General features: G+C 31.7%; 21 protein-coding genes and 3 long non-coding RNA genes across 47 annotated transcripts; 18 read left to right on the top strand and 6 right to left on the bottom strand.

Annotated features, from left to right (window-relative positions):
• Positions 1-3,602: 3,602 nt before the first annotated feature.
• LOC142220123 (uncharacterized) lies at positions 3,603-9,009 on the top strand. Its single transcript, XM_075289070.1, has 3 exons — positions 3,603-5,546; positions 5,612-5,809; positions 8,349-9,009. Exons 1-3 carry the CDS (start codon positions 4,073-4,075, stop codon positions 8,960-8,962), a joined length of 2,286 nt encoding a protein of 761 aa, XP_075145185.1. The 5' UTR covers positions 3,603-4,072; the 3' UTR covers positions 8,963-9,009.
• A 608-nt stretch (positions 9,010-9,617) lies between these two features.
• Ccdc39 (Coiled-coil domain containing protein 39) lies at positions 9,618-13,957 on the top strand. Its single transcript, XM_075289071.1, has 9 exons — positions 9,618-10,144; positions 10,249-10,396; positions 10,465-11,036; positions 11,279-11,608; positions 11,674-11,775; positions 11,909-12,707; positions 12,766-12,931; positions 13,339-13,703; positions 13,772-13,957. The coding sequence occupies exons 1-9, from the start codon at positions 9,923-9,925 to the stop codon at positions 13,882-13,884; spliced, it is 2,817 nt and encodes a 938-aa protein (XP_075145186.1). The 5' UTR covers positions 9,618-9,922; the 3' UTR covers positions 13,885-13,957.
• Positions 13,748-15,977, bottom strand: atms (RNA polymerase II-associated factor 1-like protein antimeros). The gene is made up of 3 exons (XM_075289072.1): positions 15,915-15,977; positions 15,762-15,840; positions 13,748-15,695 (listed from the first exon to the last, which is right to left on the bottom strand). Exons 2-3 carry the CDS (start codon positions 15,821-15,823, stop codon positions 13,979-13,981), a joined length of 1,779 nt encoding a protein of 592 aa, XP_075145187.1. The 5' UTR covers positions 15,824-15,840; positions 15,915-15,977; the 3' UTR covers positions 13,748-13,978.
• A 2,081-nt stretch (positions 15,978-18,058) lies between these two features.
• Positions 18,059-26,964, bottom strand: LOC142220127 (uncharacterized). Of its 5 annotated transcripts, none has more exons than XM_075289077.1 (4): positions 26,881-26,964; positions 25,475-25,582; positions 18,710-18,869; positions 18,059-18,652 (listed from the first exon to the last, which is right to left on the bottom strand). In XM_075289077.1, the coding sequence occupies exons 1-4, from the start codon at positions 26,947-26,949 to the stop codon at positions 18,540-18,542; spliced, it is 450 nt and encodes a 149-aa protein (XP_075145192.1). In that variant the 5' UTR covers positions 26,950-26,964; the 3' UTR covers positions 18,059-18,539. The 5 variants fall into 5 exon arrangements, with proteins under 5 accessions (XP_075145192.1, XP_075145193.1, XP_075145194.1 ...); XM_075289078.1 differs by having other exon boundaries at positions 26,765-26,900; XM_075289079.1 differs by lacking the exon at positions 26,881-26,964 and adding an exon at positions 26,761-26,781.
• Positions 22,431-24,875, top strand: LOC142220126 (uncharacterized). 2 transcript variants are annotated; one of them, XM_075289074.1, is made up of 4 exons: positions 22,431-22,681; positions 22,743-23,779; positions 23,847-24,020; positions 24,074-24,875. In XM_075289074.1, exons 1-2 carry the CDS (start codon positions 22,564-22,566, stop codon positions 23,609-23,611), a joined length of 987 nt encoding a protein of 328 aa, XP_075145189.1. In that variant the 5' UTR covers positions 22,431-22,563; the 3' UTR covers positions 23,612-23,779; positions 23,847-24,020; positions 24,074-24,875. The 2 variants fall into 2 exon arrangements, with proteins under 2 accessions (XP_075145189.1, XP_075145190.1); XM_075289075.1 differs by having other exon boundaries at positions 22,469-22,500; positions 22,599-22,681; positions 23,847-24,875.
• Positions 26,965-28,094: 1,130 nt separating the features above from the next.
• Positions 28,095-45,722, bottom strand: LOC142220129 (uncharacterized). Its single transcript, XR_012717839.1, has 3 exons — positions 45,488-45,722; positions 45,125-45,412; positions 28,095-28,188 (listed from the first exon to the last, which is right to left on the bottom strand). It is a non-coding gene; the product is annotated as an uncharacterized LOC142220129 (long non-coding RNA).
• A 75-nt stretch (positions 45,723-45,797) lies between these two features.
• LOC142220128 (organic cation transporter protein) lies at positions 45,798-99,204 on the top strand. Of its 2 annotated transcripts, XM_075289081.1 has the most exons (8): positions 45,798-46,317; positions 67,540-67,650; positions 94,085-95,118; positions 95,532-95,686; positions 95,762-95,930; positions 96,010-96,082; positions 96,155-96,542; positions 97,215-99,204. In XM_075289081.1, the coding sequence occupies exons 1-8, from the start codon at positions 46,102-46,104 to the stop codon at positions 97,733-97,735; spliced, it is 2,667 nt and encodes an 888-aa protein (XP_075145196.1). In that variant the 5' UTR covers positions 45,798-46,101; the 3' UTR covers positions 97,736-99,204. The 2 variants fall into 2 exon arrangements, with proteins under 2 accessions (XP_075145196.1, XP_075145197.1); XM_075289082.1 differs by lacking the exon at positions 67,540-67,650.
• Positions 99,205-100,170: 966 nt separating this feature from the next.
• On the top strand, positions 100,171-100,620 carry LOC142237231 (uncharacterized). Its single transcript, XR_012722404.1, has 2 exons — positions 100,171-100,350; positions 100,408-100,620. It is a non-coding gene; the product is annotated as an uncharacterized LOC142237231 (long non-coding RNA).
• Positions 100,621-101,550: 930 nt separating this feature from the next.
• LOC142220130 (uncharacterized) lies at positions 101,551-102,355 on the top strand. Its single transcript, XM_075289084.1, has 2 exons — positions 101,551-102,022; positions 102,126-102,355. Exons 1-2 carry the CDS (start codon positions 101,663-101,665, stop codon positions 102,147-102,149), a joined length of 384 nt encoding a protein of 127 aa, XP_075145199.1. The 5' UTR covers positions 101,551-101,662; the 3' UTR covers positions 102,150-102,355.
• Positions 102,356-106,637: 4,282 nt separating this feature from the next.
• tacc (transforming acidic coiled-coil protein) lies at positions 106,638-156,214 on the top strand. 8 transcript variants are annotated; one of them, XM_075289088.1, is made up of 13 exons: positions 106,638-106,818; positions 108,240-108,305; positions 125,212-125,485; positions 125,559-125,624; positions 128,059-128,118; positions 128,191-130,563; positions 151,254-151,693; positions 151,798-151,880; positions 151,961-152,032; positions 154,205-154,309; positions 154,374-154,535; positions 154,614-154,763; positions 155,503-156,214. In XM_075289088.1, exons 1-13 carry the CDS (start codon positions 106,729-106,731, stop codon positions 155,684-155,686), a joined length of 4,125 nt encoding a protein of 1,374 aa, XP_075145203.1. In that variant the 5' UTR covers positions 106,638-106,728; the 3' UTR covers positions 155,687-156,214. The 8 variants fall into 8 exon arrangements, with proteins under 8 accessions (XP_075145203.1, XP_075145204.1, XP_075145202.1 ...); XM_075289086.1 differs by lacking the exons at positions 106,638-106,818; positions 108,240-108,305 and adding an exon at positions 120,393-121,638 and having other exon boundaries at positions 128,191-129,645; positions 129,718-130,563; XM_075289089.1 differs by lacking the exons at positions 106,638-106,818; positions 108,240-108,305 and adding an exon at positions 110,588-110,796.
• Positions 156,215-160,226: 4,012 nt separating this feature from the next.
• Positions 160,227-161,335, bottom strand: LOC142220133 (putative oxidoreductase TM_0325). Its single transcript, XM_075289093.1, has one exon. The coding sequence runs from the start codon at positions 161,186-161,188 to the stop codon at positions 160,415-160,417; it is 774 nt and encodes a 257-aa protein (XP_075145208.1). The 5' UTR covers positions 161,189-161,335; the 3' UTR covers positions 160,227-160,414.
• Positions 161,336-162,339: 1,004 nt separating this feature from the next.
• Positions 162,340-163,209, bottom strand: LOC142220135 (putative oxidoreductase TM_0325). Its single transcript, XM_075289095.1, has one exon. The coding sequence runs from the start codon at positions 163,150-163,152 to the stop codon at positions 162,388-162,390; it is 765 nt and encodes a 254-aa protein (XP_075145210.1). The 5' UTR covers positions 163,153-163,209; the 3' UTR covers positions 162,340-162,387.
• Positions 163,210-163,665: 456 nt separating this feature from the next.
• Positions 163,666-164,632, top strand: LOC142220134 (meso-2,3-butanediol dehydrogenase-like). Its single transcript, XM_075289094.1, has one exon. It carries the CDS (start codon positions 163,766-163,768, stop codon positions 164,537-164,539), a length of 774 nt encoding a protein of 257 aa, XP_075145209.1. The 5' UTR covers positions 163,666-163,765; the 3' UTR covers positions 164,540-164,632.
• Positions 164,633-167,169: 2,537 nt separating this feature from the next.
• Positions 167,170-169,508, bottom strand: RpL13A (ribosomal protein L13A). The gene is made up of 3 exons (XM_075289097.1): positions 169,398-169,508; positions 168,676-168,916; positions 167,170-167,653 (listed from the first exon to the last, which is right to left on the bottom strand). The coding sequence occupies exons 1-3, from the start codon at positions 169,416-169,418 to the stop codon at positions 167,298-167,300; spliced, it is 618 nt and encodes a 205-aa protein (XP_075145212.1). The 5' UTR covers positions 169,419-169,508; the 3' UTR covers positions 167,170-167,297.
• A 334-nt stretch (positions 169,509-169,842) lies between these two features.
• Positions 169,843-170,374, top strand: LOC142237237 (uncharacterized). The gene is made up of 2 exons (XR_012722406.1): positions 169,843-170,043; positions 170,111-170,374. It is a non-coding gene; the product is annotated as an uncharacterized LOC142237237 (long non-coding RNA).
• Positions 170,375-173,410: 3,036 nt separating this feature from the next.
• Positions 173,411-176,722, top strand: Cortactin (cortactin). The gene is made up of 6 exons (XM_075289098.1): positions 173,411-173,567; positions 173,776-173,950; positions 174,008-174,300; positions 174,371-174,492; positions 174,882-175,754; positions 176,146-176,722. The coding sequence occupies exons 2-6, from the start codon at positions 173,790-173,792 to the stop codon at positions 176,227-176,229; spliced, it is 1,533 nt and encodes a 510-aa protein (XP_075145213.1). The 5' UTR covers positions 173,411-173,567; positions 173,776-173,789; the 3' UTR covers positions 176,230-176,722.
• A 1,786-nt stretch (positions 176,723-178,508) lies between these two features.
• On the top strand, positions 178,509-203,730 carry Mvl (solute carrier family member malvolio). Of its 5 annotated transcripts, none has more exons than XM_075289101.1 (12): positions 178,509-179,015; positions 185,792-186,036; positions 186,703-186,887; positions 186,960-187,124; positions 187,197-187,335; positions 189,855-190,010; positions 190,433-190,591; positions 190,658-191,094; positions 191,166-191,281; positions 191,349-191,440; positions 192,558-192,628; positions 202,460-203,730. In XM_075289101.1, exons 2-12 carry the CDS (start codon positions 185,809-185,811, stop codon positions 202,512-202,514), a joined length of 1,803 nt encoding a protein of 600 aa, XP_075145216.1. In that variant the 5' UTR covers positions 178,509-179,015; positions 185,792-185,808; the 3' UTR covers positions 202,515-203,730. The 5 variants fall into 5 exon arrangements, with proteins under 5 accessions (XP_075145216.1, XP_075145218.1, XP_075145215.1 ...); XM_075289103.1 differs by lacking the exon at positions 202,460-203,730 and adding an exon at positions 196,664-196,741; XM_075289100.1 differs by lacking the exon at positions 202,460-203,730 and adding an exon at positions 195,633-196,383.
• Positions 203,731-210,040: 6,310 nt separating this feature from the next.
• On the top strand, positions 210,041-212,816 carry LOC142220139 (protein takeout-like). Its single transcript, XM_075289104.1, has 3 exons — positions 210,041-210,200; positions 211,744-212,224; positions 212,563-212,816. The coding sequence occupies exons 1-3, from the start codon at positions 210,125-210,127 to the stop codon at positions 212,759-212,761; spliced, it is 756 nt and encodes a 251-aa protein (XP_075145219.1). The 5' UTR covers positions 210,041-210,124; the 3' UTR covers positions 212,762-212,816.
• A 2,455-nt stretch (positions 212,817-215,271) lies between these two features.
• LOC142220140 (protein takeout-like) lies at positions 215,272-231,291 on the top strand. 6 transcript variants are annotated; one of them, XM_075289110.1, is made up of 4 exons: positions 215,272-215,402; positions 216,684-217,164; positions 228,079-228,278; positions 228,358-228,481. In XM_075289110.1, the coding sequence occupies exons 1-3, from the start codon at positions 215,324-215,326 to the stop codon at positions 228,275-228,277; spliced, it is 759 nt and encodes a 252-aa protein (XP_075145225.1). In that variant the 5' UTR covers positions 215,272-215,323; the 3' UTR covers position 228,278; positions 228,358-228,481. The 6 variants fall into 6 exon arrangements, with proteins under 6 accessions (XP_075145225.1, XP_075145224.1, XP_075145221.1 ...); XM_075289109.1 differs by lacking the exons at positions 228,079-228,278; positions 228,358-228,481 and adding exons at positions 217,446-217,645; positions 219,984-220,209; XM_075289106.1 differs by lacking the exons at positions 215,272-215,402; positions 216,684-217,164; positions 228,079-228,278; positions 228,358-228,481 and adding exons at positions 218,931-219,089; positions 219,232-219,712; positions 219,803-219,832; positions 231,074-231,291.
• Positions 231,292-237,535: 6,244 nt separating this feature from the next.
• On the top strand, positions 237,536-243,542 carry LOC142220141 (protein takeout-like). The gene is made up of 3 exons (XM_075289111.1): positions 237,536-237,695; positions 242,631-243,111; positions 243,296-243,542. Exons 1-3 carry the CDS (start codon positions 237,614-237,616, stop codon positions 243,492-243,494), a joined length of 762 nt encoding a protein of 253 aa, XP_075145226.1. The 5' UTR covers positions 237,536-237,613; the 3' UTR covers positions 243,495-243,542.
• A 6,119-nt stretch (positions 243,543-249,661) lies between these two features.
• On the top strand, positions 249,662-250,599 carry LOC142220146 (protein takeout-like). The gene is made up of 2 exons (XM_075289118.1): positions 249,662-250,168; positions 250,353-250,599. The coding sequence occupies exons 1-2, from the start codon at positions 249,744-249,746 to the stop codon at positions 250,549-250,551; spliced, it is 624 nt and encodes a 207-aa protein (XP_075145233.1). The 5' UTR covers positions 249,662-249,743; the 3' UTR covers positions 250,552-250,599.
• Positions 250,600-250,735: 136 nt separating this feature from the next.
• LOC142220145 (protein takeout-like) lies at positions 250,736-257,869 on the top strand. 2 transcript variants are annotated; one of them, XM_075289117.1, is made up of 3 exons: positions 250,736-253,948; positions 256,978-257,458; positions 257,619-257,869. In XM_075289117.1, the coding sequence occupies exons 2-3, from the start codon at positions 256,989-256,991 to the stop codon at positions 257,815-257,817; spliced, it is 669 nt and encodes a 222-aa protein (XP_075145232.1). In that variant the 5' UTR covers positions 250,736-253,948; positions 256,978-256,988; the 3' UTR covers positions 257,818-257,869. The 2 variants fall into 2 exon arrangements, with proteins under 2 accessions (XP_075145232.1, XP_075145231.1); XM_075289116.1 differs by lacking the exon at positions 250,736-253,948 and adding an exon at positions 256,706-256,873.
• A 4,569-nt stretch (positions 257,870-262,438) lies between these two features.
• Positions 262,439-268,128, top strand: LOC142220144 (circadian clock-controlled protein daywake-like). Its single transcript, XM_075289115.1, has 3 exons — positions 262,439-262,568; positions 265,931-266,411; positions 267,913-268,128. The coding sequence occupies exons 1-3, from the start codon at positions 262,499-262,501 to the stop codon at positions 268,109-268,111; spliced, it is 750 nt and encodes a 249-aa protein (XP_075145230.1). The 5' UTR covers positions 262,439-262,498; the 3' UTR covers positions 268,112-268,128.
• A 3,243-nt stretch (positions 268,129-271,371) lies between these two features.
• LOC142220143 (uncharacterized) lies at positions 271,372-272,785 on the top strand. Its single transcript, XM_075289114.1, has one exon. The coding sequence runs from the start codon at positions 271,790-271,792 to the stop codon at positions 272,762-272,764; it is 975 nt and encodes a 324-aa protein (XP_075145229.1). The 5' UTR covers positions 271,372-271,789; the 3' UTR covers positions 272,765-272,785.
• The last annotated feature ends 7,876 nt before the right edge of the window (positions 272,786-280,661 follow it).

Here is a 280,661-nt window from a genome sequence, read left to right on the forward strand (position 1 = left end):
AAGCTCAATTTTTTTCTGATTCAATCACGAAATTAATTGATCCAATTAATTTTTGATTTGAAATGTCTTCAATAGTATCAATTAAAAAATTTATTGAAAGTCAATTAAAAGAATTAAATGAAAGTCAAAAAAAAATAAGTGATCTAATTAAAAAATTAATTGATACTATTAATTTTAGTGATAGATTTTTGTTTCAATTAAAAAAATGTTGAATAAATTAAATATTTAATTGAATATTTTTTAAAACTCAATTAAAACTTTCGGGTATGTTCTGGGTTTTACATGAAAGACTTGTGGGGATTTTTTCCCGTAGGGGTTGTTCTGTAAGCTACTTTTCCCCTCACAGGCGGGAAAATTTTTCACGGACCTCGAGCTCGTTTCAATCAACAATTCATTAATTGAAGGAATTTTTTTAGTTGAATCTCTTAATTCTAAAAAGGATTTGAAACCAAAGTAAATCTTTTATTTTCAATTTTTCATATTTAAAAAAATTTTCGTGAATTTTTTTCTGTGTAGTAAAGCAAGTCTGGGGGCTAATCACGGCATTCAATATCGAGTTCATAATCGTATCGAAAAAATTGGACGATTTCGGCTGACGAAGGAGGCATTCAAATGGAAAATAATTTTTGGTGGCATGTCAACGTCAATTCTATCTGCCGTCTTAAAACTTTTTGCCAGTGGAAGCCTTCATCATTCACTATTCTTACCAGGTGGTCCAGAAGCGTTATGTTTGTCACGGAATGGTACGGTAATTTGTTGATCACAATCTCTTGGATATCGATCTAGCATGTGCACTTTATATATGGTTCTTTGCCAAGCGAGGATTTTCGCTCCCGAACTCGACTATTACCAATTTTTGTTTAACTTTTATTGGAGTTGCATTAGTCCTAAATATTCAAAATATGTTCATTATATGTACATTTACAAATTAGCAACAATTCGAACTAAAACTAATATGTTTACTATTCCTATATGGCGAAAACAATGTAAAAAACTAGTGAAAAATGTTTTACGATTGCAATTTACCAATCCAAAATATTGTCGATCAAAAAAACTCGATATCGATTCCCGTGATCCGAAAAATTTAGATTTCGATCAAAAATTCTCGATATCGAATGCCGTGATTAGCCCCTGTGCAATGAAACTATTTTTTGTTTTTCTGGGAAAATATTAAAGTTTGGGAAAATTGTTTTACCAGATAAGAAGACACGAAAAGCAAAAAAAGCTTCAACTAAAAGAACGTGAAGAATGTAGTTGATTTCTTATAAAGGATTGCATTTGCCACTTGGTAGGAGAGATTGTAACGTTGAAAAATGTCTACTGCTGTAGGTGGAAGCGTGTCGAATTTAAAGAATCACACGGATACCAAACATCCAACTGGAGACAACGTCTCATACGAATAGTATGAGTAATATTGTAGTTGACTTCAGCTGGTTTTTCAAATCTAGTTTATTCAAGAACTCTTGGAAGATTTCTACATTGGATTTCATAGTAAAAATTACCGCTAATGATTTGCAACCATTGCCAATAGTTGAAAATGATGGATTTAAAATACAAAATGTCATTTATGACGAAAAAGCTGAATAGTGTATACTTTAATGGGTCGAAAGTATTTGTATTATAACAGGAGCCAAATCACCGCAGTCGAAATCGAGTACGAAATCAGTCGTTATCGAATTGTTTCTAATCTAAGTTGAACACGATAGGTAGCATGCTATCGAAAACGAAGTATGTAGTGATTTTTGAGCGGAAAAAAGGTAAACAAAAAGAAACAAGAAGTTGGTGAAAATGTACTTATTATTATATTTTAGCAAAATACATTTAAGAAAATATAATATTAGTTGCATTTAGGGGAACGGATCAAAGAAAGGAATGCTCAGTAGTAGCCGCTTCAAAACTACTTATTTTTTCAAGAACATATTTAAAAACTTCTAAGCTAAAGGACTGCTTTTTTCATACGATCGAATGCGGTGATCCAAAAATTTACTGCGATCGAAATGTTTCTCTATACGAAACAGAACTCGATGACGAATGCGGTGATTTGGCCTCAGATTGGTGGACTCACTTAGACTATTCTGTCCATTGGGATACCATATTGGTGAACTTCTCTTTTATCGCTGAGTGCTGCCCGATTCCATGTTAAGCTCAATGACAAGGGACCTCATTTTTATAGCCGAGTCCGAACGGCGTTCCACATTGCAGTTAAAACACTTAGAGAAGCTTTAAAACCCTTAGAAATGTCACCAGCATTACTGAGGTGGGATAATCCACCGCTGAAAAACTTTTTGGTGTTCGGTCGAAGCAGGAATCGAACCCACGACCTTGTGTATGCAAGGCGCGCACCACGGTGGCTTCGCTGAAATTAAGTTTTCTAAAAAGTTGTTTAAGGTTTAAAAAGGAGAAAATATTAAAAATTGCCCAAAATGTCTTTTATTTTTTATTAAAGTAACAAGTACCTAATTCAAAAGTAATAAGTATTCAAAAGTAATCCAATTTTACAACACTACTAAGTTCGATTTTTTCCGCTAAAATCAAAAATAAATATGCAAAAGTAGAATGATACATATCGGAGACCAATGTACAGCTAAATATACAACTTCAGCCTGTGAACGAGCTCCAGAAAATGCGAATACCAACTGGACATAATGTAATCCACTAACTGAAGAAGAGTCATTGCCATCAAATTGGGCTCCAAACTGTTACCTCATACGCCTTTTCCTCCTTGTTTTGCTCTCCCCTTAGGTTCCAGTCGACTAAGGAGGTCGTCGCCATTAAGGCCACATTTTCAAAATATTTTTAATTTTTTGTAGACTAAATATTTTTCAGACGCCTACCGACTATAGGAGGAATATGATCACCTCAAACATATTTCAAGAACATAACGTTATTTTTGGACGAGGAACATTGGACATTGTATGCTATTTTAGCAAAAAAGAAAATCACTGTTTTCCCTTTTTCACCGAGTTTTTTTTTACTGTTCCAGCAAGATTTTCAGCTGTGTATACCAACAAAGTTTGGTGGGGGTTCTTGCATCATTATAATACCTCCCCCATCATAAATTCACCTGGTATTCGCTTGCTTTGGCCCCGCATGCATTCTGGTCATTTCCAAAACTCAAAATACCACTCAGGGGGAAGCATTTCAAACCGATTGAGGAGAAAAAGCTGAATCGAAGATGGCGCGCATATATCGGGAAGGAAAAATTTGTCATGATTCGAGAACTGGAAAAAAAACTTGGCCTATAGTGTATTTTGTCGCAATAGGATTTAGATTTATGATTTAGATAAAGAATAAAAAGCTTGCGTTTTACTATATTTCGTACTAAATTTCTTTGAACATATTTACAAAAACACACACAGAACCTATTGTTTACAAAGTAAAAGCCAAAAGAAGATTTCGGGAAAATAAATAATTGAGTAAAATACGCAGTAAAAAACAAGAAAATTGTGTAAAGAAAATCGTATCGATATATTTGGCTAACGAGAGAGCAAAGAGAGAATATACTCAATTTGTTTCTCGGCGTAACCAAATTGAAAGAAAATGAAAATCGCTTAGGTGTGGGGAGAAAAAACGATCTAAGTATTTTCCTTTTTCTTGGTGGCTGGCTAGCTAGCTCATAGATGGATGTATGGTTATTGTGCTGGCTAGCGGGTGCCTGTTTCGTTTGAAAATTTTTAAAAAAAGAGAAAATATGTACATAAGTTTTGTATTATTTTTAGAATATTGAAAATATCGTCTCGTACTAAACAAAAAAAAATTAAATGTTGATGTTGATTTTTTGTGCATTTCAACTTGAAATATGCTTTGAGTTTCATTTAAAAACGATAAATTGTGGAAACAACGTGTGCTCAAGATTAAGCTTTGGAAAAATTAAAGTTTTACAGAAAATAATAGAAAATTTCTTAAAACAATCTCAGCAATTGTGAGAATATAGCGAAAATATATAAAAATGTGGAGTACATACCAAAATTTTTGGAATTATTAAATATTACATAATTTTAAATAATTTATGGGATATATTAATTAAAAAAAAGCTAAGATTAAGCACAAATCTAATTAAAAAAGTAAAGATATGTGTTCATTTTCTGTTCTGTGTCCTTTGTGCCATCAAACGAGCTTCTCGAGCATTGATGCCTTACGTTGTAGTCTCATAAAGGCAGCAAATGGGCCATCGTCGTGTCCCATATGCCATGAACTATTTTTGGGTTTGGATAAATTGACGATTCATCTTTTTAGTCATACCCATATTATGAATGCCAATGAAAGCCCAAAACAACAGGCATCTGGGCTACAAAACACATTGCTACCACCACAGCCACCACCAACCTCTCCACTACCATCGACAACAACATTACCTGCCAATATCAGCAAAAACAACAACAATAATAACAGCCCCATTATTAAAGACAACAATAGTGAAAATTTCAAAACAGAAGATAGGCTACTACCCTCATCGTTAGATGGGGCACCAACAACAGCGAATAGCCCCACCAAACAAGAACTACTATCGAATGAGGTGAATTTTGAAAATACCCACCATGGCGAGCAACAACAGCTAACAAAAACAATACGAACAGCTGCTACCAAATGCAAAAATTCAAAAGCAGATAAAAACAAAACAAGCAAAAAGTCGCAGGTGTCTTTGGCAAACATTTCGGAGGAGAGAAACGTAGTGTCTATGATTCCGGAAATTCTTCATTCGCCACCACCACATCCTCCTCCTCTTGCTGTCATAGAAGAGAAGAGTTGTATATGTGATATTTGTGAATTTGCCTTTCGAAATGAAGAACTTAAGAATATGCATATACGTTTGGTTCACCAAAATTTCGTTTATCCTCAACCTCTGGAAAAAAGCAATACCAATAGTAGTACAGATCATTTGGCCAATAGCCAAACTGAGATGGATTTTAAATGTCACCTATGCTCAAAAACATTCAAAATGAAAGGTTCCCTTCGGGTTCACTTAAAAGTAGTACATCTTATGGGATTACCCTATGTTAATAATTCACCAAAGTTAAGTATATGTGAGCGTATACGTCATAAGGAAAGTAAACAAATGAAATCGGCAAGAAGTAGTAATGTGCTCACATTAACCGAGTCCCCAGCCGATACACAATCGAAGCCCCAAAACAATAACCAAGCCTATAATCTACAACCGATAGCCATTTTACCCAATATGAGTACCAGTTCCATAAATTCTACCTCTACATTGGCAAATTTGAGTGTGGTGAATATAACACCAACGGAATATAATTCTAGTTCTATAGAAATTTCAAATGCTCCACTACAAAACTCCAATGTCCTGTTAGTTCTTAATAGTAGTAATAATACACATATCACACAAGCTTTTGCAAATCTTAATACTACAAGCGTCGAAAATAAAGACCAAAATACGAGCACAATAGCCATACCTGGAACGACATATTTGGCTCCACCAGTACCTTCAACCACTACCGTGGATAATCCAAAGATATGGGAATGTGATGTATGTTCGAAGGCATTTACAACAAAGTATTTCCTAAAAAAGCATAAACGTTTGCATACAGGTAAATTTATGATACAAATCTATTGGCAATTTGTTGATAATATTTCGTCTTTTATTTCGATGTAGGAGAAATGCCATATACCTGTGAAATTTGTGGCCGTACCTTTACATTTCAACAATCCTATCACAAGCATTTACTCTATCACAGTGATGAAAAACCTCATGTGTGTTCAACATGTGGTAGGGCATTTAAGGAATTGTCTACATTGCATAATCATGAACGGATACATAGTGGTGAAAAACCATTTAAATGTGATGTGTGTGGTAAGTATAGTAACACTTCGAAAGTTTTCTTAGCCATCACAGAACTGGGATTTCTATTGAACTATAGTTCAAATGCTATGGTATAGTGGCAGCCCGTTATTCTCATTTTTCTACATATTAGCTTACAACGAGATCAATTGAAAATTTGGGCACCAGATGGCTCAAGAAGTCAAATCTGGAGATCGATTTATATTGTGGCTATATGTAAATATAGAATGGTATTTTAGTTCGAGGACGTATGGAATGACAAATGTAAACGCGATCGGATCAAAATTTAGGTCCGAAGAGGATCCACAATTTGTGGGATCTGTTTATAAGGGGCTATTGTTTGTATTGTAGTTTGAGGAAGTATATTCCTGTGACAAATGTCAACACGATCGGATGAAAATTGAGGCCCGAAGAGGCTCCAACATTTGTGGGATCGATTTATAAGGGGCTATTGTTTGTATTGTAGTTCGAGGACGTATATTCCTGTGACAAATGTCAACACGATCGGATGAAAATTGAGGCCCGAAGAGGCTCCAAAATTTGTGGGATCGGTTTATAAGGGGCTATTGTCTTGCTCTTTATAAACCAATATTTTATATGGAAGCTTCATGCAGGTACGAGATGGTAGTTAGGAGATTTGGAGATATCGAAGTTTTGACCGCATCAATTGAAAATTTAGACCCCAGACTTATATAGAACAATTTCCTCGGTAGTTAGAGGACCTAAACTGACATCACTTGCCAAAAAATTTCAACCGAAAGAGGCTCCTGAAGAGCTTCGGATCGTTTTGAATGGGTCTTATATAAATGTGGTTCTATATGGTCCATTTTTAATATCATCTGATGAAAGCTGTTAGATGTGTGTAGTGTAAAAAGCCTGCTAGGGAAGCTTTGAAACACTCAGAATTGTGACCAGCATTACACAGACGTCAAACTTTTTGGTGTTCGGCCGCAACTGCGATTGAACTCATGATCCTTTTTATGCAAGGCGGGCATACATACAAAAATCTGGATCGAATGAATATTGAGGTCCCCAGAGACCAAAAATTCAAATTGGGGCAAGTTGGTCACATCGGGGGTATGCATTTTTTGTTTTAGCTGTCAAATCAGCAATTATGAACCGATTTCGATGATTTTTTTGCTAGATAGAACTTGTAAGTCCCTTCACCGAGCTTAGTGTTACCGTTGGAAATTTTGTAAAAGACGAAAAAAAGGTCGCACAAAAAAGTCCCACAATTATAAAAAAAGTCGCTTACATTTGTGAATGTTCATTAAAATAAACACAAAACAATAAAATAGCAGTCCATTAACAGGAAAAGCTATTTTACCAACTTATTGCCATATAAATGCCAGCTAAACGTGTGTGTGCGACTAAAGTCGCATATTTTAAAAAAGTCGCATGGCGCCAAAAGGTTGCAAAATGTGACTAAAGTCGCACAACGGTAACACTGACCGAGCTAGTGAGGTTAGGTGGAATTTTACTAAACAACTGCCTAAATATAATATATCTTGGAAATGTATTTCAGAGAACTTTTTTTCTTATGTAAGCAAAAATTACGAAAATTGAAAGTTTTTGGGGCAAGAAACAATTTCTTTAAAAAATTCCAATATTATGGGAATTTAAAAATAGAATTGAAACCTTTATAACTTTTGAACTCATTATGTTATCCTTATGATTTTTATTGAGTTTTACTGGGAAAATTGCTTTTAAGAAGAAATATTGCTGAATATGCCATTCCCAAAATTAGTATCAAAAATCTCTAAACTGGGGACATATGTTAAAAAAGTTTTTTTTTTGTAATTTCCATAAACCTTTTACAGTTAGTTAGTGGACGCATGAGGCTTTTTGGAAAAGAGATCGGTTTAGCAATCGGAGCAAAAAAATTTTTTCTTTTTTAAAAATTGCCGATTTTGGGGTGAGAAGAACTCATATCCTACTTAACCAAAATGGCTGATAAAAGCGCAGTCAAAACAGCAGTAGAGGTTTTCTGTTTTAAAGCTTTTTAGCAAACAAAAACTGATGAAACAACTGACTAATCCCATTACTGAATCAATAGGATTCAGTTGCTGAAATGGCAGTTATATGTTTGCTGTTTTAGCAAACAGGATTCCACCAAACCAAAAAAGCTGAAACAAATAACCTTTTTGTTGTTATTTCTAATTAAAACGGGCTGATATTAGAATAAAACCTCTAAAATATGTATTCTTCTGCGAGGTTTACCTGTATACACATATGCCCATTCCTTATATAGCCGCAAATTGGTAACTACTTTTTTGCAGTTTATCCGAATTCTCACACAAACGTATGCTCTAAAATGTTTCCCAACAGGGTTTCAAGGCCCACACTTAGTCATTTTGTATACTTTGTTTCCAACATTCTTTAATATTACTTATTCTTAAATATTCCCTAAAAATTGATAATGTTTGATAGTTCACCAAAAAAATGACGGCTTTTGCTGCTCTAACAACAAAAATGATTTTTCTGCTGAATCTAAAAAATTTCTTTGAATGTACAAATTGAATAAATAAATTTCTATGTTTTACATTTGCAGGTAAAAGTTTTCGACAACGAGTTTCATTTCTGGTACACACTCGCATACACACTGGTGTTATGCCGTACAAATGTGAATTTTGTCAAAAAAGTTTTCGTTACAAAGTGTCGCAGAGAACCCACAAATGCCAAGCTCCCTTCTCCAATGAAGAAATCGGTAACCTGCCTAACGAAGCCCTGGATCACATATCGGAGAATTTTATAAAGGCATTTTTAGAAAATTCAACAAATTCTTTACATTTACACCAACAACAACAACCACCAACACAAAATTCACCTTCTAGTAATGAAATTGCATCGATTACAGAGAAAATTCCCACCCCGTTAGCTTCAACGCATTCTTCAGCCACATTGAATGAACATCAGGCTCTGTTGTCAAAGGCCATTGATGACATTGTTGTCGAGTCATGTAATAAATTGGGTATTGGTAATCGCTGTGATAGTTTTTCGCCAGTTCAAAACGATGTCAATGAGGGTTCAATGTCACCATCGCAAAAATTACAAAATATGCGATTGTATTCGCCACAATTAACGACACCCGATCTAAATGGCATAGAGGGAGAATTGACAAGATTTTTCATGGAGAATACGAATGCAGGGCAAAATATTATGTAAATTTTAAAATTAAATATATTGCTAATAAACTAAATTTATGTATAAAATGCTTACCTTATCGAATTATTTATTATAAGATAGCCGTCCCACAGATAGCCGGAGATATCGTGAATTACTTACTCAGCTGTTTGGCAGTAGACGATTGACTGCAACTTAACCGTATTGTTTTGCTGTAACTGTGTAGTTTGCTAAAAATGACTGCAGTTTCAACTGGATTAAATGTGTACGTTTCATATCACTTTTAATTTTTTAACTAAATCACTCCAGGCAGCAAGATAACAATCGTCAAGCTTCAAGCCCCAGATAATTATTTAATGCACAAACTTTATACGAGTTTTTAGTATAAAAAGCACTAGCACGTTTGAAATTTTATCAAAAGGGGCTGATTATCGTTTTCATCAGACAAAAACTGCTACCTTTTTGTGATTACTGACTTTTTATTTGAGTGTGCTCTTCACCATCACCGATTTTTTATTTTGAGTGTACAATTATCACCATCACTATTGAGGGGCCCAATAGCATTGACAACATTTACCTGCTTGCAACATTTGGCCGATCCCAAGATACTTTTATAAAAACCAGACTTTCTAAATAATGCATCAAAACAATGGATCTCAAGGAATGAATCTTGAACTTGAAAAATAATTTTGTTTTCTTCCCCTTATAAAAACACACTATGTAGGGTCTATGGAAACAAGTTCATTCATAGAGCGTTTCGTTGTCCTTGTTTATTGCATCGCTGTGTCGTTGTTAAGGATAAAAACCAATAACAACAAATATACATTACCAATCGTATGGTTTCTATAGTTTGACTTCTAACAATATTTAGTACATTTGTATTCCAATTTTTGTTTTTGAAGAAAAATATTCAATTTTGTGCTTAATAGATCCATTGCGCCATATAAAAACCGAAATAATTGACTTATAAGTTGCAATAGAAAACGAATCAATCAATTGAAAATGGATATCGACTTCATACGAAATGCTATGCAAGCCATGCACTGGAATTCTTCCTCGGAAATTCCCATGGCCAATGAGGAGAACCGCATGATCCTAGAAGAAATACGAGCCTTACATTCAAAGAAGGAAGAGGCTTTGGAATATCAACAACAAACGGATGAACGTTTAAAAAAATTGCTAGATCATACAAAAAATGCTGAAATTACTATCAGTCATAATTTGGTGAGTTTCTACAATTACAATTAAATATTTGCAATGACTTAATCTTAAGGGAATATATTTATTTTGTACACTCAAAAATGAAACATTTTAAAATATATTTATAGAAACTTCTAAATGCTTATCAATCCGATGTTACAACAGAGGTTCATTTATACAAAATAGCTGAGAGAGAACATTCCAAGCTTAAAGAAGATCTAAGGAATGCGGATAAAGAATGGAATAATTTTAAAAAATATATGGACAACACTGAAAGTAAGTAAATAATTGAATTTTTACGCATTGGAAATGTTTCGTAACCATACGACTTCCCAATATTTCAGAGGAAATGTGTGTCTGTAAGCAATCCATAGACAATTTTACAAATCGCATTAAATGGGCTAAAGGAGCTTTGATAGAATGGCGACAGGCCATGGAAGATGGCAATAAGGGATATCAGCTAATTGAAATGTATTATAAGGACGATCAATTGCGGGCCAAACAACAGAATCAGAAAAGGCAAAAACTTAATGCCGAAATAGATAAATATCGTCAAAAATTAATTCACTTATATGATGAACAAAAAACATTGGAATGTAATCTGGAATGCACAGCAAATTTATATCGTACCGCTCATGCGGAGAGGCGTACAATGATTGATACATGGAAATTGGCTGCTAGTCAAATGTCACAGCGCGAAAAGGATATACGTAATAGTGAAATGGCTTTGTTAGAATGTCGCAATAAAGCTCAAAAGACTGCCAAGGATCTAAAGGCTACGGATGATAAATTGAATGGAATAATTGAAAATAATCGATCCGTGGAAGCAGCCATAGAGTTATTAAATACGGAGACCTCGGATATAAAAGAACAAATGCAAATTATAATCGATTCTGTAGCTTTAAAGACCAATGAGGTAAGGTAGATGAAAAAAGGTATTAGCCCTCTAATAACCAATTTTCCCAGCTGATAAAAATATCACACAAAAAGAAATGAAAGAGAATAAAATCAAATTAAATTAATCCAGGCACTGAAATCCAGTAAAGCCGCATGTATAGGTTTAACTAAGTCTTTATTTTTATTGTTCTCAGCTTCCCGTTTTGGGCATTAGAGGGTTATTTTTTTAAACCCGTTCTTCAAAAATCTTCCTCATTCTAGGTTGAGCTTATACAGAAAGAGTTACAAAACCTTTCTAACCGAGTACAGCAACAACGAGCTGAAAATCGCCGCTTCCTAAAATCTAAAGAGGATCGCCTTATCGAGCTGGATAACACCGAGAAAATTGTTGCAAAACTAGAAGAGCGTTTAGCATCTATGTCAAATAAGACAATGAATGCTCAACAACGTTTACAGGCCTTAGAAGAATTAATGAATATTGAAGAGAAAGCTCAAAAAGCTGTCAATAAGGAAACTGATCGCATTAATGGATTAATTTATCGCTCTCAATTACAATTGGTCAAATTTAAAGAAGATGGCCTAGCATTGACGGTAAGAGGTGGATACATTTTCTATTTGGAAATTAATGATAATTTTTTTTATTTTGGATTTCTTAGGTGGATAATCGAGGTATAATTGCAACCACATTAGCCATTTTAAAAAGTATTGAAAATACTGAGAAAGAACTTAGGAAACAAACCGAATGTAATTATGAATTGGTGAGTATTCGAGATTTTGGACATAGAGTGAATGTGATACAAAAAAGTCAATGTCCACAAAATTTTCAAAATCTAAACAAAAATCAAATTTCTTATCTCAACTTACTAATTAAAATATGTTGTCTCATTAAAGTCTTTCAAAATTCTGCAAGTGGAACGCCGTATTCTCCACTTGCAAGGTAGTTGTATAGATCCCGAAATCGAGCAAAGAAATCATTTCTACTTGGCGGAGTTAGAGGAACGTCAAAGTAAGCTACAAAAATTCGCCCAAACCACACAGCAACAGAACAAGAAACTAGAGGATGATATGCGTAAACTAACCATAACATACAATAATGATATGGCACAATTGGAAGCGGTCAATTTTAAAATCAAAGAAGCTCAAGTCTATTGTGAGGGTGGCATTAAACGTGTCAAAGAGGAAACAAAACGTAACCAGGAATTGATAGTAGAATTGAGTATTCTGAAAATGCGTGCCAATGAATTCGAAGAGGAAATCAATAAATGTGAATATAGTGCTTATAATTTAACCAAACATCGCATGCATTTGAATCGAACTATAAAGGATCGTATGGTTGAAATTCGAAGCCAATTGGAAATATTGAACTTGAAGCGTAAACATCAAGTGGAGGAGTTAAGTACTTTAAGGGCTGATATAGGTGAGCGTAGGAAACATATTGAGGCGGTTAAATCACGTTTTGAATTGACTTCCAAGCTATTGGGCTTTAACGATGATGGTACCATGGTAACAGCTACACAATTAAAAGTAGAAACAGCCCAGGAAAAACAAATGCTCTTGGATGAAGGTAATGAACTCAATGAAAAAGTTCTCACTGCGGAAAAAGAAATTGAAGCTTTGCAGAATACCTTAGCTTTACTTAATAATAGTAATGATGCATATAGAAAACAAATGCAACGAATTCAGGATGGAGGTATGTACGGATATTGATACAGTTAAAGGAATGCCAAATGTTGTAATTATCATTCCAGAGGAAGCAAGTTCGGAACTAAAAGCATTACAAATAAACTATTGTACCTCGCTAAATAAGCTAAGGTCACTGCGTCAGGAAGTGCAGGAACAGGAACAAAAAGTCCAAGAAGCTACGAAACAAAGGGATGAACTCGACAAAATGTTATCCAGAGAAACTAAGAAAAGGTATAGGGGATTTCAATTTCAATTTTTCAAAATGTGAAAAAGTCAACATTCGACTATGGGAAAGAAGAACTTTCTGCTTTCCGATAATTTCCAAATTTGACTATTGATATTATTGAAAATTCGACTTCTGGAGCATTTTCAGCATAAAGAGTTAAATCACATTCCACTTTCATTTCAAATTCTTTTGTCGTTATACCCTTTATTTAATTTTGGCCACAATAAAAAGTTGATAAGTAGAATTTTGTCAACATCAAAAATCGATTTGAGTCGATTTAAAAAAAATCAAAAGTCGTTTTTGAACAAAACCTTTTTTTAACAAAACCTTGTCTTTTACATTTTTATCCCTAACTGGAATTTATGATTTGTGATAAGTAATTCTAAATACGACCATGTCCTTACTTTTATAGGTGCGATAATACTGATTTTCTGTGTAAGCTGCAAAAGGATGTTCAAGATCAATCAAATAAACTGACAAGGGCAGATCGAGAATTGAAAACTGCCCTAAAAGCTTTAAAACAACGAGCAATCAGTGAAGAATTTCTAAGATTATATAATCAGGATTTAGACCTAAGAGAGTTGGAAAAACGTAATTTAAGCGTTCTCAATCAATTGGGTGAGATTGCTTATACGGATTATGAGTTGGGACCAAAAATAGCTCGCCACATTTTAGATCGTGGTCTAAAAATGCCACACATGTTACAAAAAAGTCGTAGTTCTTTATCTTACCGCAGTGATGCATCATTTGATATGATGTCCTATAGTTCATCCAAAGGTATGTATCTATTCTGCTGTTTTTGTGCAAATAAAAATATCAGATTCTCCTTTCCATTTTTATTGTAGAAATTTTCACTTCCCGATCGTCGCAATCGGAAACTTCCGAATTCAAACAAACTTCTTCTGCTAGATTGAGTGTGATTTCTTTAGAGATGCCTGACAAAAGGAAGACCAAATGAAGTATTCAAAAAATTGTATTGGAATCAGAAATTTTCAAATAAATTTGAGTTAAATTAAAAACTAGCACATCTTGACATTTGTTTCATCGTCCATTTAATCTTCTGCTTCGGATCCACTTCCCGATCCGGATGCAGTACCAGATCCAGACGGGGTATTGCTTCTTGACCGTGTGGGTGATCGAGAGCGGGAACGAGAACGTGACGTTCTGGAATTGGAACGTGATCTTGAGCCCGATTTATTAGAACCAGCTCGGCTATTAGGAGTAGCAGAACGAGACCGTGGTGATTTTGATGCCGATTTTGAGCGGGAACGAGAGCGTGAACGCGATCTTGATCTAGATTTTGAGGAAGCTCTTGATCCACCAGATGCAGAACCAGATCGCGACCTTGCAGAGCCCGAACCTGAACTGCGAGACCTCGATCTCGACCTGGACTTCGATTTAGATGAAGCTCTCGATCCACCTGATGCGGAACCCGAGCGTGATCTTGCTGAGCCTGAACCGGAACTGCGTGACCTCGACCTGGATTTAGATTTAGATGAGGCTCTTGAACCACCTGATGCAGAACCAGAACGTGATCTTTCGGAGCCGGATCGTGAACCAGAGCGTGATCTGGATTTGGCATGAGATTTGGAACGTGAACGAGACTTTCGGTCGCGTTGAACTTGTTCAGTTTCTTTATCTTTTTCTCCATCTTCTTGTGTCTGTTGGACCTCCTCCTCCTCCTCTTCTTCGCTTTCCTCAATTTCTTCTTCCTCGTCGTCATCGCCCGGTGGTTCTAATTGGCGTTCACGATAACGTTGCATGCGATGTTCATTGGCTTCCAGTGGCCGATGTTTCACCACCAATTTAGTGTTGCTGGGCTGTTGGCCAACCTTCATACGACGCTTATTCAAACGTACTCGTGTCTCCAGCTCATTGTAGTATACCCCATCTTGACGCATAACAAAGAAGTAGTTTTCCTCGTAACCTTTTGATGCCTTACTCTTGACGTTCCAATTGTATTCACGAGCAATTTTGTATTCATATTCCTCGTCCTCCTTGTACAATACCTGATCGGCAAAATCAACGCGTCTCTTCTCCAAAGTTGATTCTGTGGGTAAAAAGTAGGCGACAAACTGTTCACCACTTTCGTCCATCACACCTCGAATCATAGCCTGAGACATCTCCTCCAATTGAGCGGGAACATTTTTACCAGCAGGTGCCGGATCACTGTCGAAAATTACTTGAGCACAAGGATATTTCCAGTTCTTGAAATCGGGATACAATGGTATGATTTCTACGGGCACAACATTAGGTTTGGAGTAATGCTTAGTGATTTCATTCTTTGTATCGCTGAATGTCTTCTGAATGGCACTGATTTGAGCATCACGATCCAAATACAAGGTCTCTTCGCGCAATGATTTCTTGACATTGTAACCGACCTTGGCTTCAATATTCTCCAAATTCTGCGGTTGGAAACGTGTCTGTTCCGTGGAAATATATTCAGATTTACGCAACCATGAAACACTGCGAGAATGCTGCTTGGAACGCACAGAGTCGTGAGGTGTGTGGACGTCTTCTTCCAATAACTTTTCATCAGCCGGATCTAGTTGGGCATATGGATCGGCCTGGTATAAGTCACGGTTGATAAGATCGATGGTAACACCTAAATCATGCTCGGCTAATACTTCATACTTATAGTTGCGTTCTAGGGAAGTCGGATTATACTGCACAAAACGATTGCTATCAAAGGGGTACTGCAAAAATTTCAAGTCAAAGGGTATATCGGGCAAATTATTGCCATATTTTACACGACAAATAATCTCCGACCTAGATGGGAAAGAAAATTTGGAGGGCTAAGCAAGAAATTGTCTTCAAATTGAAATGGTTGCATACTTTCGTTCTGTGGGTCTCTTTTTTTCGTTTGGTGGCGGTGCTCCATTAATAGTCGGTGGCATGGTGTGGATTATACCTCCTTTACAATGATTCGTTTCAGTTCTTTATTTATATGGTGATTCAATTTAGATCAATTTACTTTAAATACTTTACCTTATATATGTGTTGTCTCCGCACGGTCGAAACTAACTGCATAGTGTTGGGAAAGCAACGAGTATTTGATTACAAGTACTCGTTACTGACCAAACTTTTGAGTACTCGTTACAATTAAATGGGTACTCAATATCATCAATACCATACCAATAAACACATACTTTTGAAAAATGCTACAATTCAACAGTTTTTCAAATATTTTTCAAACAATTATGGAATATACAAGTTGAGAAAATCGCGTTTTCAACAAACAACAGACATTACCCAATAAACACAAGGATGAGCATTTTTCATAGGTAACGCCATATCAATTTGATAGTGAATCCCATCTTTAACATTAAATCAAATGGCCTTGCAAATTGCTTGCTTTCAACAAGTTTTCCACTAGGTTTGAAGCATTAAAATGAAATTTTGTTTGAAAAGTTGTTGCTAATATGTTGAGAAATTTTTGCTAACGTGTTGAACTCTACTGTTGAGGGTAATGCCTGTTTTTTGTTGAGAACGCGATTTTCTCAACAATTTCTCAAATTGAATTCTAATCCTTTAAAAACATGTTTGACAGCGTATTGAATATAAGCATTTATCCAATGCTTGTGTTTATTGTGTACACTCAACCCAATAAACACAAACGTTTGAAAAATGCTAAATTTCAATAATTTTTCAAACATTTTTTCAAAGGATTAGGGTAATATTCAAGTTGATAAATTGTTGAGAAAATCGCGTTCTCAACAAAAAACAGACATTACCCTCAACAGTGAAATTCAACACATTAGCAATAATATCTCAAGTGTTATCCTCAAATTGAAATGCATCGCTACTCAATAATTTGTCAAACAATTTTCGATGCGAGTCAAATTCAAAATTAACATCGTTGCAAATAATTTTCAACCTAAATTTGTATGAGTGTGTAAATATAACCATAGCGATAGGCGGTAGGCGAACACTTATTTACGTGTATTTCTTATGGGAAGCCCAAAATCCGCGACGGAATACCGTGACGGCTAGCGGCGTGTCGCTAAATTAAAACTTATTCTAACTCCTTGGCGAAAACTGGTATAGTGTTGCCATCGCTTATCAATTTTGTTAACTCACCACTAGGAATTGCTGTTGCCTGGACACGTGTAGATTATTTTTTCTTGAAATAACTCAACAAATAAGAAGCCATTGTATGTTTTTTTTTCAACTTCATTGTTTAATATTGTCAAAGCATTCTGTATTGACAACAAAAACGCTAGGAAACGTAAAAAAGGGAATTATTCGCCGTCAAGCTTATTGTATTTGCCGTTGCGGCAAAAATGTTTCGCCTGCCGCCTATCGCTATGGTTATATTTACACACTGAATGATATACCTACTTCAAATTGAAAGTCAAAGCCAAAATTCTATGAATTTTGTATAATTTATTCATTTTCATCAAAATAAAATATATAATAATACACTACACTACATAATACACTACAATACCAATTGATAAATAATAATCTTATTAAACATATCAACAAATAAGAACAAAACAAAAAAACAAACAACAAAACTTTAAATATCTTAAACATTATTAGTAAACACTTTTGCATTGATAATTCGATTTCCTTCCTTTTGGTGTCATAAAACAGCATTAAAATTTATTAACATGCGGGCAATTTGAAATTAGGAACGTACTAGACCGCGTGTTAGGATTGATTTCCAGCAGAAGGAATTCACAAAATATCCATTTTAAACTGATAATATCATATGAATTAAACTGACGATGTGATGCACATTTTCATCCAGAAGTTGTTGATTTCAAAAATTTGTTGTTTTTAACAATTTTAATTGGTTGTACTTCCCTGCCAACATTTTTGGAATTTGACGACACTTCTGGGAATCTCCACCACGTCGAAAACAATCGTATACGATATCAAAAACTCGTCGGAAAAGCGCCGTCACTATTGAGAAGTTGTTCCACGTAAAAGTTACTACAAAAAGGTTCCGCATGAGTGCAATTATTAGGTGTCTTTTTTAATCAATTTATAACGACGCCAACAGGAGCCCCTTCAAAGTGTTAGACAAGGTCCGCTAGAAAGGATCGTTTAGGTGAGTTTAAAAAGGGTCTAAAAAGTGAATTTTAGGGGAATTGAAAAGGAGTCGTTATGGTCAAGTAAAACGATTGTTTTGATTTTTATTAATTTGAATAAAAATAGATTTATTGCAATTTATACGAATAAACTCACATTGAACATAACGGTGTACCAGTACTTAAATTAAATATTATTTGTACTTCTAGATTTCTTCTAAATATGGGTATTAAGTTCAAGTTTAGCCGCTAAAATCAAAAGCAAATCAGTAAAAAATAATAAAGTTATAACTATTAGATGCAAATCTTATTATAACTTGATGGGGAACAGTCCAAAACAACTTTTCGTAAAGTTTATATTCTTTAAAATTGGTTATTAAAGAAAAGTCATTTGACAAAATGGCTAATGGCAGAACGGCTAACTAAACTCGAACTTAATACTCACGTTAAGGCTGTAGCATATAATATGATAATGAGATTTTTATTGAAATGTATATAATTTTTAAAAACGAATTTATCGTTGTATTGATACGAATCGAAATGGACCATGATTTGACGTTTTGAAAAATTTGCTTTAATTTTTGTTTTTACGGCTAATTAAGCGATCTCTCGCATGAAGAACATGCTGCTGACATACTCTGTTGATGTCCGTGATTGTACAATGTGTATATTTTAAGTTGCAGATATCTAAGTAAGAAAGCAAAACATTAGTACGTTTTTAAGTAAAAAGAGTAATCAACAAACCTTTAATTATTTTGAATGAAACGAAATTTTGTATACTTGGTTTAGTTGGCGTTCCACGCCATGTTAGATTTACTGCTAGTTTGTCGCTTATCACAGATTTAATTGCGGCTCGCATAAAGGAAGGCATATCACTTCCCCCAACACGTTGTATTAAATTTTTCTGAAAATGCATAAATATTAAATAAATTAATATTATCGCTACAAAAACTACACCTAAAAAGAGAATGTAGGTTTATAGTAGAAAAGTTTTACTAAAATATTTTAGCAATTCCACATGATATGATTAAACAAATTTAAATTTTTATACCCTGCGCCACACTGTGGAACAGGGTATTATAAGTTAGTGCATATGTTTGCAACACCCAGAAGGAGACGAGATAGACACATGGCGTCGTTGACAAAAATGCTTAGGGTGGGCTTCTGAGTCGATATAGCCATGTCCGTCTATCCGTGAACACATTTTTGTAATCAAAAGATTAGGTCGCAGTTTAAGCCCAATCGACACAAGTATGTGTTTTTGGTCAGAATAGAACCCTATTGATTTTCGAAGGAATCGGTTCAGATTTAGATATAGCTCCCATATATATATTTCGCCCGATATGCACCTATACGGCCCTAGAAGCCAGAGTTTTACCCCAATTTGGTTGAAATTTTGCACTAGGAGTACAATCGGTAGTATAGTGAAATGTGCAAAATTTTATTGAAATCGGTTCAGATTTAGATATAGCTCCCATATATATATTTCGTCCGATATGAACTTATGCGGCTTAGAAGACAGAGTTTCACCCCAATTTGGTTGAAATTTTGCACTAGGAGTACAATTGGTAGTATAGTCTAGTGTGCCAATTTTTTTTTGAAATCGGTTCAGATTTAGATATAACTCTCATATATATATTTCGTCCGATATGAACTTATGCGGCTTAGAAGCCAGAGTTTTACCCCAATTTGGTTGAAATTTTGCACTAGGAGTACAATTGGTAGTATAGTCTAGTGTGCCAATTTTTTTTTTAAATCGGTTCAGAGTTAGATATAACTCCCATATATATCTTTCGTCCCATATGAACTTATACGGCCATTAAAGGCAGTGTTTTACCCCAATTTGGTTGAAATTTGCACTAGGAGTACAATTGGTAGTATAGTCACGAGTGCAAAATTTGATTGAAATCGGTTCAGATTTAGATATAGCTCCCATATATATCTTTCGCCCGATATGCATTTATACGGACCTAGAAGCCAGAGTTTTACCGCAATTTGGTTGAAATTTTGCACTAGGAGTACAATTAATAGTTAAGTCAAGTGTGCTAAATTTTATTGAAATCGGTTCAGATTTAGATATAGCTCCCATATATAGCTTTCACACGATTTGCAGTCATATGACAACAGAGACAATTTTTTTTCTCCGATTAATTTGAATTTTTGCACAGGGAGTAGAATTAGCTTTGTAACTATGTGTGCCAAATTTGACTGAAATCGGTTTGGATTTAGATATAGCTTCCATGTACATATATGTTTTTCTGATTTAGGTAAAAAGGGTCAAAATACCAACATTTTCGAGTTTAAGTTCGAGTTTAGCCGCTAAAATCGAAAATGAATCAGTAAATACAATGTAATATTAGAGAAAAGTAACCGATTTCAGTGGCTCAACTCAAACTTAATACTCACCTTAACACTGTGTTTTCTTTTGTTTTAGAAAATGTCATATTTCGAAGAAGAAATTGGAGTTTAAAATGCAAAATTTAAATTAAATTCCATAACAAACAAGTATGTACGGCCGAAAGTTCGGTCAGGAATCTTATGTACCCTCCACCATGGATTGCATAGAAACTTGTACTAAAGACTGCCATCCACAATCGAACCGTCGTCTAAATTGTGAGTTAGGCCAACCGCGGTAAACAAAAAAGGCCGATTACATACGTTTATAATTCAGTTTGACACAATTTTCTATTGAAATAAAATTTTGACAAAATTTTCGATAGCAATGAAATTTTTACAAAATTCTCTATAAAAAAAAATGTTCATAAAATTGTCTATAGAAATACAATTTTGACAAAATTTTCTATAGAAATAAAATTTTGATAAAATTTGTTATAGAAATAAAGTGTTGACAAAATTTTCTATAGAAATAACATTTTGACAAAATTTTCTATAGAAATAACATATTGACAAAATTTACTACACAGAAAAAAAAGTGAGCTGTTTTATAGGAAGAATGAACTACCTCGCACGAAAATTGAACTAAATTTTACTCCACTTTTTGAAATTTCCACAAAGCGTTTTAAAACCCGGAAATTTTAATGGCCTGTTGTACTTTTTAACTGCAATTGACGAAATTACATCCTCTCATAGAAGAAAAAATTAACTAAAAGTAAAGTACCAAATTTCAGCCGGATCGGATGAAATTTGCTTCTCGTAGAGGCTCCGAAAGCCAAATTTAGGGGTCCGTTTGTATGTGGGCTATACGTAAACGTGGTGCGATATGGCCCATTTTCAATAACATCCGACCTACATCAATAACAACTACTTGTGCCAAGTTTCAAGTCGATAGCTTGTTTCGTTCGGAAGTTAGCGTGATTTCAACAGACGGACGGACATGATCAGATCGACTCAGAATTTCACCTCGACCCAGAATATATATACTTTATGAGGTCTTAGAGCAATATTTCGATGTGTTACAAACGGAATGACAAAGTTAATGTACCCCCATCCTATGGTGGAGGGTATAATAAATACTTAGGTCCAGTTTCTCAATGTCTTATTATTATTTATCGTGTCGATAAAATCCCATACAAAAAAAATAGTAACCAGTGGTCTATCTTCCGATTAAATATTAATCGGAGGATGAGAATCTTGCCGTTAATAAATAAATTGTGGACATGTCAGTTGAAAACGACTGTTTCTATTTAAAGGTGTGTACTATGTTCGGTTTTCGAGTTGAAAATCACTTTATTTTCGCAATTACTTTTCCTGAAATAATCAAAATTATAAATGAAAACAGACATATTCCTGTAAAGTCTTGCTGAAATCTAGAGGAACAAGAAATTGCACATCAATTGAGTTAATTTATCTGCTTTATATTGAACTGTTTTAATAAAGTAACCGCGAAAATTTCAACGCGAAAAGCGAACATAGTACTTACCTTAAAATGTGATTTTTACCCATCTGTGTTGTTGTTGTAGCCCTTTGGAGTTGGAATTCCCGTGTTTATAGGGAAATAGGCATACTCCAAATCCCATTTGGAGTATTTGGAGTATCTGTGTTGATTTAAACAACTGACGTACGTTTCGTGTTTTGTTTCACTGGCGGTGTTGCCCAAAGATTATCTATTTCCCAAGATGTACATATCGCTTGTTCTTTCTTGCCGATAGGTGCATGAGTTCATGTTCAAACCAAAGACAATCAAAGAGGAAGACATGAATTGGGCTTTGATAGTGTTAGTGACAAGAACCAGAGATTAGCCCCATACTTGTAGGAGAAGCACTTCGAACTTACTGGTTTGATGTAGACAATTTTTATTTTGCTATTTTCTCGAAAGTTCCCGAAAATTTCTGTGTTGATTGCACTAAATTATTAATAAAATGTTTCATAAAGTGTTTTGGTTCTTTTAAAAGTTAAAAAAATTGCTAAAATAAGCGAATTAGATTTTGTTACGAATGCAAATTTAAAAGAGAAACCGAAAAAAAGTTGTAACTACTTATCGAACATGTATGGGGCTAATCTCTGGTTCTTGAGAAAAAAGAATAACAACATGCCCATTTCACGTCTTCTTATTTGATTATGTTTGGTTCAAACATGTATGAAAGTATTTATTTGGATTTCGGTATGATATTTACGAAAGAAAGGAGGAAGCAAAAGTTATGAAAATTTGTCGATGGTTAAATTTAATAAGTAGGTCTGTTCCCCAATGTATGCGGTTAAAATGTTGGTCAATTGAAAGTTGGTGTGGAAGGAAATTTTCCCATCAATTATGTACAGGTAAGTTGACACCAAGGCTTAGAAGAAATTTTATCTAACAAGCTTCCATTTCTTTCATTAGGTTCACTAAATGCTTTATTAAATAATGGCAGTGCCTTAAATATTATGCAAAGCACAAATCGACATTCAGCTGAAATCTTAAGTGTTCCAAATGACTTTGAACCCGAAATGGGACCAAGTACTTCAATGGCTACAGGTCAAACTACAGCGGCCCAAGAGCAAAAACATCATTTATCAGCTGCTAACATTAGTCAAAACACTTCGCCGCAACAAAATCAATCTCAGCAGGCATCAAACACTGCGGCATCAACACCGCGCCATAATGTTTTGTGTGTGCAACAGAACATCCCACCTTCTTTGCCTTGGGGCTATTTGGCTTTGTACCCATACAAACCACGAAAGAACGATGAATTGGAATTGAAAAAAGGTTGTGTTTATATGGTAACTGAAAGATGTTTGGATGGCTGCTTTAAAGGCAAGAATTGGAAAGATGTGAGTGGAATATTTCCGGGAAACTATGTGACACCCTTAAGAGCCAGGGATCAACAGCAACTAATGCATAGTTGGAAGTTAATTCCACCTGCAAATTGTGCCACCATATCGAGCCATATGCAAATGAGTAATCACACATTTAGCGGTAATCCAACACTACAACAACAATCAAATTATTCATCTTCAATGCGTCACGATTTGGAGAATATAAACGCCCGTCTTACCTTGGCAAATTTAACACCTCCCCAAGCATTGCCGCCTGATCTTCCACCACATCATATGGGGGCAAGCACTGGAAATTCAAACATTCCACAACAAAATTTGTCTTCAAAGGAAACACGGATAAAGAAGCCCTCAAAGAGAAGCCAACAACTACAGGTTGTATTTCATCCTCATCATCATCATCGACATCAACATCATCCGCTTCGGCGGGATTGAAAAAACTTTTTAACGCACATAAAATCAAGATCAAACTCGCCAGGGGCAGCAATAGTGGCTGCTTCAGCATTCCACAGCAAACACAAGTAAACCTACGCAGCAGCAACACCAACAATCACAAAGCGGAACACAACAACTCACATCAACAATTACTCCAGTGCATGTTAGGTAACTTTCTCTACCCATATAAAGTTAATATTACAATCTTTAATTTTTCTTTTTGTTACATCTTCAGGTCCGGCTCTTGTCCCAGTCAAATTTTGCAAAACACCCCCAATGATCGCAACCGTATTCATAATGAAAATAAAGATGAATCATCTATAGCTAAAGTCCAACACCAGCAGCCACCGCAAGCGGGCCACGGTTCTCAACGCATAAAAACTGCAAAAGAAAGACCATCTTTAGAAAAGTAAATGTAAAAATATTTTGATTTTATAAACTAATTTTTTTTGCTTTTAACAGTTCACGACTTCAATTGATTCTACATTACGCACTATTTATGCTAATCACATACAACAGCAATCGAATGTTATGCCTAACAAATGTGGCCAACAATTGCAACAAACAATCCCCCAGCGGCTACGGTCATACATCGTAACTCTCACTCTTTGGATGCCTCGAATCTTTCGCAAATCCTATTTTTATTTACTTTGTTCAAGTATGCATTTGATGGCATAGCCTAGTAAAATAAGGGCACAATATAATTGTATAATTGGTCGAATATAATTGACGTATTAGATCCAACCAGGCTAATGAATAGTTTTATGTTGGTTTCTTTCTTCATTGCTTATTTTGATAGATTAATTTTGGCGGAATTGAAAACTTGAACTTTAATGCATAATAATAATAATAATGGCCAGTTTCTCATCCTCCGATTAATTTTAACCGGTGGATAGACCTCCGGTTAGTAAAATTTTTGTATGGGATCAGCTGTTTTATCGACACCATAAATAATAACAAGACATTGATAAACTGGCCCTAAGTTATATAGATTTTAGTTATTCGTTTATTAATCGAAATGCTTCCTTAATTATACACTTAATATTTTCTATACTTTTTAAGTTGATATATCTCTGTTAAATTATATATAATGTACTTTACACACACACCTTACCTAAATACGAATCCCAATGTTGATGCTTTAATGTATTACTTTGTAAATAGTATTTGGTAATCCAAGCTACCGCAACTTGCAAAATAACAATTTTCACGTGTTTTATGAAACTTATCATTTTTTAATATATCTGTATAAATGGAAAATTAATTTACTAACTTTTTATATGTCGACCTTCATTAAAGTAAGTAAGGAAGTTCAAATTTGTGTTCAGCACAAAGCTCATTTTTCGTCAACGAACATGTAAATTTTCGATTTTGGAGTGAAAACAATACCAGACATATTGCAAAAGCTACAAATGCCAGGACATACCTATGAATATTGGCAGTGGCAGCGAGAAGATATCCAATTTTTTTACCCAAAATGCAAGAGCTTAACAAGCATGACATGTGGTTTAAACAAGACGATATATATATCGTCTTGTTATATATATATCGTCTTGTTTAAACCACATGCCATGCTTGCCAAACTCTTGCATTTTGGGCAAAAAAATTTGATATCTTCTCGCTGCCACTGTCAATATTCATAGGTATATATATATACATACATACATGAATACAAACATGTTCAACTTAAAGGCCGGTATTAAGTTCGCTTTATCGCGCTAAATGAATTTTTCCTCATATCATTCACCTTGAAGTTATTATCAAATTTGAAAAACAAGTTAGTTATGTTATTCTGTTTTATAGATTTATTTTTGCTTTTAGCTTTTAGATTTACAAAATCTAAATGAAAAACATCGTACTTACCAATTGTGTAAAATTAACGGCTTTCGAATTTAATATTTTAATAAAGTTATGACAACAAGGAAATTGCGCTAAAATATGCTTTAGTTTGGATGAAGCGAACAACTTAATCTGTAATATAAGAAAACAATTTGTTAAAAACTTTCTCAAATTAAGTTATAACAGCAAGCAAAATTTTTGCCAACATTTTGTTGGCTAGTCGCATTCAGAGTATTTTAATTATATTAGAGAACTGCAATATAGTTAGTTTTTAGGTTTTTAAACATTTTAAAAACTAGAAATGTTGTCCATCTATTGACTTTATTAACAACAACGAAAGCCTTAAAACGAAAAGGGTTTAACACATGCTCTAAGTAAAACAAAATTACTATTAATTTACAAAATTTTAGGTTATAGGTCCTTTTCTATGGGACTATTAAAAAAGGTTGGTGAGGGATCAGGTATGTTATGATAAACTGATATCTTTTAAATTTTATCATGGCTAGTATTAAGTGTGATTACTACAACTTGTTATGGGTCAAGTCAAATGTAAATGAAATTAACCTTAGGTCCTTACTGCCACACCATTGACCAAACCTCCAACAAAAGAGAGACTGAATTTACTATGCTACCTATAAGGCAATTGGCCGGTCAGTGGTAAACTATACAGCGCCAGTGTGGACACCGCAAACTAGTGATACGCAGTGGAATAACATAAAAACCTGCCAGAACGCTGGCAGGTTTTCTTTTCTCTTGTCCTGCTAAACCAACCCGACTTACCGCCAGATCGCTCTGGACACACCCACCTTAGTCACAGAGTTCCTTGATCTGGCTACAAGCTGATGTACCAAAGCGTATTACATGAAATTGATGAAATAACAACAACAAGAAATATGCAAACTTTTTAATTTGTGTCAACTTATAAAACAAGGGAAAATATTGGTTGTGTATCAGTTCATGTTATAAGCTGTATTTTTAGTCTTTTACTGTTTATAACTCTTGTTTCCATGAACAATTGGCACTTAATAAAATACCTTTGAACACAATACGGTGAAAAGGTAAATTCCATCTGGAAGATATTTCTTTTAATTTTATTCTTTGGAACACGCACACCACAAATTTTGTAATTTTAGTTTAAAATATCACCAGATTGCTTTCTTTGCTTATACTTGTATAAAATAAACACTTCAATATTCACAATATACTTACAGTTGGTTTTGGTTTATAAAAGAAATCGAAACACTAACCAAATACTTTATTACATTAATGGGAACATAACAGTTACTGGAATGACAGTGCTGAAAACATACATACATGAGTCGCCATTACGATTGTAAACATTTTGTTTTTGTAATTTTCGAATTATCGCGAATTATCTTGACAAACGTTTCTGTTGGGCGTCCGTGAAAAGGATAGCGATGAAAACAAACCTTGAAATGCTGGCAGGGTTGTAATGTGTCTGAAAACTTTTTCTTGTCGATAAGCCACTCATTTTTCATTGGTCAGCTTCCTAATGTTTGCAAGAATGTAGCATCCAAAGATTTTAGTTTTCTGCAAAGAGATTTAAATTTAGTGACTTCTCTAAAGTGTTGATTTAATTTTTCATATTTACGTACCAATTATTATAAACTATTTGAAGCAGTTCCAGTTAATTGGCCACCATTTTTTCATCGGTCAGCTTTTTAATGTTTTCAAGAACGTAGAATCCATAATTTTAGTTTTCTGCAAAGAGATATACATTTAGTGACTTCCTTAAAGTTTTATTTCATTTTTTATTTTCACTTACCTAGTTTTATAAACTATTTGGTTATTTGTCTAAAATTTTCCATTTCTTTTATGTCTTGCAATTGACCACGAACTTCGTTGCACAAATAAGTATTGAAAACCACATGGTTTTTTCGTTGCATTTTAGGGTAGTGTTTTGTCAAAGTTTTCTCATATTATCTTCAACACCTTTTCAAAGATTTCGTCAACATTTTGGCAAATTGGAAGTAATTCGCAAACAATTTGAAGATGTATTGAAGATGAGCTATTTCAAGTCAAGTTGAATTTATGTTGAAAATTATATTTACCCTCAAACTGAAAAGTTGTTGCATTTGAAAAACGCTCATCCTGTGTTTATTGGGTACAGTCAAATTCCAATAGTTTCTCGAATGTAACCCTTAGATTGAAATTCATCACCACTCAAAAATTTCTCAATCTGAGCCAGACTAAACATATTTCTCAACCCAAATTGGCATATATTTGTCAACCCAAATTGTATAAAAGTTAACCCCACTTCGACCTGAAAGTCATACATATATATCTAATACATATCAATCAAAAACATAATTTTTAAATCGAGAATTCGATTTCCTCCAGGATATTGTCACAAAACTATACCAAAATTCATTACTTTACGGACAATTTGAATTATACAGAATATTTTTTCAGCAATAGGACTTCACTAAATAATAAATTAAGCTGATGGTGGTATGGCAATTGAACTGACGTTAAATCTAGTAGATATGGAAACAGATAGATTATCCATTGGTGGAAAATTTCGATAAGACACCATATATTTTCATCGATATTAGTTTTCTGCAAATAAATATGGGTTTAGTGACTTCTTTAAATTTTTCATTTCATTTTGACTTACCAATTAATATAATTTCAAATAATTGCCAAATTTCCATATTTTTATATTTATTTATTCTCTTGACGAATCCAAGCCGTAAGGCCATATACGGATTCCAAATCTACAAAGCAACAATTATAAATTATAAAAATTATGAGCTTAAAAACTAGAAAAAAGGAACATAATAGTATTAATAACTGACTAACAGAATTTGAAAAAAATAGATACACAATAATTAAAACAATGAACAAAAAAAAAATATTATAAAAATTACGAAAAAAATATGTAATAAATATAAATTATATAAATTAATTATTAATTAAAAAAAAATTAAAATAAGAAACAATAAAAAATAAAAAAAACATGAATATAAAACTACTCCGTGCCATAAAGATATATTGAAAACCACAAAATTCGATTTCACAAAATTGTTCTAAAATTCATTAATATGCTGGCAATTCGAAATAAATACTATCTTGGACTTTTATATAATATCACTTTTATATAATATCACTTAGGAGGATACATTACTGTCAGGAACGAAATTGTTGATAAACAAAATTTTCGATTGACCTTAATAAAATATTCGAAACTAAAGCTGGTTAGAGAAAAAGAATATGGGATATGTTCCGATATTCGTAATCGGAATAGCAAAATTTCGTTTGCCGATATTTTCTTAATCCTAAATCATACAAATTACAAAATAAATTTTGGCAACATAGTTTGATAAGAAGTTCAAATACAAACTGAATTTAAGTCCGATAGGATAACAATTTTTTTAGTTAGTTGTTCCTGCGAAATAAACTCTGTTTGATTATTATAATATTATTAACTTTTGTGGCATACTTTTTGGCTCTGATTTTAACTCAATTTGCTATGGAGTGTGTCTTCGATAAGCACACCTTAGTGTTGTATTTGGTGGCAATTAGGGTCGTTTAAGATATTTTTTATTGTGGTATTACACCCAGAAAAAAGTGACCCCTTCTTTAAGTTAAAATGAACTCATTGTGAAGAAAGTTTAACTTCGTATAGCGCCAAAGACATTTTTATTTGTTTGAACGATGTGATTTTCGTAGAAATTAGGAATAATGCATTCCATATATTAGTTAACATTTTCCTATATTTATATACCACTATACTACAGAATGAAAAAATTTAACTAATTTGAATTCATATATGGAATGATTTTATTGAAATTTTTTCATTCATTTCGACAAATCTTACACATTTGTGGTAAAACTTTTACTTCATAATTAGAACTGCTTACCTTCGTTTTTAAATACAATTTTATTTATTTCTATAAGCAATTTTATCTTCAATAAAATACATGTTTTATTAATATATTGAATATATTTATTAAGAATCAACAGCATCGAATCTCTTTGAAATATTAGTTTATTATTCCACTATTTCCAATTTCCGTGTGATATTATCAACTGTAAAACGCACTTTTTCTTCTTCTTGTACTTTTCACTTTTAATAAGTTGCTGCCTAACGATTTTGTCCTCCTTTTACAATTTCAATACCTACACCCAGAAAAAAGTGACCCCTTCTTTAAGTTAAAAAGAACTCATTGTGAAAAAAGTTGAACTTCGTATAGCGCCAAAGACATTTTTATTTGTTTGAACGATGTGATTTTCGTAGAAATTAGGTATAATGGATTCCATATATTAGTTAACGTTTTCCTATATTTATGTACCACTATCCTACAGAATGAAAAAAATTTAACTGAATTGAATTCATATATGGAATGATTTTATTGAACTTTTTTCTTTCATTTGGACAAATCTTACATATTTGTGGTAAAACTTTTACTTCATAATTAGAACTGCTTACCTTCGTTTTTAAATACAATTTTATTTATTTATATAAGCAATTTTATCTTCAATAAAAGACATGTTTTATTAATATATTGAATAAATTTATTAAGAATCAACGACATCGACTGTTATTAAAATATTAGTTTATTATTCCACTATTTCCAATTTCCATGTGAAATTATCAATTGTAAAACGCACTTTTTCTTCTTTTGTACTTTTCACTTTTAATAAGTTGCTGCCTAACGATTTTGTCCTCCTTTTACAATTTCAATACCTACAAATATAAAAAATCATAAACCATTTTTGTGACAAAAGGTTAGCGTCACTGAATATTACCTGATAATTGAAGATTCCAAAATGAAGACAAATGAAAGGGTTTTTATTCTGCTGGTGTTTTCTTTCTTTATACACCATCACGAACATTGATAGATTTATTTTCAAAAACACGAAAAATTTTCTCACTAATTTAAAATAACAAATATTTTATATATTTTATTTGTTATTTATTATATTATTTTACCATATTATTTTTTAACAATCTCTCCGTATACCACAACAACGCGATTCCAACTAAAAAAACAACCCACGCGCAAACATATCGATTACACCCACGCGCAAACACAAACGATGACAGGTATCGATTACAGGTAGACAATAGAAATATAGGAAAATTTCCTATATTCTAACAAGAGCGTTTCCTTAAGTTTTGAAAGGATTGCATACTTCTTAGTACGAATGAACTAAAACATTTTTCTATGCCATGTGTTGTTCGTATGTATGAAAAACTTTCTATTATAAAGGAAGTCGCAATTATCATTTTATAAGAAATTTTACTAATTTTGAGGAAACTTGGTTTTAGTTCGGATTTTGTTTATTTTAACGAATGCTTTGTTATCGGTGAATAAAATTTTCTTGTTCAGTAGTAAATTCTTATACCCAGCGAAGAAAACAGTATGAGTAAAATGCCATGCCTTATTCTAGTTAATGAACTATTCGTAACTGCTTACAGTTTAGGATTTTTTTTACTGAAACGAGTAAATTTTATTATTTCTCACAAAAATTTACCTTAATGGAAATAAAATGGATAAACTATATTGATGAAAATTTTTTCCTTTAGTTTCGAAGGCACTTTTTTCTGGGTGTACAAATATAAAAAATCATAAAACATTTTTGTTGCAAAAGGTTAGCGTCACTGAATATTACCTGATAATTGAAGATTCCAAAATGAAGACAAATGAAAGGGTTGTTATTCTGCTGGTGTTTTCTTTCTTTATACACTATCACGAACATTGATAGATTTATTTAAAAAAACGTAAATTTTTCTCACTAATTTAAAATAACAAATATTTTATATATTTTATTTGTTATTTATTATATTATTTTACCATATTATTTTTTAACAATCTTTCCGTATACCAAAACAACGCGATTCCAACTAAAAAAACAACCCACGCGCAAACATATCTTCTTTAAGTTAAAATGAACTCATTGTGAAGAAAGTTGAACTTCATATAGCGCCAAAGACATTTTTATTTGTTTGAATGATGTGATTTTCGTAGAAATTAGGTAGAATACATTCCATATATTAGTTAACATTTCCTATATGTAGGTACTACTATACTACAGAATGAAAAAATTTAACTGAATTGAATTAATATATGGAATGATTTTATTGAACTTTTTTCATTCTTTTGGACAAATCTTACATATTTGTGGTAATCCTTTTACATCAAAATTATAACTTCTTACCTTCGTTTTTAAATACAATATTAATAATTTAAATAGGCAATTTCTTCAATGAAAGACATGTTTTATTAATATATTTATTAAGAATCAACAGAATCGACATGTCTTGAAATATTAGTTTATTATTCCACTATTACCAATTTCCATGTAATGTTATCAACTGTAAAATGTATTTTTTCTTCTTCTTCTTCTTGTACCTTTCACTTTTAATAAGTAGCTGCCTAACGATTTTGTCCTCCTTTTACAATTTCAATACCCACAAATATATAAAAAAAATCATAAACCAACTTTTTCACAAAAGGTTAGCTTCACTGAATATTACCTGTTACACTCAAAAAAGTGAACTCTCTATTTCACTAAAATAGTTCAGTATTTCTTTAAATTTGCAAATTTTACTACAAATGCGTTCATCATAAACTTCGTATGTCACTAAAGACATTCTTGCAATTTTGAACTCCAATTTTTTCCTTGAAACTACAAATTTTTCTTTAACAAGTGAAAAAACTTAATTATGTCTAAAAAATTTTCTTGAATTTTTCGAAAAATATTTACTTATTTGAATGACATCGGCGGGATACCAGCATTTGTAATACTGTTTAGTTAAAATTTTCTAAAATTAACCGAAAGTTTTCTTCCTGGTGGCTTCACTGTTTTTTCATTGTAATTGAAGATTTCAAAATGAAGACGAATGAAGGGGTTGTTATTTTGCTGGTGTTTTCTTTTTTTATACACCATCACGAACATTGATAGACTTATTGTTTGATATTTATGTTCAATAATTTTCAAAAAAAAAAACGGAAAATTTTCTTACTACTTTAAAATAACAAATATTTTATATATTTTATTTGTTATTTATTATATTATTTTTTAACAATCTCTCCGTATACCATAACAAAACGATTCCAACTAAAAAAAAACAACCCACGCGCAAACATATCGATTACATCGATGACAGGTATCGATTACAGGTAGATAAAAGAAATATAGGAAAATTTCCTATATTGTAACAAGTGTGTTTCCTTAAGTTTTGAAAGGATTGAATACTTCTTAATACGAATGAACTAAAATATTTTTCTATGCCAAGTGTTATTCGCATGTATGATAAGCTTTTATAAGATATTTTACAAAATTTGAGGAAACTTGGTATTAGTTCGGTATTTGTTTATTTTTACGAATGCTTTCTTGTCCAGTAGTAAATTCTTATACCCAGCGAAGAAAACAGTATTAGTAAAATTCCATGCCTTATTCTAGTTAATGAACTATTTCAGTTTAGGATTTTTTTATTATTTCACACAAAAATTTAACTTAATGGAAATAGAATGGCTAAATTAAATGTATGAACATTTTTTCCTTTAGTTTCGAAGGCACTTTTTTCTGGGTGTATTTTCATTTCGTATCATTTTTCCCGACCCACATCGGTCCAAATTAGATATAACTCTCATGAATATAAAATGAAACCTTCAGTTTGGGCTATATTTGATTATGGGTAAATAAAGAAATTTTTTGTTTGTTTTCTTGAAGGACATACATACTCCACAGGTTCGCTGGCAAAAAGTGCCGTCCAATTTGTGTTTTTAGCACCATTGCCATTCAGTTTTGTTTTCTCGATGATTTATAGGAATGTTTTCTTCTCCTGGGTTCTTTTGTTTAAATCTGAAACAATTTTAAGTGGCTGGTCTACAAGAAAAGTGCAGAAATTATTTATTTTCATTTCGCATCGTTTTTTAATAACTAAATAATTACGTATCGTAAAAAGCCGACACGGCACGCTCAAAAACAATCATATGAACATCCATTGATGACGTCTGCTGTGAAATTTGTTTTGGAATTCTTTTATTATTAAATGAATTTCCAATGGTTTTTGGAAAAATTCAAGAATGAACTCGAAAAGATTTTAAAATATTTATTTTAATTTAGTCTATTGCCTAAAGTGAAAGAAACACGTTTCAAAGAAATTAAAATGTAAAGTGAAATTATATATTTAAAATTTTTACAAATCCAAAACGAAATCTATGTCAATATTGAAACATGTGATTGGTATACAATCAAAAAAAAAAAAAAAGAAGAAGTGCAATGTTATTGAGATTATTATTAAATAAAAAGTCATCACACGAGTGTTTAAACAAATGTTTTTGAAGTATATTTCAACTAATTAAGTATCTACGTAATGCTTATTAAAGAATGTGCGAATTGATGGAAAAGTCTAATGACCCCTTCAAAGCCGCGGTTCCCATTGGATTTGGTAGCATAAAAGAGGTATTGTAAAACATTATATTAAAACAAAATAAAATATCATAATGTAATAATGTTTGGGACATCTAAGGGCTACTTATCAGCGTTGGACATTTAATCTTAATTGCTAGTATTACAGTAATAGACACATTTATTGGGAGCTGAGGTGGTGTGTCTGTAGTCAGCCGAATTTGCGCATTCCACACCATTTTTATTTACCTATATTATATTATAGTTTTTGTGTTAATTTCGCAAATCTCGTGTTTTTTATTCATATTATTCACATGCAAAAATCTGGAATGATCTATATATTTATTATACCAATTATGATATATTGTGCTTTAAGCCTCTAATACATCGCCTAATTCAATTTCGAATCACAATATCACAACAACGGTTGCTAACTATCGCAATAGATAACACAAACGTTGGAAAATTTGACAGCTTCCCTAAACATTTTTGATGATCTTATTTATTCTTCTTTGTTCGTTGGTTTCTTTTCTTTCCCGGTACTTTGTTTATTAATATTAGTGTTAATTTTTCTTGTCAATATTTTGGAGATCGCTTCATTCCTTGTTTTTTTCATGATACAATAAATAAATAATTTTTGCCAATATATTTTTATTATTCCAATTAAGTAGAATTAGAGAGGATGGATTTGTTTACATTATGGAGAGCATTTGTTAATTCAAAACAAATTGCGTTAATATTACTTTCCAATTATTTCGAACACAATGCCATACAACAACGTCGACGGATATTGTAATGGCGTTGAACTCTGATTTTAAGCAATACATACGAGTAGTGTACTGTTACACTAAAAAAGGCTTACCCACACGCAAAGAAAAAAAAAACGTTTGGAAAACGTGTACCGAAAACGTTTTTCTTTTGTTAGAGTTTTTTGAATTTCTTCGAAAATTTTAAACTTTTATCACCAAAAAAATTCGTTTATTACAAAATTTTTATTTTTCAATAAAAAAAATATTTTTGAACCAACAACACAATCCATTTCGTTTATATCAAGCACTGTTCTTTTCGGTCTTTAATAAGATACATTTTACAGTTCATAGTAAAAATTTAATATAGTAGCATGTAATGTTGAACATCTTTTCGGAATCATTCGAACATATCTGGAATATATGTAAAAAAAAAAACAAAAAAAAACTTTGGAGTTCGGTCGAAGCAGGGCTCGAACCCACGACCCTTGGTATGCAAGTCGGACGTAGCAACCACTGCTCCACGGTGCCCAACTAAATGTTTGTTTCTGTTAAATAAAGTTTGTTTAATCGGCTCGTGGGCGCCGCAAGCTATGCTATATTAATATAACTTATATGGATAGTTAGCTATTGATGCCAATAACAGCTACGTAGCTCAGTGGATAGTGTGCTGGCTTACAAATTGCATGGTCCGCGGTTCGATTCTTCGTCCAGGCGAAAGGTAAAATTTTAAAAATTTATAAAATCGTATAATTTCTTCTACATTGTTTGTATTACAGAAAAAGGCTCTACACGAATGAAAAAGACTGTTTTTCATATGTTTGGCTATAAACATTATATGTTTGGAACACAAATTTTTAAACACAATATTTTTGAGTGCAAGCATATAATGTTCATAAACTAGCATAACATGTTTGGGACATATATGTTAATATGTTAGAACATATTATGTTTGGGACATAAAATGTTTGTAAATATAATATGCTTGGATGCAAACATATATTAATTTAGAAATAGCCTATAAACATATATGTGTTTAGTAGCTTGGAGCGCTATTTAACAGGGAGCGATATTGAATTAAGTTGGTGGTTGTTGCTTGTTATTACAAAATTAACATTTTATTTTTCCTTGGGCAATTGATCAGCTACTTCTTTGATCCTTACAAACTGTGTGGTCCGCTGTTCGAATCCCCGTCCGGCAAAAGGTAAAATTAAAATAAAAAAATCATACAATTGAATAATTTCTTCTACAATGTTTGTATTACAGAAAAAGGTGCTAAGAACTAAAAAATCTCGTAGAAGTGAGAAAGATGTGGGGGAATATACAATTGGGCAGAAACAAAATTTTGAGCATTCAGGTCGAAAACCTATGTTGTCAGCACCTATATTACCTGTTTATTCATAATTCATTATGATTGTAAATATATATATAAATAAATAAAATTTTGAGAATTTTTTTTAAGCATATAATAATTTTGGGTGCAAAATGCTTCCAAACATATTATATGTTCATATAATAACATATTGTTGTTTTGGAAGACAACATTATTGAATTTGGATGCAAAAATACAAAATGTTTGGAACTTAGACTACCCAAACATATATTGTTTAGACCAATATGCTTTCAAACATATTATATATTGGAAGAGATCAAACATATAAATGTTTGGGCAATACCCAAAAATGTATATGCTTGAAGCAAAATATGTTTGGGAGTATATGTTACAGAAGCGATTTTTTGTGAGCGTGTAAGAACTAAAAAACCTCATGGAAGTGAGAAAGATGTGAGGAAAAATGCAATTAGCCAGAAAAGGTTGTTTTTTGAGTTAGTCTTTATGAAATTGTTTTTACATCCTGGAAAAGAGTAAACGTTTATCACAAACAGTATATACTTTTCTTCCAAATAAACTTCCTTACAGCGAAAAGCAAATTAGAAACGAACTTTGTTTGTGTAAAATTTCGTTTGGGAGGAAAGAATTATTTTTTTGCGTGTATTAAGCGGAGGATGAAAAACTGGCCAAAAGTGCGTTTAGATAAAAAAATTGTGACACTAATTTACCCTACCACAATAATTTTACTACTCAAGATTGTCAAATGTAAATCATGCACTCAGTATAATCATACTGCTACCCGGAAATAAGATCCTTTTTATACCCACCACCATAGACTGGTGACGGGGGTATAATAAGTTTGTCATTCCGTTTGTAACACATCGAAATATCGATTTCCGACTATATAAAGTATATATATTCTTGATCAGGGAGAAATTCTAAGACGATATGACCATGTCCGTCTGTCCGTCTGGCTATCTGTCTGCCTGTTGTAATCACTCTACAGTTTTCAATAATGAAGCAATCGTGCTGAAATTTTGCACAAACTCGTCTTTTGTCTGCAGGCAGGTCAAGTTCGAAGATGGGCTATATCGGTCAAGGTTTTGATATAGTCCCCATATAAACCGACCTCCCGATTTGCGGTCTTGGGCTTATAGAAATCGTAGTTTTTATCCAATTTGCCTGAAATTTTAAATCTAGAGGTATTTTATGACCATAAAGAGGTGTGCCAAAAATGGTGAGTATCGGTCCATGTTTTGGTATAGCCTCCATATAGACCGATCTCCCGAGTTTACTTCTTGGACTTATAGAAACCGTAGTTTTTATCCAATTTGCCTGAAATTGGAAATCTAGAGGTATTTTAGGACCATAAAGAGGTGTGCCAAAAATGGTGAGTATCGGTCCATGTTTTGGTATAGCCCCCATATAGACCGATCTCCTGATTTTACTTCTTGGGCTTACAGAAACCGTAGTTTTTATCCAATTTGCCTGAAATTGGAAATCTAGAGGTATTTTCATGCCGAAAACGGTGAGTATCGGTCCGTATTTTAGTATAGCCCCCATAAGAACGATTTCCCGATTTAACTCCTTAGGTTTCTAGAAATCGTAGTTTTTATCCGATTTGCCTGAAATTGTAAATATTCTGGTATTTAAGGCTCGTATTAAGTTTTTATCGGTCCATTTGGTAATGCCTCCATATAGACCGATTTCACTTATTGAGAGTATAGAAGGCGCACTGATCATGAAAATTGTTTGAAACTCAATGTAAAATTTCCAGATTTTATTTCTCGGGTGAAAATCTACAGATTTAAGATTTCAAATCAAGACGTTATTTTATAATTTTCTTGCACACTTACAAGAGATATTAATGATTCCTCTAAAACTCAAACAAAAATGGTTCCTGAATCTGATATAGTCTTCATAGGTAAAATCTTTAAATTTATCTTCGTGAAGTGTACTGGTTGAACTGCTCTGCTTGATCTGTCCTCAAACCCTCTGAAATTTCAAAGGAAACCCTAATATTTGATTCATGGTGGCGGGTGTTTAAGATTCGATCATATTATATAACACTTTGGTATAGCTACACTCTCTTTTTGTATTTCTTCAAATTATCATAGCCAATGTGTCAATATATAATATTAAAGTCCTAATAGAATACCATCATAGCTGAATTCTATTTTGTATTAACTAATTAATTTGATTTTTATATTACATGTCATTAATAACTTTCTGGAGCCACAAGTCAAATTCAAATTGTTTGTGAAAATTATAAATATTGAATTCGATAATTAGCTCTAATTATTCATACTTTTTTTTGTTTGTGTATAGGTTCCAAAATGTATAATTTATATAAATATCAAATTTGCTCAATAAATATAATACAGCTATTTAAAACCTTGAGAATTTTATTTTGCCTATTTGCAACATTCTCAAAGATAAAATACAATAAAATTTGCTACTTCATCTCGTCAACAAGACAAGATCTTATTAACATTTTTCAAAGAAAACCAAAAATAATATATTCATCGAAATAACGCTTAACCTCTTTTCATTTCCCTCTTCTTCTCTTCGTCAGCATATATCATTTTTCACATTCATTAAAAAATATTTTCCAGATTGATCCATATATTGTTCGGACGTTCGTCCGATCCTTTATATTTGTTTTCTCAATTTAGACATAAAAATCAATATCAATTGACAACAACAATGATAATAAATTGTCAACACCTTTCATTCACACATTTCAGAAACGTGAGCACATGAAATATGAGTGAATGGTTGTGGGAGAAAATATCGATCGATATTAATCGTAACTGATTTTATTTCGCAGTCATTATTCAAGTGAGCACATACAGAGGTTACTGTTGCAACAGCAAAGTAGTAGTTGTTCTTTTGTAAGAGAAAAGAGACAAACAAAAAACAGTCAATTTTCGGAAACGGACATTTAATGTTGACATCTAGCCATGTTTGGGGTTTAGTCAACGATTTAAGTTAGTATCAAACGGTTCCTCTTGTGCTTGCATAAAATTTATTCGAGTAGTAGTGTGTGTTTGTGTGAATTAAGTGTTTCTTTATTGTTTGTTTATATTTTGAATATTTATTTATAAAACGAAATTCTTAAATGGCATAAAGGATAAAGTAAAGTATTATACAATTAAAAATAAATCAAATAAATCAAAAGAGTAGTAGTAAACATTGTATATAGAAAAATTTTGTGACTCGTAAAAGGCGATTCTGGAGCTCCATTAGTTGAAGGTAAGCTTATCAAATTTAAGAAATATATTTATTAACAAAAATATCAAAATAATTTCGAATATTAGAAATAATTTGGAAAATATTTTTTAAATTTAACTATTCTATTAAAATATACTTAATTAAATAAATAACATATTAATTTAATCGAAAATTCCAATTTTTCCACTAAGCGGTTTCGGTTTTTGTAACGGAATCCGTTTAACCGATTAACCATTGACGGACACCTTAATTGTGTTCTTCAGATTTAGATTGAGGATGCAATTTAAAATCGATCACTATATTGTGGGTTTATTTAAAAGATATACACGCAAAAAAAAAACAATTATTTCTTCCCAAACGAAATTTTAGACAAACAAAGTTCGTTGCTCATTTGCTTTTTGCTTTAAGGATGTATATTTGGAACAAAAGTATATACTTTTTGTGATAAACGTTTATTCTTTTCCAGGATGTAAAAAGAATTTCATAAAGACTAATTCAAAACAACTATCTTTTCTGGCTCATTGCATTTTCCCTCACATCTTTCTCATATGCACGAGGTTTTTTTAGTTCTTAGCACCTTTTTGTTTGTAATACAAACAATGTAGAAGAAATTACTCGATTTTATAAATTTTTAAAATTTTACCTTTCGCCTGGACGGAGAATCGAACCGCGGACCATGCAATTTGTAAGCCAGCACACTATCCACTGAGCTTTGTAGCTGTTATTGTCATCAATAGACAATTATCCATATAAGTTATATTTATATAGCATAGCTTGCGGCGCCCACGAGCCGATTAAACAAACTTTATTTAACCGAAACATACATATATTTAGCTACCGTGGAGCAGTGGTTGCTACGTCCGACTTGCATACCAAGGGTCCTGGGCTCGATCCCTGCTTCGACCGAACACCAATTTTTTTTATATATTCCAGATATGTTCGGAAGATTCCGAAAAGGTGTTCAGCATTACATACTACTATACTAAATGTTTACTATGAAACTGTAAAATGTGTCTTATTAAAGACTAAAAGTCAGAAAAGAGCAGTGCTTGATATAAACGAAATGGACTGTGTTGTTGGTTCATAAATATTTTTTTATTGGAAAAATAAAAGTTTTTTAACAAACTAATTTTTTTGGTGATAAAAGTTTAAAATTTTCGAAGAAATTTAAAAAACTCTAACAAAAGAAAAACATTTTCGGTACAGGTTTTCCAACCGTTTTTTTTTCTTTGAGTGTAGTTATATGTCCCAATAATTGGTAACCAAAAGAAATAACACGAGAGGTTTAATTTAATTAATACGGAATTTATTATATGGAAGAGAGATGTCTCCTGGGCCACTTGATTAAAGAGAAAAAAGGACAGGAAGAACGAGAGTTGCCACTTAAATATATTATTTCTTATTAATATTATTAGTTAAAATGATTTATCATAAAAAATCAACGGAAAAAAATAATCCGATAATTTATTAAAAGTTGGACACAAATTTTATAATTTAAATGTACGTTCCAACTATGTGTAAGTATTTTCATTGCAGTTTTTTAAATTTGGCGTTAAGTTGGCAATTTTACAATGAAAATATAAAAACGGAGAGATGGTTGTTGGGGCCTTGAACACACCGGTGTACCGAAAATGGGATTTTCCCGAAAACCCACAATCGGTGTAAGTAGATAAACTGGTCCAACGGTTTTGATCACACTACTTGCAATTCAGTTCAATTTAATTCACTCCAATTTAGTTCAGTTGCATTTAATTTATTTTATGTATTTATTTGTGAGATAAGAGAAGTAGGGAAGTACATTGAACAATATTACAGGTAGATGCAATTTAAAAATAATAATATTTTTATTTATCACTGCTCGAAGCATAAGAACTAATTATTTAACCAATTGTTATCCCAATTGCTTCGGAGCCTTTTTATATTATAATTATTAATTTTACTGCAAACCTTTTATATTTCTGGTTTTTTATGCATGTGCGTTTTGGCAAAAACTAAATAATTCACAAAAATCTTGCCGTAACAAACACTCTTAAAATAGACCTTTTTGGCTGCAGACATATTTTTTGAAATACAATCGTATTTCCCTCAAAATAAATACGAAAAGTTGTGTATTAAAATGCCATATTCGTTTGTTTGCACTTATGTTTGCCGTCTTTGCGTTCCAATCTGTTTCACTTCCACCAGAAACAATGATGTGTAGTAGTCAAAGACACGTCATAAATTTTATTTAAAGAATAAATATAGTGCCTGCCCACCGGTTTGGACCGTTTGTGCAATGCAAAATCTTTTGCCGTTCGTTGGCCACAAAATTTAAATATTAATGAATGTCACGTTAAATATTTAATAAACAATAAATAGGAGCGAGAGAGAGAGAGAGAGCGAAAGAGAGGAGTACACATTTTAATCAAGTCCAAGGCGGTGCGTCAGGGTGTTTCATTTGCGAAATCACGATTTTGTCTCGTTTCTTACGTTTTTTTTTTCAACTTTATATTATAAAAAAGTGTGAACTTCTCTTGTCAATATGAGTGTTTTAATGGGAAATCACGTGAATCAGCATCACCATACAGTTCATTTCATCTTTCATTTTGATTGGGGAATTTTTCATAGATCATTTATTTAGTGACAGCTATTTAATAATATATTAACATTTTTATTAAAGAGCTAAGGGAATACAAATAGGAGAATGACCAATTTTCACTTTTCATACTTAACGATGACAATGTTAAAGGGTGTAACGTTTTAAGGAATGTGTTTAGTACAATTACAAGAGTAAAATGTTATTTTTGGATGGTGACCATGTAACGTGTTTGTCACAAAAACGTTGTTCTCTCCCCAAAAATGGCATGTTTGCCATGCCCAAAACAATGCTATAATTTTAATTACAATATTATATTAAATTTAGGGCTTTAAGTTTTGATTGATCTAAACAAAAATATAAATTGAACTAAACTAATTTGAAGAAATGTAGTTCAATTTATTAAATTAAATTAAATTTAAAATAAATTTTATTATAATAAAATATAAAAAAATCAAATTGAATTGAATCAATATAGTAAACAATTTAATCTCGGCAATGGTATTATTAAATTAGTGTGTTTGCTATTTTTTTATATTATGTGCAATTAATTTTTTTACAATTGTATTAATTAAAAAAAAAATAAATATCTCACACTAGTTTAGTGTCGCTCTCTTTCTCATTTTTTATATCTGTTATGTGATTAAGCCATCATCAAGGCTGTTTCTCTATTTTTCTTTATTATTATATCAGATTTTTTTGCAAAAACAAAATGTTAATTTATTGTGCATATAATAAAGATCCAAATCATCTCTATATGAATTTGTTAACATTATTTGTAAATAATAAATATTTTTATATAAGGAGAATAGGAATACCACTACAGTAAAAGAACTGAAAAATAAATCGCTTATTTTGTCTCTCTCTATCTCCCGCATACAAACTTCATAGTAAAACTCTTTTCTAAAAATTCTACACGGGAACATTAATGCAGTTTTTCCTATCTTGGAATTTAATTATATTAACATATATGATATGATATAGGAATACTTGAGTTAATATTTTATATTTGTGTATATTGACATTAGCACGAGTTTATTTAAAAATATGTACTTTAATTAAAAATTTAACACATGCTTTACACCTATGGAGTTCATATTTCAAAGGAAAAAATGTGTTAATTTTAGAACAAAATTTGTAGGAATTTCTATAATTTGATCCAAATTTCAAATCACATGATATTTTGCGTGTTTTTTTGGAAATTTATATTTTAATCGATTAAACGTGTAAATGTTTGATTTTATTTAAAAAGAAAGTGTGCGAACATGTTTGATTACATAAGCAAAAATAAGTGAGAGGTGGTAGACATTTAAGTGAACCAAAAATTTTTTTTTAATATATAAAGATAGATTGATCAAATATTGGGTTCTTACTTACCGAACTAAGGCAGCAGTGGATATATCTAAAATTTGATTGTTAACTATTTGTATAATTTTAGTTGGTACATGAAAATCTGAAGAGATATTTTTGTTGCACCCAATACGTGACAATTTACCAAATTTATTCTATAAAATCTAATTGTACACCTCATCGTAATGCCTACCTATTTATAAGAGAGTACCTTCCCATGTAAACCATAAACAATGTACCTGTGCCTCTATTTTCTAAATACGAAGCAGTGGCATTCAACTTGAACTTGAATTTGTATTTTAGAAATAAGAAAAAGTAATGAAATAATTTTTGGCAACAAAAGAATTGTGTCTGCAAGCGACTACTGATTAGAATTTACATGATACACTCGACGAAAAGAAAAGTAATTATTTTAATAATTTATATAAATTTATGCATTACAACTTTAAAAATTTTATTATAATTTAATTTAGTATTTATTTGGATTTAATTTAAATCAATTGAGTTTAGATTAAAAAGTGATTATTTTTAATTCCAACGAATTCTACACTTAAAAACATTAATAGAATTCAAAGATTTTGGGGATTTTGGTATTCTGAGGAAAAGATGCTGCTTCTTTAAATAATGATATTTGTTAGAGAGTTATCTACACTGAAAAAAAGCATGCCCGGTTCCAAAGATTTTGTCTTTACTTTAAAAATGTTGGTATTGATTCCGAGCCAAAGAAGCGGAGAATACAAGTAAGGATACTTTTAAGACACAATTCTCTTTTAAATTTGGGTTTTGTGTACTTGCTTCTAGGAAGCAAATTTTAATTTTTCGCTTTTTCAGTTTTTTTCTTCATATGCTATCAAAGACCTTTAAAAACGAGTTAACGACAACTTTATTTTCCAAATTAAGACTCGACTTCCAGTAGAAATTATGCTATTTTTCAAGTAAAAACCGTCGTTAAAATAAAGGGTTGAAAAACATATCTTATATTTGAACGATTTTTTGCTTTGTAGTCAAGATGCAAAATAACAACAAATTTAAAGACAATTTCATTAAATTTAAAGATTTTTTCCGAATTATTAAAGTTAAGTTGACCTTAGCCCAAACATATTTTCTTTCATGTTATGATACCCATTTTTAAGTCAAATCACTTAATTATAAGGACAATACGACTTCATTGAAAAGTTTATCGACTTTTGGACAAGGAAAAAAACTTTATATTAGAGAAATGCGTCTTCTACACTAAGTAAAATTTGAATTCGTATTTTAAAGACATGAAATCTTTGGCCTCACGACAATATTTTTTTCAGTGTAGCTTTAAATCCAGGCTCTATAAATTTAAGATTATGATACAGATCTCATATTTCGAATTTTCCATTCCTTTTTGCGATATATCAAAAAAGTTGCTCATGTACAATAAAAGGACAGTTTAAAAATCCTAACTATTACAAATATTTCAAAGCAAAAAAAAAAAAAAAACATTTGTTTTATTTACAAAAAAAAAAAAAAACTTTAGACCAAAGAGGCCAAAGGCTCGAAATAAATATAAACCAACATTTGTTCTTTAAATGAAAGGAAATTTGGCTTACTTCAACGACATATGACTTTAGCAGAGGGACGCAAATTTCAAAGATTCGTGTCCTAAAAGCAGAGATTATGAATTTTATTTTAATTAATTATTTATTTAAGTATTATTTTAATCATACAGTAAATGTATGATAAAAAAGAGAAAATAGCATTGGCTTCTAAGGCCATCAGCTTTATTTTAATTGAAATATCTTTATTTTTAAGAATTCGTCCTTAAATTGTGTATTCTAAAATTTAGGTCGCATAATATTTCATATTAGTCTAAAATTTTTTACAATGTACTTAATAATTTAGTTGGATTTCTTAAAATGTATAATTGATTAAATAAAACTTTTAATAATATAGTTATATTTTTAATTATAAATTTGTATATTGTACAAATGAGATTTTTAATTATAAATTTGTATACTGTACAAATGAGATGAAAACATAAATATTTTATATTATTAAAAACTCTATAAAATAATTATATTTACCCAAAGTGATCCTGCCGAATTCAATGCAGAATTTCCCCTCTCTGCATAGATTTGTGATCATGTAGAAAGGCAAAGTGTTTACGATTGAATGTGGAACCATTAATGCTCATAAATATTTCCTGCGTTTCACCCCACTTTTAGTTTTGTTTTTGATGTTAGTTCATCCCATTGGAGAATTATGATTCTTTATGTTCATCGTAATGATGTTCAGAACTTATGATGACGATTTAATGAATGCCTCGGGGATATTGGCACTGATTTGTTGTACTTGATCTTCTTTTGCTATTCCTAATGGTCATTAGCTGATTATTTTGTGCACCAATTCTTGTATTTTTGTCTAATATATTTATTGCTAGTAGTTACCCGCAAACAAAACTGAGGAAAATAAAGGGAATAGCCAAACGAAATTGCTCTTGTTTTGTGAATATTTGAATATATTTCATTGAAATTTTCTTTTGGTTATAACACTGCTACATTGGTATACCGCAGACAGGAATAGAAGAACCCGCCCGCGACTGTGGATGATTGTTTTTGGTTTTCTATGAGTGTTTCGGCTGGTATTGCGAGCGGTTAAGAATTGTTTTGAACGAATTGTTTCGCACTAATCACAGGAATAACGGTTGTTTCTTTTGGTTTTCGCCATTGTTCTCTTCATTTTGCTCTTATAGAAATATTGGCCTTTTTGCGGAAAAAACAAAGATCTTTTGATTTATGTTTGTGAGTGCTTCTACTATTGTCGTCGGGTTAGAGTGAACTTTCGGGGTGTCGCTTAGCATGCAAAGGAAAAAATTTAAATGAAATTGTATATTTCCGTATTGCAAAAGAAAAACGGTTATGTGATCAATTAGATGAAAATTTAAGAAAAGTTATTTAAGAATTAAAAAAGGGAAAAATATATTAAAAAATAAAAATTTATAAAAAAAAAAAAAATTAAATAGAAAAACAAATAAAGTGAAATCAAATTTAAAAGCCCTAAAATGAGTGAAATTTGGATGTATGGCCCTGATTACACTGACGACGACAGTGACGATGATGATGGCGAAGATGACATTATTCTGGAAGAGGAGGAGGAGGATTACTTTGAATTACCTCCAGTAATAACAACAACCTTGACTCCTCCACCCGATATTGATGAGCAAACGGGAAAAAGGCACCAACGCATGGATATAAAGATCACAATGAAAAAAGTAGAGGTGATTACATGTTTTAAGCAAACATCCATTAAATAGACTCTTTGTCATCTTTACATTTGTCCATAGAAATTTGAATTTCAATTCCTACACTCTAAAAAAAGTTTAATTGGATCCATAGATTTTGGCCTTCCGTTAAAGATATTGGAATTGATTCCGAGCAAAAGATGTGGGTTCTTTAAAATAAGGAAATTTTTTGCGACCTATCTGGCTTTAAATCTAGGATCTATAAAATTAAAATAAGGATACAGATCTCATTTATCGAATTTTCATTCTATTTTTCCGGTATATTAATAAAGCTATTCACGTACAAACAAATGCCAATTTAAAAATCCAAATTATAACGGATACTTCAAAGTGAAAAATGTTTTCTTAATTCCAAAAAAAAAAAAACTAGCCTATATTTGAAGCGTTTTCATCTTAAATCTAAAGTTTCAATATTTCAGTTAACTTAAGGACAATTTCGTTAAATCAAAAATGTTTTTCTTTACTTTAAGGAAAACTAGCCTTAGTTCAAAGACATGCGACTTTAACGGAGGGCCACAAATTTACAAAATTTGATGATTTGATTTGATGAACTTTTTTGAAGCAAAGATTATAAACTTTATTCTAATTAAAATTTCATTAAATTTAATATCACGTAATTATTTTTTTCAGTGTAGTCTATTTGCTTCTAAAGAATTTTTAGCATCAAAAGAAAACTTAGTTTGTCTAAAATTTCGTTCCTTAGAAAAGAAAACTCTTCTTTGAATGTATGTATCTTCAGGGATCACTTATATTATAAATGTTTTATAATGACACTCCATTGCTTGACGTGTCGAAAAGGTTAATGACAGATTTTTACACTTATAGTTAAACATAAAGTTCAACCAAAGTGACTATCACATCCGGTAGGGTGTTTTAATCCAACAAAGCAATTATTTCCAATAATAAATAAACATTAAGTAATTTTCCTTTTTGGTATATGAGTACTTGTTTTGAAGTTGAAAGAAAAAATAAAAACACTATGGCAAATAATCTTCTTATCGTTCAGATTTTAAAATATTTCGTTTTCATTAGAAGACGTTCTTTTATTATTGTCTGAACTGTTAAACTACACCTGAACCCGCCTCATCAATTGATATTTAATTGGCAGACAATGATATGGTTGAAATGTAATAATAACATTGAGAATAACATGTTTTCTTTGGAGTTTGGTTGAATCACAAAGACTTTACAAAGTTCTGACGTAGTCCACATTCCCGTTGTTGGGATGTGGAGTATAATGTTTCAATTTGAATCATCATCACCATTATTGAGGACTTTGTACCAGTCACGTTTTTGCATGGTATTGTATTCGTAAGTTCGATGTACCGTTAGCTTTCATTGCACAGTGGTATGGTAATGAAATGAATTGGTTTGAAAATGTTTGGATTTTCAAATCTTTTCTGTTCCAAATAGTTCGAATGCACTAATTATGGGAATCAATAGTAGGTTCGAAAATCGGATATCCTTCAAACTATACCGTCCTGATTCGGACTAAAATTTAATGGTATATCTAAAAAACTGGAAATCATAGTTTCATGATATTTGTTCTATTTACAGTTCATTATATTGTTTACAGGATACAAAAAGCATTTGCGTTAGATTTTATTTAAAATGAAGATTATTTATGAAGCAGTTAAAGCCCGTTTTAATCATACTGGTAATGTTGCCATATATTGATCAGCGAACCCAAAGTATACACATGAATGATCCAAAAGACACATGATTGTGTTAAATCCAAATAAAACATTTCGATTAAAGGAACGGTCACACTAGACAAATATTTTCCCAAAATGAGTGTCAAACATTTTTTCAGGCACATTTTCGAAATATCTGAATGCCATTTTTTTAATATACTCCTGCAGTGATATTAAGTATTCATTATCAGCTACAAATGTTTACTGGCATGACTGTAAATTCCGTCGCATAATTGCCCAGTGTGACCGCACCGTAACAAAGTAACGGCTATTTTATTTTTCTTGTATACATTTGGTAAATTTTTCAAGCTATTCGTAAAACCCAATTTGTTCTTGTTTACAAAAAACTAGCGCAAATCCGAGAATTTGGGTCTACGAGCTGCTAAATAAATTGTCCATCTCAAGTCATGATATGATCGCTCTTATGCCTCCAAAATCCAATATATTTCTCAGCAGATAAAATCATTCAGGATTAGTTTGTGTTTTCTATTAGAGATTATAGTTACGGATTATTATTTATCAATTACATTATATTTTTATACCACAGTGCAATGTTCCCTCATACGGAGAGTGTAATCCCCAATTTCGCATTGTGTTACAATGCACGCGATTGCATACTTAAAAATTTAAAAATAATATCGGCAGCAGACCAATCATTAACTTTTGTTCACGAGATGTGTTAATACCTTTCCAAATGGCCATTGTTTAAACCCCCAAACCAATCGTTCTCTTATTTGTGGTACTTTTCCCGTACAAAAATAGACATATGCGGACTTTGGTTAGTATGCATTTTTTTCTTTCCAATGACCAGAGTCTGCAGACTCAAAGTTACCACTCGAGACATACTAACACACAGAAGATCTTTTTGTTTCGGCTTGGTCTCATGGTGTCAAGGTATAGGCTATGACGAAATTTTTGTTTAAACATAAACCCATACAATTTCATTTGCCTTCCTTTGTTTGAAATCAACACCCGGAAAACCTTAGAATAAAAATTAAAGAATTGCCACTGAAAGCTCTCAGACGTCATGACACCAAAGAATGAAAAAATCTCAGCCAAACATCAATATCTCCCACACATACCCCTCATCCTTACATAAAGTCATACCCATTAATACTAAATCCCTCACCCGAACCTATTCGTCCCGCATGTATGTGAAACGAGAACACAACGAGCATGCAGTGACATTAACCTTTAGAAATTTGTGACGATGCTTTTAAAGCTTTTGTCATTTATTTTCTGAGGAACATCTGTTTGTTAGAGCATTACAGAGCCAAAGCTTTTCGAAAAGGGCAACAGGAAAAGAGAAAGCGAGAGAATGAGTGAAAACAAATGTCAAGAATAAGTTAAAGTCTTGTAGAGAGTGCGTGAGAGGGTTTATGGAAAGTATGTAGCAAGTCTGCAAACAGACTTGAGATGCTTTCTAATGGGCTGATATGAATTTTATTATTGAAGCCCAGCAAATACTTCTGCACTCACTAAAGCCAATTTAAATTTATTTTAGTTCATGAAATTATTATGTTTGGAAAAAATTTCCTTTACTCTAATAATTTTTTGCGTACATTTGTTAAATTTACTAAAAAATGGGAAAAAATTATACACAAATTAAGCATAAATATTTACTAAATTCCTATTTCTCACAAAATAGTTCATTATTTCTTAAAATTTGTAACTTTTACTACAAATGCGTCCATTATGAACTTCGTATGTCAATAAAGACATTCCTGCAGTTTTGAACTCCATTTTTTTCCTTCAAACTACAAAATTTTCTTTGACAAGTGAAAAAAATTAATTATGTCTAATAAATTTTCTTGAATTTGTCGAAAAATATTTACTTATTTTTGTGATATCGGCGTTATGCCAGCGTTTGTGATACTGTTTAGTTACAATTTTCTATAAATATTCAAAAATTTTCTAAAATTAACAAAAAGTTTTCTTCCGGATGGGTTCACTGTTTTTTCAGTGTGCAAATACTCAAAATGGATAAAACGTTTGTATAGGTTAAACAGTTCATCCTTGCCAGGTTGGATTTTGACGATATAACGTTTTCTGGATTAACCAAAGCAATTAACTCGCAATTTATTTTAATAATTTGTTCCATACTTGGGTTAGGTTAGGTAAAACGGCAGCCCGATATTTCAGGCTCACTTATGCTATGGTCACACTGGGCAAATATTTGACAGAAATCAAAAAAGAATCCGTCACCACAGCCAAACCAGTAAATATTTTTAGCTTATATTGGATATATAACATCATGGGAGGATTATTTTCCAAAAGCCGTATCCAAACATTTGGAAAATGGTTCTGGAAAAATGTTTGACACTCATTTTGATGAAATATTTGCCAAGTGTGACCATAGCGTTAGACTATTCAGTCCATTGTGACGAATTTCACACAGTGGTGAATTCCTTATTTATCACAGAGTGCTGCCCGATTTTATGTATACTTAAATGACAAGGGCGTTCCACATTGCGGAGAAACCACTTAGAGAAGTTTTGAAGCATTAATGTCACCAATATTACACTCAAAAAAAAGTGAACTCTCTATTTCACTAAAGCCAATTTAACATTATTTTAGTTCATGGAATTATTATATATAGAGAAAGTTTTCTTTATTCTAATAATTTTTTGCGTACGTTAGTTAAATGAACTAAAAAACGGGAAAAAATTATACACAAATGAAGTAAAAAGTTTTACTAAATTCGTACTTCTCACAAAATAGTTCATTATTTCTTTAAATTTGTAACTTTTACTACAAATGTGCCCATCATGAACTTCGTATGTCACTAAAGATATTTTTGCAATTTTGAACTCCAAGTTTTTCTTTCAAACTACAAAATTTTCTTTAACAAGTGAAAAAAATTAATTGTGTCTAATAAATTTTCTTGAATTTGCCGAAAAATATTTACTTATTTTTGTGATGTCAGCGTTTGTAATACTGTTTAGTTAAAATTTTCTAAAAATATTAAACATTATCTAAAAATAACTAAAAGTTTTCTTCCTGGTGGGTTCACTGTTTTTTCAGTGTACTGAAAAATTTTTTGGTGTGTGGTCGGAACAGGGATTGAACCAATGACCCATTGTATGCAAGGGTAATAAGTGGCTCTTATGAACAATTTTGTGCAAATGAAGTACACAATTTTGCTAATTTCGAATATTTTTTTTAATTTGCTCATACGTTTCTAAAAAATTATTATTCCATATAAATTTTCTACAATTTGACAAAAACTATTAACTTATTTATAACATTTTACAATTAGTAAAATATTTTAGTTAAATTTTCTAAAATATTATGTCGATAAAACAGTCTATACTTCAATTAAATACTAATAAGGAGATAAGAAAAGAACATTTAGACGTTTGTTTTACCACTTACTGAACTTCTCTCTTATTATACCCTCCACCATAGGATGGGGGGTATATTAACTTTGTCATTCCGTTTGTAACACATCGAAATATTGTTCTAAGACCCCATAAGTATATATATTCTGGGTCGTGGTGAAATTCTGTGTCGCTTGTTTCGAACGAAACAAGCTATCGACTTGAAACTTGGCATAAGTAGTTGTTATTGAAGTAGGTCGGATGGTATTGCAAATGGGCCATGTTGGACAACTTTTATGTATAGCCCCCATATAAACCGATCCCCAGATTTGATCTCCGGAACCTTTTGGAGGAGCAGGAGTTGAAATTTGGTACATTTTGCTAGTATATGGCCGATAACAACCATGCCAAACTTGGTCCATATCGGTCTATAGTTTTATATAGCCCTCAGATAAACCAATACCCAATCACACAAAAATTGGTCCATATCGCCAAAAATAATCTACCAAAATTTTATTTCTATAGAAAATTTTGTCAAAATTTTATTTCTATAGAAAATTTTGTCAAAATTTTATTTCTATAGAAAATTTTGTCAAAAGTTTACTTCTACAGCAAATTTTGTCAAAATTTTATTTCTATAGAAAATTTTGTCAAAATTTTATTTCTATAGAAAATGTTGCCAAAATTTTATTTCTATAAAACTGAATTATATACGTATTTAATTTGCCTGTTTTGTTTAATATATACCCCGTATGGGCTAACTTACAATTTAAAAGACGGTGTTAAGAAGTTTTAAGATACATTACGATCGGCAAGTGTTACCGCAACCCAAGTAATTCGATTGTGGATGACAGTCTTTAGTAGAAGTTTCTATGCAATCCATGGTGGAGATTCGGCCTGGGCGAACTTACGGCCGTAAATACTTGTTATAGAGATGTGTCTGACTTCATATTTAGGTGATAAACACTTTCGCACACTGAAAAAAAAGCATACTCGGTTCCAAAGATTTTGTCTTTACTTTAAAAAATTTGGTATAGATTCCGAGCCAAAGAAGCGGAGAATACAAGTAAGGATACCTTTAAGACACAATTCTCTTTTAAATTTAGGTTTTGTGTACTTGCTTCTAGGAAGCAAATTTTAATTTTTCGCTTTCTCAGCTTTTTTCTTCATATGCTATCAAAGTCCTTTAAAAACGAGTTAACGGCAACTTTATTTTCCAAATTAAGACTCGACATCCAGTAGAAATTATGCTATGTTTGAAGTAAAAAACTTCTTTAAAATAAAGTTTTGAAAAACATGTCCTATATTTGAACGATTTTTTGCTTTGTAGTCAAGATGCAAAAATACAACAAATTTAAAGACAATTTCATTAAATTTAAAGAATTTTTCTGAATTATTAAAGTCAAGTTGACCTTAGCCTATAAATTTTTTCTTTCATGTTAAGATACCCATTTTTAAGTCAAATCACTTAATTATAAGGACAATACGACTTCATTGAAAAGTTTATCGACTTTTGGACAAGGAAAATAACTTTATTTAAGAGAAATGCGTCTTCTACGCTAAGCAAAATTTGTATTCGTATTTTAAAGACATGAAATCTTTGACCTCACGACAATATTTTTTTCAGTGCATGTATTTTGTTGCAGAGTATTTTATACTTTAAAAATTGCATGCAATTAATGTGAATTTATTTAACCAACCGATTTTACAGAGTTGAACATTTTTGTATTTGCTCTGCATAGATCTGTTACCATGTCTCTTTGGGTCATTGCGTTAAAATAATTTGCTGTGTGGTGATAAGAATCCTCTCTTAATTACGACTAGATCTGTTACCATGTCTCTTTGGGTCATTGCGTTAAAATAATTTGCTGTGTGGTGATAAGAATCCTCTCTTAATTACTACTAGGATAATGATGACTCCCAATCCATTAGGACTAGCAAACATATGTTTTCACGATATTCATTGTTATTATTAACCGGAATTTTTGGCGCAAAAATGAAAGTGAAAGTTTTGTTATTCTCCAACATCTGTTAAACTTACAGGCAAAAGGAAACCCAAAAAAGCTTTGCAGGACCTTATAAATAACAACAATAGGTCTTGGAAGCAGATGAAGCTCTCACCAACATTTCAGTTGCCCGAGGGTTTAAAGACGAAAATGTTGTACGAGTAGAAACGCAACAATACAAATTAAAACGATGACCTGAAAAATATTCAAATAAATCGCTAAGTTAACAACTCGAACCGGAGGAAATTGAAAGAAATTGTTTGTGAATAGAAAAAAATATTCACAAAGAAAAAATCTAAACAGCATTTGAGAACAACAAACAAATCGAAGAATCAATAGTTAGCGGTTCATATTCCAAAATATTATTACTCTAAATGTTAACAGTTGCTTTAAAATTAATCCATTTGTTTTATATGCCCCTTTTCATTCTATAAGAAAAACAAATGAAAATCATGTGTATGTATGCTAAATTCACTTTTCCCGTATGAATAGAGGGGTATCGTTTAACAAAACCCAAATGTTTCAGTGAAATCACAACAAAAAGAAAACAAAAGAAAAAAATCATCTCAAACATCAGCAGCGGTCGCTATCTTTACCATACCAGGATATCACTGTCTCGCTGCACAATGGGTTAATTTAATAATATTTGTTTTAGTTTTTTTTTTGTGGTAATTTGACATAAGCGATTCAATTAAAAGGAATGGTTGATTATTTTAAATTGTATCGGATCTTGTTTAAACTCAAACTACACGTTTATTAAAATTTTATATTGACATCTTTCAATGAGGATATAAGTTTTAAATTTCAGATATTGTCATTCGAACCATTGATGCTAGAAATATATTTCAATGGCACAAAGAAATTTTTGCATTAAATGCACTTATATCAAAATGGAAAAATTGAAAAATCGTAATTACTCTTATTCATAAAATAAAAAATTAACTAAGAATTAAAAAAAATCATTGGCGCCCAATCATGATCGTTTTAGACATGCAGTTAATTCTTACTATTTATCACTGAGTGCTGCCCGATTTTAGGTATACCTAAATGGCAAGAGACCTCCCTTTTATAGCCGAAACCGAACGGCGTTCCACATTGCGGAGAAACCACTTAGAGAAGTTTTGAAACATTAATGTCACCAATATTACTGAACAATTTTTGGGGGGTTGGTCGGAACAGGGATTGAACCAATGACCCATTGTATGCAAGGCGGGTATTCTAACTATTGCACAACAGTGGCTCTTATGAAAAATTTTGTGCAAATGAAGTACACAATTTTACAAAATTCGAAATTTACACAAAGTTCATATTTTGGAATCGTTCGAAATGTTTCTTATACTTTAGATTACATTAAAATTCAGTCATTGAATTTGGTATTTAAAACAAATATCGATTTTTGACTAATCACTAAAATATCTGTAAAAGTAGACTCTTCCAGATTTTTGAGAAAGTCGACTTTCTCGCTCATTTCCGGCACAAAACCATCTACACAGATATATATCAAATGTTTAGTTCGCCTTGCATACATAGGGTCGTAGGTTCAACCCCAGTTTCGACCGAACACCAAAAAGTTTTTCAGCGGTGAATTATCCCCTCTCAGTAATGTTGGTAACATTTCTGAGTATTTTAAAGCATCACTAAGTTGTTTCACTGCAATGTGGAACGCCGTTCGGACTCGCCTATTGAGCTAAATATAGAATGGGGCAGAGAGAAGTCTAAGTGAGCCTGAAATATCAGGCTGTCACTATATCTAACCTATCCTAACCATATGAAAAATACATAATATTAAAATATTGTATCACAAGTATTATTCAATTAAAATTTGAATTTCATATGAAAAATAGGCATTATTAAAGTATTATTAATTTATTCAGTATTTTTTGTTTGTACTCTAATAAAATTTGTATTTGAAAGAATTAACTCTTTCTGTAATTGAAGAAGTTTCAATTAAAACTTAATATTTTTTTGTGTGATCGGAAAGTCGCGTAATAAAAATATTTAAACACGCTTTAATTTAGCTACTTGTCTCGAGTATATACGCTATTGAGATCAAATTTAAATACAACTACGAGTGTTCTCAACTTAATGACGATGATGGTGATAATTGACACAAAATATAATATATACTTGTTATCAAGAAGAGATATAAACTATCTCTGAACAGAAATTGAACTTAATTGTATCGCTTATTGTCTAACATCAAATTCTCGAAATTTGTTAAATACGGCCCACTGTGCATTGGTGATGTTCTAAAAGGTTTATGAAAACCTAAGCGCAACACGCAATGTTTTGCGCTTCTGGTTGTTCTTTTATTGCCACTGTGTTATTGTAGACCTCCCGATGTATTATTGTTTCATCCTGTGAAATATCAAAGAGACACAACAGGAAACGCACATCAGTTTGGAGTTCCATAAATAAAATCAGTTGAAAGTACTACACTCAAACCCTTATCCAACTTACTAAGGAAAATTTGAAAATGTTTACTTTACGCGAATGATAATAAAAAGGAAAGTAAGGAGGTCTAAACGACATGCTGGTTTATACTTTTCCTCAGTATTAAAAAGAAAAAAGCTTTTGTCGTCAATTAGATGATTACTCAGTTGAAACAATCTTTGGAGAACGAAGAAAATATTTAACACACGTGTATACAAAATATATTAACTGAAGAAATCTCACCATGTTGATGGGTAATGGCAATAATAATAACAACAACAATAATACCAAATTGAATCCAGGTTATGGCATTATTAGTAATGGTGGTCATCTAACTGTGTTAAAAGATGACGGAATAATACACAACAATGCCACAAATGGTAATTGTCCTGGTGGCACTTCAAAAGTATTGAGTAAAGATGTTCATGATATATCTGGATGCGACACAAATAGTGTTAATGACAATGAGGATGTTGAAAATCCACTTAATGAACAGGACGCCGATAATAATGGTGATAAGAGAAAAATGCAAGCAATGATACGCAAAGAGGAGGAAGATGATGATGAGGATGACACTAATGTCACGGTAATATATATTATGGCTATTTTGTTAGTTTTTGTTTTCGCATGGGAAAACTTTTAATAAAACAAATGTATTTTATATCTATAATTAATTTACAAAATATAGTTTCATATTTAAATAAAGTGATAATGAGCGTCCCTGCTATCTGCTTGCACAAAAAATGTTGGTACCCCATTTTCACTACCAGTTCTACTCTTCTAAAAAATTCTAATCATGCCGATTCAATTTTTATTCACAAATCCAACAAAACAACGACCAAGTCTATAGGACTGACACATTTCATTTATCTCACAAAAGCAATTCCGAAATGTCACCCAAACTATATACCTAAAAGTAGAGTAGCTAATTTAATACCCTGTCCTTATATCGTAGGAAAGCATTGGATTATCCTTTCTCATAAATTTACATAACATTTCTGAGTGTTTTAAAATTTTTCCAAGTGGTTTTTTCGTAATGCAAAACGCCATTCTCGGTCCCTATAGGGACTGAGTGTAGTCATTGAGTTAAACATAGAATTCGACTGCACTCATTGATAAAAGAAAATTGCACTTCCTTTGGATTTGGCTGAACTGAATATTCTAAGTGAGGCCAATAAAATAATTGGCTGTCACTATACCTAATCTACACTGAAAAAAAGCATTCCCGGTTCCTAAAATTTTGTCTTTACTTTAACAATTTTGGTAGTGATTCCGAGCCAAAGAAACGGAGAATTCAAGTAAAGTATCCTTACTTGAATTCTCCGCTTCTTTGGCTCGGAATCACTACCAAAATTGTTAAAGTAAAGACAAAATTTTAGGAACCGGGAATTTGGGTTTTGTGTACTTGACTCTAGGAAGCAAATTTTAATTTTTTGCCTTTTCAGCTTTTTTTCATATGCTATCAAAGTCCTTTAAAAACAAGTTAACGAAAACTTTATTTTCCAAATTCAGACACGACTTCCAGTAGTGTGCTGTGTTTCAAGTAGAAACGTCTTTAAAATAAAGTGTTGAAAAACATGTCCTATTTTTGAAAGATTTTTTGCTTTGTAGTCAAGATGCAAAAAGACAACAAATTTGAAGACAATTTTATGAATTTTAAAGAATTTTTCTGAATTATTAAAGTCAAGTTGACCTTAGCCCAAAAAATGTTTCTTTCATGTTATGATACCGATTTTTAAGTCAAATCAATTAATTATAAGGACAATACGACTTCATTGAAAAATTTATCGACTTTTGGACAAGGAAAATAACTTTATTCTAGAGAAATGCGTCTTCTACGCTAAGCCAAATTTGCATTCGTATTTTAAGGACACGAAATCTTTGGCCTCACGACAATATTTTTTTCAGTGTAATGAAAAATTTCTTTGAAGTAAAATAATTTTAATTAATACTAAGTTTATAACTTCAGACTTTTAAACGTTTTGTTGTTGTTAGTGCTAATTTTTGAAATTTGCATCCCTCTGTCATTGGAAGCATTGTGGGTGTGCAGGTGGTGATGAACTTTATTGAAAGATAAGTTCATCACCTGTGGTACCACAATGGACTAAATAGTCTAAGTGAGTTGCCACTATAACTAACCTATAAGTGTTCCAAACGTCTTTAGCTTTTTTACTTGTTTTCTTCTTCATTATATGGGTATTTTGGTTGGTTAAAAAAAATACTCTAATTTATTTCCATGTTATCAGTAAAAACACAATGTTATTTTGCACAATACGTGAAATATACCAGCACTTATAATGTGTAAACAGCTTGATCATAGATTCAATGAAATGGAGAGGAGCTTCTAGGATATTGATTTTTTTTTGTTTACTATGTATGTACTTCTCCAGCATCAGTACTCCATCACCATATGTACTCCTCCACCATCAGAGGTTTTGAAGAAATTATGACTCTTTTGCGTGGTGTCGTTATACCGTTATGATGGAACACCATGGCAAATATCAATTTCTAGCTGTTGCAATAAAAATCCACTACACAAACTTAGAATAAGATACTGGCTTGGTTTTAGTACAAATACAAGTATCAAATATCTCAGTAATATCCAATCACCCAGCTGCTGCAAATCTTGCTTGTGTTACAAATGGCCTGAGAAAAAATGTTCAATTTGTACTCCATCATTGGGGATTGCAATAAAATTGAAGGAAACAAGATGTAGCCATATTTATGGGTCATAAAATGTGTGTGTTTTTGACGATTACTGCGAAGTGTTGAAATACCGGCATGATAATTGAATAATAAATAAAATTTTGGAAATCAAAAGAAATCGTATATTGATTGTTTACTTTAGATTTTTTGTGTGTGAAATGAATTGAATTTACCACAAATGATAAGCACCTGATGACAATGGAAAATGTATACACTGAAAAAAAAAAACACTTGTACAAACGAATTGTTATAACTACCATAAATATGACATATTTCCTTATTATGAAAATATATCAAGAATCTAAAGACATGGAAGAGTAGATCGTGTCATGAAAAAAATGTTTAACTGTGACCAAGCTTATTACACAATGTTTAATACACTTGCAGTTTCTTATGATTGAGTTAAAAATATAATTTTGCTGCACTCATTGATATTCTCTTTGTCTCTCATGAAAAAATAATGCTCCCATTAGATAATATGAATTAAAAATAACCCGTATTTAACCAGAAAGAGACAGTGTAACCCGGACGGCTATAATCTTTCGAAAAAAAAGGAACATTATGGACGTCAGCATGCAGATACTTAAAAAAAAATACTTTACTAAATACATAATAATGAATTTGTCATTATTCCATTTTCATATACCGACATGTCCTTGCGCGTCCAAAAATCAAAATATATCCTTTTATCTTTTTGTAAACCCTTAGCTTTTGGCTTTTTGAGATGTCCCCAAAAATTTACATAAAATAAACTTGGACACAGACAAACAAAGAATTATCACCAACATACACAAGCAATTCCAAAGATATACATGGTACACATTTAAATGTATACTTTAAATGTTGATGGTTGTCTAAGATTTTGATGTTTTTCTATGTATTAGCTGGCAAAATCATATACATTATATAAGGGTGATCCGCATAAATCAAAATATTTAAACTTTGAAGGAATGTCAAAAGGAATATTAATATGACTTTTGATGAAAATTAAAGGATTAGAGAGTCTTTAATGAAAACGTAATATCTTCACTAAAAACTCTACGAATTTCTTAATTGGGATACGGGGAATTGTAACCAGAACCAAAAAGCAAAATTTATTTGAGCAATATATGATAGACTTTTCATTTGTCGAAAAGTCGGGAGTCGACAAAAGCAAACAATTATGAAGGATATCAATAGTCTGGGAAAGGCTATTATTAGATTTTGACTAACACTCGCATAATCGATTTAACCATACTTTTAATTGAAAAATATAGAAGACGCAAATATACGAATACGATATAGATATAATGGGACATCATACGTCTCTATGGTCTGGTGTATTATATACTGTAATACCCAGCAAAAAAAATTGGAAGTTCTTCTTAAGGCACAACTTTAAAAGCACTTCCAAAAATGTCCTTCCAAAGAAGTTCTTTATTTTAGCTGCACAGGAAGTTCATTTGAGTCAGTTTGTTTATAACTCGCTTTTTCATATTTTTAATGGAAAATTTTTAATTTTTTTTTAAATAGGTTAAAAATAGATTAAGAATTAATAAAATGGTAAAAATTATTTAAATTTTGCCGACAAAAATGCCAAATCCATTCTAGAAACCTTGCAAATTGTTGAAAAAATTTGATGTCAAACGTTCCATGCAAGCTTAAGATTGCATTAAAACTCATTAAAAATGTTTAAAATTATTTATTTGTCAAAATATCACAAAATTTCTTAATTTACATCCAAAACACTGAATTCGCACCACACCTTAAGAAGTGATGCAAATTCAGTGCGACGGCTGTTAATATGGTGGACAACTGTCCTATGACAAGCCCATGTTAAATGCATCGCTTCTACGCCAATTTTGCGTCACTTTCGATCCAAAAAGAACATTTTCACTACTTTTTTGGCGACGCTTTTTTGCTGGGTAGTCAGTCATACGCCACCATAGTCTGAAAAAATTAAATAATCATACGCACCCAAGGGCCAGTAATATTTTGTAAATGCCAACCAACATAAAAGAAAGATCTTAAGTCAGATGGTGTCGACTATATGACTTTCTACACCAAATAGAATGGAATTCGGAATTTTAAGAAATTTTATATATGTTATAGGAATTATAATTGCTATATTTTTAAATAAATTCGAGTAGATGGGAAGAACACAGAATATTTAATTCATGGATATATAATCATAGTTTGAAGAAATACTGCATGATATTTTAAAACACCTCTAAAGTTAATAAAATTCTGCCAGCAATGAATAATTTTTAATACGCTGATTCCTTGAAAATACCTTATTAAAAAGGACTTGGTCTGATTAAAAAAAAATGAAAAAGAAAAAATACCATGCACTCTAATAATTTTATTTTATTTAACTTTTCATTTCCAATGCTAACATATATGTTTGTAAATGTCAATATAAAGTCATTGACCCTAAATTCACCCAAGAAATACTTGTACACGTTGGTCTTTTGTTGAATTGGTCGATCAAGATGATTGTCCTGAATACACAAAAGAAGGATATTAATCTGCCGTGGTAAAAAATGGTTAGTTTAGAAAAAAGTTGACACCAAATATGGTAAAAAAAATACATGATGTTATGCTGAAGGCAAGAAAAAGAAACTAAATACAAACAAGGAATTTGGTGAGGGTTAACTTTTTGTTTGTTAATACAACTTTCAAAGCCTTCCAAAACAGCCATAAAATCCCATGTGGTTGAAGAAAACACTCATTGTTGATAAAACAAATAATATCATTTAAGGTTTTTACTTAAATTGTCCAATCAATTTTATATAATATTTTAAAATCCTTCCGTTATTTTAATCATAAAAGTTTTGAAATTTTAATCATGAAATTTTTAAAATGAAAAAATCTAATTAAACATATACTTAGGGAATTAAATGCTCAAATGACTACATAGTAACATTGGAAAAGAACTAAAGTCTTATAGGTCGTAATATTCTGCCAACCAAAAAGCATTGAGTTTTAAAGATGTATACTCTGTGGAAAAATTGACAATGATTGGGTGCTCAATCAGTTCATAGCCATTCTTGCCAAAAGGAGGATACAGCGATCTATTTTTGCAAATCCAACTGTGTTAATATTTGTACGAAATTAACCCTCTATAAAAAACTTGGGAAATTTCGAATCGAAATTGCAGCCGGTTCTCATAATTTACAGCGGTGAGCGAACATGTGTAACAAAAAATTAAAATGACCAAGCAGATAGTCATTTACTCAGATAATATCGACTGTATAATCATTATTTGTGGCATAGACACAAAAATTTATAGACGTCTCAAGTCAATCACCTGGGCTGTTTATGGCACTTGTTCATATGCAAAGGAATCATTTTTAATTTGTCGTTAATTTGTTTTCTAACCTTTCTTCGTTTCATAAAATACGAAATATTGTAAAAGAATATAAAATTCTATACATCCACACCTTAATCCAAGTTGACAGATTTGTATGGCAATTCGCGTTCTCTAAAAAGAAAATGATTCAATTGATGATTTGTCACTGTACATAAACAACAACATTTTGAATCGACTTGAAATGTCTATATTTGTGGTAAACACATTCTCATGCAGATATTCTGTCCACATTATTACTAATGCATATACGACACTATATTCGTTTATTGAGCCATATTTAAATCAATTGAGATTTCTTTTCTCGGAAATATGCAAATGTCACTTAATGGCAAATAGTTTTGAATATTAAATCCTAGCTTTAATATAAATACAAATAGTATTTTTGTTAGACCATTTTAATTATAATATAAATGAATTAATTAAAGCATATATATTTGTTACATCATTTCTCAGGCCTTTCGGACAATAACATGGATTAATTTACCTTAGTATATCTCTGGTTCATGTTTGTGAATCCTATTGTGTATCACAAAAATTTAAATTCAGGAAGAGCAAGAATAAACTTTAAAATTGAATGAATCATACGCCACTATGTCGGTTAATTTAAAATGTTCATACGCAACCATGTACTCGCTGTTATGACTATTATTTATTTCACATACGACACCTTGTACAGCAATACAATACAATAATTATTCAAACACTTATTAATTGAATACTTCTCATTAAGGCATACTTTATATACATATTCTCTTAGATCGTAGGTAGGTGATATTTTATTTTGTTTTTTTTTTTTTTTATTTTATTTTGCCTAGTTACCTATGTTTACGACTTTAACTTACACACAGTGATATTTATTTTCATTTAATATTAGATAATTTGATTTGAATTGTTAAATCAAATGAATCAAATGTTATGTATTTGTCGTCAACGATATCTATTACGTCCGAAGTCACCATAGCCATAAACCTTCTAAAATATATTTTTGTCTTTAAGTAGATGTCAGTCTCGTGTATACCCTAGATGTTATAATGCTACGCCATGACTACTACTTAGGTACAAACAATAGTCTCTAGACAATTTTGAATATTTCTATAGTAAATATTGGCAAAACATCAAAAATACACCATAAATAAAAAAACAGACTACAAATATCGTTGTTTATTGTATTCATAATAAGGCAAAATTGGTATTAAGTTAAATCCTAATGAAAAGATTTACCAAAAGTGTTGGGAAACAACAATTTATTTATTTATTTAATATTATTCTTATATTATACTATAAGTCTAGACTTGTAAATAAATAAACAACAATTTATTTTAAATGAAAGATAATAAAAAAATATAATAAGATAGTGTTCAGGCATGCAATTTTTTGTATACATTTGGTTTTATAAGATGAATAAAGTTAATGAAAATAGAAATAAAGAAAAAAACCTGAGGACTACGAAATAAAAGTCATAATAATGAAAACCCGAAACAGCTGTATTTCCACAAATTTCCACTGAATTTTTAGTTTTTCCTAACATCATAAATAAGAAAGTAAACAACTAAGCGCATTCACATACAAAATGTATATTTCTCATAAGCATTTGTAAAAAAAAAACAAATAATAATATTCTTGCACAAAAATATCAGAGTCTTTTCATGGTTCACGTAAAACCACCCTATTGCCAGTGGAATTCACGACCGGATTATAATTTTTATCGAGAATCTCCACAATGTTATGCTCAGCCCAAATTAGATTTTATTCACTTTTTTCTTCTAGCTTCTTATGAATTTTTGCCAAACATTGTCGATAATTGAGTAGACCATAATATATGGTATATTTAGCTTCATATGAATTCTTCTAGCTTCTTATGAATTTTTGCCAAATATTGTCGATAATTGAGTAGACCATAATATATGGTATATTTATTCCCCAGTCTCCATGATTACTCCTTCTAATGGCAATAAAATCTTAAGCTTTTACATGCTGATGAAATGAACTTTACTAACTTTCATGTATTTCTACATTGTCTTATGTCGTTTGGAATCAGCTTAATTTGCAATAATTCATGTAAATACAGTTTTTTTTTAAGTATTATTTCACTATGGGCTATTTCATTCCCAAATAATATCAGCGACATAATAATTTTTATTTTCGTACTATAATACTTATTTCTATTTTGCAGCTAAAACAAAGACATTTATTATGCTCTCACAGATTTAAGATTTAGCAAACTTTTATCGCTTTTTTTCTGCTCAATTAAATTTTCTATATCCCAATGTGTAGATCTGTCTTCGAATGAGTTTTATATGTGAGCTAAAGTCCTAATGTCTCTTGGGGATTCTAATGCAAAAGAATGAGAGTAGAGCAGCTTAATGTGTTTTTTTTAGGGAAGTAACAGTCAATGCCCACTAGTTCATCATTGTTGTTTCATGTCGTTCGATTTTGGGGGAACTTTTCTGGTTATACCCTAGTGTAAACTTTGTTTTCCTCCCACAACTCGCAATTCTCTCAATCATGAATAAACGCTAACAATACTGGAAAACGTTAGTGGTCCTTATTAACCTTGAAAGTTACGAAGCTGATGACGACTTCCGTTTCCGTTTTGATAGCTCAAATAGTTTTTATCGATTTAACAAACCACTGATTGTGTTTGCTGTGGTATTTAAGACGGCATCCGTGCCTATATCCGTTTTGAGATATAGTCAGTCATGCAAGACGTTCATATTGGCAAACTAAGAAACCTTCTTAATTGTTATGTGGATGAAGAGTGTGGGAGGTTTTTGTTTGCTGTTCCACTTGTTGTTGTTTTTGATGTTGCTCAAATAATTGTAGATTGGTTGTAACTAATTTGTAAGAAATAAAATGTGAATGAATGAATAAATGTTACAACATTAAAGAATACATAGTTACATTTCGTCTAAACTGAATCGGTTAATGTTGATTATAATATGACACGTTTTGCTCAGTTGCGACCCCAAAAAGCGGAAATTAGATTTTAGGCAAAACTACAAATATTTTCAGCATTTCCTTTCGTGCCACTCGCCAGTAAATGGGCTACACGCTTTACTATCTATAACCTAAGCCACTATTTGCATAGAAAATATAAAACGGACATAGAATTATGACAAAATTTTCTATAAAAAAAAACATTTTCTATGGATATCCGAAATTTTCAGAAAATTCTTCAGGAAAAAACCAAAATTTTTATAAAACTTTTCTATGGAAAAAAAGAATGCATTTAGACACACATCTGTTTGTACGTTCTTCATACACACAGAAACAATTTTTTAATTTTACCTTTAAAAACGTGTTAATCATAATTTAAAATTCCAAATTCAGACACAACTTTATGTATAAATTATGGACTGTTTCAAGCAAAAAGTGTCTTTAAAATAATGTCTTGATATACACCTCTTATAATTGGGCAAAATTTCCCATTAATGTAAAATTTCCAGAAAAAGAAAAAAAGAAATTTTGGCCAATATTTATATAAAAATGTTACACAGAGTGAAGTTTTTTATGGGAGTGAATGTTTTTCTTCTTTGTGAATTTTCGAAGAAACTTTCGATAAATTTAAAACTTTTTTTCAATTTTCATAGAAATTCATAAAACTCTAGAGAAATATTCATACATTGAAAATCCTATGGGTAACATCTCAACATTTATCAACCTTTACTTCACGAAGGAAATAAGGCGTAAAAAGAAAATGTTTTGTCATGATGAAATAATTCAATGCAACATTTTTCAAAGGCTACCATAAAGAGACGCAAGTCATTGCCTATTAGTTTGGTCATGCATATCACGGATAAGTGTTCAGTATAAGATACAAATTGTTGCTTTAGTGAAATTTATTACATGGAGGATATATATGAGCGACTTATCTACGAAAAGCAGGGATTAGAAAAATGCCTACAACTCAACAAGTAAGATAAACTAATAAACCATATCCAATACAAAAAAGGAAACTATTAGTCTTTTGGGAAAAGGCAAATTTATGACAATCAACATTTCATTTGAAGTAAACGCCTAAATAATATGCTTCAACGTCAGAAGGAAAGATTGATTAGAAATTCGTTTTTGAAAAGAAATCATCTATGACCAAATATGGTATTAAGTTACTTCATGACTTAGACCCTAGTTTAATTTAATTTAAATAAACTTTTAAACAATAAAATATGTAATGTACCCCAAAGAAAAATGTTTGTGCTCATAAATGAAATTTTATGTCAACGAACTTTTATTTTGTTTGGTCTTTAAGAGCTAACAAGTTTTACATGTATCTATAATTCACATTTAAACGTATAAAGTATAAGTATCTAAAATATTAATTTTACATGTATGACCAAAAAATTAATGTTTTTCCTTATTTTTTGTTCCAGGTACGTATTGGCATTTGAAGACATCGACTGTGAGTCATACCAAAAAAAAATATGTGTGTGTGTATTTGTAATCCATACTTGTATATGTATCATTTTAAAAACTTTGGAACATTATATCACTGTCTGTGGAAGTGATGGTTAAGTACTTTAGCTTTCCCACAAATTATTAAGGTTTCCTTATAAAAAAACTTTTTGCTAACAATGACAAAATCATTTAATTTTCCTAACTTCAATGTCAAACCAAACTTTTCATGTATGGGACTTTCCATAACGTTTTTTAAACTATTGGAAAACAATTCAAAAATCGAAAAAATGGCTCTACTATGGCCATGATTGATGTGATGATGAAGTCCCTTATAAAGTAGCAATCTAGTTATTTGTGCAATTCTTCAGAAGTAAATCTGATTGTCCTAGAGCAGGAGATCAATAGGTTAAGTTGACAAAGAAGCACCTAACATGCTTGGAGGTATTTTCAAATCTCCATCGCAAACCAGCTGAGCAGTCATAAGCTCTGGTTATTATGGAGCAGTCGATCCCAAATTTGATCTAGTCGACTGCTATTGTGGTTATAAAACGACCGTAATGTGGTTACAAAACAGAAGGTCTTCTTAGAAATAGGTTAGATATAGTGGCAGGCATTGTGATATTTCTTTCTTATGGATGAGTGCTGACCGATTCTATTTAAGCTCAATGGCAAAGGACCTCCTTTTTATAGCCGAATCAATACGGCGTTTCATATTATGGTGAAACCAGTTAGAGAAGCTTCGAAACACTCAGAAATACTAACCATTGCACCACGATTACTCCCATCTTCTTAGGGATATTTTGTACATAGCAGATATCAAATTTGAGTTTCTTTGGTAATTATTGCCAATCAAGAGAAAGGATCCTGTTAAACTGATTTGCTAAAATTATATTGTGTGATGGGAGAAATCTTAATCTTCATATGTTCTGGTATAGCATAGATTCGCTCATATACGATCTTATCTTATTTAATTGGAAAAATGAAGCAGAGATTTTCTTTAGGAACTATAAAAAGCAACAATATTTTTAGCTGATTAGATATATTTGAAATTGCGTACTCTGAATTCTCCCTATCCATGTTTGGATAGCAGTCATCCAGACTACTACTCAACCAACACTCAGATACAGCATGAATGTCTCCCGTGTTGTATGTGTCTTTGTCCTTTTATATCTCTGTCTCCTCGCCACTGCCTTGTATACCATTTCGTTCAGTCAGTTTTATTTCATTTTCATGGATAATTGCTGGTTTTACCTGTACATATAACTTGAAAGGATGATGCCTTTTATTTTCAGAACATCCAAACTGTGGGAGATGAACAAAATGTTGGAGACAGAGAGATTCAACTCGATGGGTGTGAAAATAATAGTTCAGTTTCGTTTATTTCTTCATCATCACTAGAGAAGGTAAAAGAAGACCCTTAGTGTTTATTTGTGTATTTATTTTTGTTTTGGGCTTTGTTATCAGCAGGGTACGGAAATTATGTTTTCCGTCTGTGATTGTGTTCCTGAGAAGATTTAATGTTTTCGAAAAGCTTTAATAAAAATTTGTATTGGAAGTTCAAACATTTTAAAATGATGAGAAGGGTATTTTATTTCCTTTTCAAACCATAAAACAAGAAAAGCGGATTAAAAACAAAAATAAACTTTTTGAAATGGTTTCAGGTATTATGTTTTGCAGAAAAAATCAATTTAATATCACCGCTATGACCTATCGATATTCGTCCGTCTATCTGTCATTTGGAATCATGCTATAACCTTTAGTAACGGAGATATAAGATTGAAACTTGCACTGAAAAAAACATTCCTAGTCCTTAACATACGTATACGATTTTTTTACATTTATCAACTTTTTTACGAAAGATTTTTGTTCCTAAAGTTAGTTGATTGGATTTGGTAATTCATATGCTTATACAAAAGAAAATTCTGTTGAAATGATAAAATTGTCTTAAAGATCCGGAAAAACACTGAAATCTTTCTTAAATTCCATGAGTTTTTGTAACTATTAAGCTAAAACTCATTCAAAAATAATAGACGCCTTTCAAAGCTATTTTTAAATTAAGAAACAGAAAAAGGAATAAATTCAAGTTTGTTTCCTATTATCAAGTAAGGAAAATCCAAGATTAAAAGGTAATTGGGTCTTAAATGCAACCTTAGTTCAACCCTTGCTCGCAATCAATACCAAAATCATTAGAGTAAAGACGAAATGTTTGGAGTTGGGAAACCTTATTTTCAAGCCGACACAGATTTGTTTTTGTTTTGTTTCAAGTTGAGCTATAAAAACGGTAAATTTTAGTCAAGAAGTGTATTTAATTCATTGGGATGACCCCAATATTTATAAATAAAATTTGATTATTGTTAGCCCAACAACAAATTATAAGCGATAATAAAGTCCCTGCAAAGAATTTGTGTTGTTTCCTTCTTAGAATTTATGACTTATTCACTTAAAATTGAATTATGATTAAATTTTCTTTTTTTAATTTAATTGTTGTACTTGGAAATAATACAAGTGTTTTTAATCCATAATTTCTGAATCATTCAAAACAGAATGAAAAAATATGCATTACTTAATTAGATGTTGAAAAATAATTTTTTTTTGTTTTCCTCTCTAGTGAGCTGTTATTAATTGCATCAATTCTAAGAATAATGAAAGGCAAAGTGTTTTTCATAATATGAAAGTATAGGTAATCATATATAATCAATTAATTAAATTAACTTAGGTTAGATTGCTGTTTCTTAGTTATAGGAAAGTAATATCTGACCATAATTTAAGAATTATTTACGAGATAAAGCCGAGGCATATTTAAGATATTTCTAGGAAGCTACGTAGGTGTCCAAATAACAATATTTAAAATTTTCCCAAAACGAGTTTCGGCCTTTTATTTTGCTCAAACCCGAAATATGAAAATTAAACCCGAAAATATGAAAGTTAGTGAAAATGAGGTTTAACCCTCTAATGTCCCATTTTTTTGGCAGCTAATTAAATATTCAATGTTAACGTCACAAAAGCAAGAAAACTAAACAAGAAAAATCTATACGGTAAAATTCAGTATAAGCTGCCAAGCCTCTTAGACAGTTGTAACTAAATTTTCTTGTCATTTTACCAATTTTTGTTGTCTTAAGATGTGTTTTACTAAATGTTTCCTGATTTTATGAAGCACGCCTAAAGGCGGGATTGGGCATTAGAGGGTTAACCACTTACCCACGTATTCATAAAAGTTAACCTACTATTACCATACAAATTCCTTAAATAAACTGTCAGTAAATTATTATGAAAATGGGCATAGTTTTATTGTAAATAAAATGAAACCTTGAAAATAAAGGAGTAATTCATGCAGCAATTTAAATGTGATTGTCCTTTTATGTTACTTTTTTTGTAATAATGACGTAAAAAAGAAATTCCCAAAAAAAAATTGTTTATTTATTATAAAACTTGGCCCTGAAAATACTCGTTTACGGATGGTGGATGTTGGACTAAAAATCATCACACTCAACTTCTATGGGTCTCCTATTCAGTTTTATTTTATTTTAACAACCAACTATGTTCATACACGGACGAAAAAGACTGTTTTCATATGTTTGGATGTAAAAATTATGTGTTTGGAGCACAAATTTTTTAACACAATATTTTCAAGTGCAAGCATACAATGTTAATTAACTAGCATAACATGTTTGGGACATATATGATAATATGTTAGAACATATTATGGGAGCCACCGTGGTGCGATGGTTAGCATGCCCGCCTTGCATACACAGGGTCGCGGGTTCAAACCCAGTTTCGACCAAACACCAAAAAGTTTTTCAGCGGCGGATTAACCCACCTCAGTAATGCTGGTGACATTTCTGAGGGTTTCAAAGCTTCTCGAAGTGGTTTCACTGCAATGTGCAACGCTGTTCGGACTCGGCTATAAAAAGGAGGTCCCTTGTCATTGAGCTTAACATAGAATCGGGCAGCACTCAGTGATAAGAGAGAAGTTCGCCACTGTGGTATCACAATGGACTGAATAGTCTAAGTGAGCCTGAAATATCGGGCTGCCACTATACCTAACCTAACCTAACCTAACCTAACCTAGAACATATTATGTTTGGGACATAAAATGTTTGTAAATATAATATGCTTGAATGCAAACATATACCAACTTAGAAACAGGCTATAAAAATATATGTGTTTACAAAGAGGACCTAGAGAGTAAGCTGCAATTAAAAGAATGGAAGTAAACAATTGGCGCCTTAAAGATATATATACACAAAGAAAATTTCGTTAAAAAAAATTTCTACCAGTGTATGCCTAAGGTGAAACATAATATGTTTGAACAATACAAACAATAATTTGTTTGGACCAATCCTGAAAATATATATGCTTGAAGCAAAATGTGTTTGGGGTATATGTTACAGAAGCAATTTTTTTAGGGTGTACTTTATTACAATATATAATAAATAAATTTTATTTAAATCCCAAATTACACAAAAAATAAAAAAATTAAAATTAAATTCAAATAAAATTTCGGAATTTCTAATATCAGCAAAAGTATTTAATTCCGCAAAATGTTTCTTCTATGATAACTAGGTGGCTACCACTTTATGTACAATAAATATCCTCCATATATTTCGTTGTTAAGAACATCTTTGAGAAATTTTATTAAAATGCCTTTCCGCCAAGAAGACATTTATTAGGTTTACGATGAAGACATTAACTGTTGCTGTTAGGGAGAAGATTGTCAAAGGGCCAGAAGTTTGTGGATAATATACAAAGACTTGTTTAAAACTTTTATGGTTCTTAGAATCATAGGAGGACGGGGGAATGTAGCCTAAGTATTGTCTAAGATATGGGGTGGTAAATGGTGTGATGATTCAATTATAGCTAAATTCTTGCCACAAATGCAAACTCCCAATTTTTATATTGAGCATATTGAATTTAATACTTCTTATATCTTTTAACGAAAACAAAATCATTGGAAAATTAATTCTTGCAAAAGCTCCCTTGGGCATATCTTAAAGGCAACAAAATTTTTTTCCTTATTTCATTTTCAGATACCAAAGATTGGTATTTTATTGATTGCGTGTCAATAATGGCACAGACATGTCGGCATTTGAAAGCAATAACATAAATATTACACTTTTCAAGGGTAACAATCAAATTATATGGCATGAAAACCAACGTTTAAGACCTTGATTTCAACTGAAATCACCATAAATAGAAAATGGAAGCAATAAGTAAAACAGGCACAATGAAATGGTCAAAAATCCTTTATGTATTTTGTGACAGGTATGACAAAATATTTAAAAGTTGGAAACTCTAATTGAAAATAAGAAACCGAAGAACCTAAATTTTACTATCCTTTGTCAAAGCTCAGTTTAGAAAATTTGCTTAGTAAAATTTAACTGATTTAGTAAATAAACCTTGTTATAAACGCTCATAACAAATTTATAACAGTATTAAACTGTTATACAGTGTTGCAAAATGATGCTTATATTACTAATTTAGGACAATCAAGATATTTGTTTTAGGTGTTTTTAATTAAAATTATTATAATTAATTTATAAATTGCAAGTTAACAGAAAATTTCAAATTCTATAAATCAAATTTTCAGATTTGTTTATATGATTGATATATAAGATTGTAAACCTATATGAATCACTTGGATTTGTTTAGAAACATATTTCTATTGCTACTGTTATAAAAATATGAAACTGTTATACAAATACAAATTAATAAACATTTAAAAATTTTCATATTTCTTTAGATCATTTGAACTATTCTACGAATACAAAATAATACAAACTGCAAATTTACCATTTCTTATTCTATAATATTTCATTTCCATTTTACTACATTTATATTTCATTTCAAATGTTACACCCAGAGAAGGAATATGATCACTTCAACGCTGTTTTAATAGCAAAATGTTATTTTTGGACAGGGAACATGTGACATGTTTGCGGCAACCATGTTATTTTCTCTAAACTTATGTACCTTATTTCGGGAACCGTGTATATGTTTGTCGAGAAAACAACATTTTTGCGACAAAAGTCTTCCAAGTTCACCATCCAACAATATTTTGCTCTTGATCAAATTTCTTTTCTGTGTAGCTTTCATTTAGTTTTAACAAAGCCTATTTTTTATTATTATTTATTTTATAAAATGCGGTAATGTTTGAATAAAATTAATTGCTATATATTACATAAAAAAACAGGAATTCCAATCTAATTATTGCATATTTAGTTTCTTGAAGATTAAAGTATAAAGTGGTTTGTCTTTCCACGTTATTTTACTGTACTGCATTTACCCCAGGCAGCTTTCCAATTTGTATTCCCAATTTGTTTAACCCATTTATCACATCGACTTTCTCCTTTGCATTTTGACCTAATTCAAGTAGACATGTTTGCAGTCATCATACTCTACTATGCGATGTAAGTGAATCCTTTTTTCTTATTCCTGCTGAGTTCTTTGGCATACTTTGCTTTTTTCTTCAAGTAGGGTCCGATGAAACGGTACCCACACATATAACATTGCCTTGAGTTGGACGTGCCATTATGCATACAATATGATTAGTTCTTAAGTTGTAAAAAATTATTGCCCTTTAAAGGACATCTTTGGCAAAAGGGGTGGCGACCTTTAACATTTCTAATGTTCTTCTTTCTTCCGAACCAAAAATAATAATTCTCTGTTCATTTTTTTTTAATTTGCAATGACTTTTGTTCTAGTTTGTTTTAGTTCAATGTCCCAGTGTCCTTTACCTCCTTTTGAATTTTGAAAGGATGTGTTTTTGTTTTTGCTTTGTTCCTACCTTTCAGCATTTGCACAAAAGTTTATTGCAACAAGTTGGTGCTGAATTATATTCCTTTTTTATGTTTGTAAAAAGCTTGAAAATACAAACTTTTAATGGATTTTTAATGAATTTGGCCTCCGGTTCTGACAATGTATGAAACGAGACTGAAACGTAAAAAAAAAACATTGAAAGTCATTATGATGCAGCTACAGAAGACAAATATTAGTAAAAAGACTAATAGGATCCACACATTACATGCAAAATATACATTTTTAGAGATTTGAAATAGAGGTGTGCATGTGAGTAATATTTTACACACGCACACTCACGACGGAAAAATCTTACTCACGCACACTCACGCACGATATTGTTTTGTGGGACACACAAAACAACGAAAAGAAAATTTGTACTCACGCACATTCACGCACGAAAATGTCGTGACTCACGAAAAATGCCGTGACTCACGAAAAATATCGTGATTCACGAAAAATGTCGTGACTCACGAATAATTTTATGAGTATATTAACTTAGGGACGTGTCTGAAAACATGAGCATGATTAAAATCGAGAGCATTATTAAACTCTTAACATCACAAGTGCCACTAAAGTTGTAAATGAATTCAATTCGTAAGCGTTTTATGTCCATGGGCGGGATTATTTTCGTGAACGTATTTTTTCGAAATTCGTTACTCACGCACACTCACGAAGAAATTATTTTCGTGACTCACGCTCACGCACGACATTTAGTTTGTTAATCACGCCCACGCACACTCACGCCGTTGCCATTAGCGTGACACACGATTCACGCTTGAGTCACGAAAATGTTCGTGAGTCACGACAATTTCGTGTCACGTCCACACCTTTCATTTCAAATCACTTTTTATAAGGCAGTTGATGATGAAAGTTCACCCAGAAAAAAGTGACCGCTTCTTTAAGTTAAAATGAACTCATTGTGAAGAAAGTTGAACTTCGTATAGCGCCAAAGACATTTTTATTTGTTTGAACGATGTGATTTTCGTAGAAATTAGGAATAATGCATTCCATATATTAGTTAACATTTTCCTATATTTATATACCACTATACTACAGAATGAAAAAATTTAACTAATTTGAATTCATATATGGAATGATTTTATTGAAATTTTTTCATTCATTTCGACAAATCTTACACATTTGTGGTAAAAGTTTTACTTCATAATTAGAACTGCTTACCTTCGTTTTTAAATACAATTTTATTTATTTCTATAAGCAATTTTATCTTCAATAAAAGACATGTTTTATTAATATATTGAATATATTTATTAATAATCAACAGCATCGAATCTCTTTGAAATATTAGTTTATTATTCCACTATTTCCAATTTCCGTGTGATATTATCAACTGTAAAACGCACTTTTTCTTCTTCTTGTACTTTTCAATTTTAATAAGTTGCTGCCTAACGATTTTGTCCTCCTTTTACAATTTCAATACCTACAAATATAAAAAATCATAAAACATTTTTGTTGCAAAAGGTTAGCGTCACTGAATATTACCTGATAATTGAAGATTCCAAAATGAAGACAAATGAAAGGGTTGTTATTCTGCTGGTGTTTTCTTTCTTTATAAACTATCACGAACATTGATAGATTTATTTAAAAAAACGAAAATTTTTCTCACTAATTTAAAATAACAAATATTTTATTTGTTATTTATTATATTATTTTACCATATTATTTTTTAACAATCTCTCCGTATACCAAAACAACGCGATTCCAACTAAAAAAACAACCGACGCGCAAATATATCGATTACACCCACGCGCAAACACATCGATTACGATGACAGATATCGATTACAGGTAGACAATAGAAATTTAGGAAAATTTCCTATATTCTAACAAGTGTGTTTCCTTAAGCTTTGAAAGGATTGCATACTTCTTAGTACGAATGTTGTGTTGTTCGTATGTATGAAAAACTTTCTATTATAAAGGAAGTCGCAATTATCATTTTATACGAAATTTTACTAATTTTGAGGAAACTTGGTTTTAGTTCGGTTTTTGTTTATTTTTACGAATGCTTTGTTATCGGTGAATAAAATTTTCTTTCTCAGTAGTAAATTCTTATACCCAGCGAAGAAAATAGTATGAGTAAAATTCCATGCCTTATTCTAGTTAATGAACTATTCCTAACTGCTTACAGTTTAGGATTTTTTACTGAAATGAGTAAATTTTATTATTTTTCACAAAAAATTACCTTAATGGAAATAAAATGGATAAACTATATTTATGAAAAATTTTTCCTTTAGTTTCGAAGGCACTTTTTTCTGGGTGTTGAAATCTACTTAAAGTGGATTTCGGAAGTTTAATGTGAATGTCGTATTAAGAGCAAAATTCTTTAAAGTAATTAAATTTTTAGCTAAACGAAGACAGACAAATTTTCCTTAAAATAAAAGATTTTTTTTTTGATTTAAAGAAGAAACCGTTAAATTAATTGACATATTGAATCTGTGAGTAAAATACCTCAAATATTGGGCTTATTTTGACGATGTTGCGTCGTTGTTTTAATTTTTTTTTTTTTTGAAATGAAGAAAACATTTTTACTTTTGGATTTTTTTACAATTTGGATTTTAAAACGGTCATTTATTTGTAGACAGAGAACATATAACCGAAATTTTTTCAATTAAAATTTTAATTGAATTTGAACTCAACCATTTTCTTAATTTTAAGATGATTGAAATTGCCAACAATAAATGGTTGTGTGCAAATGTGTTTGGTTGCTTGTAAATAAAACAAAGATTATGTAATTTTACACTGAAAACGAACTTTCTTTTCTGAGGAACGAATTTCTAGAAAAACGAAGTTCTATAAAATCACTTTTAAAAGCTATTAAAGAAGTTTAGAGCCAATCGTAGCCTCGCTTGTCATTTGTTTGGGGAATTTCATTCGTTCAGGAGAAAATATATTTTCTTTGGGTTTAGTTGACTTGTTAATACTTTGTTGCAGCTACCCTATATATTTAATATTAACCAATAGAATATTTTAAATCATCAACTTCTTAATACTCCTTCTTACACCGAAAGAAGACTTTTCTGAGGAACGAAATTTTAGACAAACAATGTTTTCTGTTGAAATTTTTTCTTTAAAAGCAAACAAAAAACATTAGTGACAATCGTTGTACCGTTCGTCTTCAATTCGGGTTTATTTGCTCTTAAAGAAAATACTTTACATTAAAGGGAAATTTCGTTTGTCTAAAATTTCGTTCCTGAGGAAAGTATTTTTTCTTTGCGTGTAGTCAAAAAGCAACACATTTCCGTCATTACTAATTTTATTGGCATCACATCATTTGTCAGCAACGTGACAATGCTTATGTGAAACCCTTTATAATGCCTATCAACAAAAATTCTCCAATCATTTATACTTTTTTTAATAATTGTTTTATTGACACAAAAGAATTTAAAAATATCTTGTTTGTTGGAGGTGGTGCTGCAATTTTATCAACACTCGACTTAGATTTTTCATAGAAACTGTTTTCATTTTCTTGTGTTCTTTAAAATCTTATGACCCGTGCCAAGTCATCTGTAAAATTGTGCGAAACAAACTGTCAAGATATTTTAATGAACCAAAATGTAAAGAAAAGGAAAATTGGCATTTGTCATGCAAATGGAATATTTAAATGTAAGATACACGCAAAGAAAAAAACGTTTGGAAAACGTGTACCGAAAACGTTTTTCTTTTGTTAGAGTTTTTTGAATTGCTTCGAAAATTTTAAACTTTTATCACCAAAAAACTTCGTTTGTTACAAAATTTTTATTATTTCAATAAAAAAGTTATTTTTGAAACAACAACACAGTCCATTCGTTTATAGCAAACACTGTTCTTTTCTTACTTTAGGTCTTTAATAAGACACATTTTACAGTTCAAAATTTAATATCTTCCGAACATATCTGGAATATATGTAAAAAAAAAACTTTGGTCGAAGCAGGGATCGAACCCACGACCCTTGGCATGCAAGTCGGACGTAGCAACCACTGCTCCACGGTGCCAAACTAAATGTTTGTTTCTGTTAAATAAACTTTGTTTATTCGGTTCGTGGGCGCCGCAAGATATGCTATATAAATATAACTTATATGGATATTTATCTATTGATGACCATAACAGGTACATAGCTCAGTGGTTAGTGTGTTGGCTTACAAAGTGCATGGTCCGCGGTTCGATTCTCCGTCCAGGCGAAAGGTAAAAAAATTTTAAAATTTATAAAATCGTATAATTTCTTCTACATTGTTGGTATTACAGGAAAAGGTGTTAGGAACTAAAAAACCTCGTGGATGTGAGAAAGATGTGAGGGAAAATGCAATTAGCAAGAAAACAATGTTTTTTTAGTTTGTCTTTATGAAATTGTTTTTACATCCTGGAAAAGAATAAACGTTTATCACAAAAAGTATATACTTTTCTTCCAAATACACTTCCTTACAACGAAAAGCAAATGAGAAACGAACTTTGTTTGTCTAAAATTTCGTTTGGGAGGAAAGAATTATTTTTTTGCGTGTATACATATATACAGTGTTGACAAAATATTTTAAACTCTTAAATTTCATATTATTTTCATTTTTTTGCTACCATCAAAGAATAATACTTTCCTCCGGGAGGTCCCTTGTCATTGAAATAAACATTAAATCGTCAAAGAACCGTTTAATTGGAGAAAGGATGTATTTAAGACGCAATTTTAATTTGAGGTTTGAGAACTTAATACTAAAAAAAACTGTTTCGTTTTTTATGATATTTTCATTACGCCACCAAGGTGGCAACGGGTGTCATAAATTGATAAGTATAGAGTAGTAAATAGTCTAAAATTTCGTTTTCGGTGTGCAAAGAAATGCGTGTTATATACACTCAAAAAAATGTTTACTGAATTCCAAAGATTTTGTCTTTTCATTAAGGATTTTGCTATTGATTCCGAGCCAAAGAGGCAGCTTCTTTAAAATAAAAATATTGTTTATATCATAGGCTCTAAAAAAATTAAAATTATGATACAGATTTCATTTATTGAAATTTCATTTTTGTTTTGCGATATATTAACATAGCTATCCATGTACAAATAAATGCCAGTGTAAAAATCCATTTTTAATTCAAGGATTCAATGTTTCAATTAATATAAAGATTATTTCTTTAAAGCAAAAAAGTTTTTCTTTATTTTAATTACCTTACTTCAAAGACATACGACTTTTACAAAGGGATGTGAATTTAAAAGGAAGACATTTTTGAAGCAAATAATTTCATCTTTATTTTGATTAAGATTTCTTTGTTTTGAAGAACTTTGTCCTCGGTATTGTGTAAAATTTATGTTGCATAATTTTTCATATTACGTTAATACTTTTTTCTGTGTACTAAATAAAACTTGTATTCGTATTTTAAAGACAAGAAATATGTCCTCTGTATGCTCGAATTCGGAATTTAAATTCAAAACAGAAAGAAAAGTTCTCGTTTGTGAGGAACTAAATTTTAGACAAACATAGTTTACCTTCGTTTGTTTTGTTTGTTTAAAATTTAGTTCCACCGGAAAGTATTTTTTCTTTGTGTTTGTGTGTCTGGAAAGAATCTAAAAATATGGCCCTATTTCAATCATTGAAATGGCGGTGGCAACTTTTCATTTCGTTTGTATAAATCAAGAATTAGTCTTTCAAAGCTTAGTTAAATTAATTATTTATTTATTTAGAGCTTAGTTACTAATAAAAAAAGGTCTCTTTCTAAATGTATCCACTTTCAAATTGTGTCATCATATGCCCCGCTGAGTAACCTTATACTCAGTGCACAATCATCCCCATTACCCGCCATTAACATTGAAGTCAAATTAAGCTGACCGAGAAATGTAACCTCAACATCATCATTAAAGGCAACAGTGGTATGCACTCTACAAATACCCTAAACTGTTAATATACTTCGACTAACTTCCTTTCGAATATTTCTCCATGCTAACAATTCAAGATTTCTTTCAATGTGCGTTGACAGGATATGGGCGATTTGTCTTCATTTAAAAATGATGGTGATATTGCGCTCCTCAACAGTTAAAGAAGATATGTACAAATGTAAATAAATGACTTTCCGCTAAACATACACAGAAAAAATATATGTATGTAAATCTGTAATTTGTATTGTATCAAACACAGTGCATTTGCATATGGCTAGAACAAATTTGATAAACGTGGTGGTTGAGTAGTTACACACTCAAAAAATAAAAATTATTAACCCTATATGGCACTAAAGCCAATTTAATTCTATTTTAGTTCATGGAAATATCATGTTTTAAGAATGTTTCCTTGATATTAATCTTTCTTGTGTATGTTAGTTAAATACACTTAAAAAATGATACACAAAAATGTACTAAATTAGTGTCTTACACAAAATAGTTCAGAATTTCTTAAAATTTTTAAATTTTACCAATAATGCGACCATCTTGAACTTTCTATGGTACTAAAGACATTATTACAATTTTTAACTCCAATTATTTCCTTAAAACTACGATATTTCCAAAATTTTCCTTAACAATAAAAGTTTTCAATATACTAATAGGTTACTTTAGTCAAAATCTTTATTTATTAGTTTTTATTTGATTTTTGGTCGTCTTTTTGTTAGGATAATAAATTCATGTTTTTTCAAGCTCGAGGTATTTTTTAAATATTTTATTTATTTTTCCCAATATTTCGCGATTAGATAAGATACACTGAAAAAAAGCATAATCGGTTCCAAAGATTTTGTCTTTACTTTAAAAAATTTGGTATTGATTCCGAGCCAAAGAAGCAGAGAATACAAGTAAGGATACTTTTAAGATACAATTCTCTTTTAAATTTAGGTACTTGCTTCTAGGAAGCAACTTTTAATTTTTCGCTTTCTCAGCTTTTTTTCTTCATATGCTATCAAAGTCCTTTAAAAGCGAGTTAACGGCAACTTTATTTTCCAAATTAGGACTCGACTTCCAGTAGAAATTATGCTATGTTTGAAGTAAAAAACTTCTTTAAAATTGAAAAATTGAAAAACATGCCCTATATTTGAACGATTTTTTGCTTTGTAGTCAAGATGCAAAAAAACAACAAATTTAAAGACAATTTCATTAAATTTAAAGAATTTTTCTGGATTATTAAAGTCAAGTTGACCTTAGCCTATAAATTTTTTCTTTCATGTTAAGATACCCATTTTTAAGTCAAATCACATAATTATGAGCACAATACGACTTCATTGAAAAGTTTATCGACTTTTGGACAAGGAAAATAACTTTATTTTAGAGAAATGCGTCTTCTATGCTAAGCAAAATTTGTATTCGTATTTTAAAGACATGAAATCTTTGACCTCACGACAATATTTTTTTCAGTGTAGATTTATAGAAATTATATTTCATCAATATCACAGTATTAAACATTTTTTTAATTTAAATAAGTCTAAATATTAATTACTTTTAGTTAATAATTTAAAATAGTATTATAAAATAATATAATTATACAAAAATCGGACAGACATATCTTAATCTCATTTTACAAGTACCAGGCGAACAAAAAATTAAAACAGCAACACAACCAATAACTTAACATACATGTATAGTAGTATAATGTAAACCTTTTGTTGTAATTGTTCTCTCTTTCTAATATTCTTAAGTCGTCAAATTTTGGGTTATGATTGTTTCTCGGACAGAGGTCCGCTAGCGCAGTTTTTGTGGTGTTCGAATTGATGCGTAATTTAATATCCGATTTATGTCCTAAATTCTTGTTTTTAATTTGTTTTTGGATGTTCCTACATAGACCTTTTCACATTTTTCCTTATTATTTCCTCCGCACGGTATTTCGTAAATCGTATTGTGTTTTTCCATAGTGGGGATCTTGCTTTCATTTTGGAAAATAATTTTTTAACAGTATTGTTTGACTTATGTGCTAAAGTGCATTGTCCTTTTTCAAAGATTTCGGAGTTTGTAATTCTTTATATTTTACATGAGATCTCTTCCTGACATTTGTTTTTTTTACAACATAGAGAATTTGACCCTTTCAATCGATACTGGTGGAAAGAAATTTTAAATGCAATTTAAATTTCTACTAAAATGATTTTTTATTTTATAAATCTTTTATATACTTACAGTTGATATTAAAATTTAGGAGACATTTGGATATGGTTTAGAAATGATGTTCCCATAACCAATTGTGGTGGAAGAGATGAATGTTTCCATTTTTTATTTTAGTTTCATTTCCTGTAAAATTCTTCCCCTTTCTAAGTAGGTCTATAAAAACCAAAACGTAAATGGTATGTATATAAGCTAAGAAACCATAAGCGTAACAAACGTTCCACAGTTGTGCTAAGTTATTTGTGTTGCTAATTATTTATTTTATTTCTTATAATTTTACAAAAAATATAATAAACATTAAAGTACTGGCTACCAAAGCTATTGACTTAAGTGCAAATTATATCTTTCTATCAATATTGATGTTTTACTATGATGTATAAAATAATAGGTAGCATCTCTGAAACAGCTGACTATACAGATTTGCTAACCTGAATATACTTACAAATAACGATTTTTTTTAAGTTTTATCCTTATTTCATAACGTTTTTTTGTTCATATTGAATTACCTCATATCCACTGTACCTATGCCTTTACCAAAAATTATTCCCAAGTGACAACAAACTATACTCCAACCTAAAGAAGAAACACGAAAACTTTTTAATTAACACAAAATGGTCCCCCATTACGGAACTTCTCTGGTAACGCAAAAACTTTTAGCACATAAGGAAGTAGTTTGAAATTAACATTATGTTATGGGTGATAATGACCAAAGTGTCTTAAAATTAAAATAACAATTATATTGAAATTGAATTAATGTTTTATCTATGACACAAGTATTTATAATTATCCGTAATATAATGGGTTAAACTATAAACATTGGCGTAGGTTGGAGCGTCCGGGAGAGTGTTAAGTCCCCTCCACAAAATGTTTCTTTTCGTGAAGAAAACCAAGCATAAACATACTCAACGAGCAGATTTATTCAGAATAAGAAAAAAATCGTTCAACATGCGACAGCTTAAATGTATAAAAGATACAAAGTAAAATAGTTGTTGGTATAGCTAAAGTAAATACAAAAATACTTATTTATATTTAGTACGTTTGTTGTTTTTTTATCTTATTTTACAATTATTTTTACTCTAATTTGACATCTTGAACAGATCCAATATCAATGGCTGTACCACTCCATGTCAAGTTCTTAATTATGCGTGAATAAAAAATATGGTAAAACCATATCACTGTCATTTCCCACTGAAACTGAAACCTGTCATGCTGTACCTTGGTACTGGGAGTTCCAAGGACTACCAGTATATCATATAATGTATCCTACTTATATACCGGTATGAATGTGTACTTGTTGGCGATGTACATGCTCTTAGGAATTATTTAGAAATTCATAACCGCTGGTACACCACACGCAGCAGAACTTGATGAATGAAGTTTAATGCATTACAAATTTATTTCGTGGAGTTATGGGCTTCTAAACTTCTTGGAATACATTTGCGTATACACGTGTAAAGGCATATTTTACCACTCATTTAGTTTTGTTGTTGTTAAATTTTTATACCAAGGACAAATTACATTAAATACTCATTAAAAAAGAGGCAAATTCTTCTAAGCTCTGAAATATTAATGCACGGATATTGTATGGTACATTGTCTGATTTCCGCGTATTCATGAAGTTTTTCACGTACATTTCATACTTTTTTCATTTCATTCACAAGAGGGAATCAGGTAAATGAGTAATAGGTTAACTTATTTTCCCTGCATGCAAAATCGTTTTGTTTTTCCACTAGCACGGAAGGTACACTGATAAAATCTGTATCCTAAATCTAACTTTATAGAGAGTAGATTTGAAGCCAGATAGAAAAATGTCTTTATTGCAAAGAAGTCGCTTGTTTGGCCAAAAACTTTAAGAGAAGGGCAAAATCTTTGGATCCAAGCAAACCTTTTTTTGCGTGTAAGTAGTGTATACCATTTAATATAACCCACACATAACATGTACACTGAAAACATACTTAAAAGATGTTTACTTCTTTGCTTCTTCGGCTCGGTATCAATACCCGAATTATTAGTGTAAAGACAAAATATTTGAACCTGACATGTTCTTTTTTCAGTGTATACACTGAAAAAAATATTGTCGTGATGCCAAAGATTTCATGTCCTTAAAATACGAATGCAAATTTTGCTTAGCGTAGAAGACGCATTTCTCTAATATAAATTTTTTTCCGTTTCTAAAAGTCGACAAACTTTTCAATGAAGTCGTGTTGTCCTTATAATTAAGTTATTTTGATTAAAAATGGGTATCATAACATGAAAGAAAAAAAATTTGGGCTAAGGTCAACGTGACTTTAATAATTCAGAGAAATTCTTTAAAATTAATGCAATTGTCTTTAAATTTGTGCATCTTGACTACAAAGCAAAAAATCGTTCAAAAATAGGACATGTTTTTAAACACTTTCTTTTAAAGACGTTTTTTACTTGAAACATGGCATAATTTCTACTGGAAGTCGTGTATGAATTTGGAAAATAAAGTTGCCATTAACTTGGTTTTAAAGGACTTTGATAGCATATGAAGAAAAAAAGCTGAAAAAAGCGAAAATTTTAAGTCAAGTACACAAAACCCAAATTTAAAAGAGAATTGTATCTTAAAAGTATCCATACTTCAATTCTCCGCTTATTTGGCTCGGAATAAATACCAAAATTGTTAAAGTAAGGACAAAATCTTTGGAAACGGGCATGCTTTTTTTCAGTGTATAATTTATTACGATCGTGACTTTTAAAATACGTTTTCCAACTGATTTCCAACTCTACTTGATCAGTACTTGCATAATTCCTATAATTTGTACACACAAAAAAATATTTTTTCAATCAGGAAATTAATTGATCAAATTAATTTTTAATTGAAATGTATTCAATGACAGAAATGATAGTATCAATTAAAAAATTAATTGAAAGTCAATTAAAAAATGAATTAATACTATTACTCGTAATTTTTGTGATTGATTTCTGTTTCAATTGAAAGATTTGTTAAATCAATTACATTTTTAATTGAATATTTTTTAAACCCCAATTAAGATTTTAATTGGAAAAATTGTAATGAATTTTTTTTCTGTGTATGGCTCGGAAATAAATTTCCATATGGCAATAGCATGCTATACTTACATAATTTGTACCATGTGGTGTCATAAACCTTTATAATATTGCTGAAAATTTTTCAGATTATATCAACATAATTATTCCGCTTATTGTGTAGCTCATATTAATATTCCCAATTAGGCTTTGTTACTCCGACAATTCAATCAACTGGATTTAATTGTTAACAACTACCTCCTTTCACATGATTTATATTAAGGGTGTTCTTTTATAAACACCCACGCCATATACAAATTAGATTTTATTTTATATGAAGCTTGCAAACTTTTACTTAATACTTGAAAAGCTAAGGGAACCATGAAAAAAGTCTTTCCTCTTAGATTGAGCCAAAGTCTAAGCGCTTTACTTTATCCAGGAACTTTCGATTCCATGACATAGCGGTGGGTACGGTATAATATAGGGATTTTGGAATAATCAAATAGCTTCATTGACGTTGATTTGTGTTCTACCAATAAAATTTAATTTTGTGTTTTTTATGAAGAATCCATAACCAATGATACATTAACATGGTATTGCGAATAAGGAGTAATGCTAATTTATTAGTGGGGGAGTGTTGGTGTTGAACCTCTGATATCTCTATTATAATTAAAACGTACTATGTAGTACCATTCAATATTGAATAATGAAAAAAGTAATTTCAGCGATAGGTAAAGATATATTTTTGAAACTAATTGAATTTACTTAAATAGTACTATTTCTTAATAGTACACTCAAAAAAAGTGAACCCTCTATTTCACTAAAACCAATTTAACTTTATTTTAGTTCATGGAATTATTATGTTTGGAGAAAGTTTCCTTTACTCTAATAATTTTGTGGATGGGTTAATTAAATAAACTAAAAAACGTAAAAAAAAATTATACACAAATTAAGTCTAAAGATTTACTAAATTCGTACTTCTCACAAAATAATTCATTATTTCTTAAAATTTGTAAATTTTACCATAAATGTGCCCATCTTGAACATCGTATGGCACTAAAGACATTCTTGTAATTTTGAACTCCAATTTGTTCCTTCAAACTACAAAATTTTCTTTAACAAGTGAAAAAAAAAACAATTATGTCTTTCGTTTTGTTTTGTTATTGTTGGTTTTGTTTCTTTAATCATTGTTGTTGTTTTCATTGTCAGCTTAAAACCATGCATTGACTAAACTACAAGTGTAGATTAACCAACAGAGGAAAAGAATGTTTGTCAAATTTATTTGGGCAAAGCCCAATAGACTGCAACATGGTTGGATGGACGCACGTTTCGGAATTACCACATTTCTCATCAGCATCCTCTACTTGCAGCAAAACTATCAACCAATTATCAGAATAAATTCAGGCAGTTAACTAAACCCAAAAGTAAACCACACTTCCGAAAAAAAGTTTTACATGATAGCTTTTGCCGAAATAAATTCGTACAAACATATCTCTTTTCCTTTGCCACCGTCAGATCATCATTTCGAGTGCAGTTTTGCTGGAAGTAGAGGATGTTGATGAAGAATGTGGTCTATAGGGATTTGCCCAAATAAATTTGGCAAACATTCTTTTTCTCTGTTGATTAAACTACACTTGTAGTTTAGTCAATGCATGGTTTTAAGCTGAAATTAATTATGTCTAATAAATTTTCTTGAATTTGTTGAATAAGTTCTACTTATTTTTGTGATATCGGCGTAATGTCAGCGTTTGTAATACTATTTAGTTTAAAATTTCTAAAAATAATCTAAATTTTCTAAAATAATCAAAATTGGCTTTCTTCTTGGTGGGTTCACTGTTTTTTCAGTGTAGTATATAGTAACAAAGTACGTCCATGGAGGTTAGAATAAATATTGGGCTGTTGCGATTTCCGTAATTCACTTAGCATATCTTTTGTCATTGGTTTAGCAATAGAATAAAGCTATTCTCCTTGCGAAAGGTACAATTTAGTACCTTTTTCTACTATATCAATTTAAGACTTTCCATGCGACCAAGAGTTTTTCTCTATGTGCATATTCCATCTTCATTTTGGTGGTTCCTTTCACTAAATGGTACTTTTTAGTATAATATTGTGCCATTTTAGTAAATGTGATTAGATCTCATAATTATCTTTACTTTTAACCTACCTAATAACCTATAGTACGTTTAAGTACCCTGTAGACAAATCATGGGTCATTACAAAATTTTGTGATAGATACTTCTCTGGTAAGTTTATTCCTGGTAACCATATTTTTCCTAAAAAACTAACCATAATATCCATCTACCATTCTATACATCTGTTCCATATTGGTATAACAATATTATAATTATAATGATGGTTAAATGAGGGATAGTGGTAGCCCGTTATTTTTTTACTCATTTAGACCATTTCGGTATCACAGATGATCAACTTTTCTCTACAAACGACTGCTGCCCTATCCTATGTTCAGCTCAATGACAAGCAACCTTCTTTTTGTAGCCGAGTCCCAATGGTGAATGTGGTGAAACATCGAAGAGAACCTTTGAAGCACTCCGAAATGTCAAAAACTAATCCCAATACCCATCTACTATTCTCTCTATCTACTTTATATCGGTAATGATGGTTAAGTGAGGGATAGTGGCAGCCGTTTTTTTACAACTTTTCGATGAACTTTTCTAATATTCGGATCGTATTTAGTCCCCAAATTTCTGTTATTATTTATATTCCTAATTTATTATATAGATATTATAAATAAGTAAACAAAAATCTCTTATAAACGACTACTGCCCAATTCTATGTTCAGCTCAATGACAAGGGACCTACTTTTTGTAGCCGAATCCAAACGGCGTTTCCAATTACGGTGAAACATCGTAGAGAACCTTTGAAGCACTCAGAAATGTCACATGTATTACTATGCTTCGTCATATTATGAATTATTCTATATACAACTTTCTAATACCCCAAATTAAATCCCCCATTTAAAAAAAACCCATCCATTTGATTGATAAAAAAATTCCAAAAATACCCAAAAAGTCTCAAATGCCTATTGGATGTTTCACAATAAATAATTGAATTATTAACAATATATGGGTATAATGTCATTATGGAGAACATGAAGTCTATATTATCTAAATGGTCTAAAAATCAATTGACCAATTGATTACAACAAAACTAAAACCATTCATGAATAGAATAGTGTTTGATATTGAAAAAAATTCAATTATGATCACATATGTATTATATAGTTACCCCCACTCATCGTTTGACTTGGTTGGTAATCAGATTGGAAAAAATATAATTACCACAGAATTCTTTAGGCTTTCAATGATAGTTGATGTCTAGTCCTTCGCTTCCTTCCTCCTATTATCTGATTACGTGTTCCGTACTGTTAATGTTTCCTTTTCTTCTATTGGGAGAATATTAAAATAAAATATTTATGTAGTTTTTTATAAAAGCAATTCAATGCCACGTGACTATGCATAAATGGCAAGCTTCTTATACTGAAATATTATGCAGGAGATTTGGAAACTTCCCATTTGTTGAGGAAGGAATAAAGGAATCACAAGTTATGGGTATTCTATTATTTGAGTTGAGACTATTACAAGAATGTTGAAGTAGGGCTTCAGTAGGTTAGGTTAGGTTATGGGATATCGCATAAACTTGACAATTCCCCATGTGATGCTTATGGAAATTGCTTCTGTGATGCACTCAATGCCAATTAAACATTGTTTTAGTTCTAAAATTTCCCCAATATGAGAAAGATATCTTCAATTTAATCAATTTTGGTTTACTTTAGCTAACATACATGTACTATAAAAGGGGAAACAAGCACGGCTACCACAGTTGGTAGAATTCTATCAAACATGGTAGAATTTTTAAACAGTTTGCTAGATTGATAGAATATTTGTTGTTTTGGTAGATTTTGCGAAACTTTCTTCTACAATTAAGAGGTACTTCAATTCTCTATAGAAATACAATTTTGGAAAAAATTTCTATAGAAATAAAATTTTAGAAAAATTTTCTATTGAAATAAAATTTTGGAAAAATTTTCTATAGAGATAACATTTTAACAACATTTTCTATAGAAATAAAATTTTTTACAAAATTTTCTATAGAAATGAAATGAAATTTTATTTCTATAGAAATGAAATTTTGGAAAAAATAAAATTTTTGACAAAATTTTTTATAGAAATAAAATTTTGGAAAAATTTTCTATAGAGATAAAATTTTGACAAAATTTTCTATAGAAATGAAATGAAATTTTATTTCTATAGAAATGAAATTTTGACAAAATTTTCTATAGAAATAAAATTTTTCATAAAATTTTCTATAGAAATAAAATTTTAACAAAATTTTCTATAGAAATAAAATTGTTATTGTTGTTTGTTTTGTTTGCCAGCTTAAAACCATGCGTTGAATAAACTATGTGAGTAGCTTAACCAATAGAGGAAAAGTATGTTTGTCTATTGTTTTTTTTTTTTTTGATTTTTTAATTTGGTAGATTTCTGGTAATATTTTCTTAAAATTTTGGTAGATTATTTTTGGCACAAGTTCGCAACCGTGGAAACAAGCCATACACAAATTAAATATAAAATTTTACCAAATTCGAATTTAAGACAATTTTTAACTTTTAGCAAAAATTTCACGGCTTGGCTATCTATCCAGTATCAAAAGAAAACAAGCTAATATTCAAATTTATTCACGAAACTATTTGGTCTATAAAAAACAAACCTAATATTAAAATTTACTCACGGACAATTTTTAACTTTTAGCAAAAATTTCACGGCTTGGCTATCTATCCAGTATCAAAAGAAAACAAGCTAATATTCAAATGTATTCACGAAACTATTTGGTCTATAAAAAACAAACCTAATATTAAAATTTACTCACGGAAATAATTGGCCTAGTTTTCTTAAAATTCAAATTTGTTTTCATGTTAAAATGGCATTAACAAGGGCTTTTCACGCAATTCCCATAACGTTTATGGTAATTCTAATTGGGGAATGCGAAAAATTTCTGGTGTTCTCCATAAATTACGCTCTTAATTCAATAAATTATTTTTTTGGAGTAAAAACGCAAACAAGTTGTATGCCTACCAAAAAAGACACCCGTTTACCGAAAATTGTTTTATTGGGTGTCAAGATTTTAATTGGACAGCCGACACACACACAAACGCAAAAACGACAAATTGATGTAATTAAGAAATTATATGGAGATATTTATGATATTCTTCTCCATTATATAGCTCATTAAGATATATTTATTTATTTTTGTGTAATATGGCGTGTAAAACAAAGCGGCATATACGTGGTATATGACAAGGATTGTTACCAAACTAATACTATATCCGTCACACATATGACGTGTAAAAAAAACGGCATGACCGCTGTAGATGACAAGGATCGTTACCAAGAAAATACTATATCTGTCACACTTATTTGCCATTTGAATTTAAATTGGTCGTTTACTGGTACTTGTCATTGAGCTAAACATAGAATCGGATAGCATTAATTGATAAGAAAGAAGTTCACCTTCCGTTGTCTCACAAGTCTACCTGAGCTTAAAAAACCGGCCTGCCACAACTTTGTGTCAGTTACCCTGTAGCCCGTTTCATGTTTACTGGCCAAATGATAACAAATCTGATTTATAACAACGTCTATTTATTATGTAAAGGCAAAAAAAATAATTTATTTTCTTATCATCTAATTTATATGGAATACCCCATATCCATATGGTGATTCTTTTCATGTTTAATTGCCTTGACATTGAAAGTTTTTCACATGTGCAATATAGACTCCATTTATTAAAGGTAAAAGTTACCACATATGTTTCAAAGTAAATTCTTTTTTTCTGCTTCCTTTGTTTATTCCGTAGACAATTCGTTGACAACAGTTTATGCAGGTATAGGTAAATACACTTGATGACAACTTGGATGACATTTAAAAGATTATGGTTTAGGAATGGGAGTAGACCTTACAGAAGAGGTTTAAGAAGAAAATATGCATATTTTTGATTCAAATCCTCATGCTGGCTTGAAACAATATAAATATAATATATACTACTATTACAAAAAAACTTAAGGTATGGCCACACCAAGCAAATAGCTGACTAAAATGAGTGACAAACTTTTTTCCAGGATCAATTTCTAAACATCTGGATACAGTTTTTGGAAATCGCTTATATTATATCTTGATATTACACATTCCAATATGACCTAAAATTTTTTGCTGTTTTGACTGTGGCGTCAAATATTTGCCTAGAGTGACCGTACCGTAGGAGTATTTTTATCAGAATTTTATTGAATATTTTTTTTAGATGAATTCATGTAATTTGAATTATCTAGCGATTTCTATGTCTTTAATGACTTAATGTCTTATTATACACGTTCACAAAAAATCGCTTCTGTAACATATACTCCCAAACATATTTTGCTTCAAGCATATACATTTTTGGCTATTGCCCAAACATTTATATGTTTGATCTCTTCCAATATATAATATGTTTGAAAGCATATTGGTCTAAACAATATATGTTTGGGTAGTCAATTTCCAAACATTTTGTATTTTTGCATCCAAATTCAATAATGTTGTCTTCCAAAAAACAATATGTTATTATGTGAACATATAATATGATTGGAAGCATTTTGCACCCAAAAATATTATATGCTTAAAAAAATTCTCCCAACACTGAAAAAACAGTGAACCCACCAGGAAAGATAACTTTCGATTAATTTTAGAAAATTTGGAACTTTTTTAGAAAATTTTAACTAAACGGTATTACAAGCGCTGGCATCACTCCGATATGGCAAAAATAAGTAAATATTTTTCGACAAATTCAAGAAAATTTATTAGACATAACTAAATTTTTTCAGTAGTTAAAGAAAATTTTGTAGTTTTAAGAGAAATCTTGGAGTTCCAAATTGCAAGAATGTCTTTAGTGACATACGAAGTTCATGATGGACACATTTTTGGTAAAATTTACAAATTTAAAGAAATAATGAACTATTTTGTAAGAAATACGAAATTAGGAAATCTTTATGCTTTATTTGTGTATAACTTTTTTCCGTTTTTTAGTTCATTTAACTAACATACGCAAAAAATTATTTGACTAAAATAAACTTTTTCCAAACATAATGATTCTATGAACTAATATAAAGTTAATATGGCTTTAGTGAAATAGAGAGTTCACTTTTTTTTGAGTGAAACAATATTGTGCTCAAAATTTTATTTATTTATTTATATATATACAATCATAATGAATTATGAAAATAAACAGGTAATATAGGTGCTAACAACATAGGTTTTCGACCTGAATGCTCAAAATTTTGTTTCTGCCCAATTGTATATTCCCCCACATCTTTCTCACTTCCACGAGATTTTTTAGTTCTTAGCACCTTTTTCTGTAATACAAACATTGTAGAAGAAATTAGTCAATTGTATGATTTTTTTTATTTTAATTTTACCTTTTGCCGGACGGGGATTCGAACAGCGGACCACACAGTTTGTAAGGATCAAAGAAGTAGCTGATCAATTGCCCAAGGAAAAATAAAATGTTAATTTTGTAATAACAAGCAACAACCACCAACTTAATTCAATATCGCTCCCAGTTAAATAGCGCTCCAAGCTACTAAACACATATATGTTTATAGGCTATTTCTAAATTAATATATGTTTGCATCCAAGCATATTATATTTAAAAACATTTTATGTCCCAAACATAATATGTTCTAACATATTAACATATATGTCCCAAACATGTTATGCTAGTTTATGAACATTATATGCTTGCACTCAAAAATATTGTGTTTAAAAATTTGTGTTCCAAACATATAATGTTTATAGCCAAACATATGAAAAACAGTCTTTTTCATCCGTGTAGGAATTACCATAATGCGTCTTAACAAGATTTTACAAAATTGAATTATCTTCATTAGGAAAACCAATAAAAATTAATAGGTATTCATTTAAACAAATTCAAATTCCATTCCATACCCCACCACCCAAGAAATGCTTCATTCTTCTTAACGAGTGATGCCTCCAAAATAATAAAAATTAAGAAAAATATTAGTAGCGGGGCGGGGCGTTTTGGGGGAACAATTGAGAATCTGATTATGTACTAGGAAATAAATAAAAAACACGTTCTGTGTGTGTTTTTTGGCAAACGGATGTGTAAAAACTGCAAAAAGCAACAACAACAAACAAAATCAATCATTATCGTCTACATTCGAAGTTAATTGAATTGTTTACATATGTCGGTACACGGCGCACAGTACTAAGTATTTGGGTAAATACGAGTACACATGTACCGTAAAAATATGCACATAAATACAATGTACAATAGATCGTATCAGTTATAATCAAAAGATATTATGGATAATAGCAATGCTAATATTTCTAAAAATGAAATTTCTATATTTTTGTTCTTAGTATAGTTCAGATATTTTACACTGAAATTTAATGAAGAATTTTTTTAGAAGTAATTTACTAACTTGAAATAATTGTCAAAATTAAGCTAGTACTATCAATTATAAGATATAAGATCTTGTTGTAATTGCTTTACATTAACCATGAATAAATAGATAAAATTTTTCTTTATCGAAATTTTATCTGGCAATACCAGTAATATTTGATCAGTTATTCTGAATAATACACCAGGGCAACAATGTTCTGGACTCTCTCATATAAATGTTGTGATCAATAATAAAAGAAAACAAGCCACAATCATCCATGATATATACACTGTAAAAATTATAGCTTTTGTTGTTTTGTTTGGTGTTTTACAAGAAGCCTGACAGCTTATATTGTAGTTTCCAGATGATGTTAACAAAAAATTAATGACTCGAACGTGACTTCAATGCACCTATCTTTGAGTTATGATATCAGGACATACAAAATCTAATATTTAAAGGAACTAAATATAAACTGAGTACTCGAAGCAATAAACAGGAATAAATGTAAACATAATACTTGTCAAACTTATTAGTTTTCTTTTATTCGACCTTTATCAATATATAATGAAATGATTAATCACGCCATGTCCTTCAAATGGACTTAAATGTTTATTAATTTATTGGTATAGTTAAATCTCTTAATTGAGGCATTACACTGAGTTTTTTTTCTCGGGAACGAAATTTTAGGCGAACAAAAATATATATAAAAATATTTATTTAAAGCAAATAAAAAATATTAAAGACAATCCTTATATCATTTGCCATAAAGTGTGGTAAACTTGCTTAGAAAGGAAACGACTTTATAGGTTGACAAAATTTCGTTCCGGAGGAAAGTATGATTTTCAAACAGGAAGATGTAGGTTAACTTTTGAAACTTTTAAACTAAACTATTTTCGATAAATTCAAGAAAGTTTGCATTTGTCAATGATAATGTCGTACCTTGAAGGAAGAGATAGGTATTGGAAAACTGTATTTAGTTTTATACGAAGTTCAAGATGGACTCATTTTTGGTAAAATTCAGACATATTATGAAATATGTTTGTTAGTTTTTTTTTTTTTTGAGAAATACGCATTTAATAAACCTTTATGCTTCATTTTCCTTTTTTATCTCATTTAATTCAAGTACACAAAAAATTATTCAAGTGAAGAATTTGTTTCTTCTGTTAACTAAAAAATGTCCATTACATAAAAAAATATAATTGGGTGTAGTTTAATTTTCTGAGTGTTCGAATTTGCAACTTCATAGCATTATGTAGCAAATTGGAATTAATTATTAAATGTATGTATTTGTTAAATTAAACGTATTAAAATAATAAATATATTTATATTACATTTATTGTTAAAAATGATTTAATGGTATATGCTAGGGAAATGTGTCCAAAACTCCAGATGTCCCGAAGGTATTCTCACTACCATAATACTATTCGTTCTGGGTTTTCTATTTTTCTCACTTCCGACCGTTTCTCTGTCTCAATGGCCCTTATTTATATCCATCTGCTAGTCGTTTAACTCATTCTATTTTCTTTCTTTTGTTACAGGCCGAATCTCCTCTACTACCCGGCAAGGACTCAATTCTACCTGAGGGCAACAATAACAATACAAGCTCGCCAACAACACCTACTCTAACTCCACCTACAATAATAACCACAACATCACCGACTGATGAATTAAATACCTCAAACAACATATCACCATTGCTAGTACCCGAACTCTCATCCAAAAGTCATACGGATCTAACATTATCTCCACAACACAGCAATCGTAAGCGTTTATCCATACCGAATCTCTTTCCCAGCAGTCGGCGCATTAGCATTGATAGTATCACACAGCCTATTCAATCACTATTGGGTATTAGCGAGGAACAATGTCGACGACGAAACTCCCAACCCAACCTTAAACGATTTCGCAGTAGAACCTATACGGGAACAAGTCTATATTCAAAATCACCACCATCACGTAAACATTCACACAATTATAATCTCTATCCTAAGGATTCGTTTTATAATCTAGAAGGAAGGGCTCCCAGACAATCGAATAAAATGCAGGCAAAAGTTGATGCAGTGGGTAGAGTCACAGGCGAATGGGGAAAATGGCAGCTGAGAACAGTCCTATTGATATTTCTATGTAAAATACCCTCTTCGTGGTTTATGGCTTGTATTATATTCACAGCACCGGCTCCAAGACATGGTGAATTCTTTTGTAAACCTCCACACACGATAGGTGCAAAAAATCAAACTGCCTGGATTAAGGTCTCACATCCGCAAAAGGAAGAAGCCGAAGATCGAGAGTTTTCCATAGATTTTTGTAATGTTTATAAAGATGCCCAGGAACATGTTCATCACTATTACAACTATATTCATCAGAGTGAGGAGCCCAAACCTTGGGAAGAACCAGAATCAATTAGTTCGGATGTTATACCTTGCAAGGAGTTTCAACATAATGCTGAATTTCATTCGGTAATAACGCAATATGATTTGGTATGCTCAAGAGATATATTGGTGTCGGTGACGCAATTTTTCCATTTGTTTGGAGTACTAACGGGAGGCATATTGGCGAATCATCTGTTAAAATAGTAAGTACCAAATTTCTTTTCTATTTGATGCCGAGTAAAAGGAGAGTCTGATTGTAAATTTCAAAAAAAAAGAAGACAGGTTGTGTCAATTCAACGAATTGCCATTAGGCAATGCTTAGACAATACCTAACATAATACCTTATTTTAGGTTAACTTTGCTTTAATTTTAAAACAAACATGGCTTTAACTTTACAACAAACATGTAGAATACGCTCGTTCCTAATTGTAGTGTATTGATGTTTAAGAAATGCCCCCTTTATTATTTCATCATGATACAGTCCTTGGTTATTTTAATAACTTTGTAGTATGTAATTAGTGCAACCTTTTTTTTAAAATTCAGAACTTTTACTCTCTATAAATTATCTGAACAAATTTCTGTTAAAAATTTTAATTCTTATTTTTTTTTTCAATAGTTTTAGTCCGCGGAATGTAATGCTCTTCGGTATGATAACGCAAATATTTTGTGGCAACCTAACGGGACATGTAGCATCATATGAATTACATGTCTTCTTCCGATGTCTATCGGCTGTGTGTTGTGCCCAAATGTATACAGCTGGTGGTATGATAAGTATGTATATCTCCTTCGCAATAAACCCATAAAGAATCTTGAATTCCTTGCAATATAAAATTCTCAATATTACAGTGGCTGATATAACGGGAGGTATTTATAAGACTTGTGTCTCTACACTTTTTGAACAATTTTGGTCAATTGGTGTTATACTACTGCCCGGAGTAGCTAGTTTCTTTTCCAGCTGGTCTGATTTATATATGGCCATTTCTTGGCCAACTGTGATACTCATTTACTTGTGGAGGTATGGAAATTGATGGTTGAATGAGTGAAGAAGGGCTATAGAGTATGTCAAAACTTAACCAACTATATTCCATTTACAGGTGGATACCAGATTCTCCTCGTTGGATGATAGCAAGAGGCCGAGTCATGGAAGCCAAACAAATTTTAATAGATGTAAGTTAATTTATTTTGAAAATGTTTTTAGGAAGTGATTTTTTAATCTTTATTATTTTGTTTTTTCTTCAGTGTGCCGATTATAATGGCACTCGGTATAGTCTTCCCCACGATATTGATCAACAATTAGAGTTACAAGCTCAAACGGCTATGGATGCTCCACCGCCGGCCGGTTGGTGGTCCATCTGGAAAGGTGAAAAAGCCATTCGACACATGGTGTGTGTGCATCTTTGCTGGTCCATCTATATTGTCGTCTATTATGGCATGCTCCTGAATATTCGTTCGTTTAGCCGGGAACATTTACAAATTAACACTGTGATAGCCGGTATTTCAGAAATCATCGGCACATTTATTGGTCTATTCCTCATACTAAAGACGAAACGAAAATGGATATGGACGGGTATTTTCAATGTAGTGGCTGGTTGTATCGCCTATATGGGATGGCTAGTGCCACATGATAGTAAGTAGCAATCAGTGACGATTATGTTTTCGAATATCTAGAACAATTATTGATTGTAAAATTTGTCTCGTAAGTGTGCAAATACAAACATAGCGAGTGTTTGTAGGCGAACCCTTTTTGCATGTTTATTTCTATTTCCAAAAAAGGGAACTGATATCCCAATTTCTCATATTCGAAATGAACTTTTTCGACTGAAATGCCAAGATCAGCAGATACAGTTTGTCAAGAAAGTGTTTTGACAATGGGATAGAAATTATGTTTTGTTCCAAAATTAAATATAATGAAATTTTAAAAAAATATTTTATTATGTATTTTGCAAAGTATACATACGTACACAGAATTAAAAATTTAATAAAATATTTAATATTTCAATTATTTCTAGAATTTGAAATATTTGGCAATGTCAAATGACTTTCTTGACATACTGTATTTCTTTATTCAGTTGTTTTGAACATTCTAATATTTCGTCTACCATCGCCCCACATGGTTGTGTTTAAACATTTAGTCGACTAAACGAATTTATATCGGCGCGGAGATTAAAGTCGACCAGTCTATTGTAATGCCTCTAGATTCCAACGTTTGCATGGACCTGAATATCAATCATTACTTTTAACAATTAACACATTATATATTTTTCATCATTTTAATCGTTTTATAAATCAATCTTTTCAGTACCAATTGATGGTCGCGTCGCTTTACTTATGCTGTCGGCTATGATTTCCAAAATAGCAATATCATGTACTCTAGCCATTTTAACCACCTGCACCGTGGAATTGGTAAGCAATGAGAAAAAGAAAATATGTGCCTTCTCGACCATTTGTTGGGCACGTTTCTGGCTATTGGGAGCACCTTTTGTTGGAGCAACCATTGTTTTTGGTCAATTAGTGCCTCAAACGGCATTTGCTTCTTTGGCTATTGTGGGAGGATTCCTCAGTTCACTCATCTCTAGTCCACGAACTATACCGAAAAAGAAAACCACACAGGCTACAAATAATATGGCCACCGCCACACAGCTGTCATCACAAGATTTTGGTATCGACAATAAAGCCTTCTCCAAGGGACCCATATTCAGTAGTATTAGCTCAAAACTAAATAACTCGCAATCGAATCTACCTCCACAATTGTTGCCAGGCATTTGGACTACAAAGAGTTATGAGGATGCCATTAATAACACAAATCTACCGCCGGCATGATTAAGGCCAGTCGAGTATTTTAAACTCGACTTTGAAAATTGGAAGAAATGGAAACCAAAAAGCACTATAAAAATATAAGAAAATAGTCCCCAGCAAATTAAATGATAGAAAAGCCATAAACATTAAAAAAATCTATTAGGTCATATATGAAACGAAGCTAACATAAGTGAGCATAGGTAATATAAAACACTTTGTATAGAAAATCAACTTTTTAGAAATTTAGATTTCTTAATTTAACCTAATTTCGATCTGATGAGTCGATATCCGTTTTACACATATTTCCTTACGACCGTTTTCTTAGATATTACCCACCCACCTAGTTGGCTGGGTAACATGTTTAGTGGAAGTGTATTTGAAAATATGTCTCAATAGGGAAATGAATTTTGATCCAAAATGTTAACATCTATTATTTAATTAGAATTAAGCTCTAAATGGGGTTACCCCGCCTCGAATTCCTCCAAAAAATATTCATGGAATACAAAAACCCAGAAATCTCAGTAAAAGAAATGGATAACGGCTTTACACACCCGAAATTAGGAAATCTACCTACTAAATTAAAAGAGAACGACATAAGAAATTATCTATAAAAGTTTTAAAAAACAAACACAAACAATTATATGCACAACTTACCTGAAAGGAATTGTTAAAACTTGAGAAAATTTATTTTAATCAAAACTGTTAAGGAATCATAGACAAATAAAATCTTTAAAATAGCTAAGCTTTTTATTAGAAAACCCTATATTTACAAAACTTGCATAAAATTCCCTTAGGTTCAATTATGGAACATAAATTTTACAAACAATTTAGAAACAATGCTAACAAAATAAAATCATGTTAATTAAGACCATTAAATAATATAATTAGATGATTTTTTTTATCCAATATTATAACAATTATAAAATTTGCAATTATTTATGCTCAATTTGTTAAAACTTTAAAAGTGAAATTAATTAAATTGTGTTTAAATCCCAATAAACATACACACACATTTGAGAGATAGTTGCATTCTATTTTTTTGCAAGTGCTACTGCGTGGAAAAGAGTGGAATATTAACATTTGTCAAATATTTGTGTTTTTATTGCAATTTTTATTTCTTACGTTATAAACATATATAAAGCAATTTCAAATCGGACAATTTAAATTAAATTTAGTTTTGGGCCATCCTCTTCCAATTTATCATTAGATTAATTTTTAAGTCATAGTTATAATTCAGTTATGAACGATTGTTTGTTCTACATCGTCTATATTTGTACGAAGTATTAACAAATAATATTCTTATGAAAGATCATAACATAATTGTACACATTCATCATATCCATTTACACACTCAAATGTAAACTCAAACCAAAAAAGACGCTCGTTATAGAACTTGAATAAATAATTAAAACAAAATCATATATCACCACCTATAAATAAATTGTTATAATAAAATTTTATTTGAAATTGTTATATTTTGCGAAAACAAATAATCCCCTAAGAAGCCTTTTATTTACGCACAAGAATAAGTAAGTGGTCAATGTTATTAAACGGTATTAGTTTATAAACTTGTCAGATTTTTGAACTGTATCCTTAAAAACATTTGATTTAATCTTGTTTTCACACAATAAAATATAAAGGTATTTAGAAATCAATGCTTTCGAACCTACAAAATAGATAAAATAACAGAATGCACCCAATTTGAATATTCAAACATTCATAGTTGTATTTCCATACCTCCACACACACGATGCGCCATCTATATTTCAATTAATACGAGAAGGAAAATTGCAAAGGTTCACTGGTGGTGATTGTGAGATGTAGATGGCGCTAGATGTCTAGATGGTATTTAATACATTAATGCGCCGTGAAGATAATAAGTGTCGAACATATACCATATATTGGACACATTATAAGTTAAGTCCGAAGGCATAATCGATACTGCTGCATGTTTATGGGATCAATAACACAATTACCGATTATGTAGTCATCAACGAATTGTCGTATCGATTGGACACACTATAAGATTCTTTACAAACATAGACATTCCGTCCGGAAAAAACTTATAGTCTGGAGGACGCATCGTTTGTAATAAGCCTACTACTAAGAAGTCCATATTAAAAACGTTCACTCGAAATTACTGCGACATGTTTGTTATGAGTTTCTTTCGAACACACTGGAATATATGTATATTTCTTCGTACAAATGAGTTAACAAACTTTGGTTTGTGTTTAATGCAAAATTTGAAGAGCTAGAAAAAGTATTCGTTAGCTTAATGTGTAATGCGCTTTACAGACTATCAGTTATTCCGGACGACAATGCTCGTGTCGAACATATCCCATATATTGTGCACATTATAAGTTAAGTCCGAAGGCATAATCGATACTGCTGCATGTTTATGCCCTGCCAGCATTTCAAAGTTCCATTTCAACCTCATCGTTACCACAGACTCGTAAATGTCACTTCAACCATCATGAAAAGGTACATCAAAAAGTACATGCAAGTAATTTGCCGTCCCTACTGTTAAAAAAGCCATTTTTTTGTGAAACGCCAAGCGCAACCAGCTTGTTATATTTTAATTAAATAAAAACGAAAATAAAGTTCTGAAAACATAGATTATGCGCTTAAAATTGTGAAAGGTATATTGGTGAACAATTTGGTGATTTTCCAAATGGAATAAAGTGATTGTTTTTCAGATATTTTACAGACACGCTGCCTCCATGGAATAAAAACACTGGTTGATAGACGCAGCAACATGTAACTCGCTACTTGTAACTCAACATCATCATTAATGCCAAAAATTATGTTAAATGTAATGTGATAGAGGTATAAATGTTATATTTTTAAGAATTTGTAAATGTTTAATCAAATTAATAAATATCTAAACAAACGTGTTTTACTCGACCACAATGATTCTTTTACAACTATCTTAAAATGCACTTTTTCTGATTGTTTGGAGGGTCCCTTATTGGCGTCGTTCTAAATTGATCTATAAAGGCACCTAACAATTGCACTCATGCGAAACATTTTTGTAGTAACTTGGCGTGGTACAACTTCTCAATAGTGACGGCGCTTTTCCGACGAGTTTTTGATGTCGTATATGATTGTTTTCGACGTAGTGGGGATTCTCAAAAGAGTCCCCAAATTCAAAAAATGTTGGCAGGGATGGGATCGATAACACATTTACCAATTATTTAGTCATCGCCGACAAGTCGTATCGATCCGACACACTGTAAGATTCTTTATAAACACTGACATTCCGTCCGGAATAACTGATAGTCTGTAAAGCGCATAAAGGTGCTAAGTCAACCTTTTACGAAAAAATGGATTAAGATGCAAAATGGATTTAATATATATAATACATATAATAATATCTGTTTGGTAATGATGTGTAAAAATGCTAAGTCAGCACCTGTACACGTGCTAAGTCAAATTTTAGGTTGAGCAGGCTTTGCTAAAAAATGTTAATAGCAATTCTTTGTGTGCGATTTTGCGGAAAGTTTACTGTTTGTATTGAAAGCATTTATGGTAACTACATTTACAGTTATTCGAAAATAGGTTTATTTCACAATTTATTAAGATTTTGTATCTCCTGTAAAATTTAAAAAAATTGACTTAGCACCTTTACACATTAAGCTAACGTATTCTGTGTTTGCTTTCCCTAGACAAAGTGATTTTCTCAACAATTTCTCAGTTTAAAAGCCCGTTTCTGTATGTCGAATGAGCTCTATCGATCGACTGAAATGGAGACAAACAGCTGAATTTATTACCAAAAATCAGCTGTTTCTGTGCATTTCAGTCGTTCGATAGAGCTCGTTCGGAAAAAAAGTTGGCAACACTGAACATAGACAGACGTATATTATTTTGCGGAAAATAAATTTCATTTAATTTTATATTTTCTTCGGTAATACTGTTGACCCAGGCAATTCTCCTGCAAATATTGCAAAGAATATGCCTGGCCGTATCCCACACGATATGGAGTGTGACGTAGCGGAGGTAGAAATACCCTCATCAAATCAGCATCAACAAGTGGTCATTGCCGGCAACAATAACAATGATCAAGTCAACGACCGTAAAAGGCAGCGGCTTGAAAATGCATTACAACCAACAGACATTGTTATTCCTGGCCTGTCGGAGAAATTAAAAAATTACCAACCCACTGACCAGAACAGGTTTGGCATCCTTGGAGTGTTGGCTGATGTCAATATCGAATGTCCCAGTACCAGCTCGCAACCACCAATTAAAAACAACATCAACAACAACAAAACTACACAAAAACCAAAATGGTGTCCTCCCATTTACATCTATAATGTGAATATAAAAACACTAGTTGACACTCTTCGGAGCACAATTCCAAAATTTTCATTTAAAATCAAAAACATTAACAAAAATAAAAGCAAAATTTACTTTGCAGATACAACTGTCCATACCTCAATGATGGCAATTTTAAGGGAGAAAAATATTCATTCTTATTCTTTCACACCGAAAGAATTGAAACAATCATCTCTAGTATTGAGAGGTCTCACTTCTGACACTGAAATTGATGAAATAAAATCTGAGCTAGATACCATTGTTCCTGACACTGTAGCAAACATAAGCAAATTCACAACTACAAATTCCATAAAAAACAATATTGACACTGGCCTTTTCCTCGTTTCTTTATTTCCTGGAAAAATAGTAAGTGATGTTTCTAAAATAAACAGTCTACAAAATCAAATAGTTGTATGGGAAAAGCCGAAAAGAAAAGAAACGGACATACAATGCCGTAGATGTCAGAGATGGGGTCACACTGCAAAAAATTGTAACTCTAGTTACAGATGTGTAAAGTGTGATCAAAATCACAACCCTGGTGAGTGTCAGAGAAAGCGAGAAGATAATAATGAACCTTTTTGCAATAATTGCAAAGAACCTGGACATCCTGCAAACTGGCGAGGCTGCCCCACTTACAAAAAATATGCAGCAGCCAGAAAACAAAGAATTGCCAATGCGGCAGAAGAACGTTCCATTGCAAGGAACAATGTCCAAAGTGCTATTGGTGTTTCGCGTATCGTCCCAGAGCAAAGTTTTGCCAGTCTGTTTAATACACGTCCTGTATCAAGTCATACAGTACAAAAACCATCCATCATTGAACAATTTATGAAATTAAGCTCACTTTTCCTTGAGCCAGAAGAGCTGTCAATTGAGCAGGAAATAAACATATTCCTGTCTGAATATCCAAAGATGCAAAAATCTGAGGCCAAAGCCGAATTTATTCGTATCCTAAACAAGATTAAAACTAATTATGGACCATAGAGTCATAAATTTTTTAACCTTCAATATAAGATCTCTGGTTGATTCCAGCAGACAAATTGACCTCAAAAACACTCTATTTCACAATAGAATAGACATTGGTTTCATTCAGGAATGCCACCTGAAAGGAAAAAGAAAAGTTAAACTAGATGGATACAACTTTGTGTATGACAACTCACCATTGGGTGTTGCTGTAGTTTTAAAAAACACATTTCTTTATGACAAAGTTTTATTAAATGATGTCGGCATCAAAACATCCCTGATAAAAGTCGAATCTTCTTTTAATAATACCACAAAAAAATATTTGTTTGGGTCTGTTTACATTCCATGTAATCACCCAGCTCAGCAACTTGAAAATGATCTGGAAAAATTACTTCGTCTTTGTCAAAATTTTGATGCTTTTGTGCTGGGTGGAGATCTCAATTCGAAAAATTCCGCATGGGGAGATGTCGTCGAAAATTCGAATGGTAAAATACTTTACAATTGGCTGGAAAATCGTACTTTGGATGTTACCAGATTATGTGATTCTTCTCCATCTTATCCGAATGGACCCTCTTATCTCGATCATTTTTTGGTCAGTCCTCATCTAATCAGTAGAAACGTGGTGAATTTTCAGATATCATCATTACCATCATTCTCAGATCATTTCCCACTTAAACTGAATTTAAAACTTCAACACACTGGCTTCCTTCTGAGAACTCCAAATACCATAATATCATATAAAAACACCAATTGGGATAATTTTCGCCGTGACTTGGATTCTGCCTCAAATCGATTGTTGCCTCCACACAATAATAACTTGGAAAATATCGAAATTGATGATTTAATTAATGGATTCAATGAAAAATATAAATTGATACATAATACTCACTCCCAACAAATCCAGATCATTGATAATAAATTCCCGTTGTCAGAAAGAACCAAAAAACTATTCAAACTTAAACACGACTGGCAGAAGCAACTAAAAAAAATCTTTCATCGCACAGGAAACAGAGTGAGTATTGAGTATACCATTCTTTCGAAGCAAATACAGCTGTTGAAGATAATCATAAAAGAATCCGTTAATATTGAGCAAGCAGAAAAATTTAATAAAAAATTACAAAATATAAAACCTGGTCCGTCCGCCTTTAAGGAAATATACCAAATAACTGGTAAAATAAAGTCTCCATTTTGCAGCCAAATTTCCATCAACAATGATGTTTCCAAGAATCCCAATGAAATAGCCAATTGTTTTCAACAATATTACAACACAGTGTTTCAGAGAACAATTCCCCTACAACCAGTTTCGGATTTAAATACAAAAGTACCTGCATATATTAGTGCCACAACTCCACATATATACTCGTTTGATGATGACTTTAACGCTTCTCAAAATCCTGATAATCTCCATTTTACTAATATAGAGCGGATCGGAAACATTATCCAGAATATAAATAATAAAAAGTCAAGTGGGATAGATGAAATCTCAAACTTTATTATAAAAAAATTCCCCAGTGCAACATTAAAACTACTTACATGCATTTTTAATCACTGTATCAATAATGGATATTTTCCCTCTGTTTGGAAAGTAGCAAAAATATTGCCTATTAAGAAAAAAACGGATAGTGCTGAACCGGCAGACTTTCGTCCAATTTCTCTCCTCTCTAACATTGGGAAACTTTTTGAGCATGTCCTAAAGGAGAAAATGGAAAATAGTTACATAATTGACCCAATTCCAAATTTTCAATTTGGTTTTAAAAAGGGTCATTCCACCCAACATGCACTTTTGAAATTTCACAATGATATAATTTCAAATCTCAACTACAAAAAATGTACTGTAGCCATTGCATTAGACATTCAAAAGGCATTTGATTCTGTATGTCATATGGGAATCTTATACAAACTTGTTGAATTGGAAACTGACCCATTCATTGTGAAAATGCTTACCAGCTATTTTACGAACCGAAAATTCTCCGTAAACATTCAAGGGATATCCTCCAGCTTAGGTGAAGTAAATAGCGGGGTACCTCAGGGCAGTGTCCTGGCCCCATTTCTGTTCAACATTTTCCTGAATGATTTTCCACACACTCACGAGGACTCTCAGGCAATTCTCTATGCAGACGATTGTTTAATTTACGCCCACAGCACTTCCCCGGCAGAGGCGCTACACAAAGCAACACAACACCTCCAGCTCATTAGCGACTTCTACGTAAAGTGGGGAATAACAATTAATGCATCAAAATCTGAAGCAATATGTATAAGAAACGCTTCCGGTAAATGTCCCAGGTTTGTAGTCCCTGAGAGCAAGTCACTGAAACTCACACTAAATGGCATCGAAATTCCCTTCGAGACAGAAATAAAATATCTGGGAGTCACTTTCGACAACTTGCTAAAGTTCAACACTCATGCCCGATTATCGCTGAAAAAGACAAAACGTATACTTGGGTCATTTTCATACATTCTGGGGAATAAATACTTACCTCAAAAAACAAAGCTCCTACTATACAAAGTAGCCATAAGACCAATGTTGATATATGGATTTCCAATCTGGTTCACTATCTCCCCGACAGTGGCTAATGAATTAGAAATCTTTGAACGGAAAATATTAAGAAAATGCGTCAACAAGCATTACCAAAGCCGCGAAAAAAAATTCTCCAACTCCCACATTTATGAAACATCTGGAGTCCAACCATTATGCAGGTACGCCCTCAACCTCCAGCGTTCATTCATCGAGAGGCTTGCCGCACATGAAAATGAATTGTTGAGCACAATTTACAACATTGAAGAAAATGCTAATTGGTCTGATTCTAAATACCTCTCGTCTGTTGCCATCATTAATGAATTACTTGACAACGAATCAGTCAATCTTACCTTGCCGCAATTCTTCCAGAAAACGACACCTGGAACACATAGAGGATAAATGATAATTATAATTAACTCTCTCTTATAAACTAGTCTATAAGAAGAAATACGTGCAATTATTTATATTAGACCATAAGTCATATTACAATACTTACGTACCTGCCCTATGCTCATGCATATTCGCTTCAACTGTGATACTAGTATAAAAAAAAATACCATTGTACTCTAAAAGCTATTATATTAGCCTTCGTCGCTAACATACAATTTGTTAATTCGTTTTAAGTGTTTTTTTAGTCGTAGATTTAGTATTAAACATTTATTTATTTTAACAACAGACACTCGCGCTCTGTAAGACAACAACAAAGGTTAATGAGCAAGCCTTTTTTTTTTCATTCATCTCATGTGCCATGTACGCACAATCGATTTTTTTTCACTATAAAGCAAGAGCTATTTTACATTATTTAACTGTGTATTAGAACAAGACAGATATAGTTCTAAGTTTACCACTAACTTATCGATAAGTTCATATCATCAATGTAATCGAAATTAATAAGTCTCAAATAAACATACTTACTTACTTACTTACTTACTTAGAGCTCGTTCGACATACAGAAACAGGCTGTAAAGTTTTAAGCAAAGCATTTCGGCTTCGGCTTCGGCTTCGAATTTGAATTTGAATTGATGTTGAATTCAAGCATTTTTCAATTTTGAAAATCAAGGATGATTTCCCATTCATACCGTCAGTGAAGCCCCTTATGTGCTATCATTTTGTTATGGCTTGTTATTCCAAACAAAAAGAAGAAGACATAAGACGCGGACAAAAGCAAAATCGAAAGATTTGAAATTTTCGTTCGGTAATCGTTAAAATAAAAATACTTAACAAAATAATGGATCAATTTAAATCATTAAAACGGTCAAGTGATTCATCCTTAAACTTTTTCGAATTACCACCATCATCACCTGGATCTGAGGCTACGGTATGTTCCAATTGTGTTTATTTTAGGTTAACTCTTCTGTGTGGAAGAGAGGGAATTGGAAATAGATTAACACTCCTTTGAAATGACGACACATTGACTATGTTCCTCCCAACATGATGCATTTGTTGATCCGCCTTATACTTAAAAATTATATTGATTACATTCCTACACGAAGGCTTTTTTGGCGCCATTACATTTACTATTGTTTGTATCCTTGATATACTTCGGACCCGGTATTCTGAACCTACAAAACTACTCGATTGTGGATGTTTGGTCAACAGGAAGTGATTGTTTTATATAACATTTATCCAATGCGGAAGGTGGTTATGAACTTTTAATTAAGGACCAAAAATGCGCTCACACTAGGCAAATATTTGACCCAAATGAATATCAAAGTATTTTCATTTTACAATTATCTGGACACGGTTTTTGTTAAACACTCCTTCCGTGATCCAATATGAGCTAAACATGTTCACTGGTTTGTGGTGATTATTTTTATTTCTGTCAGTCTGAAAAAAAAACAAAGAAAATAATTGTTTTATTGATACATTTCACACCTAGATTTCCAAAACGCGAAAATCATCTTCAATATTATTTCAAAACATAGAACAATAATTTCATAATGTATTTCAATTTGGGCCATTATCGCAACTCTTTTTAGATCTTCGTGATCAAATCCAGGATACGCTTTGAATTATAAACAAAATATTAAACTCAACACATGAGTTCATGTGTTCTAACCTAAGCTTTAATTTTACGGCATAGAGTTCACATAAGCCAGAATTGGGGCTTGAATATGAAAATCAAAATAGCCCAGCACAAAAAGTAGTGAAAGTGTCCTCTTTGGATCCAGAAGTAGTGCAAAATTGGCGCAGAAGCGATGAATTTAACATGGGCTTGTCATAGGACGGATGTCCACTATTTCAACAGCCGTTGCCCTGAATTTGCATCACTTCTTAAGGTGTGGTCCGAATTCAATGTTTTGGATGTGAATTATGAAATTTTGTGATATTTTGCCAAATAAATAATTTTTATATTTTTTTAATGATTTTTGATGCATTCTAACGCTTGTCTAAAACGTTTCACCTAAGATTTTGCAATTTTTCTAGAATGGATTTAGAATTTTTTTTTAACAAATTTGAATAATTTGTTTGAAACAAAATAATTTAAAATGTAAAAATAACTTCCTGTGTACTTAAAATAAAGAAAATCTTTGGGAGGGCATTTTTGGAAGTGCCTTTAGAAGAACTGCCATTTTTTGCTGGGAGTGTATATGGGGTGATTTCAGACGGTGTTTTTAGTTTTGAATAGTTCCATATAAGAATTTTACAATAGTACGTATTTGCAAAACGATTCACTTTGTGTTAAATTTTGCAATAATATTTATCTTATACCAATACATATATTTTTTTTTAATGTAGGCTGCAAAAGAATCTGGTGAGACAATTGGGCGACCAGTTTTGAAGGAATTAAACACAATGATTATGGTAAGTTCATAATTTTCTATCCATAGAAAAGTTTTAATGTATGTATAGTCAAATAACAATCATTAGAAAAAATATTGTGCATACATATAAACAGTGATTAATATGATTGGATATCCTATAAATTATTTCAAAATTAATAATATTTCAATTAATTTACATTTAGTGTACGTACTGATTACAGGGAAATATTATTTCGAAAAATAATTCAGGATTGATCATTTATAGCCCTACAGGCATGCATAAAATGCATGATGTAATCAAGTTTTATGATGAATTAAAATATTCTTTATAATCCTAATATGGTTCGAAAGCGAAACTCTGTAAAAAGCAATGCGGTTTTCTACAATTAACAAGAATTTATTTGTGTGTTTCTCGGATTAGTCACCAGTACGAAGACATTTGTAAATAATGCTAGCAAATAATTTTCCAGTTTAGCATTATTGTCCACATAATGAGTTATTTACTTTAACTTGTTAATAAGCCCTTCACAACATGCACTGATTTGTGCAGAGATGCGAAGTCAGTTTAAAATCCTCATTGTAAATTACAGAAAAAAGTAAAATGTTGGGATTATTTAGTCTTCCCACTTTTTCCTCTTTACTCTTGCAAAGCCTCGGTCATTTCGGTTCATGTTTAGGTACGGGAGGATCTCAAGATATTCAAAATCTGATTTTGGCAAATGTGAGATCTTGCCATATTATAGATTCTTCGAGCAAATTATGTTATACATTCAATTTTCAGGGTAATTGTTACAAATTCAATTGACGTTAGATTAAAATCTAACGAACTGTATAGGTTCTGTAAAGTGATCTTCTGACCAATTTTGGTTTACATGGGCTTTAGTAGAAAGTGTCAAATCTTTTTGGTACGTCATTAGTCAACGAACGAAATGCCCATAAACAGTTCCCAACATATGCATTTACTTCGAATACCACTGGAAAACGGGGGAAAACTTCATGAAAAATTCTTAAAACAATCCAATTTTATCAGCCGATTTGGGAATTCAGTAGGGCTAAATATAAGGTAAAGGCCACTTTGCCTAAATTTAGCTTTTCTGTTTTTAAGCAACTTTCATAAACATAAAGCCAACCAAACATGTGTTGTATACTAAAGAAATTCTCATCGATATCTCATTGATAATATCTTAGAAAAATAACCGACAATAGGTCATATTTCTTTCTCTTTTCTCAATTAAAAGTTAATATTTTTGGTAAAAGCATTTAAAAGCAATTGAGTGACTACTTAAAGCTTATTTGGCTTAACTGGTGGGTCATATATATTTTTTTTTGCTTGAAAGTACTATACTACATCAAGAGAGAACGCTCAAAATACTTTCTTTTATCGCAAATGCTGCTGTTACTTATCTTTCTTATATTTTATGGCTTAGCTTGGTAAATGTTTTTTTTTTTTTTTTTATAGATCGAAAATGTAAAATGAAATAGGTAAATCATTTCTTTGCCCCTCCCTATTGTGTTAATATTGGTATTAGCATATAGACCATTGATTTCAATATAGCACAATGACTTCATAATTGTATTACTTCTTGCCACTAAAAGCATATCTTCATTGTTTTTCTCTTCCTGTTTGTCTTTCACAAATTCACCAACAGAGACATAGTCATTGATCAATCTATTGAGTAGCACTCGGATATTTTCCAATTAATTAAAAACTTTACTCTGACTTAGCTATTAGAAATGTAAAATTGTGAAAAAATAAAAATATATTCTTTGGGGAAAAGGTGCAGGCAAAGAGCTTCGTCATAGATGGCCATCTGTGGTTTTATGTGCTTTTTCTGTCTCTGGCTCTGTGTGGCCGATGTGAGTTCTTTCTCTTTGCGTTTTGTAATTATGAAGGGGTGGGAGGTTTTTTGTTTATTGATGTCCAGTCGTCGATCACTTTGAAATGCTTGAACAAAATAAAAATTCAGTTGACGCTATTTCGTCGTGCAATTCGTTCGGTCTTGCTAATGACAAATTGAGAAAAGAGATTACTACTGTTTAATATTTTGGCGGTTTCAATAATTTTACATGTTTACTTTTTTAATCGAACTATTTACTCTCATTGTCTTAATTTTATACCGATCTCTTGTATCAACAAAGTTTCATTATTTTTCGTTTATTTCAATATTTCGGTTCATAGTTTCTGTGTGTAGTCTATGTTTTTGCAAAATATCCAATAAAATTCAATATTTCAAAATTTTCAATAAAAGTAAATACTGGCCTCTGCTGATGTATTCATTCGTTTGCGTTTAAGAAACATGTGCGATATATTTTCATTACCTTGACTGATATATGGTGTCAAGTGAAAAATGAATACTATTTATTTTTCTTTTTATCCAAGAATTGTGGGTGTGAATAGTGTAGTGAATTTTATGTGATTGAGAATACATTGCATTTAAAATAAAACGGCCTAAACATCTATTTAAGAACGTTTTTTATTACAATCAACTATGGGAAATTCGGCTGCAAAACAAAAGGTGGACAATGGAAAGGTAAGTACTTCATATACATACTTCCCACGAATATTACATGACGGATACGGAAAAGTTCTATCATAAAATACAGTAGAGCCCCATTTCATTGTCCCATGAATGGACCTACTATTAGCCGCGTCCTCACAGTATTAGCACCGGTTATTTAATAGTGTTGCGTGTCTTGCAAAAACGCTAATTCATCGAAAAGCATTATTTTCCTAAATGTTAGCAAATGGACTATTTCAAGGGGGGTACTATGTTCGTATTTCGCTAATTTCACGGCTACTTGTGTAATATAAATAATATTAAAACCCGAAATGTCAATCAATGTGTTGAAACCATAATATGATTTAAATGTTCGTTAGCTAACGTAGCACTAACCGTGCTTCATTAAAATAGGGATAAAACTAAAAAAAAATTACATCATAAATAAAAGTAGAAAAACTTTATTATTAAATATAATATTAAATTTAATGCAAAACAATATGGTTATGTCGCAATTGTACGTATTTCCAAAATATTGTTGTTTTCTTTTTGGCAATTCATGCTGAGCACATAGTTTAAAATTGGAGCATAAATAATAAACAATGAATTGTTAATACCAAGATACGAAGCACCAAAAAGATGTTAGAGTGCGACAAACCGCTGGGGTGAAAAATCTTCACCATAAGCGACATAATTTACGGATCATTTTTTATCTTTTAAATCGTGTCAGAGCTAGGGTTTATCACAAAATTAATTGATCCAGTTATTTTTCTCGATTAAAATTGCTTCAATCACAAAAATTATAGAATCAATCAGACATAGGTTAAAGTGGCAATCCGATTCATTTCAGGCACACAGACTATTCAGGCCATTGAAAATTTAATTGATTTCTTCAACACTTTTAATTATTTTTTGAATTGATTCAATAAAAATTTGATTTGATTTTGAAGGCAAAACTCAATTATTCTTTAATTGAGACAATAAATTATTTTGTTGTACTTCACCTCCCTTTTCAATTAATCTTTCGATTTATTCGATTATAATTTTAATTTTTATCCGTGGATTTGTGTAAAAAAATTAATTATATAATGAATATATAAAGTAATTACTTCCTACACACAAAAAAATTTCACTAAAATTTTTCCAATTAAAATTAATTATTTAATTGAAACAAAAATCAATCACAAAAATAATAGTATCAATTAATTTTTTAATTGGATCAATTAACTTTTTAATTGGCCTTCAATTAATTTTTTAATTGATACTATCATTTCTGTGATTGAAGACATTTCAATTAAAAATTAATTGGGTCAATTAATTTCGTGATTGAATCAGAAAAAATTTTTTTGTGTGTAGCAAATTTTTTGATTAGAAATATTTTTTATTCTAAGCTCGACACATCAGATTATCCTTAATTTTCAAATTTCACATTCTGTCTCCTCTACCTTAAAAAAAAAACCTAAAAAAAAATTTTCCATGCAACCCCTGTCTAGCGAGAGTTTCATGTCATTTAAGTTTCATTTGTAAGCGATCGAAAAGTTGATTCTAATACTAATCATCTTAAAATTCATCCTCCATGGTCCAAATGTGAAGTCGAGATGTTTCGCATCTTTTTATTTTGAAGTGGAAATTTAGATATTTGATCCCTAAAAGCGGCGCGGCTTTTCATTTCTTTTTTTATTATTTATAATTTATACTTGTATTTTTCATACTTCTTGTAGCCTCAGCGCCAAAGGGCATTACAGAGGCAATTGACAACATTAATTTAATACATTAAATGCACTCCACTTTTTTTTATTAATATTTTAGATTATTTACATTTAAAATTGATATTTTGTCTCTGATACTTTACTATTTAGTTGTAGTAGTACAATGAAGTACAATGCATATGAAACCATTTGGGCTTTATGGGTACTTCTATAACTTTGTTGCAATATTTGTGCTAAACGACTTTCCATTACACTCTTATATTTGCACGCACATATGCCACTCATATCTTATATATATATATATACAACATGAACAATTATATTGCTCCGTATTCACGCAGAAGATACTTGATGTTCACAAAAGAAAAAATTCGAACAAAAATATAGATGTGACGAAGTGACGTTGTTTTTTCTTTGTCTCGTGCAGGAGCCTTGGAAAACATTCAATTTTTTGCCATATACAAATGTGGAAATGGTTTACTTCCTATGAAAAAATCTCTGAGCTGACGATGAACGAAAACAAACGGAAAACTAAACGACTCAAAATAAAAGAAATTTCTCCAGACTAATAAAACCAGAATAGTTAAAAGGGTATTTATTTAGGGAAGTTGGGTGTTAAAGTTATTTGAGATGAATTGAACATTTTTATATAAAAATAAAAGAAACTTCTCCAGACTAATAAACCCAGAATATCTAACAGGGTGTTTGTTTAGGGATGTTGGGTATTAAAGTTTTTTTTCGAGATGAATTGAAAGTTTTTATATAAAAATATTAGGCAAGCTTTTAATGTTTTAGTAACGCTAACGTCGAAAGCCAAATTAAGAAAAAGTCCTTTTGTATTAGTAGTTTTTTTTTAAGAAACTGCCTGATCTTAATCTTGTCAATTTACCCCTTCCATTAATGTTTAAGTTCTTTGAAGTAGAGGTGTAGTTACACGTGCATAATTTTTTACACACATCCACGCATAATCACGACTGAAAATTTTTAATCATGCACGATATTTGTGGCAGGGATCACGCACACTCACATAAAGCAAATCCATACTTACGCAAACCCACACACGGAAATCTTTTAAAGATTCACACTCACGATCAGAAATGTCGTGACTTACTAAAAATCTCGTGTCATCACCTCATTAATGAGAATTGTCGTGACTCACCATTAAGTCGTATTTTACGTATGATGTTTACGTTTGAGTCTGACTAAAAACATGAGCATGAATAAAATCGAAATTATTATTATACTCTTAATATGATAGGTGTCACCAAAAATGTAAGTGAATTCAACTTGTAAGCGTTATGTTCGTGAGTTTATTTTTCAGAAATTCGTTACTCATGCACCCTCACGACGATGTTATTTTCGTGACGCTTACATTTGGTTGTTAATCACACAAACCTACACACCTCTACTTTAATGTAAAGAAACCCCAACATATGACTTTTTTGATGTATATTTTCTTTATATTTGCCATATCGCACCTTTAGCTTAAATTATTATTATTTAAATTTATCAAGTATACCTTTTTGCAGTGTCGATTTCAAATCATTTTATCGCAACACACCCTTTACATACAATTTTTGCAGTTATCTCCCATGTAGTAGCCAGCACGCACAGGCATTTGGTGTCGAACGACTACAATTCATAAAAAATAATGATCTATTTTTAGGCGGACATTTGTTCTTGTTTAATTTTTCTTTTTAGTGTTGTCTATACTCTCTCACCCTCCACTCATCTTCCATTGTACCTATTGTAACATAGGCATTTGTGAGTTATTGTAAATATCTAGCATATGTTCATTGGGGGGCAAATCACCACAACAATAAGATATTCTCGTTCATTCACTGGATGTGACCCCAAAAAAACAAATGTAATTTGGTTCTTGGGCTTGAGTTGTTGTCTTGCTTGATATGTCTAATAAGAAGAGAGGGTGAAAATTGACGCCCCTTTAACTAAAGTAATTTGCCATTATTTCTCCTTCTATTATTATATTCGAAGTAAATAGAAATTATTTCCTTAACCTCCCTCAACATTTTTCGACAAAAATCTTAAATCTTAACATAAGAAAATCGTATATTCGATATTTCGAGCCAATATCTGCAGACGAATAGAGTAAATGTAATCTGAATATGTACTCTGGGCAACGCGTTGAGAATATTTAAGGCTATCGTTAAATATTTTGCATCCTATTTTTTAATGTAATAACTTACTACACAATCTTGGTATTAAGGAAAATATATCTTAGTTCAGAAAAGTTTAAACTATTACAAATAGTTAATATAAAAAATTTCTTTACGATTATTTTTCATGAACTTGTAATGCTCTTTGTAGTATCAGTATCGAAAATATGTAACTCTACACAGAAGAGGTTTTTTGGTTCAATCACCAAGTAAATTGATTCAAGTTTTTACTGAAATCGCGGAATTAAAAATATCAATAATAACAGAGCTTCCGCATATCCAAATATTGATGAATGATATGACCAACACGTTCTTTAAGGCATCTGCTAAATGGTGATACGGTCAAAATTTGGTCAAGGGAAAACGCGTGTAAGTCGGTGAAATCGTTTATTTAAAAAATCACATTAAATTTCTTTTTCAAGTTCAATTAGTATAAAATTCAGGGAAAATATTCAGTTAGTCTTTCGCTTTTCCAAATCCGAATTGCCGGGCCTCACGCTTGACACCTACCATCAGATTTTGTACAGCCACCTTGTCCACCTTCTTCGCCGCAGAAAGCCAGTTTTCCTTGAACTGCTGCTCGTCCTTAGCAGTTTTTTTGGTCTTCTTTAGGTTCATGGCCTTTTTACCGTAATGGCAAGATGCCAAATCCGGCCAAAACAGTACGGAACAACCGAGTTTATTGAAACACTCTTTCACGTAAATTTCTTGGTTGACAGTCCCGGAACCTATGAAAATGCTGCTTTTCAAGCCACAGGTACAGATGGCTTGCCAAACCAGATATTTCCTTGCGAACTTTGACAGTTTTATGTGCTTGAAAATATCTGCTAGCTTTCCCCTTCCTTTTGCCGTATAAAACTCCTGTCCCGGAAGCTGCTTGTAGTCGGCTTTGACGTAGGTTTCGTCGTCCATTACCACGCAGTCAAACTTCGTCAGGATCGCGCTTTGGCCGTCGTATTTTGTTTATCATCGCGATTTGGAGTCACTACCTTCTTGTAAGTCGATAGTCCGGCTCGTTTTTTGGCTCGATACACGGTTGTAGACGATACACCCAGCTTATTTGCGGCATCTCGGAGAGAGAGGTTAGGGTTTCGCTTGAAACTACCGGCAACTCTCTTTGTCGTCTCAGCGGCTTCCGGTTTTCGATTTCCCCCCGATCCAGACTTCCTGGCTGTCGACAAACGTTCCCCAAACACTTTAATTACATTTGTAACGGTTGATTTGGCAACTTTTATCGATTTTGCCAGCTTTGCGTGCGAGTAGCTCGGATTTTCGCGATGCGCGAGCAAAATTTTGATACGCTGCTCTTCTTGCTTGGACGGCATTTTGACAACTGAAGAGTGAATTCCAAAATCAAAATAGGAGCAACATTCTACACACACACACCTTCAAAATGAGGGGTGTTCAGGTTTATTAAGTGCAAAATTTATATTGACCAAATTTTGACCGTATCGCCCTTTATCTCGATCAACTTCATTTTACGGTCATTCAAAATCATTTTGTGGATTTTTTCGATGTTTTCGTCGGTAACCACCTCTTTCGGGCGTCCACTGCGTTCACCGTCCTCCGTGCTCATTTCACCACGCTTGAATTTTGCATACCAATCAATTATTGTTGATTTCCCTGGGGCAGAGTCCGGAAACTCATTATCAAGCCAAGTTTTTGCTTCCACCGTATTTTTTCCCTTCAGAAAACAGTATTTTATCAAAACACGAAATTCCTTTTTTTCCCATTTTTTCACAATAACAAAAGTTGCTTCACAAGAGACGCTCTATCTCACAAACTAATTGACTTACAGACGTCAAATTTTGGCACGAATCATTTGAAGGTTGGTACTATATAAAAATAATATGCATTTAATACTAGCGACGCCATCTATGTGTCAGACCGAGACTTATCAGCCAACCTGTTATATCTAAAGTTGAACTTTTTTTGGTTCAGATCTATGCAATTTTTTCAAATGACCCATTTCTATATCCCCATTAAGTTAACTGAAAAAAAATCACAGCTAGAACTCAATTAGTCATCAGACATTAGCTGCATTTTAGTTTGTAGTACAACAACTCAATATTATATTTCTGTAATTTTACAAAAGCTACTACTTTTGTACTACGTTGCTGCAGCCATTTGCGGTAAATATTTCGTAACATTATGGAAATCAAAGAAGTTGACTGGTGGGGTCTTTGTCGTTGCACAAAAACCTAGAAAAGAGAAACAAGAAATCGACGTACATGTGAAGAAAACCATATACGATTATGTAAAATACTCATTCAACAAGGATGGAGGCGCAAAATGGCCACTGACGACCGACCAACAAAGCAATTGTAAAGTACTACTTTGGCACTTACTGCCCACATTCATACATGACCATCTGTAATCTATAATTGTTTAAAACGTTGATGTTTGACTTTCTTCTCCCATCTCTTGGTATTTAAGTTAAACTTCCTAAAATGCGCTGTCTTTCTTGATTGTGGTCTTAATAAATATTGCATAGTAAGTAAGCATGGGCGAATAAAAATTCAAGGCATTTTGTTATACGCATAAAAATAGAAGGTCGGAATATATACCATTCCGCTAAAAAAATATTGTAAATTTCCAGCCAATTGCAATGATATCACAGTATATGCTGGAGTTTTAAACAACATCAGAAGCAAATTCATTTGGTGGTATCTAAATAATATAAACTTCACCTTTACAACCATACTTCCTCCTGGGCCCAAAAGCTTTGGTTTCCTAGGAAGCAACTGAGAGAACCATAGGTTAGGTTAGGTTAGGTGGCAGCCCGATGTATCAGACTCACTTAGACTATTCAGTCCATTGTGATATCACATTGGTAAACTTCTCTCTTATCACTGAGTGCTGCCCGCTTCCATATTAAGCTCAATGACAAGGGACCTCCTTTTTATAGCCGAGTGCGAACGGCGTTCTACATTGCAGTGAAGCCACTTAGAGAAGCTTTGAAACCCTTAGAAATGTCACCAGCATTACTGAGGTGGGATAATCCACCGTTGAATAACTTTTTGGTGTTCGATCGAAGCAGGTGTCGAAGCCACGACCTTGTGTATGCAAGGCGGGCATGCCAACCATTGCACCACGGTGGCTCCCATGAGAACCATGAAATTAGCTACTGCAAATAACATCAACATGGCGTAGCGAACTCTTCTAGTTTTACTGATATGCCAGTGTTAGCTATTCTGTAGCCATTATCGGAAATGTAAGAAACAATAGCCAATTACTTTGCAAAACCTTGCATTGGACGGTAACGCTATGATCGTATTGGATAACCCTCTTAATTCGAAAATCAAAGTTGCCATTTCCAATAATTTTTTCCACCCCTCGAAAAATATTTTCTCATCGATGTATGGCATTTGGTAAGCAGCCTCTACTAGAGGTGTGCACGTGAGTAATAGTTTACTCACGCACACTCACGACTGAAAAAACATACTCACGCACGATATTTTTTGGTAGGACTCACGCACACTCACGAAAAGAAAATTTTTACTCACGCACGATATTTTTTGGTAGGACTCACGCACACTCACGAAAAGAAAATTTGTACTCACGCACGAAAACGTCGTGACGTTCTGAAAACATGAGCATTATTAAAATCGAGAGTGTTATTAAACTCTTAACATCTCAGGTGTCACTAAAATTGCAAATGAATAAAACTCTTGCGTTTTATGTCGGTGAGCAGGAATAATTTCGTGAGTTGAATTCGTTACTCACGCACACTCACGAAGATATTATTTTCGTGACTCACGCTCACGTACGACATTTTGGTTTATTAATCACGCACACTCACGCTGTTGTCATGAGCATGACTCACGACTCAAGCACGAATCACGAAAATTTTCGTGAGTCACGTGCACACCTCTAGCCTCTACCTCTTTATTTTTGCAAAATGTGTTCTAGTTTAAAATTCTAATTACTTGCGATAGTTGTTTGCTTTAGTGGCACCAATCTGGGAGACGTCGAATTTTCTTACATGTCTTCCGTAGGGCAGTGTCTTTGATTGTCTTCAAGTCTCAAACAAGACATCTATGTAGGTCTTGTGAATACCAATCATTGCTACTGTTTCTGGCTGCATTGTCTTGCGTTGTATGCAGTTTTTGCGCTTGTACTCTGTTGCATTCACTCCAGCCTCGAGTGGAGAAGAAATGTTGAAGAGGCGGACGCGTCGTACGTCCAGATGCTCAGTTAGATAGGTGTTGGTACTTACCTAGCAGAGGTGCTGTTGTATACCATTAGTTTAAATTAGTTTCAGTTTTGTTTAGCCGGTCAGATTTGCCGGTCGTGAGTGTCTAACCCATTCTGTTTGCCGTTGTTGTATCCAAATTAAATTATCTCTCATCTCGTGATATTATGAATCCATTGGTGAAGTGTTGTTGTCTCGCGCTGTTCTTTTCAAAATGGAAATGTCATTGTTAATTGTTTTCTAAACATTTTTTTTTTAAGTGTTTTGTATTTGTTATCAAAATGAGGCAATGAACTGTAAACGAAGTGCTAAAGGAATTGAGATGAAATAGGATTTGTTTTTTTTTTTTTATTTATACTTTATGACTAAGTATGTGGATTTCTTAAGAAACAATTTTTTTAATAGAGTCATCCCCGAGAAAATGAGCAAAATGTCAAATATTGTAGGAATGTACTGGACTGGGGATCCAAAGTTTTAAAATCGATTTTCCGACTAATCAATCGAGTTTTTATCATCAAAGAGATGAAGTCGATCTTTTTCAATCTTCAAAATTGACTTGAATTTTTGAAAATCGACTTTTAATTGCAAAAGTCAAGTAAATGATAGTCGTTTTCGAGCAAAATTATTTTAGTAAAATCTCACTCGTTATAAATTATAAAATATTATGCTTTTATTGTTGTAAAGATTCGGTTTTTTTTTTTAAATATTATTGAAGAAATATTTATTTATTTTTGTTTAATATTTAAATTGAATTCCATTGAACTTCGCCTTAATATAAATTTACCATTTGTACCCTCCTCCATATTATAGCCAAAAATTCTCTGGCCAAAAATTGTTTAATTAAATTTTTAATATTATGTCAAAACTTTTTTTCTGTGTATAAAAATTAGCTTTTGCAATTTCATATAAGTCTTGGCGAATCCCTTAAAACGGTGTATATTCGAAAATTCAACAAAACAAAATCAAGCCCCAAAAGTACAAATAATTTTGACACCAAAACATTTACAGACGCGCGCGACGATTTTCTTCTCCCCCATTAAAAGAAAACGAAATGCCGACAAAAAACAATACAGGCAAATACTCAAAACATTTTACAATACTCAGTAAAAGCATTAGCCGACATAGACCATTGATGCAGACAGACATCCAACGAGATCAAGAGCAAATCCAAAACAAAAAACCAAACGAAATGAAATTAATCTAAAAGAAACCAAATAAACTGAAGAGCATTTTGATTTCAAAACTAAACAAAAAAAAAACGTTACCCATACTAAAATCCACGACGAGTAGAAGTGTACTACATAAACTCAGATTTATTCAATAACAACTGAAATGATCGCTGCTCCTGGGTGCATCATCACACACACCCCCTCCACAAAATAAAATGCGGGATGAATGGCGAGAAGAAAATTTTGATGAGTACGAATAGCAGCATCTAAAAAGAGTACACATATCGCCCATAGTCATCCAAATCTCAAAAACAAGAAGAAAACTCAAAATTTTCGAAAACCAAGAAAAACGCAACGAAAACATTTTTTATTTGGTTGAGAATTTTAAATGCCCGAGAAAACGTGCCGCGGACACATTGCCATCGGTAAACAAAAATAGTGGATTTCTAAACAATACAATGAAATATACTCTATTTTTCGTATTAAAAATCATAATTATCTAAAAGTGTAAAAACAGCATATAGTGCTTTGTGTTTGACAAAAGGAAAATATATATTTGAAATATTTAACTTTTCTTCTACTTTTAGTAGAATTTTATTTTTCTGAAAATAAAAAATATTTAATTTGATTGTGAAACAGCTACGATCAACGGCAATCGTCGTCTTCGGTGCCATTAAGAAAAGCGTAATAGAAAAAGAAAAAATAATTAAATCATAAAAAACGGGTGCGTGTGTGTGAAGCGTGAAACAATTACGTGAATTCCTTTTTCAGTTCAGTCTTTGTGATCACAAAAAGAAGAAAACTTAATATTGATTTCCAAACTTGGAAATATTAAATCAACAACCGTAAAATAAATTGTCACAAAAATTCAATAAAGCGTAACATTGTCTGACAACACCATGGATTACATATCGAATTTAATTAAGCGCCCTCTAAGCTTAGTTGCTGGCGAAACCCCATCGGTTACGGATAAGACACAGATCTCAACATCGTTGCCTATAACTTTAAATGTCAATGGAAAAGATTGTTTAGAAAATGAATTGAAAGACCAGGAACAGAATGACATAATAGAAAAGGCCATAGAATTACATGAGGACCAACAGCAACATCATCCGCAATCGCCCCCCAAACAAGATAAAGATCAAAATAATAAATTCGAAGTGACTTCAGAGACAAATAATTCTCAAGTTGAGGGAGAACAAAACCCTCAGGCTTTGGCTGAAGAAAGTCAGGAGCGAAATAGTACACGAGAGAATTCTTTTGAATTAAATTGTCCACTAACCTCCCAAGAAGAACGTAAACGTCCTTTATCTCTTTCGTCCTCTTTCAATGGCAACTTTACTGACTTCATTGGTGTGTCCAATAAATTATTAGAAGAATTGGATGAATTTTTACCTCCACCACCGCCATTACTATCTAGCAGTGTCCTGTTGTCTCCCATAGAAGAGAATAGTAATCAACAATCAAAAACTCCCACACCGCCACCACCTCCTTTGAGTCCTGCCATGATGGCCTCACAAACCATTGATGAACTCCTATCGGAAATCAGTGATAATTTAACTTTGGCCGGTATTAACGATGAAGTATTAGCAATTGCATCACCTCCCAATTACAATAAAGCAGAGGTAAACGTTATATATATTTTTTGTTTGCCCCTTTTCTCCTACTTTGGAGAGGAACGAGAATATGTATATTTAATATGCGTTAATTGTTTGGTTGTTGGCCTATTGACCATGGTTTCTTTTGTGTGTTTAGTGAATCTTTCCTAATTTATATGAGATGAGTGCACAACATTATTCGAAATGTCGTAGCTGCTTGTGGGGCACGTAGACATTGTCGCCAAACCGAGAATTTTCAGAGCCATTTGTCACTTTCAATTAAATTAGAAAAATTGTGCAAATTTCATTTTCCTTTATTTGCCTCACATTCGCCTATGTTTCTTGCATTTTTGTTTAGTCTCTTTGGGTTTTTTTCTGTTTATCGTCTACCAAACATATTTTTTTATATAAAATATACATATATACTACGCAATGCATGTTTACCCAATGTGTCAATAGTTTAAAACGACATAATGGGAGCAACATTTGTTCATATCATATTTGCAGATGATGACATTAATCAAACTAGGATATTAACACGTAGAAGAAAAATTCTTATAAAACGTTTAAGAAACAATTATTATTAGCCTATAAAGAGAATTAATTCTGCATAATTTTAAATAAAAGTAAATGGCAATTTAAATCGCATCAATTCGCAATTGATTATTTGAGTTCAGACAAATATTATTGGTCTCTTATAAGATATAGAAGTTGAATTTTGACCTATGCTTAAATTACCGTTGAGATTTTTTTTATGTGCGCGCAATATAATCTATGACAGTCTTAATCACTAAAGCTCCACAATGCCCCAAGATGGTGGTAAGCACTTTTCTCAATTTTTTGTTTGTTATTATTAACAAAATTAGTTTTCCATGAATTAATTCGTTTTTTATAGAGGGTAAACAAAAACCATTGCTGTATTTCGAGCCTTTATTTGTAAAATTTCGTACGGACTTAAATTTGCTCTTTAATTAGCTGGGAAATACAAAGCAATGCAACTACATAGGTGAACAAAATGAAAAAAAAAAGAACATTAGCCATTAAACAACACAGCAGCCGTAATCATAAATAATTCATGCATCATTCTAATGTTATTAAAGAACACAATGACCTCTCGTTTCCATGTCTGTACCACCATTGGCTAACCGGCCACAACAAACAACTCTGCATATATGTACTTTATTCGTAACAATTCAAAATAGTTTAAATGATAAAGTTTCGAAAAATAAAATTCTTATAATTCGTTTATACTCACGAACTCAGTTATGAGTTTCACAAAGAGAAATTCAATTCCTAAAACTATAAAATGGCAATTCAAGGCTATCAGTATATTACATTATTTTCTTTTTAACTGGAGCCAATGGCTTCCACAAATATTGGTATAATTATTATTATTATTATTTTTTTTTTTGTTACACATTTTTGCTTCTCATCTAACATTATTTGCCTGCATTATGTAAACGTATGGATAGGGGTATACAAATAAGAAATCAACGTAAAGCCTTCCTTGTGAGATCTGGCAATATATAGATTTAATTATGTTTTTCCCCATCTCAAGTTGGGCTTACCGCATATCAATGAGTGCAGCCCTCCTTTAATGCAAAGTATCTCGGAGTTGTATTAGACAGAATTATCAACTTAAAGCTTATTGAGGATAAGGCGATGCATGACACAGCGTCAGTGTGGAGTTGGAAATATTATTATGCAGCTATAATTAGACCTTACTGAAGCAATTTTGTCACCAATTCAAAATCGTGAGACTGAATCAATCCCTACGTTCCGGACTACTCCGGTCATAAATATAGGAACCTACTGAAAGAAATCGTCAGGTCGGTTAAAATCGGAACAACAGTGAATTCTATTACGTGAGATCTCCACACCGCTAGAACAAGCTCAAGATCTGCACTAACAAAAACTAAAGAATCTCATTCCGATTTGATTATAGCTCCCGTACACCGCAATAATTCCCCTTCGGACGAAAAATGTCAAAAAACTAAATATTTCATTGTTTTACATCCAAATACATTTCTCATAAAATGTACGAAATGTTATGTTCTTTTAAACAAATTTTTCATGGGTTTTATGAAAAATTTCATAGCTTTTAAAAATACGTTAAACAAATGGTACTTTAAATGAAAATTTTCTTGGTAAGCCAATAACGTTTGTTTTACGAAGGGAATTTTGTCGTAGCATTGAGCTAAAAAAATAATTATAATATAAAAATCAAACAATAATATTTCATATGAGATACGTGCAACCTATGTTAAAAAAAAACTAAATCCTACGCAAATCAGGTCGAAAATCCAAGTAACCTCCTAAACACAAACTCGTCGTTTATTTGGATAATGCAATCGCAACATGTACCGTTTTTATATTTGATATTTTAGCTCAACCCATGATTGTCCCATTTCGGTATATGTACTAGATTTTTCCACATTTGGCAAATACGTAAATGCATTTCTTATATGGCATATAATAAATACCTGTGTGAAAATGTCATCTCTGCATACGTATTAAGGGGAACCCTTTTAAGAACACAAACCAACGTCAATCATTCATTTATATTAAACTTCTGCTTTGCTATAATAGTATGTAACGGCTTTGGGATTGATTTTTCATTAAAGAGATGCCGATATTCTTGGGTTTTTTGCCCTTTTTATGTAATAAAAAAATCTTCCCTTATGTTTTTGAAATCATGACAATTGATGCCCCATTAGTCCTTAATGCATTTTATTGGCCTCCAAAAGGGTATGATTGCTTTGGCAAAAAGTTTATTGCTGTACATTGCCGATTTGGCGAAAAGAAATTATTTTCCATACTTTTGTAACCCATAATTCGGAAGATGCTAATGTATTACCTTATCCGCTCTTGTGTTTCATTTTGTCTAGAGCACCAATTTTTAGAGGAAAAAACTTAATTTCTTTAATATTCCCTTGCATGTTGGCCATTTTATTTTCTTGTAAAAAGTTCGTTTGCATGATGTTTTTAGTCGAAGATACATTTGCAAATGTACCCACAATCTTCTTTTCTTTCTATTGGTCTTATAATTTCTCATGTATGAAATGTTTGAAAAAAATAAAGAAAAACAACATGCAAGCGTCTAAACATGACATTGATTTTGAATTCTAATTATGAAAAACTAAAAATAACATATGATACACAGAGAAAAAAGGCTTATCTATTGTTTTCGTCATCTAACAAATAATTGAAATTTTAATTCTCCTAACCTAAGCAGTTTTAATCAAGATTTAATTGAGGAGCTTTGATATTGCAACAGTGCGGTCACTCACTTGGTCTTTCACCCTGATACAGGGCCGGGTAACACCTGCTGAAACAATACAAGTTACTCGTTTGCCGACGCCAACCAACTAATGTGGTGTCGTTAGTAAATAGAAGCATTTCAACTCTTTTTTTCTTTTATTGTTAACATTTCGGATTTTTTGGATGTCTATACAAAAACACTAAAATTTGGTTTTAATTACGTATTAAAATCCAAATATTTATTATTTACATCTTATAAAAAAAATAGTAATTTTGAGAATATTACAAAAAATTTATTAAACTTTTTAATAAATTCTTATATCTCTTTTTCTCTTACAGCACAGTCCTCTGTCTACCTCAAAATCGTCGTTAAATAACAGCAAATCACTAACGCCCTCATCTTCTCAAGCCCATATACTAAAAACACCTACCAATAATTTGCAAGCTGCTGGTACAGCTGCTACAACACCTGCAGTATTTGAAGCTAATTCCACTTTGCATAAATTCCATGTTGATCCAGAATTGGCAACTGGTCTCTTTGATGACCATCATTCTGCGGCAAATGATTCGGAAAATAGTGCAGCTGTTAATAAATCTTCAAATAAGTTTGTGGGTATGTGTGTTATGGTTTGTTTTCCTTATAATGAACCAATTCATATAACTTCAAAAATATTTTTTTTTTATAGGTTTAACTGAATTTGATGAAGCCAATATTCCAGAATTACCGTGTGAATTAAATCCCAATATTGAAGGTAAGAAGTATTTATGTGTGGTAGTGATTTCATCTTAAAGCTTCTATTGTGTAATATGCTGAAGATTGGTACTTTTATTGAAACATCACTGCTCTCGTCCGGCCTCTTTATAGCAATTATGTTTAGGCTTTTCAATTTATATTAGTGGTATTCAACCCACTAGGTTAGTTCAAGAGAAGAATATAATTCATAGTTTTTTTTTTTTTGTTTCTTGGTGTTTTATTCGATCTCTTTCTTTTTAATAAATGTCAATAGTTTTATTAAGCTTGAGATCTTAGTTTCCTTTATTTATTTTTAATCCATCATTCCTAATATTTCGCAATTATCATTTAATTGCTTCTTCAGAGGCGATTTGATATATGAGCCAATGATCACAAAACAATTATTATTCTAATGGAGCATCACTGCTCTCGTCTACTTTATCTATTGCATAGTGCAAAAGATAAAGTAGACGAGAGCAGTGATGCCTCTGAAGAAGCAATGCAATGATAATTGCGAAATATTAGGAATGATGAATTAAAAATAAATAAAGGAAACTAAGATCTCAAGCATAATAAAACTTTTGACATTTATAATTCATTAGGTTATATTAGGAACGGGCTGCGAACATAACCCAACCTAACTAACCTAAAGTCGACCTAGCCCTGGATATTCACTCATTTATCTGTCCACATATATGTTGATGTCGAAATTCCTGTCTGATTTTGATCCAGAAAAGTTTTGTTTTTCTTCTCAAGGCAAGGCAAGGTTAGGTTTGGTATAGTGGCAGTCAGTCAATTGTGATATCATAGTTATGAACTTCTCTCTTCTCACTGAATGCTGATCGATTCCATGTTTAGCTCAATGACAATATGTAAAGTCCAATGATTATATTATCCTGACTTAATGAAATTTGGTACTACTTTACCTCGATAATATCTTTTAAGCTAGCTGTATTGTTTCAGATATAGACATAGCTTCTACTTCAAATTTTATTTATTTTTATTTTATATTTATTGTAAAAATAACCAAGCCTTTAGGCCAATATAAAATGGTTACAAAAACAACTTTACATATATAAATATTTATTTATTTCATATAATACCCAAATAATACAATAGTTGATAGATAATTAAACAGAAAACATAACACACACACACAAAATTCTGATTCAATCACGAAATTAATTGATCCAATTATTTTTTTAATTGAAATGTCTTCAATCATAGAAATGATAGTATCAATTAAAAAATTAATTGACAGTCAATTAATTTTTGTTTCAATTTAAAAATTTGATGAATTAAATTTTTAATTGAATAAGGGAGTTTGATTCGTGTTATACGTTATAGTAAACCTAATAGACCACATCAGGTTCGAAATCAACTACAGGTGGATTTTAACTCCCTTTTTTATAAGGCAAATGGCAGTTGGAATCTAGTTAAAGTCGATTTTAAACGGGTAATGGGAATGAGGTATAATAAAGCATTTATTTAAAACATAATATGGTAATGTCATTAATTTAAAACACAATTATTATGAAATATTCGTGGAGAATATTTCTTAACTTTTTGAGTTTTTTAAAGTAAATGCTCAATTATTTCAATAATTATACCTAATAATACCATCATTTATTCTATTTTATTAAGTCATTAACAGCCAAATGCATTACATGTTGAGAATAACAATTCAAAAATTACCAAGAAGTATTTATTATTGTCATTACAAGTTAGTCATTATAAATCACCGCAATGTAATGCAATGTGTAATGACAGCTTTACTCCTGGTAATGCAAATTGTAATGAGATGTGGTTACCTAGTTTTCGCTGGGAAGATACATGTTCTTTAAAAATGAGAAAAAAAAGGAAAAACTATTTTAGTGTTTTAGAAAAAAAGTGAGAACAACTATTAAAAAACAATGGATAGAAAAAACTGATATAAAAATAAACTTATTACTGTAATTTATTGACCGATCTAATTTAATTTAATTGACTTTATGCTAATCGTAGTGTTTTATACCTCTTCTTGAACGTTTAAACTACCAAATTACCGAATTTCCGGCCGAATTCAAATTCCGTTTTAATTAGAAACTCCTATAAACCGGCATACTGCACAATTGAGGTTGTTACGTTGCTTTCATATTCGACTTTATATATGTATGCTTGTATCTAAATAAACTGATGTGTGTAATTAACAGATATTAGTAAGTAACAATGTTTCCTAGACTAGTTTCAAAAAAATTCACGTAAAATGTATATGGAATTTAATATTTTATACAGTAAGCTCCTTTCAATCCCTATTATCTAGATATCCAATTCTTTAGAGTATTTTGCACACAACTTCTACATTGAACTTCGCAAGCATGTGATTCCTTATATAGCAGCATGATTAGTTATTGGCCAAAAAGTCAAATTTTCTATCATGATATCTCGATATTCTCTCCCTTTTATTCTTATAGAACAATATAATGTAACATTTGAAGAATGTTTTATACCAACATTAAACGCCAGTACCAAAGGTAACCTATACTTGACTTGATTTCTCATAAAATCTTCTTTCTAAGCCTCCAATATTGTCCTCCCTTCTACAGTCTCTAAAGAGCAAGTGATGGAACATCCCCATCACCTCATACCCAACGAAGGGGATAATACTTCAATGTCTTCAACAAATGATACATTTGCCGATTGTCAAGATGAGGTGGTAGGAGAAAAGGATCCTCTGGGTAGTACCTATGCCGAACATCCAACTCTGAATACCACCACTGATATTGAAGGCTATGAAAGTGCTATCCACGAAGAATACAAAGATGTCATAGCCGACGTATCTATGGATGCTGATCCACATGAGAATCTTGGTGATCACACCCAAGTCATAGAGGAAATACTACCAACAGAAAATAATCAACAGCCATTAGATTTCGCAGATGAACCCATGGATGTGGATATGAGTGTCACAATGGATATGATACAAGATTCCTCCGAAAAAATACAAAATGTTGAAAAAGTTCTACAACATGCTGAAAATATGCTACAACACTTGGGAGAAAAGTCTCCCCAACCAGAAGACGGTATTAAAAAGGGTGAAGATAAGCAGGAATTTACTTCTTTGATTAAGCCAATAGAGACGTCTAAAATGACCTTGGTCATAAATGCAGCTAATACCACCAATGATATGGGGGATCCATTGCAACACTTAGAAATGGAACAATCAAATCATGACGTTTCACTCAATAAGAGCATTGAATTGCCTACAAAGAAGACAAAAACTATGAGCTCCGAATGTGTTATAACTGCTGTAAATAATGAAACTCAAGAAGCAAGACAGCCAGATACTAGCTACACCGAATCTACTCCACAAAATGTTACTATAAATAACATGAACTCTAGCGTGTCTAGTGACATTCTTATAAATAATCCAGCTCCCACAATGATACCTATGGAAAATATAAATTTGTCAATGAATAACATGAACTCTAGTAGCAATTCTGCCAGTATAAATTCCGCAGTGGATCCTCTAATGGATAGAACAAATAGAAGTGATATAAACGGAGAAACTTTGGCTACAACCATGGATAATAATATGTCCACGATTGAAATAAATACAAACATATCTAATGATGTTTCCAATAAAAGTCTTGAAGGAAAACCAGAATCGAATTTGAATGTTACAACATCTTTAAGCACATCCACAAATAGCCTAAAATCTTCGGCCCCAAATTCTCCAACGTTCCCCACAAAACAAAGGAGTCCCAACAGCTATTTTCCGAAGGCTGAAGCTTCGGAAGCATCGAACAAACCACGATTTCTGGAAAAGTCTGATTATATTGTTGAGATGGAAAATAGAAAGCGATTGGAAGAAACCAAATGTGGAAAATTTGTAGAACCGGAGGTTATTAAAAAAACATCAGATTTTGTTACATCAAACAAAGTGGATAGAAATGCGATACCACAGAATAAACGTCAAACATTTAATGTGCAGTCAGAGACAACAGAAAACAAACGTCTCACTTTTAATGTCCAAACGGAGGATCCTAAAGCTGAGATGGGTATGAATATATTCCCCTCCAAAGAAAAAACTGATAATACTAGACGTACATTTTGTATCAATGATGTTACAGAAATATCAGATACTTTGGAATCTTTACCAACTACAGAGGGCCATCTTAAATCGAGACGTACCTTTAATGTATCTACAGAAGAACATGAGGAGCAAACAGTACCAGTGGATACAAGCTACACACCCATGGAAGTTGACCATAATCTATCACGAAATTCTACATTGCCCATTTCAGACAAACAGGATCCTGTTGCGGCTACAATTCAACAATCAGATATGTTGAACGAAATATCTCAAAGCCAAGTTGCAACAAAAAATGAAAATATTACATCAAATTCACCACCATTGCCCACTCAGGTTAATAACAGATCAAATTCACCACCATTGCCCACTCAGGCTAATGACAGATCCAATTCACCTCCATTACCTACTATGGCTAACAACAGATCCAATTCGCCACCCTTACCAACCATGCAAAAAAGAACACAATCTCCAACTCTACCTACCACTATGCAAGAAAAATTACAAATCTCTCTTCCCCTTTCATCAGACAAAATTAAAATTGAAAAACAATCACCACCCTTAAGCAATTCAAATGTTTCTGATTCCTCACCACCTATATCGTTGCCCCCAACCATTCCCCAAAAACGTCCCTCCATTCGCGGTTACGGTAGGGATATTCTTTCCGCTAAAGAACAATCGAATATAGGAATTAAAGATGAAAAAGATGAGTATGTGGAAATGTCAACACCTTCCCCTATGGAAGAAGTTTTTACAACTGTCTCAGCCACTTCAACAACTCTAACAAATACATCAGGATTTTCTGCTTTCGATCAAAATTCTTCTGAAATGAGTAATAATGAAGGGCACCAGTTTGAAGATGATGAATTCCACGGAAATAGTAACCGTAAGTACTATAAAACATTGTTTTCTATTTTCTAAATTTTTATCCACATTCATATTAAAGGAATTCCATTCATATGCCTTTATAAAATGACCACATTAACAATTTTAATATATAATTCTTAAATTGCAAATAACCATACTTAACTAAAAATAGTGATTGGAAAAGAGATATATCATATATGTTTGAGTGTGAGGGACATCACAATTTCATGACCATGATTTTTTAATGTAGGTAGTAAATTCAGTAAGATAGTCTTGAATGACGAAGGTGCCAGGTGTAGTTCCCGATTGAGTGTCATTGGGAACAAAAATCTCTTATGTGTTTATGACGTTCATCATTTGTTTGTATCTCGAGATTCAGTTCCCTGAATTTGGGATCAGAACGGCGCATCACACAGCTCATTCGAAAATTAAAATTATTCCACAAATTTTTGTAGAAGGAGTGTGAAGTGTTTTACATTTTTGTTTTTTTTTTTTTTTTTTTTTTTTTTTTTTGCATAGAGCTATCCTTGATTACATAATTTAAAAACTGAATCCACCAAAGGTGAAACCACTGCGGGCCAGTTAAAAACAGTTTGAATATATACTCATTAGTGTAGTTTTCTCCTCTATACCTTTCTGTTCGATAATTAATCACAATTTCACCATTTTACACGGTACATTTAGAATAACTGATCACCTAATTCTTCTTCTTTTTAGACGAGTTTTTATTTCTGTTTACACTTCTTATGTTTTAGCTACGTTGTGTGGCTCCTGTATCATATTTTTATTGTGGTGTCTTGCGTCTAGATTCTTCAATATAGGTATTAGAAGGAAATTTATGTTCTGAATAGTCACAGTGCTGAAAAAAAGTCCTTTGACAGAAGGCCTTGAATCAAAACAGCTAAAGTTGAAATTAATTTTTCTACATCAAACACTAGCTTTTTTGCTAAAATATTTGTGTAGGTTTTTGGGACACTAGTAGAATAGAAAAAGTTTTCAAAAGTCCAGACAATCATATTCAACGCTTTGCTTAGCAATTAATTTCAAATATGCGACGAACAACTAAGTCAACAGACAAAGGATATGTATTAAAACAACCTAAGAATGGAATGATTGTGAAAAATTGTATGATAGCGGCAATCTGGTGCCAAACATTGTAACGACATAGGACTCTTTAATCTCAAACGTATAAAAGGCAAATCTGTAATGTACTATGTACTCGTGTATTTGGTTTCATGTAAATATAGACAGATAACCACAGTGTGGAAGGGAACCCAAATTGATTGTAAACATAACATTGCAGCTGTCAATGTTGACCCCAGACCAGACAAACTTTATTTATCTTTCGTTGTTGTATATTGATTTAGTTTTTCATTTGTTTAATTTGTTTCTTGTTAGCGAATTTTAATTTCAACCGAATCTTAAGTATTCGCCTGTACACCAGCTGTGAATTCCACCACATCAAGCTATATTTAGAATAGCTTTTGTCACAACCACATTGAATATGAAATTCAATCTCTTTTTGGTTATAATACATTGAAATCCTTTTACAATGTTTCTATGCCGGCTATTTGGGGTTTTGGTTTTTGAGGCCATTTAAAGTTTTCAAAACTTTGTCTATATTTGTAATTTTTGTTGTCAACATTGAATTGGCGGAAATGCAGGCGGGCAACTATTCAGTAGGGGTTAGTCCCCATAGCCTTTCTTGCCATTTTTAGTATGGTTTACGTAAATAGCTGTACATATATACATACGTTGCAATTCTCCCTTACATATAAGTGTAAGAATGCCCACTCCGTAAAAAATTCAAAAACGTGTTTCGCTTTATTACGTGACGTTGAAACATTTCTCATAAAAATGCAAATGAAGTGCAAGTGCTAGGAATTAGTTCCTACTCCGAACAGAATTCAAGTTCAAATGTCGATGATCCTATTTTATGGAAGGGCAAATGGTTGCCTATGGATACTTCTGCAAACAACAAGAATTATTCGGAACTGAAGTTAACATTTGTAACAGAATAAGTTGCTAAAACAGAAATTATTCTAAAAGGAAATTTTAGACCAAATAATTTTTCTTTTCTTGTTAAAATTGTTTCGTTAAATTTAGATAAATCTTTATTCATGATAGCCGTTGCCAACCTAACTTTACTTGATCTGAAAGAAACAACTTTAACAATAAAGCAAACTCCGATTATCTAAAATTTCGTTGCTGAGAAAACAAATCAATTTTTTGTTGTAGCGAATGAGATCGCTTTGAATGCGAAAGGTTTTATGATCAAAGCTAGAATGTATAGGCGGTTAAACTATCCAAAATATCTTGCCTTGTCTGTTGAGGGTGATTTATTGCTCACGGTGTTATTATACTTTATAACTGCACTTCGTTCGCATCTCTCTATGAAGTTGGTATTTAATCCGAACCTAAGACTGTAACGGGGGAAATTTGTTCTGGTATTAAAAAGAGCCTCTATCATTGTGCTAAAAATCTCATCTTCGGTTAAATAATAAACTCGTACATCCACTGTTTGGTTGAATAGCAAAATTAATTTACGAAATATTTCTTTATTTAAATATGATATATTATTCCACAATGAGTTATTTTAAACATTGTTTATGATCACAAAAAAATTCTGATTCAATCACGAAATTAATTGATCCAATTAATTTTTTAATTGATATGTTTTCAATCAAGAAACGATAGTATCAATTAAAAAATTAATTGAAGGTCAATTAAAAAATTAATTGATACTATTAATTTTTGTTTCAATTAAAAAAATTTTGAATCAATTAAATTTTTAACTTAATATTTTTTAAAACCCAATTAAAATTTTAATTGGAAAAATTTTCGTGAAGTTTTTTTTTTCTGTGATGGTTGCCGAAGTCGGTTTATCGGTTCCATTCCCTGTGAACTCTTGTACTAAGTTTTTACCCCACTGTCGTCCTCCAAATATTTTATAAGTAGTGATGGTATACGTATTTTTATTGCATTATATCACATAGCATTTTCGTTGTCAAGGTCTGCAATTTAATGTAAAAAGAAAACATTCCCAAAAAAACAACACAACGACCCTTGTGGGAATGAAAGCTACACGCAGAGAAGGAATGTGATCACCCCAAACATGTTTCAAGAGCAATTTGTTATTGTTGGACGGTGAACATGGAACATTTTTGTCGCAAAAATTATGTTTTCTCAGCAGACCTATACATTATTACAAAAATCAGACACATAATTTTCAAGAAAATATCATAGTTGCGTCAAATATAGATTATAAAAATTGATTTTAAAGCTAAATTTATTTCTTTGAGCTCTTTAGCCAATTAATTGTCATATTTGTAGTGGCCCAGCGAGTTAAAAAGCGACCCTGTGTCCAACAACTAGACGTTTGTTGGACCATCCTTGTGAAGAGTGTTTAAATTTTAAGGGCCGATATCGAATGTGGACTTCACCCATAGGGAGGTGTGTCGCAGGGCTCACACCGGCAACTTGGCCGATAATATCATAATAGAAAGAAACGTCAAACAATTCCTAACTAACTCGTTGTTTTATTCAAAATTAGTATTTAAAATCCAATCCAATAGATTGCACATAGCTTAGATTTGCAATATATTTTTAACTTGTATCACGACTTATGAAAAATGGGTATTCTTCCCTCGTTTCAGACAGACATGACAGGATTGCTTTCATTAAAACACAACGCCATTAGACTCCAAAGTAAATTTAAAAGACAATAAACAAAGTTACGGAGAAAAAATTCTTGTTATTGTCAGGAAGCTCCAATATTAACTTAGGGAGAGACTGGGACTGGAAGTAGGGAGAGACTGCAACTAAAGAGGGTTTGTTACAGGTTGATCCAATCATAACGTGGGATTATAATTTCTATTTAAACTTTTCCCTGCTAAATTAAACCCACTATGTAAGACATAATTTCCTTCTAATTCACTAGTATCTGAAATGATAAGTAAATGGAAACTGTGCTAGAGTTTGAACTATAAGATGTGCTCTGTAGAGGATGTAGTGAATGGTCTAAGGCCAAGTCTATTTAGGCAATAATAGAGCAAAAATCATCTTAATAAGTGAAAAAATTTAAAACCACTCGGCAACGACTAAAAAATATGAAAACAATTGCTTTTTTGTGTCTGAAACGTAAGAACGATCCTCATGTAACTTAACCATTTTAACGATATTGAAACTTAATTGTGACTTTGCCATTAAAAACGTCTATGAACCATACTATTTTTAGGCTCTAATGTAACAAACCAAGATGAAATACCAACATTTCTAAAAAGAAAAGAAGTTGCCAAGGCCAAGTTAATATATTAGATAGTGACTAATTTATAGTAGAAATGTAACATAATATATATTTTATTTTTTGGATTGTTCGTTACCAGACCAGCTTCGCCGTATACATCAGGCTCTGATTGCACATGCGATTTTTGATATTTAAACCAAAATTTATGTACAATTGTTTACTATTTCTTTAATCTCTTTTCATAATAGTCTAGATAGATTACCGTAATAATTTACACTTGAGTCATATTATCATTTTACGTTTTTTTTTTACTTTTGCGCGCTTATGGTCTACGCTACCCTGCGCTTTTCTATTCTTGTATTTTATAAATTTAATTTGTAAAATATATTTTCAATAAATAAATAAATATATTTTATTTGTATATTTCATAAGTTTCACACTTCAAAAACTGTTGTTAGTTTTTTTACACTTTCCCACATCTCAAGTTTCTTTTTCGTAAACCAGACAAATTATTCTAAATCCGATTAGAGGATGAACAAAACAATAATCGGAAAAAGATAATAACTAGCATAGATACAAAAAAACATTAAACTGTCCTCTTATCAATGAATGGTGCTTAATTCTATGTTTAAACCAAATAAGAAGTATTCTAAAATAAAAACCAATTCGAAATAGGTGGTTTATATTGTGTAATCATAATTATTAAAATATGAAAACCTTTCAGATGACATTAAATTAATAACGAGACTTATGAGAGAAAACATCAAATTTTATGCATTTCAAATGGTTTTCTGTTTAAAATCCAGTAGTCTCAGCACCCATAACTTCCTTTTTTTGTTATTCCAACGAATAACCTAACTTATGCATGTGGTGACCGCATTGCAGTATAAGCCACAGTGATGAACAAAATTTCTTAACCATTCTGAATGCGCATCATAGATGATGAAAACAAAAAGAAAACCAATGAATGAGCGCAGTATACAGCCATTGAAAGACTTACATGGTATTAAATATCTAGTGAATTGCAAACGACGGTATTCAGGAGTGGTGTACGTGGAAAGTAAAAATATCTCTCCTATTTTTTTTTTAATATACAAGTATTGTAGTAGTCGTTCTCAACTAATAATATATTGCCTTTTTTATGTAGCTTCTCTTGGATTTAACTGGCAGTTAACAAAAAGTAAATTCCATATACTTTCGTTGAGGGTTAATTTTAACCCTGGACAGTCATACTTCGTCAAAATGACGACGCGTAATTGTATTTTCGAAATGTGTTTTTGACGATTGGAAAATGATGAAATGGAAAAATAAGGATGACTTTCCAGGGTTAAAGTGACAGCCCGATTTATTGTCAGGCTCACTTAGACTATTCAGTCTAGGGCTAACTGAACAATATTCTGTTTTCTATATAAAATTTCCTAATATGTTTTAAATGCCTTCCAAATGTTTATCCTTCACTGTTCTCTTATTGTAGACATAAAAACTAATTTATGTATTGGCCATCAATGTTAAGGTATATGGGTTAGGAAAGTAGGGACAGAGAGTATATGTGCCCATATGCAAAACATGTCTGTGTAGTTCAGTGTATAGTATAAATGTTGATGTTTGTCAGAATGGGCAATTACTTTTTGGGTTTTCTGCACTTATAAAAAAATTGTGGGCACAACATGCCACAATAACAAGATGATCTATTTAATGTTTAAAGTTCAACAAAAATTAAATTGAACTTTTCTAAAAATGGAAGGAAGTTGTGAATAAGATTCAGTTGAAATGAACGGTTATGTAAGTCAACTGTAAAAATGCTTATGGGGCAAAGAAGAAAAGTTTCTAGACAAATAATTGAGTGCATTTTATTCATTCCTTTAAGTATTATATATTGATATAAAGGAGAGTTCATGAACCTTGTATATGGTACTTTATTGTACATGAGCACATGGTAAAGTCTGTTGAGTTCTTTATCATTGATCATACTGTTTAGGATTGAGTTCATTGCCGAAATGATAAGTCACGATTACATAGGGCGAAAGTTCTGGTATCTTAATGCAACGCAGCCTAAACTTTGTCTCGGAACCAAAAAGTCATTACAGTAATAAAGTATGTTTTTTTTATAGAACAATTGCTATAAAAATCAATTCTGTGATTTACTCAAGATTTAGTATCTATCTGGGAGTCTGCCAAACTCAACAAATGCTTCTAAATCATATTTAATTGTAATTCTTCTTTCTTGATTATTACTATTTGTTTGTTTAATTTAAACTTACAAAAAATATATACATTTATTTTTAATATATTTAAATTTCAACCGCATAAGAGTAGTTTTTGCAACTCTGTTCGAATTTGCACATTGCAGCAATATACAACCATGTTAAGGAGACGTATACCGTTGGTAAAGTAAACTCTTTTCCATAAAGTCTCCAAAGTCTCCAAATAAAAACAAACCTCATGCCTTTACAATCAAAGAACATAAATATATAGATTGTTCTCCTAGCCTTAACGTTCTCTCATAAATGCTCTCTTTTCTTCTCATTTTCTCAAATAACAACATTATTTCTATCCCCGCAATATTACAGAGTATGTTATTACGGTCAGCATTTTCGAACTAAGAATTTTGGTCTATGGATGTATGTGTATATTGGACAACACAAAATAGTTATACGAACGACCTTAGTCGCGGCCTCCATCTATCTTTTCAACAACATGATAATGACGATGTTGAGATGGTTGTCTCATGTGTGTGGGCTCGTCAAACCCCCTCATACACCACTCATACATTATGCGCATGTGTTTGTGTGAAATCTTTTACTCTCACTGCAATTGCAGCCCCAATACTCTCAATTTATTCTCTTGGTGGAGTACCGTGTTTGGCGCTCTATTGTATGGTATTTCGAAATATTGTGACAGCAAGCCGTTCCTCAAACAGCAATGGGCTCCAGTTGTTGGTAGTGCTCTCTTCTCTGTCATTCTCTTCTTCTTCCACCACTTTATATTCATGCAATACTGCTTGCTTGACTGGTGGAGAATTCCAACCAGAATCATATTTAGTTAGTTTCAACTTTAGTGGTCATCGTTTGACTCGTAAATTTTTGTTGACGCAGTAATATACCCGTCATACGGTCGTTGTCTTGTCGCAGCCGTGTGTTTTTTCTTCCTTTAAAAAAAGAAAGGGAAAAAGTGTTTCAAAGCTCAGAAAAAGTAAATTTTTATTCAAATAAAATTAGAAAATCTTAAGAATATGTTCAATAAATTGTTCGATGTGAAAAGAACGGAAAAGCCAATTCCATAATGAAATGGTGAAAATATATGAGAAATATAATGCAGGTGTACGCATAAAAAAGTCTTTCAACAATTTTTTCTTCATTGTGACTACAACAAACTCGTCATACACAATCGTCGCTACGTTGTCGACGACGTCGTGACACTTTAATCTTCATCTCCTCCTCTCCCCGAGGGGACCATACTCTTCACTTACTCATAGAGTGTGTGTGTGCGTATGTTTGCGAGTTGTTCGTCGTGTTTCAGTTCCACTTTTCTTAGTGCGGTGTGCTCTTCATTGCTTAATACAAATGAGAATAAAAAATCTCTCTTCTTTGTTTAACCAAAAATTAAAACAAAATCAAAAAAATAAAATATTTTTTTAAAGAGTTCTTGTTTAGTCCTAAATGGATATTTGTTTGTGAATGAAAGTGTTTGTGATATTTTGTGGATTAGAATTTAAAGCTAAAGTTTTTTCATTCAAAAACCTCATCTACGACCAAGTCGAGTGGATTTAATTTGTGTATTGTTTTTACATGCTCTCGATCTTAAATTAAATTAATTAAAAGTGGGCGAAACTGGAAACGAAAGAACAACAATAACACAACAAAAAGTTCGTGTATGTCAGAAGACAGCGGCAATTTCCCATTTTCTGGGGCTATATGAGACGAGTATCTTTTTAAGTATCTCATCATCACTATTCTCCAAGTGCGTGTCGAAGGGAAACAACAACAACGTCAAAATCAAAACAAGAATAACAACTAACGATGAAAGCGTGATTCATAAAAATTTAATCCATTTCATTCGTTGTAACTTTTGTCTTTTGTGATGAGGAAAAAATCTTAGACATTTCTTCTTTTATTTGTTTCTCTTTTTCTCAATTTCTGTTTTTACCCATCTTCTTGTTAATTCTTTCGTGCTGACAGTCTACTTGTTTTGTTTGCTTTAGTTATTTTCTCCAAAAGGAAAATTTTGGGGGAACATTCCAACATTCTCATATGAAGAAAATCATGAGTTGAAGTGTCAAGGGACATAAAGTAGACGGGGAATGTCTCCCTTTGGAAAATCGAAGAATACCAACGTAATCATTGTTTTAAAGGGCGGACAGACGGAATAGGGTAACCGGTTGATCCCAAAACTGTTGTAGGAATATATCGAATTGTTCTAAGAATAATTCACAGTGTCTGAGTATAGTATAGCAAAGATTAGGGTACACTATTTGGATTTAAAAAGATGCAAATATTTGTCATGAAATCTATAGAAAAACAGAGTGATCTGAGTTGTCAATGATAGTTTATCTCTTCAAACATCCCAAAATAGTGTCACTCATTCTACACGTTCAACTTAGCCACAAGAAGATCCGTTAATCTTTGATATGGAAGAACTCTCTAAACAATTTTCTTTTTATCACAACGAAAACATAAAAAAATGTCTACACCATATGCACATATGTTTACAATTTATGACGATTAGGACAGACCTTTTTGAGAAGTGCTACACATAAAAAGCGTTTTTAAATAAATAAAGAGAAGATATTGTGTTGTTAAAACTTATATAAGCGAATATCTTAAAGATTGTAATCAGAAAGTGGAAATATTACAAATTCAGGAAATATTGACAACATATTCCTAATTATTTGCCATTGAATTAAGGTACTTCGGATTAATTTATCCATACGTTTCAATTTTATTGTTATGTGCAAAAACTTATTCTCAGAACCGGGGACAGATAGCCTCGTGTATGCATTCGAAAGTGGAAGGGTTTCAGTAGAAACCCTTTCAAAACAAATATGGAATTAAATGAAATAAACCAAAATGTTTTAATACAATGAATTTTTATAAATGTTTCCATTTTTAATTTGCAATTACTAAATATCAATCCTAATGTGTATATTGAAACTAGTTTTTTGCTAAATTAAAAACAATTTTTGTGTATTTAAGCTAATGACGAAAATTTCCGGTTATATTTGAAATCTACACCATTTCAATAGTAAATAAGAATGGGTGATAAGAGTTTGGCATATTAATCCGAATTTACATTCTAAACATGAAACCGTTCGTATTAATTACAAAACCAGCAGTAACATAATGTTTGCCAATCAATTAGAAATATATTGTTAGGGGCTACCCTACAAGTTATATAACCGATATGGCATTTACATACGTTTTTGCTCATATGGCAACTCGGAACATTCAGTCTAGTTCTACGCGCTTTTCTAGAAGCAAAAAGCTTCATTCTCTTTTTATCTTGTATTAACTTTACACGGTTAGCGTTAGTGACCACTCGCATCTCATAATTTAATTTGTTAAATAAAACTCTATCAATTTACAAAAATCAATCAAGTGGCTTTTTATTTTCAAATATAAGATCACAACAAAAGTGGCGACGAGGAAAGTCGAGTGAATTCACAAGTTTTTGGTGTTGCAATAATCATGATGGAAGACGCATCAGTGTCCGACGATACAATTGTGAAATTGTTGGCCGATCAACAGGCAACAATGAACCAACAGACGCAACTCCTCAAGCAGCTAACGCTACTCATACAAGCACAAAATACAAATTCGACAAATGACGCTCCAGAAACATCAAAGGCAGCATTGATGGAGTCGCTGGCTCATTCGATGACGGATTTTGTGTACGAACCAGAAAGCGGTTTAATTTTTCAATCATGGTATAACAGATACGTCCACGTTTTCGAGAAGGAGGCAGTCACTCTCGAAGATCACGATAAGGTAGCACTCCTGTGGAGGAAAATGTCCAACCACGTTCATGAAAGGTTTGGAAACTACATTTTGCCACAGAAGCCATCAGGGATGACCTTAAAGGACACCATAGAAAAATTAAATAAACTATTTGGGAAGGTGGAGACAGAAGTGTCGCAACGTTACAAGTGTTTACAAATGTCGAAATCCGAGGGTGAAGATTTCAAAGAATATGCTGGACGAGTCAACCTCCAGTGTGAACTTTTTCGTCTCAGGGACATGCAAGTTGACCAGTTCAAGTGTCTCATCTTCGTCCTGGGACTGAAATCCAGCAAAGACAACGACATCCGTCTAAGATTATTAAAAATTCTGGATGAAGCTAAAGACACCACGAATCTCGACAATCTTGTAGATGAAACACAACGACTTCTGGATCTCAAAACAGACAACACTCTCATTTCACAACAAGAGAAAGCTGTGTGCGCAGTAAACAAATCAGCAATGAAGAACAACTCTTCAAAACTTCCGAAAACACCCTGTTGGTTATGTGGTGAGCTACATTTTTCAAAATTCTGTCCCTTCATCAAGCATAAATGTGCCAAGTGTCAACAAATTGGTCACAAAGACTACTACTGCGACAGTGCAAAACGGGGCAAGCAAGCGAACAACAGCGGTAAGCAGCGAGCAAGCACAAAAGGGAGTTACCATACCAAGGCAGTTTTTTCTACAAAACGGTTACAATTCAAACAGTCTCGGAAATTTATCGATATCAGCGTCAATGGACATTCGGTACGATTACAGATCGATACCGCATCTGACATATCGATAATATCTCAAACTACGTGGGAAAATATTGGCAAGCCTGCCGCCTACAAAACAGATGACATCGCTACAGATGTTAACACAAACAAAATCAACATCATTGCAAAATTCGAGTGCAATGTAAAGATCAAGAAGAAAACTTTGGATTTGCCTTGCTATATTTCAGACATTGAATATCTCAATATTATGGGCATAGACTGGATCGAAGCTTTTAATCTGTGGGATACACCAATCTCAGCATGGTGTCATCGTATAATTTCAAACGAGGATATTTCATCACTCAAGAGCAAGTATCAAAAAGTTTTCGACAACAACAATATGGGACTTTGCACAAAGACCCAAGTGCACATCAAACTTTTGCCAGGTTCCAAGGAAGTTTATATCCCTAAGCGACCAGTACCTTACGCAGTAAGGGGGGATATTGAATGCGAATTGGACAGACTACAAAATGCGGGAATAATAACACCCGTAGATTCATCTCGATATGCAGCGCCAATCGTGGTAAGCAGAAGAAACGGAAAGATACGCATTTGCGCCGATTATTCAACTGGGTTGAACAGTATAGTCGAACCAAATCAATACCCTCTTCCAACACCCGAGGAAATCTTCGCCGAATGTCACGATTGTACCATCTTCAGTCATTTGGATCTCTCAGACGCATACCTCCAGGTCGAAGTAGACGATGAAAGTAAGGACCTCCTCACGATCAATACACATAAAGGTCTTTATCGCTTCAACCGCCTCACTCCAGGTGTCAAATCCGCGCCCGGAGCTTTTCAACGCATAATGGATCAATTATGTACAGGCATTAATGGTTCCAGAGCTTATATCGACGATATTATACTCGCAAGTAAATCCATATCAGAACACGAATTAAATTTAGATCTTTTATTACAGAGACTACAGGAATATGGTTTTCGACTTAAGTTCGAAAAATGCCAATTTTTCAAGACCAGCATCAAGTACTTGGGCCAAGTAATTGACAAGTCAGGCATACGCCCAGATCCTGAAAAGATTCGTGCCATACAAGATCTCAAAGTGCCACAAAACATATCAGAAGTGAGATCACTACTAGGCTCGATTAATCATTATGGGAAATACGTCAACAACATGCGGAAGCTTCGAAAGCCTCTTGACGACCTTTTAAAGAAGGACAAAACATTTCAGTGGTCAGCACAATGTCAAAACAGTTTGGATGAATTCAAACGCATCTTGAGTTCGGATCTGTTACTGACCCACTATAATCCAAATCTTCCCATACATGTAGCAGCTGATGCTTCATCGCACGGCATAGGCGCTGTGATATATCATACTTTTTCAGACAATAACATCAAAGCAGTATACCACGTATCACGAGCTCTCACAGAACCTGAGAAAAATTACAGCCAAATCGAAAAGGAAGGGTTAGCATTGATATTCGCCGTCCAGCGCTTCCATAAGATGTTATTTGGAAGAAAATTCACCCTTCACACAGACCACAAACCATTGTTGGCTATCTTCGGCTCCAAAAAAGGTATACCAGTGTACACCGCAAATCGCTTGCAAAGGTGGGCTCTCATCCTTCTCACCTATGATTTCGAAATAAAGTACACCAACACAAACGATTTTGGGCACGCCGACGTTTTATCTCGTTTAATAAGCAATCACGAGAAGCCGACAGACGACTACATAGTGGCATCAATATCGCTTGAAGACGACATTCAATGCGATATCAATGAAGCAATGTCAACATTACCAATCGATTTCAAATCAATCGTCCAAGCTACTAAGAACGACGAAATTCTTCAAAGAGTCAAGACATATGTTGAAAGTAGCTGGCCTGAAAATCAAAGACAAATCGATTCAGACATTCTACCATATTATAATCGAAAGGATTCTATATCAAAAACAGAAGATTGTCTCTTATTCAATTCTAGAATTATAATACCACAAGTATTCAGACAACGCGTTCTAAAGCAGTTGCATAGAGGGCACATAGCAGCAGAGAGAAGTAAGGCTATAGCTAGAAGCTACGTCTATTGGCCAAGAATAGACAAGGACATCGAGGGCTACAGTCGAAACTGCAATAGCTGTCAAGTCAACGCAAAGAGTCCTGTCAAGACAAATCTGTGTCCGTGGCCAAATACAGCACGTCCATTAGAACGTATCCACATAGACTATGCAGGCCCAGTCAATGGAGTTTATTATCTAATCATCGTGGATTCATTTTCAAAATACCCGACAATCTGCGAGACAACTTCGATTACTTCAACAGCAACAATAAAAATGCTCAATACATTTTGCGCTCAATTCGGAAATCCCGAACAACTGGTGTCGGACAACGGCACACAATTCTGTTCTGCACAATTCGAGGATTGGTGTACCCATCGAGGTATAAAACACACTAGAACTGTGAGATTTCATCCAAGTTCTAACGGTCAGGCGGAAAGATTCGTAGACACTCTCAAAAGAGCTTTAAAAAAATCAGAAGGGGAGGAGACGGCCTCTGAAGCACTACAAACATTTTTACATGTCTACCGCTCAACACCAAACCCGAATTCACCAAACGGACTAAGCCCGGCAGAATCGTTCATAGGCAGAAAAATGCGCACAGTCTTTGATCTAATGTCAAAACCACCTACTGTAACTTCAGAAATAAATGTAAAAATGCAAGAACAGTACAATCAAAGACACGGGACTAAGAATAGATCATTTCAACGCGGAGATCTCGTATTCGCCAAGAACTTCCGAGGTAATAAATGGAATTGGGTTCCTGGCGAAATAATCGAAAAAGTTGGAAACGTTGTTTACAACACGCTTATTCAAGTTGGAGATCGCAACATCTTGGTAAGAGCTCATACTGACCAATTACGACCGAGAAGTTCAAAGCATCAGAATGAGTCAGATGATAATTCGAACTTGCCATTGGATCTATTACTTGAGGCATTCAACATTTCACCACCACCGTCTAATGAAGAATTTACAACGCCTCCAACGTCACCAATTTTCCACCCTAAGCGGATCACTGCTCGAAGACATCCAGTGGAAACTGCCTCTAGATCGCCGTAGGCATCTTAAGGGGGGAGATGTTAGGGGCTACCCTACAAGTTATATAACCGATATGGCATTTACATACGTTTTTGCTCATATGGCAACTCGGAACATTCAGTCTAGTTCTACGCGCTTTTCTAGAAGCAAAAAGCTTCATTCTCTTTTTATCTTGTATTAACTTTACACGGTTAGCGTTAGTGACCACTCGCATCTCATAATTTAATTTGTTAAATAAAACTCTATCAATTTACAAAAATCAATCAAGTGGCTTTTTATTTTCAAATATAAGATCACAACATATATATATATATATATATATATATATATATATATATATATATATATATATATATATATATATATATATATATATATATATATATATATATATATATATATATATATATATATATATATATATATATATATATATATATATATATATATATATATATATATATATATATATATATATATATATATATATATATATATATATATATATATATATATATATATATATATATATATATATATATATATATATATATATATATATATATATATATATATATATATATATATATATATAAATTTATAACTAAAATGTTAATTGAATTTGAAAAAAGTCAATAAAAATGTGATTAGATTAATCTATTTTTCAAGCTGAAATCAAATCCTGGCATAAAAATTTATAACTGAAATGTTAATTGAATTTGAAAAAAGTCAATAAAAATTTGATTAGATTAATCTATTTTTCAAGCTGAAAACAAATCCTGGCAATTATCTCTATTTAATACGAGATTTATCGTTTCTTTGCCCTTTTATAGATTACCTAAATTGTACCTTTCACCTAAACAGTACCAAACAGTATAGAAATACGAAAGATCAGACAACTCATAAAAATTAAAGTTCATATCGTAAATCAAATTACTATACGATGATTACATGATTGCATCACAATATATTAATTGCAAACGTGAGTTTGTAGTGCCTTGATGTATTCCTTTCTGCAATAAATCCTTGTAGTTATACATGAAGAAAACATATAAAAGAATTCATTTTGCTTTTCATAAGAATCATTATAATATCAAGAACAAGAATGGCTGTTTGGTCATAGTTATTTTATCCTTATTCGGCAATGTTTCATAACATCTATTTCAGATAATATGTTCTGCTTTCTTTTGACGGTAGCATTTTGTTTGATTATGTCCCTAAACTGAAACAATATATTTTACAACAATGACAACCAACCATGTGACCTATTTTATATAATATATACTTAGAAAAGGTAGACTTGAATCCCAAGATCATTTCCTCTAGTCAATGATTGTAGTATGATCACCTCAAACATGTTTCAAAACCAAAAGTGATATTTTGGGAACGGTGAACATGTAACATGTTTGTTGCAACCATGTTATGTATCTAATTTCAGCAACCATACATATGTTTGCCGAGAAAACAATAATTTGCCAAGAAAACTGCAGACCATTGTATCCGAACGGTATTTCACATTACAGTGAATCCACTTACAGAAGCTTGGGAATATTCAGAAATTTCCTATTGGTTATTCAGGAATATTGGACATTCTTTAGGTGCACGACCAAATTGAACCACGTCCGTATGGGAGGTGGGTGTGTTAACCATTGCACCATGGTGGCTTTTTGTTTTAGAACAGGAATAAAGTACATTGCAACTGACACAAATTTCTACTAATCTAATTGTCCATAACTTTTGTGTGAAAATATAAGGCGCTGTTGCATTTTTTTGGACCACAACCATGGTTCGTTTTATAAATTGTTGTTTAATTATTATTAGAAATGAACTGTATTCAATTTATACGGCCTTGGAATAGGTCGTAGTTAAAATGACGAAGGATGTCATTGATGTGCAAAAAATTATGACTTTCTAGTTTATCCTAAATCCCTTTAAAATAGTTTGGAATTAGAAAAATTTGTTCTTAATATATAGCGTAAATATTGTAAATTGAATAATATTTGTTTTAATTTTTATTTACTATTATGAATAAGTATAATGAAAAAGCCATTAACATCAACCGTTCGATATAGATAACTCTGATATCATGTCAGATAAACTTCTTCGCTTTAATACGCATGAATAGAACCTAAAACGATTTTCTTGTAGATCTCGTCATATCTTTGCAATTTCTTCCAATTAAAAGCCTTCAAATGAATTGACAAATTACTCAGCATTAATTTTATTTTTACGACAACCACAAATCGACTACCGACCGACTCAACGCCAGCCAAGCGGACCAACCACTGTTACTCATAATACACCCTCTCATATTATGCCTTCCTCCTCTCCTTTTCTGCTATTCCGCAAACCTCCCTTCTTATTTTGTCGTCGCATGCATATAAAATTGTTTGCAAAAAGACTACCATAAAATGATGTCATATACCATACCTAGTACATAAAATACCAGAAGGTGTTATAAATCTTTTATGCAAACAATAAAGAAATAAAACTATACCAAAACTCTAAAGGCAACCCACCTCCAAAAAAGACAATATTTAATTAAATGCGTTTAGCTAAGTGATACTGGAAACAAATACTCGAAATTGGCAATTTTGGAGTTCAACACACTTAAAAAAGTTTTTTGTTATTAAAAGCACACACAAAAGCAATGTTGAAGTGGTGTCACACAGACAGTTCAAAATGTTTTGTTTGTCAGAAATGTTGAGAAGCAAATTGAAAGCATTACAATCGATTTTAAGGTCCAATGAAATCCCAGAGATGAAGTGAAACAACATATCTAGATGGTATGTGTAAACAAAATTGATGTTTGTCATTGAATGTAGTATAATCGGTAATATTTTACAGCGACAATCATAAAAATATAATAGCGGGAAATCTTTTCAGTCAAAACTATATTATGAAAAAATAGTTATAAATAAAAATAAATCCATTGTTTATCTATAGATGGCATTATTTACCTAAATCTCGCTTTGTATGGAACCGATCGAGATCTGCTAGATGGCGTTAGAAAGATCACCCTCAAACAAGTTGCTTGTGTAACATATATTCCCAAACACATTCTGCTTTAAGCATATATATTTTCAGGATTGGCCCAAACAAAATAATTGTTTGTATTGTTCAAACATATTATCTTTTATCTTGGACATACACTAGAACAAATTTTTAATGAAATTTTCTTTGTGTGTATATGTTTTTAAGGCGCCAATTGGTTACTTTCAATTGTCCATAACTTTTTTTACGTGCAGCATAGTCTCTCGGTCTCTCTTTCTAAACACATATATGTTTATAGGCAATTTCTAAATTAATATATGTTTGCATCCACATATATTATATTTAAAAAATGTTATGTCCCAAACATAATATGTTCTAACATATTAGCGTATATGTCGCAAACATGTTATGCTAGTTTATGAACATTATATGCTGGCACTTAAAAATAATGTTCTACGAATTTGAGTTCCAAACATATAATTTTTAAATCCAAACATATGAAAAACACCGTTAAAAAAATTGCTTTTCTGTATGTTTTGTGATGGACAAAAGCAAGGAGCAAATTCGCTACATTTTACAGATTTTCTTAAAGGAAATAGACATATGTGTTTTGTATCCCTGTTTTAACAGTCTTTGATTTCGTAATTTTTTTAGTACATATATTGAAAAGAATAACATAGTTAAATATTAAAAACTGTTTTAACTCATATGAGAAATGTGTTAGCTTTTTTTAATGAGTATATTTTTATTACACCTAATTTTGACCTACACTGTTAAATATAAATAAATCGGATGTGATAAGGGGAAGAATTTGCCGAGTGGTGGTGATGTTTTCAAATACTAGATAAGGAAAATTCATTCTTTCCAACAAGTCACCAAACCAGACAACACTGCAATTCATCATCCTAGATATTTGCATCATTTTTTGTTTTTCACCAATCACCAATCACATCTGCTTAATACGACGTATTACAGTTCTTCTCTATATCCATTCCACTTCCCATTTTTTTCTTTTTCAATATCGTATCACAAATGGCAGTCAGTGTAAATACCGTCAGAGCTAGATGAAGGAAGGAATTTTGTTGGTGTGTGGTGAATTTCTCATTATTATGGTTGCCGCAATGTAACCCAAACTACAAAAAATATCGATTTATAATAGTAACAAATGGTATGCGCGCGTGTTTTGAGTTTGAATGCTATGCAAATATTTTGTATTTGAAGAAATAGTAAATAATTCTATAGTAATATAAATAATAAATTTTAGATTGTTTATTATGAATGATTCTAGTAAATATACTCGTAGTAGTTTTTCGTTTTAAATTAAATAAATAACCTCAATGCGATACGATCTCTGGGTTGTTTTAATATCAATGTACATTAAAAAAAAACATTGGCCCGATTACAGAGAATTCTTGTTAAAAAATTTAAATTTGTCTTGTTTTTAAATTAGAGGTTCAATGTTTTTGGAATCTCAGATCAATTTTGATAGAACTGCCATAAAAGATGAAAAATACACTATTTTTATAGTTTTTCTTCGTTGATCATGTTTCGACGAAAGATTCCTAAATATAATATGCATATATATTTGGTCCTCAAATATAAGTGATACCGCCAATTATATTTTTTGTAAATGCAAGACACTAAACTATATTGGTTCAACTTCATTGTATTATCATAACTTGAAATTTCTTCAAAGTAAGAAATCAAAAATTTTTCTTCCTCCAAAGGGGTTCTTGTTTCTTTGCCTAATTAAAAAGTGACTCACATTGTTTTATACGGAAACGATGTTAATGAAATGTCGGTTGTAGACAAAAATATACATCCGCCCTTGCTTCCCCAATCTTTATTCCATAGTGAAACAAAACAAACTGTCTTTCTCAGCTATTCCATATGCTTTAGTACCTACTAATCAGTGTTCTCAATAAAAACAATTGTAGTACTCTCATAGGAAAGTAGACGATGATCCAAATAATCTACACCTACTCAAACATGTTTACATATTTCCAAATTAGGTACAACGAACCGATTGCATTGTATGTTAAGAGTTATTCGTAATTCCTTCCGGTTATGAATTGCACTTCAATACCGTTTTTTGTGTTATTAATTATTTTTTTTTTTTTTAGAATTTCACATACGAATGTGTCCAAATCTTTGTACGTCATTTTTAGAGAGTGAGTGTGTACGATTGGTTTATCATCATTTCCAAGCAATACGAGTTTTATTAAGTGAATATACGATGAGTAGAAACATGCGAGACGTCATTGTATTTGTGAGAATTAAGTTTGTCATGTGCTGTTACTCTCTATGAATAATGAATGCATTCTCGCATCTTGGAGATACTCTCTATTCGATTGTTTCTGTTTTAACCACTGACATGTATTTACATTGGACAGAGATGTCCCACCTACTTACATGAAATTATCCCATTCTATTTTGTTTAGCCTTTTGTTTATCGTAGTCAGAAACGATAATATCTGTAATATAAAAAAAGATTTGTTTTGCTAGTTTCCATAAAAATTGTTTATTACCAAGTGCCCTGAAACACTGCTCCCAATTTTGCACACATTGTTCCATTGAGTATGTGCTACATAATAATCACACGCCAAAAGGTACTACGTCACTGCTGCTTTAAAGGGTTTAACATCATAATCAATACATTTTTAATAGAAAAATCCCAATATTGGAATAATTTTCATTGACTACAGCGAGGGCCGCTTCACCTAGGTGCTGAAAACAGCGCTCCCAACTTTTGCGTTTTTCTCTCACATTGTTCCATTGAGTATGAGCTACATAGTAATCATACGACAAAGGAGACTACTTCAAAGGGCTTAAAATGTTTAGAAAACAAGTCTCAATATTGGAATAATTTTCATTGACGAATAAGGAGAAGAGTTCAACATCGACAGTCATATCATTATTTGGAAATTTGGAGGACGAAATCAAAAAGTGGCTGCTTCATCTAGGTGGTCTGGCTTCCATCCGTATTTTCTCTTACTGAGGTGGGAAAAATTTTTCGTTAAATGTAGAGGTCATGCCATTATAAACATATGACTTGTCAGCTATCCAACTTATGCAACCATTTTTGGCTAGCTAAAATCATGGATGTTATTCTAATGGCAGCATCTATGTGTTACAAATACGCCTGTTACATGTTACATAAAAATAGCAATATTTCGTATAAATCCAAAACTGCAACAGGGCAAAACGGTCGTTTTCCCCCATTCAGCAGGAATATTTGTTTAATTCTGTTTATATCTGTTTATTAATATCAAAGTTTTGATATTCAAAATCTGATACCATCCACTAATGTTGTAATTTTCTACTGGAAAAAACGGCAAGGAGTGTATATTTAATTAATTTTGTCTGATTTCCACTAATTTATGAATAAATTTTGTTTAGATGTTAAAGCTTTGTCTTTTGTATCTTTAATCTCCTTATAACAAAGGATTAGCATGGCAATTAAGATTCGTTGAACGATTTTTCTTAATGTGTGTCGTTTTCTAAGAGGCTCATGGTATTCTAGCATACTTTTAAAATAACATTTTGCATTTAATATTATTTCTTTAACCGCATTCACTAATCATTGTTCTATTTTTTTTCTGTGTACTTTTGTATTGCACATCTGTGTCTCCACATATCGTCTCTCTTGTGTGTCCTAACCCTCAGTTATTTTGAATCCATCCGATTTCGATTATCTTCTAACCAAAGGCAATAATAATACTCCAGTGGATCGTAGTTCATTGCTATTGAAATTCGATCCACTACTTGGTGTTCCAGTGCCAGTAAATCAAGGACAACAAGGGCAACAACAACAACAACTGCACTTACAAATACCCACTAATCTCAATAATAATCCTTGTCTAAGTCCAACAATTGAAGAGGACGAACATAACGAAAGTACAAATCGTTCATTTGTTGTAGATAACGCCAGAACAACATCTTCGTATCTGGTTGGTGGCCGGGAAACGTCAACAGCAGCAGGATCTGCAATATCATCAAGTGCCAAATTACTAAAGGAACGTTCACAAGAAGTCAAACAACAATTCTCTCAGCAGCAGCAACATAGTCAACAAATTAAACGTCAATTACCACAACTAGGACATAAAGTAAGAATGACCAAATGGAAAATTGGCTCCCTATATAATTGAGATTTATGGATTTTATTGACAATTTGATTATTTTCTCTTCTTTTATTCCATCCCTTCCACAGAAGAATGCCACAATGAGTGTCGACGTGATTAAGGATATGAGTCTAGATAATAACGATTGCAATAAAACATTTGAAAATTCCAAGTAAGTTCAATTTGCTTTTGCAATTTATATGTGTTATTTTTTGGCCTTAACCCTGAACTTGTATTTTATTGCACTTTCAGTTCCACACAACCCGATGATAAACAGATCAACTACAAAATGGATGAACTTGAAAAGAAAGTCAAAAACGAAGTGTAAGTACATTTGTATTTTTAATTATCGCAATATGCTGCTCTTTATTTGTACCACATACCCAACGAAGCGGGTAGGTGGATGTCATTTGGGTCATTACCATGAGTTGTAGAATTTTACTGCAGAAGCAATAAAACTTTACACCATTAGTTTTGTCATTGGAGAAATAATCCTGTATGTAAAATAACCGATGTCAATTTTTTTAGACGAACGATTTTCATACTCCAAATAGATGTAAACAAAAATTTATTAGGATGGATTAGTCTAATCTGTGCATTGATAATTTTTTGATATTTCTACTCTTAATATACGCTTGTTTTTAACTTTTGACGCGCGACGCATTCATGTGCGTCAATTACCCGAATAAACCCACCACGAGCTATAAAAATCAAAGCTTTTTAGAATAGGAGAATTTTTCAACAAAAATTAAATCGAAGGTTATTTGGTATATTTTAGCCAATTGTAATGTTGTTTAGTTTTAGTTCACTGCATCGAAAAACTTAAAATTGGAAAGCCTTCCCAAAGCCGATTACAAATCATTAGCGGCGTCTTTGATTACATTAAGAAATTTTTTGTATGAAATTCAAATGGCCAATCGACCCTCATAAGTTCGTTTGTTTGTTATTGCCCTGGGTATTTGGTGTTTATACCTATACAAACTGTAGGTGTACGTGCACACACATCGCCTATTGAGTGCCATTGTTTTGTTTATTTTTTTTAATTTCCATTTGGTTCTAGCTGGTGTCATATACCGTAGCCTTTCCGAATTTTATTAGTGAATAGTGTTATTTATTCTCTGTACATGAGCCATGAATACTATTTTTGATGTTCTCTCTAAAAGTTGAGACATGTTGACAAACATTGCCTTGAACAATTACGAAGAGTTCAAAAGGTCTTAGGGCAAATACTAGATGGTAGGGTCAGTGTTGCCAATATTTTCCGGGCTCTTGTCCCCAAAATTGAACGCTTTCATCCCAAAAATCCCAATTTATTTTGGCAAGTTTTTTGAAAAAAATTAAAGTAATAGAATCTGCTGAGGAAATACATAAAAAATAATAAAATCAATAAAAATCGGAAAAATGTGACATTTTTGTTACAAAAAAAGCAGGTTTTGAAAACACACCATGTAATGTATTGGATTAGAAGTGGAAATAATGCATTAATTAAAAGACACAGAAATCAAATAAAAAGGTCAAATGTATCGTCAGAGTTCACCGAATTGTCTCAAGCCGCCCGATTATTAATGGATGCTTGTGAGTCGAAGCTGGGCGGGACCAACACGTATTCTGTCCCATTGTTGATCGATGGAGACTCTTCTCCAATTAATTCGAGAGATACTCCAATTGTCGGAAGGGACAGTAATAATACCAATGAACACCCAGAATCAATACCAATTCCACAACAGGTCCACACTCCAGATGTTGGTGACGCTGTATATAGTAGGGAAAATCCAATACCACGTTTGAGGAAATCGGAGAGGGTTAAACGCAAACCTATTCGCTACTCTCCGATGATGGCAAACAAATTGGCAAGGAGGATGTGATATATCCTGTGTCTTAGTAACCTTTGTGTTTAAATATTTGATGGCATCGAATTACCTTTGAATTGTTATAGAAAATTATTTTACATTCTTGATTGATTTTAATTGAATAAATAAAGACACATTACACCATGTGTATTTATAAATCAAAACTTAGTTCTAAATAGCCAAGAAATAAAATTGGTTGATCGATCAAAAGGTGTTGTTATACCGAAATCAACTCTATTCTATTTGTATGTGATATATTTTCCAAATCAGTGATGTACGCAGATCAGTCCTTACGAAATAATTTCACAAAAGGAAAACATTTCTTAGGAAAAAAGTAAATTGTAATGTAGCTCTTGCCTGCCGACCATGTTAGGTAAATTATATCAAACCATTTGTTCATATCAAACCATTTTGCAGTTTTTCTTACCATCATTTATTCATTGGAAACAGTGCTTCCCAATTGACCTTATTGTTGATATGTTATCCTATGACTCATTGGGTTTTAATGTGGTTATCGTTTGTGATGTGGGTATATCACAAAAGTTGTCTGCATTCTCCAAATTGAAAAACTTGTTGATTTGTCTAATGCATTCCTCATTTTATTGCCAAAAAAATCAAATCCATTATTTTATTTTCTAATTAACAGACTCAAAACCGAGGATATTGAGAAGAAACTCAAAGAAGCTGAACAAAGGGAGGAAGCTTTAATAAAACGTATTACAGAAAAAGACAAAACAGTAGCGAAAATGAAGTAAGTTTTTTGATATTAAGAACATGGTTTAACATTCCATTTATATTTTCTTTAATTATTGCAGTGGGGTAATTGAAGCATATGAAAAAGCCATAGCTGAATTAATTGCCGAAAAGGAACAATTAATACAAAATTATGAAAAGCAAATGGCGGAAGTGAAGGCTGATCGTGATTCAAATTATCATCACTTAACATCGCTGGAAACAACATTTTCGGATTTGCATGTGTAAGTAAATTATTTCCACTGATATTTTATTATAGTGGCTTAATTCCATGTATTAATTTGAACTTATTAATTTTGCAGAAAATATGAAAAGAGCAAAGAAATGACCTGCCAACTGAAAGGAAACGAAGAAAGCCTAATAGCGGAAAATCGTAAAAATGCAGAAAATCTGCGGTTACAAGAGCAAAGATATGATAAAATGAAAAATCATGCAATGCAGCAATTGGAAATGTAAGCTTAGTCTTAAACAAGTTTCTATAGTTACCATTACGTTCCTATTATTCTGCCATAATGGTTTTCAAATATCAAACTTATTGAAAAATTGATATCTGTGTTAGGCTTGAAAAAAAATTTTTCTTAATATTTGATATACGTATAAGGATAGGAAAACGAATTATATATTAAAATTTATCTGGTGCGTTTTTATATCCATAAAAAGGTGTCCTGGAAATAATTTACCTAAATCAATTGCATCCCAGTCACAAATAAATGTGCAACAGATGATTAATATGTGTAAGTTTGTGGGTATGCTAGCCATTGCACTACGGTGGCTCCCTTATTTTTTTTATTTATTTATTCATTATAATACAAAAGCCTATTGGCCAATAATATTTATGGCTTAGAAGAATACCAGATTTCAAAAATTCAGGCTATTCAGATAAAAGTGCTCTCAAGATAATATGGAATAAAATCGGGAAATAGTCCTTTGTAATAACAGATTCCACATTTATCTCAAATCCGGAAATTAGTATATGTGAGGATAATATTGATAAAGTTCCTTATTTTCTTGATCTTCGTCAAAACCGTCATCTAATGAAAATCATAGTGTCCAGCGCAGATAAAAATAAAACTTAGAATAGTTTTCTTAGTTGTATTAAATGTTAATTTTGAAAGGAAATAATTAAATTTAATATAAACTTTCGACATTTTTATACTTATTGCACATCTATTTTTTGCCCATTTTTTTCAGAGCCAACAAAAAACTTGAAACTCTCACACGAGAGCATACAATGGAAATAACCAAACTAAAAGCCTTACTTAAAAAAGAAGAAATAGCGCGATCATCCATGAGCGAGCAACTTGCTCAAAAGTCTAAAGAGAACGCAGAGCTGGTTAAGATATGTGATGAATTAATATCGGGCCAAGGAAGTTAAAGGGAAGAATCCAGATTTTTTTAGGATTCGATTTCTATTTAATTGAGCCTACTCCAAGACAGAAATGTTAATGAGCGATGATATTTTTTTACATAATACTAATTAATTTATTTAATGTTTTCTAATTTGTATTTTAGTCGCCTAAGTTATGATTTAACTAAAACGAAAAAAAAACTAAATAAGAAATCTAAACTAAAGCGCACATAGAACAGAAAACATAACAGCTTTTTAACTTTTTGTTTTATTTATTTAAAACTTTCGTTATTGTTTTCATAAAAATAATAAAAAAAAGATGTAAAGAAGGCGCTTAAATTGGATAAAACTTATGTTTTAGTTTGCAAAACTCATTATATATAACGTTATTGTAAGTAAAAAATATTAAAACAAAAAGAAAACAAAGCAAAACTATGAACAAGAAAAACATAAACTAATACAAAATAAAACAAAAACAATCATTAACATTCATACAACACAAGAGAGAAAGAGATGAAGGTTAATAGAAAATAAAAGAAACACAGTCATTCACAATTATAATGTGTGATTTTTTTTTATTTGAAGATTTTCATAAAATCATACTGTTTTAGTTTTACCAAAAAACGCTTTTCGTTATGCATCAAGTATTTCCATATTTCGCATTACTTCTAACATTAATTTTTGTTGTAATATTTATTAATTATGCTATTTTCATTACTGATCAATATTATGGGTTAGAAATTTTGCCAAGCATGATTATCTCGTTATTTTTTTTAAACAAATACTCAGTCATATTCAAATGAAAATGTAATAAAATAGTTCTTCTGTTGAATTTTTTTTGCTATTGTCCCACTTTTGGGCCACAAATGGACTCTAAGAAATAACGTCCCGAATAAGAAGAAATAAGTAGTGAAATACAGTTCTAAAATTAAATAATTCCTAAAAATGACGAAATAATAAAAGTATGATGAAATTGGTCCTTCTACTGAAAACAAATTTCTCATGAAGATATAAAGTCACAACCGATCATGTATTGTAATAAAAAGAAATATTAGTGGTTCAGTACAGATCAATTTTTAGTCATGTTCAATTTAGAGTTAGAAGCTGTATTTTGCTAGGCTGAATGGCTACGAAAATAACCAGCTTACGACCGAGCTTGAGGACTTTTTACTATGAACAACATCCAACATTGGCTAAATCGGGCCAACCCATATATATTACATTACTTGGAAATAAATTATATTTATTTGCACATTTGTGTACTTATTCCCTTGGGGTATTTGTACATATGTGAAATAATTAAACACATACGTAAATTATTTTTACCAGGAAGAAGATAACTGCAAAAACAAATTATTATTATAGTAGGACAATTTTCTAAATTGCATTCGAGGAACATGACAGATAATTTTTTAAGGTTTTTCTTGGGGATCTATTTTGCGGAGCCCAAAAACCGGAGACTTTTTAACAGAAAAGGAAATTTCATTAAATTGATAAGTTGTTTTTTGATCTCCATGATATAAAAGACGACCAATTTATGAGCATTGTTTTAAAATTAAAATTGTTATAGTACATGTTTTTTTTCCTCTGTATAACTTTTTCATTAATTTATTTTTTTAACTTATAGTTATGATTTTCCTGCAGTTGTGTATTGTAATCAAATAAATATATTTAAAACAATATTACTAAACACATCATACTAACTAAATAAAAAATGAAAAATTGAAATATTTAAGAATACAATAAAATGGACTCTTGAATGTAATGTACTGAAAATCAAATGACTATTTTGTGTTAAAGGTGGTTTCAAAAAACAGCAATATTGATAAAATAACAATTTGTTGACCAAAAAAAAAGGTTTTGGAATAGTTTCCTAGATCAAAGATAAAAAATTGACCTTAGACAAGCATTGCAGATTCATGGAAACCAAATTATTTTGATATTTCTTCTTTACGGTATTACTTTTCTTTAAAACATTTGAATTTGGTAGATACAGGATACGCAATTTTGCGAGAAAAAACAAATACGTCAAACTTATATACTAAACGACTATGTTAACTGAAATGCAGTCCTTAGTCATGGATTTCACTGAATTCTATTTCTACTATTTTTTATTTTTTATATTTATTTAATATGATTGTATAACTTTTTTATTTCAAGTTAATTTGAAATGCATATCGTGAAAATTTTCCATCATAAACGATAACTTTCTCCACTACCTTTGTTTCTCCTTTTGTCAGCGACAAAAGAGAGACCAATTATATGCACGCCATTTTTAAATTGTGTAATTTATTGTGTTGATTGCGTTTTCTTTCCTTCATACATATATTTTCCATAGAATTTCGCTTTCATTTTTGTTATAATACCATTATGATGGTATAAAAAAATGAAGGTTCGATAATTCTCTGCATTTCGCTGGCAATTTCAAGAGATTTTTTTGATTTTAAAAAATGACAAATATTTGGAATTGCTGTGTGTAAAATCTTGACTTCATTTTTTTTTTTTTTGTAAATTTTATGTTTTAATGGAAACCAAATTATATATGTTTGTCTTTATTAATGATTAGTTAAATATTATGTGCTACCTTCAAGATTCTGACACCAAATTTATCATATCGTCAACGACCGTTATTGTTAATTTGTGCGCTAAGGTTAATCAGTTTCTGGGTCGAGAGATGCAAGTTTAGTAGCCATGAGATATACCACACTGCTATCAATATAGCTGAGAAATGGATTGACCTATAGGGAATATTGGTGTACATATTTTAAGAAATTTTTGGTACAAAGTATTCTTTTATAATTTCAAAAGCGCCATACATCTAAATTGGAAACTGGTCGACTCAGACGGTTTCTTCAGTTGCGTTCTGTTAATCGTCTTACACTTCATCTATAAATTCTCTTGGATGGGAAAATGTAAAAATTGTTAACCAAAACCATTAAACTAAAAAATTAATTCAATACGCAGATTTCATTAAAAGCAGGTATTAAACGAAAACAAAATCTCAAAGAGAAATAAACACCTCCCTGTTAAAGTTACAAATGAAACATACTCGCTCCCGTACCATATTCATTCATATACATAGTAATGTTCGAAACAAAATTCAAACGTAACAAAGCAACATGGTGTACTGACAGAGTTCGACCGAATCGTATGGGGCAGAAACTTTTATAACCGAAACTTAAAAATACATTTAGCAAAACTGGCCGAATATTGTTTAATCTTTGTCCCCTCTTACAACAAGTTTTGGCCAACTTTTCACAATTTATAAAAATTTCTTGAATCATTTTATATTGGGTGATAATCAAAAACTAATAGTTAATATTTTAACGGGGTTCTTCGGACCTATTGGCAAAGAAATTGTTTTTGGTACTGCTACATTTTAGTTTTGAATTTCAATTTGCGAACACTTTCCCGAATATCAAATCTGTACCGAAGTGTCAATGCTAATCGGTCGTACTCTAAAGTTCACTAACATTTAACATCTACTCTTTCTACTACACCTGTTAAACACGGTATAAATCCTAATACATGCATTCATACACATATATTTCCTATTAAGTAACTCCAATACTTTATTATTCTTTGTAAATTACAATCGCTTTGATCTAAATTGATTCTCAAAGCCTAAAAAGGGTTCCCAGCACAGAAACTTGCTTCATAGAACAAATTATCCAATATAGGGGAATGAAAACAAAACAATAGTGGAAACAATTCTTTATTTCCAGCTTGGTTTTGTACTTGTAATATATAACTAGGCCTACATAAACATAAATGCATTCATATAGAAAATATATTTAAATAATAAGTATGTAATAGAATTGGATTTTTTTAATGATATTTATTGTTAATGCGAATCGTACACATACAAACAAACACAGGCATATATGAAAAAATATGTATTAATTTAATTTCTTAAAATCATATTGTAATAATAATATTACTATTGTTATTAACAATTGTAAGGTCAACAATGCAAGTGAACATGTGGATAATGCATCTATGAAAATATGACCATAAATATCGACATATAATTTTTATAGAGACGAGATTGAGTTAGTTAAAAGATCAAAACAAAATATGAATATAACTAGAAGTGAGAAAAAGAATATGAAATATAGGGGCAGGAGAAAATGTAGCCCCTTAAATGAAATGGAAAAAATGAAAAAAGAATACTAAATAAAATAAATATTATAACATTATATACGACATAAAATAGTTTTCTTTTATTCGAAAAAAAAAATAAATTTATTAAAGTACTATTTGGTAAGTGGTAATCGCATTTCTATATATTCAGTAAGTTGTTATACAAAGCTAGAAACAACACTCATAGCAAAAAGTTTGTTTGCGGACAAAAATTCCCAAAGTTTTTAAGTTCTAAAATGTTACCTAGAGTATTTTTAAAATTTGGTTAAGACGTCTTTGTTTGTCTGGGACTAACAAATCCACAAGTCGACAGATGATGGCTTCACCTTTTGTTAACAATTAATGCTGACCTATTTTCAATGATACGATGTCTCAGTTTCATGTTTACGAATAATCTTCTCAAATAAAATAAAAATCAAAAGCGGCCATTAATATGTAATTTATTAAAGTATAGTAATACACCTTTTATGGCAATTCATCAAATATATAACAAATGCAATACAGACCATGATTAAAAATTCGATAGGAAGACATTTTTTTGAATCACTTCACTACTTCTCGAAGATAAAAATTTTTTGGTTATTGGGAATTTTTATTCACAAATTGTGCTGTTTATCTGGGACACATGGCATGACGACCTCCATCAACGGCCAAGCTAACACCAGTGCTAAATGTAGCTAAATCGCTGGCCAAGAAACAAATAGCATTGGCCACCTCATCAGCTGTGCCTGGACGACCTAAAGCATGAGTTGTCTTAGAATGCTCCAAAAATTTTGCATAAGTCTCTGGATCCATTCCACCACGCTTATGAAGATTTGTCACAGTGACACCAGGATTTACACAATTAACACGTACACCCTTTGCAGCCAATTCCAAAGCAACACAACGAGTAAACTGATCCACACCCATTTTGGATATATTATAGGCCAAAACACCGGGAAAAGAACGTATGCCATTTACACTGGAGACATTAACAATGTTACCTTTTGTCTTAATCAGTTCCGGAACAGCCAACATGGTCAAATGATAAATGGATCTGAGATTTGTATTCATTACACGATCATATTGCTCAAGACTGGTATTTTCAATAGTTCCAGTCTCTATGATGCCGGCATTGTTTACTAAAACATCGAGTTTTTGTTGTATCTTTAAAGTTTCTTGCCAAACGCGTTCGGTGTCGGCTTCTTTCGAAATGTCACCCACAACAAGTTGAGGCGTTTGTTTATTTCCTTGGGCAGCACACAATTTCGCTACCTTTTCCAAATTCTCCACATTTCTTCCATTTAGTGCCAGCACGGCTCCCAATTGGGCAAATTTTACCGCGGCAGCCGCTCCAATACCAGATGAAGCACCTGTAATGAGAACCACTTTGCCAGCAAAGTTCATTTTATCTCCGATTAGAAAGAATATTCCAAACTTCCGAAATTCGTTTATTCGAGAATTGCGTAATATTTAGCTAATTTATTTGTTATGTCTCTTCCCGGCTCTCGGCACAAATGGTAATAATTAGAGGTAGAGATCGTCTGATTTGTATTTTGCATTGCCCTTCTTATCTTCGGTTTGCAATTTCGTTTTGTTTTGTTAGTACCTATTTCTATGCCTTTTTCTTTCTTTCGTGTTTATATATCTACACTCGCTAGTACCCTACTGTAAGAGTTTAGAGTAAATAGAATAAGATTTGCAAGGCAAACAATTTGCCACGGAACCCTATTTAGATGCATATATTAAATACTTTTTGGTAGAACTTTTATGGCGAACGGATTGTTCGATTCTAAATTTAAAGGATAAGTACATAGCAAATAGTATAACCTTTCTGCAAAAGTATATTGACTTGTTTTAGATTCTCACCACACAAACGAATTGTATTGCGACAATTTTGAATTTAATCAACAGGCAGTAAATACACTGAGAGATAAATGGTTATTTATAGCAAACACAGACTGCTATTTTTCATCCAAAGTATTACTGCTATTTTAGAGTGCATATACAGTCTGTCAAGAATATTTTTTTTAAATATTTTATTAAATTTTTAATTCTGTGTACGTATGTATACTTTCCAAAATACATAATAAAATTTTTTTTTAAATTTCATTATATTTAATTTCAATTTTCAATTTCAATTTCCATTTATTTCGTAATACAAAGCCAATGAGGCCAAATAAAAAATGTATTACATGACTATAGCCTAAGTAAAGAACAAAACATAATTTTTATCCCATTGTCAAAACACTTACTTGACAAACTGTATCTTCAATTTTGTCATAAAGTTTGTAGGAAATTGACTGAGGTTTAAAGTTGGATGAAATGGAAATATTTCATTTATTTATTATCCATTATGCGCCAATATGAAATCCTACTTTTAGGGACGATTTTATTATAAGTAGTATTGGTGCTATTTTTCTGTCAAATAAAATATTGACAAATAAAATATTGGTGCTATTGATATTCTATTATTTATACTATTTTAATTAATAGTTGATATACGCACTTCCCCTTTAGACCATAATGATGTAAATTAAAAGATTTTGATCATGAAATGTGTTTTTAATTTTGTATTTACAAATCTTTAAAAGACAACTAGGCTTTTATCTAGGGCACATGGCATGGCGACCTCCATCTACAGGCATATTAACACCTGTAATAAAACTCGCCATATCGCTGGCCAAAAAACAGATAACATGCGACACTTCATCCACTTGACCAGCTCTGCCCAAAGCATGGGTTGCTTTACAATGTTCCAAAAACTTTTGATAGGCTTCCTCATCCATTCCACCACGTTTGTGTAGTTCCGTAACAATAACACCAGGATTCACGGAATTACAGCGTACACCCGACAATGCTAATTCCAAGGCAACGCAACGAGTAAACTGGTCCACAGCTGATTTGGAAATGTTATAAGCCAAGACATTTGGAAACGAACGAAGACCGCATACACTTGAGATATTGACAATGTTGCCTTTGGTCTTTTTCAGTTCTGGGACAGCCAACATAGTGAGATAATACAGAGAACGCATATTTGTATTCATAACCCGATCGAATTGCTCCAACGAGGTATTTTCAATACTTCCATTCTCTATTATACCAGCAGCGTTAACTAAAACATCCAATTGTTGAAATTTGTCTATGGTCTCTTTTAAAATTCTTTCCACGTCTTGTTCCTTAGTCATATCAGCCGGCAATTGTAAGTGGATGTCAGAGTTAACACATTTTTCTGCAGTTTCCTTCAGTTTATCCACATTACGTCCCACTAGTACCACACGAGCTCCAAGTTTGGCGAATTCTTGGGCAGTTGCTGCTCCAATACCCGAGCTGGCTCCAGTTATAAGGACCACTTTTCCAGAGAAATTCATTGTTATTTGAATAGAAAAGAAAAACAAAAAGTGTGACAACACCTTCTATATGTATATGTGTGCGTGCGTATGTTGAATTATTGACATTGAATATATAGTGTGTGAACAATACTCAAGATGGCGCGGTGGCATTCTTAATCACTAGTTGAATTATTTTACACCTATTTATTTATTCTCAATTTGATCTAGGTATATGATTAATATTTCTATAATTAAATCATGTATTCTGATCTAAATTGTAATTTACAAAGCAAAATGATGTTAACGAAGCGTTGATATGAAACTATTGGCCAAAGATATATTAATTATTGTCCGATATAGCGTATGATTAATATTTATACATATTTTGTAAATCATACGTATTCTCCAATAAGTATACGCCATAATCATCATGCTCTCAAACAATTCAATATCAACTGTTGTTTTTTTTCATTTGGGTTCCTCGCTTTCGACCGATCTTTATAATCGATAATGTTATCGACCAATTCTCATCGAATTATTCTAATCAAAATATACACATCCATACATATATCTATGAATCTTGTGAGGAGAAACAGATTATTCCAGTAATTCATCAATTACTTTCGAAACGTTGAGACTATTACACCATCAAATGGATTTTTCTGACAAAGTCGTAATTGTAACGGGAGCTAGTTCGGGAATAGGCGCTGCTGCTGCTGTCCATTTTGCGGAACTAGGATGTAGCCAATTAACTATCGTTGGAAGAAATGTCGACAAATTAAAAGAGACCTCCAATAAAATTTTGGCATTAACTGGAAAGAACCCACTTGAAATTAAAGCCGACATGGCCAACGAAAAAGATGTGGAACGCATAGTCCAAGAAACTCTATCCAAGTATGGAAAAATTAATGTTCTAGTCAATAATGCTGGCGTTCTTGAAACTGGAACCATTGAAAACACATCGTTGGAACAATATGATCGTGTAATGAACACCAATATACGAGCTGTATATCAGTTGACTATGCTAGCTGTGCCAGAATTAATTAAAACCAAAGGATCCATAGTCAATGTTTCCAGTGTCAATGGTATACGTTCATTTCCTGGTGTCTTAGCCTATAATGTGTCCAAGGCAGCTGTTGATCAATTTACTCGTTGTGTTGCCCTGGAGTTGGCCTTGAAGGGTGTACGCTGTAACTCTGTAAATCCTGGTGTAATAATTACGGAAATTCACAAAAGAGGCGGTATGGATGAAGCAACATATGCGAAATTTTTGGAACACTCTAGAAGCACGCATGCATTGGGACGACCTGGACAAGTAGAAGAAGTAACAGCTGCTATTGCGTTCTTGGCTAGTGAAAAAGCAAGTTTTATTACTGGAGCCAGTTTGCCTGTAGATGGTGGTCGTCATGCCATGTGTCCCCGATAAGGAAGTATACTTCTCATGCATATACATCATATCTATGTCATTAAGGGATTAACAGCAAATACTCTCAATAAATGTGATAGAAATTCAAAGCAATTGCATAATTTGTTTAAATATAATGGTTACCTCATAATGCTTGTAATAAATTAAATTAGAACAGAAAAGAATTTCACAAAAACATAAACCCAGATGCGTATGATCTTCAAACATTTCAATTTTTTCCTGCATCAATTGATAATGGACATAGAAAGCTTTTAATACTATATGGAATTTTATTGTTATATATTACATTAGGGTGTTTCACTACAAATTCAATGTATATGAATATGGCAGAAATATTTGGTTTCTAATATAACTTTTATACAATTCTTGAAATATCCATTTTTAAGATTTTAAGCCGACATGTTACTAGAAAAGGCATGAATTTAACGCAGGTTAACAGATTTGTGCATAAGAAATTTGAGGTACTAGAAAAATCAGTTTTGAAGGGGATGCAACTAAATGAAATTTCAGATTCACGAAATAGAATTTTTACTCACACAATATTTATTTATTTAATAGTACAAATGCTACATACCGCAAGCATCTTCTGCAATACTGTCAAGATTTGGACTAAAATATACCATATTTATATATATAAAATCCTAGTCACTATAATCTGATTATCATAATGCTATTTTTTAATAGGATAAAAAAAAAAAAATAATAATAAAAAAATAATAATAAAAAAATACCAAAAATAAAACCATATTGTACTTAAGAGTAGGTGTCACTGAAGACGACAATAAAAACTTTAAATATATATATTTATTCGCAATAGTAATATTGATTTAAAAGAAAACGAAAAAAAAACAAAAAAATAAAAATAATAATAACAATAAAAAAAATATTAATAATAATTGCAAGAGTAGTTTTTTTATTGAAAATTATAAAATTTTATATTTTTTTTCTTTAGACTTAAGAAGTTTATATTTGTGATAACTTTAATTCCATACCTTTAACCATCTTAGATTATAAGTAAAACTTTGTTTCGAGGAGTTATTCTTTAGTAGATTAATTGTAATTTACCTCAATTGGCCTTTAAGGCTTCAAATTACAAATAAAGATAATAATAATAAAAAATAATATTTAGAATTATACCTCATTCAGATTACACATCCACTTTCAACTGTAATTTGCCTTATAAGGCATTTCAAATCCACTTTTAATACTTTCACTACCGATGTCCACTTAGAAGGACATTCGAAAGACACCAAATTCTATTTTAGTTTCGATTTATTTCCCGATGTTATTTTAAAGTAGAGGATTTAATCTAAACAAGCTATAAATATTATATCCACATTGGTGATGTCTAAAATACATTTTTATACACTTCTTTAACAATAAACGAAAAATACGAAAATTTGAGACAATTTTTGTACTGTATGTTTCTAGTAAATGGACATTTATACAAAAACTATACCTGATACTTTTACGGAGTCTTTTTTATAATTTCTCTCACACTTTGAAAGATATTATAGGCCAAGTAGCGCTTATTTTCGTAAGGCCATTTGGTCACAATTCAAGAATCAAATTTTCTGAACAAGCTCATATAGCTCTTGAAGTAATTGAGGTAGGTTTTCAAAATGACAATTTTTGTTCTACATGCTGTTAGTATAAGTAAAAACAGAAGAAAAATAAAAGTTTTTATCATTAGGTTTATTTCGGTAGTGAAAGGGTTAATAGATTTCGAGCCTAATGAGTAGTCTCCTGACTGGCGAAATAAAACATATTTTAATTTCAATGGGATCCAAGAACATTAACAAACGCAAAAAAATGTATATATAACATTATTGATATAAGATTGCTTGTTCAATTCTGTATATAAGATTGTTGTTTATTTTTATTAATTCATATTTTTATATAATATTGTAATGTCCGTTATAGTACATTGTAATTCGTTAAATTGGCCCTGAAAAGGCTTTGAATTTCTTAAATAAATGGAAAAATAAAAAAAGGGTATGACGTATTAGCCTTAGGCTCAGTAATAGGAAATCTGTACGAACAGCTTTTAAAAGCTCACGAGTCGAAAGTTGTTTACTCACGCACAAAACTTGCGATTCATCAACATTCTGGTGGCTAACAAAAATTCTACTGCCGGACACAAATACTCCAGAATCATCGTTCTCCTGAATCACGGATATTCTTCATGGCTTATGTTTGAAATCTACAAGAGTTCGTCAGCTAGAATGGCATTGACGTTATTAAATACTTGGGCTTAATGTAAGCCTGATTAAACCACACACATTGCTCAAATCAAGATCCTTATTATATCATGAATTTAACTAAAATCATATATGAGACTAACAGCCTGTTTCTATATGTCGAACGAGCTCTATCGATCGACTGAAATGCATAGAAACAGCTGATTTTTGGTTATAAATTCGGCTGTTTGCTACCATTTCAGTCGATCGATAGAGCTCGGTCGACATACAGAAACAGGCTATAAAATTATGAATGTGATTAAATTCGCGAGTGTAGTAGCCTCAATATTCACGCACTTCATAGCATATTTTTATGTCTGTGTACCTCTTTCTTGTGAAACAAAGTGGTGTGTCACTTCTTCGATTATCTTTTAAATCATTCCAAAAATGTTGTTTCTTGTTTTAACTTATTTTTTATTAAAAACATTCTTTATCAGGCCGTCCCATACGTTTTCAAGTTTTTTCATAAAAAAAACTGCTTTCACTTCTATACTATTATAAGGTAGTAAATACGAAAATTAACATTCGTAACCATAGGACTTGATAATTTTGTTGAAGGGTTCAGCTTGCTTGGCAATATTTTCGCGAGCCTTGACTGTCAACTTCTTCATGAGTCTGTTGTGTTTCAAGGTAACCTGCAATTTAGCCTTGCGTTTACGTTCCAAGCTCTTGACGACATCTTGGTGATGCCAGCCGACTTCGCTGGACAAGCGGCCCAATTGACAGTATTTGCGGTCAGAGCGCAATGTCAATACACGCATGGCAATGGGAACGCAGACACGACGACGCTTGTCATAGGGCGAGGGAATACCATCGAAGACGCGGAGACGAGCCAAAGCAGCTTGACCGCGCTTAGTTTTGTGTGGGATCATACCTAGAAATAGAAAATATATTTTCTCATTACTTTATGCTCCATAACATAGAGATTTATGATTGTTGACGGTTGTTGGTCATCAGTAAGTTTTCTCGTTTCATGATTTAATCAAATAATGTAGGTAAGATAGGTATTGTTCATCATGACTGCAATACGTATTGGGTGGGTTTGGTCCGGAATTTACATACCTAAAAGAGAAAGAAACACAATAAATTATTTCTATACCAACAGGGTAATTCAATGAATTTTTAAATTAGTTTCAGTTCAAAATTAATGCTTTTCATGATTCAATCAAATAATGTAGGTAAGATATTGTTCATCATGTAGTAGTTGTTTAATGTCAAAGTCTTCCATAATAACACATACCTGAAATGAAGGAAAAAATCCAGAATTAGTTTTAGTTTTTATAAAAGGAAAAATTGTATTTGCTTTTGTTATGTCGTTTATCAGTATAAAACTATTTTCATTATTTAATCAAATAATGTAGGTAAGATTTGATATGATCATCATTTATAAATCCTAAAGATACTAAATATTCACGTAATATTCAATATTTTTATACGCTAGTACTATAACGGAGTACTAAAATCGGTATAAAACGATTCGCTTAAAACGGCACATTAAAGAAAAATTCCACGTATAGTAATCTAGTTTTAGAATTATTTCGGCAGCAAATGTGAAAGGCAACTAATAAGGACAAACAAGCTTCAACACAGAACTTTGATAGAATTCCAAAAGTTTGGAATTTTGAAATTACTATAATGCGCACAAAAATTTAAGAACAGGTTTGAGCACTGATGAGAAATTAGGAGTTTTTATTAGAAACTCCAGTCTGACGATATGTAGGATCCATTTAGCATTATTTCAATTTTGTATACTCGCCATAGTGAAAACGTTATAGTCGAAATTAATATTTTTAAAACCTATTACCTATGCGTCACACCAATAAGGTCGAAATGATATTACTAACAAACCTAAAGTAATTATTTGTAAACAAACTTATATTTCTCGTCAACACTTACCTCTAACAGCCTTGTAGAAGATTCTTGAAGGGGCACGGAAGTGGAATGGACCACGGGCAGGGTTGACATTGCAACGTTTGCGCAAGTAAGCCAAGTACTTGATCTTGTTTCTGTAGAAATGACCGGAGAGGTTCAATTCCTCGCAACGGACAACTGCGACTTTGCCACCTTGCAACAGGTATTTGGCAACAACGGAAGCCAAGCGGCCGACCAAGTGGCCACGACCATCAATAACAACGGCCTAGAAAACAAAACCAATGTGAGATTTGATACATTCACTGCTCACACCTCATGTGAGGTTATGTCAAAACTAACAATCATACATGCACATCGCTGCCCCAACAAACAAACGAATTTCTCATAAACAAAAGTGTAATTGCAATGGTTGCATGCAATTAATGAACATAACTATCAAAATTTAACACATATGTTGGTTATTACACTTTGTTTGCTACTCCATTGGCACCACATGGTATGGACATTTATTTTTTACAAATAGCAGACTTTATTTGACAGCTTGTTTTTGGGCAATTGTCATTTTTCTTCACGGGCACGTGTAGCACTCAACACTTTTTACTGAACATTTTCCCGTGTCTAGCAAATTACGGAAGAATTTTAACATTTTTTTCTGATTCACTATTTATTGGGGCAGTGTTTGTACGTATTTTCAACACAATTTCATTCGAATTTCGGTGAATTTTACTAAAAATATCACCACTTACCCTATTCGTTAAACCAGTCATGTTTAAGAACCGCACGGAAAGAAATTCGTCGGACGGAAGCAGCCATCTTGAAAATTTGACATTTCATTTTTACATTTGCGGCCGTACACCTCCGATATACGCTGTTATTTAGTTTACGCAAATATTATAAATAAACAGTGATCTCATTATATGATTGTACTCACAATTTATCAAACATATATATGCGTCGTTCACATGGTATAGTTTAAAAATGATGCTCTAGAAGTTGCCGTTTTATGCTCCGTCCACACTGTACGTTTATCCGGACGACAGTGCTCATGTCAAAAATAACCCACATATTTGCCAGACTATAAGTTACTTATAATACGCCGTCCGGACTATAAGTTTATCCGGACGGCAACCCTGCCAGCATTTCAAAGTTTCATTTCATCTTCATCGCTACCACAGACTCGTAAATGTCACTACAACCATCCTACTGTGATGGGGGGCAGCATATCATAAAGTACAAAATGTACTTCATACATGTATTTTGCCATCACTACTTTTATAAAAGCCATTTTATTTTTTGTGAAACGCCAAGCGCAACCAGCTTGTTATATTTTATTTAAATAAAAACGAAAATAAAGTTCTGAAAACATAGATTTTACGCTTAAAATTGTGAAAGGTATATTGGTGAACAATTTTTGATTTTCCAAATGGAATAAAGTGATTGTTTTTCAAATATTTTACAGACACGCTGCCTCCATCGAATAAAAACACTGGCTGATAGACGCTGCAACATGTAACTCGCTACTTGTAACTCTACCTCATCATTAATGCAAAAAATTATGTTAAATGTGATGTGATAGTGGTATAAATGTTATATTTTTAAGAATTTGTAAATAATTAATCAAATTATTAAATATCTAAACAAACGTGTTTTACTCGACCACAATGATTCTTTTACCACTATCTTAAAATGTGCTTTTTCTGATTGTTTGGAGGGTCTCTTATTGGCGTCGTTCTAAATTGATCTATAAAGGCACCTAATAATTGCACTCATGCGAAACCTTTTTGTAGTAACTTGGCGTGGTACAACTTCTCAATAGTGACGGCGCTTTTCCGACGAGTTTTTGATATCGTATATGATTGTTTCCAACGTACTGGGGATTCTCAGAAGCGCCCCCAAATACAAAAAATGTTGGCAGGGAATATATACGCTGTTATTTAGTTTACGCAAATATTATAAATCAACAGTGATCAATTTATATGATTGTACTCACAATATATCACACATATATATGGGTCATTCACATGACATAGGTTGAGAATAATACTGTGGAAGTTGACTATCTATTTTTGCCGTTTTATGCCCCGTCCAGACTATAAGTTTATCCGGACGACAGTGCTCATGTCAAAAATATTCCATATATTGGCCAGACTATAAATTATGTTCGGCGATATAATCGATACTGCAGCTTATTATGCGCCGTCCAGACTATAACTTTATCCGGACGACAGTGCTCGTGTCGAACATATCCCAGATATTGGCCACATTATAAGTTATGGAATCGATAACACATTTACCGATTATTTAGTCATCAACGACAATTCGTATCGATTGGCCACATTGTAAGATTCTTTACGAACACAGACATTCATTCCGGAAAAACTCATACTATGGACTATGATCGAAAACCCATTTATCGACTATAGGTGAGTACTATGTTCGGTTTTCGAGTTGAAAATAGGGATGCCAGATTTTGAAGAGGCAAAAAAAAAACACATTCAGTTTATAAAAAGAGCACATACGAAAAAAAACAAACTTTTTCAAATAAAATAAAAACATTTAATGCCATAATAATTCATTTAAACATAAAAAAAGGTTCATAACATATACATAAAATAAACCACTTTCAACGCAAGCTAATTTTCCTACAATACTAATTTTCTTACAATACATTTCTTTGGTATTTTTGTAAAAAATGTTATTGAAAGAAGTTTGTTTACATTTAGAACAGAGTACAAAGTGATGAAGCAACATCGGCGTGCTCTTCTTCGACTCTAATATATAAAGTAAAACACTATTTAATTAGAAAATAACGGCGTAGGAAAATCTCGTAGTGTGACATTTACGTATGTTCAGTTTACTTTAACCATTTTTTAAATCGCGTTGGAGTAATATTTGTTGTGATGCCTACAAAGAGTACTAAACTAAAAATAGAGCAATTTTGCGTGCTCTTTTGGCCTATCTTGTTTTAAGAGCACATTTTGTAAAAAAGAGCACATGTGCTCTTTAAAAGAGTACGTCTGGCATCCCTAGTTGAAAATCACTTTATTTTCGCGATTACTTTTCCTAAAATAATCAAAATTATAAATGAAAAGAAACATATTCCCGTAAAGTCATGCCGTAAATAGGGTCTCAAGCCCAGGGATGTTAACTTATTTATGCGAAATAATATACCTGCCTATTTTTTCGTGCGAAAAATCCATGTTTGTATAAGTTGTGTTTTAAAATGCTCAAAACAAAGATTTCGCATTTATTCCGCGCTAACGTTTTTTATATGGAGTATAACAGTTTTTCGTGCGAAAACGTTATCTTAGGACTAGGCTTTAGCCGCTAAAGTGAGAAGTGTTGCAAATTTTATTATAACTTGATGGGAAATAGCCCAAAGCAAATTTTCACAAAGTTTGTATTCCTTAAAATGGATTATTAAAGTAATCCTGAAAAAATGACGATTTTAGCGGCTAAATTCGAACTTAATACCCACTTTTAAGGTGGGTATTAAGTTCATCAAGTTTTATAGTAACTTGGCGTGGTACAACTTCTCAATAATGACGGCGCTTTTCCGAGGAGTTTTGGATATCGTATACGACTGTTTTCGAAGTAGTGGGGATTTTCAGAAGCGCCCCCAAATTCAAAACATGTTGGCAGGGTCGTAACATAAATAAATTTGCTGATTACATTCCTCGCCTCTGCGCTTGTTATTATGTTTTTATATTCCACACAATTTTTTAAAGTATTGGACTTTATTAATTCCCTCAATAATTCCTCGTCTATATTTTAGATTGTTTTTCGTTTGTTGATTTGTTTACATGTTGTTTAATGTTGTCAACGCACTCGACGCATTGAAAAGTTAAAAGTTCGTCAACTTCATGCGTCATATGCATACGTTACTTTTATCGTGTAACTCAAACAATAGTAGTTCCCACATTTAAAATTTTTGGCAATAGCATATAACGTACGCACACATGACCGCAATGTATGTAATTCCACCTTAACTTATAGTCAGGACGGCGCACAAATGGCAATTTCTAGTTTCCATGGTAACTGTCAAATTAAAACATCTCAACTCGGAGTGAACGATGATATGTTTTGGGAAAACCAGTGGGGAAAACTAGTCAGTGGAAACTTAGCAAAAAGGTCGTTTATACTGAATGAAGACACCAATTTATTAATAAAAAAATCTTAAAGCCACAAATGTAACTAATTTGGATTATTTTTCCGGGCTCCGTTAAAATCACGGGATTCAAAATAAACAATACCGGAATTCGGTATAAATCCGTCCCGAAAATCCCGGTTTTTTGGGGCGGTATTAATCTTGAATGACAGCCCTATTGGTCTCACTGTAAGATTCTTCACAAACACAGACACTCCGACCGACACTCCAGACTTATAATCTGCACTGCGTATTACACTAAATTTTTTCCTCATGCGCTTTACAGACTATCAGTTGTTCCGGGCGAAATGTCTGTGTTTGTAAAGAATCTTATAGTGTGTCCAATCGATACGACAATTCGGTAATTGTGTTATCGATCCCATAAACATGCAGCAGTATCGATTATGCCTTCGGACTTAAATTATAATGTGCACAATATATGGGATATGTTCGACACCAGCACTGTCGTCCGGAATAACTGATAGTCTGAAAGCGCATCAGCTTGATGGCTAGGTCGATATAAATTATTCATGATGAAATTATCAGCGCCACCTTCATTATTCTTATTTGATCACTCATCAATATAGAGTGTATCTCCGTCTGTTTTATGTGTTGTCTTAGACCGGCCATCCAAACAAGTTGACATTTCTTACAGATACTACACGCAATTTTTATTTGTTAAGTTTTTTTCATAAAAACATACGATAAGAAACGAATTATATTTGCAGAAACTAACATAAAGACATATTTCAATTTACCTTTAAAATTCGTAAGTACTACTTGGCTGAATTTCACAAAATAATTTCAGGAGTTCATTGTTTTGAACCACTCCCATAAAAGAACAAGTGTCGCATAGTTTTTTCGTCTTTGTGTTATCTTTCACTGACCCACATATGTATGTTTTCCTATTAAAGTTCTTTGAATGAGTAATCGTGTAATCTTACCAGTTAACAAGCCTTTTTTTCTATATTGAACAGGAAAAACAGCAATAATGTGGAAGGCCACAGCAGGTTTGCAAATCCAGAACGCCAATACAGCCGATGACGATGACTGGGAGACTGATCCAGATTTCGTAAACGATGTTAGTGAACAGGAACAAAGATGGGGATCAAAGACTATAGAAGGAAGTGGAAGAACTGCAGGAGCTATAGAGTAAGTATGGATGCATAATTTATGTTGTTTATCTACTATATGCACGATAATTTCCAGCATGGAAAAACTTCGTATGGAAACTGAAAAGGCCGATCAAGCAAAAAAACAAAAGCAAATCGAAGAGATAAATCCAGGGTACGGATATGGTGGCAAATTTGGAGTGCAAACTGATCGTATGGATAAGTCGGCTGTAGGTCATGACTATCAAGGCAAGGTGGAAAAACACGCATCGCAAAAGGATTACGCTACAGGATTTGGTGGCAAGTTTGGTGTACAGACAGACCGTGTTGATAAAGCTGCCGCTGGTTGGGATCATATAGAAAAGGTAGAAAAGCATGCATCACAAAAAGGTATGTTTTTTTGTTTAGTTATTTGAAATATTTTATTGAAATGCTAAAATTGCGTAATCTTCGTTTTTAGATTATTCAAAAGGCTTTGGAGGTAAATTTGGAGTGGAAGAGGACCGTAAAGACAAATCTGCAGTCGGATGGGATCACATAGAAGCACCTCAAAAGCATGAAAGCCAATTGGATCATAAAATCGTAAGTTGTTCGTGTCCTATTTTACACTGCATTATTACTCAGATGTTATAAGGACTTGACTCTTCTGCAACAAGAGCGAAATTATTGCAAATCTTTTTATATATTTTTTAAGGTGATAAAAATTTATTTATTTATTCCTTTATTGTAATATAAAGCCTTCAAGGCCAATAAAATTATTACAAATATAAGTAGTTTGCAATTCAATTACCTTCTTAAGCAATGTACAAATAACGCGGCTCCCCAGCCATATATTTTTATTATTATCAATTCATCAGTAATGATATGAAAACAAGTTTTGATAAATAGTGAATCATTTATGACCGCAAATATGTTCGCTACTATTTTTAGCACACACTTTATTTAAATTAACAAACATTTGTAATTTTCAGGGTTTTGGTGGAAAGTTTGGAGTACAGAAAGATCGAATGGATAAATCGGCTGTATCTTATGATGACGGTGGTAAACAACAAATTGGAACAAACTATACTAAGACAAAGCCTGTTATTGAAGGTGCCAAACCTTCGAATCTTAGAGCTAAATTTGAAAATCTGGCAAAAGTATCCGAAGAAGAAAATCGCAAAAGAGCTGAAGAACAAAAACGATTACGTGAAGCTAAAGACAAAAGAGATCGTGAGGAAGCAGCCAAAAATACCATTGTGGAAAATCAACCTTTACCTCAGGCCGAAGAAGCGAAGCAACCACCACCTAAAGGAGCACGTTCTATTATAACCGGACGAGAAGGTGGTATAGGCAATGCTATTAGTGCCTTTAATCAAATGCAATCGCCAACTAAAGAAGATCCACCCATAGTACGAAAGGAACCCATACACATTCCAAGAGAAGAAGCAAAACCGGTTGTCAAACAACCGGTCGAAGAGGTAAAACCACAGGTTGTAGAAGAAAAAGTTGCAGTGGCTTCGACTGCACCTCCTCCAGATTTAATACCATCCATTGAAATTGATACTGTAGCTACGCCTCCTGAAGTACAAAGCCCTGAACCAGTTGAGCCAATTACTACTACAGCTGCAGTAGAGGAGCCACTATATCAAAATCAAGCGGAGATTCAAAGTAACATTTCTGAAAATGCTTCTGAGCCTACAGAAAACGAAGGAGATGTTGATACTATTCCTGCAAATTCCGATAATTTGGCCGATTACATTAAAGATACACAAATACATGCAATAGCATTATATGATTATCAAGCAAACGATGACGATGAAATTTCCTTTGACCCAGATGATGTTATTACGCATATTGAAATGGTAAGAATAGTTAATTGTCTACATATTACTTGCCACTAAAATGTTATCGCATAAGCGTGAACTTCTTTCATATGACCGAATTCAGCCTTATTTTATATATTAACGGCCTGTGGTTTTTCCGACGGAAAAAGGCCACTGTAAAACACGTTTTTTTTTCCATAACATAACCAGCATAATATAACTAAATAAGCCCAATCTTTAGTAAAAAGTACGTTTCTCGTTTCCATTTTGTATAAAAAGTAATCTTCAAGCGCATTTTAGTAAAATAAACTATTTTCTGTTTCTGTTAAACGATGTCTGTCTTTTCCTTGCAGAGTTATGTCAAATATGCGCAAATTATAGCAGAGATTCATTAATTATTTTTATTGTAATGTTTTTTTTATTATTTCAGATCGATGAAGGTTGGTGGCGGGGTTTATGCAAAAATCGTTATGGCCTCTTCCCAGCAAATTATGTGCAAGTGGTTAATCAATAATCAAAATTGAACAATTGTTTTAAAGTTTTACGAACATATTTTTATGTGTGAGCGGTAAATCCGACTTTTGCATTGCAAATCTAAAAGTATTTTTGGTCACAACAACGATAACATTTATTTTATTATTTTAATATTTTTTATTTTCTAAAACAAAGTCATAATATTTGTTTATGTGTGCGCAAAGAAAAACATTCGTATTTGTTGTATGTTTAAAACATATGTATAATTTTAAAAATATTTTCATGTTCTAGTTTAACAGATTTATACATTCGAGAAAAAGGCATTAAGTATACACTATTTACAAATTCTATATTCTATCATTATCTTCATCAATTAGAAAAAAATTGTTAACATTTATATATAATTTGGCCTTTTCGAAATGGTTCTTAATATGTAATTATTGTTCCAAACTAATAAAAATAAGTCAATAAATCTTAATATCAACAGACTGTATGCAATAATAAAAGTATTGATCTTCCTTGTAACAACTATACTGACAATAGTTTCATTTTCTTCTAATATTTCCATTTTAAATTTGAACTTTGTTTTATCTATCTTTCGATTTTTGCTTTCCGAATCGTCACTTTTGGTATTACGATAAGGGAATGCGTGCTACCTGACGATACTCATAGGGACTGTACTTAATCACTCCACGACAAAGCATTCACATGTCAATCAGATTTGTTATTTTTCAAATCGTCTAATGTCGTTTCCAACTTGTATAAAAATTCGAAATCTACTTTAATCCAGTCTGTATCATTTGGTCAACAAACTTTTGTTGTCAAGTTCTTGCCATTATTGCCACATATGTACATAAGAATATGTGAAAACCTACAGCAAACCTTTCATTTCAGTTATTTTGAATAATTAATGCACGCTAGCAAATGTCACTGAAAAGATTATGATAAAGTACAGAAATATTAAAAAATATAATCTTACCTTCCTCTGTAAAAGCAAATAAGTGAATTTCAAGATGAGTACCCCACTTTGGCTACAGAAGGCCATATCCGTAACATAATAAACATTATATTACTTTTTTGCACATATTACCCAATGTTCCGTTAATCGTTCAAACCACAAAAGCTCCTAATCCATAACTTTGCACTTATATTCTCTTCCAAAGCGAGTTTAAATAACAAATGGCCTTAAAAATGGTAAAAAATCAAAATCTTGTGATTTCCTATTACGATTATCGGAAAACGGGGAATAGTCTTAATTTTTGGAGCTAAAGATATTCAAATATTCACCTGCCTTGATTTTTCATATATTATATATGAATAAAAATATTGGCAGAATAATCTAAGGATCCATAAGAATTTTTATTTTGGAAATTAGGCTATTTACTCTATTTCACTCTGTTTTCCCAAATCCCCATTTTAAAGAAGTCCAAAATTTTTTACAAGTTGGCAATCCGTCTCTTTGAATTGTTATCGCCAAAGATAATTGAGAAGAAGATGCAGTCTTGTCATAGCAAAACTGAAGCACCAGAGGACTCTGCCAACAAAATATCATAAAGTTTGCGTCGACGTGTCTCTCAAATGTACTGCCGTTTGCGTCGGAAAATATCATAACATTAGCGTTTTTCATACATTTCTGAATAAAAACCCACAAAAGCAATACCGAAACGATTGTAGAAAATTAAAATAAAACGTATGTGTATTTTAAAGCGAATATTCATTATGGTTTTATGTGAATATTGCCGTTTTAAATTTATTCCTGGGCAGAGCTGCTTTGGAAAAAATTGACAAATAAAACAATTTTTTTCTCATAGCCCTCTACACCTTGACATTTGTTTTCTCTTTATAAGAGCACAATGCTTAATCTTGTTATACTCAATTATCTTTGTTATCGCTTTAAAAATATTCTCTTAAATTCAATGTTGCCATTTTCAACTTTTAATTAAACTTGGATGAAGTAGTAAACACAAACATTTTGAATTTTTTTTGTCACGATGAATTTAATGCTGAAAACAGGTGAATAATTTACAATTTCTAAAAAAAAGTATTATTGCTATTAAACAAACAGTGACTACTTTCCCCTTATCAACTAGTTTTATATAGTTTCTTTTACAGTATCAAATAAAATACATATCGTTAACTTCCATATCATATATGGCAAATGATTTTTATGTTTAATGAAAAGTTGGGAATAATAATTAAGTAAGTAGTGGCAACACTGTTTTGGTAATAAAAATTCTCTCACATATGTCCAATTTCTAATGTCAATTTTGCAAGAGAAAAACTATATAAGCTGCAAATAATTTTAGTACTCTCAGTTGTTTGACATTTGTCGTTGGTGGGAATATATTTATTATTCGCGGACCAAAATAAAAATATTTATTACGACCACTTACTGGAAGAACAGAAGGAATATTAAGTAATAAAGTTGTAATGAAACACACCTTCTAGCGTAAAAGTTTATATAGAAAATAGATGAGCAAAATGTTTGAACATATTGGTTATATATGCTAGCCGTTATTGAAACAGTGCAAGTTTTTTATTTGATAATACCTTTGACATTCATTGTTGTGGCTGTGTAATAATGAATGTGTGTTCGTGGTGTGATGTGTAAAGAAAATTCCTCTTCGTCATTTTTGGTCAATGTGTAAATTAACCCAAATAGAAAATAAAAGTTTATACACGCCGTTAAACAAAGAAGTGCCAACGCGTTTTATATTCATAAAGCAAGAAAGAACAAAGTCATTGCCAGCATACAAACAACGAAAATAAATTAAAAAATAAATTATCCTAAACTGAAAGAACATCTCCTTTAAGAAATCTATAAAAGTGAGTGCCACATGTTGCTGTATGATATTTTGTTCATTACTTTTATTTCGATTTACCATATGCGGGATTTCCAATTGTATAAATAACGCTTTTTAATTAATAAATGACTAGCATGTATGTTTTCAATAAAAGATGATGATGGCGAAGAAATTGAAATATTTGTGGTGCAATTATGTATCCGAGTATGTGTGTGTTGTTTCATGCCAACCAGTCGTTATTTTCTCTTCCGAACAAGTTGTTTTTTCTCTTTGGTTATTTTCCGCCAAGTCAGTGTTGCCTTGCCGTTGCGAGCTTTAGTATAAAAATTTGGTGGTCATTTGTTTGTTCTTTTTATTAAGCACTGTTTAAAAAAAAATAAAAATGCTTTGAAATATGGATACTCTAATTGCTGTTTACCCCGGCAATTGCCCTTTTATATTATATTCTATTCTGGAAACAATTCAGTCGGTCGAATGGACATCGCATTCTATTGTGGAAATAAACTCTTCTCCAGTTAAGCTAAGTACTATGTTCAGCTTACAAGCTGAAACCAGCTTATACTCACGTTTACATTTTTAATTAATTAATTTAGAAATATTAAATGTTTCGTAATCAATACATTGGATCTTTTCCATCCTTAATTTGACTAGACTCGATAAAAATGTAATCGTCTTTACATATATTTTTGCACTTTTAACCCAATCTCGCCTTTAAGGTGGGTATTAAGTTCGAGTTTAGCCGCTAAAATCGTAATTTTTTCAAGATTACTTTTCTTTAAAAATCTATTTTAAGGAATACAAACTTTGTGAAAATTTGATATGGGCTTTTCCCCATCAAGTTATAAAAAAATTTGATACAAATATGTATAATTTTATGCCTTTTTCTTACTGATTAAGTTTTCACTTTAGCGATTTTAGCGGCTAAAGGTGGGTATTAAGATCGAGTTTAGCCGCTAAAAATGTCATTTTTCACGATTACTTTTCTTTAATAATCCATTTTAAGGAATACAAACTTATTATAACCCTTCAAGTTATAATAAAATTTGCAACAAATATGTATAATTTCATGCATTTTTCTTACTGATTTAGTTTTCACTTTAGCAATTTTAGCGACTAAACTCGAACTTAATACTCACCTTAAACTCGAACTTAGTACCCACCTTTAGGCGGGCTTCATTAAATAAGGAAGTAAAATATTAAAACACACCTTAAGGCAACAAAAATGGTTAAAATAAAAAGAAAACTGTTCAAGAGGCTTTGCACCATATACTAAATTTTACAGTATACATTTTTCTTGCTTTTGTGTTAACATTGAATATTTAATCAGCTGGCAAAAAATTGGGGCATTAGAGGCAACACTGTCTAAGATGTAAATCGATTTTATCTCTTCTTTTCTCTCGCATGTAGTTCTCGCTTATATCTCTCACTCTATCATAATAATACACTCAAAAATTATTTATTTTGTCGATTTCGTAGTAATTTGATAAGAACAACTGTTTATGTTTGGACGTGGTAAATGTCTTCGAACAATTTGAAGTGTTATAAAGTGTTATATCTCAAGGTTAAGTGTATATATAGAGAAGATAACGGATATAAGCAACTAAAGACAAAATATGATTTGACCGTTACTTTTCTTTAATACTTAAGAAAATTCTCAGTATACATTATAATTAGATGATTGTTTGATTCAACCTCTTAACTTTTGTTTTAAGTACACAAAAAAAATAATTTCTTTCTTGTGGATAAATAATTATAAAAATGAAAACTTCGTTGGTCTAGAATATCGTTTCGGAGGAAGAAAATTTTTTTGTGTGTATTTGTTGACCAGTTCTTTAATAGGCCAAACAATTTATTATCATAAGTTGTATTAGCTATTAAAAAATTAATCAATTATTTTATCTTCGAGTGGTGATAAGTAGAAGCACTTGATTATTTTCTATTGTTTTGGCGAAAATAGATTTTTAAAATCTAATGGGCTTGAATCGTTTAGAATGTGATACTATTACTATTACTAACTTTCCCAAAGAATACCAATGGTAATTTTTATAGGCCATTATAAGAGTCGATCTTCATTCTATACCATATAATATAAAACAATAATCAGAAGCACAATACAGAAAAAAATACTTTTGACAACAACAAATGATTATACATAAATAAATGACTCAATGAACTTTAATTGATTTGATGACTATAAACAAAAATACAAAATTGAAACAGATATAAATATGGGGGGAAAACTAAGTAGAAAACTGGGCAAATAATATGACTGCGCCAGAGAAGGATTGTCGACTGTTTCGCTTGATTATCAATAAATCAGTGGACGGACATGTGACTACTATTCAAAACGGCTGACATGCAATGAGAGTTTCACACAAACCATCAAAATTTTAAATTACTGTTTGCAATATTTACTTTGAGAGGCATTAGGTAGCCTTACGATTTGAGGATATTGTTATTGTCCAATATAAATAAAATTTATAAATTATATTTATAAAAATAAGTGCTAGTTAATTTTTTCATACCTTACCTTACCCTGCCTTACCTTGGTCTTTATCTTCCATCAACTTATAAAAACAAAAGTAATCCACTTTTGTTTTTCGCCAATGTCACTGTTATAACATTCGTTTTTTGTATTAATTATTGAAATATAAGTGTATAATATTCGATATATACGAGATGCAGTTTTATATCAGTTATGTCTTCTTAATAATTTTAATGTTGATTAATTTTATAGTTGCTAAAGCTTTCTGTAGACAAGTATGTATAGCTTGGGTAACTCTTTCTATTTCCAGACTTATTAATAAAGGCAAATAATTTAACTCGAACTTTGGCAAATTTCAAACTAAGGAATAATAAAAAATGTTGCAAAACTAAAAATGTTGTACTTGCATGTTTTTTATTTATCTCAAATGTTAAATAGTAATGTTATCTCTTGTCTAGAGGATTTTAGCATATCACATTGAATTATGCTGAGTCCATAAATTCGCGAGGTTTTCGCAATCCTCTAAAAAACATTGTGGGTTATAAGATAAGGTTCTTCTGTGATTATTGCATATAGTTCCTCTTGAAATCTTTCAAAAGCTTTATGAGCATGCAGATGGCTAAAGGCACAAAAAATACTAGTACCATATATATGATGAGAATAGATGTGTGAACTAAAAAAAGAGGTGTTTTCGAATATGGTTATTTCATAGCGAGTGAGACGGCCTAATATGGTATTTATATATCCACATCTATAAAATTTATTGAACATTGTATTGAGTAATTAATTTCCTAAAGGAAGTCAGAATATTTAATGTATAATAATAATTATTATTATTTTCATAAAATTTTATGGAAATTATTGTTAAAAGAAACATGCAGTCGCATCATTTGTCTATTGTGGTATATACTCGTATTAAGCTTGACCCGTGTTATGTGAATTTTTGAGCATTTATTGACCCCGCAAAACACAACAATTTGTATAAATAGATTGCAACACAGTTGTCACGATTCCAAGGGAAAAAACGTGCAAAAAGTGAATTCAAAAAATAACGTCAATTAATCCGTATGATAATTTACTTCTATTGTTATTATTTGTAAGAGTTTGTTTTTTGTTATTCAGAAAATTGGTATGAATGGAAAGTAAACATCTCCTATTTATGTCAAGGGTGGGAGTTTCCCATATGACATTTTAGTTTGTTTTGGGCAAAATTATCCCAGCGTGGGTACAAATTAGATCCCCCCATTCTCTCTCTATGACAAGTAAAACGTTTTAGTCTTAAAATATCGTAAAGGGTAATAAATGTTTGTATTAATGAGAAACATTGGTAAGCATTGACATTAATAGCCTATGTGTATAAGATCAGCCACATTAACCTTAAGTAGCAGTAACACATATTTTAAATTCTTGCCTTTTTTAATAAAAAAGGATTAAGATTAAATGTCAATGTTCCGTTTCTAAAACTGGTTTGAAAAGGTACATACCTTTCGATCTAAAAACATCATTAGTCATTAAATTTGTTTCTTAAATTAAAAATTGTAATTTCCACATTAAAATATATATTGTTAACTACACACAAAAAAATAATATTTTTACTTGAACTGATAAAACATTGAATTTTATTCTTTGAATGATTCCCCACAACGATTGTTTTTTTTTGCAACATCACATTGTTACTTAAATAATTATTGGTAACAAACATTTTAGAAGCCAATGTGTTCAATAACAATTCTAAAGTTGTTGACATGGGTACAGACCATTTTTGGATCAAATTCACGTTTACCTTGAAGACAGTCATCTGAAGATGTTGAATAAGTTTTGGTATCTTTTGATAACTATTTAAGAAATTTAGCATTGAAGTGTGTCATTGTTGTTTGTTTTGACGACTAAAATATTGGAAAAATCAATTTAAGGAATTCACAAGATTAATTGCAGTGTCTTTTTAACAGTAAGTCATGCAAAATGAGGTGTAGTAACTTTTATTTACATTATTTGCTCGCAATTATTAAAAACAGAGTTTCGAAAACAATTGTTGATTCAGATTCGACAATTGCTAAAATTGTTAATACAATTAAGTCAAACTTAGAATGCGACAGTTTCAATATAGTAAAACATATTGAGTAGAGATAATCCGATCATTGGTAACGTTTGCGATTTCAATATTTGGCATTTACTGAAATGATCTAGGTATAAACTCTCTGAAGAAAATTAGAAAGGCATTTTCTTTCGTGAATTCCAGGTCAGCTAATAACATATATCATTGAGGAAATCTGCACATTTGTACTTAAACGATTCATTTCGGATTCTGAATCCAAAGTTTCCAAATGGATTGACAAACACTAGTAACCTCTATCTATATAGCGATTTACCTATTTTTCATTATAGTAATATAACAACCGCCTAATTGCCATACTTTCAGACTGCCTTGCCTAGCCATCGTTTAATTTTAATAACTTATTTTTGATTGAAATGCGCTTTTTTATTAGCTAGAGCATAACATTTTGACAGATGTTTCTCAGTATTTTCATAGCGTGAATGTAAATTATCCAAACAATAGAATATGACGCTTATCAATTTATTTACATAGAAAAACTGCTGTGAGACTAAATTTAAACTCACAAAGACTAAGAATCCCACTTAACGAGGCATTCTGTACATACTTGTTGTACACTTTGAAAAAATATACTTAATTTTTTAATACGTAATACCTTGATGCTACTTCCTAATTAGGTAAGCACGATGGTAGTGCGAAGGCGTTTTGTCCTAGTATGCATGTACAATTGTTTCGTAACATGGAAGATTTATTACTGTGATATGAATATTATTTACTTGAAGACATTTTGTCAAAAGAGTATTGAATTCATTATTTTTAAAATTTTACGTAAAAACTTCTTGTTGAGGAGTTTTTGGGAGTTAGTTAAATCCCAATTGGTATTGTTTTGCGAAGATCATAATTGATAGCATTGCATAATTAAGATTATTGCATTAAAGAAAATAATATAAAATTTACGGTCTCTGTCGCTTAAAGGTTATCACTACAAAGGTATTTTTTTACTTTTTACAACCTTAAATTAAATAGAATTCAGCTCTCAAAATGAAAATATGGAAGTACAGGTATAACAGATAAACAAATAAAACTAACGAAATGTGCGGTGCGTATTGAATGGTAGTGAAGATATCATTTTCTTTTTCGAGAAATCAATTGGTTTGAAGGCCATCCCCATATTGTCTTGACAATGATTTTTGTATGGTGCGAGGTATGCAAGCGTGTAACTTGTAATTGATATCTGATAGCAAATTACAAGTGTCTTTTTAATGCATGAAATAAAAGTCAAGCAAAGCGTAGCAATAAAAGTGATGGAAATAACATAAAGACTCGATAGTTGAGCAAGTATGAAATTAATTAAAGAAATTGTTCAAAACTTCGGTTATTTATAGCAAATATTATTTTGTGCTAAACTTAAACCCAAAGAGATTTGTCAGTAGAAATAGAAGAAAAAAAAAATAATCTTAATAGATTCAAAAAAGGGATCATATTTGATTACAGCTTTTTGTATCTGATGAGACCTTGACTTTAATACTCAGGTTGGTTTCTCGCATATATTTATATTGGAACGTTAGAATGGAGCGTTTTTCTGAAACATAGCCATATTTTGATAGCTATTGTTTACAGTTTCAATAATTTTCTGTTGCTGAAATATCAAACCTTTTTTGTTGAAACAACCATAGCAAATTTGCTGTTTTAGGCAACGAGACGCTAAACAGATATTATTCCTGTACTTTAGAAAAAGCTGAAAATTGAAAAAAAAACGTTTACAAACAGTGACAGCTTTCCTTTTTTAAACATCCGTTTTGATAGTTGTCACAGCACAGCAACAAAATGTGAGTTCTTGTGCTTACAGCAAAAAAATTGCAGATCACATGCATTTTTTGGTTTTTGAAAACGTATCAGATAACATTTAAAAGACCAAAAGTTTTATAGATTTTTGGTTGCTAGATCAATAATTAAAAAAAGGTTAAAATAAACATTAGTGGCTGCTTTTTGTAGACATATTCTATGAGCGTGAAACTAATTTTACTAAATTTTGTTTACAAGGAAATAATACATTTTGATTTTTTACTCAACCCACTTTATTGCATATGAAAGTACACACCATTGTAAAACAAAAAGATTCTTTATCGCATTTCTAGTATTTCCTTTGGTATGAAAAGCGGGGAATAACATAAAAACAATTTACTCATGTTTATGTTTTTTTCTCTTTCATTTTTGTTTAACAATGATTACTAAATGTTCGTATCCACTTTCATTTCAGATTGTCCCACCAAAAGAATGTCATCAAATGACGGATATAATCGCAATGAGGAGCAAAATATTGGAAAAGGAAATACAGATGCAATGTTTTCTTCATCCGGCGATATATCAACAAACCGAGTGCCTTCCACATCAATACAACAACCATCAACGCTTATAATTCCAAATGAAGCCACCCATTTGAAAGGTGATTCAAAACAGGCATATTTTAGCGATGAGAAAGTTTTGATTCCTCAAACAGATAAGGTAAAAGATTTATATAATTGCGTTTTTATTTGAAGAAATGTGTGCCGTTTTCCAAGAACTACAATTTCAATGGAAATTTTATGGTACCTTGCCTACCTAGCTTACCGTGACGACAGTTTGCGAATACAAAATAGAATTGTGATTCCATCAAACAAAAATTTTACCTTATATTTATGCACCAAAATACGCTAGATTCCAAATTGAAATCTTATCGTTTTAAACATACATATTCTAACATAGATAGCCAAGAAAGCTGAAACTTTGTTAAAAAAATCGTCCAAAACAAAAAAGGAGCGGATATATTAAAGTAACAACCGCTATAACCAATCTTCGACATTTTCATTTTAAAATTTTATGCTAGAATCCATACTTCAAGTTTATTTGATTTAAAAAATGTACATTTTTTCATCTTCATTAATGGCCCTAATGGACAAGATGCCAAAATTTCGAGAATATCAAACCTAAATTGATACTGAAGAAATCAACAATAAATATTAGACTATTACAGTTAATCTTGATTTTCGTGTAGAAAATAGAAGGACAGAGAATAAAATTAGAACGACGGACCCTATTTGCAAGCTATAGTAATATTAAATAGTTAAAACCAATTTTTAGATTTTCCATTTCATAATTATTTTGTAATGGTATGTGTTTGTTTCATTACAGCTTGGCTTTAGTTGGCGCAAATTATGGGCGTTTACAGGCCCAGGGTTTCTAATGTCAATTGCTTATCTCGATCCGGGTAACATTGAATCTGATCTCCAAAGTGGTGCCGCAGCTAAATATAAAATCCTATGGGTTCTATTGTGGGCGACCGTGTTGGGATTGTTAATGCAACGCTTGGCTGCAAGGTAAAAAAAAAACTCATAAGATACTTAAATAAAAAACTAACATGAAAATAATTCCACATTTCCCCCTCACAGATTGGGAGTTGTGACAGGTCTTCATTTGGCCGAGATGTGTTTTCGCCAATACAAAAAGATTCCACGTTTTATTCTATGGATTATGATTGAGATAGCGATAATTGGTTCAGATATGCAAGAGGTCATAGGTACAGCGATTGCCATATATCTCCTATCAAATAAAGTGTAAGTTGTGTTTTGATCAATTTTGATGGATTGATAATAAATAAATTCACATAATGTTTTTGGCATTTCCAGAGTACCATTATGGGGCGGGGTGCTGATAACAATAGTCGACACATTCACGTTTTTGTTCTTAGATAAATATGGTCTGCGAAAGCTTGAATTTTTATTTGGCCTTCTTATCACCATCATGGCTGTGACATTTGGTTATGAGGTATGTATGAAAGTTTGAATTGAGAGAGGAATATACAAGTTCTTCTTAGTATTGTTATATAGGTGTTGTTGGATTGCCTTGTTTTTGTTTCAGTATGAGCTTAAAGTCTCCTCTTATATTTGCCATTAGTCGTTTTCACAGTAAATGTGACGATTTTATGAGCTCTTTGTCAAACGATGATAAGAATTATTTTCTTTTGAGAAACAACTGGTATCTATGTTCTAATGTATGGAAGCGGAAACTTTTTTTTATAGTCGCACACTATTTCAGCACGGGGACGTTTTTTACTTTATTCTTGAAAACTACGCAATTCCATTAAAAATATTACATATTTTGCAGTTATGGCTAGGTGTCATAAATAAAAATTTGTTAGTTTAAGAAGATATAGACGTCAGAACCCTAAAAACAAGTCTGAATAGGGAAAAATGCCAAGCTTTTAAATATTCTTAAAAATTTTTAATTTTGCTGGCGTGTCTTAATTAGGTTAAAACAAATCCAATTGTAGGGTAAACACAAGACATGTTCTTCATATATATTGATTTTGTTAATCTTATAATATCTCCTTTAATTATCATTTACTATTTGTTTTATCACACTAATGTTTGTTTTGGGGCAATTGAGGTTTTGCTATATTTTCATATTATCTACTATATATATTTCTTTGAGACTGGTTCATTTGGCTGAGATTTGTTTATTACCAGTTACATAGTGCAGAAATAGTACATGCTTTCTTATGAATAAAAAAAAATACTACATATGTAAATTAGGTTCACTTATTTTAGGAAAATATATCATCTTATAACAGTCACACTCTGATTTAATGTAATGTGTTTACATTTACGTGTTTATTAGGGAGAGACGAAAAAAATGTTTTTTTTAACATATAATAGCAAAAATAGAATTTAAAATAAAGTAATTGCTAATGAAAAGTCCTTTAAAAACGAATTTATTAATATGTGAGAACTTCGCCTTTGCCGTTATCGAAATGTGTACTATATCTGTATATTATTAATGCGATAGAATATGGAAATATTACCCAATTCCACCGAGAGGAAAGTTTCAAAAAAGATTAGCATTTCTAATTAAAATTTAATTTTCAAAAACCCTTATTAATTTAGTTTATTATTAAACATATCACTGGACATTGACTAATATTAATGCAAAACTTTTGTTTATTGTCATATTTTTTCATTTACATCAATCCAATCTAATACACATATAACTGTTTGTAAGGAAAGTTCTTATCTAGCTTTACATTTACAATGGATGACATACGTCTGTCATCATTACAAACAACGATATCAAAATTAATATAGGCGTTAAGACGACCTTAACTCTTATTCATAATTTGCTTTTCCTACAAAGAAATTTAAAATAACCACAATTGTTATCTGGAAAAATGAGAAAATATATGAACAGAGCTAATTTGCAAATTCTATACAAAAATTGTGCGAGAACGAATTATCTCAAAAAATTTTTCATTTCGAGTCATACCGGAAATGCTTTAGTACTTGGACTTTGCATGAGATTTTGAATCTTTTTATTATGGTAAAATGATTTTGTATTACATTAACAAAAATGTTATATTTCGAACAAGTCTTATGATTAGCTGTGTTTCATATTACGCGGAGAAGCTTTAAAATACTTAGAAATGTCACCAACATTACTGAGAGGGGATATACCATCGCTGAAAAACTTTTTGGTGCTCGATCGAAATTAGGATTGAACCACAACCCTTTTTATGCAAGACGGGCATTGCACCACTGTGACTCCTAATGACAAGACCAATATGTATTACACTGTTCCACTATAGTTTCATCTTGACATGGTTATCTCTTCTTATGACACTAAAATATTTATTAACATAAATTGTTGTTATTTATCTTGAAAGCAAACATGAGATAAAGTACTTCAGCTCTTACTAGTGATTTATGATTTCACAATTATTTTCTCTTCTGCTATTTATGACACTCGTCTCTGGTTGTTTTATATCATTTGCGGAAATGTAGAATATATTTGCCAAAACTTCTTTGTTATAAAATATAATGTCTAATGTCTGAAGTTTATGACGGAAAATTAGCATAGGCATTAGATTTGTTATTTTAGATTAAATATGTTTTGTTGCTTCTGGTATTTTTTTAATTAGAAAAGAGGTTTACGTTTGCTTAAATTATTATCAAATACAGGCGTAATAAAGGATAAAAGTGATTAAAGTAAAAATTGTAAATTTTCTTATAGATTCTCGTATGTAAACATATATGAAAGCGAGATTTTCATATTTTACTCAAGAAGTAATGATGAAAACTTCATATCCAATTAATCCTTTACTAATAGTGTGTAATGGACGCGATGGAACGAAATTTAATTTAAATAATAATATTTCAGATACCACAAAATATTATTTGCAAAATATTATTGCAAACAAAAGCACGAAACCACAGAAATACAAAAAAATAAATATATACAAAATCGAGTATGTTTTTTTTTATTAAAACGATTTATATTTTGTTTAATTTCAGTACATTGTATCGGCTCCAAATCAAGGCGAAGTATTGGAGGGCATGTTTGTGCCGTGGTGCAAAGATTGTGACTCACAAGTTTTACTGCAGGCTGTAGGCATTGTGGGTGCAGTTATTATGCCACATAATTTATATTTGCATTCAGCTTTGGTTAAGGTAAGTACGCAAAATCTTCTAAATTACTTAAAAAAGTATACAGATCATTGATTGTATAAGATAACTAATAACTTTAAGGGTAATTCCAATATATAAAATTTTCTGAAAAAAACATGATTCATGATTTCAAGGAAAAACGTTTTGAGAATTCATGAACATTTTGGAAATAATACACATCCGACTTTGTTCGCATGTGGTTGGTTTGAGTTGAACTAAGTACATAAAATTTCAATTAATGTCTCAATTATTTTGTGACTCAATAATATGATATTGGGACAGAAACATTGAAACCCATTTCAGTGTTTTGGTGTTTGACAAGAGATTTCTATTGTCCCTCCAATATTAATATCTTTTGCATATGCTTTGCGATTTTCTTTTGTTTTATTTTATTATATATATTAATTTTAATTTCCTCTTTTCAGTCACGTGATGTTGATCGTCGCCAACCTACCAAAGTGCGAGAAGCTAACTTTTATTTCTTTATTGAAGCTTCGGTTGCCCTTTTTGTGTCCTTCATTATAAATTTGTTTGTTGTTGCTGTTTTTGCCCACGGAATGTATGGGAAAACAAATGCTGATGTGGTATGTATGATTTTTATATTAATAAAAATGAAGTTATAAAAGAATTACTTTGTTGTCCATCAATAGCTACAAATGTGTGAAGATAAACCAATGTACGAAGATGCCATAGTATCGTTTGGAAACAATACTGAAATTGTAGATGCTGATTTATATAAGGGAGGTCTCTTTTTGGGATGTACTTTTGGTGCTGTAGCCATGTATATTTGGGGTGTTGGTATTTTGGCAGCTGGTCAAAGTTCTACTATGACTGGTACCTATGCTGGTCAATTCTCAATGGAAGGTTTCCTAAATCTACAATGGCCCAGATGGCGTCGAGTTTTGTTCACTCGTTTGATTGCCATCATTCCCACATTCTTTTTGGCTTTCTTTAGCCGCATGGAAGATTTAACTAATATGAATGATATTTTAAATGCTGTGATGTCCTTACAATTGCCTTTCGCCGCAATTCCAACTATAGCCTTTACATCATGTACAGCTATAATGGGCGAGTTTGTTAATGGAATGTAAGTAGAGAGAAAATTACAAAGTTTATTTTATTTTAGTTTTTGACTATATGTATCCTTCTATTTTACAGTGGCAATAAAATTGTATCGATTTTATTAACAATACTGGTTATTGCTGTTAATTTATATTTTGTGGTTACTCAAGTTGAAGCTTTAAGTATTGAAGGGGGAGTTTTAGTTGTAGTTTGTGAGTATTAAAAGAATTTCTGCAAGAATCATTAAAATAAAACTATTAATTTTTTTATATATTGCAGGTTTGTTTTCCGTTTTATATTTATTATTTAATTTATACCTTGTGATACATATGATAGCGTGTATGGGCAATAAACGCTTCATTAACAGCCCGGTAAGTTAACTTGAAAACAATTATTAGAGGGAAATTATTAATAATAAACACAATTTTCTATACATTGGCAACATCCACATACATTCTGATCTTATTATCAGTTCCATTGTTTGATTTTTAGAATGCACGGTCAAAATTATTTGAATTATTATCATATATCATTTGACAATCACTTCCTAAATATCTTATATATTGAGTATATTATAAATCCATTATCTTGGAAACCAGCCTGTTTTTAGTCACATACTTTGTTATCATTTGCTGTCTAAGTCAATTATATCCTGTCTGTACGTTTGACATAAATACTCTCTTGACATGTGCATTTCTATAATATTTTTGCGGCACATTTTTTCTGAAAGCCATGGTATGATTTTTATCATTCATCATTACTTGCTCATAGCTGTGTCAAACATCACGTATAAATTAATGATAAGAGTTATACATATTTTTATTTTTTTATATTTTATTATCTATTGGCATATATGTAACATATGGTTTGTGATGTTTTTTTGTTCCCTTTTGAGTAAGCTTTAGTATTTCAAATTTATTGACAGCTATGTGAATTATCATGGAAAGAATACGAATATTCTTGTCTTCATCGAAGAGACTTTGAACGTATATTTTTTTTAAGACGACAGACAATCATCTAATGCATATCACATTAAATACAATTTTTAAGAGAGTATAAATAACACGTGGTTTTTTTTAAATCAAGAATAGAATATTAAAAATATAGAAATGAGTAAAAATTGAGCCGTTAATATAAGTTAAAGGATTTTTTAAAATTGTTCCTAGTCATTAGAAACCTGTATGTATTACATGTTAAAGCGTTGTCCTAGCAGGATCCAAAAACCAAATCTGGGGTAATCTGATATTAAAAACTGGCAATTGTCCCATATTGTGAAAAGACATCATAAAAATATAATTTACCAAACGAAGTTTTAGGCAACATCTCGACAAATTTCTTTTCAAAAAATTCACTTCTTATTTATTCATAATTTCGGTAGACATTGTGTTTTTACATAAATCTTATTTTAACTTAAATAAAAAAAAACAAAATGAATTTAAAGACTGATGAAATTTGTTTCTCATTTTTTCCTCCTTTTCTCCTTTACAGTGGGTCCAAAAATGGGTACTTCCAAGTCAAAACAGTTTTACAATAAAGAATGCCAACTCCACATATGCTAGGTAAGTCTATAAATCTGTTTAATAACAAAGCACCACATAATACATAAATTTCTTGCACAAAAAAGTTAGCTGAACACTACTTTAAATAATCAATCACCAAACCTTTTAATTTGAAATTACATACATATGCACTAAGACCTTTTTATCTATTTGGCACGAACAATGAAAATCCACTAACTGTCCTAAAACTGTTGTTTGAAATATTGAAAAACATTTTCCTATCACTTTCTCTGCTATCTTCAGAAATTTTTTTAAGTTTCTCTATTGGTATGTCTTTTCTTGTTTTCTATCCCTTTTCTCTTATATTGGTCACGAATTTTAATTAATCCCAACCATTTCCATTTTCTTTGGAAATCCCAATTTTTTTATCTCTCCCTTTTCCCTAACAGTGGTGTTTCCATAGACATTGCCAATGAAATTAATACCAAAACGCTTCCCCCTCCCATTATTACCATATCGGAAAAAGTCTCTACAGACTAACAAAACCTGCTTATACCTCAATACACTATTTAGGTGCAATTAAAGTGCAAACGGGATTTATTAAAAAATAATAAAGCATAATAACATTTGTAAATAAATTATGGTTATGTGTGTGTGTTTTTAATTAAAAGTAAATAGTGCTAATATATAACTATAGTGTTAACTAATCATATCTATGCTATGCGAACATGTACATACTACTCAATTATTATTAAAACAATTTTTTGTTATAAATATTTATATATGTGATTTATTTGAAATTAAAACAAATATTAATAATATTTAATATAATTTTTTTGATACTAATATTATTGTTGTATAATGGTTTATGGTGCTAATTAATTAAATGGTATGAAGAACGATATGCGTAGTGTGATTTAAATTCAGATGTTAATTATCCTTGTGCTCTGGTTTATGGTCATAATGAAAGGGTTGTGATATTTGTTAGAATTTATTTTAATTGAAGCAAAAACATCGCAATGCGTAGTAAATTTATAGGGATATCAACCTGAATCGCAGAAAAAAAGAGTGTGTGTTAAAGAGAGTGAAAATAAAGTTTTCCTGCACGAGCGTTTGTATAGACTATCAAGAAGATCGTTGCTTTTGAGTTTTATCTAGTACAAGTCCATCATTGCAAATATCAACGTCTTTGCAGGTTGACAGTAAGTTAAGTGACGTTGAGGAAAATGAAAATTTTCTCGATATGAATACCTTTTGTCCTAGCTATTGCTTTGAGTCGGTCAAAGGTCATCCATACCGACATTCTTGACAAACCTTGTTCTATAAAATGGGCCTAATAGAAGAGTAAATACTAAAGGAACTTGCAACTTTACAAGTACAACATCAATATATATCGAACGCTAAAAACATTGTAATGCCCATAAATGCAAAGTGAACAATTTCATTGTGTATTTGATATCTGGCTATATAGGAGCTGTGAGAAACTGTGTGTGATGCACCTGTAATAGTTTCATTATGAAAAATACATAGTTATGCCGGTTTGAACTTGGCAACTTTTCGTTTTCAATATGGAAATTTTATGCTAATTTTTTTACAAGTTAATCCTCTCTCTATAGTGCCCTTATATAGTTATAGAAAATAAATACATATGAATAGCTTCGCTTTACGGGTTTTTGACACTATGTAGTTGTAAGTAGTCGACATTTGTTATAGTTTAAGAAACACACGTTTGCTCATTTTATAACGAAAACAAAGTGCTCGCTAATTTGCTTGCGGTTCTTTTCATATCCTATCATCACTCATATGGTTTTTTGTGTGCCTAATTGGATGCATTAGAAAATATGGAATGGAATGCTTCTATTATAGAAAATCGAATTTGTAATTAATAACAATTAAAAATTAATGTTTTCCGTTTCATGGTTTTTGTATTTTGTCCATTCAAATACATAATTCTCGTATGGCTGTTTTTTTGTGTATTTACGTCCAATCGAAACAAACATTTTGGCTTAACAAATGGAACTAAATTCAAAATTATACAATTAAATGTGAATAATCAACTATAAATGGGAATAATAAAATGATGCGATCTGAAAAAAATAAATAAATCCCTCACAAAATAATCAAAATTTCTCCATTGATGAATTTTTGACAATTTTTTTTGGAAAAAAACGTTCGTATTTTTCGGATGGCATACAATTTGTGGTAAATAAAAATGTGTGGTATTGTGTGTTAAAATCTTTTATGGATATCTCTAACTCTAAACGTGCTATGTAACCAACTCAACCAGTATCACATACAATTTGCAAAGTTTTGAAAATTCATAGTTGGCGGTGGCGATGACGTTACAAGAACATAGTACAACCAATAAAATAACACCAGAACATTTGAAATTGCACTTAAATCTCTTTGTTGGTTTTCTTGTTTAAACTTCTTGGAGAATGTTTTTGAATTGAATGTGGAACTAAAAAGTGCTTTTCTGTATTTTTTCCTGACATTATTCATCACCATAATCATCGTTGCTATTGAATATCTTTTATCCAACTGACCGAATGGCTTACAAAACAAAAAAAAACTAAATTGAAACTAATGGACTATGGCGGCTATATTTGAAAAATAAAATTTTGAAATCATCATCCAACGCCACGCGACCAACCCCGCCTAAGAACATCATCAATAACCTCCATCAAATTGTTGATTCTAATGAAATCACTTTTAACGGATGAAACTTTCAATTGGTTTGAATCTAACATTTGCATATAATCATAACAATTGAATGGGTTCTATACATTTGAAAAAAATGCAAAAATCATCCATACGTAATTGAAAATCTTGGTGGCACACTTTTGCTTGGGTATATATCCATTGAAAAATCGAAATTGATGGGCCATATGGTGTGTTGGCGTATATTTGGATATTTATCTAATAATGGCATTGTTGTATGGCTTGGCCTTAAATAAAACATAACCAAATGTGAAAAATTAAATGGAAATTATCATCATTTTATGCCATCTGTATTTACGCCCCTTCGCCTTGTGACCTATGGAATCCTGCTTTCATCGTATAGCGAATTGTCACTCCATGATAGTGGCATACCTGTTTTTTCATTATCCTATCGTAATTATTAAAGTAACTACCACTAACACTATTATGTGATTATAAACTTTTTAATTTTTATCGTTTTTTTTTTTAATTTATAAATTTGAAAAGTGTAATAGATTTATTTATGTCGCCAGAAGCTTTTCACTTTCATATCAGTTCCTTATCTATTCTTTACATGTATCTATGTAACTTTGAATGTCTTAAGTTTGTCAATACCGAACATAATCATTATCAGAAAATAAAACCGCCTCAGCATAGCTAGCATAATCTTTCTTGATCCCACTTCGGTATTAAATTTTGACATTGACTTACTTTTCACATTCACTGTTTATTTCTACTTTGGGGATGTCTTTATAACTGAATTATGGGTAATTTATATTGTTACTAATAATGTTATATATTAAACAAATTTATTTTAGCTTTATAATTTGCATATAACGCAAATGAATTATTGTAAGTTCTTATTGTATACTTAATTCATAGTATTTAGTGTTCATACTTTTTATGCTTCGAATCTTGTATTAAATGAAAAGAAGCTGGAACTTTTTTCATAAAAAATCTGGGTCATCCCATTAATTTTTAAAAATAAGACAAAACTCCTTTCTATTTTCTCATATATCACATCTATTGATGAACAAACATTCAATATGTATAAAAAACTGGTAATCTCTATGTCTTATTGTATTCTTTCATGTGTTACATCTCACCAAATTCATAAATAGAATATAGAATTTTCATACATTTTGGATTAGATTTTTCAAAATTCAATGTGTAAAAATTAAAGGGAAATTTGAATTTGTTATTATGTTGTTGTTAACATACATTTAAATTGAGTTAAATTGTTTTTTAATGTTCCTATATTACTTTTGAATTTCCAATTCTACCTTTAAATTTCTGTAGAAAGCTTTATTAATTTCATTTCATGCTATATAATAGATTGTGTTTTGTAAACATGTTATTTATTTTATTATTTTAATTTAATTTTTATTTTTTTAGCCATCATGCTTACGAATTATTTGAATAAATGCTGTGTATACAATTTTCTGAGTATGAAATAAAAAATAAAATCTTTTAGTTTTTGTTGTGTTGTAGTGTCTTTTTATTTCTTTGGTTACAAAATTGGCTATGAACGTAGATATTTTGTAGTTCTCTAATGAGAAAGTAGTTTTTATCTTGCGCTTAATGTATAATCTAAACGTAAGTACATTTTATTTCAATTTTACTAAATCGGCTGTAATGTATGGATATATGAATAAATTTTTGATATTCGAAGATTCTTAAAATACTCGTAACAAGAAGTTTGGGTCTAAATAAGAGCCATAATTGAAATCACGAAATAAAACTTATAGATCGGGCTTATACCCAAAGATTATAGATTTGAGGAAGATGGGAGATTGCCTTGCGTCATACCAGATGTTGCATTTACCAGATTAGTTTAATACATGTTTGTAATCTTTTAGTTGTTTTTAGTTTTTATTTTTTGAATGAAAAATGTAATTTTCTTAATGAAACAATGTTAAACTTTAGGCAACAACAAAAAATTACATTTTCCCCTTTATGGAAATTTATTTAGTGCTCTTAATTTCTTTTTATTTGCATTTTAATGCTATGTCAATACTTGTCGTATACGCGTTTGGTTCGAGTATTAAACTAATGTGGTAAATGGTTTGATGTGCTCAGTAGCCAATCTCCCATCTTCTTCTTCTATAATCTTTGGTTATACCTCTATATAAAAAGACGACTGAATGTTTACAATTTTTAATAAGCTAATTCGATATATGGTGGTGCAATGGTTAGTGTGGTAGTTGCATATAAAGGATCATGGGTTCGATACAAGTTTCTGCCCAACACCAAAAATTTATTTCCTCTCAGTAATGTTGATGACGTCTATGAAATAGTGTTATACACTGCTCGGACTCGGCTATGCAAAGAAGCTTAACGAATAAGTTCGAATAAGTTTTGACCTAACACCAAAAAGGTTTCAGCGGTGGATTATCCCACTTCAGCAATGCTGGTGACATTTCTGAATGTTTCACTGCAATGTGGAACGCCTTTCGGACTATAAAAAGGAGGTCCCTCGTAGAATTGAGCGTCCCGACTTAGCGACAACAAGTTTATCAAATTTTGGTCAAGTAAAATAACTTCGTATTAGAGAAATGTCACAAAATTAAAATTGTATAGAATCACTAAAAATGATATAAACAATTACTTATTCGAAATTTAGGGAATTTCTGAGACTTTTTCGGTGTTCAAGAAATAAGACTGGCCAATGCGAGTATATATCAAATAATAGACCTTACTCACTACGTTAATTTAATACTTGGGATTCGTTAGACTGCATTTCAAACTTCAGGATAATCAGATGAAAATTAAGACTACTATAGAGTTAAAAGAAAATTGTCCCTGTATAAATCATATTCGGCACATATCTTTAGGGAAATAAAATAAAATAAAATAAGAGTCAGTATTAGAAATCATTTATATACTTTTGTGGAATTATGATATGAATGTATGTAAAGGACCCAATTTCTTTCCTATCATGGACCACATGAACTCTGAGGCAAACTTCACATATTTCCAACAACATCCAATTATAATGAACGTCAAATTTCCAAATCCTGCCTGTGGTTGCAATGGTCCTAGACCCACATTATATATACTGATCGACTCAGAATCGTTTCCTGAGTCGATTCTAATTATTTTACGAGCTTTCGTGAACAGATAAGATGCAAGAATTTGTTTTTGTAAGTTTAAAAGAACCCTTGTCCCTTTTATAGTCGTCACTTCGCCATCGCTTTTTAACGTCCGTCGCGTTTTGTCGACATCGAGGCGAAGACATTAACTTGATCTTCCTGAACAGGGTCAACGACGACGATTACTTTTTACACCAAGTACAACACTCAAAAACAAATAGCCTGTAGCTCTAGAATTTTGGAAAAACTGAATTTTTTAATTATTTCCGATTAATTTTTTTTTTAATTTCTGACGCAATTCTGAGTTGGAAACTCCCGGAAAAATATTACAAAATAATGCAGATAGGAAATAAGAGAGCACATTTAAATCTGTACACGCCTAGCATGTTTCAACAGTGGCGAAAGTTCATTTAGGTCTTATACACTGAAAGAAGAGTTTTCTTTTCTGAGGAACGAAGTTTTAGACAAGCAAAGTTTTCTTTTGACGCTATAGAATTTTCTTTAAAGACAAATAAAAAGAATTAATTACAAAGAAAATCGTTGAATTGCATATCATAAATGTGGATTTGTTTTGTCTAAAAGAAAATACTTTATAAGAGAGGGAACTTCGGTTGTCTAAAATTTCGTTCCTGAGGAAAGTAATGTTTCTTTGGGTATACTCAGTTCTACTATAGAAATCATATAGTATTTTTAGTATTCCTTAGGCCATTTTGAATAACTCCGTATAACTAAACCATTAGATACTAAAAATTAAATTATACACGCTTCAAAAACGCATTATTAAAATCCAGTACAAAAATAGTGAAAATCTTGCAGTTAAAGGTGGGTATTAAGTTCGAGTTTAGCCGCTAATTTTCACTAAAGTGAAAACTAAAGTAGTAAAAAACGTCATAAAAATATACATATTTGTTGCAGATTTCGTTATAACTTGATGGGGAATATCCCAAAGCAAATTTTCACAAAGTTTATATTCCTTAAAATGGATTATTAAAGAAAAGTAATCGAGAAAAAATGACGATTTTAGCGGCTAAACTCGAACTTAATACCCACCTTAAGTCAGCTCATTTCCACCTCGGTAGTTACGTCAACAAGCAGAATTGTTCAAAACACTCAAGAGTTATTGTTGAGAACCATCTCCAACCTGAACGTGTGACCGTTTTGGCTTTTTATGATGGGCGGGGACATTGGATTTTATTTATTTTTTGAAAATTATGTTGGATCAAATGTTACGGCAAATAAGTCATCGCTATCGAGAGATAATTAACGAGTTTTTATGGTCGGAGTTGGATGGTACTAGTGACCCACGAATAGAGGTGTGCGCGTGACTGAAATTTCACTCACACTCACGCACATTCACGAAGCAAAATATTCACGCACGATACGTGTGGTAGCCAATTCCACTCACGCACATTCACGAAATGAAAACCAGTACTCACGCACGCTCACTCACGAATTAAAAACTTTTAAAAACTCACGTTCACGCAAAGTTAACAAAATTCAAAAATAGAATATAGTTCGAGAGCCAAATTAATTTCAGTTAACTTACGAGTGTGAATTAAATCTTGATTATGAGCGTGATTTTGCAGATTTTATTCACGCACATTCACGAACGCACGCTCACGCACGAAATATTTATTTTAGTCCCATTCACGAGAGTTGCTTTGGATTTTGTTCACGACTCACGTGATTCACGCGTGAATCACGCGTGTCACGCGCACTCCTCTACCCACAAACAACTAAATTATTATTTATCGAAGAGGCGATAACATCTGACCAACGAGAGACTTCGATTTAACACCTTTCAGTCAGTAGCATCCGATGATTTATCTAAGAAGAGACACTTTTTGGAAAACCCGTTAGGTTTAAATATTATTTATTTAAAACAGCAATTTTTTAAATTAAGGACAATAAACCAAAGACGCAAAAATGTGTAGCTTATAATTTTTAATTTTATTGCATTGAATACTGTTATTCAAATTGTCGAAAGTGACAAAAGGCATTTCTTTGTGATACTTCTTTAATAATCTCTCTCAACATTGCAAAAGACTCTAATTTTGTAGGAGTGGTGTACACTCAAAAAACAGTTAAATGTAAATTTTTGGTTAATTTTAGAAAATTTTAACCAAACTGTATTACAAACGCCTCTATCTTTATTTGGCATAATAATTTTGTTCACTTGTTAAAGAAAATTTCCTACTTTGGAGTTCAAAATGGCACAAATGTCTTTAGCGCCATACGAAGTTCAAGATGGGAGCATTTGCAAATTTTTAAGAAATTCTGAAGTATTTTATGAGAAATTCGAATTTAGTAAATCGTTATGCTTTATTTGTGTATACATTTTCCCTCATTTTTAGTTCATTTAATTAACGTCCGCAAACATTCATTAAATTGAAGGAGACTTTCTTGAAAACGGTTCACCAATTAAATTTAAAAAATATCGGAAATCCAAAACAATATTCTCTTTAAGCCTTATTTACATTGTTTTTCAGTTTTCCAAGTAGTTTTAGAGATATCGTTCAAGTTTAAAAAAAAATTGAACTTTTTAACAAAAACAAAATTTTTGTTCTTTAAAAATTCCTAAAAAATAAAAATGGAACATAAATCTCAGTTTTGGTCCAGAAACAGTTAGTTAAATATATTTAATATATTTAACTAAATATATAAATATATTTAATATATTTAACTAAATATATAAATATATTTAATAAACTGTATTTAACTAACTGAGCTTTAATTCATTACAATCGGTATACAACTTTTGATTTTGTTCACGATTTACTGAATTGATATAAATCGCGATTTCTATACAAAAATAACATTTTGTAATGTGTTTGTATGTAATAAATTGTTTTTTTAATGATTCTAAGAACTAAAAGAATTAAGTAATAAAAAAGATTATTTTATTTTTATGGTTGCGGTAGCAGCAAACTCATAAAACCTATAAATTTTATTGTTCCTCTATGAAAAAAAATATTTCCATTCTTTTCCGAAGACGATGGATTTGTTTATTGTTCAGATGTTCCTGGTTTAGTAACAGCGATGGGATAAGAGGAGTATGATCCAAATGACGATATCTCTAAAACGACTTGCAACATTTAAAAACAATGTAAGCAAGTCTGAAAGAGAATATTGTTTGGGAGTTTCGGAATTTTTTAAATTTAATATGGCGAACCGTTTGCAAGTTATTCAAATATATGTAGCGGAAATGCCTTAATTTTGGATATAACGGTATATCTCGAACCATTGTTCACTTGTGTTATTCAGTCCATTGTGATACTTTTAGTTAATTTTTGTTTTATGTTAATGAATGAATTTCGTAATTCGAAAATCTCAGTAAATTCTTATTATTTTCACAACGCATTATGGAAGTCTCAAAAATGGAACTCAATTTTTCGCATGAGGTAGTTCATTCTTCCCATACAACAGTTCAATTTTTTCTGGGTAGGATTGGCGTAGAATTGCTATCAGAAACTATGCTACGAAATGATTCCCAATCTACAGTTTAAGTTAAAATATATTCAAGGAGGTAATATTAATGTTTTTTATTGCAAATGAAATTTTCTATAGCCGGTTTAATTTTATTTCAATTCATTAAAATTATTTTTAATAAATTTTCTTCAATTTAACAAAAAGTATGAAATTATTTGTATCATCTTGCAATTACTTAAAATTTTCTAAAATAAATTCACATTTTGATTCATGGTGGGTTCACTATTTTGGGTGCAACACTTTCTAGCAAAGCTAATGGCCACATTGAGATATACACCAAGCAACGGATTGTTTTAAAAACTAATATACTTTAACGTATATTTTTGTTTGTTTTTTTATTCACTAAAACTGCAAAAATATGCCCGAGAAAAATTATAAAAAAAAAAAACGTTTCGAAACATTGATGGAAAATATCCAACGCATTCATCGTGTCACATTTTGTGCTTTGAAATTAATTGAATAAAGTAACCGTGAAAATAAAAAAAAAACTGATCGCAGTACCCACCCTTACTTGGTCATTCATATATATAATACATAAATATATTTTATAGGTATCCATGGTTATTTTGTAATATAATCGTTTTTCTGTTTTTTTTTTTTTTATTTTTAGAATTTCCACAAATCCGGATACAGATGCTGATATGTTCCAGGGAGATGATGCGTAGCCATTACTGGGCGATGCTGAATCGGATGAAAACAGCAGTGAGGATATTGATGTCTTTAATCATGTCCAGGTTAAATGTGATGTAACAATTCATCCTGCCTCCCATGGAAGCGAAAGCAGTGATAGCATCATTAGCTAACATCAACTTAAATTTGAACCGATTCTAGCATCATCAGGATTGCAAAAACTTTTCATTCTAATTACAGTCTAATCATAGGGAAATATAGATTTAGGGCCGGTTTCTCATTCTCCGATTACCTGAGGATAATTGTGTATGGGATCAGCTGTTCTCTCGATATGATAAATAATAAAATGCATTGAGAATCCGACCCAGAATACTTTACACCAAAGTTTAGAATAATAATACTGCAATGTGTATTTTTAGAAAGAAATCTTTTGACATCTTTTAGCTTATTTATGATCAGTTTGAAATTCATGTGGATATTATGATCGCGTTATAATAGTGAAATCGAAAATTGGAACCAAAAAAAAAAAAATTGTCATTCCATATTAGTTTACTATAGCCGTTTTATTGAATATATTATATTTGTAGTAACATTTGTATTTTATTCTACCAGTGCAAGTCGATTTTAATATCCCGTTTTATTTAAAAACTTCAATTTTCTTAGTTTGGTCCTTCGATCACGAAAGTGAATATATATGTGGAGTGCGTATAACTTCAAAGAGTTTTATATGTTTCTGCAAGATCTGATATTCTTTAAAGTAAACAATTTTTCAAAATATATAAATTAATATCTGTAGCATGGAATGTACGATCCGAAGGATCATCGGTTTAAATATATACATTATTTCGATTTATAATAAGTTTCTTTAAATATTTAACTATTTATGTATGTATGTGTATGTCTTCAGGTCTATTTTTTTGTAGTGGATAAAACATTTTTATTGGCCATGAATATGAAATGTTTGCGTCTTTTAATACAACATGGCTGTGTTATCCAGTACTAAAAGATAAGATGTATTTTGTTAGTTTTTAAAAATTTAGAATGTTGCCATTTACTTTGTCTATTGATTAGTGATCCCTTAATTGGTATATATACATAATTGACTTTAGATATAATTTCCAATAAAATATTTATGTACACTGAAAACACGGACATAGAATAAGTTCATATTAAAAACTTTAAATGTTACGCTTCATAGAAAAATTATTTTAATTGAATACACATATAAATACATTGTTGTAAACTTGATAACATTTTCTACTTGATTTTAGGTGAAGAGTCCTGCAACGATTAATCCAATGGAATTGTATACAAAAATAATTCTAGAAATAAGGGGCAATTATTGAAATACATCGGTATTGTATAAATCTAAGACTATATGCAGTATAAGTGATCAAAACCGGTGGACCGGTTTGTCTTCTTAGACCGATTGTCGGTATTCGTGAAAATTCCATTTTCGGGGGACCGGTAGAACCGGTGTTTTCTTGGCCAGTTTTCATATTTTCATTCAAAAATTACCAATTTAATGCCAAAATTAGACAAATACATCTCGGTATTTTATTAAACTCCAATGAAATCACTTCCAAATAGGTGCAATGTACATTTGACTTAAGAATTTTTGATCAACTTTTATAAAAAATATTGAAAAAAAAATACAAAATTACGTATCTTTATGAACCTTTATGAAAACCGGTTATGACGGTTATTTATTCCAAAAAACAAAGTCCAAAAGTCCAGTTTTTAAAACCGAAAAAAACCTACTTTCAAAAATTCCGGTTTTTTGATAACTCTAAGTATATATCTTGATCAAGCTATCGTTGTCCGTCAGCGCGTCTGTTGAAATTTAAATTGGTGCTATTAATACCATAATATATAATCTCCATGTGGCCTAGAGTATAGTTCGATGCTAGATAATGTCAGAAATATTGATTCTACCCTTGCTACTTGATATAACCATGGATCTCCATTCGTCCGTCTATTAATTTGTTACACAGTGCAACACAAAAAATCCAAACAAAAAACCACTTGCACTAGTCGAAAGTACTCGATGAGAGGATAAAAGTAATTTCTGGATTTTGCTAGATTGGTTGCCGTTCGTTTTTTATGAGCCTCTCAAGTTTTTTTCGCCAAACTCGATTTTACGCACTTTTTGGAATTTTTCTTCTATTTTTCATATGTCTCAAAAACTGCTTCGAATTTCTTTTTGTAGTCTTCAGCAAAGTTGTAGCTCTTTACTTGGAAAAAAAATACTGAATATATTAGGTCGATCAAATTTCAAAACCTCAAAAATGTAAAAAAAATTGCCACTTTTTCCTCCGATTTTTTCCGTTTTTCGACTACAGGTATTGAAATGTATCAGAAATGTTCCCAAACTGCAAAGAGAAAAAATGTAGCCTATAAAATTATGAACATCTTTCTAGTACATACCAACTTCATACGATCATAGGGGTTTGCCATACAAATGTAATCAGTTTTTATTTTTTATTATATTATTTTTATTGAGCTAATATTTAAAAAAGGCACTTGTACTTTTTTGCACAGAACACCAATAACTGACGAGCAAATAGTGCGATGTAATGCAACGATTTGGAAATAAACGTAAATACTAAATAAAAGTATTCAATAAGCAGAATAACATAGTATATAATTTACCCATCCGTATTGTTAAATCTTAATGAATTAAAATTTAATTTTTCATTATATATTGCATTGTTTCTTCATGAACTATTATTTTATGTATATAGCAAAGGCTGTGAAATTGCAAAATAACTATAAACCGAAAATTAAAAAAAAAATTATTAACATCAAAATAACTATGACAATGAAAATTATCTCTCCATCTCTCCTAATAATAAATCAATAAACTCTTAATCAAAATACAAAGCCATTAGTTTGAAAAATTTAATCATTACACATTTAATTTCGAAACGATACTTAGTAAGTCTTAGACTTTAATGAATAGCTAAGAAAATAAAATAAATTCTCAATGTAATTTGAAAATTATTAAGTGCAATTTTTTCAATAGTTATAAGTTTGTACTATTCAATCGTTGGAAAACAATTACTATTGGTTTGATGTATAATAAACGATTTATATTAATTTATTAAAATATTGTGACTTTTTAAATAAACATAATATTTTTAAGAAGTAACCATGGAGTATTAGTTTTGTTCTTCGAGGCCCACATTCTGTAGGTTTATACTGTGGCCGGTAATTGGTAGAAATGGGGATTAAAAATGAAAAAAAACTAATATTAAAGATATTTAATGTCTTTTGTGTGCCCAAAATAAATTGTAAGATGAAAATTGCTGTTTCTATTGGGGGATTGGTCCACTAAGGCGTTATACCGAAGCATATAAAAGAACATTTCACATAGCTCCCCTTAGATCGGATCGAAATTGCAATCCACGGCATTAAGAAGTCAAACAGGGAGATCGATCTATATGAGAGCGATATAGCAAACCATGGACCAATATAGATCAATGTTACACATTTCTTTGCTGTCTTAAAATACCTGCGGATTTCAAATTTTATGTAAATCAATGAAAATTGCTGCTTTCATGTGCTCAAGAAATCAAATCTATAGGGGGACTGTATTGGAAAATGCACTGAAAAAACAGTGAACCCAAGAAAACTTTTGGTTACTTTTAGAAAATTTTGAATATTTTTAGAAAAATTTAACTAAACAGTATTACAAACGCGAGCATCACGCCGATATCACAAATATAAGTAAAAATTTTTCAACAAATTCAAGAAAATGTATTAGACATAATTAATTTTTTTCACTTGTTAAAAAAAAAATTTGTAGTCCAAAATTGCAAGAATCTCTTTAGTGACGTATGAAGTTCATGATGAACGCATGTGTAGTAAAGGTTACAAATTTAAGGAAATAATGAACTATATTGTGAGAAATACTAATTTAGTAAATCTTTATGCTTAATTTGTGTATAATTTTTTCCCGTTTTTTAGTTCATTTAACTAATGTACGCAAAAAATTGTTAAAATAAAGGAGAATTTCTCCAAACATAATAATTCCATGAACTAAAATAAAGTTAAATTGGCGTTAGTGAAATAGAGAGTTCACTTTTTTTTGAGTGTGGAGCGATATATACCAAATTTGGTATAGCTCTTTACGAACCCAAAATACTACTATATTTAAATTTTCCATGCCCTCAAAAATCAAATCGGGAGATCGGTATATATGGGGATTATCAAAACATATATACCAAGCAGTTATTTATGGCCCTAAAATACCTCTAGATTTAAAAATTCAAACAAATCTGATAAAAAATGCGGCTTCCATTCTCTCAATAAGTCAAATCGGGGGATCTGTTTGCATAGGTCATTTTCAAACTTTACCTGCCTGCAGACAAAAGATGAGTTTGTGTTAAACTTCATCATGAGGGCTTCATTATTGAAGGCTGTAGCGTGATTATAACAGACAGACGGACATCGTTATCACGTCTTAGAATTTCTCCCTGATCAAGATTATATACTTTATATAGTTTGACATCGATATTTCGATGTGTTAGAAACGGAATGACAAACTTATTATACCATAGGTATAAAAATATAAGTTTTCATATATATGATTAATTGTGCGGTATTGTATTCTTAGAAAAGAAAAAATTAAGAATATTTGTATTTGGATCAAGCCAGTCTATTGCCCGTAACGAAATACTTGCAGGAAATATTAATATTACTTTTGACATAAAAATCTGTCTCACATAACAAGATTACAGTCAAGGCAATAAAAATTATCAATCGTATTGTAGCAACAATGTATTTTATAGTTATAATCACAAAATATTGCGTTTCTAATACTACATCAATAATGGATATTTAAATCCAGGGGCTAGAAAGTCAGAAAGGTAACTCCTAATTTCCCTGAGGACGGACAACGATGATGTTCGAAATATAGAAAAAAAATACAATCGTTATATTCATATTAAAACCAGATTTTATCTGCTTTTGCTAATAAATGACCTCAAGTTTATTAATCCATCTTAACTAAAAGGTCAACTATCAAACTAAAATAATAAATTTGTACTCAAAATAAATATTCATATTTTTATTGTGGAACAGTGGATAAGCATTGTAACATTTTGTGACTATAAATGGCCTAGTTCCTATTAAAGATAATATAAATTAAAAAAAATATTAAATGAGAATATCCTATACTGCTAGGCTTGAGCTAAGAATTCATAAAATATATTCCCCATGTTCCGATATTCGGAATCCCAAGAATTTAATTTTCTTATAAAGACAAAATGAGATACTAAATGTGTATTTTATTAAAAATTAATATGTTGAAAAAATTTAAATTTATGCAGTGCACTCGCGGTAACGCGAACTAATTAAAACCAAGAGAGTTCACGTTACACCGAAAAAAGTAAACTGTTTTATTGGAAGAATAAACTAACTCGTACGAAAATTGAACTAAATTTTACTTCACATTTTGAGATTTCCCCAAAGCGTTGTTAAAACCAGGAAAATTTAATGTACTTTTTAACTGCAGTTCACGAAATTATATCCTCTTATATAAGAAGAAATGAACTAAAATTTAAGAAGAAAATCATTGGCGCCAAATCATGACCATTTCAACCATACAGTAGTTCATTCTTACTATTTTTGGGAATCGTACGAAAATTTTCATTTGCTTTAGTTCATATTGAACTTATGTGTACGTTCGTCGAACTTTATGCTCACGTTTAGTTCGCAAAATGTAATAAAATTTAACTGCTAACTTAACTACAAATAATTTTTTTACAATAAAAATAAGTTAAATTTAGTGTTAGTTTAACTACGGAAATTTTTTTCTGCGTAGCGAAAATGATCACGTTAGCGAACTTCAGCGAATTTCAGAACAAACCATAGCCACATTCGGGAGTTTTACACGTTCTAGTCTTTTATTATTTGTAATATTAAAAACTTAATTTAATTTTATGAAAAAATTAAAAAAAGGATCGGAAAAAGATCCATACCCACTGATATGGAATTACACTAAAAAAAAAGTGAACTCTCTATTTCACTAAAGCCAATTTAACTTTATTTTAGTTCATGGAGTTATTATGTTTGGAGAAAGTTTCCTCTACTCTAATAATTTTTTGTGTACGTTAGTTAAATTAACTAAAACCGAGGAAAAAAATATACACAAATGAAGGATAAAGATTAACTAAATTCGCGCCTTCCACAAAATAGTTCAATATTTCTTTAAATTTGTAAATTTTACTACAAATGCGTTCATCATGAACTTCGTATGTCACTAAAGACATTCTTCCAATTTTTAACTCCAATTTTTTCCTTCAAACTACAAAATTTTCTTTAACAAATGAAAAAACTTAATTAACCCCCATTTTCATAAAGCTCCGTTAGTGTTCCGTTATCTAACCAACTTTTAAACCGTATTATGGACGAAGCTGTCATCTTGCATATATATTCCATATGTCAGTTAGGAACTTAACTGACGAAAAATTTTCAGTTAAAGTTAACTGGAGAGAAGATATTTGCATTTTACTTTCTGTTAACTGGCAGTTAAAGCCTAACGGAGCTACATGAAAATGACCGTAAGTCTAATAAATTTTCTGAATTTGTCGAAAAATATTTACTTATTTTTATGACATCGGCGAGATGCCAGCGTTTGTTATACTGTTTAGTTAAAATTTTCTAAAAATATTCAAAATTTTCTAAAATTAACCGAAATTTGTCTTCCTGGTGGGTTCACTGTTTTTTCAGTGTATAAAGCAATTTAAATTAATAATTAAAATTCAAGAATTCACTAAAAAATTCCGTAAGTGTAATTGAAATTGTATTTGGCATTGTTAATCTGCCTTTAACGTCAAATTTCATGTTTTTCAGGGTTATGGAGTAGTTGGTACAAGAAAAAGCGTGTTTACGTTACCACGAGTGCGCTGTATGTTTTAGGTTTAAGAAAATACCGCCAACTAAAAATTTTGCCATTTACGATTGCAAATGTCAGATTATATCCATTATTCTTTGGCAGTTGGTTGGACTACCATAATTTTTGCTACCATTCCCATCTTACGCCAATCTGTTATTGCTACTCACACACAGAAATGGAATTGATCACCTCAAATATGTTTCAAGAGCTAAAGGCTTTTTGTTTTTGGATCGGGAACATGCAAACTGTTTTTCGCAACCATGTTATTTTCTCGGAAATTATATATCCAATTTCGGTAAGCATTTTAAGTTGGGCGAGAAAAAAACATTTTTGCGTTCCATGTTCCCCATCCAAAAATATAATTTTGATCTTCGAACATATTGGAGATGATCACATTCGTTCTCTGTGAGCAGATGAAAATAAAATTGAGCTACACTATTTGATAAGAAAACAAGCTTCCACTTGGCCGTCATAGTATGTTCCAATGGTCCAGAGCTGCCTATGGAAATATTATAAATTTTTTTCTAATCAATTATAATTTCTCTAGACATTTTGTCCTACTGTTTCTGATTATCACATAAATAATTTTTAAGTGGCAATAATAATAATCCAGTCTTTTGGAAATTTTTTATTCACATTCTATAAAAACACTTCAAATTAAATTAACGCCTTCAGCTGTATTAGATCTGTCAGAGGCTACATATCAATTCTGTGTCGAAATATAAGGACAATTAATTCAATTAAATGGATTTAAAAAATTTTAAATTGTTTTTTGCAATATTATTGGGATTATCCTGCCAGTGTTGTAGTGGAAATTTACGTGAGTGGAAAATACTAAACACCATATTTGTAAGAGTTTGTTTTATTACCAAAAACTGTCATTACCAAATTAGCTTAAGGATAACTTAGTTTGGTAAGTATTGGTAAGTAATTACTATTAAATGTAAGTCTTGCTTACTTTCACAAGGACATATCGTATAAGGAAAGTACTTCTCTGCAGCATCACCAAGAGCTAAATTGTAAGGGTGGACAAGCTGTGAGCTAACAAAGTGGTTTGCGAGAAATAAACAATAAACCCAGCAGTAGCAGTGGGTAAATAGTTTAGGTGAAAAACTGCTTACCAAGAGCATTTGTGCCATACCCTCACCAATCACCAGATAGTTTCGATTACCACATATCAAACTTGCATGAGTACTACCACGTGGCCAATAGGTCTGTTGTTTATTCTCACACACTACATTTTGTACCCATATCTCGTCCACACGCCTACATTTTAGCTCTTGGTAATGCTCCAGAGAAGTATTTTCCTTATAAGACAAGTCCTAGCGAAGATTTCCATTTAATAGTAAGTACTTACCTATTGTGTGCTAGGTTAATAATATTGTATCTGAAATGTTTTGCAGGGAACGTACACTGAAAAAAATATTGTCGTGAGGTCAAAGATTTCATGTCTTTAAAATACGAATGCAAATTTTGCTTAGCATAGAAGACGCATTTCTCTAGTATAAACTTTTTTTCCTTGTCCAAAAGTCGATAAACTTTTCAATGAAGTCATATTGTCCTTATTATTAAGTGATTTCGCTTAAAATGGGTATCATAATATGAAAGAAAAATTTTTGGGCTAAGGTCAACTTGACTTTAATAATTCAGAAAAATTCTTTAAAATTAATGAAATTTTCTTTAAATTTGTTGTCTTTTTGCATCTTGACTACAAAGCAAAAAATCGTTCAAATATAGGACATGTTTTTCAACACTTTATTTTAAAGACGTTTTTTACTGGAAACATAGCATAATTTCTACTGGAACTCGAGTCTTAATTTGGAAAATAAAGTTGTCGTTAACTCGTTTTTAAACGACTTTGATAGCATATGAAGAAAAAAAGCTGAAAAAGCGAAAAATTAAAATAAATTCCTAGAAGCAAGTACACAAAACCCAAATTTAAAAGAGAATTGTGTCTTAAAAGTGTCCTTAATTGTATTCTCCGCTTCTTTGGCTCGGAATCAATACCAAATTTTTTAAAGTAAAGACAAAATGTGAAAAAGCATGCCCGGTTCATGCTTTTTTATTCAGTGTATTTGCTATGTGGCTGTACTCATGAAATATTTATATTAGGTTGTCTTGTTTTTGTAATAAAGAATTTTTAGTTAAAAATAAGATCACAATAGTTTTTTATTATATTTGGGAAACTAATCTTTGGATGTCTTTGAAGAAAGACAAGTTTTCTTTAATATACCGAAAAAAATTAGGAAATCCCTTTTCTCGACCATCGAATTCGAATAACCTTCTTCTTCATGAATTTCATAATATAATTGTGTATAGTTTGACTTTTGTATATATTTTATTAATCACTTTATTTATTTTAGCCTCTGATCTGGAAAAATGTAAGGTGGGAGACAATGAATGCGTTCGAAATAAAATCATGGAAATTGTCAAAAAATATCCCAAAGGAAATCCTAACATCGGTTTACCCAATATATCTGAATTTCAAATGAATAATCTAATTATTTCGCGTGCCAATAGCAATTCACCATTACAATTGAATTTGAAATTTTCCAAATTAATCACATATGGCGTTGAAAATTTATTGATAGAGCATACTAGTGGTTGGACAAAGGATGTGAAAAATATTGAGATAAAAGCGAAAATTCCTTGGCTAAAACTTGTGGGCGATTATGAGACAAATGGCAAAGTTTTGCTCTTTAATTTGGAAAGCAAAGGAAAAGGAAATTTTGAAATGAGCGATTGCAAGGCACATTTTAAAGTTCAACTGAAACTGGAGAAGAGAGAAGATGGCAAAAACTATGCGAAATTGACGAAACTGAAGATAACGTTCAAGCCAGAAAAGTAAGGAATTGTTTCAAATTTTTACAAAAATCTTTCTATTGCTTTGTGAAATGTTTTATTAAGGAATGAATAGATTCAATGGAAATTTTATGTCAATAAGTTGACTCCATTAATTTTTTAATCAAAACAAAAAGCCAACCACATCAATTAATTAACAAAAATTTTAATTTTAACATAATTAATCTGATCGATTTATATTATGATTTTCGTGATTGAAGTAATTTCAGTTTAAAATTAATTCGATCTATTAATATCATGATTGAAATATTTTTTTTTTGTAGTTGTACTTTTGTGGCAAAACCTTTTTTTTTAATTTTGTTATTAATTTTTTCTTTTAGACTATCCTTTAGAATGGACAATTTGGTAAAAGACAGTAAAGAATTGACAGATACCATAAATAATGTTTTAAATGATAACTGGCGTGATCTATGGAATGAACTAAGCGATGGCATTAGTAATGGCTTATCTGAAGCATATATGAATATATTGACCAGTGTACTCAATAAAATACCCTACGATGACTTTTATGCAGAATAAGGTTGATGCAATAAATTGTTTAAAATGCTTCATTTGTATGCATTATTATCTAAAACTTCTTTAACTATGTATATTTTTTTTCACTATATAAAATAATTGCCAAGTGGCAAAGCAGGTTGACCAGTGCGACAATGCCCAGTGGTGATTAAAAAAACACTGTCATTTACCACTAAGGAATTATAAATGATTTTTTTAGTAGCCTGGCATTTAAACACTAATTTGTAGATCGGCGAAATCGGTATTCCCTTTGAATATCCTCAGTACTTCTTAAACCATGGAGGTTGCTCTCTAAACGTATTTATGTTACAAACACGAATTCCTTTATTAAAGGCTCACTTGATTAGATTAGGGATAAACTTCTTCGAATGTAGAAAAATCTTCTAAAGTAGAGATAAACCCCTGCGAATGCCTAGGAAATGGGCTATGGACACATAAGATAGTATAAGATATATAAGATAACATATGTTATGTTATTTTATGTTATGTTATGTTATCCTATATGATAATCTCCTTAGGTGGCATTGAGTTTTTCGGCATTGACTATCTCAGAATTACATTGGCCAGCAAACTGAATTTTAAACATAATATTGACTATAGAAGAAATCCATAGGAATGAAGGCTGGATAAGTTTTAGGTGTCTACTTAAAGGGCCAGAAAGTTAATATCGCACACAGATTAACTAATAAATTGTTGTTTAGTGTGAAAAGAGGTTGCAAATTGAATGAGATTTACATGGTAGCTGATACCAAGTGTTACCATATTATTTTTTGTGAAAATAACATTCAACATTCAAATATTATCATAATTAAGATCAATGTACAATGCAACCTCTCAAACTTGGACCCTCTGAAAAACGGACACCTGTCAAAAGTGGACAATTTTCGGTATATTCTAATAGTAGTTTTTCCCAGCAAAAAATTGGGAGGTGTTCTAAAGGCACAACTTTAAAAGCACTTCCCAAAAAGAAGAAGAAAGAAAGAAGTTAATTATTGTAACTACACAGGAAATTTAACTAATTAAATTTTTTATAGCTCGTTTTGTCATATTTTAATGGGTACTTTTTTCAAATAGGTTAAAAAGAATAAATAAAATGGTACAAATTATTCAAATGCCGAAGAAGGCTAGATAATAATATAATTTTTGAAAATATTCCAGGGCAAACGTTTCACACAAGCATTGGAATGCATTAAAAATTATAAAAAATTATTTATTCGGGAATATATCACAAATTTTTTTAATTCACATTCAAAACACTGAATTCGGATCACACCTTAAGAAGTGATGTAAATTCAGTGCAACGGCTGCTGAAATGGTGGACATCCTTCCTATGACAGTTCATATTACAGTCATGGCTTCTCCGCCAATTTTGCACCACTCCGAGACCCAAAAAGAACTTTTCACTAGTTTTTTTGGCGACGCTTTGTTGCAGCATTATTAATATGTGCATTTATGAAAGAATCGTTTTAATATCAATTAGTATTTATTTAATTAAATTGACTAAAAATCAGACTAAACAAAATAGTAAATGGGCTTTAGACATTAAACTAAACATAAATTTAGGAACTCAAATCATAAGTTCAACCACAGCTTTATTTCATAAAACACTAAATTTTTTCTGGGCGGTCTATGCACAATATCGAACATTGTTCCAGATTTTGTTAAATGCCGATTCCATCCATCCAAAAATAACAGGATGTCTCAAAAACTGTTCCATAAAAATGTTAACCTTCATTTTCGAAGTCACCTCTCACCAAATGTACATGAAAAAGAAATTAGTTTGTAAACTAGTGTAATTAACCGCGGGCATTTGGTTACAGTGTGAACATCATTTTTTTAAAGGCCTTAAACGTTTTGCGTGCGTTCTGCTTCCTAAAATTTGGAGCTCAGTTCTGAACTTCTACAATAGTAAAACAAATTAATTGGCCAAACATCTAAGAACAATTTTTTGTAGTATTTTATAATTCGGTATTTTTTTCGCATTTTCTTAACATTTTTTGCAAACGATTTCGAAAACTCTTGTTTCACGTGAAACCAAGAATAATTTTTTTTTGGGGGAAAATTCAAGGGGAAGGTGAAATCTCTTTGAATCGAAATCAAGAACATACCCGATAAATGCTTTTGGTGGCTTGTAAACAATATACAATTAGCAAAACGAAACATTTTCATTGTAATAATGAATCTTGGAGTTAATATTGAACTAAAGTACAAACTCGAATTCGTTAATTCGTAATTCGTAAAATTTCGTTGTATTAACGAACATTAGTCAACGATGGGGTAGTTTGCAGATATAACGGTGTGAACTTGGTAACACCTGATGTCAGCTACCCTGCATATACGTCAATTAAACATGCAATTCTATTTTATTGTACAATAGATAGTTATACGTTTAATAAGAAAAAACTTAAATATGAATTTTTAATACTTTGTGGCAACTATACCATTCAAAGTTCAACCCTTTGTGATTTCTTAGAGTTTTCTATAAAAGCACAAGAATTTTTCAAGTAGACTTAGGTTTCGATTGAAACGACATCGATTTGGATCTATTGATCATCTCCGTGCAAAATGACTCAAATATTCAAAATATATTTAACGGCTGCAACCGTAGCATCGATTTTAGTTCAGTGTTATTGTGAATATTTACGTGAGTGAACAAACTAAAAAAAAAAATACTAATCAGTTGATCTAATTTTAAAATCTTACAAAACTGGACTCACGTGATTTTCAACTAGTTGGTGTTTAGTATTAAAAATTTGATTTGATAAACTTCGATCCAAGTGAAAATTTGTTTCTTCCAGCATCTGACATACAAAAATGTTGGTCGGGAGACGGTACTTGTATATGTGATGCAATAAACCAATTTTATAGAATTCGGTTAGACCAGCTTATCGTCAGTATCACGGAAAGATATTATCATGGCTTGTCCCAATCCTAATTCTGCGATACAATTGAATTTAACATTTTTGGAAATGATTAATTATTCAAACCCAGAGGTGAAATATGATAACGTCAAACATGTTTCAAGAGCAAAATGTTTTTTTTTTTTTTTTAATGGGAAGAGCGTTACCGTCGAGAGTTTCTAGTCGCTAGCAAAAAAGTGTCACAAACCATAAAAGGTATTTATAAAGAAAATTCAATACTTAAATTCATATTATTCTGTGCGACCCGTCCACAATTATAATTTTGCTCTTGACACCCAGAGAAGGAATATGATCACCTCAAACATGTTTTAAGAGCAAAATGTTATTTTTGGGTGGTGACCATGTAACATGGTTTTCACAGCCATGTTATTTTCTCGAAAATCATGTATCTGATTTCGGCAAGCAGGTTATATTTGACAAGAAATTAACATTTTAATGACAAACATGTTACATGGTCACCATACAAAAATAACATTTTGCTCTTGGAACATGTTTGAGGTGATCATATTCCTTCTCTGCGTGGAAACATGTTGGAGGTGATCATATTGGTTTTCTGCATGCAGATGAAAATAAATTTGAGTTGCACTATTTTATACGATAAAAGTTCCCACTTGGCAGTCACAGAAGTATTTTCCTTATAAGATATGTTCTTGTGAAAGTAATCAAGATTTCCATTTAACAATTAATCCTTTACCAATTTTGTACTAGGTTACCTCCAAGATTATTTGGTAATGAAAGGTTTTGCTTGGAATATATTTGCTATGTTGGGTTGCCCGATCTTATTTTTTTAATAAAGAAATTTTAATTAAAATTAAGACCACAATCTGATTTTTTATTATATTTCCTTCCCTCCATTAAAGAAAAAATATTTTTAGGAAGTTTTTTTACACATTTTTTATTTTGTACCGGGGCTACATAATGGTCTGGGCAATAAAAATGTTTTAAAGTCGACATTCACATTTTGACTTTTCTATATATTTTAATAATCATTTTATTTATTTTAGCCTCTGATCTGGAAAAATGTAAGGTTGAAGACAATGAATGCATTCGAAATAAAATCATGGAAATTGTCAAAAAATATCCCAAAGGAAATCCTAAAATCGGTTTACCCAATATGTCTGAATTGCAAATGAATAATCTAACCATATCACGTGCCAATGGCAATTCAACATTACAATTGAATTTGAAATTTTCAAAATTAACCACATATGGCATTGAAAATGTGTTGATAGAACATACTAGTGGTTGGACAAAGGATGTGAAAAATATTGAGATAGAAGCGAAAATTCCTTGGCTAAAACAGGTGGGTGATTATGAGACGAATGGCAAAGTTTTGCTCTTTAATTTGGAAAGCAAAGGAAGAGGAAATTTTGAAATGACTGATTGCAAGGCACATTTTAAAGTTCAATTGAAACTGGAGAAGAGAGAAGATGGCAAAAACTATGCGAAATTGACGAAACTGAAGATAACAGTAAAACCGGAAAGGTAGGACATTTTTTAAAAATTTGTTAAAAAATTTTATTGAATGTGCAAAAATATGAATTGATTCAATTAAAATTTTTAATTCAATTTTTTTTATCCAAAACAAAACTCAATCACAATCAATCAACAAAGCTTTCAATTTCGATCAATTCATTTAAAAATTAATTTCTATTAATTGATTGAAGCCAAAAACTATTTTTTCGTTTTGCTTAAATGGCACATATATGTTACAGACCATGTTTAATCAACTTTTTTTGATTTTGTAAATATATTTTTTCTTTTAGACTATCCATCAGAATGGAAAATTTGGTAAAAGACAGTAAAGAATTGACAGATGCCATAAATGCCGTTTTAAATGATAACTGGCGTGATCTATGGAATGAACTAAGCGATGGTATCAATAATGCCTTATCTGAGGCATATATGAATATATTGACCAGTGTACTCAATAAAATACCCTATGATGACTTTTATGCAGAATAAGGTTGATGCAATAAATTTTTGAAATTCTTCATTTGTATGCATTATTATCTAAAATTTCTATAACTATGTTTTTATTCAAGATAAAATAATTGTCAAGTGGCAAAGCATGTTGAACAGCGCGACAATGCCCAGTGGTGATTTAAAAAAATAACACTGTCATTTACAGCTAAGGAATTAACTGCTTTTATTTTGCAAGCATGCCTCTGGCAATCATGTCACATTCAATTCGTTTAATATTCTGAGTATTTCTTAAAACCATGGAGGTTGCTCTCTAACGGCCCACTTGATTAGGTTAGAGATAAACTTTTCTGAATGGAGAGAGAAATCCTCTAAATTAGGGATAAACCGAAGCGGATGTCTAGGAAAGACATAAAAAAAGAAAAAGACATAAAATCCAATAACAAACTGAATTTTAATCCTAAATTGCAAACTGGATTAGGTTTAGGGGTCTCATTAAAAGGCCGGAAAGTTAATATCGCACACAGATTACCTAATCATTTAAGTGGTTTTCAGTGTGAAAAGAGGTGGCAAATTTAATGAGATTTACATGGTAGCTGACACAAAGTGTTACGAATTTAAACTATCAATTATTTTAAATAATTAATTCCAGATCAGGATACAGTTAAACCTCTCAAACTTGGACACTCTGAAAAACGGACACCTCTCACAAATATATAGCATTTTCACTTCAAATGAAACTTTTACATTTCAAATGAAACCTTTTTCAAATCAAATGAAACTTTTTTCAAATCAAACGAAACCTTTTACAAATGAAATGAAACCTTTTTAATTTCAAATGAAACTTTTTTCACATCAATACTTTAGTTGTACTAACATAAATTTCGTAAAAATTCGTTGTATTAATGAATGTTAGTTAACGAAAACCGATCTTTAATATTCCTATTTATTATTAAACCACTAAATTAATTTGTTTTCAAGATCGAGGTCTTGAATATTTAAAACATTGAAAAAACATTAATTTATTATTATAACAAAAAAGTTTGACAAAATGAAAGAAAAACTAATTACTATTGTTTATTGTATTTTTTTATGGTGGTTTGGCAAATATACCTTTGCGCACATTGTAACACCTCATGTCAGCTACCCTGCATATACGTGAAATAATAATGCAATGTCATTTTATTGCACAATAATAAGTTTAAACGTTTAATAACAAAAAACTTAAATATTAGTTCTTAATACTTTGTTCTATCCGAGGCAGGGTTTCATCACAAGTTGTAGCTAAACAATTCAAAGTTCAACCCTTTGTAATTTATTAGAGTTTTCTATAAAAGCACAAGGTAGACTTAGGGTTCGATTGAAACGATATCTATTCGCATATATTGATCAATTCCGTGCAATTCAAATGAGTCAAATATTCAAAATATATTTAACGATTGCAACCGTAGCATCGGTTTTAATTCAGTGTTATTGTGGAGATTTACGTGAGTGAACAAAAAAAAATGATCAACTTCACCTAATTTTAAAATCTTACAACACTGAGCCCATAATACATTCTACTAATTGGTGTTTAATATTAAACATTTGATTTGATTCGATCTAAGTGAAAATTTCTTTCTCTTCCAGCATCTGACATACAAAAATGTCGGTCGGGAGACGACACTTGTATACGTGATGCAATAAACCAAGTTCATAGAAAATTTCCTACAGGGAACCCTCAATTCGGTTTGGCTAACTTATCGTCGGTATCACGGAAAAATGTTGCCATGGCTCGTCCCAATCCTAATTCTGCGATACAATTGAATTTTACATTTTTGGAAATGACAATGCGTGGCCTTGAGAACATTGTTGTTGCGAATGTTACAGGATGGACCAAGGATCCAAGGGTTATTGAATCCTATATTTTTATTCCATCTATGGAAATTTCGGGTCCATATGAAACAAATGGTAAAGTTTTACTTCTAAGCTTAGATGGCAAAGGTGAGGGTGTAGTTACATTGACAAATGTGACATCGCCTTTCAAAATGAAGGTTGATGTGGAAAAGAGGAGTGATGGTAAACGATATTGCAAGGTGTCTAAAATAAAGATTAGAGTGCAACCATCCAAGTAAGTAGATACTTGTCTGATACATAAATCCAAAATTAAAACCACTTTTTTATTGTACATTATTTATTTTGTATGTGGGTTCTTGTTTAGTTATACATCAGTTCCTCAAGAAGCGATTCGGTAATTGCGAAATATTAAACAATTAATACATTTTTTTGTTCTTCAAAGAGTTTAATTTCATTTCCATTAGATTTCATTTTTAAAATTATTGCAAAATCTTGATTTCACCTATTTATCGTCAATTTGTTTTTGTTTTTTCAATTACTTTTAGAATGGTGTTTAAATTGGAGAATTTAGTAAAAAATAGCCAAGAATTGTCGAATACTCTAAATGATGTTCTCAACGAAAATTGGAGAGATGTTTGGAATGAATTAAGCGATAACATCAATACAGTTGTATCTGAGATAATTGCTGATATATTTACTGGAGTTTTTAATGAATTCTCTTTGGATGATTTCTTTGTCGAATAACCTGTTTTGTATAAAAATATTATGAAATCTTTTTTCAATTTTATTTATGAGATCTAAAAGTGACGTGTGTTTAAGGAAAATTATCTTGGTGATCCAGGGTCGAAAATTCAACTTTTCGTTAAAAAGTAAGGAAACCTAAGTTGAATTCTTGTCAAATTCGACACCGAAAAAATTTCCGTAGTTAAATTAACGCTATATCTAACTTATTTTTATTGCAAACAAATTATTTGCTTGTAGTTAAATTTTATTATTTTTTTTCGAAATTTTCCAAAGCCCAATAAAATTTTCCTTTTTTTAAGTATGTCTCAAGCATTTTATGAGCTAACCGTGGGTATAAAGTTCAATGACCGTACACATAAGTTCAATATGAACAAAAACAAAAGAAAAATTTCGTATGACTCCCAAAAATAGTAAGATTGAATTGTCATGATTTGGCGCCAATGATTTTCTTCTTTACTGTTAGTTCATTTTTTCTTCTATGAGAGGGTGTAATTTCGTGAGTTGTAATTAAAAAGTACATCCGGGCATTAAATTTTCCTGGTTTAACAACACTTTGTAGAAATCTCAAAATGTAGAGTATAATTTAGTTCAAGTTTCGCACGACGTATATTAGTTCACATTTAAGAACTTCGTTATGATGGCAGAGGAAATAAAAAGCAACATTGAAATTCCACAGATTTACAAACAAGCTACAAAAAGTTCTGAGAACAGCGAATAGATGAAAGCTATGGAGAAAGTTATACTATCACTGAAAGAAAATAAAAAAAAATATATATTTGATTTGTCACACGGAGCAAAAGTGTTATCAGGAAAATATGATTACAAATTAAATTTGAATGCCGATGAAACTATAGATAAATTCAAAGCAATGCTACTTATTAAGGGAAAAAGAAAGAAAAAGGTATTGACTATGACTATACATTTAGACCTGTTGCTAAAATGATATTATTATCAAGAGTTTCTACCGAAAACGTAGAGACATGATGCAGTTTGATGTATCTATTAAATTTCTCTATGGTGAGTTAGAAGAAACTATTTATATGAAACAACCTGAAGGCTTTGAAGATGGTAGTGAAAAGGCGCCAAGATTTTGGAATAGAAGAATGTTCCATTCCCATGTTTAGAGAAAAAAAACTTCGCCAAGTTCTGCAGAACCACGCCTATACAAAGGGAGCAAAATGGAAATGCATTGTTAGTTGCCCTATATGTCGCCGACGGATAAAGAACAATTAAACGAATTCGTCGAGAATTTAAAGAAAGAATATGAAATAGTAACAAAAGTTAGATATTTACTCGGCTTAGTATTTATTATTTATTATATTTATTATTTTGACAAAATAAGTCAATCAACCTATACAAATCGGCTGTTTTACGCCTATGCACTATGGGCGGAAATCGCAAAACAGCGCCAAAATGTAAATTTTCAAAGTGGGAAATTATAAGATGTTCCAATTGAAATTACTTTACAACATCTTGGAATCTACAAATCGAAAGTAAATGGAAACCTTGGCAATCCTATTCATGAGCAAAATGCTGTCAATGTTTACCACAGAGTTAGAATTAGATACCGAAGAAAGTGATTTTGATGGTTAATAGGTTTTTAGTATTAATTATATGAAATGAATTACTAAATTTTCTACTATTTATAACAAGTTCTGAGGTTTGACACTATCTTAATAATAAAAATTGGCAGGCATAAATTAGACTCCATATATTACTACATTCTGTGGTATTCCAAGTGGGATTAAAATTCTGACCCCCTATAGTAACGCACCTGGAATAAGGGGGATTTACTCCCTTTTTGTTGGTAACTTTGGATAAGAAATATCGATACACTATGTTTGGATATACTACACGCACAGAAAAAACATGTTTGGACATGGTTGCCGCATCCATTTAATGCTTATCTAGAGTATGTAATTGTCGCGAAAACCATGTATTTTGTGTTTGTAAAAATAATTTTCGAGCGGAGAAAAATATATGTTGGCAATAAGCATTTAAATGTTTCTCAAATGCCGCAAACATATTCTATTATTTAAATCATAGAATTTGAGACCATTACATGGTCGGGAAAATCATGTACCTGACCATTAATTTTTTTACTTTTTTGCAGGGAAAAAGGATTTTTATAGGTTACGTATATACATGTCTAGAACCATTACATGGTCCTAAAGATCATGTACATTGTTTTCGTGACCATTTAATTTTTTAAATTTTTTTGCAGCGAAAAGAATTTTAGAAAAACATTGAGCAGGTACACACGATTTTAATTTTGCGCGTAAGTCGTGTGTTGATTGTTTCTTGGAATGGACGGAGAATTACTGTGTTTTGTGTTAATTTATTTATTCAGAAGTGACACGTGGTTTTACGTGAACACAAAAAAGGAAAGTGTAATTGAAAAAAAAAATGTATCTGGTTTTAGTTCTGCATTTTGATATATGGCATAATTTATTTTTATTTGCAGTTACATGATGTCTGCGTTGGAACATTTGATGGGCACGAAGTAAATATGGAATAGTTACTTATTGCAGAAATTAAACCAAAATAGAGTGTTTAAAAATATATGATGTTTGCCTGCACGACATTATAAATACAAATAAACAATGATTTAATTTATAAATAAATAAAAACCTATAATTTAAGTTAATTTTGTGTTTTCTTTTCTCAAGTGGCGTCCTTTTTCCGACGACGAAAAGAGTTTTTTCATAAAGATAAAAACATTTTAGGTTGTGACCATGTTCTTTTATCTTGAAGAAAACCATTTTTGACGAATACCATAACATTTTAGATCGTAACCGTTGTGTTTTGATTCAAACAAAATTCTTTTTATCAATATAATAACATTTTAGATGAGGACAATTTTATTTTTCTTAGAATCATGTTCTCTAAACCAACATGGTTGCAGGTGAAAATGTTACATGGTCGCCGCAAAAAAAGCTCTTATCATATTATTTTGCTCTTCGAATATGATTGTGACAGTCATGTTTCTTCTCTGCGTGTAGATTGATTGTAAATAATTTTTGCCGCAAATTTTCAATTTCCGCCCATAGTGCTATGGAGAAATGGAAGTTGACAATTTGTTTTAATTTATAAAATAAAATACATTCCAATGCATTAAACTAGAGGTGTGCGCGTGAGTGATATTTCACTCACGCTCATGCATGATACGTGTGTTAGCCACTCACACTCACGCACATTCACGAAATGAAAACCAGTACTTGCGCACAAACTACTTTTAAAGACTTACGCATGATTCACAACAATTCCCGCTTTTTTTTATTTATTTAGCAAATACATATTTGATGCTTAACTTATACTACAACTAGTCTCTCATAGTTTATTTATTAACATCAGTAGATTTATAGAAATTAAAATATTTCAACAATAGGACAATTATTGTTGTAATTTTTTTTTTTGGAATTGATACTTTTATATTTTAAAGCGAGTTAATCTGTCGTGAGTCAATTCACGTGACTCAGGACATTTTCGACCGGGAATGACAGCTAATTAATTTCAGTTAACATACGAGTAAGAATTAAATCTTTTGTCAGCAAAAATTTTATTCACATGGCATATTTGTTTCAGTCCCATTCACGCACATTGCTTCAGATTTTGTGCACAACTCACGTGATTCACGTGTGAATCACGTACACACCTCTACATTAAACCATACCATATTGCTGTATTATTGCACAATCGTGAGATAAATTTTAAATAATAATTAATATTGATCATTACACTTATTATAACTGCTTTTTATCATAAGTCATAAATATGCAACCCAAAGTTCAAATCATTATAAATTCCTTGAGTTTTCTATAAAATCATAAGAAATTTCAAAGTAGATTTAGGTTCTGATTGGCACAACATCGATTCTATTGATCAATTCCGTGTAAATCCAATGAGTCAAATATTCGCAATATACTTAACGGTAGTAACTGTAGCATCGATTTTCGTTCAGTGTTATTGTGGAGATTTGCGTGAGTGAACAAACTAAAAAAAATAATAATCAAGTATACCTAATTTCAAAAGCCTACAACGCCGAGTCCATATTACTTTCTACTAATTGGCGTTTAATATTAAAATGTTGATTTGATAAACTTCTATCGATGTTGAGGGAAAATTTCTTTCTCTTCCAGCATCTAACATACAAAAATGACAGTCTGGAGACGATATTTGTATATACAAAAAAATAACTCGTAATTTATAAAAAGTTTTGAACTTGAATTTAGTTAATCCCACTTATACCTAGATAGTTCAAATTTCAATAATTTTCTGAAAATCTCAACTCTTTGGAAGTTCATGCGACTACGTAAAATTATTAAAATAACAGGTTGGCTGATAAGTCCCCGGTCTGACACATAGATGGCGCTAGTATTAAATTCATATTATTTTTATATAGTACCAACCTTCAAATGATTCGTGTCAAAATTTGACGTCTGTAAGTCAGTTAGTTCACTGAAAAAACAGTGAACCCACCAGGAAGAAAACTTTTGATTAATTTTAGAAAATTTTGAATAGTTTTAGAAATTTTTAACTAAACAGTATTACAAGCGCTGGCGTCACGCCGATATCACAAAAATAAGTAAATACTTTTCAACAAATTCAAGAAAATTTATTAGACATAAATAATTTTTTTCACTTTTTAAAGAAAATTTTGTAGTTTGAAGGAAAAAATTGGAGTTCAAAATTGCAAGAATGTCTTTAGTGACATACGAAGTTCATGTTGGACGCTTTTGTAGTAAAATTTACAAATTTAAAGAAATAATGAACTATTTTGTGAGAAGTACGAATTTAGTAAAACTTTTTACTTCATTTGTGTATAATTTTTTCCCGTCTTTTAGTTCATTTAACTAACGTACGCAAAAAATTATTAGAGTAAATGAAACTTTCTCCAAATATAATAATTTCATGAACTAAAATATAGTTAAATTGGCTTTAGTGAAATAGTGAGTTCACTTTTTTTGAGTGTTTGTGAGATATTGCGTCTTTGTGAAGCAACTTTTGTTATTGTGAAAAAAATGGAAAAAAGGGATTTTCGGTTTTGATAAAATACTGTTTTCTGAAGGGAAAAATACGGTGGAAGCAAAAACTTGGCTTGATATGAGTTTCCGGACTCTTCCCCATGGAAATCAACAATAATTGATTGGTATGCAAAATTCAAGCGTGGTGAAATGAGCACGGAGGACGGTGAACGCCCGAAAGAGGTGGTTACCGACGAAAACATCAAAAAAATCCACAAAATGATTTTGAATGACCGTAAAATGAAGTTGATCGAAAACAGAGGCCTTAAAGATATCAAAGGAATGTGTTGGTCATATCATTCATCAATATTTGGATATGCGAAAGCTCTGTGCAAAATGGGTGCCGCGCGAGCTCACATTTGACCAAAAACAACAACGTGTTGATGATTCTGAGCGGTGTTTGCAGCTGTTAACTCGTAATACATCCGAGTTTTTCTGTCGATATGTGACAATGGATGAAACATGGCTCCATCATTACACTCCTGAGTCCAATCGACAGTCGGCTGAGTGGACAGCGACCGCTAAACCGTCTCCGAAGCGCGTAAAGACTCAAAAGTCCGCTGGCAAAGTAATGACCTCTGTTTTTTGGGATGCGCTTGGAATAATTTTTATCGATTATCTTGAGAAGGGAAAAACCATCAACAGTGACTATTATATGGCGTTATTGGAGCGTTGGAAGGTCGAAATGGCGACAAAACGGCCCCATATGAAGAAGAAAAAAGTGTTGTTCCACCAAGACAACGCACCGTGCCACAAGTCATTGAGAACGATGGCAAAAATTCATGAATTGGGCTTCGAATTGCTTCCCCACCCACCGTATTCTCCAGATCTGGCCCCCAGCGACTTTTTCTTGTTCTCAGACCTCAAAAGGATGCAGGGAAAAAGATTGGCTGCAATGAAGAGGTGATCGCCGAAACTGAAGCCTATTTTGAGGCAAAACCGAAGGAGTACTACCAAAATGGTATCAAAAAATTGGAAGGTCGTTATAATCGTTTTATCGCTCTTGAAGGGAACTATGTTGAATAATAAAAACGATTTTTGACAAAAAAATGTGTTTTTCTTTGTTAGACCGGGGACTTATCAGCCAACCTGTTATAAGATTTGGTCAGTTTTTCGTGGCGGTAACGAAATTTTTACTTACATATATTACAAAATGTTTTCATGGGATCGAAGTCTAGTTCGCAGTTTCAGTCCAATCGAATCAGAATAGAACCCTATGGATTTTGATATATATTTCGGATATATATATTTCGCCCAACTCCATAAGTAAACAATTTTACTCTGATTTGTAGAAGTCTAACAAATTTTGTCCATGTCGGGCCAGATTTAAATGTATGTGTATGGAAATAAAAACACCGAAAGAATTTTCTTCGTAAAAAGAACGAAAATTTTCGTTAAAGTTACGAAATTTGTCTTTGTTTTACAACCAAAGAAACTTTTCATTAAAAGTATGAAATATTTCGTTCTTTTTACGAAGAAAAGTTCTTTCAAAATTTACGTAGTTTGTAAGAAACAACTTCGTACGTTTTATGGAAAAGTTTCATACTTTTTATGAAATTGTTACGTACTTTTAATAAAACAATTTCGTACTTTTTATGAAAAATGTTCGAACTTTTAAAAAAAACTTTTTACGAAGAAAAGATAATGTAGAATATTTCGTAGATGTTTCGTATATTCATAAAATTTACGAAAATGAATGAAATTTTCGTTGTTTTAATGAAGAATTCTTCGTAAAATTAACGAAAAGAATTCTTTCGGTTTACATAGAAAATGTGGATCTACAAAGTGGTGCAGGGTATAATATAGTCGGTCACGCCCGTCGTTAGATGTTTCGTACTTGTTTTTTACGTTTTAATATATTTAGGATACTTATCTTTGGAAGATACGACCCTCCATTAAAGTCGTATGTCAAGACAAATTTTCATTAAAATAAAGAAAATAATTTTAGGAAAATTTTCACACAGACCATTTTTATTATACCATAACCACATAATGGTCTGGGCAATAAAAATGTTGTAAAGTCGATATTCCCTTTTCACGATCATTGAATTCGAATAACCGACTTCTCATGAATCTCATAATATTAACTATTGTGTATAATTTGACATTTGACATTTTTTAGTAATCACTTTATTTATTTTAGCCTCTGATCTGGAAAAATGTAAGGTGGAAGACAATGAATGCATTCGAAATAAAATCATCGAAATTGCCAAAAAATATCCCAAAGGAAATCGTAACATCGGTTTACCCAATATATCTGAACTGCAAATGAATAATCTAATTTTTTCACGTGCCAATAGCAATTCACCATTACAACTGAATTTGAAATTTTCAAAATTAACCACATATGGCCTTGAAAATATGTTGATAGAGCATACTAGTGGATGGACAAAGGATGTGAAAAATATTGAGATAGAAGCGAAAATTCCTTGGCTGAAACTTGTGGGCGATTATGAAACGAATGGCAAAGTTTTACTCTTCAATTTGGATAGCAAAGGAAAAGGAGATTTTGAAATGACCGACTGTAAGGCATATTTGAAAGCTCAATTGCAACTGGAGAAGAGAGAAGATGGCAAAAACTATGCGAAATCGACGAAACTGAAGATAACATTAAAACCAGAAAAGTAGGAAAATGTTTTTAATTTATAGTTAACATTTTAATTGAATGTGCAAAAATATGAACTGATTTAATTAATTCAATAAGTGGCTCAATTAATTTTTTATCCAAAACAAAGATCAATCAACATCGTTTTTATTTCGATCAATTCATTTAAAAATTAATTTCTATATAATTTATTAATTGAAGTCAAAAACTATTTAATCGTTGTCATTAATTAACTTTTTTTGATTTTGTAAATATTTTTTCTTTTAGACTATCCATCAGAATGGAAAATTTGGTAAAAGACAGTAAAGAATTGACAGATGCCATAAATGCTGTTTTAAATGATAACTGGCGTGATCTATGGAATGAACTAAGCGATGGTATCAATAATGCCTTATCTGAGGCATATATGAATATATTAGCCAGTGTACTCAATAAAATACCCTATGATGACTTTTATGCAGAATAAGGTTGATGCAATAAATTTTTGAAATGCTTCATTTGTATGCAATATTATCTAAATCTTCTATAACTATGTTTTTATTCAAGATTAAATAATTGTCAAGTGGCAAAGCAAGTTGAACGGCGCGACAATACCCAGTGGTGATTTAAAACAAATAACACTGTCATTTCACCCAAAAAAAGTCACCCCACCGTGGAAGAAAATGTAGGTTTATTTTAGAAAATTTTAACTAAAATAGTTTTCTAATTGCAATATGTTACAAATAAGTTAATACTTTTTGTCAAATTGAGGAAACATTTTTAAAAATAATTAATTTTTTTCTGTTGTTTAAGAAAATTTCATATGTTGGAAGAAAAAAATTGGATTTAAAAATTGTTAAAATGTCTTTAGCGCTGTACGAAGTTCGAGACAGGTACAATTTTAGTAAAATTTACTCATTTGAGAGACTTATAAACTCAATTTAAGCAAACTTCTGCCATTTTAGGAAAATATGAACTATTTTATTTTTTAGTAAAATTGTGCACTATATTTGTATACAACTTTTTTTCTTATTTTTAGTTCACGTCATTAAAGTTAGCAAAAAATTATTCAAATTTACTCATATTGTGCAAAATTTAACTAAAATGAACTAATCTTCATGAACTAAAATAAAGTTCAGTTGGCATTAGTGCCCCCTTTTTTCGGGCTGTTCCAACTAAGGAATTAATTGCTTTTATTTTGCAAACCTGGCAACACACATTCAATTAAAACCATGAAGGTTGCTCTCTAAAGGCCCACTTGATTAGGTTAGAGATAAACTTTTCTGAATGGAGAGAGAAATCCTCTAAATTAGGGATAAACCGCTGCGGAAAGACATAAAACTTCAATAACTAGAGTCATCTCTTTACCAAACCTAAACCTAAATTGTAAACTGGATTAGGTTTAGGTGTCTAATTAAAGGGCCGGAAAGTTAATATCGCACACAGATTACCTAATCATTTAAGTGGTTTTCAGTGTGAAAAGAGGTGGCAAATTTAATGAGATTTACATGGTAGCTGACACCAAACTTGGCCACTCTGAACAACGGACACCTCTCACAAACATATACCATTTTCACTTCAAATGAAACTTTTACATTTCAAATGAAACCTTTTTCAAATCAAATGAAACCTTTTTCAAATCAAATGAAACTCTTTTCAAATAAAATGAATACTTTTTCAAATCAAAAGAAACCGTTTACAAATGAAATGAAACCTTTTTCATTTCAAATAAAACTTTTTCACATCAATACTTTAGTTGTACTAACATAAATTTCGTAAAAATTCGTTGTATTAATGAATGTTAGTTAACGAAAACCGATCTTTAATATTACTATTGGTTTAATAATAAATTAATTTGTTTTCAAGATCGAGGTCTTGAATATTGAAAACATTGAAAAATCATTAATTTATTATTATAACAAAAAAGTTTGACAAAATGAAAGAAAAACTAATTACTATTGTTTGTTATTGTTTTTTTTATGGTGGTTTGACAAATATACCTTTGCGCACATTGTAACACCTCATGTCAGCTACCCTTCATATACGTGAAATAATAATGCAATGTCATTTTATTCTACAATAATAAGTTAAACGTTTAATAACAAAAAACTTAAATATTGGTGCGTAATACTTTGTTTTACCCAGGCAGGGTTTCATCACAAGTTGCAACTATAGAATTCAAAGTTCAACCCTTATAATTTCTTACTAGTTTTCTATAAAAACACAAGAATTTTTCAGGTAGACTTAGGGTTCGATTCAAACGATATCAATTCGCATATATTGATCAATTCCGTGCAATACAAATGCGTCAAATATTCAAAATATATTTAACGATTGCAACCGTAGCATCGGTTTTAATTCAGTGTTATTGTGGAGATTTACGTGAGTGAAAAAAAAAAAAAAAACAATAATAATAAAATTCACCTAATTTTAAAATCTTACAACACTGAGCCCATAATACATTCTACTAATTGGTGTTTAATATTAAACATTTGATTTGATTCGATCTAAGTGAAAATTTCTTTCTCTTCCAGCATCTGACATACAAAAATGTCGGTCGGGAGACGACACTTGTATACGTGATGCATTAAACCAAGTTTATAGAAAATTTCCTAATGGGAATCCTTAATTCGGTTTGGCTAACATATCGTCAATATCACGGAAAAATGTTGCCATGGCTCGTCCCAATCCTAATTCTGCGATACAATTGAATTTTACATTTTTGGAAATGACAATGCGTGGCCTTGAGACCACTGTCATTGTGAATGTCACAGGATGGACTAAGTAACCAAGGGTTATTGAATCCTATAGTTTTATTCCATCAATGGAAATTTCGGGCCCATATGAAACAAATGGGAAAGTTTTACTTCTAAGCTTGGATGGCAAAGGTGAGGGTATAGTTACGTTGACAAATGTGACGTCACCATTCAAAATGAAGGTTGATGTGGAAAAGAGGAGTGATGGTAAACGATATTGCAAGGTGTCTAAAATAAAGATTAGGGTGCAACCATCCAAGTAAGTAGATACTTGCCTCATACATAAATCAAAAATTAAAACCACTTTTTTATTGTACATTATTTATTTTGTATGTGGGTTATTGTTTAGTTATACATAAGTTCCTCAAGAAGCGATTCAGTAATTGCGAAATATTAAACATTTAATTTTTTTGTTCTTCAAAGACTTTAATTTCATTTCCATTACATTTCATTTTTAAAATTATTGCAAAATCTTGCTTTCATCCTATTTATCGTCAATTTGTTTTTGTTTTTTCAATTACTTTTAGAATGGTGTTTAAATTGGAGAATTTAGTCAAAAATAGCCAAGAATTGTCGAATACTCTAAATGATGTTCTCAACGAAAACTGGAGAGATTTTTGGAATAAATTAAGCGATAACATCAACACAGTTGTATCTGAGATAATTGCTGATGTATTTACGGGAGTTTTTAGTGAATTCTCTTTGGATGATTTCTTTGTCGAATAAATTTATTTTATAAAAAATATTATGAAATCTTTCAATTTTGTGTATGGGATACACTCTTAGAAAAATATGTTTTTCATATGTTCCGATATAAACAAAATGTGTTTCGGGCACAATTTTAAAACACAATATATTTAAGTGCAAACAAGGTGTGTTCCTAAACTAACACTAAATGTTTGGGACATCTATGTTAATATGTTAGAATATATTACGTTTGGGGCATGAATGTTTCATAAAAATCATATGTGTGAATGCAAACATATATAAATTTACAAATTTCGACTAAACATACATATGTTGTGATATTTTATTCAAAGCGACAGAGAGAGTATAGAGAAAGAAATAGAGATGGAAACCGGGAGAGTTGACTGGAGAGTCCACGTGGCAAACAAATGTATGTTTCTGTTAAATAATGTTATGTTTGCATGGGCTCGTGGGCGCTGCAAACTATGCTATATAAGTGTAACTTATAACGATAATTATCTACTGGTGACTATAACAGCTACGTAGTCCAGTGGGTAGTTTGTTGGCTTACAAACTGTATAGTCCTCGGTTCGATTCTCCGTGCAGGCGAAGGGTAAAATTTAAAAAATGTATAAAAGTGAATAATTTCTTCAACATTATTTGTATTGCAGAAAAATTTGCCAAGAACTAAAATATTTCGAGGAAGTGAAAATTACGAGTATGTTAGGCAATGAGCACAATCGTCTTTGGGAAAAATTCTTCCAAGCATATAATATTTCTTGGCTCAAAATGCTTCCAAACATACGATATGTTCACATAAAACAAACATATTAATGTTTCGGCAGTATCCAATAATATATGTGCTTCCTGCAAAATATGTTTGGAACATATGTTAAAGAAGCGATTTTTTTTTGAGGGTGTAGCGACAGAGAGAGAAAGAGAGCTATCTGTCGCCATGGCATTCGTTAATGACAAAAATTATAAAAGCGATTTTGTGTTCATCTCTTTGGGTGATTTCTTTGTCGAATAAATTTATTTTATAAAAAATATTATGAAATCTTTCAATTATGTGTATGGGATAGAGACAGAGAGAGATATCTGTCGCCATGGCATTCGTTAATAACAAAAAATTATAAAAGCGATTTTGTGTTCATGACATCGTGAACAGCCATTTATGAGACTAAGAAGGTTTGTTTCTGATTTTTTGAGAGCTCGTTATTGGTTTCATAGACGTCCATTCACGATATATTGTACACTGAAAACCCCAGTGAACTTTTTCATTTTAGAAAAATTTGGTTAATTTAGAAAATTTTAACTAAACTGTATAAGAAACGCCAATGTCACGCCGATTTCACAAAAATAAGTAAATAGTTTTTGATGAAGATTTTTTAAACATAATTAACTTAACTTTCACTTGTTAAAGAAAATTTCGCGGTTTGATGGAAAAAATTGATTTGATTAAAAATTGAAAAAATGTCTTTAGTGCCATACTAAGTTCAAGATGGGCGCATTATTGGTAACATTTACAAACATTACGAAATTCTGAACTATTTTGTGGGAACACGAATTTAGTAAATCTTTATGCGTCATTTGTGTAAAATTGTTTCCCCAGTTTTAGTTCATTTAACCAACGTAGGCAAAAAATTTTTAAAGTCAAGGAAACTTTTCCAAAACATAATAATTCCATGAACTAAAATAGAGTTAAATTGACTTTTGTGAAATATAGGGTTCACTTTTTTTTTTGAGTGTAGAATGTGACTTTCTGCTGTTTATGGATACAAAAGTTGAAAAACAAAAACAACTTTCCTTTAAAAAAGTAAGAAAATCAATTTTTTTTAATGTTCAAATTCAATTCATCAACTATCACGAATAACCCTTCTGTGCGTGATGAGGTCCCGCTGGACCTTTTTGATTTTTATTCATACATAACTTTATCTTTTATATGAATTTCAGCTTGATGGTTTATGACTTCTTGTACTGAAGTGTTTTAGGTTCAAAATTTTAAATTTTTATGTGATTGAATCATTAAATCGGTTTTTATAGGTATTTGAAAAAGTTTAGTGCGATTCTGCGTGATGAGGACCAATGGGACCTACCACTAATTACATTAGTGGTTTTATCACAGTTTAAAAAGCAGCGTAAAGATATTGCGATTTTCGTATTTGGAACAATTAATAACACTAACATCCTTTCAGAAAATACCGTTATTTGGAAGAATTTGTCATTTTTGAAGTTTCCATTGGTCTCGTTGCTTGGTAGTACATAATTTTATGTCTTCCGTGGATATATCCACTATAGTGAAGCTAAAAGTGCAACAAAAGTTATTTAAACTTCATGGAAATTTTGGTCGCTTCAAGTTTTTATATTTCTGTACATGTTCTAGACCCATCGGCTCCTGGAATTTGGCAAGATGTGCCTCAATTTGGACCAAGTTTGAAACAACCACTATGCACATAAACTGCGAACAAAACGAACGCCACTAAAATAAATCGTATTGTTTTTCCTTCAAAAATCCTTCAAAAGTCGATAAACTTTCCAATGAAATCGTTTTGTCCTTATACGAGGGCAGTTCGGAAACTTCTTAGCCTAGCACAAAAAGCACGGTATAAACAGAAAAAAGTTAAGTGTTTTGGAAACTTTCATCTCTGTTATGAACACATTTTAAATTTTGTTTCGATCTGGCAACTCCTTCATATAGAAACAGGTGTTCCAAAAAGACGCATCTGCAATTGTTTTACAATGGAAAAATTAGAAATGTCATTAAATATTTACATAAAAAAGGTTTATCGGGACAAGAAATTCATAATGATATGGTGAATGTGTTAGGTGAAAGTGCTCCTTCATATGCAACAGTAAAAAATTGGGTTGATGAATTTAAACGTGGTCGTACAAGCATTGAAGATGAACCACGTAGTGGACGTCCAAAAACAGCAACAACAGCAGAAATTGTAGCCAAAGTGCATGATATGGTATAAAATGATCGACGAATAAAAGTGCGTGAAATTGCTAATATCATGGGCATCTCAAATGATCGAGTCCATTTAATTTTGCATGAAGAACTACAGATGTAAAAGCTTTCTGAAAGTTGGGTGCCGTATATGTTAACAGTCGATCAAAAACGCATAAGAATGAACATTTCTGGATCGTTTTAAGTGAAATAAAATGGATTTTAAGCGTCGTTTCATAACTGTTGATGGGACATGGATCCACCACTATACTCAAGAGAAAAAAGCACAATCCATACAATGGACTGAAGCTGGAGGAAGTGCCCCAAATAAGGCAAAAACAATTCAATCGGCTAGTAAGGTTATGGCAACGGGTTTTTGGGACTTCAAAGGTATTTTAACATATTGATTGACTATCTGCAAAAGGGTAAAACAATAAATTCTGAGTACTATTGCAACCTTTTGAATCAATTAAATGTACAAATTCGAGAAAAACGTCCTGGCTTACAACACAAAAAAATAATTTTTCATCAAGACAACGCACCAGCGCACAAGAGTGTTTTAACAATGGCTAAAATCAACGAATTAAAGTACGAGTTGCTTGACCACCCACCTTATTCTCCTGATTTAGCTCCCAGTGACTTTTACTTGTTCCCAAATCTAAAAAAAAATCCTTGCTGGCAAGCGTTTTACCTCAAATGAAGATGCAATTACAGTTGTAAACCACTATTTTGAAGACCTTGAGGAAAACTATTTTAATTAAGGGATAGAATTGCTAGAAAAGTGTTGGACTAAGTGTATTGAAGTTTCAGGAGATTATATTGAAAAATAAAAATATTTTTGAAAAACTAACTATTCTCTTTCATTGATAGGCTAAGAAGTTTCCGAAACGCCCTCGTAGATAACTTTTTTGGCTTAATAATGGGTTTATTGCACGAAAAGAAAATTTTGTTCGAAAAAGGTCAACTTGGCTTTAAAAATTCTGAAAAATTATTCAAAATTAATGCAATTGTCTTTAAATTTGTTGAGTTTCGGAGAAGTTGAAAAACTCATAAAATCAACTTTTGCAAAAGGTAAAATGGCGATTCCCGATTAAATTCCTTAACATTTTTAAATTTTCTTACATTTTGTCGCTATAAAAAAAAATTCTGATTCAATCAAGAAATTAATTGATCCAATTAATTTTTTTATTGAAATGGTTTCAATCGCAGAAATAAAAAATTAATTGAAAGTCAATTAAAAAATGAATTAAAAAAATTAATTGATACTATTAATTTTTGTGATTGATTTTTCAATTTAAAAAAATGGTTGAATCAATTAAATTTTTAATTCAATATTTTTAAAAACTCAATTAAGATATTAATTGGAAAAATTTTCGTGAAATCTTATTTGATAATCTTTGATCCAGAGTTGTGAAATTTTTAAAGTTCAATTAAAATTTTAATTGAAAAAATATTAATATAATTTTTTTGAGAACGAAGGCTTATTTTGTCAAACATCGAAATTAAAATAGCGGTCCGATTTAAGACTTAAGTGTAATAATGCGTATAATACACCCAAAGAAATTTGTTAGTAGGGACAGCAGAAAAGTCTGCTAAAACAGCAGAAAGTCTGCTGAAAAATGGAAAGCAGTCACTGTTTGCTGAAGTAGCAAACATTGTCTGCTATTTTTTAAGTTCGATTACACTAAAACATGTTTTAGTTTGGCTGAAACAAATAAAAATGTCAACTTAGGAGTATCCTAACACAATTAAAACAATATTTTATGAATATCTAATATTTATCAAATTGAGGGATAACAGCAAACAAATTGTTTGCTGATCGTATTTAGGAGCTTGTAAGTATATTACAGTTCCAAAATATACCAAAAACTACTTTTGGGTTTTAAATATGCTTTGGGGAAAAATTTATAACCTACAAATTTTATAACTTGTTGTTCATTAGACCCTGAAGTGCAAAAATATAACAGCAGACATCGACTGCTGTTTTTAGATGAGTTTTTTCTATGAGTGTAGGCTATATATCTTCTTAAAATTGGACGCGAAACACGTACCCGTAATTTTAGTCCCTTTGATTCAGATGTGTAAACATTTACAACTCTGTTCTGGCGAGCTTTTAGTCGACTTATAATAATCTTATCGATTTTTATATCTAACAAAATCAATTCTTCTTTTGCAAGTCATCTACAACTATAAAATATTCTTGTCTTTACGGACAGATATATTGACCATTTTGCCTGTCATGTTGTAATTGTTTTAGAAACCTGTTTGAAGTCATTTTCCCTGTTACACGTGAACACAGATCAATTGATCGATTATTACTAGAATGCACGCGCATATCTTTTTCACCGTGTTTAAATAACGTATTAAAGCAAACTTATTAAAAATATCATAAACTTTTCGTATAAAATTTAAGAATTTTCAAACTTTTTTTAAATTGAATAACGCTTAATAGATATTTCTTCCCTCGTGTGGTATGTTTTATGTTTTCTATTTGTTTTAACTTAGTGAGTAAAGATCACACTTCCAGATTGACCACTTTACACTTTTTAAAAATATTCTCAATTTTATTTGGGTGCAGTGTAAAAATAATGTACTACAATACTAGTTAGAATTTGTTTGCACGAGACTAGAGATGTGCGCGTGAGTGAAATTTCACTCACACTCACACACATTCACGAAGCAAAATGTTTATGCACGCACGCTCGCTCATGATACGTGTGGTAGCCATTCACACTCATGAACATTCACGAAATGAAAACCAGTACTCACGCACAAACTAATTTTAAAGACTCACGCTCACGCACGATTCACAACAATTCACGTGAGTAATGACATTTTCCAACCGGGAATGAACAAAGGTAACAAAATTCATAAATAGAATATAGTTCAACAGCTAAATTAAATTTAGTTAACAAACGAGTAAGAATTAAATCTTGATTTTTTTCGTGACCGTGATTTTGCAGAAATTTTATTCACGCACATTCACGAACAGATTTTATTTCTCATGCACGACATATTTAAATATTAGTTTAATCCCATTCACGCACATTCACAAAAATTGCATCAGATTCAACTCACGAATCACGTGTCGCGACAATTTCGTGTCACGCGCACACCCCTATACGAGACCTTTCTCATACAAATGAATTGCAATTGTCTGACCGGATTCAACACCTTTTCTATTCTTATGTGGTATTATGGAAGAAAAGCTTTCATCTTACAAAGTCTGAAGTTCACATTATTAATAAGTTATTCGCAATATAAAATAAAAATATATGAATGTTTATATCAAATTGAAAACAAACAAATAAACGACATCATAGAATAATCTTTATATAAAAACCTAGGAGGCTTTTATGTGATTTCAAGTTTATCTTTCCGCTTGTTCAGGTTAATTCGGTGTCGCAATAGTTGAAAATAAAGATAAAAGAAAATGGATGGATATATTTTTAAAATTGCATTATCTATAACCATTGTTTTATATTTTTCATCGAATTGCTATGGTGGAGAATTGCGTGAGTGAATAGAATTAAAGTTTTGGATTAATCCTACACTGGCAAAAATATCTAATATTAAATAAGCGTGTATTGTGTGAATATATGGATACTTTTTCTTCAGTGCGAAATTTAACTTAAATTGAAAGTAAATAGTTACCTCTATGACTTAATAAATCCAAATCCGCCATATATATATTGTCATAAGCCTGGACAATCTAATCAAGTATAAATGCCTACATTTTCTCCGAAAAGTGTTTAATATCACTGAACCGAAATATGTTTATCAGAGATTGCTGTTTTCAAGATCCAATCATGGAAACAGTAAAATGCAGTTACCATATAAATACCCCAGATCTGAACAGCAGTTTCTAATACCCTCGATTCGCCTTTGTAACAATCTGCCAATTAAACTTCAACTACTTAGTGACATAGTACATTTCAAAAAAAAGAGCTTAAAAATTTTTATAAATTACCTGATGAATAATTTCGTCGAATTCCAAAGTTTGTTTTAATATTTTATTACACTGAAAACAAAAAAAAAAAAACAGTGAACCCACCAGGAAGAAGAATTTTGGTTAATTTTAAGAAAATTATATTATTTTTAGAAAATTTTAAGTAAACGCTGACATCACGCCGATAACACAAAAATAAGTAAATATTTTTCGACAAATTCAAGAAAATTTATTAGACATAATTATTTTTTTTTCAACTGTTAAAGACAGTTTTGTAGTTTTAAGGAAAAAATTTGAGTTCAAAATGGCAAGAATGTCTTTAGTCCCATACGAAGTTCAAAATGAGCGCATTTGTAGTAAAATTAACAAATTTTAAGAAATAATGAACTTTTTTTTGAGAAGTGCGAATTTAGTAAATCTTTATGCTTCACTTGTATATATAATTTTCCTCTGTTTTAGTTAATTTAACTAAAGTATGCAAAAAATTATTAGATTAAAGGAAACATAATAATTCCATGAACTAAAATAAAGTTAAATTAGTTTTAGTGAAATAAAGGGTTCACTTTTTTTGAGTGTATATATACATTTTTTGTCTCAGAAATATTAAAATAGCGGTTTCAAAAATTTTACACAAACCATGAATATACATGTAATTAAAACTATATAACCTAGTGTTATAACTTTAATAGATTTAATATTTTGTTGTGCTAGGCTGTTATAACAACAAATAAATAAAACGTTGAGTTTTCGAATTTTATAAAATAAAATATAATGTAAGGAAGCATGCTTAGAAAATATCTCAGAATGAAAACAAAGATCCTAATTTATTCAAAGATCCTATTATTCGGTAATTTAGGTAAACTAATGGTAAATTTAGCTTATTTGTATTGAAAACTAAATTATTTGGTTGTAGTTATTTTTTTTTTTATTTTTTTTCGAAACTTTCACACAGGCCAATAAAATTTTCGTTATCCAAAGTACTATGTCCCAAAAATTTTATGAACTAAATGTCTATGGTTAAAATGGACATTTTTTTGGTTGGAATGAAAAAAAAAATAATTTTGTCTTCTATGAGAAAGTCTACTTTTTTAATGTGGTTTAAAATCATAAATATTTACTCATAAATCACTAAATGTCCACGAAATATTTTAACTAAAATATTTGCCTAAATGTAGTATGACAATTTCATGGGACAATTTTAATTATTAATTTTCAATAATTTTTAATTGAAATTTCTTCAATCACGGCAATGATAAACAACCAATTTTATTAATTGGTGTGATTGAAATTTCCGAAATTCGGAATGGCAAAATTTTCATTTGGCCATAATTACTTAACCCTGAAACTTTAAAACTTCAATCTTGTTAACATACACGCTCACAAAAAATCGCTTCTGTAACATATACTCCCAAACATATTTTGCTTCAAGCATATACATTTTTGGCTATTGCCCAAACATTTATATGTTTGATATCTTCCAATATATAATATGTTTGAAAGCATATTGGTCTAAACAATATATGTTTGGGTAGTCAATTTCCAAACATTTTGTATTTTTGCATCCAAATTCAATAATGTTGTCTTCCAAAAAACAATATGTTATTATGTGAACATATAATATGTTTGGAAGCATTTTGCACCCAAAAATATTATATGCTTTAAAAAATTCTCCCAAACAATATTGTGCTCAAAATTTTATTTATTTATTTATATATTTACAATCATAATGAATTATGAAAATAAACAGGTAATATAGGTGCTAACAACATAGGGTTTCGACCTGAATGCTCAAAATTTTGTTTCTGCCCAATTGTATATTCCCCCACATCTTTCTCACTTCCACGAGATTTTTTAGTTCTTAGCACCTTTTTCTGTAATACAAACATTGTAGAAGAAATTATTCAATTGTATGATTTTTTTTATTTTAATTTTACCTTTTGCCGGACGGGGATTCGAACAGCGGACCACACAGTTTGTAAGGATCAAAGAAGTAGCTGATCAATTGCCCAAGGAAAAATAAAATGTTAATTTTGTAATAACAAGCAACAACCACCAACTTAATTCAATATCGCTCCCTGTTAAATAGCGCTCCAAGCTACTAAACACATATATGTTTATAGGCTATTTCTAAATTAATATATGTTTGCATCCAAGCATATTATATTTAAAAACATTTTATGTCCCAAAAATAATATGTTCTAACATATTAACATATATGTCCCAAACATGTTATGCTAGTTTATGAACATTATATGCTTGCACTCAAAAATATTGTGCTTAAAAATTTGGGTTCCAAACATATAATGTTTATAGCCAAACATATGAAAAACAGTCTTTTTCATCCGTGTAGTTGTCTTTAATAAGAAGTTCAAATTAAATTTGTGTTGGAGTCCGAGGATAACAAGTTGGCTGATAAGTCCCCGGTCTGACACATAGAAGGCGTCGCTAGTATTAAATGCATATTATTTTTATATAGTACCAACCTTCAAATGATTCGTGTCAAAATTTGACGTCTGTAAGTCAATTAGTTTGTGAGATAGAGCGTCTTTTGTGAAGCAACTTTTGTTATTGTGAAAAAAAAAAGAAATTTCGTGTTTTGATAAAATACTGTTTTCTGAAGGGGGAAAAATACGGTGGAAGCGAAAACTTGGCTTGATAATGAGTTTCCGGACTCTGCCCTAGGGAAATCAACAATAATTGATTGGTATGCAAAATTCAAGCGTGGTGAAATGTGCACGGAGGACGGTGAACGCCCGAAAGAGGTGGTTACCGACGAAAACATCAAAAAAATCCACAAAATGATTTTGAATGACCGTAAAATGAAGTTGATCGAGATAGCAGAGGCCTTAAAGATATCAAAGGAACGTGTTGGTCATATTATTCATCAATATTTGGATATGCGGAAGCTCTATGCAATATGGGTGCCGCGCGAGCTCACATTTGACCAAAAACAACAACGTGTTGATGATTCTGAGCAGTGTTTGCAGCTGTTAACTCGTAATACACCCGAGTTTTTCCGTCGATATGTGACAATGGATGAAACATGGCTCCATCACTACACTCCTGAGTCCAATCTACAGTCGGCTGAATGGACAGCGACCGGTGAACCGTCTCCGAAACGTGAAAAGACTCAAAAGTCCGCTGGTAAAGTAATGGCCTCTGTTTTTTGGGATGCGCATGGAATAATTTTTATCGATTATCTTGAGAAGGGAAAAGCCATCAACAGTGACTATTATATGGCGTTATTGGAGCGTTTGAAGGTCGAAATCGCGGCTAAACGGCCCCATATGAAGAAGAAAAAAGTGTTGTTCCACCAAGACAATGCACCGTGCCACAAGTCATTGAGAACGATGGCAAAAATTCATGAATTGGGCTTCGAATTGTTTCCCTACCCATCGTATTCTCCAGATCTGGCCCCCAGCGAATTTTTCTTGTTCTCAGACCTCAAAAGGATGCTCGCAGGGAAAAAAGTTGGCTGCAATGAAGAGGTGATCGCCGAAACTGAGGCCTATTTTGAGGCAAAACCGAAGGAGTACTACCAAAATGGTATCAAAAAATTGGAAGGCCGTTACAATCGTTGTATCGCTCTTGAAGGGAACTTTGTTGAATAATAAAAACGAATTTTGACAAAAAAATGTGTTTTTCTTTGTTAGACCGGGGACTTATTAGCCAATCTGTTATCTACATTGGTTCGTTAGAAGAAAAATAAATTCTTGCGAAATTGCGATTCCGAATTTCGGAACATGCACTGAAAAAATATTTACGCGATATTAAAGATTACGCAAACTAAATTTTAGGATGCGCAATTTACAAAATATTAAGGACAAGTTTCTTTAAAATAATAAATTTTAATTAAAATAAAGTTTATAATCTTTGCTTCAAAAAATTTTTTCATTAAATTTAAAGTCGCATGTCTTTCAACAAAGGAACATTTTCTTTAAAATAAAGAAACACAGTTTTGATTTAAAGAAATCGTCCTTAAATTAACTGAAATATTGAATTTTTAGATTTAAGATAAAAAAGCTTCAAATATAGGCTAAGACTTATTTTCAGGATTTAGCGTCTTTGGTTTAAAGCTTGTTTGGAATTAAGAAAACATTTTTTACTTTCAAGTATCCGTTATAATTTGGATTTTTAAACTGGCATTTGCTTGTACGTGAGTACCTTTATTAATAAACCGCGAAAAGGAAATACAAATTTGATAAATGAGATCTATATCTTAATTTTAATTTTATTAGTCCTAGATTTAAAGCCAGATAGGTCGCTAAAAATGTCTTTATATTAAAGAAGCCGTATCTTTGGCTCGGAATCAATATCAAAATCCTTAAGGGAATGTCAAAATCTTTGGATCCAAGTAAACTTTTTTTTAGTGTGGGGAAATATTAAAATTCTTGGGAGATATTTTTGTCTGTGTATGTCTTCGAAGACTTATATAAGGATTTTTAAACACTGATTCTCCTCCGTCCTCCTTATATAAAATATATATTTTTTTTCATTTCAGCTTCGGATATCGCCAAGTGTAAGGCAGGCGATAATCAATGTGTTCTCGAAAGACATATGGAAGTATTTAAAAAGTATGCCAAGGGTAATCCAAAAATGGGTTTGCCCGATCTAACCGCCCTACCAGTAAAAGATGTAACGGTGTCCAAAGCAAACTCAAATTCACCCATAAAGATGGATTTCAAGTTCTCAGACGCGACTTGTTATGGTGTGGAAAAAACCATTATAGAAGTTACATCGGGATGGGTTAAGGAACCGAAATTCATTGAGGGTGACATAATAATTCCCCATTTAAAAATTGTTGGTAATTATGAGACGAGTGGCAAAATTTTACTCTTTGCTTTGAATGGCAAAGGTAAGGGCACAGTTGAATTGTTCGATTCCAAAGTTCATTGTAAATATCGAATGAGTTTGGAGAAGAGGAGTGATGGTAAAAATTATGCCAAAGTTAATAAAATAAAAGTGGATATGAAGCCCAAAAAGTGAGTATTATTTTATTTCAGATTGTGCAGGGTAAAGGTTATTCATGTGCCTTAAAATCTAAAGTTACATTATCTTTACTATTGGTGTAATTCTGTTTTTTTTTCAGTGTATATCACATTATATTTTCCGCAATTTCGTATTGAGTTTAATGAATGATTCTCTTTTTCTCGTCTTTTCTATTAGGATACACTTTGATTTAGAAAATTTAGTTGATGGCAATAAGGAATTGTCCGATACCTTGAATAATGTCCTGAACGAAAGCTGGAGTGATGTTTGGAATGAATTGGCTGATGGCGTTAATAATGTTATAGGAAATCTTTTTATTGATATTATGAACAAAATTTACAATGAACTTTCTTATGATGACTTCTATGCCGATTAAATATGATACATTTAGTAAATAAATATTAAGTCATATTGGTGCATCAAATTATTCACTTTTATTAAACTATGAGATGTTTGTGTCCTTGTCATCTTTGCTTCCCTAGAGAAGAATAAAAATGGGACTCTACACCTAAATTGTAAGTAATAAGATTGATTGTTGGATCGGTTAGTCTAGGTGAAAATGTTTTATTACGGCAGGTTTACTACATTGAAAAAAGAGTTTTAGTTTCTAAGGAACGTAAGATTCGGGTCTGCTCTTAAGGAAAATACTTTATAACAAAGGGTAATTACGTTTGTCTAAAATTTAGATCCGGAAGAAAGTATTTTTTTAGGTATAGAATTCAAAACACAGATTCACACAAAGACAAACAAAATTTAATATTTATATATGATAATATATTTTAAATAACTTAGACTCACCTATTGGATCGATCTAGACCTTGCTGTCGGTCTTCCCACCTGTTTGTTGCTCGCAAGATACGGGTTGCCATGTTTACCCCATTTTAATAAGCAGGCCGTGAGTTGTTTGTCTAAAAAAAAAAACTAGAAAAAGAGAAACATGAACAGATTACTGAACTTGGAGGATAAAAAAATAAATTTTGTTAATTATTGTATTTAACCGTAGAAAATTTGTCCAAAACTAAGTAAATCTTTGTAATTTTATACTGCTTCGGAGAACCCTACATTAAGTATTTTAAAATATTTTAAAATTAAATTTAATTCAACTAATTTTAAGTTGTTGAATGAACAACAAAAAGAGTTAATATTTTTCTGTAAAATTTAATAGTTGTAAATCCCATGAACTAAATTGAAATTTAAAACTTGTCATAAATTATGAGCTTCATTTTTTTCTGTGTGCGAAGTTTAAATATAACCAATTTACACTTGAAGACACGCCTCGAAGCGGAAGAGCATTTGAAGGCACTATTAGGTTAGGTTAGGTGGCAGCCCGATATATCAGGCTCACTTAGACTATTCAGTCCATTGTGATACCACATTGGTGTACTTCTCTCTTATATCACTGAGTGCTGCCCGATTCCATGTTAAGCTCAATGACAAGAGACCTCCTTTTTACAGCCGAGTCCGAACGGCGTTCCACATTGCAGTGAAACCACTTAGAGAACCTTTGAAACCCTCAGAAATGTCACCAGCATTACTGAGGTGGGATAATCGACCGCTGAAAAAGTTTTTTGGTGTTCGGTCGAAGCAGGAATCGAACCCACGACCTTGTGTTGCAAGGCGCGCATGCTAACCATTGCACCACGGTGGCTCCCTGAAGGCACCATTGAGGGAACAATCCAAAAAATTAATATCAGTGAACACAGAAAAATAGTAAACTTTATGGGAAGAATGAACTAACTAGTGCGAAAATTTATCAAATTGTATTCCATTTTTTGAGATTTTCATAACGAGAATTTACTAAGAGATCGTAAAAATAAACTAAAACAAAATAGTTTTTATAATGTCTCAGTTTATCGACGAGCATTTTTTGGTGCAATGATCACCACCTTCAATAAATTGATTTTATTCGAAAATTTGAGGCATGGGTTCTTCTCTGTAAAGGGTGATTTTTTAAGAGTTCCTAAAGCTCTTAAAAATGACCCTGCAAATGTTGGCCGCGACTGCTCCTCCAATTTTGGCATACTCTTTCTAACATTTCGGCTTGTATCTCACGAATAAATTCTTCTATGTTGAGTCAATTGAAGCTTATGTAGAGACATGAGTTTAAACATAGCCTCACAAAAAATAGTCAAAGTGTGTAAATATAACCATATGTGAGCTATAGGCGGTAGGCGAATACTAGTTGACCAGTCCCGAACGTCAAATAAATTATTCAGCGAACACGCCTCTCAGTAACCCCATTGTTACGCGTGCTATGTGGCATGTCGTGCCGTCTTGTTGACACCACATGGCATCCAAATCAAGGTCTTCCATGTTGGTCAAAAACAAATTGGATATTATCTCATGGTTCTCTTAGTCACACTTCCATATTGAAGACTCAATATTATGTAAAAGGTGGTTAAAATGTCAAGAGCCAATGTTAATTTTGAATAAAACACAAAATTATTGTAATTTTATTTTATTATGATATATTGTTATTACTCAATTATGTATGGAACAAAATATCGGCCAAATGGGCACCGCGACCTCGGTGGCACTAAAGTATGCAAAAAATTATTAGATTAAAGGAAACATAATAATTCCATGAACTAAAATAAAGTTAAATTAGTTTTAGTGAAATAAAGGGTTCACTTTTTTTGAGTGTATATATACATTTTTTGTCTCAGAAATATTAAAATAGCGGTTTCAAAAATTTTACACAAACCATGAATATACATGTAATTAAAACTATATAACCTAGTGTTATAACTTTAATAGATTTAATATTTTGTTGTGCTAGGCTGTTATAACAACAAATAAATAAAACGTTGAGTTTTCGAATTTTATAAAATAAAATATAATGTAAGGAAGCATGCTTAGAAAATATCTCAGAATGAAAACAAAGATCCTAATTTATTCAAAGATCCTATTATTCGGTAATTTAGGTAAACTAATGGTAAATTTAGCTTATTTGTATTGAAAACTAAATTATTTGGTTGTAGTTATTTTTTTTTTTATTTTTTTTCGAAACTTTCACACAGGCCAATAAAATTTTCGTTATCCAAAGTACTATGTCCCAAAAATTTTATGAACTAAATGTCTATGGTTAAAATGGACATTTTTTTGGTTGGAATGAAAAAAAAAATAATTTTGTCTTCTATGAGAAAGTCTACTTTTTTAATGTGGTTTAAAATCATAAATATTTACTCATAAATCACTAAATGTCCACGAAATATTTTAACTAAAATATTTGCCTAAATGTAGTATGACAATTTCATGGGACAATTTTAATTATTAATTTTCAATAATTTTTAATTGAAATTTCTTCAATCACGGCAATGATAAACAACCAATTTTATTAATTGGTGTGATTGAAATTTCCGAAATTCGGAATGGCAAAATTTTCATTTGGCCATAATTACTTAACCCTGAAACTTTAAAACTTCAATCTTGTTAACATACACGGTCACAAAAAATCGCTTCTGTAACATATACTCCCAAACATATTTTGCTTCAAGCATATACATTTTTGGCTATTGCCCAAACATTTATATGTTTGATATCTTCCAATATATAATATGTTTGAAAGCATATTGGTCTAAACAATATATGTTTGGGTAGTCAATTTCCAAACATTTTGTATTTTTGCATCCAAATTCAATAATGTTGTCTTCCAAAAAACAATATGTTATTATGTGAACATATAATATGTTTGGAAGCATTTTGCACCCAAAAATATTATATGCTTTAAAAAATTCTCCCAAACAATATTGTGCTCAAAATTTTATTTATTTATTTATATATTTACAATCATAATGAATTATGAAAATAAACAGGTAATATAGGTGCTAACAACATAGGGTTTCGACCTGAATGCTCAAAATTTTGTTTCTGCCCAATTGTATATTCCCCCACATCTTTCTCACTTCCACGAGATTTTTTAGTTCTTAGCACCTTTTTCTGTAATACAAACATTGTAGAAGAAATTATTCAATTGTATGATTTTTTTTATTTTAATTTTACCTTTTGCCGGACGGGGATTCGAACAGCGGACCACACAGTTTGTAAGGATCAAAGAAGTAGCTGATCAATTGCCCAAGGAAAAATAAAATGTTAATTTTGTAATAACAAGCAACAACCACCAACTTAATTCAATATCGCTCCCTGTTAAATAGCGCTCCAAGCTACTAAACACATATATGTTTATAGGCTATTTCTAAATTAATATATGTTTGCATCCAAGCATATTATATTTAAAAACATTTTATGTCCCAAAAATAATATGTTCTAACATATTAACATATATGTCCCAAACATGTTATGCTAGTTTATGAACATTATATGCTTGCACTCAAAAATATTGTGCTTAAAAATTTGGGTTCCAAACATATAATGTTTATAGCCAAACATATGAAAAACAGTCTTTTTCATCCGTGTAGTTGTCTTTAATAAGAAGTTCAAATTAAATTTGTGTTGGAGTCCGAGGATAACAAGTTGGCTGATAAGTCCCCGGTCTGACACATAGAAGGCGTCGCTAGTATTAAATGCATATTATTTTTATATAGTACCAACCTTCAAATGATTCGTGTCAAAATTTGACGTCTGTAAGTCAATTAGTTTGTGAGATAGAGCGTCTTTTGTGAAGCAACTTTTGTTATTGTGAAAAAAAAAAGAAATTTCGTGTTTTGATAAAATACTGTTTTCTGAAGGGGGAAAAATACGGTGGAAGCGAAAACTTGGCTTGATAATGAGTTTCCGGACTCTGCCCTAGGGAAATCAACAATAATTGATTGGTATGCAAAATTCAAGCGTGGTGAAATGTGCACGGAGGACGGTGAACGCCCGAAAGAGGTGGTTACCGACGAAAACATCAAAAAAATCCACAAAATGATTTTGAATGACCGTAAAATGAAGTTGATCGAGATAGCAGAGGCCTTAAAGATATCAAAGGAACGTGTTGGTCATATTATTCATCAATATTTGGATATGCGGAAGCTCTATGCAATATGGGTGCCGCGCGAGCTCACATTTGACCAAAAACAACAACGTGTTGATGATTCTGAGCAGTGTTTGCAGCTGTTAACTCGTAATACACCCGAGTTTTTCCGTCGATATGTGACAATGGATGAAACATAGCTCCATCACTACACTCCTGAGTCCAATCTACAGTCGGCTGAATGGACAGCGACCGGTGAACCGTCTCCGAAACGTGAAAAGACTCAAAAGTCCGCTGGTAAAGTAATGGCCTCTGTTTTTTGGGATGCGCATGGAATAATTTTTATCGATTATCTTGAGAAGGGAAAAGCCATCAACAGTGACTATTATATGGCGTTATTGGAGCGTTTGAAGGTCGAAATCGCGGCTAAACGGCCCCATATGAAGAAGAAAAAAGTGTTGTTCCACCAAGACAATGCACCGTGCCACAAGTCATTGAGAACGATGGCAAAAATTCATGAATTGGGCTTCGAATTGTTTCCCTACCCATCGTATTCTCCAGATCTGGCCCCCAGCGAATTTTTCTTGTTCTCAGACCTCAAAAGGATGCTCGCAGGGAAAAAAGTTGGCTGCAATGAAGAGGTGATCGCCGAAACTGAGGCCTATTTTGAGGCAAAACCGAAGGAGTACTACCAAAATGGTATCAAAAAATTGGAAGGCCGTTACAATCGTTGTATCGCTCTTGAAGGGAACTTTGTTGAATAATAAAAACGAATTTTGACAAAAAAATGTGTTTTTCTTTGTTAGACCGGGGACTTATTAGCCAATCTGTTATCTACATTGGTTCGTTAGAAGAAAAATAAATTCTTGCGAAATTGCGATTCCGAATTTCGGAACATGCACTGAAAAAATATTTACGCGATATTAAAGATTACGCAAACTAAATTTTAGGATGCGCAATTTACAAAATATTAAGGACAAGTTTCTTTAAAATAATAAATTTTAATTAAAATAAAGTTTATAATCTTTGCTTCAAAAAATTTTTTCATTAAATTTAAAGTCGCATGTCTTTCAACAAAGGAACATTTTCTTTAAAATAAAGAAACACAGTTTTGATTTAAAGAAATCGTCCTTAAATTAACTGAAATATTGAATTTTTAGATTTAAGATAAAAAAGCTTCAAATATAGGCTAAGACTTATTTTCAGGATTTAGCGTCTTTGGTTTAAAGCTTGTTTGGAATTAAGAAAACATTTTTTACTTTCAAGTATCCGTTATAATTTGGATTTTTAAACTGGCATTTGCTTGTACGTGAGTACCTTTATTAATAAACCGCGAAAAGGAAATACAAATTTGATAAATGAGATCTATATCTTAATTTTAATTTTATTAGTCCTAGATTTAAAGCCAGATAGGTCGCTAAAAATGTCTTTATATTAAAGAAGCCGTATCTTTGGCTCGGAATCAATATCAAAATCCTTAAGGGAATGTCAAAATCTTTGGATCCAAGTAAACTTTTTTTTAGTGTGGGGAAATATTAAAATTCTTGGGAGATATTTTTGTCTGTGTATGTCTTCGAAGACTTATATAAGGATTTTTAAACACTGATTCTCCTCCGTCCTCCTTATATAAAATATATATTTTTTTTCATTTCAGCTTCGGATATCGCCAAGTGTAAGGCAGGCGATAATCAATGTGTTCTCGAAAGACATATGGAAGTATTTAAAAAGTATGCCAAGGGTAATCCAAAAATGGGTTTGCCCGATCTAACCGCCCTACCAGTAAAAGATGTAACGGTGTCCAAAGCAAACTCAAATTCACCCATAAAGATGGATTTCAAGTTCTCAGACGCGACTTGTTATGGTGTGGAAAAAACCATTATAGAAGTTACATCGGGATGGGTTAAGGAACCGAAATTCATTGAGGGTGACATAATAATTCCCCATTTAAAAATTGTTGGTAATTATGAGACGAGTGGCAAAATTTTACTCTTTGCTTTGAATGGCAAAGGTAAGGGCACAGTTGAATTGTTCGATTCCAAAGTTCATTGTAAATATCGAATGAGTTTGGAGAAGAGGAGTGATGGTAAAAATTATGCCAAAGTTAATAAAATAAAAGTGGATATGAAGCCCAAAAAGTGAGTATTATTTTATTTCAGATTGTGCAGGGTAAAGGTTATTCATGTGCCTTAAAATCTAAAGTTACATTATCTTTACTATTGGTGTAATTCTGTTTTTTTTTCAGTGTATATCACATTATATTTTCCGCAATTTCGTATTGAGTTTAATGAATGATTCTCTTTTTCTCGTCTTTTCTATTAGGATACACTTTGATTTAGAAAATTTAGTTGATGGCAATAAGGAATTGTCCGATACCTTGAATAATGTCCTGAACGAAAGCTGGAGTGATGTTTGGAATGAATTGGCTGATGGCGTTAATAATGTTATAGGAAATCTTTTTATTGATATTATGAACAAAATTTACAATGAACTTTCTTATGATGACTTCTATGCCGATTAAATATGATACATTTAGTAAATAAATATTAAGTCATATTGGTGCATCAAATTATTCACTTTTATTAAACTATGAGATGTTTGTGTCCTTGTCATCTTTGCTTCCCTAGAGAAGAATAAAAATGGGACTCTACACCTAAATTGTAAGTAATAAGATTGATTGTTGGATCGGTTAGTCTAGGTGAAAATGTTTTATTACGGCAGGTTTACTACATTGAAAAAAGAGTTTTAGTTTCTAAGGAACGTAAGATTCGGGTCTGCTCTTAAGGAAAATACTTTATAACAAAGGGTAATTACGTTTGTCTAAAATTTAGATCCGGAAGAAAGTATTTTTTTAGGTATAGAATTCAAAACACAGATTCACACAAAGACAAACAAAATTTAATATTTATATATGATAATATATTTTAAATAACTTAGACTCACCTATTGGATCGATCTAGACCTTGCTGTCGGTCTTCCCACCTGTTTGTTGCTCGCAAGATACGGGTTGCCATGTTTACCCCATTTTAATAAGCAGGCCGTGAGTTGTTTGTCTAAAAAAAAAAACTAGAAAAAGAGAAACATGAACAGATTACTGAACTTGGAGGATAAAAAAATAAATTTTGTTAATTATTGTATTTAACCGTAGAAAATTTGTCCAAAACTAAGTAAATCTTTGTAATTTTATACTGCTTCGGAGAACCCTACATTAAGTATTTTAAAATATTTTAAAATTAAATTTAATTCAACTAATTTTAAGTTGTTGAATGAACAACAAAAAGAGTTAATATTTTTCTGTAAAATTTAATAGTTGTAAATCCCATGAACTAAATTGAAATTTAAAACTTGTCATAAATTATGAGCTTCATTTTTTTCTGTGTGCGAAGTTTAAATATAACCAATTTACACTTGAAGACACGCCTCGAAGCGGAAGAGCATTTGAAGGCACTATTAGGTTAGGTTAGGTGGCAGCCCGATATATCAGGCTCACTTAGACTATTCAGTCCATTGTGATACCACATTGGTGTACTTCTCTCTTATATCACTGAGTGCTGCCCGATTCCATGTTAAGCTCAATGACAAGAGACCTCCTTTTTACAGCCGAGTCCGAACGGCGTTCCACATTGCAGTGAAACCACTTAGAGAACCTTTGAAACCCTCAGAAATGTCACCAGCATTACTGAGGTGGGATAATCGACCGCTGAAAAAGTTTTTTGGTGTTCGGTCGAAGCAGGAATCGAACCCACGACCTTGTGTTGCAAGGCGCGCATGCTAACCATTGCACCACGGTGGCTCCCTGAAGGCACCATTGAGGGAACAATCCAAAAAATTAATATCAGTGAACACAGAAAAATAGTAAACTTTATGGGAAGAATGAACTAACTAGTGCGAAAATTTATCAAATTGTATTCCATTTTTTGAGATTTTCATAACGAGAATTTACTAAGAGATCGTAAAAATAAACTAAAACAAAATAGTTTTTATAATGTCTCAGTTTATCGACGAGCATTTTTTGGTGCAATGATCACCACCTTCAATAAATTGATTTTATTCGAAAATTTGAGGCATGGGTTCTTCTCTGTAAAGGGTGATTTTTTAAGAGTTCCTAAAGCTCTTAAAAATGACCCTGCAAATGTTGGCCGCGACTGCTCCTCCAATTTTGGCATACTCTTTCTAACATTTCGGCTTGTATCTCACGAATAAATTCTTCTATGTTGAGTCAATTGAAGCTTATGTAGAGACATGAGTTTAAACATAGCCTCACAAAAAATAGTCAAAGTGTGTAAATATAACCATATGTGAGCTATAGGCGGTAGGCGAATACTAGTTGACCAGTCCCGAACGTCAAATAAATTATTCAGCGAACACGCCTCTCAGTAACCCCATTGTTACGCGTGCTATGTGGCATGTCGTGCCGTCTTGTTGACACCACATGGCATCCAAATCAAGGTCTTCCATGTTGGTCAAAAACAAATTGGATATTATCTCATGGTTCTCTTAGTCACACTTCCATATTGAAGACTCAATATTATGTAAAAGGTGGTTAAAATGTCAAGAGCCAATGTTAATTTTGAATAAAACACAAAATTATTGTAATTTTATTTTATTATGATATATTGTTATTACTCAATTATGTATGGAACAAAATATCGGCCAAATGGGCACCGCGACCTCGGTGGCACACCTTCATCCGATGGTCCAAATTTTCGATGACGCTGAGACATAATGGAGGTTCTATGCCGTTAATGTGCCGAATTATCTCATCCTTTAGCTCTTGAATTGTCGACGTACACCTTTTCTTTCAAATAACCCCAAAGAAAAAAGTCCAACAGTGCCAAATCACATGATCTTGGCGGCCAATTGACATCGCCATTACGTGAGATAACACGGCCATTGAATTTGTTGCGCTAAAGAGCCATTGTTCCGTTAGCTGTGTGGCAAGTGGCACCGTCCTGCTGAAACCACATATCGTCCACATCCATATCTTCCAATTCGGGCCATAAAAGTTCGTTATCATCTCACGATAGCGAACACCATTTACAGTAACTGCCTGACCGGCCTCATTTTGGAAACAATACGGCCCGTTGATGCCGCCAGCCCATAAACCGCACCAAACAGTCACTCTTTGTGGGTGCATTGGTTTTTCGACAATCACTCTTGGATTCTCATTCGCCCAAATGCGGCAATTCTGTTTATTGACGAATCCACTGAGGTGAAAATGTGCCTCATCACTGCAGATGATTTTCTTCGAAAATTGATCATTCACTGTTGCCATTTCTTGGAACCATTTAACACGTTGTTGGATTGTGTATCTCTCCATGGTTCAAATTGAGTAAGTCTGAAATAGAGAAATATCAAATAAAATTCGGAAAAAAACTTGGCGTTTAGGTGTGATTCACATCCAACATCGGCCATTACAATTTAACCACCCTTTATATTATTAAAAATATTTCCTATTTTAGTTGGTTGCAGTGTAAAAATAATATACTGTAATACTAGTTAGAGATTTTCTGCTCAAGACCCATGACGTAAAAATTTATAACAATGAGTAAATGGTCTTTGGTCTGGCCGGATTCAAAGCCTTTTTAATGTTCTAATTTTAATTACGAAATATTTCGAGTTTTCATCTTACAAAGTCTGTAGTCCACTTTATTAATAATTCATTCGTAATAAAATATAGGATCGTTTATAATAAATTAAAAACAAACAAATTAACGACATCATCAAATAATCTTTATATAAAAACCTACGAGACTTTTATGTGATTTCAAGTGTATCTTTTTGCTTGTTCGGGTTATATCGGTGTCGCGATAGTTGAAAATAATGATAGAAGAAAATTGAAGGATATATTTTTAAAATTGTATTATCTATAACTATTGTTTTAAATTTTTCATCGAAGTGTTATGGTGGAGAACTGCGTGAGTGAATAGAATTATATATTTGGATTAATCATAAAAATATTTAATATTAACAATAACAAAGTAAAAGTTTCTATGTATTCAAATAAGTGCGCATTGTCCGTATTCACATATAGTATAGGCAGATTATCAAAATTTAACATCTTACTGTTTGTTTAGTGCGAAATTTCATTAATGCATAATTTATTTTTTTAATTGCAAAAAAAAAATATTTGTTTGAAGAATTTTCCTTATACGAAGTATGTCTGATTAAATGAACTAAACGTGGGTATAAAATTCATAAAGATTCCTACAATATCCTTTAAATGAATACGAAATGCATTATCCATACAACCTGTCTCTTTTTTTGTTTGTAAAAGATTTCAAGCGCGAAGTCACAACAACGTTCTTCATTCAACTTAATAAGGTTGTTTATAATACGATAAAAACTTATATGGTTTTCAGATTATTTCTCCAAATAACAGTTGGTAATGAAACCGAATATGAACAGATTATATGGTAAAGTAACTAGTAGTAACTAGTAATCTTATGTTAGTCGTTAACCGGTTAGTAGAATTTTATGACAATTTCGTTTAGCAAAAAAAAAAGTAGTATAAAATCGCCGGCATCAAAAAAAAAAAATAATATTACACAGAAAAAAAGTATGTTGTTAATTTGATGTCAAAATTATGTTATTGCAAATTTAATATAAATTATAAATTTTCCTCAGCCCAATGACATTTTCTTTATTTCAAGTATGTCACAAATTTTGGGAAAACTAACCATGGGTATAAGAACAGTTTCGTACACTTTTCTAAAATAGTAAGAATTAAGTACCCGGCAAAAAAATTTTGAAGTTCTTCTCAAGGCACAACTTTAAAAGAACTTCCAAGAATGTCCTCCCAAAGGTGTTCTTTATTTTAAATGCACAGGAAGTTCATTTGAGTAATTTTTTTTATAACTCGCTTTTTTCATATTTTTAATGGAAATTTTTTTTTGTTTCAAATAGGTTAAAAACAGATTAAAAATTAATAAAATGGCACAAAATATTTAAATTTAGCCGAAAAAAATGTTAAATCCTTTCTAGAAAAATTGCGAAGTTTTGAAAATATTTGATTGCAAACGTTCCAGACAAGCGTTATAATGCATTAGAAATCATAAACAAATTTTAAAAATGATCTGTTTGTCAAAATATCACAAAATTTCTTAATTCACATCCAAAATACTGAATACACCGCACACCTTAAGAAGTGATGCAAATTCAGTGCAGCGGCTGTTGAAATGGTGGACATCCGTCCTATGACAAGCCCATATTAAATTCATCGCTTCTGCGTCAATTTGGCACCACTTCCGGATCCTAAAAGAACATTTTTTTGCTGGGTATGACGTGGTTAGTATGGTAATGATTTGGCTTCACTGAATTTTTATATTTTCTTTTCGTTCATTTTAGCTTTTATGAAGGAATAAGTTCGTAAATCGTAGTTACAAATTTAAAAATCTCAACAACGTATTAGGTTAGGTTAGGTTAGGTTGCAGCCCGATGTATCAGGCTCACTTAGACTATTCAGTCCATTGTGATACCACATTGGTGAACTTCTCTCTTATCGATGAGTGCTGCCCGATTCCATGTTAAGCTCAGTGAAAAGGGACCTCCTTTTTATAGCCGTGTCCGAACGGCGTTCCACATTGCAGTGAAAGCATTTAGAGAAGCTTTGAAACCCTCAGATATGTCACCAGCATTACTGAGGTGGGATAATCCACCGCTGAAAAACTTTTTGGTGTTCAGTCGAAGCAGGAATCGAACCCACGACCTTGTGTATGCAAGGCGGGCATGCTAACCATTGCACCACGGTGGCTCCCGTGCAACGTATTACGGAAATCTCAAAAAAAAAAACAAACATCAGTAAATCTATATACGAACTTGAGTTTTGCCCGATCATCAAATCGCACACCTTTGTCATTCATCGGAAAAATATTTATTTATTAGCACGATCCCTCTCTGGAATCATATCTCGAATGAATTGCAATTAGTAAGCAAATATCGATTCAAGAGTAATATTCTGGCATATTATTCACCCATGGGAAGTTTAGGTTACGTTAGGTTAGGTATAGTGGCAGTCCGATATTCCAGCCTCACTTAGACAATTCAGTCCATTGTGATACCACAGTGGTGAACTTCTCTCTGGGGAAGCTATATTCATATTCTATAATCAATTTTAAAATATTGTTTTTTTTTGTATATATTATTTTCATTTTAATTTTATTTAAATTTAATGTAATGTATATTAATAACTCTATAATAATGTTTTGACCTGGTTACTTCTGTACTCTAATTTATAAGATACTATCTTGTTGTATTCGAAATAATATTATATATAAATACATAACACCGAATGTCTATCTCTTCATAACTAGAGATATATTAGGGAATTTTAGAAATTGCCATTTTTTTCAAATTTGGAAATTTACTTAAAGAAATGAAAAGAAATTAGTTTCTTTTAATGAATTTTCTTCAATTTGATTAACAATGTTGGGTTATTTATATTATGCCCTAATAAATATATACTATACATCATGTAGTAATTCCATCTGAACTTATTTACAAAGTGGTTTCACATTGTTTTTTTTTGTGGTGTATACAGCTTAGAATAAAAGAGAACCCAATGATACTCGTAGCGTAGTGTAAAATTATTTTTTCTTACAAAATTATATATAATTAAAAAAGAAATAGAAATTGTATTGTAAAAGTTTTCTATAAAAACATTTATGTTTTTTAAATCGAATTCAGATGTAGTGTTACTGTGGCCGGTGATATATCGTTTTTGGTTAATTGAGTATTCTGTTACACATTTCGATTTTACAAAAGATGAATGTGAAGATATCAACAATTTTTTTTAACGACAATTGTGATTTGTTTATCTCACAAGTGCTATGGTGGAGATATACGTGAGTTGCTGTGGGCGTATTGTAAACTATAATGCCCGATCTTTCCAAAAAAATCTAAATTAATTTTTGGTTTAAAATAATTTTTTTTTTGAATCTTTATCCAGCCAATGACATAATGAAGTGTAAAGCAGGAGACAATGAATGCGTTCGTTCTAAAATCCAAGAGATTATAAAAAGATTCCCTCATGGTAATCCCGATTTCAGTATGCCGGATATATCTGCTTTTAATTTTACCAATGTAATTGTGTCACGTGCCAGCAGTAATACACCAGTACAATTGAATTTTAAGTTTTTGGAGTTTACGGCTTATGGATTGGAAAATCTGGTCTTATTGCATACCAAAGGATGGACCAAAGATCCACAATTAATTGAGGGTGAAATTGTATTACCTGATTTGAAAATAATTGGGGATTATGAAACAAATGGCAAAATATTATTCTTAAGACTGGATGGCAAAGGAAAGGGAAATGTCGAATTGAAAGATTGCACATTAAATGTGAAGATTCGATTGGATTTGGAGAAAAGGGAGGATGGAAAAAATTATCTAAAGGTTAAAAAAACAAAGGTTACAATGGAGCCCAAAAAGTAAGTGCTTTATGGAATGGCTAAGAGGATTGTATGGAACTTTTATACTTGAGAATTGCCTTTAAAAATTTAGTGTATAGGTTTCATTATATTTCCTTTGTCAAATGGATCCATATCCTTAAAGAAATCTTACTAATTCATTTTCCCCTTTATTTTTTAGAATGATTGTCAAAATGGATAATCTAGTAAAAGGAAGTCCAGAGTTGACGAACAGCATCAATCAGGTCGTAAACGAAAATTGGCAAGATGTTTGGGCCGAATTAAGCGATGGCATCAATAAAGTTGTTGCTCAAATATTTTACAATGCTATGACACCAGTTTTCAATGCCCTACCCTATGATAATTTCTATGTAGACTAGAATAAATTGTCAAGACTAAGTAAATAAAGAAAGTCATTTATACCGGAATAAATTATGTTAAATTGTTTTATGGGAGTGTTTTTGAGTTTGATAACCAATATCTTTGAATAGTAGACGAAATTCAATTGAATGATTGGTCCAATGATTACCATGATCGCCTTGCAAACAAGGGGTTATGATTTCAATTCTAGTTTATGTGGTGGAATTTTGTGATCTATGTAATGCTCTGATATTTTTGACTTTTAAAGTTTTCTTAAGCGATTTCGGAACTGATGTGATACGCCATTCGAATTCGAAGAGTACCTTTGTTATTACTTTTACTTTCACTTGGAAAGAATTTCTTTAAGTGTCTCTTGCTCTTCCAATGATTCACTTATATTTCACTTCGGAAAAAAATGATATACACCCAAAGAAATTTGTTAGAAGACACATTCTGCTAAAACAGCAAGAAGTCTGCACAAGTCTGAAAAAGGGAAGACAGTCACTTTTTGCTGAAATAACAAACACAATCTGCTATTTTTCAAAACTTTATTACACAAAAACATGTAGTAGTTTGGCTGAAGCAAACAATAAAGTTGTACTAGAGGCTTATCTCAAATTAAGGAAGAACAAACTATTTTGTTAATGTTTATAAAAGCTCCTAAATGATTTTAAGTATATTGGAGGAAAGGAATAGACAAATTTTTGAAAAATGTTCAGATAATAATGTCAGCAGATATTCCGGTAGCGATTAATATTGAAAATGTAAAGAAAAGGATTTATCTTATTTTTATCTGAAGAACTGATGTGATAATAATGCACTTGATGGGTAAAAGAATTTCCAGCCTATGATAAGTCCATGTAAAATTCAATGCTTATGCTCCACCGGGAGCATTAGGAGCCACCGTGGTGCAATGGTTAGCATGCCCGCCTTACATGCATAAGGTCGTGGGTTCGATTCCTGCTTCGAGCGAACACCAAAAAGTTTTTCAGCGGGTTTTCAGTAATGCTGGTGACATTTCTGAGTGTTTCAAAGCTTCTCTAAGTGGTTTCACTGCAATGTGGAACATCGGTCGGAATCGGCTATAAAAAGGAGGTCCCTTTTCATTGAGCTTAACATGGAATCACGCAGAACTCGGTGATAAGAGAGAATTTCACCACTGTGGTATCACAATAGACTGAATAGTCTAAGTGAGCATGCTACATCGGGCTGCCATCTAACCTACTCTACCCTATGCTCCGATTGTGTACAAATTCCGGCACCAAACAAGTGAAATGTTCATTGATTTTTTGGTGACGCTTGCTTTGATTTTATTTAATTTGTTGCTTAGTGTTATCAACATACTAATCATGATAATTTATTGTTCGTTTATGGATGAAGTTCATAACGATTTAAACTTTAAGTGGCGTTGAATAGTAATTAAATCATTCTATCATTTTGTAATATGTAAAGAATTTTACTATTTATTCAATACAAACACAATTAAACACTTAAAAATCAATGATGGTAAATTATAGTAAGTATTGCGAAAGTGTAAAAGCTTAATTTTAATTGTTGAATGAAAATAATGGTTGAATATATAATGGAGTAAATGAAAACAAAAAATCAAAAGAAAGTTTTCATTGATCTTATATTTACTATAAGTTTAGTTCTTTATGTCCAATAAGCTCGTTTTGATATTGTAATAATATGTAAAGTAATTAGTTTGGACGAATAATCAGCCTGCATTGATATCAGGCTAACATAAAAATAGAAACCCAGTTACATTGGCACCATTTTTAATTACGTGAAAAAAAAAAATCTACAAAACAATACGCAAGAAAAAAAAATTATTCTTTTCTCCCAAACGAAGTTTTAGACAAACAAAGTTCGTTTCTCATTTGCTTTTCGCTGTAAGGAAGTGTATTTGGAAGAAAAGTATATACATTTTGTGATAAACGATTATTCTTTTCCAGGATGTAAAAACAATTTCATAAAGACAAACTAAAAAAACATTGTTTTCTTGCTAATTGCATTTTCCCTCACATCTTTCTCGCATCCACGAGGTTTTTTAGTTCTTAAAACCTTTTCCTGTAATACCAACAATGCAGAAGAAATTATACGATTTTATAAATTTTTAAAATTTTTTACCTTTCGCCTGGACAGAGAATCGAACCGCGGACCATGCACCTTGTAAGCCAACACACTATCCATTGAGCTATGTACCTGTTATGGTCATCAATGGATAAATATCCATATAAGTTATATTTATATAGCATAACTTGCGGCGCCCACGAACCGAATAAACAAAGTTTATTTTAACAGAAACAAACATTTAATTTGGCACTGTGGAGCAGTGGTTGCTACGTCCGACTTGCATGCAAAGGGTCGTGGGTTCGATGTCTGCTTCCACCAAAGTTTTTTTTTACATATATTCCAGATATATTCGGAAGATTCCGAAAAAATGTTCAACATTACATTGTAGTATATTAAATTTTGAACTACAAAATGTGTCTTATGAAAGACCTAAAGTCAGAAAAGGACAGTGTTTGATATAAACGAAATGGACTGTGTTGTTGTTTCAAAAATAACTTTTTTTATTGAAAAAATAAAAATTTTGTAACAAACGAATTTTTTTTTGATGATAAAAGTTTAAAATTTTCGAAGCAATTCAAAAAACTCTAACAAAAGAAAAACGTTTTCGGTACACGTTTTCCAAACGTCTTTTTTCTTTGCCTGCAAGTACCAAAAATATGCAACCCTGTCATCATCTGTTTAAATAACGAATCCAATGAAACGATACATTCACGATATTCAAAAAAAAAAATCTTTTTTTTTGCGTTTCAATCGAACGAAAGCCTTCGTTTTCGATAAGAGAAATTCGATGTACTAGTAAAAAGGCCTCAAATAGTGCTTGGTTTTCCCCAATTTATGATATAAGAGATAAATGTATTGTAGTGGAATATCTTCATTTTATTGCAGGGACCGTAACGGTTATAAGTGCTATCAAAAAAGTTATTTTTTAATCGTTATTTTGTGACTAAAAAACAAAAAACTCGAATGAAATTCTTAAAAAGAGAGTTTTATTTATCCGTCATAAATAAAACTCTTTTTAGGAGTTTTATTTTTTCCTTCAGAAAATAATACTCTTTTTTGGAGTTTTATTTTTTTCTTCGGATAATAAAACTCTTTATAGGAGTTTTATTTTTTCCTTCATAAAATAAAACGCATGTTTCAAAGTGCGCAATCGAATACATCGCTTTTGGGTAAATTTTTGAACATCATAAATGTTGACAGGGAACCAAAAAGCGAAGAAATAGGTAATGAGGAAGAAAAAAAAGATTTTTATGAAATCGATAACTTTTCGCCAAGGCCGATTGAGGGCGATTGAAGCTTTTTATGAAATAGATAACTTCTCGCCAAGGCCGATTGATAAACCTCTTTTTGAGTTCTGGGAAGCAAAAAAAGTAAATTATCCGTATTTGTATATATTGACAAAAACTGTACAGTGTGTCCCTGCAACCCAAGTAAGCGTGGAAAGAGCATTCTCTGCTCTTAAATTGGTACTGAGCGACCTGCGTTCAAATCTTTCCGTTGAAAATTTGGAAAAAATTATGTTCGTTAAATTAAACAAACTTTATATGAGATAGACTCAATACAAGAAACAGTATAAAAAAATTAATATGAGTTTTATTTAAGACGGAAAAAATAAAACTCCTAGGAAGAGTTTTATTTTCTGAAGGAAAAAATAAAACTCCTAAAAAGAGTTTTATTTATGAACTTTTATTTTTACGTTGAAAAATAACCCTTAACTTTTGAGTTGGGAGCGTTTTTTTAATATCACCATAGATTCTGAAAGAGCTTTCCGAGATGAATCTATTGGTATATGACAGTATAGGCCTCCGTTGACTCTAACATGAAGAGTTTTTGAGTTAAAATTTTCTAAATAACTGTTATTTACGGTCCCTGTTTTATTGTAAAATTTATTAACAATATCTTGCTTTTGTGTTTCGAATAAACGGAACTTTATGTTTATATAGTAGGTATGTTTTCTTCTAGAACTGGATAATTAAGCCGTGAGTAACTAAAAGTAAAGAGTACACGGTTATCCAGAACATGTACAAAATTGCGCAACATTGGCATTAGCTTTTTAAATACGACCGTTAAAAAATATTGCAGTTACGCGAAATTTTGATACCATTTTTCTATTGTATGTCTATAGTAAATGGACATTTATACAAAACTATTTATAGCTGATATTTTATCGTTTTTTTTGTATTTTTTCTTACACTTCAAATGATATTATAGGCCAGGCCAAATAGGGCTTACTTTTGGTAAGGCCATTTGGTCACAATTCAAGAATAAAGTTTTCAGAACAAAAATTAAAGTTTTTAACATTAGATTTATTTCGGTCGTGAAAGGGTTAATGCTTATATTCAATCATGATCAATGAATTGTTTTTTTGAAATATTTTCTATATTAACATATTTAGTTTTTAATGTTTTTGCACTCACTGTTATGTTTAGACGAAGTCCAATAGAGGTTAACCTTAAATTTAATTATATGTAGCACAAATCTATAATTTTCCAATGAAAACTCTTATGAGCTTCTATAAAAACATAACAACTTTTTCGAACAAATTTAATTGTATATTTATACGTGTAGGAATTAAGATCAATTCCGGTGTGTTGAAAACTATTCGGAAATATTATATTGGAAATAATGTTGAACCATATTCTAACGGTTATAATTATAATATCCTTGTCACTAGGATGCTATGGTGGAGATTTGCGTGAGTTAAAAAAAAAAAAAAAAACAAATCAAACTTTCAATTATTTTTCAGAGTTATGATACCACGTAACGTGTTACATATAAAAAAGGTGAAAGGGCCTGGTTTCATATTATATTGAAGTCTACGATCAGGGGGCTAATCACGGCATTCGATATTGAATTAATAATCGTATCGAAAAAATTGTCGATACGATTAAAAGTTTGGATCACGGCATTCGATCGAAATTTGATGCAATTTCTCTAGCATTGCCAACAGTAAAAAACGAAGCAGAACAAAATGAAATGACAAAATTAAGTTAGCAGCACAAAATAGAATGTAGAAAAACACATAGATTTGAAGATTTCAAAGTAAAAAGTAAATTGTATTGCATTATATCTTATGGACCCATGTCTCTTTTTACATTCCTCCGAATTCCTTCCTAATTGGAGGATGAGATGAATATAAAATAATTCGGCGACAAATAAGGAATAAAAGTGCACATTGTTATTGGGAGCCACCGTGGTGCAATGGTTAGCATGCCCGGCATGCATACACAAGGTCGTGGGTTCGATTCCTGCTACGACCGAACACCAAAAATTTTTTCAGCGGTGGATTATCTCACCGCAGTAATGCTGGTAACATTTATGAGGGGTTCAAAGCTTTTCTAAGTGGTTTCACTGGAATGTGGAACGCCGTTCGGACTCGGCTATAAAAAGGAAATCCCTTGTCATTGAGCTTAACATGGAATCGGGCAGCACTCAGTGATAAGAGAGAAGTTCACCACTGTGGTATCACAATGGACTGAATAGTCTAAGTGAGCCTGATACATCGGACTGCCACATAACCTAACCTTGGTGTAAGTACATGGGTTTGAAATGGTGTGCTCTGTTAGAAAGTCACCTTTTGCAGGCTCAATGGACGATTTCGGCTGACGAAGGAGGCGTTCAAATGGAAAATAATTTTTGTTGGCATGTCAACGTCAATTCTATCGCTTTACAATTGTATGCCGTCTTAAAACTTTTTGCCAGTGGAAGCCTTCATCATTCACTATTCTTACAAGGTGGTCCCGAAGCGTTATGTTGTCACGGAATGGTACGGTAATTGGTTGATCACAATCTCTTGGATATCGATCTAGCATGTGCACTTTATATATGGTTCTTTGCCAAGCTAGGATGATCGCTCCCGAACTCGACTATGACCATTAATTAATACATAGTTGAAAGAAAGTGGCCAGTTCAAATTGAGCAGTTCGTGAACAAACGAATTATCGGGTTTACTTGCCAAAGAGGAGAGGTAAACATTTACAAATTTACAGAACTCCAGCGCCGCCGTAATGGCCGAAGTATCGTGGGATCAAAATAAATGCTGAATATTATGAGGAAAATGTCCTAGACACAGTATTGAGGTCCTGCACAGACAAACAATTCGGCCGCAAACCATGACCCTTCCAACAGGATTCATCACGCGACAACCAAGAATGGCTTAAAAATGTGGTTGATCTCTTCATTTCTGCAGTATAATGGCCACCAAAATCTCGGGATCTCTATCCGTTGGACTTTGGCGCTTAAGGGATTTTGGAGAGTAAGGTTGACACTCACCAATACCAAAAGGATCGATCATCTCTTTTTCTGTCTTTTGAAGGCCATAATTCGTGGTAACTAATTGAAACAAATCCGAACTTATTCTAATGTTATTTCCGACATTATTGCTTTTGAATGGGTAAATATCTGCCACCTGTAAATAGCTATTATGATGTCACTTTATCAAAATTCAACCTGACAATATTTTCAAGATTTACACTGAAAATATGTTTTGTTCAATGCAACGATGTTTTGAACAGCCAAAGCAAACAAGCCGTGCAGTTCTAAAAGAAAACACGACTCACTTAGACTACACCCTCAAAAAAAAAAATTGCTTCTCTAACATATACCCCAAACACATTTTGCTTCAAGCATATATATTTTCAGGATTGGTCAAAACAAAATATTGTTTGTATTGTTCAAAAATACATTATGTTTCACCTTAGGTAGGGATGTCAGACGTGCTCTTTTAAAGAGCACATGTGCTCTTTTTGACAAAATGTGCTCTTAAAACAAGATAGGCTAAAAGACCACACAAAAGTGCTCTTTTTGTGCTCTTTTTATGCATCACAACAAATATTCAATAAATGGTAAAAGTAAACTGAACATACGTAAATGTCACACTACGAGATTTTCTTACGCTGTTATTTTCTAATTCAATAGTATTTTACTTTATATATCAGAGCCGAAGAAGAGCACGTCAATATTGCTTCTTCACTTTGTACTCTGTTCTAAATGTAAACAAACTTCTTTCAATACCATTTTTCACAAAAACACCAAAAAATGACTTACAAAGTATTGTACGAAAATTAGCTCGAGTTGAAAGTGGGTTATTTTATGTTTATATTATGAACCTTTTTGTTATGTTTAAATGAATTATATTTCAATAAATTTGATTAAATGCTTTTATTTTATTTGAAAAAGTGTGCTCTTTTTTTCGTATGTGTTCTTTTTATAAGCTGAATGTGCTCTTTTTGCCTCTTCAAAATCTGGCATCCCTAACCTTAGGGCATACACTGGTAGTAAAAAATTTTAATGAAATTTTCTTTGTGTGGATCTGTTTTTAAGGCGCCAATTGGTTACTTCCAATATTTTACTTGCAGCATACTCTCTAGGTCTCTCTTTCTAAACACATATATGTATATAGGCTATTTCCAAATTAATATATGTTTGATTCTAAGCATATTATATTTACAAACATTTTATGTCCCAAACATAATATGTTCTAACATATTAACATATATGACCCAAACATGTGTTGCTAGTTTGTGAACATTATATGCTGCACTTAAAAATATTGTGTTAAAAAATTTGAGTTCCAAACATATAATTTTTACACCCAAACATATGAAAAACAGTTTTTTCGTCCGTGTATTCAGTCCATTGTGATACCACATTGGTGAACTTCCCTCTTATCACTGAGTGCTGCCCGATTCCATGTTAAGCTCAATGACAAGGGACCTCCTTTTTATAGCCGAGTCCGAACGGCGTTCCACATTGCAGTGAAACCACTTAGATGAGCCTTGAAACCCTCAGAAATGTCACCAGCATTACTGAGGTGGGATAATCCACCTCTGAAAAACTTTTTGGTGTTCGGTCGAAGCAAGAATCGAACCCACGATCTTGCGTATGCAAGGCGGGCATGCTAACCGTTGCACCACGGTGGCTCCAAATTCCCAATAATTCGACTAACTAGACATTTTTATTTATTGCGCTATTAATTGGGTGTGATCCGATCGATATTTCACTTTTAATTTAATCTAATATTTAATTGAATTAATCATTCTATTTAAATCCTTTCAGCTGCTGACATTTCAAAATGCAAAATGGAAGACAATGTTTGCATTCGTGATAAAATTATGGAAATTTTCAAAAAATTCCCCAATGGTAATCCATCATTTGGTATGCCAAATATAGCCGAATTGCCTTTGAAGAACATAGTTGTGGCTCGTGCTAACAATGCTTCACCAATTCAATTGAATTTTAAATATTTGGAATTACTTTGCTATGGTATTGACAAATCCATTATTGTCAATACCACAGGATGGACCAAGGATCCCAAAACAATTACAACACACATACACGTGCCACTAATGAGAATTGTGGGAGATTATGAGGCAGGTGGTAAAATTCTACTTTTATCATTAAATGGCGGCGGTAAAGGCATTGTTGAATTGACCGATTGTCAAGTGGTGCTAAAGTGTCAAGTTCATTTGGAGAAAAGGAATGATGGAAAAATGTATTTGGTTGTAACAAAAGCGAGAGTCAACTTGCAGCCCAAAAAGTAAGTAAACGTAATGCATTATGTGGGTTAAACCATTTCGCTTTGTCGTTCGAAACGAGCCGTTTCGTTCGACTGAATCGCCAAAACAGCTGATTTTTCTTTATGAAATCAGCTGTTTTGGACATCCTAGCTGAACAAAAGCATTCGTTTCGGATATAAGAATTTGGTCGTGAGTTTAGATTTTCGATATCAATGGATCCTAATTACCATAAAAAATTACTTTTTTAAAGAAAACAAAAAAATATATATTGTAAAGCAATTGTTCACCTATAATTGGCAATATGATTGTGTTTACACTCTTAAACAGATAATGACATATGCATGATGAAACTATGTATTAATGTATGTATTATTACAATCAGCTGCCCAGAAAAAAAACCTTCACCACTACTGTGGTACAGGGTATAATAAGTTTGTGCATTTGTATGTAACGCCAAGAAGGAGTAATCATAGACCAACCTTTTAGTATACGGATCGGCTTAGAATTAAATTCTGAGTCGATTTAGCGATGTCCGTCTGTCTGTCTGTTGGTGTATTTTTGTGTGCAAAGTACAGCTCGCAGTTTTAGTCCGATTGTCGTAAAATTTGGTATAGGGTCCTGTTTCGGCTCAAAGACGACCCCTATTGATTTTGGAAAAAATCGGTTCAGATTTAGATATAGCTGCCATATATATTTTTCACCGATCTGGTCATAATTGGCGTGTATATCAACCGATCTTCCTCAAATTCCGTACATCCGAGTATTTTATGTCTCGAAAAACTTGCAAAATATCAGCCAAATTGCTTCAGATTTAGATATAGCTCCCATATATAGCTTTCGCCCGATTTACACTCATATGACCACAGAGGCCAATTTTTAACTCCGATTTAGTTGAAATTTTGCACAGGGAGTAGAATTAGCATTGTAGCTATGCGTGTCAAATTTGGTTGACATCGGTTCAGATTTAGATATAGCTCCCATATAAATGTTTTTCTGATTTCGACAAAAATGGTCAAAATGCCAACATTTTCCTTGTTAAATCGCCACTGCTTAGTCGAAAAGTTTTAAAAATGACTCTAATTTTCCTAAACTTCTAATACATATATATCGAGCGATAAATCATAAATAAACTTTTGCGAAGTTTCCTTAAAATTGCTTCAGATTTAAATGTTTCCCATATTTTTTACTAAAATTGTGTTCCACCCTAGTGCATTAGCCAACTTAAATTTTGAGTCTATAGAATTTGTAGAAGTCTATCAAATTCTGTCCAGATCGAGTGATATCTAAATGTATGTATTTGGGACAAACCTCTATATATTCAGCACCCAACACATTTGACGGATGTGATATGGTATCGAAAATTTAGATCTACAAAGTGGTGCAGGGTATAATATAGTCGGCCCCGCCCGACTTTAGACTTTCCTTACTTGTTTTTAGTAAGATTTTTCTTTTTTGGTTTCTCATTCGTTTTATAAATTGTAATAACTTTAATATTTGCCTAATTAATTTTTTGCCTTTCAGGGTTTTTATACAAATGGATGGCTTGGTCAAAGGTAGTCAAGAATTGACAAATAGTTTGAATAAAGTTTTGAATGATAGTTGGATGGATGCTTGGAATGAGATAAGTGATGGTGTTAATAATGCTTTAGCCAAAATATTCTACAATATTATAAGTCAAATATTAAATGAAATACCTTATGATGATTTTTATGCAAAATAAATAAATAAAACATTAAAGAGATACATTTTGTATTGCAGGAACGAAAAAGGTTGTTTTTGATATTCCGGAATAAAATTATATGTTTGGAGCTTAAATTTACACAGGAAGTTTTTATACCTTTCACCACTACTGTGGTCCGTCTACAAAAAAAGGTTGTTTTTGATATTCCGGAATAAAATTATATGTTTGGAGCTTAAATTTACACAGGAAGTTTTTATACCCTTCACCACTACTGTGGTCCGTCTGTCTGCAAGGTACAGCGCGCAATTTAAGTCCGATCGTCCTCAAATTTGGCACAGAGTTTTACTTTGGCTCAAAGACAATCGTCATAATTGCAAAATATCAGCCAAAAAGGTTCAGATTTAGATTGCATCTATATGGCCTCAAAAGCCAGAGTTATGCCCTGATTTGCTACAAATTTCGCACAAGGAGTACGTTTTATAGTATCGTTAAGTGTGCCAAATTTGGTTCAAATTAGTTCAGATTTAGATATAGCTCCCATATATATTTTCCTCCGATTTGCACTTATACGGCCTAAAAGCCAGAGTTTTGTTCATATTTTCTTCAAATTTTGCACAAGAAGTACGTTTAATAGTATCATTAAGTGTGCCAAATTTGGTTGAAATCGGTTCAGATTTAGATATAGGCCCCATATATATCGTGCGCCCGATTTACACTCATATGACCAAGGAGGCCAAAGTTATACTCCCATTTACGTGAAACTTTGCAGAGATAGCAGATTTATTATTCTAACTATGCATGTCAAATTTGGTCGAAATCGGTTCAGATTTAGATATAGCTTCCATATATATTTTTCGTCCGATTTGCACTTATATGGCCTCAAAAGCCAGAGTTTTGCCCTGATTTGTTTCAAATTTTGCACAACAAGTATTTTTAATAGTATCATTAAGTGTGCGAATAGATAAAGCCTCCAGGTATTTGTTCTTCCGGTTTATACAAATATGGCTAAAATACCCACATTTTACACAAAATTCTGTGATGATTTCTGTAATGCGAGACTTTCCACAGAACAGTTGAGTTTTAAATAAGGCTCCAACTTATGGAAATATCTCCAGACTTGGCCAAGTAATATATGACAAATTGTGAAATTTACTCAAATTGTCCTATATCTCGAATGTATCGCCCTGTAAATCATAAATACTCTTATGTATAATTACATTAAAATTGCTCTAGCTTTATTATTATTATATTTCTCATATTTTTTACTAATATTATGTTTCATCCCAGGGCGTTAGCGGATTTAAATTTGGAGTCTAGAGATTTTGTAAAAGTTTGTTTTGTTTGTTATTGTTGGTTTCTCTTCAATCATTATTGTTATTTTTGATCTCAGCTTAAAACCATGCATTGACTAAACTACAGGTGTAGCTTAACCAACAGAGGAAAAGTATGCTTGTCAAATTTATCTGGGCAAAGCCCTATAGACTGCAAGATGGTTGGATGTACAGCTGTTTCGGAATTACCACATTCCTCATCAGCATCCTCTACTTGCAGCAAAACTATCAACCAATTATCAGAATAAATTTGGGTAATTCACTGTCCTAATTTGAAGGAGTTAAGATGGTAAAAAAAATTAAATACAAGTTTTTTGGTATACATAGTCGACTTTAGACTTTACATACTTGTTTTAATTACATTTTTTTATAACTCGCTTTTTTCAAATTTTCAATGGGTAATTGTAACTATTTTTCTTCTAAAGGGTGATACGGTCAAAATTTGGTCAAGGGAAAACGAGTGTAATCGGTGAAATCGTTTATTTAAAAAATCAAATTAAATTTCTTTTTCAAGTTCAATTAGTATAAAATTCAGGAAAAATATTCAGTTAGGCTTTCGCTTTTCCAAATCCGAATTGCCGGGCCTCACGCTTGACACCTGCCATCAGATTTTGTACAGCCACCTTGTCCACCTTCTTCGCCGCAGAAAGCCAGTTTGCCTTGAACTGCTGCTCGTCCTTAGCAGTTTTTTTGATCTTCTTTAGGTTCCGCTTGACAATAGACCAGTATTTCTCAATTGGGCGGAGCTCTGGCGTCTTGGGAGGGTTCTTGTCCTTGGGAACCACCTGCACGTTGTTGGCGGCGTACCACTCCATGGCCTTTTTACCGTAATGGCAAGATGCCAAATCCGGCCAAAACAGTACGGAACAACCGTGTTTCTTCAGGAAAGGCAGCAGACGTTTATTCAAACACTCTTTCACGTAAATTTCTTGGTTGACAGTCCCGGAAGCTAGGAAAATGCTGATTTACAAGCCACAGGTACAGATGGTTTGCCAAACCAGATATTTCTTTGCGAACTTTGACAGTTTTATGTGCTTGAAAATATCTGCTACCTTTCCCCTTCCTTTTGCCGTATAAAACTCCTGTCCCGGAAGCTGCTTGTAGTCGGCTTTGACGTAGGTTTCGTCGTCCATTACCACGCAGTCAAACTTCGTCAGCATCGTCGTGTACAGCCTCCGGGATCGCGCTTTGGCCGTCGTATTTTGTTTATCATCGCGATTTGGAGTCACTACCTTCTTCTAAGTCGATAGTTCGGCTCGTTTTTTGGCTCGATGCACGGTTGTAGACTATACACCCAGCTTATTTGCGGCATCTCGGAGAGAGAGGTTAGGGTTTCGCTTGAAACTACCGGCTACTCTCTTTGTCGTCTCAGCGGCTTACGGTTTTCGATTTGCCCCCGATCCAGACTTCCCGGCTGTCGACAAACGTTCCCCAAACACTTTAATTATATTTGTAACGGTTGATTTGGCAACTTTTAGCGATTTTGCCAGCTTTGCGTGCGAGTAGCTCGGATTTTCGCGATGCGCGAGCAAAATTTTGATACGCTGCACTTCTTGCTTGGACGGCATTTTGACAACTGAAGAGTGAATTCCAAAATCCAAATAGGAGCAACATTCTACACACACACACCTTCAAAATGAGGGGTGTTCAGGTTTTTTAAATGCAAAATTGAAAGAAATACGTCAAGTTTATATTGACCAAATTTTGACCGTATCACCCTTTATTGGTTTAGATACTCTTATTGTTCAGCTAACAACGCTTTCATTGCTGGTCATAAATATAATTTTAATTGATCTGAATGAAAATACTTTATAACAAAGAGGGATTTCGTTTGTGCAAAATTTGGTACCATAGGAAAGTACATAAAATCGGGCAGTTCTTAATGATAGGAGAGAAAGTTTGCCAAGCAGTGTTGGCAACAACAATCAGCTCCAATTAACTTTAACATGTCATGAATATTGGAGAGTATTGAGTATTCGGTCTGGCGGAACTTTCGGACCTATCACCTTGATTTTGTTCAACATAAATAACATTGGAAATTTTGTTTTTCTCTCTCCCATGGCTTTGAAACAAAAAAAAAACTATTCGTGCAGAAAAACAAAACCAATAACTGTGCAAACACCATTAAAGCAAGATTAAACCACAAAGCCATTATTATGTAACAAAACCAACACTCTTGTATCATAAGAAGAGAGCGACGTTAAAGAGGAAAATCACTCATGTATTACTTCCCCACGGTTGTGGCCAATGAAAGTCTACTTCCAAGCACTTCCAGTGTTTGCCAAGGCAATCTAACCATGATCATGAACTAAATTAAAGAAAACATAAAAATCCATAACATTTCCACCTGCATGGCAAGTCCATTCCAAGAAACCGCAGAGTAAGCATGTCCAAGACATTGCTGGTCATATTTGAAATCTTAGTGAATGTTATACAACAATTGGTGATTGTTCAAAGCATCATCGTGGAAAGAAATTTGTATTCCTATTATCGTTTGCCCATTTCTGCTGTACGACGAAATAATGGAAACCAAGAATTTTTCATTCTCCAATGTCCTTTCAAGTCATCCTTGAATATACCCAAGCCAGAGGAAATGGAAGTATGTAAAATTATAGACAAATATAAAAATTCGACCAGAGATATGGAGAAGTCGGAGGAAGATATGGCACAGGAATTTAACAAAACTACTACTCGATTTAAAGCTGACCATAGAGTTCTCAAACCTCCTAAGGAGGTAAAATGGTTCAAACTGAAAATGAGGAAGAAACCCTACAAAGTTTATATAAAGCCTTATAAAGTGAAGCACTACTATAATAGACCTAAAACTGAGATAAAGGAACAATTTAAAGCAACAAACGTTAGACTATATCTGGATAGGCCTAAGCCCTTGGTAACCACAAAGTTTACATTGACACGTCAACCTATACATATTGAAGATTCTCTATCACTGAGTTCATCCCTGAAGCCGAAGATAGTAAACCAAACTACAAATAAGCCATCTAAAGAGCTATCTATGTCCAATGAAACGGATTATGATGATGATTATGACAGCGATATCGATTCAGAAGAAATTAATTCGGAAAAACCAACTGCTTTAAAGTTCTTGGGCACTAAAGATGTCTTGAGTAAACTTCAACAGGCCCTGTCCAAAGACCGACCGGCACATCCTAAGAATGCTTCTGTCGATAAGTCACAAAAATTTTTTGTCGAGTCGAATAAATACAAAAAAGGTTACAAAACCAAAGGCTATCAAAATATGTATCACCGCGATGAAATTTATCAGGACCACATATTCTATGATGATCTACAACAAAAGGGAAATTATGATATTTATAAAAACTATAAGAATATATATAAATAAAATGTGAAAAAATGGAAATAAGTTCTAGTTTCTTACAAAATAATTCATAATGTTCTAAAATGAGCAAATTTTAATCGTATGATGGGAAATCGGATATTAGCATCGATAAAACTGTTGATACTCAGGTGGGTATATATTCGGCACAATCATTGACACTAAATCTACTTCGACATCTATTTCAAAGTAATTTTGCACAGAAAATAATATTATAATTTTTGAGCTAACAATAAATTGTTGTTACTGAAAATGTTTAAGTTCAACAAAATTTTTGTTGATATAACAAAATGTTTGTTGATATAACAAAATTGGCTGCTAAAGTGATTAAAATCGTAATTGTATTTACAAATTACGTTGTTAGCTCAAATTTAAACATAATTTTAATTGTATTGACAATAAAATTAATTGATATTTTTTTGTGTGTGTCTTTCAATACCATGAGTTAAGCATTGAATACAATCAATACACATTATTGATTGCTAAATTATTATTACAATTTATTGTTTATTTCTATATATTGTATATACATTTCAGTTGCTAAGCAGTGAATGCGTCCAGGACATTCTTCCTGTTGTGGAAGGAAACAAGGAATAAGGATTAGAAAAATAGTAAAAATAATCAACCCAATTACTATTGACATAGTCCCGCTAAATGGCACCAAGTGGCATTGTCGCTATTGATACTAATAAAACTAACTATACAAATATTTGTCATAAACCATTGTATATTGATTTTAGCAACCTATTTTTACAATGTTCCTTTCTATTTCGGTATCAATGCTGCATCATTAACCTTAATAAGCAGCATATCACGAACTGTTGTGAATATAGGATTCTATAAAACGCTGTTTTGTTTCAAAGACAGATAATATGTCTTGGAGAAAATATTATTTCCTTCCAAGATATAAGGAGATTTGCTAGAAAAATAGAATTTCATTTAATTTTTAATTTATCCGAAGTCTGTAAAATGTTTCGAAGTTTTAACCCTCTAATGCCCAATCCCGCCTTTAGGCGAGCTTCGTTATGTCAAGAAGCCTTTAGTGAAACCAACCTTAAGACAACAAAAATGGGTAAAATTAAAAGAAAACTTAGTTAAAACTGTTAATAAGGCTTTGCAGCATAAACTGAATTTTACCGTGTAAATTTTTCTTGTTTAGTTTTCTTGCTTTTGTGTCGTTAACATTGAATATTTAATAAAAAAAGAAAAAAATGGGGTATTAGAGGGTTAAGGTTGTTTTCAACATGATTCTAAAGTCGGCCGGAGCCGACTATATTATACCCTGCACCACTTTGTAGATCTAAATTTTCGATACCATATCACATCCGTCAAATGTGTTGGGGGCTATATATAAAGGTTTGTCCCAAATACATACATTTAAATATCACTCGATCTGGACAGAATTTAGATAGACTTCTACAAAATCTATAGACTCAAAATTTAAGTCAGCTAATGCACTAGGGTGGAACTCAATTTTAGTAAAAAAATATGGGAAACATTTAAATCTGAAGCAATTTTAAGGAAACTTCGCAAAAGTTTATTTATGATTTATCGCTCGATATATATGTATTAGAAATTTAGGAAAATTAGAGTAATTTTTACAACTTTTCGACTAAGCAGTGGCGATTTAACAAGGGAAATTTTGGTATTTTGACCATTTTTGTCGAAATCAGAAAAACATATATATGGGAGATATATCTAAATCTGAACCGATTTCAATCAAATTTGGCACACATGACTATATTACTAATTGTACTCCTAGTGCAAAATTTCAAGCTAATCGGGATAAAACTCTGGCTTCTGGGTCCATATAAGGGCATATCGGGCGAAAGATATATATGGGAGCTATATCTAAATCTGAACCGATTTCAACCAAATTTGGCACGTATAGCTACAATGCTAATTCTACTCCCTGTGCAAAATTTCAACTAAATCGGAGTTAAAAATTGGCCTCTGTGGTCATAAGAGTGTAAATCGGGCAAAAGCTATATATGGGACATATATATAAATCAGGACCGATTTCAACCAAATTTGGCACGCGTAGCTACAATGCTAATTCTACTCCCTGTGCAAAATTTCAACTAAATCGGAGCAAAAAATTGGCTTCTGTGGTCATATGAGTGTAAATCGGGCCAAAGCTATATATGGGAGATATACATATATAAATATGAACCGATTTCAACCAAATTTGGCATGCATAGCTACAATGCTAATTCTACTCCCTGTGCAAAATTTCAACCAAATCGGGGTAATACTCTGGCTTCTGGGACCGTATTAGTCCATATCGGGCGAAAGATATATGGTAGCTATATCTAAATCTGATCCGATTTCAATAAAATTTGGCACACTTGACTATAGTACCAATTGTTCTTCTTGAGCAAAATTTTAAGCAAATTAGGGTAAAACTCTGGCTTCTGGGGCCATATAAGTCCATATCGGGCGAAATATATATATCTAAATCTGAACCGATTTCTTCCAAAATCAATAGGGTTCTATTCTGAGCCAAAACACATCCTTGTGCCAAATTTGAAGTCAATTAGACTAAAACTGCGACTTAGACTTTGATTACAAAAATGTGTTCACGGACAGACGGACATGGCTATATATGCACTAACATATAATACCCTGTTTCACAGTGTGGCGCAGGGTATAATTATTACTAACGAATGAATTCAAAAGATAAAATGATGCAATAAAAATGAACCACACATTGACTTGGTAAATAAAATTTATACGTTATAGTTCTAACAGCTTAAATAATCTGTCGATATTCTTTGAGAGTTTACTAATCTTTACATTACTACTAATTAGTCTGACACTTGAGGGCAGAATTTGAACTATTTTAATATTTTATACATTACCTGTAGCAAGGGAGTTCTATGTTTCATTAGATTACCAAATTCGACCTCCTCCCTCCCTTAGATTTCCAATTTCAGAAATACAAGATGTCAAGTCGGGAGACCGGCCTATATGGAGCTATACCAAAACCATTTATGGAGCTAAAATAACTCTAGATTTTAAATTTCAGGCATATCGGATAAAAATTGCGGTATCCTTATACCCACGAAACCAAATCGGGAGTCGATTTCTACATTAAAACCAGGACAGGATATGAAAACATTATTTTTTATCTGCAGTGAAGGCTGCACTGAAAAAAATATTTACGTGATATTAAAGTTTACGCAACCTAAGTTTTAGTATTCGCAATTTTCAAAATGTTAACGACAAATTTCTTTAAATTAATGAAATTTTAATTAAAATAAAGTTTATAATCTTTGCTTCAAAACAAAAAAAAATATTAAATTTAGGACACAAATTTTGGAAATTTGCATTCCTCAGTTAAAGTCATATCCCTTTGAAATATGGCAAATTTTCCTTAAAGCTAACAAATAAGTTTTTGATATAAAGAAATTGTCTCTGAATTAACTGAGATATTGAATCTTTAGATTTAAGATAAAAACGCTTCAAATATAGGCTAAGATTTATTTTGAGGATTTAGCATCTTTGATTTAAAGTTTTTTTTTTGGAATTAAGAAAACATTTTTTACTTTAAAGTATCCGTTATAATTTGGATTTGTAAACTTTTATTTGTTTGCACTTGAATAGCTTCATTAATATGCCGTCAAATGAGAATTCGATCATTTTAATTTTATTGATCCTACATTTAAAGTCATGTCAATAAAAGTGTCTTTATTTTAAAGAAGCCACATCTTTGCATCGCAATCAATACCAAAATCCTTAAGGGAAGTTCAAAATCTTTGGATCCAAGTAAACATTTTTTTTGTGTGTGTAAGATGATTACAACATACCTATTTGCAGCTACACACAGAAGGCTGAAAGGTGATTACATCTTAAAATTTCTCCCTGATCAAGAAATGGATATTTCAATATGTTACCTACATTTTTTAATAAGTTGACTTTCGAAACATTAAATTTACCAAATGTGGAAATAGTCCTAAAGTTGGGCTTGGTAGACTCCCATTAATCAAAACTCTACTTTTTTAAGACTAACTTTCCAAAAGTGGATATTTTAATACTCGAAAGGTCAAAAGAGACATTTCCATAAGACGAAAGTTGCTTTTTTTAATTTAAAAAATTAGAAAATTTTTTAATCATTATTGAGCTTTTTATTAGTTTCCCTACACTCACCGAAAAAATCCGTAGTTAAACTAACGCTATATTTAACTTATTTTTATTGGAAAAAAAATATTTGTTGGTAGTTAAATTTTATAATTTTTTTCGAATATTTTTACAGGCCAATGAAACTTTCCTTTCATCCTTTTGTCTCAAACATTTTATGAACTAAACGTGGGTATAAAGTCCAACGACCGTACACATATTGAACTTATGTGTATCAACTAAGGCAAAAACAATTTTTTTTTGGTACGATTCCCAAAAACAGTAAGAATGAACTACTGTATGGTTAAAATGGTCATGATTTGGCGCCAATGATTTTCTTCTTTACTTTTAGTTAATTTTTTCTTCTATGAAAGGGTGTAATTTTGTGAAGAGCAGTTAAAAATTATACCAGGACATTAAATTTTCCTGGTTTTAACAACGATTTATGGAAATCCCAAAATGTGGAGTACAATTTAGTTAAATTTTCACATGAAGTAGTTCATTTTTCCCCATCAAACAGTTCACTTGTTTTCTGTGTATAAAATACGAATTGTTATAAACAAACCAAATCCATTTACAAAATGAGGATGTTTTCACCAATATTGGAATATTTAATTGGTAATGTTAACAACATGCTACCGTTCAACTTAATTAATAATCTAACAAATAAAAAAATTGGAGTTGTATGAGAACACCTTTGAAACTATTAGCAAAAAGTGTTTATTAACCAAAAACAAACAAACCAACGAAGTGTCAGATATACAACCTGGTTACACTTGATTTATTGAAATTATGTTCAACAAGTTTCATAGTTATCGCACTATAGGCTTCATTACAACCAGAGCCATTTGCAAAACTTGGCAATTTACGATGTGTGCAGTGTGTGTTTGTCTAATTCAATTAAGATATATCCACTAAACACTTTCAGCCGATATTAAATTAAGATAATCGCACATGCTAAACTCTTTCCTTTACGGCCAAAAACGAATAACTAACAATAACTAATTGCAAAATAATACTAAGCTCGCTTAGGCCAGGGCGGAGTAGGTAAGGTGACAGGTGCATTAATTACGGACCGTTGAAACCCTTTCATGACAAGGAGAAGTTTGAACACACACATCTGACACACTTATGAATTTTTACTAAATTTCGATTTGCATTTGTTTAGATTTGAATCGAACACGCAAATGCAAATGAAACTTACAAATCGGTAAATACCGGTGAAAATACTTTCCTACGGCATTTTTTGTAAAGGCATTTCCGTTTTGTCGCAAACAATACCGGTGAATGTAGTTATGGACACGCAAGAACCAGCTGTATGAAATAGAGTAAAGTTTGTCGATATTATCATTACAAGTTACCGGCAAGAGCATGCAAATTATTGTCGATACTTGTGGATTGCAATGAGACATGGTTTGCTACCATAACAATTCATTAATCAGCTGTGCGATTGTTAACTCAAATAAATACACCCAAAGAAAAATTACTTTCTTCCGGAACGATATTTCAGACAAACAAATTTTCCCTATTACATAAATTATTTTCTGTAAGAGCACATAAATCCGAATTTATAATATACGATTTTCTCATTTGCTTTTCTTTCTTTCCATCAAAAGAAAACTTCGATTGTCTAAAATTTCGTTCCTCAGGAAAGAATATTTGTCTTTCTGTATCTGTTTGCCTGCAAAGTACACCAAAAAATCCGTAGCTAAATTAACGATAATTTTAACTTATTTTTATGGTAAAAACATTTTGTGTTTTATTTTTTGCGAAATTTCCACCATCAAAGAAATTTCCGTTTTGTAGGTACATAGAAAAAAATTTCATGAACATTTTTCCAATAAAGTCTTAAGTAAGTCTTAAAAAATATTTAATTGATTTATTTAATTGATTCAACAATTTTTTTAATTGAAACAAAAATTATTAGTACCAATTAATTTTTTAATTCGATCAATGATTTTTTTCATTCACTTGCAATTAATTATTTAATTGATACTATCATTTTTGTGATTGAAGACATTTCAATTAACAAGTGACTTAAGTAGAAAGTCGGGTGGGGCCGACTATATCATACCCTAAACCACCCCTACTGAATTAGTAAACATAAGCATTTGTGGGGTATCATTGGTATAGGTTTTGGAGTATCATTGGTATAGGTTTTGGAGAACATAAAGGGGGGTACATGTTTATGGGTGTCTTGTCACAATCTGAGCAGAAATGTCTAATATTAGGAGCTATAGTTTTTTTGCACCAAAAGAGTTGGTATGCCACTAATATTGAGTCCATTATTAAAAAAGAGGAAATCGGTCAATTAGTTGTGGGTAATAAATCCAAATTTCTGCAAATAGGGCAATAGATTTATGTAAGAGCTATATGTAAGTCTAAATACATCAAAATGTGAAATTTGAATAACATAGGTAAATAAATAAGAGTATTATGGCCAAATATGACAAAATCGAGCGATGCATATATACCTATATCTAAATCTGAACCAATTTGTATAATATTTTGCAGGTATGATTGATACCACAGAAGGTCACATTGTGTAAAATTTGAGCACGATCAGTTAATAAATGAGGCCCCTATGGTCAACAATAAGATTATTAGGGGCAAATTTTTCAAAATCGGGCGATACATATATATGGGAGCTGTATCTAAATCTGAACCGATTTCGATGAAATTTTGCACATACAGTTAGTGCTATAGAAGATTACATTTAGCCAACCTTGGTTACGATCGGTTGATAAATAAGGGTTTTACGGCCAAATTTGGCAAAATCGGGCGATACATATATGGGAGCTATATCTAAATCTGAACCGATTTCGATGAAATTTTACACATACAGTTAGTGCAATAGAAGATTACATTTAGCCAACCTTGGTTACGATCGGTTGATAAATAAGGGTTTTACGGCCAAATTTGGCAAAATCGGGCGATAAATATATATGGGAGCTATATCTAAATCTGAACCGATTTCGATGAAATTTTACACATACAGTTAGTGCAATAGAAGATTACATTTAGTCAACTTTGAGTACGATCGGTGGATAAATAAGGGTTTTACGGCCAAATTTGGGAAAATCGGGCGATACATATATATGGGAGCTATATCTAAATCTGAACCGATTTCGATGAAATTTTGCAGACTTAAAGGGTGATGAAAAAGTTTACTATGTGCAAAATTTGATGACGATCGGTTTGTAAAAAAGCGCAACGTGACTCCATTTGTCGAAATCGGGCGATACATATATATAGGAGCTATATCTAAATTTGATCCGATTTCTTCCAAATTCAATAGCTTTCGTCCTTGTGCCCAAAAAAACACCCTGTACCAAATTTCATCCAAATCGGTTAATAATTGCGACCGGATTCCTGTGAACAACAAATGCATGGACATACGGACGGACACCAAGCGCTAGATCGACTCAGGAGGTGATTCTGGGTCGATCGGTATATATATCTAAAATCAATATTTCTGGTAGGCACATTTTTTGGCCGATCAAACTTATTATACCCTGACCACTATGTGGATTAGGGTATAAAAAATCAAACTTATTATACCCTGACCACTATGTGGTTTAGGATATAATTAATTGGATCAATGTGATTGGATCAGAAAAAAATTGTTTGTGTGTATGTCTCAAAAATATTATGAAGTAATCATGGGTTTTAAGTTCAATAACCGTACACATAAGTTTAATATGAACTAAAGCTGTATAATATTTTCGTACGGTTCCCAAAAATAGTAAGAATGAACTACTGAACTATGGTTAAAATGGTCATG

Source organism: Haematobia irritans, chromosome 1, assembly GCF_050003625.1.
Source record: "Haematobia irritans isolate KBUSLIRL chromosome 1, ASM5000362v1, whole genome shotgun sequence".
Taxonomy (NCBI): Eukaryota; Metazoa; Arthropoda; class Insecta; order Diptera; family Muscidae; genus Haematobia; species Haematobia irritans.

What these genes read in the sequence shown, in the direction of transcription:
- LOC142220123 (XM_075289070.1), top strand. Translation starts at nt 4,073, where the DNA reads ATGTGTTCATTTTCTGTTCTGTGTCCTTTGTGCCATCAAACGAGCTTC. An exon ending in GCATAAACGTTTGCATACAG is followed by an intron (nt 5,547 to 5,611) that starts GTAAATTTATGA and finishes ATTTCGATGTAG; the next exon opens with GAGAAATGCCATATACCTGT. An exon ending in ATTTAAATGTGATGTGTGTG is followed by an intron (nt 5,810 to 8,348) that starts GTAAGTATAGTA and finishes TTACATTTGCAG; the next exon opens with GTAAAAGTTTTCGACAACGA.
- Ccdc39 (XM_075289071.1), top strand. Translation starts at nt 9,923, where the DNA reads ATGGATATCGACTTCATACGAAATGCTATGCAAGCCATGCACTGGAAT. An exon ending in ATATATGGACAACACTGAAA is followed by an intron (nt 10,397 to 10,464) that starts GTAAGTAAATAA and finishes CCAATATTTCAG; the next exon opens with AGGAAATGTGTGTCTGTAAG. An exon ending in TCCAGAGAAACTAAGAAAAG is followed by an intron (nt 12,932 to 13,338) that starts GTATAGGGGATT and finishes TTACTTTTATAG; the next exon opens with GTGCGATAATACTGATTTTC.
- atms (XM_075289072.1), bottom strand. Translation starts at nt 15,823, where the DNA reads ATGCCACCGACTATTAATGGAGCACCGCCACCAAACGAAAAAAAGAGA. An exon ending in AAGAGACCCACAGAACGAAA is followed by an intron (nt 15,696 to 15,761) that starts GTATGCAACCAT and finishes TTTCCCATCTAG; the next exon opens with GTCGGAGATTATTTGTCGTG.
- LOC142220126 (XM_075289074.1), top strand. Translation starts at nt 22,564, where the DNA reads ATGAAAATTTGTCGATGGTTAAATTTAATAAGTAGGTCTGTTCCCCAA. An exon ending in TTCCCATCAATTATGTACAG is followed by an intron (nt 22,682 to 22,742) that starts GTAAGTTGACAC and finishes TTCTTTCATTAG; the next exon opens with GTTCACTAAATGCTTTATTA.
- LOC142220127 (XM_075289077.1), bottom strand. Translation starts at nt 26,949, where the DNA reads ATGAAAAATGAGTGGCTTATCGACAAGAAAAAGTTTTCAGACACATTA. An exon ending in AACCCTGCCAGCATTTCAAG is followed by an intron (nt 25,583 to 26,880) that starts GTTTGTTTTCAT and finishes CTTATATTACAG; the next exon opens with ATTAAGTTGTTCGCTTCATC. An exon ending in CCGTTAATTTTACACAATTG is followed by an intron (nt 18,870 to 25,474) that starts GTAAGTACGATG and finishes ATGCATTTTCAG; the next exon opens with AAAAATTTAATACAACGTGT.
- LOC142220128 (XM_075289081.1), top strand. Translation starts at nt 46,102, where the DNA reads ATGAGTGAAATTTGGATGTATGGCCCTGATTACACTGACGACGACAGT. An exon ending in CTTCATCATCACTAGAGAAG is followed by an intron (nt 67,651 to 94,084) that starts GTAAAAGAAGAC and finishes CTTTTGTTACAG; the next exon opens with GCCGAATCTCCTCTACTACC. An exon ending in TACAGCTGGTGGTATGATAA is followed by an intron (nt 95,687 to 95,761) that starts GTATGTATATCT and finishes TCAATATTACAG; the next exon opens with TGGCTGATATAACGGGAGGT.
- LOC142220130 (XM_075289084.1), top strand. Translation starts at nt 101,663, where the DNA reads ATGCCTGGCCGTATCCCACACGATATGGAGTGTGACGTAGCGGAGGTA. An exon ending in CTCCCATTTACATCTATAAT is followed by an intron (nt 102,023 to 102,125) that starts GTGAATATAAAA and finishes TTTACTTTGCAG; the next exon opens with ATACAACTGTCCATACCTCA.
- tacc (XM_075289085.1), top strand. Translation starts at nt 120,913, where the DNA reads ATGGATTACATATCGAATTTAATTAAGCGCCCTCTAAGCTTAGTTGCT. An exon ending in AAAACATTTGAAAATTCCAA is followed by an intron (nt 151,881 to 151,960) that starts GTAAGTTCAATT and finishes TTGCACTTTCAG; the next exon opens with TTCCACACAACCCGATGATA. An exon ending in AAGAAAGTCAAAAACGAAGT is followed by an intron (nt 152,033 to 154,204) that starts GTAAGTACATTT and finishes TCTAATTAACAG; the next exon opens with ACTCAAAACCGAGGATATTG.
- LOC142220133 (XM_075289093.1), bottom strand. Translation starts at nt 161,188, where the DNA reads ATGAACTTTGCTGGCAAAGTGGTTCTCATTACAGGTGCTTCATCTGGT.
- LOC142220135 (XM_075289095.1), bottom strand. Translation starts at nt 163,152, where the DNA reads ATGAATTTCTCTGGAAAAGTGGTCCTTATAACTGGAGCCAGCTCGGGT.
- LOC142220134 (XM_075289094.1), top strand. Translation starts at nt 163,766, where the DNA reads ATGGATTTTTCTGACAAAGTCGTAATTGTAACGGGAGCTAGTTCGGGA.
- RpL13A (XM_075289097.1), bottom strand. Translation starts at nt 169,418, where the DNA reads ATGACTGGTTTAACGAATAGG. An exon ending in TGACTGGTTTAACGAATAGG is followed by an intron (nt 168,917 to 169,397) that starts GTAAGTGGTGAT and finishes TTTGTTTTCTAG; the next exon opens with GCCGTTGTTATTGATGGTCG. An exon ending in CTTCTACAAGGCTGTTAGAG is followed by an intron (nt 167,654 to 168,675) that starts GTAAGTGTTGAC and finishes TTCTATTTCTAG; the next exon opens with GTATGATCCCACACAAAACT.
- Cortactin (XM_075289098.1), top strand. Translation starts at nt 173,790, where the DNA reads ATGTGGAAGGCCACAGCAGGTTTGCAAATCCAGAACGCCAATACAGCC. An exon ending in GCCAATTGGATCATAAAATC is followed by an intron (nt 174,493 to 174,881) that starts GTAAGTTGTTCG and finishes TGTAATTTTCAG; the next exon opens with GGTTTTGGTGGAAAGTTTGG. An exon ending in TTATTACGCATATTGAAATG is followed by an intron (nt 175,755 to 176,145) that starts GTAAGAATAGTT and finishes TTATTATTTCAG; the next exon opens with ATCGATGAAGGTTGGTGGCG.
- Mvl (XM_075289099.1), top strand. Translation starts at nt 185,809, where the DNA reads ATGTCATCAAATGACGGATATAATCGCAATGAGGAGCAAAATATTGGA. An exon ending in ATGCAACGCTTGGCTGCAAG is followed by an intron (nt 186,888 to 186,959) that starts GTAAAAAAAAAA and finishes TCCCCCTCACAG; the next exon opens with ATTGGGAGTTGTGACAGGTC. An exon ending in AACGCTTCATTAACAGCCCG is followed by an intron (nt 191,441 to 192,557) that starts GTAAGTTAACTT and finishes TCTCCTTTACAG; the next exon opens with TGGGTCCAAAAATGGGTACT.
- LOC142220139 (XM_075289104.1), top strand. Translation starts at nt 210,125, where the DNA reads ATGGATTTAAAAAATTTTAAATTGTTTTTTGCAATATTATTGGGATTA. An exon ending in GTGTTGTAGTGGAAATTTAC is followed by an intron (nt 210,201 to 211,743) that starts GTGAGTGGAAAA and finishes TATTTATTTTAG; the next exon opens with CCTCTGATCTGGAAAAATGT. An exon ending in ATAACGTTCAAGCCAGAAAA is followed by an intron (nt 212,225 to 212,562) that starts GTAAGGAATTGT and finishes TTTTTCTTTTAG; the next exon opens with ACTATCCTTTAGAATGGACA.
- LOC142220140 (XM_075289106.1), top strand. Translation starts at nt 219,011, where the DNA reads ATGAGTCAAATATTCAAAATATATTTAACGATTGCAACCGTAGCATCG. An exon ending in GTGTTATTGTGGAGATTTAC is followed by an intron (nt 219,090 to 219,231) that starts GTGAGTGAACAA and finishes TTTCTCTTCCAG; the next exon opens with CATCTGACATACAAAAATGT. An exon ending in GTTCCTCAAGAAGCGATTCG is followed by an intron (nt 219,833 to 231,073) that starts GTAATTGCGAAA and finishes AATTACTTTTAG; the next exon opens with AATGGTGTTTAAATTGGAGA.
- LOC142220141 (XM_075289111.1), top strand. Translation starts at nt 237,614, where the DNA reads ATGGATGGATATATTTTTAAAATTGCATTATCTATAACCATTGTTTTA. An exon ending in TTGCTATGGTGGAGAATTGC is followed by an intron (nt 237,696 to 242,630) that starts GTGAGTGAATAG and finishes TTTTCATTTCAG; the next exon opens with CTTCGGATATCGCCAAGTGT. An exon ending in GTGGATATGAAGCCCAAAAA is followed by an intron (nt 243,112 to 243,295) that starts GTGAGTATTATT and finishes CTTTTCTATTAG; the next exon opens with GATACACTTTGATTTAGAAA.
- LOC142220146 (XM_075289118.1), top strand. Translation starts at nt 249,744, where the DNA reads ATGGAAGTATTTAAAAAGTATGCCAAGGGTAATCCAAAAATGGGTTTG. An exon ending in GTGGATATGAAGCCCAAAAA is followed by an intron (nt 250,169 to 250,352) that starts GTGAGTATTATT and finishes CTTTTCTATTAG; the next exon opens with GATACACTTTGATTTAGAAA.
- LOC142220145 (XM_075289117.1), top strand. Translation starts at nt 256,989, where the DNA reads ATGAAGTGTAAAGCAGGAGACAATGAATGCGTTCGTTCTAAAATCCAA. An exon ending in GTTACAATGGAGCCCAAAAA is followed by an intron (nt 257,459 to 257,618) that starts GTAAGTGCTTTA and finishes TTTATTTTTTAG; the next exon opens with AATGATTGTCAAAATGGATA.
- LOC142220144 (XM_075289115.1), top strand. Translation starts at nt 262,499, where the DNA reads ATGTTGAACCATATTCTAACGGTTATAATTATAATATCCTTGTCACTA. An exon ending in ATGCTATGGTGGAGATTTGC is followed by an intron (nt 262,569 to 265,930) that starts GTGAGTTAAAAA and finishes AAATCCTTTCAG; the next exon opens with CTGCTGACATTTCAAAATGC. An exon ending in GTCAACTTGCAGCCCAAAAA is followed by an intron (nt 266,412 to 267,912) that starts GTAAGTAAACGT and finishes TTTGCCTTTCAG; the next exon opens with GGTTTTTATACAAATGGATG.
- LOC142220143 (XM_075289114.1), top strand. Translation starts at nt 271,790, where the DNA reads ATGTCCAAGACATTGCTGGTCATATTTGAAATCTTAGTGAATGTTATA.